This window comes from Tinamus guttatus, unplaced genomic scaffold (genome assembly GCF_059628265.1).
Source record: "Tinamus guttatus ecotype Peru unplaced genomic scaffold, ASM5962826v1 Tinamus_guttatus_pri_ptg000150l, whole genome shotgun sequence".
In the NCBI taxonomy this organism is placed as follows: Eukaryota; Metazoa; Chordata; class Aves; order Tinamiformes; family Tinamidae; genus Tinamus; species Tinamus guttatus.
Window position 1 is genome coordinate 11,665,609 of NW_028288684.1, and position 288,358 is coordinate 11,953,966.

General features: G+C 38.3%; 1 protein-coding gene and 1 long non-coding RNA gene across 2 annotated transcripts; one reads left to right on the forward strand and one right to left on the reverse strand.

Annotated features, from left to right (window-relative positions):
- The first annotated feature begins 26,685 nt into the window (after positions 1 to 26,685).
- GUCY1A2 (guanylate cyclase 1 soluble subunit alpha 2) lies at positions 26,686 to 166,726 on the forward strand. The gene is made up of 8 exons (XM_088522336.1): positions 26,686 to 26,937; positions 36,712 to 36,773; positions 42,252 to 42,373; positions 53,730 to 54,448; positions 104,636 to 105,121; positions 119,771 to 119,914; positions 153,023 to 153,177; positions 165,537 to 166,726. The coding sequence occupies exons 1-8, from the start codon at positions 26,686 to 26,688 to the stop codon at positions 165,742 to 165,744; spliced, it is 2,148 nt and encodes a 715-aa protein (XP_088378462.1). The 3' UTR covers positions 165,745 to 166,726.
- On the reverse strand, positions 139,774 to 230,994 carry LOC148595149 (uncharacterized). Its single transcript, XR_015913237.1, has 3 exons — positions 230,808 to 230,994; positions 230,330 to 230,403; positions 139,774 to 139,791 (listed from the first exon to the last, which is right to left on the reverse strand). It is a non-coding gene; the product is annotated as an uncharacterized LOC148595149 (long non-coding RNA).
- Between the last annotated feature and the right edge of the window lie 57,364 nt (positions 230,995 to 288,358).

The following is a 288,358-nucleotide window of genomic DNA, read 5'->3' on the forward strand; positions in this document are numbered from 1 at the left end:
AGTACTGTGAATGAACAGAATTTTGCCCATGGTTATTTTATTTTGTGTTTGAAATGTTTTCTTTGATGTTTTGTTAGTTATTTGTTCGAGAGAGAGGCCTCCACTCAAGGGATGAAAATAGAAAGACACATGAATGAACAAACAGTGGCCAATGGCATGTAGAGCTCATGCATTTATTCATTAAAGTATAATGACCACTGTGCACTCCAGCATGTCTCATAAACACCTTTGGATAGACCAGCAGAGGCAGATCAAAGGCTGATCTATTCTGTTGTGTGCTTTATGCTTAAAAAAGCTGGAGTTGTATAATTTCATTACGTAATACAATAGAGCTATGAAGTTAAGGATATTCAACCACATTTTAGGAAAAAATGAAACGGAAATAATGGAGACCACATTCTAAACCACAGGAAATAAATGCAGAAGGTTTCAGTTGTGGATGATCTTTTCTTTTCTCGTAATGACCTATCTCATAGTAAGATAGGTATAACAGGAAGATTTTTATTTCGAGTGTCAACAAGCATTTGATATTTTTTCTTGCACTTGTAATTCTATGAAAAATATTTTTTTATATAGGCAGCAATTTCAATGGGAACTGGCTTTCTGTTTTTCTTTTTAAAAACTCTTTTCTAGAGCTTTCTAGCTATATTTATATCTCTGGCTTAGCTAAGGTCTTCTCAATGAAAATCTAAAAAAGTCTATACTGAATGAATTAGATGCTGTAACGTGCACCAACACTCTGATTTGCCCTGAGGCTGGCTTTGATATAAAATGTAGGTGACTTTGGGTGGGTCTGTTGTACATGGAATAATTTACAAGGATTTGACTGCCCAAATTAAGAAATCATTTTATTTCAAACACTGAAAATCCTGTATAAGAAAAATTTCTGATTATTTCCATCATGATTAATTGAAGCACATCACTAATACATATGTATTGTACTCCTCTTTGAAAACAAACAAAAATTGGATTTTCTCAAATATTTCCTTTACCTCTGCAGAAGTACAACTGGACATTTAATGACCTGCAGAACACAACTCCTGATGGGAAAAAGGTTATTGACACCCAAAATCCAGGAGAATTGCTTCTAACACAATTGCTTCCAGATTTTGTTCTGTATGTCTTGTAATGCTAGAATATAGGTCTCACCACCTATTGGCTGTGTGACTGTTAATTTCCTAAGGCACACAGAGGTAGAGTTAAATAAATGTCAAACTGATTCCAAATAAAGATATATTTGTCTTTAGCATTGTTTTTCTTCCTCCAAAATGAAACCATATAGTGAAACACTCTTTTTTAACACCAAAGTCATTACTTTGTTTATCCTTTGTCATGCGGAAAAGAAATTCTTAAACCTCTTTCTACTGAAAGCCAAGAGGGAATATAAGCCTCACGGGATGCATTACATTTAGTGTCACATTACTGAGACCACCTGGACCTTTCATCTGACAATTTTGCTAACAAGTCTATATTCTAATTACATTGTATCTTTATATCCTGTCATGTATATGAATAACAAATTGCTGTAGCATACTTTAAAAAACTTATCAGTGTATGTCCTTTTCATGCTAAATTCAAAAAAAATAGGTTCTTGAAAAAAAATTTGCATTTTGTATCCATTAGTCACTATTCACTATTCTCTTCTTGTTGTGCCATGCAGAGCACACAGCTGACATCACCGAACTTACATGGTCAATCACACAGCCCCAAAATCTATTAGTACACATCATAGATGATCTGCTGGCTAAAAATGACTCAGAAATAATGGATTATATGGATTGCTTTGTAAAATTGCTAACTGAGATAAGCACCAGGTTCATTAGGAACACTTACTTGTTGGTGATGAAAAATCCACTGAGGATTTTGCACTTTAAAAATCATTGTCACTGTCCTGGGAAAGCTGCTGCATTTGGGTCATAGCAGACTCAACCCAGGTTCATCTTAGTTTTTCCGCTTTTGATTAGACTGTGGCTGTTTTGCTCCTTTCATTTGCCCTGTCTAGAACAGGCTCTTTGCCTCTTCTCTTTCCTTGAGAACCTGCAGCCCAGCAGCGTCAGACCACTTGTGCTGAAGCTTTCCCTTCAGATTGCTGGAAGTTTAAATACATTTTTTTCCAAGACATTTCACCACAAACAGTCTGGACTTACAGTTTTCCCTCTAGGGACACAGAGTAAAAGCAAGCTATCATCAGGCTTTGTAAAATTTTCAGGTAACAACCCTGCTTTTAACATAGAGTAGTACAGATCTAGACAAAGCTATAAAACACCTGTACACAATTCAGTGCCTCATTTCCCTCCTCATTTGCGAGTCCTCTGAGGAATACAGCACACTCTGCACATGTCTTCTCCTTCAAGTTGCAGACATTTATCTTCTGAAGCTAATTTTCTCCCTCCTTAGCTGTTTCCACAGTGAAAATGGTCTAATTTCTGCAAAAAACTATCCCTCTGCTCTTCTCCTGGGTTCAAGCTTCCTTGATGTCTTAAAATCCCTCTAGGTTACAATGTGATTCTCTCAATTTGCTTCATCAATCTGTTACCACAACGTTTGGTTGGTTAGTGACTAGTCCACCCTGAAAAAAAACCTTTTACCCTGAGTTGTAACCTTATTTGACTGAAGAGGTATCCTTAAATGAGTAGCACCAAAGTTTCCTGGTCCTCTTATGCTGTTCCCAGCCAGGAGCATCATTTCCCCTGCCACATCCTGGCCTTTGCTCTGTACAAAATCAATGTTCAGCAGAGAGGAAAACCAGGCATCCACGCTAGGACACATGCAAACCCCACCACCAAAAATAATAATAAAAAAGAAAAGCAGAATGTTCAGGTCCACATGTCCATCCTCTGCTCAGACAGGTACAGGGCACTTTGTCGGAGATTTTCCTTGAGCAGGGTTTCTGTCACTAGCTAGGAATAGTCGTACTTCCCCTACACATCCATGCACTTCCATGTGCTTTCCTTTATGCATTGGGGCATATTTGCCCACTGGAACCTGCCTCCCTCCAGATTACCTGTCCTCAGCCCCGCTGTTTGGGTTAATGCACTCCCCACGGTGCTGCCATGGGGCCTCACAGAGAACAGGCTGCATCAAGGCAACAGGCTGCTGCCTTGCTCCAGAGTAAAATGTTAGGATATCAGAAGATTCTTTGATTGCAATAACTTTTTATTTCACTGTTGTCCTTATTCAGCTCCTCAGATAACTTATATCTGGTCCTGTGAGGCTGGATAAGATACACTGGGTGAGTTTTAAACTTGGTCCTGCTGAGGAAGAGTGGCAGCTTTCACTTTTCAGACTCTGGGACAGCTTTCAGTGAAGATATTGAGAATATGGCTTTTGATTTTCTGGAATCTACCTTCACCCCTGTTTTAGCAGACTCACGTCCCGGCTGTGTCTGATGTAATATTATTTTTTCTTCTTTTATAAAGGGCCAGCTGCTCTCACAGCAGCACAACCACCACTATGCAAGGGGAAGGATTTGGAAAAACGTCACCCTTGTAACTTCCCACTGGCAAAGTTGATCACTAAAGGCTGTGTTTGGTACACGCCAGAGTTAGTTTTTTATGAAGGCAGCACTTCTCCCTCAAATCCCTGAGGGAATGCCAGGCTCTTTTACTAAACAGACATACTTCTCTCAGGCTTCAGCTTCAAACTTGAGCAAGCTGCCAAACAAATAGATGAATAAACATATGGAAAAGTAAGCAGCATAGGAAGGGCTGATATTCCTCAGCAATCTTAGCTTTTTCATAGCTCGCAGATTTCCCTGTCTTTTTCCCAAACAGACTGCCAAAACTATTTCAAGCTAGACACCCTAGTAACCTTTGATATTCCCTTCAGATTTCTCCTTGTCATGGAGAATCCAAAAGCAGCACTCTCAAAGAAATCAGAACCCTTATTTTCTGCAAATGCTCACTTTTTGATCTTCTCCATGGGAATAGGGTATAAATGCAAGTCTCTATCCCAGATATAGCACAGAACAGCTATTGTGACCAGATAGAAAAACCTAATTTTATGTACCACTTTATTTCTATATCTACAAGTTTATAAATCCCCTTTTGTTAGTAGCTGCACAACATAAGATTTGAATAGAAAGAAAATGGACTATGTCTTGTTCTCCTTGTCAGGTTTAACTGCTGATAAAATGTGAGACGGATCACAGGTCTCAAAGTAAAAAATGAACAGGAGACTTGAATTTCCTTGGATATCTGCCAGCAGATATCAGCTGAAGAATTTTTGACAACTCACTGGTATAAACATCTTCCTTCTTGTAGAAAGTACCTTGATAATACCGATAACCACAGAGTGGCCAGAACCTTAGCAATACAAGTCTTCTGAAATATGGTCTCTTGTGCAGCATTGAACTTCAAATGCTGTGTGGAAGCATTGGCTCGTAGTGCCACCTACAGAATCACCACTTCCACTTTATAATAACTTGAGAGCACAATATGTGGTTTTCCTCTGTTGCCTTTCTCTTGTAGGTCCTGTTACTTAAAATTCTCCAGAATTTTTGAAACAAAAGCTCTCTAAGTGTTAAGTTTACAAGGATTTTCAAGAGAGGGTGGACCTAGGTATTTTTATGCATCTTCCTTGAATTTAGGCTGTGATGATGATATTCTCACCCTGGGAAGCAGAATAAAAATGAACACAAATTGCAGCCAGAAGGCAGCATGACCTAGGACATCAATAAAAAGATAATCATTAAGCATGGCGTGTGGAAACTAAATCACAGAGGAAAACATATATAACTTTGTAAACCTAAAATATGGAGGAACTCCTTCAATTTCAAGACAATCTCCTACTAATTTCATAATTATATGGTACTATTTTACAAGTGTGGAACTGAAAGATTTCAAAAATCACCTTCTAAGAATGAGTATTATTTTTATCAGTCACTGTACAGGTATGCCTAAAGAGATGATATGCACATGCCAAGCTCTGAAAAATGGTAAGCTCTGTTTTAGCTCTATCTGCCTTTGATTTTCTCAATGCACATCTAATTCTGGACTTAGTCCTTTTCTTGTGTTGGAGAAATCTTTCTGTTCTGTTGCAAGGACACTTCCCAAAGAATAATTCCAAAGCAGTGAGAAAACAACTGTGAAATTGTATCATAAAAATGAGAGTTCCTGTTCCAGTGAGTGTTGGAACTGGAGAACATTTCAAAGTGATCATGGAATCTCTAGCAGGTGAATTAATCATTGCATGAGTTCTTCCCCCCTAGAGAGTAGTACTTGAGTGGGAATTTATTTAAAACAGGCAGAACAGAAGATATTATCAGTCTGACTGTCATTCTGTTCAATTTAGGAAATCTTGCTAGTCCCTAAGGAAAGGAAAAAAAGAGTTCCTTGAGTCATGCTGTGCTGGAAAGTGGTTGTATATTCAAATTACTAGGAACAAGTGTTGTACTGGGTAGATAGCAGGGAAAAGTAAGAGCTCCCTTAATTAGCATCCCCCTTCATGGAGTAGGTATTGGTACAAGCTAGGCTGAGCAATTCTGAAGTAGGAAGAGAAGTGCAAAGTCAGAGCTGTGAGAAATAACTCTATCACACCTTCTGTGATTAGCTACAATCTACATATCTACTGGATTACCAATTTTTGCACCTTTTATGTATGACTTTTGAAATTAAAAAGACCGAGATCAGTTTTTCTGGGCTGACTGACTCAATTTAATATATGAAGTATTATAAAATCAGAACACAGAAGAAAAGACTGACTTTAAATACCATTTTATTGCTATAAATTGGAGTGAGGTGTATATCTCTTCCCATGTTTGGCCTTTAGTTTCTGATGTCCTTTTAAATTTATGATGAGGTGCTGAGCTGAAATGATAAATAGAACATAGACACAGGGAAATGGAAATATTCCTTGTCAGTTTGCATAATATAAGCAGACAGACAGTCAGGATAATGATGCCAGGCTTTAAAATACTTTCTGATGCTTCTCCTATCACTTTGCTTTTTTACAAGTTCCTTTCTGAAATACTGACCCGCCAGGAGATATTTGTAATGCACTTATGTCTCTTGTTGTTGAAGGAGGGATTTGGCTGCCTGGTAGTAAGGTCTGTTGGATTTGCTTTTGACCCAACATGGAAACATGCTTTTTGATCTGTCCCTGGAGACAGTGTTACCATTCTTTTATTCTGGCTTTCTTAAGAGAACTGAAAAAAAAATAAAATAAAGAAGCATTTTAATATTAAAAGGATTTTATAGAATACTTAAAGAGTCTTGGTTTGGTTCTGGTTGGAAATGTGGCACAATCTTGTGGGTAATGTCACTCAAATACTTCAGATGTTTAAAACCAGCTAGTATCCTTGTTCTAACCTAAAAGCAGTAGCGTACACTCCAGGGAAAAGAAAGGACAGATAGTTTTTTTGTACTTTGAGTATAACTGAGCACCATAGGAATCTAGCGTCACCTAGGCAAGCCTCTCTGGCCTCCAGGCGCCAAACCAGTAAGGACATCAGTATCCCAAAGGTCCTATATCACTTCTGCAAGCCTCGCGTGGATGTCTTGGATATCCTGAAACATTACACAGTAGATGTCTGTGTTTATGCCTTTATTTCATTGGTATAAGAAGAGCCCAGAGCGAATGGGTAGAAACAGCCATGTTTAGTAAGTACAGTCTTTCATGTGTTTGCCCTTGATTTCTGTGGGAGTCCAAACACTCAGAGTTTATTTCTCTTTTTCATTTGACTTCCTAAAGGACAGAATCTTTTCTCCTGGCTATCCCTGACTAGACCTAGTAGGATCTGTGGTCTTGATAACAAAATGCAAATGGTTACTGTCATTGAGCTGTGATCTCTCATATAAAGTATGCCAAGGGGGAGATAAACATAGTGCTGGGTTGCAGACAGCCTGTAGAGTGGAGGAGCCTGTCAGGGTGATGTGGAAATGTACATGGGAGAGCTGGAGTGGAAGGCCAAGTTCATTCTTGTCAAAAAGTGGTAGAAATTCCTGAAGGAAGTTGCCTTTTGGACCTTGAGTGACTCAACCTAAGTGTCTTAAGCCTGAAGGATGGCAATAGTGCCAGCATAGGTACAGGCATAGACATAATCTAGAAGTTTCTTAATTTGCTTTCCTTAAAAGGCTCAACCTTTTTTCAGACCATGTCTATGAACATCAGCAGGATTGCATCCTATACAACATTAAACAATAGAGAACGTTTCTTTTTTTGCATCAAGGAAATGTTTTCATTGATGCAATTTTTTTTTCTGCACAGATTTCTTACGCCCACTACAGGACATGGAAGGGACCTACCTGGAGGGTTTCCAGTCCACCTTTCCACCTTGCAGAAGACAACAGACTGTGTAAGCTCAAATGAGGAAATTAGCCTATCCGAGTGAATGTCCATCTCTCTATAGGAAAGCACTAGAGCATAACTGGATCAATGGACCAACACCTTAGAGCATAAAAGTAAGGATGGTTTTATAGTAGTCGGGTCGTTAACATAGAGAGGAGGAATCTTGACTTTTTTTTTTTTTCCCCCCCAAAGCCTGTTTGTTTACCCACTAATTGGGTAAATGCATAATAATGTAATATAAAGTAAAAACTCCCTGGTATAAAGATCAGCACTCGCATCCCTCCTCTCCTAGGTCAATTCCCATGAAACTATGGACGCATGGATGTTATAAATGAAATTAAAACATAAGTCTTGTAAGACGAATTGCCCTGATATGACAAGGAATGATGATGGCTTAGACTGAGAAATCCTGGGCTAAAGTCTCCTTTCTGTCCAAGCCAGAACACGGTTTTGGTGAAGGTCTTCCACATCCCGAGTGTGCAATTTAAGCGTCAGAACTGGGATGAATTTTTCTCATCTGTCCTGGTAAACTGCTGCGATTTGTGTTAGTGCATAACTATTTATGAGGTGAGAGAACAAACCAGAATATCCATCTTTTTAAACCTTATGGACAGTGAACTCAATCTGGGGGAAAAGGAATATTTTATGTTCAGTCTTACTCCAGGTTCCAAGGAAATTATCTCTATTTGTGGCTAGACATCCAACAGTATCTTTCTTCAGAAAGCTGCTTTTCAGAGCAGCTATTTCTCACAGTTCACGAAGGAGCTGATCCGATACCAACCTTAAGCAAAAAAGATGGTTGATTATACAGAATTCATATAATTATAAATTCCCATGTATTTTGGATTCTAAAGGTTCTGAAATGTGAGGATTTTTGTGAAAGAAAAATAATTGCTGAAAGAACTTTCATTTTTTGAGCCAAAATTAAAATTGTATTAACCCTTAACTAATGCACAGTTACTTACACAGTCCTTACAACTTGAAGTGTTTCATCTCAAAAATGTCATTTCCAAAATGGTTATTATTTCCAAAGTATTTTCCTTCTTCTGGGGCATAAATGAGCATGCAGAGGGAGGAAAATTTGAAGACAATTATTTTTCTCAAATGTTTGGGTAAATATACTACTTATAGCTGATATTGAAATATTATGACCAGGGATGCCAAATTACACTTAAAATGACATGACTTGTAACTAGCAGTAAACAGGTTCCTCTTACTTGCCTTCAGTTTTTCTTTTGTGAGCTTCTTTATAAAGAACTTGTCTTTGCTGGGACAGAGTGGACCAAAGACACATCAGATCCCATAAGAGCAGCCCCAGCACTTACGCTAATGGAGAGCTTTCATTATCTATCTCTCTCAAAATACTGCGGTGGCAAGCACTGGGGAAATGACTATTAATCTTCCATCAGCAGCAGCAGCAGCAGCAGCAGCAGCAGCAACAAAATTCTTTCTCTTTTTCCCTCGTGCCTTTAACCATAAGAGGTCAAGAACACCATTGTGAAAACTTCACCTAAAAAAAAGTGCTCTGTATTTTATGCATTTTCTTGTCTGGTCATTGGTCTGAGGGAGAGGCCTACACTTTGGGAATACACTAGTGGCAGTCTTGCCTGTGTGCAAGGTGTACTTATCATAAGTAACCAATAGAACAATTTATATGCAGACATCATAAATCACCTTTTACAATATTTTACTTGTCAAAATGTGGTTAATTAGGTTTGAGTACTTTTCTTTGTGAGTGGTTTAAATACATAGGAACAAGATTTAAATAATTATAGCTCTATCAGAATATTTTGAACAAAGATCTATCAAGTATAAAGTTGACTTTTCAATGTCTCATTTAGCATATTGCAAAGAAGTAAAATAAAGATATTTAAATATTTTGAACTGGAGGCTTAGAATTAAAAAGAGAGACCCAGAGTTCTGATTACTAATTAAAATCACATTTAGCACCAATAAAACATGTAGGGTTGTAAGAAAGTTTGACAAGCCTACAGAGCTTAGTACAATTTCACGCTATAATTATATTGGTATTTTTATATTATTATAATTATTATCTTGCCAATACTCATTAAAAAACCCTGCTGAATCCTCTGAAGTTGATAGTGGTTGTATATGCATGTCTATGTGTGTAGAAAAATGCGAGGTGTTGTAAAAATATTGAATCAGATTCTGATGACAGATATTCCCAGAGCCTGCAACCACTTAACCTTAGCTACTGCAACATGAATTTCACCTTGGGTTTGTGAGTAATTCAATAGAGGTCAATTTGTGAAGAACCTTACTGAAGTCATGCACAGTTACTTACCCTTCAGCTTGTAGGTTTTCCACTGAAGTCATCCTCTTAAAGCAGGTGAATGAATTACTGGTGGCAAGCCCGCAGCCTGACATGGATATTCAATGCGGTAGTACTGTAAAGGCACCGACCTTACAGCCCCCAGCCCAGTGGCTGGTAGCAGCGTGTCTCCTGGGGGATTCTTCCTTGTTGCTTTTGGCCATGGGGAATGAACAAATTAAAATGAGGCTGACAGAGCCAAGTGTGATATTGGTCATAGTTCCTCGTTTGCAGAACAGATGCAACCACACAAGTAAAGCTTGCGGACTGCTAAAGCAGTCTGTCTCACTGATTCCTATAGAAGATTTTCAAGGTTACAGTGATGTGGCTGAGTGAGAACTGGGTCCAATGTACTATATTCAATAATCTCCATCATTCTTATTATTGTTGATTTTTGTCAGTACAGAAATATTTATTTAACTAAAGGGAACAAAACTGATTCTGAGGCAAGGTATATTATCATTTTTCAGAATGAACAGTAATTCTTATTTCTTCTGGATTTTCCTAGGAAGGCCATATTTCTATTCACATTTGGAGTGCAGTCTTGAAGCTCTCATTGAGAAGATCCTCATGCCTTTAGAAAGATGCAATGGCATGGATTAGTGATGAAGAACACTATCTCTTTATCTGAATTAGCTGGATAGAACAGATCAATTGTCTGAACTGAAGTTAAAGGCTAACTGGAGTCTGGAGATTAATTTGTAAATGGACTTCATGTTTTATTTTCAGTTCTAAATGCAAATAAATGTAGATCAATCAAGAGGGAAAGCAGAGGCTTGAGTAAGACAGCTCTTTATGATATTATAATATTAATATTATGCTTTCAGAATAATTCTCCCAGAGGATGTATTCAGTCCTAGTGGGATTTACTTGCAGAATCTGGGGAGATGTAGAGATTCTCACTTCTTCATGCATACAGTGCAATGCCACATTTTCCTCGAAAAATAGATCGATAAAAAATGCTGTTGTTAACAACACACAAAGTTCAGACAAGTTTCAGAGGCAAAATCCTAACTTAAGACTTTTTCTTCCTCAGTGCTCAAAAGAAAGATTTGATTGCCATGGTCTATTTCACAAAGTTCAAGATATCTGAATAGCTTTTTGTTCTAAATGCATTTGATATGAACTACTGGCTGTGTGCTACTAAGATTTACTTAGAAGAGAAGGACAGTACCTAGATCATTTCTGCTCACTTATTCATCTCTTTCAGACCCTGCTCAGCACAGGCATGCTTGAGGCATTGTCTTTTGGAAGTCTGAAAAAGTTCTCTTTGACAAAGCAATGTGCTGGGAAACAGCATTCCTGGTTCTCTTGTACTAACCAGCAAATCAGGGCGTAGAGTCATTTTACAGTCATATGTGGTTAGTAGAGAACTCCACTTGGAAATGCACAGGATCTGCTGCTTCTCCTCAGGCACAGATTTCATGAGTCCTCCTGAACAACCAGTCTGTCTGTATGGGCAAGTAGCTTCTGTTCTGCCACTGCTGTGGTCCCTGCTCCTTTTGCTCCTTTCTCCAAACACCTCCTGCCCCAGGACTTGCTTTACAAAGTGGCATTGTGGCATTAGCTGAAGTACAGTTTCCTCACTGGTGACAGAGTTCATGTCAGCCACAGTCCCATAGTGCTGTTGGGTGGTTCTCCAGTAGAGAAGCATAGCCACGATGCTGCAGGCAGATTTGCTGATATGTCAGGTCATAAACATGATCAACAGCAATTTTTAGGGCACTTACACCCAAAGACCAGTGAAAACACCATTCTGGAGACAATTCCATGGCTATAGATTCCAGAAAATAGAGTAGACCGAGAAGAGAATATTGGAGCTAAAATGCCCTGTTCCATGCTGGCTCTCACAAAAGAGAGAAGAATATGGGTAGAGGAGTGAGAGCAGGGTTTTAGTGCCTGGTTGCAGAGATGATCTGAGGTGGGACTGCACAAGAGGAAACAAATGAGCAGCTGAAAGGGAAATCATCCTGGAGAAACCATTCCGCTCGTTTTTGCATCTGGAACAAGAATTTCCCCACCACAGAGCAAAACCCGAACAAATACTTGCTGAAGAGCTCCTTGTGCTGCGGTGTCTGGGGTGACTGACCCTGGCTTGCAGCACTGTGATGACTACATACTGCGTAGCCCTGATTTATTCTGATACTCTCTCAAATACCATCTGAAATGCTTAGAGCAAGCCAGGGAATTGGTCGAGCTTACCTCGTGGTTTTTGACACTTGATTGTATGTACCACATGGAGTACAGCTCAGCTTTCATCTAGCCTATTCTTTCTCAAAAGCATGAAATCAGCTTAATGCTTTGTTCTGAGCTCCAGGATGATCATGTTTTTGATATTAATCTCTCTTGATATTAATACATTTGTCCTTATGAGCATAGTTTGCTGATTACTGGTGATTTTTGCTTGGCGTATTTTAAATAATTTTGTGACAGAAAACAGATACAAGTGAAAGTTGCTTTGCTGAAAGCAGCCAAGCACAAAGGAGAAAAAAAAATGGCATCTCTTCCCAGTTGCAGAGTTTCATTATGATTCATTGTGCAGCTTCTGGACTCCCAGCTCTGCGATGTTTTTTTAAACTGCTGCAAGCAAAAGCCAGATCAATCTGTTTTAGGTGTTTATTTCATTGTTGGTATTCTGTACTCTGTCAGTTGCAAGGGCAGGGCAGATGTACTGAGGAGAGACAGAGGATGGCAATTTGTGGTGTGCCAGATGAGGGTGTGTGATTCAGTCTCAATAGTGAGTGAAATTAGCAACTAGGAAGGCTATCACAAAACAAAATATCAACATTTTTCATGTGATTAATTGCATTTTCCAGATATCTGACAGCCAAAAATATCCATGATCTTGACATCTTTTGCATTTGGAGTGTTTCTCTGTCCAGGCGAAACTGTCCAAGGTGCTGTTTTCACCTGAGCATTTCTTGGAGACCAATACATGTCACTTGCTTGACTGAGGCATGGGTGAAAGCTCAGCAGGATTTTGGCACATTATGGCTCCTGATTATATGCATTCTCCAGGAAACCTCATCTTTCTAGGGCACATTAAATGTCTCCCTTTTTGTTACAGGAATTTATGAAAGTTGAAACACCTACAAACTTTGGTGGAGTAGATTTTAATTCTACTGCATAAAACTCACTCTGTCTTCCTTCTAGTGAAAATATAATGGGCTTGATTTGCTCTTCCCACTGGTTTTGTATAAGAGTAAACTCAAAGTTACAGAGAGATTTACCCCCAGTTAATACTAGTGCAAATGTGAGCAGACTATGACCAATGGGTTGCACACGATGGGTTGCTAGCACCTAAATCTCGCAAAAGAGACATTTGCTCTTTGCTCTGCCTGTGTTAAAGGTGTCTGCTCACTGACAGGGACACGTTCTCTTGCTCTTCTTGCTCTTCAGCACCTAAGACTGCATCAATACTGACTGGTTTGCCCCAAGATCTCAGTTCAGAAGCTCTCCAGGCTAGTAATACGACAGGAACATCTCCCATGCTTCCCACTTTCAGGGAAACAGGTCTTGCATATATTTAGCATATATCCAGCATAATCATGCATATAGCTAGGGTTTGCATCAAGTAGGAAATTATTTCAGACCTATTAATCCAGATACTGTGTCAATTGCGAGACTGTCTATGAAGTCACTTCCTCTGTTTGTTCCTTGGGTGGGATTATGACAATTATAATTTATTAATTTTATTTTACTTAGCCTGTATTACTCACAGCTTCATCTGAAGCTCTGAGTTTGATCTTGGAGCCTTAGAAGGAAAGACATATATATATATGTAGAATACGTATTTGTGCTAATTCTCTTTTCATAAACAGTTCAAAATCACAGATTTTTAACATAATTTATTACTAGATTATGCAAGGAGGAAAGAAAAAACTGTGGTTCCTGCTTTTCTGTTGCTCTTCTGTAATATTGTAGAATCATTCCCCTGTTCAGCTGGATGCTCACAACACCTCTACAGTGAGATTCTTTTTACATAGTTATCTCTGGTGTTATTTTGTCTTCACCTGGCTCAGTATCTGTTTACATAGATGGACTCTGACCCACAAGACCATTCAAACCAATACGAATTTTCACTCTGGCTGAACTTTTGATTAAGCTTATTTTTGAAGTAGTCAAATACTTCTTAGTAACAACTTTAGGGCAGAAGATACTTTGTGCCACATGCTTATGTAATTCAAAGTACAGTGGTACTTTATGCCTTGACTGGGAATCTGGCCTATCACAGCCACAGAAATAGCAACAGTTACACTAAAAGCAAACTACAGAAAAATAAAATCTACACTCCCATTTCAATCTGAAGCTCAGTTGAAATAAAAATGTTACTACATGTCAATAATTATGTTTTTAATTTCTGATTCCTTCATACCTGCAGTTTGTCAAAGCAAGACACTTCCTACCTGCTAAGGAATAGCACTTGTATTTTGAGGGGATTCTTACTTTCTTCTACTCCTTGTCCTTGCCACCCATCTCCATTTATTTAATTTTACAGAATTTGTCAAGCACCCAGATAGTTCTATAGTTGAATTTTGTCCTGTTGCTCACAAATCCTGCAGTCTCCTGTCTGTACGTATTCTCTCACTTCCACTGATCCGAAGGCTATTGCAGAATCAAGACTTGCTTCCTTAAGTGTTTCCTTTTTTGTTGTTTTCTGAGGCTCCAGGAGAGTTTCTTCATGTGAGGAGGAAGGCAGGAAGGTTCATAGAAGCAGAGGACAAGCTCTGCTTCTGGCGCTTAGCTATGCTGAAGAAAGAGAAAGTAACATTTTTTCCCCCTTTCTTTGCGTGCTGCTGCTTTGCTTGTAACCTTATCTGCTTACTGGAGCTTTGTATTATTATTGGGATAAAAGTGGAAATGACTCTTTCCTAAACTCGGGGAAAACCTAGCAAAGAGTAGCTTTGCTCTAAGGCAGAGGAGAGAGAGAAGGAGAAGAAGGAAAGGATGGAGATCGAGAACAGCCAGCCTCCAGGAGAAGACACAGGGCCTGAGGATATCCTGGAGTGATGTGGCGGTCCCCAGCAAACTGCCCTGCAGTGGGAGTCTGGCTGAGTGCAACTCCAGGTGATCACCATCTTCTTCCCATCTGCCCGGGGCTGCTCTGAGGAAGCAGCAGGAACTGGCTGTGGTAGTTCTAGAATGCCTGAGATCTCATCTCCACAGGGAGAAACGTGCATGGTTTCCTTTCAAAGTGCACAAAACCAGCGGAACTGAACAGAAAAGCATCTCCCCGTAACTGGCTGTGACACTCTGCCCTTTCCAAAACAAGCAGCTGAACCTAAGGCTGCTAGGGCTGAATGTTAATGAAGCAGAAGATGAGAATTTTGCTCCAAACAGAGATGCTGAGTCCCACTAGTTATTATCTAATGACAATACTGTCTCAAATCAGTTACTGATCTCCTTGAAACAATGGGCACTGTCACTGGTATCAAGTAGTAATGTCTGCACTTTTTTTTTTCCCTCAACATTTATTAGAATTCAGATATAGCAAGGCTGTTGCTGTTTGAACATCTGGCAGTTCAGAAAGCATAAATGTAATGCAGAGCAGAAGCATTCCAGTGGTCTTCCTTTCTGTATCGATCGCTGCATTCTGGTCAAAAACAAATGCCTACTAATGGTCTGAATATATATATTTTTAATTGGCATTCTACCCAAATGCAATTGCTTTCACTTACATAGCAATTTCAAATATGACTGTGCCCCAAAACTTATCCCCTCTTGAAATGGACCACAATAATTCTCTGTTTACACTGCATATATTAAACTCAGGACAGGTGAAATATGGAGGCTTGGGTAGGTATATTTACACTGATCTACAATGTCTTTATGGCATTATTCTTGTTTTTCAGATTTTCTACTTTAGATCTGACTGGAATAAATATAACTTTGTATTATCTAAGAAACGCTCTTAATGCAAACATATTGGACAGAGAGGACCAAAATCCATGAGCTGAAATAAGAATCCACAGCAGAGTCCTCTTTGTCCCCATGAGGGACTTGTATAAAGATGCTTGGGTAGATCATCTCATCTAATTACAGCTATCTATGGTGCAAGCATTCAGAATGGAACGAGTCACCCTAGGTTCCTTTTCTAGTCAATTCAGAGAAATAGGTATTTTCAAGAAGTGAATCACTTGACCTATTTGTAACCATCTATTTTAGGATGAAACGAATTCCCCCCTCCAAGGTTCCTATTTCAGTGCATTGACTGTAAAGAACATGGAAGACACTGGCTGAAAGGTAAATGTCTACACATATTGCAGGTTTTTACTTTCGGCCAAATGAAGACTGGATGTTTATGTATTATTATTACTTATTTTTGACTCTGATTATTGACTTATGGTAGCTATTTGAGAAGTGTGCCCACACCAAGCACTATTCTGTTTCTCTCTGTGCACCTCTGCCTTCTCTATCTTTGCTTGTCTATCTTTCACTTGTCTTTCTATGTCTTTTACTCTTCTACATAGCAATTTCTAATCCTTTCTTATTCTATTTTCTGAAATTATTGTCAATTAAATAATTAATGCAGATACTTAAAATATTATTAGGACTTTGAATGTAACATACAGTAGAATTATTGGGAATTCATAACTCTTGAAAATGCCCTGTTGGTTAAGTCTCAAGGTTATCTTCACAACTAGGAGATAGAAAAGTTCAATGTAAAATAGAAGCTTAAATTGTTCAGAAACTAGTCCTGTACATCACATTAAATATGCTACATTCAGACAAATTAATTCAAGGGAACAACCTTTTTGACATCTTTACTTGATGTCAATGTCAACATTCTGAAATGCAGAACATCACATTTTACTTCTGCTTTTTCATAATTGCTGTAGTTGAGTATGCTTGTTCATTTCCCTCTGCTGATCAGCCTGCTGAGGTGACATTTGGGCCTCACCAAAACCTAGGGGAGATTTCCATTGACTTTAGGACTAGATATAATATGCTGTTGGCTTAGATGGGCCATATTCTTTTAAACTCTACTTGCCTTGAGCTCTCCATTTCCTTCTCATGTGTGCTCTAAACAACAGAGGACAGAGGACATGGCAGATGGAAGAGGGCTCAGTGGGAATCTTTCTCAAAAGATCACCAGAATATCTTTTTTTTTTTTCTTATATCTGTTTACATGAGATTCTTGAAAAGCTTTCATTGCTGCACATTTCAAATCTCTTTGGCAGGTGATGTCAGAAGAAGGAATCTCCTTTTCTGTGGAGATGAGCAATGCTGTCAGTACAGGATCTTGTAGAAACATGGAAGGTCTCAGACTGAAGGACAGATGTTCTGGGGGGTATACCCAGATGTACCCTGAGGGAATATCAGTTGTAGGCAGGAAAATGGGCATGGCCAAGGTGGGGAGGACTCAGGATAGCCAAGGTGGGAGCCCCAGGAAATTGTGAACAATCTTGTCTCTCCCACCTGGAATTGGGTCCAACCCATACCTAAAGTCCAGGACTGTGACCCTGAGTGCATGATTTTTCTCTCTGTAAGAGTGGGCTCTCCTCACCAGCTCAATTCCCTTTTCTGGGATTATGTGTGAATAATGCCTAGGCTTTCACTTCCTCTTTGCCAGGAGTAGCCTGTTGCTTTTCTATTGTCATCCAGCTCATGCAAAACCTCAATAGGTTTCCTCAGCATTAAGATATTCATCACTTCAACCGTTGCCTTCATGTTAATGGTTCCACAGTTCTCAGTATAACCTGATCTTATTTGTTAATCATTCTCTTCTTACTCAGAGGAAAAAGCACTCATACCTCACAAAAATCCCTTCTCTAAAACGTCCTCTCTTAGGCCAAATTTCATTTTTAAGACAAAGAAAATTAAAGAAGACTGCAAGACTTACAAAGTTGATAGAAGTTCACTGTGACCCAGGTCTTTCCCGAATTAGCTAGTAAAAATACATTTTATGCTGTCACATTTCTTGATGTGGAATTATATTCAGTTTCTGCTCTTAGTTCAGTTGCTTATAGGACACAGAGAAAGTTTTGTTTGAGGTGATTTCTCACTTTTTTATGAGATCAGAATCTAGTATCTTCCAATAAAATTCAAAGAAGAGATAAAAAGGCACTCAAGATTGGCTAATTTTAATTGACAGAGCTTTCTTCTTTGATAAGTACCATATCTATATTTAAATCCTTCATGTATTGACTTTTCATTTGTCCCTTGTAACATCAAGTCTATCTTTGTGTCTGTCTCTAATAAAGGCATTACTTTTCTATTCTACAAAGGTTGAAACTTTACTCAATACAGAGATCCTTCACAAGACCTTTCACACTACTTAAAAAGCAATTACTCTTTAAGTTCTGCACTTCCCTGATATGTCGAAAGCATTTAGCTTGTGATGAAACTACTTTGCTCCATAAAAGTAGATGTTCTTGCCTTACTAGTAGCAGAATAAAAAGGATTTTGCTTCAGTTTTATAAGCCAGTATACTTACATGGGTCTGCTTGAATCAATGTATTATTGTTTTTGATATTAAATGAGCTGCATGTTGAATTTGTTTGATAAGCAATAGAGGGAAGCAGAGCAGAACAGGAAAGGACAGGAAAGAAGGAAACTGTCGCAGAAGAGAAAAATGAACCAGATTTGAAAGATTTAAGAATTGCTGGCTTTGTGGTTCTACGTAGGGTAATAGAGAGAGCACAGGCAGGTCACTGTACTTCCACTTCCTTGGAAAGCTGTTTAGATATAACGTTTGAACTTGTATTAGTTTTAGAACAAAAAATTTCTTGACTTTCAAACAAATGGCAGATATCAGTGTTTCTTATTCGTGTTGTCATACTTTGCCTAATCTGATTTCACATCTTTCACTTTCAGATTGAAATCCTGTCCACTTTAAGCCACTCAAATGGATTTGGGTTAAGCCAAAACTAATTCCTGCTCTATGTGGAACTACATAGCTTAACACTACAATGCCATGAATGTTTTCCTTCTCTTCTGGGAAGACTGCTTACAGGGGATTCAAGGGGCTTTCTAACTATCACGATGCACTACAAGTCAGGTGTTTTTCAAAATCTAAGGAAGTGTTCACCATTCAGATAGCATGGAAGTTTTCAATGGTACCCTGGTTCCATCTCTTGCTTTGTTACTTCCATCCAACCAATAGAGAATTTTTAACATTTTTGATAGCTTGTTCATGTTGAGCCATTTTAAAGGGCAAACCATCATCACTAGATGGAAAATATGGAACTATATAAGACTAAACACATACAAGGAATGAAAATGATGGGTCAGGATCAGGGGGATGGCCAACAAGGCAGGATGAAGAGGAAGATGAGGCATGGTTTAGTTGGCATGGTGATAATGGGTTTACGGTTGGACTCAATGATCTTAAAGGTCTTTTCCAACCTTAATGATTCTATGATTTTATGTGAACAATTTATTGTCTTTGAGATGATACATCAGGCACACAGTTCATGACAGCAACAGGACATAATATTTAACAGGCACTTTGCATTGTGCACATACTAGCACTAGAAATAGTTCAACCATATTACCATCTTCACTTTGTTTGTAATCAAATTTTCATTTTTTTACAGAGATAACTTTTTTCTTCTGTTTAGCTGCAGATGAATCTTTTTTATTAAGACGAATTATGTGAAAAAGTGAATTTACAGAAAAGTTTATCAGTTGCCATCCTGCACTGCAGTGCTCACTCGCTTTGCTAATCAGCACTTGAGTGTAAGACCAGGGCCACCACACTGAAAATTTAGATCTACTTTGAATTTTTAATTCCATAAATAGCGTTTAGCTATGAGTTTAATTGCAAAATGTTAAATATAATTGTCTAGAGACTCAATTCTATTGTTTCATGCTCTTAACTATATTTTGCTTTAAAAATGATCTGCTCATCTGCTTTATTAATCTAAAGAGACTAGTTTTTAAAAAGCATTATACCTTTAGCACTAAATGCTGTTGGCAGCTAGATTTTAGGTCTGTATAGCTACTAGCAGTTAAATTCCTATTATAGCAGTGAGTCCCTTGCCTGTGGGCTTTTTTCTTACAAAAGATTTCATGACTGACTCATGCTGGGTGTGATTCTGAGAAGTTCTGGGGACCTCCTACAAGGTACTGAGCATCTCAGCCAATATAAGTAGGGAAGGAAATGGCTTGGTATCTACTGGATTGTGCCATAGTTCTTTTAAATCCACTATAAAATCTCAGTTTTTTAAAAAGTTTATTCACATCACAGACATTTGCTTTGTAATTGCTTGTAAATCGCCTTGAGAAGTTTGGAATGAAACATGATAGGAAACCGTAATATCGATGTTGTGGCAAACATATGCAGCCCTCCTAGATGTGTGATTCCTTCACAGTAACCTACTTTGTCAGACCTTTTTGCATAAGATGTGTTGACATGAAACAGGACTTGAGAATCAAGTAGGAGTTTTGCAAGGGATTGTATTTTTTACCTGTATTTTCTACTTTTTATATTTCTCCACTCCTTTTCCCTGAAAAAACATTTTGGACAAGGTTTTACACAAATTTTAAAGATGATATTTTATATATGTTTCCAGCTGTGTTAGCATTAGCAGATGTATTTATTTAAGCATTTTCAGTGTGCAGCTTTTCCATTAGCATTCATGCCACTCTCTGCATTGAAATATCCCTCAGGGAAATGATGATCTGTTTTGCAAAGAACAAGAAATCTTGGAATATTAAATTGAGGTATCCTGATTATAAGTAACATCAACAGGAGTGACAGTGCTGAGTAGCACAAGTGCTCATATTTGAAAGTTACATTCCTTTAAAAAAGCAAAATGATAGAAGCTAAATGGTAGGACAAGCATTTACCCTGGTATTCAACTGTAGCCTTGTTCTAAAGAATGGAGTGAAAGTGAGGAGAGGCAGAAGAGCAAGCACTAAAGACCTGCAGGAGACACAAACAGAAAAGCAGATGCTTGACTGGTGCTAAAAGTAAAGTCGACATGTTTTACAGCTATTGTAAAAAAATCTCAAGAATATTCTTTTCACAAAAGTAATTCTTTTAACAACAATTTCTTTTTATATTCTTTTCACAAAAGTAGCCATGACATCAGCAGGTGAGGTAGTTGAACAGCTGGAGAGGTTCTTGAACTCTTCTAAGTGCTTAAAACCTCTCTCTCTCTCTTTTTTTTTCTTCCTTGTAATATAAAATGATAAGCAGAGGCAGATTAAGCTGATTTGTCCAGGCGTTCAGCAAAAAGATCTGAGACTGATTTCCACCAGCATTTTAAACACCCGTGTACATTTAGAAACTTGCTTTCATAACAGGATCACTTGCTATCTAGATTTTATGAACATGCATTTTATTCTACTCATCAATATCTTTCATTTTGCCAAATGTTGGCTAACTGTATTCAGTGAAAATCATCATGTACTTAACATTCCTATTCCACTGCCTACATCACGTAGGCAAGCTCAGGAAGTGTGGGATAGATGAGCAGGCAGAGAAGTGGTTTGAGAACTAGCTGGATGGCAATGGCAGGGCTCAGGGCTGTGATCGGGGCTGCACAGAGTCTGGTGGGAGGATGGTAGCTTGCAGTCTCCCCCAGGAGTTAATACTGTCTCCAGTCTTGCCAAATTTTTATTCATCAATGACCTTGATGAATGGACAGAGCGCATCCTCAGCCAGTTTGCTGGTGATGCAAAGGGCTCCTGCCATTCAGTGGAACCTCATGGAGTTCAAAAATGGCAAGTGTAGGGTCTTACACCTGGGGAGGAATAACCCAGTATATCCCCCCAGTACAGGCTGGGGATTGCTCTGCTAGAAAGCAGCTCTGTGGAGAAGGATCCAAGAATCCCGGTGAACAAAAACATGACTATGAGCCAGCAATGTGCCTTGACGGTGATGTGCCAGTGGTATCCTGGGTTGCATTAGGAAGAGTGTTGCCAGCAGATTTAGGGAAGTGGTGATCCTCCCTGCTCTAATCATCCCTAGCAAGGCCCCTGGAGCGGCCACTGGAGTGCTGTGTCCACGCTTGGGCTCCCAGTACAAGAGAGATATGGAGCTACTGGAGCAAGTCCAGCGAAGGGCTACTAATAAGAAGAAAGGACTGCAGCTTCTCTCATATGAGGAAAGGCTGATAGAGCTGGGGGTGCAAGGGGAATCTTAACAGTGTGTATAAGTATCTGTAGCAATGGTGTCAACAAGTTGGAGCAACACTCTTCTCAGTGGTGCTCAGAGACAGCAGAAGAGGCAATGGGCACAAACTAAAACACAGGAAGTTCCATCTGAATATGAGGAAACGCTTCTTTAATGGGAGGGTGATTGACCTCAGTTGGTTGCCCAGAGGGGCAACCTGCATTGTGGTCATCAATGCTGACTTCCTTCAGGTGATGAGGCAGTCCAAGCAGCCATTTCAGAAAGTACAGGGATCTTGACTTAATTCAGCTGTTGCTTAGGATACAAGAAGCTTTGAAATCCTTGCTGTCTTGAGTTCTTGCATGCACAAATAGTGAAGGGAGACTGCTACAGAAGTCTAGAAAAATGTCCATGGAACTCCTGTTATGATCCAGATGTTGCTTGAAAGCAAAGTGACTTAATTTCTTATGTAGATATAATTATATTTTCTTTGAATTAGTCTGCTTATTTACTATGATATTCCTAAAAAAAAAAAAAAAAAAAAGAACTGCCTGCAGTTGTAGCAGGCTTATCTGGGATAAACGGGTTTACAAGAGCCACACACAATGGCTTCTGTAGAGAGCTGCTGTGGCTTGTCTCAGCTGCAGAGTGCTGGGGCGAGATGGCTCTAGATCATGCATTTCTGAGTAGTTGATAAGGTTCTTCTGGTTTTGATGTTTAAGTAAATTCTGATGGGGTTTATAGGAAACTCTGACACAGAAGTCACTGGGCTTCTGTTGCCTGTTGTCCTCAGGATAAAATGTTTGGGACACAGCTTTGTCGAATACAGTAAGTCTAGCTCTGTAAATCAAATGGAAATAAGAGGTCTTAAGTGCTTTGTTTTTCCTTTTACATTTTATGATTTATTAACTCTGAATGTCTAGTTAGCTGTGTGTTCTTTCTAGACAATTTGTTGAAGCTGTATACCATTAGAAGTTCTTCCTGAGATTTGTAATCTCAGATTAGACCTATTATCTGAGTCGAAGAACTATTATTTGGGCCCCTTGATTTATTTTTACTCTTCCACCAATTTTTATAAAAGAGAGGTCATATTTATCTCCTTTAACCCAAGTATCTGTTTTCATTCCTTCTTTGGCAAGCTGGTACAGTGAAATCCCTGAAATACTGAGTGGATTTAGTGCCAGACAACCCTATTTCAAGCCAATTGATTATGCATAACATTGCCTTGAAGTTAAATTAGACCTGATTTTGCTGTTGATTGTCAGATGAATGATATCAGATGCCTGTGCTTTGCTTTTTCATTCATGAAAAGAATAAAACCCATTTTCGAAATGTGTGCTGAGGACTATGTATTAAAGATATTATATGAATACTAAGATCTAGATTTTACTGCCTTCGTTAAGATGTAATATCTCATCCCACATGCAAAATTCATTGACTACATGTTCAGTGATACACCATGCAACTTGATGGTTTCTGACATGCCAAATTACTTGGATCATCAACTTTGGCCAATCTGAACCCACTATTTCTTGTGCCTAAACTTCATTTCTGAGAGGCTGAAAAATAGAATTGATCTGTTCTCCAAACTGATCATAACTCAACAGATCATTGACGACAAATGGCAGGGAGCCCTCAGCCATCCTCTGCGGCAATACTCCATATGGAAGTCATTGGATAAAGAACAGAAAGGTTTGGCAGAATGTGAAAAAAGAATAAATTTGCTACACATCAGTCATTTTGCCTGACTGCAATAAAGTAATCATAATAGAATGTTGTCACAGGATAATGGTCTCCTGCTGCTTTGGAAATGCTTTGAAAAACAGATGTTTACTTTCTCAGTGGGAGACATTGATCCCAGGACAACAATGTTTCCTATTAAAGGAAAATTAAGTACCTGTATGTTCAGTATTTTTATTGTATTATAAAAGGATGATTATAAACAGTAATATATTGGAGCATATGATATAAAATGAAATAATGTGATACATAATATTAAATGGGATTAATTGAAAGTTTCTTCCTACAGCTCTGTGACTAATAATTTCTTAGCAAATGAAGATAAAACAATGAAATTCACCATGATGAAGTTGTTTTTGTTATTTTAATTGTCCAAGGCTTTGTGAACTGCAGAATTTTATTTGTGAATAAAAATAACAGCAACAAATCTCTGGTATGGGATGTATGATGAAAATGTTTAGTTAATAACAAATAAATGATAAGCATGAATAAATAATGATAAAGTAGCATGTTACAATTAATGGATATTAAAGACCATATATTTTATGTCAGATCTGAATTCGACATTGTGAGTTTTGTATAATAGAGGGAAAAATATGAAAAAGAAAAAAGATTTGTGCATTTCAAAATAGTTTTTCTTGGAAGTTATGTAGTAGAGGTTGTAAAAGCAATTAAAATACTTGTATTTTTCTTTAAATTGTCTGTAGCGCATGGGACACATAAATTGCCTGATGTTGTAGTATCAGAGAAAAGTTTCATAGTCAGTATTCTGGTGAACCTAGTATGTTTTATCTGACGTTTTGCCATTTCAGCAGTGTGCCAGCTGCAAGTTTAGGCTGACAAAACAGCTATCACAGAAGAACATTTGTTCTCCATGTGCTGTAACTGTCTTTGTCTATGTGCTGTCAAAGGCATTTGACCATCAGATGCAGCATCCCTCTGTGGTATTTAGCTTTTGCCAAGGTAGCACCTGGGTTCACAGAAATCAAATGAAATTTAACCAGACTTAGTGGCTTCACCTGACTGACCTGTGGGACCTGTGCCATCTTGGGTCCTTTGTTGTCCATGTCTAGCTCACGACATCTTGTGATGGTGTTTGGTACCCCTCCAGTGTGTGCCTCTCTCCAATTCTGTGTATTTTGTGATTCTAAATTCTAAATAGAACTGCCATAGATCGATTATTGACATCTTTCTGACTGGAAGAAGGAGGTATTCCATGAATTAAAGGCCATATCTGAGCAGAATAGCCAGGGGAAATTCAGTCTAGGTCAGTGTTCTCTACTTCAGCTGGAACAGAAGGTCCAAAGACCTAATTTCATTTTTTTACTCTAAATGATGAACTTCAGTTCTAGATAGTCAAGAAAAATGTTTTACATTCTTTAAATGATTTGGATTGGTACATAAGTGGGTTCAGGTATAGCATTCTGACATCAAGAAAAGTCCCTGAAGCAAAGCATATCCCTTACCATTTCAGGATCAACCCATTACAGAAATTAAAGGAATAAGCCTATGAAGGGCATGAAGAAAAGCATTTTTAATGTTGCAAGCGGAACTCAGAATGCTGCCAAATGTTAACAATAGGTTGTATAGGGATGTGGTGCCAAGTGGAAGTTATCCACCCAGGGAATGTCAGAGTTTTGTCTTCTCAAAAGCCTTTTTCCTCAGTGGCAAATAAAATGCAATATTCCCACAAACAAGTGTCTTACCTTACCCTTAAATGCAATTACCTTGCATTTAAAACACTGCACACGGAACAAGGCGACACTTGGATATTTTAGTAGTTTAGTCAATCTATAAATATGTACTTGCATTTTCAAAGCTAAACCATGTGGCTCTTACCCAGTTGTAACTTGCACTGCATCAACAACTCAACCCATGGAAGTTTGCTTTACTTGGGTCTGCACCATATGGTCTATAAGCTAAATGGAAAGCCAAGCCCGGGAAAGAAGTTGACATCTTAGCAGAGCATATCCTGCCTAGGGATAGTGTCTGGCAGCAAAGTATGGATATTTTCCAGCCCTCTTAAAAATGCCAGTTCCTAAATTCTTGAATGCCTATTCTGAGGGGAGGCAGGAGCTTCTAGGTCTTAAAGGGTCTGTTAGAATGAGGACGTCTATAGACGGATGAAGGAAAAGGCAGAATATCTGTCATCTCTGTGTATTTTGATACCATGAATACCTACTGTTATTCACTGGAGAAATGCAAAGTGGACAAGGGTCTGGAGGTTCATGAGTGCTGTGGTGCTGAATTCACTTCCAGATCTGTCACCTCTGACTCGTGTCCTCAGGCAGCTGAGGGAGTCACCCGGTACTCGCAGCCGCACTCCAGAGCCCTTTGGTGCCAGAGAAATCCCCTATCTCCCTTCAGGCCTCACTTGGACACTCGGCAGGATGAGGATGTGAAATGAACATCAAAATATGAGTGAAGAAAGAGCAAACAGTTTTAAAATCATTGCCTTTTAAAGTAATGTTTGTTTAATTCATGGCAAGATAATGATGGGCTCTCTTCCTGGGTGCTGGGACGAGCCGAGGACCATGGCTCCTCAGGGTCTTTCTGCCAGAGGCACCGACATGGTTATCGCTATTGCTGTGAAATGCTGAAGTTGCCTCGATCCGCTGGCGCAGGCAGTGACGGCAGCTGCAGAGACACCTTTCTCTGATTGCAAGGGTTGATCTTGGATCCCATATCCAAGCTCCTCTGCTTTGCTTCCCCTTTCCCTTTCTTTTACCTTCTATTGGACTGTTGGCTTTTTTCCCTTTCAGCTTATTCCTCTTTTCCCACTTGCCCCTTTTCCCCCCACCCCTTAGCCGCGGGATCGGCTCCGGCTCCCGCTCGCCTCTCGGCGGCGGCTCCCTGCGCAACGCGGGGCCCGCGCGGTGGGGCGGGCCGGGCCGGGCCGGGCCGGCGGCGCGGAGCTGTCCAGCACCGGCGGCGGGAGCGAAGGGGAGGCCCGTGGCCAGCGGCGGCCCCGCGGGTCCTCCCGTCCCCCGCGCCCCAGCGCAGCCCCGCGGAGCGGCCGCGCGGAGGAGGGGCCGGCGGCACGTGACGGCGCGGGGGGCGGGAGGCGGCCGGGGCAGGAGCTGCCGCCGCCGCTGCCTTAAAGGCTCCGGGCGCGGCAGAGCCGCCTCGCTCCGCGCTCCCGGCGCTGCGCGGACACCGCGCGGCCTCCCCCCGGCTGCGGGGCCATGCGCGGCGGCAGCAGCAGCCCCCGGCGCGTCCCGCTGCGCGCCGCGCTCCGCTGAGGAGCCGCCGCCGCGGCACCATGTCCCGCCGCAAAATCTCCTCGGAGTCCTTCAGCTCGCTCGGCTCCGACTGCCTCGAGACGAGCCCCGAGGAGGAGGGCGAGTGTCCCCTGTCCCGCCTCTGCTGGAACGGCAGCCGCAGCCCGCCGGGCCCTGCCGAGCCGCCGCCGGGCGCCGCCGCCGCCAGCGCCGCGCCGCGCCGCGCTCCGCGCCGCCGCCGCGTCAACCTGGACTCGCTGGGCGAGAGCATCCGCCGCCTCACGGCCCCCGCGGTGAGTGGGAGCCGCCGCGGGGCGAGCGCGGTGGCCGCGGGCGCGGCGCTCCCCGGCTCGCGCCGGTCCCCGAGGAGCGACACGCGCGGGAGGCGGCGCGCGGGCGTCCGGGCGCGTCCCCCCGCCGCCAGCAGCTCCTGCCCGTTCCGCTCCGTGCGGTTTGGTTTTGTCTGGTTTCTTTGCTTTTGCTTTTTCCCCTCGCTGAACGAGGTAAAAGTTCTGACTTGCTGCTCGGCACTACCCGAGCAACAGATTTCACCGCTCGCCAGGGATGCGCCGGCGCCAGCTTTTCCCGCAGCGCCCTTTGGGATCCCGCCTGCCCGAGCAGCTGCCCCGCAGCGCCCGAGCAGGGTGGTGTTTTGGGGTGAAGTGTTTGGCTTTCTCCCCTCCTGCCCGTACCGCGCCGGGTGCCCACGCTCTGCTCCGCTGGGAGTTGCAGCTATAGGCGAGCGCTTGGCTGAGCTCTACAGAGACACCTCGCACGCTACGGCACCAAACATTGCAACAAGTAGTAGGTTAACCTACATTGTACACCTGTATCGGCTAAATACTGTGACGTTAGAGCATCTTCTTACATTTTCCAATTCACTTTTGGAAATTACTGATGGGTCTAACAACGCTCTGCCCTTGTCTTCAAATTTTTTCATGTCGCCTGTTGAACTGGCAACATGGTAGCAGACAAGCTGTGTAAGGGAGAAGTTTGTAACACATTGCATTGCTAATAGGTGGCCAGTTTCAAGATTTCACTTTCCCATTGATTCTCCCCCCCCCCATCTTTCCACTGGGAGTCTGATCCTGTAATGCTGAAATTAATAGGCTGTCTCAAGCGATCTGCCTTGCTTTAGTATCAAAAAAAAGAAAAAAAGATTTGGCAATTTAATTTGGTAATAATGGAGCAGTATAATTAGAGCATGTGTTACCCAAAATATTTGAAGTATGCTGAAGCAGCTCAGTGCAGTATTTTTAGATAACCTTAGGATTTGTGTTGTCGCAGCTTGAACTGTTACCTCCTGCAGTGAGAGGCTATAAAGATAACCTCAGTTTTGCAACTTAGATAAATTGCTGAATTTGTTTGAAAAATAAGCATGTTCTTTGAATTCGAGGCTAGGAAAAACTCTAATAGATCTTATAGCCCTCTTTCTTTTCTGCTGTCAGAGAAATTTCATTCAAGAGCTCAAAAATTTCATCCAGCCTGGTTTTGATGTCCCAAATGAAAATACACATTAACTTCCTTGCGAGATAGTTACAGAAACCCTTATTGCCAAAAAAATGCTGTATTATTTTATGTGAGTGATACATAGGACATGGTGTGTATAGCCCCAAATTTACCTTTTTATTTTGGCATAGTAACTAGTGTTTCGCTCTCATCTTACACACTGTGGCATAAGTTAAAGTGACTCAACTAAAGTCAGAAAAGTCATGCCGGCACAATGTGGGGTAAGAGAAGAATCAGAGCAGTTTAAAATTTTTCTCTGTAATAGAGAAATCACTCCTTGGATGCACTGTTAGTCTAGCACAATTTTTCTTACCAGAAGTCTTTTCTGTGATGCTGAGTAAATGCCTTCTTGCAACAAGTCAAGCTACCATATGTCTAGCGCTCTGAATCTGATTATATTCTCACATCTGCTAACATAAATCAGGAAGAACTTCAATTAGAAGTTAAAAAATTACTTTGCCTATAAAATTAGTGTCAAACGAGTGTCATCCCCATTGTTCTGATAATTAAAAGGCAAGCCCGAAAGATGTATTTATGTATATTCTTTCTGAACAAAAAGCTTTAATAATTTCAATGTTACAAATATGTCTTTAGTCATAAGGGATTCAGTCAGTGTCTTCATGCAGAGAGATGGGTCTCTGCAAGTATATAAAAAGGGGTATATGAATGTATATGAGTACATATTATGTATATTGCCTGAAATGGCTTGGTATTTTCATTTCCAGCATTAATGCAGCAGCAATCTGTCCCCATCTCTGTGCTGAACACTTGAAAACTTGAAGGATTCTGGTTTCTGGTGTTTCTGCTTAGTCCTAGTTTTGTGCTTTCCTGTAGAGACGGCTGGGATTGAGATCGCAAGTAAAAATTCTCTGTGAGTTTCCACTGAAGAAAATAAAACCTGTGTGCATATTTAATACTGCCCTGGCATGCAGGGACATGTCTGGGTGACATTTCTGTCCACAACAGAGGCCCCGGGGGGGCAGATGTGGGGGGCCAGAACAGAGCCCGAGAGAGGGGCACAAAGCAGCCGAGTGAGGTGGGGCTGTCAGGGGGCAAATACCCCACAGGGCATTTGGGTACTTGGTGTTTGGGCTATGTAAGCAGGCTAGGACCTACGAAGAGTGGTAGGGCAGAAGAATGGATGCAGTATAACCACCTGTTCAATGTAGTCATTAACATGAACAAAAGTCCACGTAATAGTCAACAGAGAGGTAGATTCAGTGGAGTAGAAAGCAGTGATTAAGGATCTGAGGTGTTTTATGGGGAAAAATATACTGCTGAGGAGTCACTGGATTTTGTATACTTGTAATTTTAGGTTGAAACTTAGCTGAGTGTGACTGTGCACAAATACTACTTTCTGACGAACCTTGGGGAAACATTAAAAAGCAAACCCTTGTAGGCTGCAGGGTTTAACCCAGTCCCTTCCACCTCTTCCCTGAGAATGGCTTCTAGGACTTTCCAGCGCGCATGATTTTCTCTCTTTTATCTTAAACATATGTTCAGAAATTTTCCTGCAATGGGCTCACTGGGCGGTGTAGGGGCCCGATTCCTGGTCAGCACGGGGCTACCTCACCGGCTGTGGTTTCACAAAGGCTTCCTGGCATGTCTGGGTAGCTGAGGGACTGGACCCACCACCTGACATTTGCTTATCCCAGACTCTCTCTTGTGAACAGACAGGAATGGGGGGAGGATAGGGCTCCCTCCCGCCAAAACAGCGGTGTATTTTGAAGAAAAGTCTACACTAGCCAGGAAAATAAGCAAAGCTCCCTACATACCTGCACTTGGGCATTGCTTGCTTCCAGTCCATCGTCTCAGGGGATCTTCCCTAACATTGCGCCTCACTTGCCAACCCCCATGCGGCTCTGTCCACTCTGCCAGGAATTACATCCCCAAGAGTTGTGGTCCTGACTGGGCGAATGCATCCCTTCTGTCCTCCTCCATCTCTACACCCATCAAAAGGGCTTTGGTTATGAGGTCTAACAGGGATATTTGGAGGCAGATCCAACTGCGTTTAAAACTCTCAGTGTGCTGTGTTCAAGTTGTCCGGTCAAAGGGCAAAATGCCATGAACCTAGTACATACATTAATTTATGTCCTAGATGTTAAGAAATCAACTACAACAGTTATATGTTTATCACAAGCAAATGTAAGGATATATTTTTCTTCTGGCTTTACTATTAAGCTCCATTTAAAAAAATCATCCTTTACGCTCTCAGTGACATAAACTATGATTAATTATATGCAACATCAATTTTTCTGCCTTTGAGGGCTCCGCTAGATGGGAATGGCATCCTGGCACCAATGAGCATGGGCTTAATATTTAGCAACCCTCATTTATTATCTTACTGTATTCTAGTTCCTTGCAGCAATTTTCACATTTGCTCCAGTTCTTTCTTGTCTTCAGTCCAATACCAGACTGAAAATAGAATAAAAATCAGAAGACAAAATACTGTCACTGATCTGAAAAGTAAAATACTCTGCTCTTGTCTGTGGGGCATGGACTGCCCTAAAGGGGTTGGTGAGTAACTGGGAGAGGAGACTGCATACCCAGCATTCCCCTAAGCGTTATACTGATCTTTCTGGAAGTACAGCATGACACAGCACTAAACTGGCTTACATTTCTGTTTGGTTTTGTTTTTCTGAATGGCCTGTGTAACATATCGCTTGACCTATAGGCATTATTAAATGAGAATCCTTTCTGATAAACTTTTGTCCATTTAGAATTATTCTTTGTACCTTTTAAAGGCCCAGTTAAAGACACATTAAATTAAGAAGTCTTTTTTTTTTTTTTAAATAAATATTTAAGTCAGAAAGCAACTACTGGCTGCTATCAAATAGTTTGAATTGCAGAATTGTCTTTTTGAACACAACCTCTACTGGCAGAGGGAGAAAAGAGAACCTAAAGACTGTCTTTTAAATTAGTGTGCAGGCTATTGCACAGAATTGTGGAAATGTCAAATTGCTTAATTGTAAGTGGAATCTCCAGTAAGCAGAGGTATAGTTTTGGCAGAGAAATTGTAATTATAGCAGCCCAGACTGAGCCTAGCTCCATCATAAACCCCTAGCAGTTACTCTTAAGGAACAGCTACTCTTGTCAGTAGTTGCTGCCATTATCAGGAAAGGTAACATTGATGTAAGGCTTTGAAATATTTTACATGAGTATTCTGAGCTTCTAAGAGTCACATTAATCCATTAGTGTGTCTAAGCTCTATTGTAAGAATAACTTCTGCCCAATTTTCTGAATGAAGTGGGATAATATTAAATGATGTGGGTATCAACAGTGTGACTGGCACATTCACTGAACAGCTTGGGCTGAATAAGCTTAATATTAGGAACATCCTTCTTAGGAAAGAGGGTGTGAAAGAAAAAAAGCATAAAAATGGTGAAGGAGGGCAAGTCCCAGGAAGGAACACCCCAGTTAGAACTGGTAACTTCTAGTTTCAACAGGCTAATGGGATTAATTTTCTAAAACATCAGACTTCTGTCCAGTATCATTCAACTATATATGAGGCCCCACTGCCAGCCTGTAGCCGGTTATTTAGCTATTTCCTAGACTGAAACACAGCTGTAATTCCTTAAACAGGAACATTCTGGAAAATTTTGTTAGGCTGAGAATCACAATGTGTTTTGCCTATTTGTCATGTGTGGTAGTTTAACTTGTGCAAGGGAACTTCAGCCTCAGCAAACAAAATATAAACAACTTGGTTTAGCTGCACCCGAGGGACCAAGGCATTGCATTGACCTTGATGAAATTTTATTTAGGGTGAGCTTGAATATTTCACATCTAGTGTTTAGGCCAGTTATCATAATAGTTACCGCATGCTGCAAATGAAAGAGAAGTGTCCTTCAGGCATTCACTGCGGGCTATAAAGTACTGTACCTTGGAAATTTACACTAAGCCTAATTATTTTCTTAATATTTTTGTGCTATCAGAATGAAATCTTGGCTCTTCTTTCTGGGGAAAAAAAGATGTCTCCAAACACATTCATACATTCCAGATATCTGTTGTCAGAAACCAGAGGCCACATCCCCTTTTTTGAGGATTTCTGTCCACACTCAGATTGCGACTGTGGGCTGCCAAGCCACAGTGCAGCAGCACTGCTCTTCACCCTGCAAGATCCATCTGAATTGCTCTGCGCCTTTTGTTTCTCCCCTTGGTCAAATTGTTTAGCTGCAAGTAATAGCGAAGTAGTAAAGTGGAAGGGAATGTGGCCATGGGTGTGCATTCCTGAAGAGCAGGGTACGTGGCTCAGGCTATACTGAGGACACTGGGTGCGCTCTATCCCAGAAGAAGACTTTCCATGAGAAGGTCTGACGTGAAGTCTTTCCTTTCCCACTTGTCTCCTACAGACAATTTGGTGTAGAAGATGTGAGTTACATTAAAAGATGAACAGGTAACAATAATATAGGTAATCTATCATGCTTTCACTTTGGAAAGTATTTCTGCAGCACAGAATAGATTTTCTATACATTTTACATATGGCTGAAATTCAAGGATGCACAAAGAGATCCCAGTATATTTTTAATAGTTGTTATTCTGTGGGTTTTATTCTTTGCTGTCAAGACATTAGACTGGATGATCTAATAGGCAATTTCCATCTGTAATGTCTGTGATTCTTCTAGCTGAAAGGCAGTTGGGGGATGCATGAATTATAATTTCTAATTATTACTTAGTTCTGTTTTATTTCTTCAGAATGTTTGTATTGTGATTGCCATGGAGTAGTATAGGATAAACTTCTTAGTCTTAATGTTATTTATTAAATTAAGGTATTTTCTTTTATGTGCACAAGTATTTCCCAGAGAAGAACAGTGTGTATGAACTGACGGGCAGAATTGTCTCAAATTTATACTCATTCCAGTCTGGATCATCACATGATATTGTAAGGCCACCACACTTGGCCTCTGTCCATCAGTCTTCCTGCTCTAGATCCCTCCTAGACTTCCATCCCAGGGGTTCTCTATCTTCCATCTTGGTACCAAACCTAGTGCTAGATCTTCAAGCAGTTGGTATTTTTATCTAAAACCAAAACTTCTGGAATCAAGAAGTTGGTCTTCAATAAGAAAAATACATTTCTTATCTTGTAGGGGCATAGGGGAAAAAGAGTGCACCCTAAATTTAGAAAATATTTCTCTGATTTTATTATTAAAAAAACTAACCAAGCCATGATGTTTTGCATTTTTCAAATGGCTGCTTACACTGGGGCTTTGCTTCTCCACTTCTGACTTCCCTCTCTGCCCTTTTATCCCATTCTTCAGCTTTTGAGAAGGTGTCAGGAAGGGATTCCTCCTCTACAGGCATCTAGGGACCTGCTAGGGACAATTCCTCCTTTACACATCCTCAGAAAATTACCAGGTGCTAAATGATCCTTCCAGTCTTTCTCCAGTTCTGTTTCTCTCTAGTCTCAGCAACTGCAAAATGCTTATCTCCAAACTCCTAGGCAATATGGATATATTTTTGTCTTTAACTGGAGCCTTGATTCTTTGTTTACTGCCACTTTAACATCAATATTAGTTAGTGATTCAATGCCACGAATTTGAAACATGTAAAACTTTCAGTACTGAGGTGCTAATTTGGGTGAGGTCTCTGGTAGTTTCTCTCCATTATGCAGAACTATGATTCCTCTAGGAAGAACTTGGCAGCTCCCCAGGGCATAAAAACATGGAGGAACCCCATAACCTGACTGACTTGCTTGAAAAAAGTAGTTCTGATAGAAGCAAAGTGGTTTCAAGCTGAGCCTATTTTGCTCTTCAGTGCTTCAACTTTTATGTTTAAAATGTTAAGCGCTCAAGTTCTTAGGAGTACGACGACTGAAGAGCTTCAGGGGCTCAGCTAGGAGCCACTTAACTTTTTACTAGGAAAAATCCTTGAATCTCTGTTAGAATTAAGGAGAACCTGTCTGCGTACCTGGGTGCTCTCCCTGCTCAGACCTCCTGGCTCCATGTAGTTTCTTCTCCAGTACTAGCCTGTTATCACAAGATGTCAAAGGGATGGGGTCCAGGATATGCAACTGTACTTATGCAAACTTGAATTAAATAAATAGGGCCAAAAAATAGGGCAACTGTGTACTTGCATGGAATAGGTGTCCATTGTGGTGCAGGAGATGCATAGGCTGTGTCTCACCTGTCCTGAGCAGTGCTCCTTGGAGAGCTGATGCGCATCATGCTACCGGGAGAAGGTTTATCTATTCTGTCTCCATCAAGTCTTGCTGTTGGATGCAGAGGAGAAACGGAAATATTTTCCTACCTGCTTTTTCTATGGTTAGTAGAGGAAGAAGTGGTACATGGAGCTGCCCATGTAGGCAGCTGGAGTCATGTATCTCCTCTCGCTTTTGTTTAGTCATAGCAATATGGCCCATAATTAGAAAATTACATCTATATTAAAGTCGCATTCATCAGTAATGAAATAGAGCAAACTGAGGAGGCGAGCACAGTGGCTTTTTAACCATGCACAACGACGTGCCATAATCATTCATGTCAGAAATGAAGAAAGACTTTGACTCTTCAGGTCAGTTTTCATATTAACTATGAGTGTGTTACACAACATACTGTTTATGAGCAGTGTTTAGATCATACATCATATTTTTGTCTAGGATTGATCAGGAAATGCCAGTAAGCAGGGATATGGGTTCATAGGATTGGTTACAGTTGTCTGGCAGTAGCTGGGCAGACAGGTTAGCTTGCAGAAGAAATAGTTATTGTTTGGACAATTCTTGCTTCAGTGCTTCTCAAGTGAGATGTGTTGATGAAAATTGTTCAGTCTTTGGACATTACAGATATGGTCATCTCTTGGGGTACTGAAAAGGGATTTTCCCCGGGTAGAGGAGTGTAACATCTGTGTATTGGGTATGAGAAGGGCAAGGACAAGTGATGGGGGATCACTCAAAGCGTCACTCAGCTGCAAAACTTCCCTAGAAGAGGAAATGCTGCATTCCCTCCTCTTTGCCAGTGGTACTGAGTGTTCCTGCCTTCCATGAGCTTGCTGTAAAAGCACTTCATGGGAACCAGAAGGGAGATTTAATATAACAATCAAAACTTGCTCCCATTTCCACATCACGTCAGAGGGACGTACTGGTGGAGTACTTGTGCCCTGTGCAGTGAAGTGCAGGGAAGCATACCTTGGAGATGGGAGATGGCAGCTTTCTGGACCTCTTAAGGCCATTTCTGCTTCATCTGTTTGCTATAGTGGGAAAATGTATCTTTTCTATATGGCAAAATTGTTTTTTGTGCCTGTTGAGCACAGGAAAGCTTCCAGGTCTCTGTGAGAATGTGCCAATTTTGTGGCCCATCCAACTATAAGGAGTTAAACACTTGCTGTACCACTGAGAAGAGGATGGTTCTTTCATGTGTGATAGTTTCATTTATATGGTGCTTCCACTGCAGTTTGGAAGAGAGCCTTCTATAGAGTTTTAATGTAGGAAACTTAGCTCCTGCAGAGAAGACAAGTAATTACCTGGTACAGAATTAAGTTAAAAAAATCTCTTTCAAGGTCTACATCTATTCTGAGCTCGCTTTTGAAAGGGCATGATTTCTACATGTTTGAGTTCAGAAGGGCCACATTCCTATACTTTGCAATTAAAAAGTATTTATAATTGTACAAATATAGGCTGATATATGTTATATGTTTTTTATATGTTTTTTTTATATGTTATGTTATATGTTTTTTATATACATATATGTTATATGTTATATAACAACCTGATATAGGTTGTTATATTCTTTTTAATTTCCACTGTTGTCAAAGCAAACACATGGACAAGAGAAGGAGAAAGGGCAGCTTTTGAACGGCTGAGTCTGTGCTCAGCAGAATTTGAAATTTTGAAAACTGATGGTGGTTTAGAGTAAAATACCTCAATTCAGGGCACATTTTAACTATTACTTCCAAAATAGATTTGTTTTTCAAAGAATAAGGACATACCAAGTATCTGTAAAATCTGAGCTGCTGAGTTTGATTAAAAACATTGATCAAACTCTTTAATCCAGAAGGAAGTCTTATAAACCCACATTGGATACCTTTGCTTGACCACTGGCACAAAATGGACAGGTCAAAAACTTCAGATGTGGTACAAGCCACTCATTTGGAAGAACGAAAAGTTGTCATACTACCTTAGGAAATTCTGTAGAGAATGGCGTGGATTTCATACTTGCTTGACTCACCCAAAGATCTCTCAAGAGTTAATTTCAAGTTTTTTCTTGAGAGTAATCTTAATTAATAATTTTAAAAAGAAAAAAGGGATCTTTTTTAAGTGAAATATGATATTTTTGATAGGCGCTAATTCTGTGCAAGCTCACAGTGAAGTGTTCCTTTGTTTGGCACAATTGTGTGTGTTGTTATCTTATAGGCAGTATTAATTGTTGTATTATGTAATTCATTTCTATTTAAATTATTATTAAGTAGAATATAAGGCCATAATATTTGATATCCATTACTCTTATGGCACCTGGCAGATAGAAGATGAAGAGGAATAAAACTGGGAAAAAAACAATGTGTTATAATATATGTTAGTTAAACTATATCATGCTACTCTAATTTTATGATTCTTGTTTATTATTCTTCCGTAGCCTCAGACCATTCGACAGACTCTTCAAAGGACATTGCAGTATTTTGAGCATCAAGTTATTGGGTAAGTGTTAATGCAAGGGCAGGGAAAGATGCATGGAAACTTTTGCGTCTATGCTAAGTCACTGACAAGCTTTTTAATTTTTCTCACAGATTCTTAGAATTGCCCGGGAGTAACCACATACCATATCATATATATTACTCATAAACTACTCTGCAATCCTGCTTCCGTGCAATTCCCTTAGAGGAGGAGTTCTCCATTAACTATGAAATTTCCTATGCAAAAAGAACAGGGAATCTATAAAAGTACTAAATCTGTCCAAATTTGCTTTTCATTGAGCCAACTGAGAAGGCTGTACGAATTATTTACATATTGCTTCTGCTTCTGTCTCAGCTTAGTCAGGGCTACAGTGTTAAAAAACAAACTCAACTCAACACACTGTTACACAATGCAACACAATGCAATACAAAACACAACCCAAAATAAATGGTAGCTCCTGGGCTGAGATGCGGTGACCTGAGGTGAGATTTTCAAAATCTTGCACTAGCACTTATTAAATACCTGCACTGTTACATATTTGCAAGCTTTTGCTGAACCAGGACTGCAAGCTGCTTGCTGACAGTTGGTTGAGAAAATTAATATATGACTGAAGAGTAAACAGAAAGTAATATTATTATGAAAATCTAAGGTGTTTTCCCACTGATTAAAATAATCTCATCAGCCATTTCCTTACCTGCACAAGTATTTTATTGTCACAGATAACTTATTATTCCTAACAGTCAGAGTCCAATGGCTGTATGTCTATAGCCATTAAGCTCCTCTGCCATATGGCAAATGAAGAATACTGTCCTCTTCTGAATCTAATTGCAGAGATGTAACAGTAATTTTTTTCAAGCTGCATTAAGGCTCTTTGTAGAATTTATGGCATAGTTTTGGAGCTCGGTGCACTGAAGGGAATTATCCCTGTCTGTTTTCCAATGTTTGGTTAAAATTCAAATGGAGCTTGAGCTTGGTAGGTGACATTTCTAGTGATAGCACGTCTGGCTGGCACCTGAGGGAGCCATTCGTTGCAGGTAGTTATGATATCCACTGTGGAACAAGCAGGGGGAGAAGCCTGCTGGTGAAGTATTTTTTTCAGTTACTGGAAAAAAATTAATTGCTTTAAGTATCCTGTTAGGAGGTTTCAGTGGATGAGACACAGCACTCTGGGAAATGTATGTGTGCAATAGCAATGCAGCTTTTAATTTATGGCCACGTGGCGCTTAGATTTGCTTATGTGAGTAGAGAAAGTTTAAAAATAAGACACTGCAAAAATCTGTGATCACTGTGACTTACAATACACTTTGCTTTAATTTTTTTGAATGTCACGATGAGTTTGTTAAAGTCATTTCTCTGCCTGTATTTGCCCTGTCCCATGGTTGTTTACCAATGGGATGCACTTAGCATTTGGAAATATAGCTCAATCCAGATGGGAGTTGGCCCCTGTGCTACTTCGCTTGCTTCTGGCATGTTGTGGTTCAGCAGGAATGAGTCTAGTCTCCCCCAGACACTTTTGCTACCCGAGTGCTCAAGGCTCTTCTAGCTCCACTGTGTCCTGTGGATCACACGCTGCTCCTGAGCCTGTAGCCTGCACTCTGTTAAGGGCCTGTCTTGTTTCCATGCTGGTGCTGTGCTGTACTAGTAGGTTAACCAGAGCAAGGAGCATCCTCGGGCGCTGAGGCCTGACTGCCGGAGCAGCTGCCAGAGCGGCTCCGGCTCGGGCGAGCTCATGCTCTGCCAAATGATTTGCACCTCTGGCCTGGGGCAGCGCAGGCCACGGGTTGTTCCCATGCCTGGTGCACAGTCTGTGCATTCCCTCCAAGTGTCTTTCAGGAGCCTGTACATAACTAACAGTGAAGCTCAGCACCAGAGAGGACCTCTTCGTGTGCTAGGGTGTATACAGCCCCAGAGCCTGCACTGATTTCAGTGCACGGCAATGCCCTGTGCTGATAAGGACAACCTGGATAAGGTTGTGAGCAGAAGCAAGATATCCGTTCTCTCTGACCTGGGGCTTGCAGCAGCCATGCTAGGCAGTGGCCTGCGTACGGTGAAGGTGGTGAAAACTTTGGCTTCTCAGGAATGACTTGTGTGTTGGGAGGGAGCCCAGCCTCCATGGGCAGGAAAAGCTCAGCCTTGCTGAATCAAGCTCTTCTGTCCCCTTTGCCTGAGGGTGCTTCAGCCTGCCCCTCTGAGGTTTCCTTCACCATCCTCCGTAACCCAGGCTTGGAGCGCTGAGTACCGGTGTCTGAGCACCTGCTCACGAATGGCCTGGGATCAGGCTGGCACCTACAGGTCCTAAAGCTCCCTAGCAAGTTTCACTGAGATTCAAGAATCTCAGAATGGTTGAAGCTGGAAAGGACCACCAGGGATCATCCAGCCTGATCCCCCTGCTCAATCAGGGTCACCCAGAGCTTGCTGCCCAGGACTGTATCCAACTGGCTTTTGAATGTCTCCAAGGATGGAGACTCCACAAGCTTTCCGCACAAACAAGTTTGACTGGGTTAAGCAATGAGGGTCCTCCTTCCTCTTGACTGATTCAAGAGCCGCCTCCTCCGCCGTCCCCTGCTGGGACTCCTTTTCTGGCACTTCCTCTAGAGCTTATTTTGGGAGTGAGGGGTGGTTCTTTCCTTGCCCCTTCATGACAGACCCGAGAGACAGCCTCCAGAGATGTAGGAATCATGGAATGCAAATGTAAATGTCTAACAGAAACACCCAGTGAAATAGGAAATAGAATTTGATTTTCCTGGGGTAAATGTTTAGGAACAAATATTTAAACGTGATTCACGAGAAAGAAAAAGAGCGTGTATTTGTATAGGACACAGGCAATAAAGAAGCATTTAAACTGCATTTTTCTTTAGAGACCAGGATGGAGATTCCCAAGCTGTGAAGAGTTCTATTTTTTTCCCCCAGGATGATGAAAAATGCAGAAATTTGAAAGCATGACTTTGATCTGTCTCCAGATCCTATTATACCACCAGGAAGATAGGGAAGGGGTACTTAGGTGTGTTAGAAATATCCTTTGCAGGACAATGCTAGAGATGTATCTACAACTCGTAATGATAGTTTGGATGCATTGCATTTCCTTTGAAAAGTCTCTGTCTGGGAGAGGGTTACCTACCCCGGTCTCTCCAGAGCTGCTGCCTGGGTGCTTTGGCAGATTACCCACAGTCTTGATTTGAGAGTTGACCTGCAGATATGGTTGTAGTCTCATGATTTTCTACATTGTCAGGCTATGATGTTTAGGCCTAACAGTACTGTTTTTGTGGAAGAGGAAGAAACACAGTTGGATAGGCATTTTTCAATATTGTTTGCCTTCCTTTTAGGCTCTTGGCAGTTTAGTTTCAAATCCCTCCCATGCACAACCTCTGCAAGACGTTTTCCTCCCTCCCTTGTAGCTCATGTGTCCCCCTGGGGGCTCTGTTGATTCTGGGAGAAAACTCAAAATTCTTTCCAGAAGAGGTGCATTTGGACTTGTGGTTAGATAGATGCCAGGAAGATGACAGAGAAAGTCTGTAGGATGTACTCCTGGATTTTTAAAAAGCACAGGGAAGGAAGAGTGTAAGAAAAAATTGCTCTTGTCCACTGAGACATTAGTGCAAGGCATGTCTGTGAGAACAGTGGTGGCAACCTGGCACGGTGGGCTGCAAGGCCCACGGCACAGCTGGGCAGCAGTCCTTGTGTAGGTCTCTGACATGGGATCATGAGGGGTGCCTGGAGAAGGGGCCTTGCTGGCATGCTGAAAATGCTTGTGCAAAATTTATCACAGCTAGAAATACTTTGCACCTTCATCTGTGCATCTGCCAAGTCTGGAGTCTTCCTAAAGCTATGAACGTGCTGGTGCCTAAGGGAAGCCATCATGACTGACAAAACAGAACAGCATAAATCGTCTCCATGGGACCAGGTGAACATAAGGAGCAGTTCAACAGAAACACTACAACTCTCTGAGTGTGGCAGGGAGAAGTCTGAAAAAGAGAAGACTAACATGCACCATGGATAGAAATGTTTCTGTCTGCCTGTGAGGGACATCTTGGCTCATGTTTCCCTTCCCTTCCTATCTTTCTCCAGATTTGACCCAAGACACTTTACTACCCTTTACTACCAAGAACAGCGTTTTTTTTTTTTTTTTTTTTTTTTTTTTTGGCTAAGACTAGCCCAGGCTTCTTGATATATTTTACTCTATATACAAGACCGTTCTCACTTGTTGACAGACTAATTTGAAGGGCTCTGTCTCCTTGCAGCTTTGAATCCTTTCTGGTAGGTTTCAGTGGGTGCTGGCAGACAAAGTCAGTGGAATTTTGCAAGCACTAACCAGGTGACCAGTTTAACCCTTCAGTCCTCATAAGCACCTGCTTTGGTTTAATTTTTTAAAAACAAAGTTTAAGTTTCTATTCTGATTCTGTTGAATTAAGGAAAAACAGTCCAGCAAAACCGATTGAAATAGAATAATTTATATGGCAGGAGCTTTCTTGTTGGTCTGAGCACAGCCCTGTATCTTTTATCAGTGGCAGTATTCTTTCTAATTTCTCTGTAACGGGCTATAAAACAAACTTTCTCCTTGATAGCACATTGAGTGTTATTGACAACCTTTTCTTTGCTGAGATGTTTTCAGAAGGTAATCCACAGAGAAAACTAGACTTTTATACATACAGTGCTAATTTAATGTAACACAGCTATATCAGGAAGATTTATTCTTTCTATTAGAGACTAACCATTGCCTCATAAACATCTTGCTTTGAATTTAATGTACAATATAGACAATACCCCAATGGGGATGACGTATAAAACAGATACGTCTGATACCAAGCACTTCCGTAAGATATTTTTTATGTCTTTAATCTCATTACAGAGAATACTCCAGATACCAGTATGATACTCCAGATACCCTGGCTACTAATGAGATGTTATCAATGTGTGTTTATGCATGAAGGGAAGGAAGGTGATGAAGGAGAGGAGAGAAGATGAGGGTGGCTAAGGGCTTATTCTGCTTTGCTAAATAGACTGTCTGATATGAATACGAACAGGATCAAGGCAGTTGAAATTTGAACTTGCTTTCAAAATTAATCATCAGTTAAATTTTTTGACTTAGCTACTACATACAAAATTCTAAAGGTCAGATAAGAAGAGACTTCAGAACCTGTCTTGTCTTTGACCCAAACCAAATCTACATCCCTAAGAAAGAGCCAATGAAGACAAACAGAAACACAGGAGGTTCTATCTCAACATAAGCAAAAGCTATAAGGGTAATAGAGCACTGGAACAGGTTGTCCAGAGAGGTTGTGGAGCCTCCATCCTTGGAGATATTTAAAAGACAGCTGGACATGATCCTGTGTCATGTGCACTAGGTGACGCTACTTGAGCAAGGAGGTTGGACTAGATGATCCTTAGAGGCACCTTCCAACCTCGATCATTCTGTGATTGTGTGATCAGTAACTGCTATTTCTGAAAGACACTTTTCTAACTTGCATTTATATAAGGAGATATTTTCTTCCTTTTTGTCTATAGTTACAGGGATGCAGAAAAGAACTTTCACAATATATCAAACAGATGCTCCTACACAGACTGCTCTGGCAATGAAGAAACAGAAGATGTCTCAGGAATTCTCCAGTGTACAGCTAATGTACTTGGTATGTATATTTTTGAGGGAACTTTTTTTCTGTAGCCAAAAGGAGGGTTTGCTGTGCATCTTATCAACAATGAAATTTTTGTTCCAACCAAGGAAACTTATAGGCAACAGTGTGCTGGTATTGCATCTGTCTTTTCATTACATAATATGCTCATTTGAAACAACCCAGACTGTTTTTTCAGTGAGGGTGTATTGTACTATATGCAGTTTTGTGTCAGTGAAACAAAATTTCAGTCATTGAATCCAAATGTATTTGTGGTTATGCAGGCTTTAGTCTTGAAATTATCTCAGACCATTGGCCTGGTGAATACAGGGCCCAGATGAACATGAGACATGAAACACTTTGGAACCTTCTACTCATGTTGAAGCATATTTGCTTCAGTGAACTTCTAGAAATGTTATATTTCAAGATGACATTATCCATTACTGAAGTTCTGCAGTCTTAGATCACGCTAACGGTTCCCAAGAAACTCCTGGAAATTACCTAGGGAATCAAGTCTTCCTGTGATATGAACACCTGCTCTGGTTTTTCATGAGGAGCCATCTGTTCTGTGCAGAGAGCTGAACTGAGATATGAAAGTGCCAGTGTTTGAAAGCAGAGCTAATGAAAAAAGTACTTCTACTTTAAATTTTTGGTGTCGGAATTAGATAGCTGGTCATTTGTCTCATTCATATGATTTATCCAGCTTTCTGTCTTTCCTGAGCTGTTGGTAAGTTTTACTGCTTTTCAGTCTGACTTGTGCTGCTGATTCAAGCCATCATGAAATGAAGAAAAAAAAAAAAGGTGAAAAACCTGCTACTGAAAACTCAATTTTCAGCTGGGGCTGGCTTAACCATTTCACCTCTGTGAAACAAAGCATTTTTTTTTAGCATGAACTTTACAGATTGAACTTTAACAACCTAGGCAACTACCTACATTTTTTTGCAAGGTATTTTTAAAGAGGAAAAGCTATTACTACTGCTACTAAAGAAAATTATTTCAAAGGACTAATTACAGACTTAAGTGTGATAGTCATTTGTGGTGTAGCAGAATTGAGTTATATAGCTCTCCTTCCAGGGATGTATTGGTTGACAATAACTTTTTAATTAAGTGCTTAGACATTAAGTAGCCTCATATATTAATTGCCTGCAGTTATGCCATCTGATAGCAAGAACCAATGTGGCCATGTTACTGGCTGATAATGAATTTGAGTGTTCTGTGTGTCTGGGCTCAGTCTTGAGGTCAAGCTGATGAGCTGCACAGCAGAGGAGTTGCCCTGTCTGTGTGGCCACTGCTGCCAAGTATCAGCAGCAAAACAGTGTCATTTGCCATCCAAGAGTGCCAACAGAGTCACTGCACCCGTACAGGCTGCCTAGGGTGTAAAACAGCTGATGCTAAGCACAGCAAAGAGGGTCTGAGAGACTTTTAACGACTCCTGGAATTCATGGGAAGAGATGGGACTTGTCACCTTGCATGTTTGGCTCGGTGAGAGAATTTAAATTCTTTGTCCCTTATATGGAACAGGAATATAAAAGTAAGAATACTCAAATCAGCTTCCTCATTTTAATTGCTGGCTTCTGTCACAACAGGTAAATAATTAATGGAGTCTGCCTAATTAATTTTCACATGTACAATTATTTTTCTGCTTGAATAAAGATTAGAAAGAAAATCTCTTATGTGAGAAGGAAGTAATCACTGGGGCACATACCTAGAGCACTGGTCATTGCTTAGACAGAAGACAAAAATGAAATCAACTGTGATGGCAGTTAGAAAAACTATTGAACCAAATCCTGCTCTCGATTTGATTATATGGGTGGTAAAGAGGATTTGGTACCTAGGATTCTGTGAGTTCTGGAGTCCAAGAGTCGGGCCTTTTCCTGATAGGGGCCAATGTTTATCCTTGCTCTTTGTGTGGTCCGCAAACAGCCACTTCTGCTCTGCCCCTTCTGACCTTAGCCAGAGGTCTAGCTTTTAAGTCCACCTGTAAACCTGGAAGGAAATGTTTTCTTAAAGGTGCCTGAAAACAACCTCCTGCTCTCTTTGCTTTAGATAATGCTGACATGGTTCACCTCTCCTGACCCAGTAAATGCCTCTAAAATTGTCACTTGGCATTCCTTAATCATCAAAAGACACAAATGCTGAGGTCAGTAGTAAGCCTGGAAGACTGAACAGATGCTCTGCCCTGTGGTCCTGGTGCTTACACTGCTCACAACATGGTACAAATGCAACTGGATGTGTGTATGTATATGGTATGAGTCCTGGAATGTGCCTCCTGTCAAGTTATCCCCAGAAGTGTGTGCAGGGAAGGGGCCTGATGCTCCTCCTCTCTTCGCTGAGATCTCCTGCTACAGCCCTAGGCATCACTAGAGCTCTTCCTGCTTTCACTCACCGTAATTAAGGGAGACACGCTCACCACACACAAACATTCTACACTGTTTGATATCAGATCAATGACAAAACTTCCCTTGCAATTTCTGTGGCTGGAATATTTAATTTTGTATCCTTTCCAAAATAGTTCAAGCAGCTTTATGACAGATTCTGTTTTGTTTGGTTCATACAGGCATACTTTTTACAATGCCCTTCATATCATCCAAAAGAAAAACAAGTGACAGAATGTTGAAAGCTGAACAGAAAGAGAAAGAAATGTTGTCCTTTAAGGAAGCTGTTAGAAAGTCCCTAGATTGAAATAAAGTATTTCAAAGAATAGATGTAGATGTGTTTTACTCTCTTGTCCCAAATACTTTACTTGCCCCAAATATGTTTTCAATGGGCTAGTGAGACTGTGTTCAGAGAAGCTTTGTATTGTTAAAACAATCTTCTTGTTAAAAAAAAAAATGTATGATGAAACATACTGTATAGATGAATACTGCTTTTCTTTATAAGTGACTAGAGTTATACTGAGATGTGTTAAAGAGAAAGATTGTATCTGAGGAGATTTCTTATTTGACCTTGGACATGTTTTTATTCTCCCTGCACCTCAATTTCCCATCTGTATATATATATATATTATATATATATAATATATATATATATATATTTGTCCTTTAAAGCATACATCGATGCTGGCTGTTTAGATTTTAACCTTCTCAAGGCAAGGTGTCTTCTGTACTATTTGCTTGTACATCAGCACTTTGAGCAATGAAGGCCAGATCTTGTTTTGGCTAACTTTTGTCCGCTTTAATAAAAATGACTTTAGTTGAAGTAAGATTAGGATGTGTATTTTACTTTATTCCAGTTAGCTGCAGTAAGTCAGAGACCTTAGCGACCTTTAATGTAGTTGCAAGTTTAACCTTCAGTGATAAGAAAATTAGGATGATTTTTTTTTACAATTAGACTGAAATTCATACCATAGGAAATATATTTTGGGATATAAAGACTTCTTGATCTGTCTTCTGCCTATATCTTGGGCAGTTATTGCCCATTATGTAATTCTGATATGTTACATGATGTTTCTCACATCCTGAATACACAAAATGCATAGAAAGATGTAGAACCTTCACCTCTCCATATAATGTTGGAAAACACTGCATGCAACTAGTATAGTCTTTGGAAGCGTGCAGCTCTTCACTCTTAATTCACTCCTGTGCAATAAAGAAAGGGAGCTTCATGAACAAATACCTGTTTTCCTTTAAATGCCACCAGGATGTCCTTTGGAGCCTCTTTGCACTTCGTCAGATAGAGGGAACTATGTCATAACTTTTAACAGTAAAATGAAAAGTAACCTAAATTCATAAATACATATTTTTTTAAAAAATCCATCTTCTTTGCAAAATCCATCTTCTCAAATCCATCTTCTTTGCAAAACTTGCAAAGCAGATATAGAGATTTATACCCAGTCTTTAGTGGCATGGAAGAAACAATATATTTGTATATTGGACTACACTATGTAATTTGTATGTTCTGCAGCACTGTGCTTTATGTACTACCTAAATAACAGCAGCAAGACCTAAGGCACACAGCCTGAATTACAAATACATTTATATCAGTTGTTTCAACAAGGAGGTCCTGCAGAAGTAACTGCTTATATCTGCATTTCCATTATTTAAGATACAGAAAAAGTGTTTCCAATTTATTCCTTTTTTTTTAATTAAATAAGTTAATTTGTGCAACACAGTTCTTTTGTACCTGTTACAGAAATTTGGTTCTTAAAATCTTATTTTAAATACTCAGTATACATCAATAGTTGCTAAATCAACTCCACCTGTAGAGGTCTACATGTATTGCATGTATTGTGAATGTATTGCAAATAATTTTTCCTGTTAGATGTTCTTAGCTTACAGACCATCTATCGTATGACTAAGGGAGACTGGGCCCCTTTAGCCTAGAGAAGATTGAGAGGGGATTGATCAACATGTTCAAGTACCTGAGGGGTGAATGTAAGGAGGATGGGGCCAAACTCTTCTCAGTGGTGGCCAGTGACAGGGTCATGGGTACAAGTTGAAACACAGGAAGTTCCATCTCCATGTGAGGAAGAACTTCTTGACTGTGGGGGTGACAGAGCCCTGGAACAGGCTGCCCAGAGAGGTTGTGGAGTCTCCTTGTCTGGAGATCTTCCAAACCCACCTGGATGCCACCCTGTGCCCCGTGCTCTAGGTGTCCCTGCTGGACTAGAGGGGTTGGAATAGATGATCCTTAGTCAATCTTAACCATTCTGTGATTGTGTCGTAAGTCTTGTCTTGATTTTGCTTCTGGAAATGATGCTGGAACAGCTCTTATTCAGGAGAGAGATTAGGCCAGGTGATAAAACTCGAAAATAAGGTCAAGTATCTGGCACACTGACTGCTCAACAGGTGTCTGAAACTGTAAGTGTGTATGTAGTTAAGGTATAGAAGTTCATACCACATTCTTCTTTTTCCAAGCTAGGAATAGTCAGGGATAGTCTTTAGGATGCAACTAATTTAGGATACAAATCTTGATTTAAAGTTAGTTTATAACTGGCACAGAAGGAAATGTTACATGGTGCAAAGGACTGATGATACTAATGGATTTGATTAATATTGCAACTTCCGTCAGTGGATTTCCAAACTATACACACAGGACTCCTCTTTTTAGCAGATGTTATGCAGTACTGGCAGTATAAAAACAAAACACACAAAAATCACATATTTTCTGTGACTTCAAGACAAATGCATCTAAATTAGAGAAGAACCAATGGCATTGGGTTTCCTACTCTTCTAAAACCAGAATTGCTTATTATTAGAAAGCAGATAAACTCCCAGTGGATAATGAACACTTTAAAGTTATGATATACACTGACATCTTGTTAAAAGTCTATTTATAAAGTAGAAGACATTTTAGGGATGATTCATTCCCTATATGTAGGTGTTTGACATCTTTTTAGGTACTGTGGGGTATGATGTGTGGCCTCAATCAATGCTTAAAAAAAAGCCCAGGTCTTCCATAAATCTCATATCCTGCCACATGTAACTGTGGGCTAGACCTTTGACAGATGTCCTGGAAGCCTTATGATGTCTCGAGTAACATTGGATTTCTATATTTAAACAAATTGAGCCCTCTCTCTATATAAGGAATTATGAGAGAGGATTTTGCATTTTTAGGAAGTATTTTTAGGTTTAATTATATTTTGATCCTTTTCTAAAACAGAAGAAATTATTTTCCCTATGTGGATTTAACACCATTTGTTTATTTTAATACAAAAGCAAAATTTAAAACTCTGTTCATGCCGCTGATTGCTCTCTAGACTTAATACAAAACAAACTGAAACTGCCTTATTTTTAGGAAATATCAACCTACTGATTGCTATTTTTGTTTAATAAACCCTGTGCAAATCTAAGCAGTGAGATTTCCAAGATGTGAAGGGGGCACAATATGATCATAGTCTTGTTTCTGACAGCTCAGAGCCTGCAGAACTGGCTGTTACTGAAAGCGCTGTGTGTTTGGGGGTGGAAAAGAACATTGCTTATTCTTAATAGCTCAGCTGAGCTGGGTCAGTAATTTGGGACAGAATCTCTTATATGTATCTGAGCACAGGCAAACTCACTAAGCAGTGGTAGTTACAGCAATACTTTTAAGAGTCATTTGGCAGAGAACCTCACTTGAAAAAGGAAAAATGTCTCATTAAAAATTGGACAAAAGTACTATAGGTTAACAACTGCGAGGAATACTTTTATAACAGTAATTCTCTTTTCATTTTATGAAAACGTAAAAGATAGGCAAGTCTTATATGGTGCTGTAAAGTAAATAAATTACACAGTTGGTCAAAGCTATATCTGAAGAAATAAAATGATGTTATTTTGTATATATACAACCACTACAAATAATAAAAATGTTATCTGTGTTCCTTCCAAGACTGATATAAATTCCTTATGATAATCAAGTAAGATCAAAGTCCTGTACATGGTAATTAGACACTTGCACTAGGATCACTGACAGGCCAAATGATCTATCTTCCGCACCCCTCTGTACACATCAAAGCCTTTTTATTGAGGGGATGAATATTGGTTTCCCTGCCACCTTAAGATTATGCTTTGGAATCCTAAACTGCTATGTGAGTTTCTATCCAAAGGACTATTTGAAAGATCTTGCACATGCTAAAAAAATACCTAGACCAAATAAATTTAAGAGTGATCTTCTATAAATGAAGGTGGAAAATTCTATCTATATTCACATCATGAGTGATGGACTTGCATGTTGAATTCTCCCATCCTGCTAGTATGTAACATTTATAGATTCTTAATGGGAATCCTAGATAAGATGGGTATGTGTATGTCAAAGGAATGAGATGCTGGCCACCCTGTGACCATGTTCTTGATGATTAACTTTAAGGAATAATTGGATGGCTTGTAACTACTTCTGTGTGCTTTGCAAGCAAATGGATTGCTTTGACATTTTGATCACATCATTCATCTTTTTTTTTTTTTCTGAAGAGCCTATGATTTGTGATTTCTTTAATAGGAGCAGGTTCCTAAGTAATTTCTCCACAGAGTTATGTACTAATTACTTCAAAATTCAGCATTGGTTCGACTTCTGTGGCATGCTAAGAATTTACAAAAATTGCCAAAAATAAATGATGAGGGACCTTTTACTAGCATTTTTTTTTAATGAAATGAAGTCATTTATTTATGTTCCAGTTCAATGAAATACTTAATTTGAGCCTATGCTAAAAGGCTTTGCTAATTTTGGATCTGTATACACGTGTATACACATATATCTAAATATCTTTGACATACATTTTCAAAGGATAAAAATAGATCTTATGTAGTACTTTTGTCATAAATCCCCAAGTGCCTTATAGTTGAGGCCTGTAGCATTATCTTCATTCTACAGTTACTTTGCCTCTTAATTTCCTTCTTAAAAAGTGCATGTTTAGTATTTCTTCAGTACAGACTGGAATTAAAATGGCATTGTAAGGAGAAGGAATGGAAAGAAACTACAAAGTAGAGAAATTTGTAAGGGTTCAGTAGTCTTTGTATTGGAAGGGCTCATGCATGCATGTAGATCTCACCTGTGGACTACTGAATGAAAAGGTTTGATCAGAGTGCAATGGTGATCCAAAGAGAGTATAAAAATACTAGTGTTCCAGGAAAGTATAAGAAATCATTCTGAAGAATACCTTCCATTTCAATAAATAGAAAATAGACTCTCATCTTGAATGCCATCTTCAGTTTGAATCACTGCCCTTCAAATCTAAAATGAAAACAAAATGAAGATGCACAGAAAGAATTAAAGGTAGGAAGAGCTGGAAAAGATCAGACTGTTTATGTAGATTTATAATCTGACAGTTACGAAGAAGATCATTTTGGAGATTTTGATCTTTCTCAAAATGAAAAAAAAACATCACGGGAAATACTGAATATACTTGAATTGGAAATTTCAATTTTAAAGATCATAGTGAACCTGTGGAGTTTTGGGGGATTTTTTTTAACTTTAGGATTTTTATAAGTAATAAAAACATCTTCTGACCTAGCAGTTCTCTCCAATATGCCAAGCATTTATTGTAGTGGTTAGAAGAAGCTTCCCTAAAAACATTTTATTTTCATGACTTTCTATCAGCTTTTGCAGTTCTTCTATAGCATCTGGTACCAGTCACTGATGAGACAAGATTTCTGAGCAGCTGAATAGCAATCTGATTCATTGTGGCAATTTCAATGATGATGATGATGGTCATTTTCATTTTCTGTTGAAAGCTAAACATTTCCAGTAAGCGGGGGGAAACTTCACAGTAGATATTCAAAAGACTGGGATCATTTATATGGTAGTAAAAGAAAGGGTTACGATGAATGTTGTGTAACATAATGTTTTATAGAGAACAAATGTGTGCTTCTATTCGTTATTTATTTTAAAATAAGGGGCAGGATTTAGTCTGTGAAAATTGAGATTAAGCATTTTGTACAACTTCACTATATGACAGAAACCAATAACTTTGCAGAACTACAGAAAGAGCTAGTTTGTATTTGTTTGTATTATAGGAATTTAAACAGTATTGATATTAAGTAATCATGTTCCAAGGCAAAAATTGATCTCTGTTTAGTGAGGTTTAAGAAAGCTTCTCCCACAAGTAGATTACACTTAGTTGTTTTAGAGGTTTGTCTGACTTTATTTAATTTTCTCAGTATCTCATAATGCCTATTGTTCTAGAGAAAAGACAAACTAGCAGTTTGGCTTACCGTGGACATATCTATTTTTGTAATAGAGCTAACCTAATTTTCTGCTGGCACTGTGTGTAGCTCAGTTTAGGCCTAAAATGTTTTTTAAAAAAACAGCAGCACATCCTAGAACCAAGTCATTGACCTGAACTTCGTAGTATAATTCATGTTGCTTGGAGTTGGTGTGTTGCATTCAGGTTTTACAGCCATTCATCTAGGACAGAAAACAAAGTCAAGCAGAAGCAACAAAACTTTAGGCCAAGTACTAAAATACATCTTCCTGTAGTGATAATGAGGCAGCACTTCCTATGTGGCTGTGACGTACGTGGGATCGGTGTGATTAGTTCCTATTGTGATTTTTTCCTCTACCCTATTTTGAATCAGTGATGCCAGTGCAATTATTTGTTTTATTGTAGTCTCATAATACAGTATAAAGAAAGCACCACCTAGGCTATCATTCTGGGCCATTTTGTAGGATGTTTCATGATTCAGCATCAGTATTTGATGATTTTCACGAATATCCTTTTCCTGTACTTTCGAGACTTCTGTAATCTTAGTGCCTTGGATGCCCCTGATGCAGTTAGGTGACTGTTCACATCTACATGCTTGCTTCTTCTAAAGCTCTTCACAGTTCATTCTAACCAACAATGTCCGCATGTATGTATGCACGTATACATGTATATAAGAATATGATAATTTCTTAATCCTTGCTATGAAAATTTAATTATAGCAATATTATCGGTGTGGGTTAGAATTTAATTCTTTTCAGGTTGTAATGAGTGTTTTGGTGGAAGATGTTACAATACTATCTTATGCAGACATAGTGGTGTTGGATCTGGCCCCAGCTCACTGTCCTCTGAGCCAGGAGATTAGGGGGCACTCTGCACCAAAGGTACTTTTGTTTGGCTCAGACACAGATCTGACCATCTGTGCTCATAAAAGATCTTGGGAATACTTTTTTAATAATAGGGCTGCTAACCTAATTTAGTGACCAGATTTCATTATGAAAAATACCATTCTGAAGGACTTAGTGATTGCCCTTCTTTTTCTTAGAAAGTATTCTTTGTCATACTTCCCTGCTTATATACGCATTTTTATGAATTTTAAACTGCTCTAAATCATATCCATGGCCCAAACAAGACTATCTGTGTATATAGTTTGTAATGCTGTAGAACACTTTGCAAATACTGATCATTATAATTATGTCAGTGTGCATAGGTATTTTAGACACTGCGTTGAGATGATCAAAGGCTGTTGTCTGTAACAACAAATGGATGATTTCTTCTGTTCTTCATTTTTCCTCTGGGCATAAAAGTCACTAATTGCGTTGTTCTTCTACATTTATCAGCCTGCAAGCAATGTAAACAAACAAGGAGTAGTTCAGTGATCCATGGGGATTTTATCAGGGTTATGAGATATGCTGAATACATATTATATTAAAGGCCATGTTGTGCCCTTAGGAAATAAATTACTTTCCTGCATTCCTGTTGGAATATTGAAGATCAATTGAAGGTATTTGCCTGGTTCCACTTATATATTTAATACATTCAATACACCGGAGGAAACTATGTTGTTAATTCCCCTATCAGATTGCTTTGTAAACTCTTGCTGGATCAGGATACAGCTAATGTATTTTTTTCTCTTTTATCATAGCTTAGAACAACACAAACATATCTGATAAGCTTGGTGAACTGCTATTTGATATAGTGCTTTTATGTAGATGAGATTAACATAACATTTTCATGCTAAAATAAGACAGAGGAAAATGATTAATAACCCTCTTAAAATTATTTTTTCAAGTTATCTTTAAAGGGATAAATAGCAAATGAGTGAGCAGTTAGGTATTCATTTATATCCAGGGGAGTTGTGCTAGATGATCCCTAAAGGTCCCTTCCAACCTCAACCATTCTGTGTGTGAATTCCATCATTGATACTTCTTCTACCCCTGTGCAATACCAGCTTTATCACGCCTGTAAATCAAAACTCTTTGAATTTCTGTGATAGATACTTGAAGTGACGTTGTGTAGCAGCAAAGAACTGTACCAGCTACTAGCAGTTTAGGTAGCTCTAAGGGACAGGGATTTTTTTAGAGATAGAGGAACCTAGAAGTTTAAAAGAGAAAGGCTTTGCGCTCTCTTGCAGGCAAGAAGAAAGGCGTAGCTCCCACTACCTGTAATGAAAAAAGTATTTGTCTGAAGAACATAAAAAGAAAAAAGGAAAAGCAGCTGCTAGTGCATAATCTGACTGGAGTGTTTCAGACTGCTTAACTTTCAGCTCCACTGAAAGTTATTTTCCATGCTGGTAAGAACTGGCTTCCTTGCAGAGGCAGTGAACAGAAAGCCTGTAAAAGGAGAACCACAAAGTTTCTCATCTGTGACTAGGTCAAAACTGGCAGCAGTGCATCCTTGGCAGGGATGCTCACACAGTGGAGTGTGTGTGATATGCAAAGCTAGGGAAATTATAATGTGTTCTGGCTTCCAGCACGGAAAAGGAGGCAGACAAGTGTAAGCCTCACAAACAGTTGCCTGGGACAGGAAAGTGAAAGCAGGAGGAAATAAAGTGGGAAGCAAAAAAGAATGAAGCAGTGTGGCTATGCCCAACTACCAGAGAAAACAGAGGTGCCGCAGGTAAGTATTTGATGGAAAAGTAGAACAGAGGAGAAGCCACTCTCATGTGACTTGGAAAAATAGCAGGCAAAAGAAAATAGCAAGGGAAAATGCTACACACTAATAATACTGTGTTGTTGATATCAGTATCTCTTTGTACCACAGGTTTAAAGTTTGAGGAAATGCAAGAAAAGTTTGGGGAAGAATTCTTCAATATCTGCTTTGATGAGAATGAGAGAGTTCTTCGAGCTGTAGGTGGGACCCTCCAAGACTTCTTCAATGGCTTTGATGCTTTACTGGAGCACATTAGAACTTCATTTGGAAGACAGGCCACCCTAGAATCCCCTTCTTTCCTATGCAAAGAGCTCCCTGAAGGCAACCTCATGCTTCATTACTTTCACCCACATCATATTGTGGGATTTGCAATGATGGGAATGATAAAGGCGGCAGCAAAGAAAATTTACCGGTTGGAAGTGGAAGTAGAGCAGATCACTAGTGATAAACTGTGCTCAGAGGGGACAAACCCAGGTAACTGCAGCTGTCTGACTTTCCTTATCAAGGAACATGAAAATGCAAATATCACAAAAACACTTCCACCAGGAACATCCCAGTCTCCCTTGGACCTGAGGATTAGCATCAGCACCTTCTGCAGAGCTTTCCCCTTCCACCTGATGTTTGATCCAAACATGTTGATTCTGCAGCTTGGAGAAGGTCTTCGGAAGCAGCTCAGATGTGATACTCATAAAACACTGAAATTCCAGGACTGCTTTGACATAGTTTCTCCTAAGATCAGCGCCACGTTTGAACGAGTCCTCATGAGATTATCTACTCCCTTTGTGATTCGGACCAAACTTGAGGATTCTGGCTCTGAGAATAAAGATAAGGTAAGAGCATTAATTTGGAATGGTGTGTGTGTGTATGCCGGTGTGGGAGAGGTTTGCTTGTTTGGAAAGAGACTCAAGTCCTGTGTGTTCTAGAAATCTCACTTATACCTTCCAAACCTAGGATAAGTGGTATTCCTCCCAGGCAAGTAAATATTTTCCTAGATTATTTATAAGCTTCATGTGTGATGTACAGACATTGCCATTCTGAAAAATTCTATACTGCAGAATTCTGTGATACTATTTAAATCAAAGGGTGGAGAATTTTACAAAATGCTTATATTTAATCCTGAATTTCGCCTCAGCTATATTGGGGTAACAATAATAGTTATTAAACCATTTACTGGGAAGTAACTTTGGATGGAGTTTGTCTTGTTACATACCCTTAAATTATGGTAGATTTTTGGTATTAAGTGGGATCCTAGCTTTTTTCACTGAAATACTTCGTGCTTACATTGAAAGCCTGTGCTTGGGTACCTTGGAAATAATGTTGCCCTATATAAAGGAATTATTGATTTTCAGGTTTTTAAGAGTTTCCTAAGAGTGTCATGATTTAGGTGGTCTGGAAATGGATTGTGAAACTCCACCTCAATTTTCCTACCTATGCTGGGCCACAGTTTCAGAAAGACTCCCATGGTAGCTGCATACTGGGTTCTTTAGAAATATTTCCAGTTCCTCTTTGGCCCTGTTTTCTGGCACTGATAAAAATGTTTCTGCTTCATTTTCCCCTGGAAACAACATGTTCCCCCAAGAGATGCAAACTAGTGCCTCTCATTTTGTATTAATGGATGTAATTCAGCCTATTTAAAGGGAGTTTATTTTACAGATTCTGTCCTCGAACTCACCCTATCCTATAATTATGAAGAAGAAATGTGGATATGTTGTGGGAAAAGTTCAGAGTTGTTGGATCTGAGCTACTCTTAACCACAATCCTGTCTGCTTTTAGAGGAGGCTTATGATGTCCTTCTACCCTTGGGCGCTGCCAGTCTCTCTAGGAGTCCTGTTCTGCTGTAGAACAGAGTCCCAGCCCTTAGAGAGCTTTTAGCCCTTTACAAATGAGCAGTAAAGCACCCTGAAGAGTGAGAATGAGTTTTCGAGGGGCTTTTTTTGACTCACAGTTTTCCTAATTGCAAGGAAAAAAAAAAAAAAAAAGATTAGCCAGTCTCTTACTCTGTTACGTGGCCAGGTCTGGACACTTGTGGCTTGTTGGAGAGGTGGCAGGGAGTGAAGTTTGCTGTTTGCTAGAAGCAGGTTTTAGCAGGTGGTTGGAAAACCGCTGAGTTTTCAGAAGCCTGTTCTGTACCATCAAGCTGTTCTGCCTTGAGCATCTCCTTGCATTACTGTGGCTTTTGTACCTTGTCTTTTGACCAGGTGGGTAATGAACCAAGTCAGCGATGGGCCTATCAGTGACTCCAGGTAGGGAATGTTCTGGGTCTTAGTGTTATGTGTAAAGTCAGCCCTTGTATAGAAAGCATCAACACTAACAGTGAAATAGCAATTTGGATACTCTTCAGAAGCAACTAAAGGGGAGCAGCAGTAAAGGAAATCCTCTATCTGTTGGCAATTAGAAGACAAATTGTGTCTGGAGCAGAAAGGTGTTAATGAAATAAAAGAGGATATTGGGGAGTTGCAGGAAATGCAGGGTAAACACTATGCTGCAGGCACTGGCATTAATTTGAGAATGTCAGATTGTCTTTAAAAGTGTTTCCTCCTGAATCACTCATGTTATGAATACTTTCCAAAAGTTTATTTCTGTGAGTAGCTAGAAGTTTACACAAAGCTTAGTGTGTGGTGCATTTTACTGCTTCTCCTCTTTATTTGCAAAAATAAAGGTTGCACACATTCAGACAGGTCACAGTTATCTTGCTTTCCTAGACTGCTAGAGGAGGAACTTTGCAATACTCTCTCTCATGCTCAAGTTCTTGATTTTCTCCTGGATATACAAAATGGACCGAGCTTTGGGAGCTTCATGCTCTGTTATTTTCCCAAAGCTTTAAGCACTCATGGAGCATTTTGAAATGCTTTTGAATTTTCCAACTTTTGTTCGAAAATTGAGTACTGGATGGGTAGATAGCTACTTCCTGTTTTAATTCGTTTAGTGTATTTCTCTGTTTTGAAATACTGAACTTCTCTTCAGTTAATACTGTATTCCACTGACAACTGTGTATTTCTGAGTATTTGCTAGAAAATTCTGAATTGGCAACAATCTCAATCCTTTTAATATTTGGTTATTTTAAGTGGCAATTGAAGGGAGACATCCCAGACAAGTCTGCCACAGATTTTAAGCTGCTCAAATCTATTAGTGTTTCCTCAAGAGTAAAAAGAAAAGAAAAAATTTTAAAACATTTGATGAACCGAGGACCTTTCAGAGTCTCTTCAAAGCACTTTTATCTTCATGTCAATGCATGAGATATTTTTAGGCTTGCAGTGGGTAAGACGGAATAACAAAACAGTTTTCTTTTAGTTAGTCCTGACACCAGCTCTGTGTTCAGATGAAAGCAAGGCACAAATTGCGATCTTTTCTTAACTCAGCACCCCTGAAGACAAACGAAAAAGAAAAAAAGAAAACCTGTTCTGAGATTCAGGGTATTGGCACTTGTCCCACTTCTGCAAAGGCTCATTTAGGTGCTTTGGTTTACTGGGGGCTGAATCACTGAAGTAAATGACCTGGCTTTATAACCTATCGTAAGTTTCTGAGGTAAGGCATAGGAGGGCTTACACCTTTGCGGAAGCAAAGCCTAAATTAGGCATCACAACAAAGAAAGCAGCAAGAAGGGAGGCTTGGGCTGAGCCTGATTTCTAAAGGGTTTTGCGTTGTGGATGACTAACTCAAGTTACAAAAGAGACAACGAAGTAAAGCTTTCAAATCTAGTAAGGTTTCAATGGAGTGAAGACTCCTCTGTCTCTTTGAAGAATTTAGCATTTAGTCCATATTAACTCATTTTAATGACTTAAATGATTTGTATAAAAATACAATTGTATAATGATTTGTACATTTTTTTTTTTTTGATTTCGGACTAATCAATACGGTTGTCTTTGCTCTGTGTTAGAAGTTCATTCTGGAGAAAAAGAAAACTTCTCACAGTGTGTAAAATTTTCTGCTATCACAATGCATAGAGCGAACTGCAGAATTATGCATGAGAGCGAGGTTCAGGCACTCAGGGTATTTGAATAGCTGTAGCTTTTCACTTGCATAGATAAAATGTTCCAAATGGCAGTGACGGGGAGGAAGCTTCCTAAAGCATCCAGCAGCAGTATTTATTTCCCTTTCCACAACAAATGTAGCATTTGCTGACTACATGCTACATTCAAAGAATGTGTTTTTTTTTTCTTTTTTTGCTGTAGTAAATTTACTAATATTTGATTTCATCTTTCACTTTAATATTATGATTTCAGATTTTTTTTTTAACATTAGGCCCAAAACTGTGCTGCCGGCTTCACAGAGAAATAAAAATGCATCATTTTCTCAGCAAGCTTTGGTTAATTTTATGTGTCACCAGCTGTTCTTTGGAGCTCTGAACATTTAGGAGCCCTTGTTGTTCTAGGCACTAAATGCATAAAAAAGAAAAACTTCCACTCTGAATGGTGTGGCCTTGGTTTCATCCCCATTTTCAACACCAATCACAGTCCTGGGCCATAAATCAAATGTTTTGATGTTTGCTTGACTGAGTTTTGAATCTCCATTGTAGAGTGGACACATTTAAAGGAACATGTGGCCAGTGCAGGCTTTGGTTCTGCAAAAAGGTAGGAAGTTGTTTAAAGTTGTTAGGTCAGCAATCTCCCTGAATTTATTCAAAGCCGTTTGCAATTAAACAGTGTTGTTAAGAATATAGAGAAATAGAACCAAACATCTAACAGGGTGTAATGATTTGCTAGATCTTTTCTTACCTCAAATTTTCCAGCCTTTCTTCCCTCCTTCCATCCTGCCTCTTTGATTGATCAAATTATCTACACTTAAGCACTGATCTTTTTTCTTGTTCTTATTCTGCACATTCAGGATTTTCTCTATGAACAATTATGATTGATCAGATTTGCCAGTATGTGCACAACTCTTTAGATGTATGGAAGCTAAATGTGATCTGAGTTTCCAGTTTTCTCATATAGTAAATTCCTATTGCTGCCTGTTGTTTATATTAGCATGCTACCTAAATACTGAAAGAAGTAGTAGGGTCCTGTTTTTCTACTTCTTGTATGAGCATTTTGCTATTTTTCAGGTTTCTAATTTTTATTCAGTCATTTTGAGTGTTTAATGGGAGAGCCTCACTTGCATTAAATCATGTTTGCCAAATTACTGGCATTGTGCCTAAATAACAAAGTCTCAAATATGGCTTCTTTATCTGTCTAAGCAATCTCAGTCTACACCTCTCTCTCTGAGAGCCAAACATTTATTTCAGCTATGTGGGATAGATTGTTTAGAGTGGTTATGACTTCATACAGAATCACACAACGGCTGAGGTTAGAAGGGACCTCTGGAGATCATCTAGTCCAAGCCTTCTGCTCAAGTGGGATCACCTAGGGCACATTGCCCAGGATTGTGTCCAGGTGGCTTCTGAGGCTTTCCAAGGATCAAGATATTAACATATGACTGATAACATTGTACTCCACAAGAATTCGTGCAAATCGATGAAATTACATAGGGACTAGGATCTTTTTTAAGCTGAGAAAGGCTGGATCTAAGTTTACCTGCTGGTGTGTCTCATCCCTTTGGAAACCATGTTAACTTGGATATTGTTACATGTTACTTGGATACTGTTACAGATGTTTCAGTTTTGAGCTTTATTTAGACTTGTGTGGTATCAACAGTTTCCCTTCTCATACAAATTTCTGCAGAACTTCCATTAGCTTCATGTAAAGGTGATTCCTCATTTTTCTAGTCACCTTTGTTGAATTGCATCAGCCTTTGCTGTGCCTCTTCATATATGCTGCTCATTTTCACCATGGCTATTCCTTTATCATGTTGTCTCAGTGATGTTGCCTTTCCCAAACAGCCTGATAACCTCCTCACCCTAAGGGTGAGACCATGTGAAGATCTTTCTCCGTAGGTTGTACGTGTAGCCTAACAGGTGAGCTGCCCTTCTGTGATTTAACTTGATCACGGCTGGAAACTCCTGGATAGGTACCTCCTGAGTACCAGTCTAGCTACCTGGATAGGAACCCAATCATTCTCTGAGTTTATAAATGGAAGAGACCATCTGTGATATGACAGAAATAGTTGCCTCCTTGACAACATGGTGAGAACAATGGAGTTGCTTCAATTTTGGGGTTTATGGACTAACTCTCCTGTTTTCCTTTCTGGCATTCCTATGGCTCGCACACCAATCTGTGGCATTGGTGCCAGGTAGACCAAGAGCGGGGACAGAGCTGCTCTTGCTGACATCCAGCCAGTCTCAGGGTCCTCAACCCAGACCGAGTCCTCTCTGTGGCAGGACAGTCAGAGGATGAATCCTTGAATTGACAGGACAAGCCCTCTCAGTCCTGGTTTTGTGGGTACCTTTCTGAAACTATGACTTAGCCCGCTTGCTGAAAAGAATGCCGAAGTAGGCATTTCTGCTTAGATTAAAAAAAAAAAAAAGTTGAAATAAATCATGAAAGAAATAATTTGGTTCCCTGCCAGATACTGTGCAGCTGTGTTTTCCATATACCCCCTGCTCTATCTCAAGGTAACAGCAGTTTTCCACCTGTGAAGTTAGCCAGTTTTTATAAGGACAGTCTGTTAGGCTGCATATACCTTAATTCAGAGGACCTGTATGAGAACAAAGCTGGCATCTAAAACTGCATTACTAAAAGTGGCCAAAAGTGTTCTGCTGGAATGTTTTCTCTTTGCAAATGCCATTTTACTAAATAAAGCTTCTCCAGGATTTCAACAAAATACTGTCCTAAGAAATAATTGGGTTTTATTGTGTTAAAATGTTTAGTTTGAATATTTTTAGGATGTTTAGAATGTTCTAATATTATTAGTTATATAATAGATTTTATTAGAAAGGGGCGTTATATTATAAATTACAATACAAGTGCATTTGAAAACTGAATGTATGCAATAGTGTTTGACAAAACCAGCCCTTCAGAAAACTTTATATGACAAGAAGTTCCAAATAGCACATACAGAATAGTGTTCTGATTGTCACAAAACACCAACTCTGAAATGAGAAAACTTCCAGCAAAAGAGAAATGTCAGCATTTTATAGCTACTGATTGCACAGACTATCTGAGCCAGCTCCTCAGCTGCTGACAATGGGGAGGTGAGAGTTTGCAGTAAATAGAACTGGACTGTACCAGCATGAATGGGTCCTAGTGTACTGAATTTAAACAAATACATAAATAAATTTAAATAAAACAGTCCAGAACCAAGATTATTTTAGCCATGATTACAGGAAAAAGTCAATAAATTTAAGTTTCTAAGGTATACAAATAGACATGTAGTGAACAGCCAGATTTTTAAAAGTGCTGAGTAATAAACTGTGATTCATTTTAAGATGTAGACTGATTGTTTGGAGGTCAGTGGGAATTTTCCCACCCCATCAATTTCCATTGTTCTCTTTAACTACAGATTTATTTGTCTAGTCCTTTTTCATAGTCCTAGGTAGTACTATCCCTTGGTCAGATATTCTAGCCCTCAGCAAGACTTGCTATGTATGGCCAAATATAAATTCCCTCCAACTCAGCATGTCAAGTCCTGCAGTGACTGATGGACATGGTAGTGCTTAATAAAAGAGCATGGGGAAAAGGATAATCCTGATTTTTTTTTTTTTTAAATTCAAGGATGAGAGCCATCCTCTTGAGGTGCCATCCAGAGAGTGATGCTTGATAGCCATTGAAGGACCAGTCCTTTGTAATTTTGTCTAGTTCTCCTTTTTGGAACCAGAGAAAGTTTTAACTTTCAGCTTCCTGTGGCATCCTGTGGCAAAGTGTTGCTCAGTTCACTGTAGACTCGATGAAGATAAAACCTGTCTGATGTGTGGCACTGGGTACTTGCAGCCAGCACAGGAACGGAGGGAAGCCTGAGAGCTGCTCATTGATTGCTTAACCTGTGACACTTTCCCGTTGTGCTTGTTGACCATTGAAAAATATCCTTATAAAAAAAAATTACTTCTTTGAATCCAGGAAACACATTGTCCCTTCTTTTATATGAAGTGTCTCTCCTTATCTGCTGCTTGTTTATTTTCTGGATCAACTAAAGGAAATGAACAGTCCTGAGATTGGCAGAGTAATTTAAAGTCTTCCACACACTCTTGAAGTGTTTTGCCTTTATGTTGTAACTGCCTTTTCCTGCTTTCCTAATAAAATTCAAATGAAGTGACCTGAAAGTCATCCTAGCATGAGGGACATCTGTCACTTACGTTCTGGAAATGTTAATTCTTCCTAGAACTGATTTATTCACACTCAAGTCTTTGCTTTTGTAGACTCCTAGAACTCTCAGTATCAAATTTTCCCCTCTCTTTTTGATAATGCTAATATCCTTCTAGTTTGCTTGTCAAAATGTGTTTGGGCATGGATGGTTTTCAGGATGAATTGGATTGGCTTCCTTGACAGCTACTACAAACTGTGATGGGATATGAGAAACAACACGACAAGACTTTCTTATCTCACTAATGGCCATGCTTCAGAGAACTTTAATAATGCTGTGAAAGTGGCCCAGAATTTCTAATATATCTTATCTACAGCAGGCCAATGAAAATGTCATTTAAAAAAAGTTTTTGGTGATAGAACTGAAAAAAAAGGTAACAAGCTAAAGATAAAATACTCTCTTCCCCATTCAGTTATCTGAAAACTGAAGAGGCTGTTTGGGATTTATTTTGTTGGGTTGGCTATTGATCCAATTTGACTCCATGGTGACCTGTCCTCTCTTATTAGTATTATATTTTTGTGATAAGGAAGCTATTTCCACTTATAAATGTTCATCTTTTTATAATTGATAGAAGGTTTTTGAAAGGGTTCGTAAATTCCATTCCATTGTTACCGAAATAAACAAACAAAAAGTCATTAACTGGTTACGTTACAAAATGAGAATACGCAAGTGCTATATGGATTTTCAGGACTGTTTTTTTATACCTCTCTCTTCCATTATGACTAAATTTAATTCCTGGTTATTCAGAGCACATTCTTATTCCCTTCCTCTTTTTTCTTATGTGAGTTTGTGAGCGACTGCTGCTTATGCGTCACAGACCTCTATCTGAATAGGTGTCATGTCAAAAAGAACAATTTTCTCTGGACGTTCTGAGTTAAAGAACTAAGGTTCAGTTACCGCCTCCCATGCTTTGTCCTGCCCTGGCACTTGCAGCTGGGGTCCGGGTGCATAGCCAAGCTGAGGCGTTTATATGTCTCCTGGAAAAGCCTGAAGTGGCCTAAGGAGATTGGGAAAAGCTGCAGAGCGGCCCTGTGGAGAGCACAAGCTCCCACACTCTCCTGGCTTTACTCCTGCAGTGGTCCTGCCTGGCTCAGGAGCCCAGGGAGCGGAAAAAGTGGCTTTGTCCATTTTCCTTCCACTTTTATTTTTCCTTGAAACTTCAATTAAAAGTATGAGATACCCTTCCTATTTGGGCTGGAGTGTAGCTTGGTAAACTGCTAGTTTTGGACCTGGCTTGGGTCCTCCAATCTTAGCTTGTCATACCTATTCTTACGAGTTATAACATAGTTGTCAGCATAAATTCACTCTGAAGTGCATTAATTTCCTTGTGCTTACTCTGCATGCATCTCATTGATGCATGCTTTAGCATGCTTTATTTCCATGGAGGCAAAGGTCTAAAGTACTGCACTGAAAACGGGAACTTTGCTCGTTCATTGCTGGGCCAGGGACTTAGGCAGAAAAGAGAGCTGTCTGCACTTTACGTGTGATTTGTACCTTTCCTTGATTCGTTTTACATTCTGGGCATGAAGCCAAATCAGGCATTGTAAATTTTGAAGTGATAAGCTCTGAGATTGAAAGGAACATTACCATGACATAATACCTAGCTTGTTTTGTGTGCTGTCTCATTATGAATAATTAGTTGTGGTATAAAAGAGCAAGATAATAGCATTTTTTTCAAGTCAAGACTCAATAAACTGACTTGCAAAATCCAGGTGCTGATCCCTAGCACTTAAGATCTGTGTTCTTTTTATCTTTGAGCACCAATAGATGCCTTATGGAAGCACAGTAGGAGAGAACTGGGATGTAAGTTTGACTGGGTCACATTGTCCTGTGTTTTAGTATTATCAAGTAGTGTGATACTTGCTCTGTTCTTTCCTCCTGAGTCATCCAAGAGTCATTGACCAACATGTTATTGACCATATTGATAACAGCAGATCACCTATTGCCAGACAAGCTATCCATGCCAGCAGTCCCAATCAGCATTTTAGCACACCCGTGTGTTAAGGAGACACAAATGCTTGCTCGGGAATGAGGACCCTTTGTGATGCTGTTAAGGGTCCGATCATCATTGTCACATCTGCAATAAGTGGCAGGTTGGGCAATATAACCAAAACCTTCTGCTTGTGCTAAAAAGTCACAAGGAAAAAGAAGACAGAGCTGTGTAACATGCTGTCTTTAGAATTCCCTCAATTTTTTATACTTTGTCTCAACTTCCTTCCCTTCTCTCTTCCTTCCTCTTCTCCTTCCTTCCTTCCTTCCTTCCTTCCTCCTTCCTTCCTTCCTTCCTTCTTCCTTCCTTCCTTCCTTCCTTCCTTCCTTCCTTCCTTCCTTCCTTCCCTTCCCTTCCTTCCCTTCTTCCTTCCTTCCTTCCTTCCTTCCTTCCTTCCTATCTTCCTTCCTTCCTTCCTTCCTTCCTTCCTTCCTCCTTCCTTTCCTTCCTTCCTTCCTCCTCCCCTCCCTCCCTCCTCTCCCTCCCTTCCTCCCCTCCCTTCCTCCCTTCCTCCTTTGTCTTCAGATAGAATTATCTGTGATATATTTTAACAAAAGTGTAACCAAAGATTGTTTCAGTATCATTTCCCTTAAAGAAATTATTCACTCCACTCATAAAAATAAGTATTTGATTTTATTTATTTCTGTCACTAAACTTTGGATTTTATAATTGATGATAAATGCATCTGAAAAGAAAATTAAATCTCCATTTCCAAATATCCCATAAAGGCATTTAGGCTACTCCTGACACATTATTTTCTTCCTAAATTGATTGCAAACTGAATAAACTTGTTCTTCTTTGCAGATTATATGCAACTAATAAGCAGTTGGTTCTTTGATGTCTTGAAAGGAGGTAAACAGTTTAAAATTTAATCTTAGATAAACAAACTAAATATTATGTTGAATACTTCGACCAATACATGTTTTCTCTTACTGTGATATTTATGTATTTTGTGTCTCTTGTTAGGCTGATATGTTCCTTTTAAGAGCTGGAATTTGAGCTGCTTGTTTGCACTGGATAGCAACTTTCTCTGTGCTATTTCACACCCGACTGTGGGACTGCTAGCAGAGCAAGGTCCGTGCAGGTCTATGAGGAATATGTGCCTGTTTTATTTCAACTTTTGCTTTGGAGTCCTTTCTGCCTTACCTATAGGTCTGGAATCATTGTGTGCAAAACAGACTCTGCTGAATATATATTTTGGTCTGCATATAAAAAGTCCATAGGGTTTTAACTAGTAATTCCTATGTCATTCCCACAGCTTTTTTATATGAATATTACAATGGCTTTAGTGGATTGCTGTTATGACTGGAGTTGGTCTAGAGACCAGACATGCTATCTCCATGTCCCAGCACCTGAGTCTAGAATTTCAAACACTGAATTGATAGCTTTTAAAATGCCTGTTTTTATGAAAATTTATGTCTAGTGGATCCTCCTTAACACAGAGCAGAAAATGTTTTCTAAGTGTTTAAAAAGACTGCATATATAACTTAGTGTTCCTGAAAATTTATGAAATTAGTTCCTCAATTTAGTCTTCGTTGTGTTTGTGAGAAAACAAAGAATAACCCTTCAAATTTATTTCTTAAGAGGTCAAAGATACTCAAATTGAGATAACTTAGGAGGCCTTCAGTTAGGCCTGTTGAAAGGCCAATGAGTCAGCCACAAAATAAAACCAAGATAGCTTTGTGGCTTGAAGAAGAACATAAAGGCTGGGCATATTAACCTCTTCTGCCTGATGTGTGTTATGGGTAGGCTCCCCTGCAAGCACCTCAGGACATTCTGCTGTTTTAATTTTGCTTGAGAAGACAGATAATGCCTTAACATAGAGACATGAGGTACACATTAGGGGATTCAGATCAGGATTTTCTGAATATCCTCTAGGTCAATTTTGGCCAAAGATCCACGCCACTTAGCATCATCTTTTTAATCCTTGCTTTTGTAAAGCCTGCTGGATGATTTCAGTCATCAAGTGACATTTCCTTATCTTCCTTTTTGTTTGTTTTTGCTTGGAGGGATGATATGAAAACCAATCTTATAGAGTGATTTCTGATATTAGTGTAAAACTTTTGTGAGGAATTCCCAGTGGATTCTGAATTATTTAAATTTTAAATGTTTTATTTAAGTATAAAACATGCTGCCTGTTTTTTGTTTGTTTATTTGTTTTGTTCATTTTTTTTCCCCAAAAATCTCAATGTTTTCTGCTCTGTTACCTCAAAGGCACTCAAGAGAGTCAATGTTTGAATGGATTAACAGAGCCTGGGGACAGTTCTCAGCTGTGCTTGCTGTGATTTTGAGTCCTTTGCAGTGCTGACTCTTGGATGATTCCCCAGTGAAAGTATTTCTGCCTCCACTGACATTGCACCTGACAAATGGCAGGCAAAAGAAATGAAGAGATCCCCTATTCCCAGAGTTCTGTTATGCCAATAAAAAGAGGACTACCAAGAAAAGAACAGAAGATGCTATGTTTATTTCAGCTCCTCTGAAAACTCAAGGGGAAAAATACCAGAGCTTGGCAAATATTAAAGCAGATACTTCATACTGAAAGAACTCTGATTGTTCAACTTCATAGGATTGCATTTAGATTTTCATTTTTAAGAGAAAAACACACTATAAAAATACTGACTAGGGCCGTGATGTGAATACTATGAAGACAGACAGTGCTGTTTAATTTTGCACATATCATTAAAATGTATCATTAAAAGGGCAGCAAATATTCTCACTCATCTCAATGGACTGTTTCCTCTTTGCTCATAAGGGCTTCAAACCCAGTTATTGGATAATTTCTGTTCTGTTTCTTGAATGTTGAATTTCTGGCATTTGTTCCTGGGAATATGGGGATAAAATAGCTGAGAACACTTTCTCTCAGCCAAAAATGCAGAAACATCTGAGAGGTTTCCTAGCTATGTTGAGCAGCATGAGAGGGTCCTGAAGTGCTTTCTGAGCCATTTTGGGTGATGGGGAACTCCACAGAGAGTTCTGGGAACATGGGAATAATACTGACAAATCCACAAACAGTGCTTAAAAATAACTGACTGACTTTGCTCTGAATCCGTTTTTTCCCATGGTGTCATATAATCATATATGGGCTCACTGAATGTGACAAGCACACCAGGTTATCATAGCAGTCCAGCAGGACTTGCAGAGCCACCCTAGCTGCCCTCCACTTTATACTATCCAGAAATTCTGCATCTTTTAGTAGGATATGCTGTGAAACACCTATAACAACAAAAAAGAATTAATTTGATCAGTATTAGTCAAATGAGGTTTGCATGAGAGTGCAAAAGAAGTGACAAGAGCCAGTGGTTAGGATATCCCATCCGGACCCCTCACTGATAACGTAAGTCAAGTTACAATGCTGATGTAAGGACACCATGCTGATCTTGCTGGACCAAAATCTGATGCCTTTTTTCAGGATAAAGAAATTCTTACTTCTTGATTAATTTCACCTGTTTTTGCCAGCATAGCCTCAACAGGATTACTTGGGCAGAAAGGTATTCACTGTGAATGCAGCTATCTAAACCGTAAGTGACTTACTGTGTTAAGGGTGTTACCACTGACTTCAGCAGATCTGTCAAAAAGTAAGGTAGCAGTCAAGATGGGAAACAACAGTGCAATTGCTCCCTTTAATGTAATCAGGTTTGTTACCAGGCATCAGCACTCAGTAGCATCTCGTTCTTTGACTCATCTCATTTATTTTGAGTAGGGAGAGCAAAATATAGTCTTTAATTTGACATTAAGTTGCAGAAAATAAATGCAGTGACTACACCTACAAATGTACTGAGCTTGGAGTCCTTTAGGTGACAGAAGCTGTCCATATGTTCAGAAAATTAGACATTTATTTCTAAACAGAAGTCTTTAACTTTTTCAAGACTGCAGTAATTTTTAGTTGAAAAGAGAGGCTATCATAAATAATTTTCTTTAATTTTTTTTCTTTTAAAAAATAACTTACAATTGCACAGAGCGACTTAGAATATCATATAAGTTTTATCTCTTTTTTTGTGTGTTAATAGATAAATTAAATTATTGTTGATATTACATCAATATAGATCTCATTTTGCAAAATCATTTTGAAGTCCTTGTTCACCTTCAACAAAATACAGGATATTACCCCACAGTCTTTCAAGGGAAGCAGCCCTTGAGTGAGGACTTGGATCATGAAATGACAACACCTTGCAAAAAAGCCCTATTGACTCTGCTTTTCTGTGATAAAAGTGTCTCCTACAGAATAATCCATGATCAAGGCTCTTGCTCTTAGTCTTTGCTTGAACAAGATGCCATACAGGACATGATGGGAGAAAGTTTGAAGGCTGCGTGTTCCTGTGTTTTGAACTCTGCATTGTTGGGACTACATGTGAATGTAATAGAAAAAACAGATAATCCCTCTGTGGAGTATTTTGCTGAAAAGTGTGGATAAACTTGACCTTTAAATTGGTGAGGCTTGCCCAGCTCTGAATGAGGAGCCAAGGCGCTGCTGTACGTAGGACAGGATGCCTGAATTTGGCTGAGCTGTGGTGCAGCTTCCTTGGTCTGCTGGGCAGGCCATGCAGTGTCAACAGTAAAGCAAACTCCAGTGGTCCCTGGGACAGGAAAAGTTATCCAGAATTCTCCCAGAGTATGATCTGGTGGTGAGGAGTTAGACATCTCACAAGTTCTGTTGCATCCTAATTACTGTGGGGATGTTGTAGACTTGAATGAGCTCTTGTTTCCCAGGAGTGAATGAGGCCATTCGGTTTTGGAGGGTGGAAGAGTTAAACTGCGTGAGGCCAGGCCATGCCTTGCCCTTTACCTTCAGGCCTGGGAACAGTCCTGAGCATCTACACTTGATTATAGACTTGAGAGCGCAGGAGTTGCTGCGCTGAAACAGAAGACAGTTACCTGGGAAGATTGTGATCTTCAGCTGACTTTCTGCAGATGCAAAAGGCACCTGCAGGCAGGGATGTCTCTTCCACATGTCCCCTTGCAGACACACTTCACTGTGCCCCTGCCCACTGGGGACAACTGATACAGTGATCACTCTCTGTCCTAGACATCATTATTATTATTATTATTTTTTGGATATGCTGGCAGACTGTCAATTAATGTTTTTGCAGCTTTTCGCATTCTAATCCTTGTGTCTTCTTTCGGACCCATTACCTGACTACTCTTCTCCATTACTAAAATCAGCCGTGTAACACTATAAATTCATTTGTGGCATTTTTCAGGATTTGATCACTTAGACAATCTGTGTGCTGGAAACACTACGTGAAATAATTTTTGCCGTTTGAAATTGTATTCTGAAGGGCAGATCCTTAAAGTGCCTGCATGTGGACAAAATGTTACCAGTCTTCCAAATGATCTCCTCTGCTTATCTTTGTTTTTTACCTTTATTATTTATACTTAATCATTATCCAAAAGATGCTATAGATTGCCCTTATATGTAGATATTTAGGGTGACAGAGTCTCTGAATCACTCTGTTTTAACCAGAGAGGTAGTACACAGGGGAAAATATAACAAATACTAAAAGATCATGGCTGAGCATAGAAACATATTTTTTTTAAGTTCATTTGCTATGATTTAGTATATAACATAGCCATTTATGATTCAGTTGCAGCACATAACAACCTACTCTATTACTCAATCATCTTGTTTTAATAAATGTCATTGTCCTGACTTTCCTAACATAGTCCATAGAATTCTTTGGTAATAGGAACCCCCAGGACTGATGCTAGAGATGCCCTGTGCCCTGCTTGTGCTTACCTCTATACTAAGACATAGGTACTCTGGGTATGTAGTTTAATGCCTTCAATGTCATAAATAGCTAAGTGCCAGATTAGAGACAGTCTTATGCTTCCTTCTGTTAGTTGCTTTCTATATTGTATCATAGAGCAAACGTTAGTGGCTGCTGTTCAGACAGAGTGGGGAAAGCAGAAGGATTACACATGGAGGAAGAATAGATTCCATTTTCTAAGAACCAGAAATCTTACCAATGTTTTAGGGTATCTGCATGTGCTTCTGAACTGCTGCTGCTGAAGTGAAAATCCTACAATGCTATTGTTATCATCAGTATTTGTTAATTTCTTATTGATTTAAAAATCAGTAGTGAGCGTTTGATTCCTGTATAGATGAAAAAGCATGAGGATTAGTTATTTGAGGAGAAGTTCTGTCTGAAACATGAAAATCTGCCTTGGGACTTTGAAAGTTAATGGAACTTCCCTTGAATATATCTTCAGTTCTTCTGCATTTCTGTTTGTCTGTAGTAAAACAGCGAAAGGGTGCCTGCTACTTCTGTTTGAGTCAGAGAAAATAAACTGAAATAAGGCATTTTGATGAGCAGTACTGGTGTCCTGCAACAGATTGGAAAGGTCTTCCAGTAAACCTGTGATGCCTTTAGCAAAACTAAGATTGAGAAATGAGCGTAATTTGCAGGTTAGTGCCCTTTGAGAAAATGTATCAGTAAGGGGTATTTGTTGATCCACTACAGCAGATCCATGAGAAGAACCTGAAAAGTAGCTCAGTACTTGTTCACTAAAATGATCTGGATTTAAAATAACCTCTCCCAGAGGAGTGGGAGGGTGGCGGATGGGGAGGGGAAAAGGTTGTTTTAAACTAGGATCAGAAACAGCCTGAAAAGTTTATCTGAGTGTCCTAGTTACTGGGACCCATTTACTTCGAATATACTGTTTTTATAGACATATTTTCTACAACAGTGGGATTTGGATAGATTTAAAAGCCTACAGGAAACAGAGGAGTGGGTATATAGGACATATATAACAAACACAAGCAGGGGCTGAGATATCCTGACAGAATCTTGCATTTGCACAGGAGCTTAACTAATACCGATCTTCCCAAGTAGGGAAGTCCTGTCTTCACTAAATTCAGTAGGATTTGAGCAAATGATTTTAAAGGAAACATGATTTTAACTAACGTAATCAGTAAGACGATATCAGAAACACTGTATTCCTTCCATTGAATTCCTGTTGGAAGGACAGGGGTACTGTACTGCATTATTCAGAAAATTCAGAAAATCTGTTTTTTCAGATTTTCAGATTCAGAAAATTTGATTTTCTGTTATCTTTCATTTGGTTTCAGAGATAAAGAACAGTTATCTGGCAGTCTTGCTTACCTGTTTTGCATGGGAATCTGAAAATAAGAAGTGAAGAAATATGTCCTCTTATTTACAGAATGTAGTGCTGTTGATCTTCCAGCAGCATGCATAATTGTAAGAGCCCCAGCTTGCTTGATTTTCTTTTTTATTTCTTATTGGAGGGTTTGTGTTTTCTATTTTAAAGACCTCTGAAAAGGAAGTAGGAACACATGAATAAAGTCAAACAATACACATTTTGATTATACCACTGTGGTTATTTGGGAATTCAGAATTTTCTTACTTGTCCCTTTTTATATTTGTGATAAACACTTTCATTAACCATGTTAATAATATACTATTTTAAAATGATCCCTTCATTGGTCTAAAATGTGGCATATGATAATTTTTGCTTTTAGAAAAGCATTATTTTTGTAAACATTACTTAAACTATACTCCTTAGTTAATCACAATGTATGTACATCCGAACACTGGGCAACTTCTGGAGATATCCTGGTAAAATATATGCAAATGTTATACTGGACTGTAAGACTTTATAAAAATTATTTACATATGTTTAGACATGAACTATCTCTGATAAGTTAAAATAAACAGAGATTTTAGGAGTTCACATTGAAAGAATGTGTACTATAACTATATCTGGTTAGGCATTTGCAAAATTTTACTTTAGAAGTGTTTGCCTGTCATTGTTAAATAAAACAATGTTCCTTTGAGACGATCTGGCTAAGTAAAATCTTATATGCTTCCTATATATACATATGTACTTCTTATATTTGTAAAGTCCAAAAAGACATTGAGATGCACTGTACTGAAAGTATTGTTTAAATTAATGAGGATACTATCTCCCAGTAGTTCAGGTTTTTGTTTAGAGCACTAGGTCTTGGAAGAAATATCTTGAAGTCTAGAAATGGGCTTTAAGCTTTGTCATTATCTGGCAAGTAGGACTGATTTGTTTTGATATTATTGTCTATCAATTTCTCTGATTCTTTCAGGAAGTAGTTTTAATTAGAGATTTACAATATTTTCTTATCTGTTATTTTTGAAATTGTAAGTCTCTTGAATCATTTTGTGTAGAATTTTCTTGCGTTTGAAATCATGATAGAGTTATTTGTAAATCAGTAAAAAGCTGTATCTATTAGACACTGCGGTGAGTAGACTGCAGTTATTCTAACTCTGTTTTCTAAACCAAACCCTGATTTAAACATATTATACATATCTTTTGAGAAATGAATGATATGTATCTTTGGAAATGATGCCATGTTCTGAGCAAGGACTGGTGAGAGAAGAGTTTTGGCCACTTTGCATGTGGAGCTCAGCATCCAGGCTGCTCTGCGAGATCCTTGTTCACCAAGGTACCAGGTATGATGAGTTGTTGAGCTTCAGGCTGCCTGGCTACAAGCCAGTGGCTGCTGGTACACCAGATATCAGAAGCTGAGGCTTTTGCATGGGGAATGCTTTTCTTGTCACTTCCTTTTATACATGTTACAGGCCTGCCCCAGATTGCTTAATTGTGCCACATTTTAAAAGATTTCACTGACTCTTTAAGTAAAAACTCAGTGGCACTGCAAGTAGGAAGCGGGAAAAAAAAAAGAAGAGAAATTAGTTGTAAAAGGTAAAGTTTTCCTCTTGATGACTGGAGTAAAGTTATAACATTTGACACTTTATGCTTGTGCAGTTATGATGTGACTGTCAAAGTATTATTTGTTTATTAATAGACTTTTTCACAGTAAAGATAAGCTACAGTAATAATATATTGCCAGAGCTTTAGTAAATTGATGTGTTTGGCTATTTCAGAAGTCCAATAAGAACAAAATGTTTTCTTTGTTCTGGTATGAAATTGTTGGCTAAACACAAGAACACGTGATAGCCCATGCTATGTGTTGACATCAGGCCAAGCCAGCAGTCCTGATATGATTTTAACAGTCCAAACCATTTATAGTTTGTTCTCAGATATGCTCAGCAAAGACCTTGAACTGAATCCATATCCACTGGGACAATAGTAAGTCTCCCAAAGTAAAAAAAAAAAAAAAAAAAAAAAGGAAAAAAAGTGATGAATAGCTAAGAAAATATTAACATATCAAACTCAAGGAGGTTTATATTCAAAAAAATCAAAATTCAAATATTTAATTAAAAAAAGAGTAGGATAGCACCAGAACTAGGAAGCCCAAGCGTGAAGCAATACTATTTAGAGAAATACTTCACTCCGTCAGACACAGACATGGTGGTGGCCGAACACATTCTGAGTGCTAAGTGCAGCAGTGGCTCTTCAGAATCATTCTTTAGAAGTGAATATGTTGAAAAAAAATAATAGAAAAATAGAAAAATAAAGATATAATAGAAAAATGAAGAAGAACATCTAAAATTATATCTGATGTTTTTGAAATTCAAAGCAGCCTCAGTCTGCATTTTGCATAGGCAGCTTTGCCTGCAAGGGCAGGTCTTCAAAACCAGGCATGGCTTCTGAAGTCAGGATCACGGCAGCAGTGCCCTGCTGTCTCCTTGCACTACTGCTGGTGTGCGACAGGCAGCTGAATACGTGGCACGGCAGACACAGTGCACATCCTTTCTGGTCCCTTTTCACAATTGAGTTCCCAGTCTCCTGCCTAGATCTACCCAGTCTTGAGTTACCATTTGCGGAAACTAAAGCTATTATCTTAATCCATGCTTAGCTCCTCTAGATCTTGCAAATGTCTCATTATATCGCAGACTTTGGGAGGGGATGAGGAATGTGAAGAAACAGGAAGGACTATTTCCTTACTAAAGTAGCTCCTCTCTCCATTTGCAATGAAGCTGCAGGGGTAGGGGCTAATTCCAGCTCTTTGGGAAGGGAGCTCAGATAGGCAGCTCATGCTCAGGTGGGTGCTTAGAAGTATGTTGAGTTGTATAGACACAAAGACAAATTCTGCTTATAGCAATTACTGTAGTTAAGGTCTGAAAAAAAATGGACCTGAAGCCTTTCCTTTAAATCTTTGTTCAAGTTGAATTGTGTTAGTGAAATATAGAATAATTTGTGAATGATGGTTAACTGAGTGGAGTATGATCCATTTCAGCAGAGGAGTATGTGAACCTTGGCATAAAATTGTGACCTTAATATTTGACAGAGGTAGAAAAAAGTAGTGTGGGCTTAATATTATTATTGTTTGAAGCAGAACTGCTCCTTTTTTTTGTGCTCTGTGTTTATATAGCACTATGAGGTCCCGATCATGTTCTACAGAGGTGAGTGAAATCCCTCTCATTGGCAATACCCGTGGGACTACTCTGCTGAAGGCAGCCAAACTACTCTGGTTTCATTTTACCACACCTTCAGCTGTCTTTGAAATCTGCTTCAAAAGAGTGTTTTTCACTATCCTTTTAACTTGGCAACAGTTGAAAAAACAGCTTGTTTTTTATGATCATGCCTTTGAATTTTTTGAGTATTACCTTGTTCTTAATCATCTCAATGAAAGTAGTAGATGTTTTGCCTGTATCCTTTCCAGCAGGTAAAATACTCAGCCTACTTTCCATGAAAATGTTTATTATTTAAATTGCATTTAATGCTTTAAAAAGGTCACTCTATTTCCCTTCTTAAGGGGAGAAACCAATTTAAAAACTTGGAACTAATCACAGTTTCCTTTCAAACCTGGAGTTTTGGTTTAGACTCTCTCTGAAGCAAGTTAGAGACTGATGAGACACATTACAGACATTAGCTTCTTTTCAGATTAACTCTGTCTAGTAAAATAAGCATGAATACCATTTGTACTTAATAAAGCAGTAATTTGGAAAAAGTAAATTACTTGCTCACAGCTATATGAGGTGAGTAAGTAACACATCTAAAAGATAATAGCACTATATTCAGTTCATTTCCTTATCCTCCTAGTTATATTCAACTCTTTTCGTACTTTTATGTAGTCTTTCTATTACATCAATCTGTAATTTAATTTCTCCAGTGTTCTAGATGTCTCACTTTTCCATTTGATCCTATATAATGATCCTTTCTGTTTCTTAGTACTTTTGAGTTTGCTAAAATCTATTTTTCATTTTGTGTTGACTCTTTTTCATTATAATCTCAGTAGCAGTGCACATTTTAGGATCGTAATGGATCTAATTTCCTGTGATTGCACACAACTTGTTTGTAAAATGCTATTTCAAATCCATTAGTTTTTATTTTGTTACTAGTTCTCTTATTTGCAAGACTTTCCCAATACTTCAGTAGACAGGTGTTCGGAGAGTTTCTCTAATTTCCATCTAAATGTATTAGCTTGTGTGTATTTTTTGTGGGGCAGAGAGCGTTGAAGCTACAGCTGTTCCTCAGTAATGTAAATCCTGATGGTTGGGACGCTCTCATGAGATACAAAATCAGAGTGGCCATGCCCTAAGCAAAGGAAGATTTCATTAGTATAAAATACTGTCAGATGAGAAAGGAGACCTGTGGGAATGTTTATATCTCTCCCTCTCCCCCTCTGCCCCTCTTTCTCTTCTCTGTTTAATTGTATCTTAGTTATACTGTTTTATATCACAACTCGTTAGGCTTATGGAAAGTAAAAAGTTGTGAGGTGATACATTGAAAGCTGAAGTTCACTCTATGACTTTGCTCTCCTAGATGTGTTCGTTTAACTGTGTGATTGATTACCTTGTTTCTTTGGCTGCTAGCATGGCTTTTAAAGCTATATTCTGGGGCTTTTTTTTGTTAATAGAAATGAGCCTTAAAACCAGAAAACCTCAGAACCAAAGAGATTTGATTTGGTCTACTGTATGTGCACTAAAAATCAAGGTCAGATTTATAATGTAATTATCTCCAAAATGAAAGATTTAGAATAGACCCATTTCAGAAGCAAATAATAATGGAAATTAATTTTTGTGAATAAAAGTAACTCCCTAATTTCAATCTAAAGTACAAATTTCTGATTGTATATTAATTTTATACTGGAATGACTCTGCTTATTTCAGAATAATTACTCTGGTTTGTATAAAATGTACATAATAATAAGCTCAAGCCTTTAATATAGGTCATACTGCTGTGTTAGAAAATATCGCTGGCTGAAACTCACATAACTTTTGTTTTGATGTTTCCAAGGGAACACAGCTTGCTTCCCACTGCCAGTTGGTTTCACCATGTGTGGAAGAGGTATTTTCTTCTTGTTGTGTACTCCTCTGTATCACTTTAAAATTTCCTTTTACAATGACTGCATATTTCCCTCAGCATCCGCAGTGCCTTGGTGTTGAGTTGAACCATGCTTTCATTCTAATCTTGATTCACTGGTGTATTGGGCACCATGCAGACTCAGATGTCTTCCGGTTCTAGTACACGGTAGCTGATTTGACATTTTGGGATTTTATTACTGTTCTTTTTTTCTCACTGAATGCTTCCATCACACAGGCTTTTTGAGTCTACATCCTTCCGCAAAATGCTTCCTATGGTGACACTGAGGAATATCTTTCTGTGCGCCCTCTTTCTGATCTATACTGCTTTTATAACTCTAAAAACAAACTTTTTGGTCTATAGCTTATACCTCAGCACAGTTTTAGTGCATTTTTACCTGTAAAGGCTCTTAATTATGTAGCAGTATGTATGCATTTTCAATTCTTGTTCATTTTCTGTTACTCTGTCCATATTTTCTCACCTCCATAGAATTTACTTTGGTAACTATTCTTTGCCTGAAATGCCTGACACTGTTAATGCAGATGGTTACCCTCCAGAAGGTAGACATACCCTTGACTTTTAAAGTGTTTTCAAGAGTTTGCTACTGTTTGAGTAAATGCTATGTGTTTGTGAGTGTTGTATTCACAGGTCATCATCTCTACATGACTAGAAAGGTGCAAGAACAAACTAGATGGTATCATGAAATGGTTTCATGAACAAGTTCCCAAAAGGCAGCCAAATGATTTGCAGTGCATGTGCTTTGCCAACCTGGCAGTTCACTTGTATATTATTATTCTTTTGGGAAGCGTAAAGTAATTTAGAAAACTTCTAGTGAGAATGCTACCATATAATCATTACAAGGAAAAGTATGTACTGTGGTGTAGAGGCACATCAGCTTTCTTACTTTTTGTGCTTGTTGAGACTCTCAGCACGGCATAATCCCGAAAAGCAGGTGAATTACACAAAAGAAAGTCTTTAAAGCAATGTGTAGATTATGCCTTGTGGAAATCACCAATTAAATTATTATGTAGCTGACAGTACAGGTTTTGGATGAGGTATGTGCTTCTGGAGTTATAGTGGATTTAATAAAACAGTTGGAAAAGGTGACTTTCTCTCTAGCTATATAAGTGTTATTGTTATTTTTTCTGCTATTTATTTTAGGCTCTGGTTTGGGAGTAATAATAATAGCATGTTCCCTATCTCAAACACAGGCAAATTCTCCTTCAAGATAGTTTTATTGACAAAATTCTCAAACACCATAATCTGGTGTTTTCAGTAGGTTCTTTGCTGTACATAGTTGATGAACCTAACTCCCTTGAAAACAGGAGTCAAAGGTTTAAATGAATATGGGTCCTTACGGTGTTTTTGGAAATGTTCTTAGCAATTATTCACTTTTGATTTTACACTGCTAATAAGTCTCTTGCATATTTTTGCCTAGAGAAGGTTTTTGAGAAATGACTGCAGTCTGGAATATTTGTATCTGTGATGAGATAGAAATGTGAAAGCCAGAGCACTGCCTGCTTAACTGCAAAATCTATAAATAATGTCTGCATGTTGTAAGAACAGCAGCTTGCTGCTACCTACCCAAGATAACTGTTGTCCCTAAACTAATTAGAGGTATGGCTAAAAATATCTTGTTGCAAGAATCTTACCTATTGTCCTCTTAAGTACCCAAGGAAATTGCTTTGGCAAAGATTTCCAGCGGGGCAGTAGCTACTGTGAGAAACTGCATATATCCCACGCTGAAATCAATCATGATGTTCTTTGTGCCTGGGAGACATTTGGACATACAGAAGAATGGGTTTAAGATACAGCTGAGATAGAGACTAAAGTGTGAAGAATGAATTAAAGTTACTCTAGGATCCAGGCCAACTGGTTTCATGGGTCTGCATCTGTGTTAAGTGCTCCATAAGTGTATCTTCCTCTGTTGGGCCTGCTCCACTGCTACAGATCTCATTTAGTAGGCCCAGGGACCTGGGAGGCCACAGGCCAAACACTGCTAGAAGAGAAACAAAGCAGAAAAATGTTGAATACATCAGCCTTTCCTTTACTGTTGGTTTGCTCTTTTTGCTGCCTTCCACTAACTTTCTCCTCCACAACCCTGTTGATTCTCAGTTGTCTTCTCCCTCCTTGTGTGCAGTGTGTTCTGTCATCTGAGTCTGTCTCTTCAGTACATTTGTCCATCCACTTTCAGTTTTTCTCTGCATTTTCACATGTTAAAGCCTCCTTCTCCACTATGACTCTATCTGTTCCCTGGACTACAAACAGTCTCCTGGTTGAGATCCCTATTTCAAGTCTTTGCCACCAAATTCTTTAAGAGCTGGATAGCCGCCTTCTTTTTTTTCCCTCTCACCCTTGCTTCAGATACAGCTTGGAAAGAGATATTTTATCTTCTCTGCATCCCAATAAAACACATTTTGTTTCTATTTTGCCTCTGTTAAGACGGGAGGATAGGGATGTCACAGGGTAATGAGCCTCCCTGTGCTCAGTTCATGTGTTTGCACCCAGCAATGCCTCTAGTATCCTGGAAATTGCAGGAAAATCTCTCTTTAGCCCTGGTCTACAAACACATACACAGGATGAAATCTGTGAAACACACACCTGCTGAAATCTGCTACCAGCTGTTCAATCAACACATTTTTAAAGGGTGCCTGCATTTGTTAATTTGGATGAGTTGACAGAGAGTGGCAGAAGCACATGACAGATATAGTCGCTAAATTTCAAATTCATGCTCTTAAGCACAAAAGTATTAGAAATCTAACTAAGTTTTTTTTTTTTTTTTCTTTCTACTTTACTGAGATTGAGTTGGTTTCTTGTTGGAGACTTTTTTTTGTAGGGTTACTGTTTTGAAATAGCTGCAAACCACTTCGGTAGAAATTCTCTGAAACCATGCAAGCCTGAGGGAGACACTGGAAATTGAAAATTTCAGCCTGAATGATTCAAATATGACAAAGTTATGAGCAGTAGAAAATGGGATCTGTTAATGGGAAATGTTTGTCACCTTTAGTACTAAAAGAAGTTTGTAATATTGCTTATGATGCAAACAGAACATCTTATAGACACAGTGTTTTTTAACTTTCTCAGGACGTACATAAAAAGGATAATACGGTTGAAATGCTTAAATAATAATGGTTCATGACAGTGAGCCAATAGTTCTTTGCAGTTGTTTTTAGCAGATATAACTGATAAAGGAGACTATGACCAATGCTATCTCACAAATTACATTTATGAGAAAAACACTTTCCCTATGGTACAGGGACACAGAATATTATATATTGATAGCTCAATTATATTTTAACATTTATGCTTAAAATTCCTCCCTTAGAAAATAAAACAAAAGCAAATCCACCAGCAAACATACATATGCATGTATGTGCAGTATCTTGTACTGGAATGTCCTGGTTCTCCAAAGATATTCAGTGAGTTTCATTCCTGAGCAGGTGATGGTGTTGTTGGTGCTTCTGGCCTTGGCTTGAAATGCCTGCCTGGGCTGGGAAAGAAGCCTCAGAAGGTGATACTAATAAGAAAAGAAGGCAAAAGGGCTCCTTCAGGCTAAAGGTGCTGAATGCCATTCTATTGTGTTCCCCCTGTGGCATTATTTTTTCTAGGAAAAAACAAGAGCTAGCTAGAGGCTGTAGATCCGTTGTCTAATCCTGAGTAATATGATGTGATGCCTAGTGTGAGGTGGAAGGCATGTTCTCTGTAAATTACATACCCACCATGAAAGTGCCTGCAGGTGTGAAGTCTAGATTCCTGATGGCCCTTTCCAATCTGAGATTTCTATGATTCTTCCCCTCCCAATGTAGATAATGCCTAAATTGACATTTTCTCAGATACCTGAACATGTCTGAGTGATTGGAACATTCCCAGCAAGCATTACCAAACCCTTGTGTTTTCCTTTTGCATTACTCCTTTTTCAGGGCAATAGACAAATTCTGAAGAAGACCAGAGCTGTGAACTTCTAAATCATCGACTGCGCCATGTAAATAGTCAGTTTTATTCAGGATCTTGTCTCTCTAAGGCCAACAGCACGTAATGGGAGACAGCTGCAAGGTGGAATGCAGATGTATTTTGTTGGGGGATTTTTTCATATCTACTAAGTAGTACTGTGTACATTTATTTTTTGTGGGTTAACTTTGGATGCTTTCATTATCCATATAAAGGACTAAAGGTTTTCTAAATCTTTCCAAATTCTTAGCCTGGATGATTCTGTATGGTAGTTGGAGAGATTTATCTTTTATTTTTTTTAACAATCTACAAACAAAACAAACAAACAATCCCTCTTCTGATTTTAATTTTCTGTGTTCCTGAATTGAATTTTGCCTTTCTCCTTTGTGAAAGAAGAACATAAAACTTACAAGCTCAATACCATTAAAGTCTGTGTTACAGATCCCCTCCAGCTTTTCTGGCTGCTTCCATTATAGCAGTCTGTGTGTGTCTCTAGTTAACTAAGTTTTTACTATTTCAATTTCATTGTGGGCTTTTTGGATTTGTTAAGATCATTATTGAAAAATCAAATGCAATTCCTTTAAATACCTTAAGAACTTCAAAAAAACCCAATAATTTTCCACTATTTTCCTTAGCTTACTTCCAAACTATGACAAAATACTATATATTGGTTACAATTCCATATTGTCTTCCTATAAAAAACTTAGCCTAGCACATTCTGAGTGCTGTAAATGCCCTCTCCTTTTCTAGAGTGTTCCCTGCAAATGGATTCTGGTCTATTTTGGAAAAGCTGTCCTATTTATTCTCTATTATGCTTCTCAAGGTATAGAATGGTTCTATTTTAATCACTACATGAATGAACAGGCCTAGGACTGAGAAAAGACTTCACTCACAACTTATATGGTCAAATACAAACCTTTTTTATCTGGCTGAGCTGCTAACAAAAGAGAGAAAAAAGGAGGAATGTGTCTTTGAACTCAGCTGAAAGTTAGTGTCTTATGAGCTTTCAGCCCCCCTGTCTGAGGACCTTCCCAGCCTACTGGCCATTGCTCTTTAATCATCTATTTTTTCCAGTATCTCCTATTCTGACTTTTTTTCTCAGACTGTGGCCCTGTGACCCTGAGCTTCTTAACACCTTTTGCGTGAAGAAAACAGTTAAAAAGAAATTGTTTCACTGCCCTGTCATGGCCTTACTTCCCTGAGTGGAGAGGTTTGTATGTTTTAAACTGCTTGATGGTGTGGTAGCCCTGTGGACACATAGTTCCTTTCACAAATAGGATGAGGAAGCCCACCCGTGTGGTAGGGGCAGCTGCCCACCGTCAGGTGTGGGCAGAGCTGGTGACGGGTGCGAGGGTGGTGAGAGCCCTTATCACATCTGACCTCACCAGCCTCCCATGGGGCTGCAGCAGGTGGAACTGAGGTGCAGCATGTGTTCAAAAACCTAACAATTGCTTTAAAAATGACACTTCATAAATTTACCAAAGTGAATTATATGATGTGATTGTCTCCAGCAGCAGGGAGCTGGGCAAAATTAAGTGGCAGATCCTTAATGACCTGTGAAGTAAATGACCGTTGGGGAATGTGAAGTGCACACAAAATGCCGGGAGCATTTTATATCCACTCTGCTTTAGTGAAATGCACAGTGAATATTAGGCTGTCTGGTTTTAGGTCTGAGTCTTCCTAGCCATGAAAAAGGACATATGAAACTTATGATAAATTATAACTTCTGTTCTGTAAATCAAATGTTAAAACGTAGCTAGGTCACTAAATAAATCTGTATAGGATCTTCAAAAAAAAAAAAAAAGGAAAGGAAAAAAAAAAGCAGTCTGCCATGTTTCAACCTAATGGCTTGTCAAAGGGCTGAAATATTAAATCCCAAATACCACAGTTTTATAATGAACTTCGTTATAGCTCAGGAGTTCAACAGCTTTAAGGACTTTAAGGAGATAATACCAAGTATGTTAGTTACAGCCATAGAAAGTGGTGAAAGAAACTGGCACTTGAAGGTAACAACCAAAATCTAAATGCTGTATGTTATACAACATCATCTTCAGACACTGCTAAGTTAAGAGCAAAGACCAGAACTGGTATTTAAGTGTGACTTGCACCCCTTTATGGTTAGGATATTTATGAGACCTGTAGTCTATGTTATAAAACAATTAGAAATCAATGATAATGGAAATAGATTATTTGCTGAAGCAGCTATGAATTTGTTATTGATAAACAGTGATTGCTAATGACAACTGCCAACATGATTATGTGGCAAACAGAAATGATGCAGGGCCTGATTCTTCACTGCTGTAGATTATTCATGATCATTTATACCTGTATAAAGTGACAATAAACATCAGTAGTGTGTTATTGCATTTGTTTAGCGTTTGAATAATAAGATTTCTCAACTCTAGGCAGTGAAGAATTAGGGTTATCAAAATTTCAAAGCTGATTTCCAAGTCCAGCTTTAGGTACATCTGCTATCAGGCTGGCATAAATTTAAGCTGGTTGAATTCAGGAGCCCAAACTTGAATGGCAGACAGGGCATGTCAGACAGACTACTGTGCATGAAATTAGCATCTAGGATTATTCATTAGTAAATTTATTCTCAGTTTCATTTCCCTTAACTAAGTTAAAATTTGCAGAGACTTCACAGAATAAACTATATAAACTATAAAATAAGTGCTAGATTCTATGAGTCTCATCTCCAACTTTTTCTTTTTTCTTTTTTTCCTTTTTTTTTTTTTCCTGGTTGTGAAATGAAGAAATCCTTGGTGCTACTTAGTGGTAAAGGAAGGCTTTATTATGATCTTTTAAAAATTCTGGACCTTTAAAATGTGTTTCCTGAAAGCAGAATACCTATTCATTCATTTCATTTGACTATTCCTCGGTTTTGTTTTTAAGCAAAGTACTGCTACCCATCAGAATGCCAGTGAGACATAAGCTCATTCTCAAGGCTTGGAACATGCTTAAAAGATTCTTTGCATATGGATGAATTTTCATAAATTTACTAAAACTCAAAGATTTTGACCACTGATAAATCTAGCTATTCTTCATAGACATATTAGGCATAGAAAGAAGGTGTATTGACTCATTCATCAACTGGACAGGCCAAAATATGTTTAAAATCTTTCCTACAAAGAAGATAGTATAAGCGACTAGTCAATCTTTATTATTAATGACAGAATCTAGTAGTATACCATGTGTGGAAAGCATCAGCCTGGCATGTTTCATTTTCTGTAAGTTAGACACTTGTTCGTGGCATACTTCACTTCTGTAGAAAACCAAGTAGCGGTCACATTTAAAAAATATATTTTTGCAATAATACCATTACAAGATCATCTAGGCTTGATGGGTGTAGTAGAGGTCATAATGAATCTTTATTGTTTTCTGTAGGGATATCAGATATCTTTCAGAGGAGATAAACTGAAATACATTTGTTAAATGTAGCATAAAAACACTCTTTCCAAAGATTTTTATTTTTCTTTTGTAGCAGCACAGTTTGATGAATTGTCCTAATTAGCTCTGAAGAAATTTGTATGAAAATTAGGTGAGGCTTACAAAGAAAAAATAGTGGCGTGCTCCAGACTCACTATAGGTTGATTTATATGAGGAATTAGTTTCTCTATCAGTTGGGAACAGGCATCATTTATTTATTTGTTTTTATTTATTTCACACCCAAGATCATGGCAGCTGACTTACTAGTGAGATTGGAAAGAGTATCCATCATTGCCAAAATGGCCTGCTGACCCAAGGTTTCTTTCCACTATGCTGTTCCTCTTGTGATTGTGATATGTTTCTTCTGCTGTACATTCAAAAGAGAGCAAAAAAAAATGTACAAAAAGCCTGCTCCCCTGCATCCTAAAGGGTCCAAACATAGAAATTTGGCGTCTTCACAAAGAGGGAAATAGCAAAGTAGGGGGTTGCTGAAGGGAACTACAACTCCAGGCTAAATCTGAAAAGGGAAACAGGTACCAAAACATCTAATTCCTAGATGATATATCCTTCCCTACCCTCAAGACGATGACAAAGATGTGAAAGAGGCTCCTCTGGTCTTCATATGAGGTCTTTAGAAATAACAGGCCTTAGAGCAGAATTCAGAATGAGGAGTTCATGGCAAGGCTGTGTAGTGACAGAACATACAAGCTACAAGGGCATGTTTGGAAATGCCTTTTTGGGATCTAGAGCCTCTGTGTCTATTCTTCAGGCAAGTGTATTAACTGGAAGGGAACTACGTTGGAAGCAGGGAGTTGCTGCTTTTGGGGATTCTACTATATCTTATACAAGATGTTGACCACCGAGTGTTGCAGCTGATACAGCTCTGGACATTGTAGGCAGGCACCTATGGTGGGTTTAGGTGCAGCAGGGATGCGCATTGAGCTTGTCTTCTTCTGACCACTGTGTCTGGCATTTTAGACCATGGGTAAGGACATGTGCCTGAAGGTCCTGTTTTAGGTGTCTAAATGCTGTAGCTGGCTCTTGGCTCACTCTGGCTGATAAAGAATAATAATTTAAGAGTCACAGAGATTGTAATTTTGAATAGATCACTTCTAAGACTACTCATTGTAGACTGTAGAAGGGAAACAGAAAAAAGCAGCTTCTCAGTTCATTCTGTGAATCAGTAACAACAAAACAACTAAGGGATGTTATAATAAAATCAGTATGTCCCTTTAATACAGTTCCCTTTATGCAGTCTGTGCTATAAACGGCAGGGTAGCAAACGACATTCTCAGTGTTGTCATGCGTTTTAACTCCCTAATTTGGCTATTCAATTTGAATTAGAAATCCAACAGTGTCTGGATTTTTAGACCCTTTCACTAACAGAATAGATGGCTTCAGCATTGTCCTAGAAGAAAAAGAATTGCTACAGGCTGTGCTAAATTAACTCCATTTCTTTAATTTAAGGGGTACACACTTACTGCTGTATGCAAACTAGTATGAAATTGGACATGGTTGGCTAACAGTAATGATGTCATTTCTCATTTTGCGTTATTATGTCTGCTAAATACAGATTTACCTTGAGAGTTCAGTCAAGAGGAAGAATGTTGGCAGTATTAACATCTGATGAAAAGTACATTTATTCTTTTAGCAGTTACACTTCTTCACTAGTTGTTTTTTTGAAGAGACTTAGTTTAGAGGGAAGAAAATTAACAATTCCTTTTCTTTGGCTGCAGAGATTATATTTTATAATTCTCCTTTGAACATGTATAATCTTTTAATAGCTGTTTTTCCCAGACAACGTGACAATAATTGCTGGCTTAAAAAAGAGCAGTTTGATCAAGTTTGAGTGCTGGTTTGATCCTATTTCCATTGAAGTCAGAGAGATTTCTGTAATAAGAACAGGCTCCATGATTGTTTCTTTTCTTCTGCCAAATCCTCTTTCACTCATCCAAAACAGAAGAATTCTGCTTGCAATGACAGTCCTGTAAATCTGGTGTAACTGCATTCACTTAATGAGCTTATATTTGTATAGACCTGTGTAAGTGGACGAATATATGCTAGCTGGACTGTTTCTTGTTAGTAGGGCAATGTACTATGTAATTGGTTTTATCAACAAGACTTATGCAATATTCAATTCCATTTTTTACTGTATGTATAGGATCAGATGAAACATAACAGGTTTTTTGATGGAAAAGAAGGCTACATTATCCTGGAAAAAAATACATGTTTTTCTTTATCTGAGGCCTTTCATCCTTTATCTTGAAATAAAATAAAATAAAAGATAGAAATATAATGCTCCATGGCACATTTTCTAATGCTTGTCTGTCATAAGTATTGCAGCTTGTCAGAAGTGCAATTGTTTGAAAGTTTGGATCTTAAAAGAAGCAACACACACAAGATGCTATCTGTTATTTATAGCACCCACGAGGTGCTATAGATAGAAGATCCAGAAACACATAGTCTGAATCTTAGACAACTTGCAGTTAACAAAGGTGAATAAGAAGATGATAATGGATCAAAAAAAGATAAATTATGTTGAAATTCACATTCTCATCATTTTACTCAGGATGAGATTTTAGTATGAAAAAGATATATTGAAATAACAAATATCTTCTGTAATGATAAGAAAACAAGAAAGTCTTTCCTATATAGATGGATAACCTTAGAATAAAACACTGGAAAGAGATGGTATATTGTTCAATTTAGCTATGATAATCTGGGAGCTCTCAGGCTTGCAGAGACGAGAAATTACTTAAAGAAGATTTTTCATATGATCCTTGATATACATATTTTTGCTGCAACTTCTCGAAACAAGAAGAGGTTGTGTTTTGATTTCTGGAAGATATTTAAAAATAAAAAGGGAGAGAGATAATTTGATTTTGATAACGTAGAATAAGCAAAATAGCTAAAGGTGAAGCTGCATTGTCTGCTTGTTTTTTTCTACACAATTTGGCTATTACTCTATACTTTGTAGTTTAACTTTGTATTTCACCTGTGTACATATGGTTTACAAGGGTTCATGAAGCATAAATAAAACATATATGGCATGTTTTATGTTATTTATGAAGTAAAAGCCATTACCCGTTGTTATTTCAATATTGGAACACTTGCAGGAAACTTAGGTTATTCATATTTACTAAAAGAATACAAAATTTAATTCTCATTGAGCCTACCGTTTCAAACCACCTTGGTTCTCATTAGGGTTCTGATAATCTAATGCTGGCTTCATTACCATCTAAAATTATTGCAATCTGCTGCCTTTTGTTTTGATTCAAAGTCCATAATTGTGCCACATGATGTCAGTAATTACCGAGGCTGCTCTAGCACGATACACGAAGATACAGCAAGAAAAGATGATCAAGCCAAGTTTAGATTTGTTGTGTGGTCATACATGTGCGTCAGAAACTGCATTTTAATAGTATGCCTGTTTACACATGATACTGCGTAGGTTCCAGAAAAGGAAGAACTATGCTGGAAAAATAAGAAAACAAATTAAATATAGTTTTGGGTCATGCAGAACTGAAAGGAATGGACTCCTAGACACATGAAGATGAAGCTTTCATTGTATTTAATCCTTTTTCACTCCATTTTCTCTTAAAGATTGTATAAGCTTTTACCTGTATAGACTTCCCTCCTCTTCTGTCAAAAACAGGAAAACAAAACAAACACTCCTATTTGCTGGAAATGGATAAATGTTGCTAACTCCAAAGTATATTTCATTTTATATAACTTAAAACACATATAAAAGATAGTTCCTGCTTCTTAAATAGTAATCCATTTTGTCTTCTCTTTATAAATGGTTAAGGCAATCTAGCCCAGGAGAAAAGATTAATTTCATTTCTACTTTTTGTTTTCAGATTCCTTCTTATGAACATTTTATTTTTTAAATGAGATTCTGTGAAGAATGCAAATGGGAAATACATCCAGAATAAATTACTGCATTACATCACAATGATGTGATCTGTTGTTTTAAAAAATAGAGCTTTGAGGCATCTGAATCCTCCAGCAGGATATAACATTGTGGGTAATGATATGTCTCCACTGTTTTTTTAAGGTTAGAAAAGTAGTGGGTATGGGAAACTATATATACAGGTGTGTTGTTGAGTGCTGAACATGGAAGTAGCTGAAAGGCCCTAATTTCCATACATAAATTTTTAATTCTCTTAACACATTTCAGTTGGTACACAGAAACAACTGCTTTAAAGAATTTGGATAGTTTTCTTATTTGAGATTTTCTTTTTCGAATTCTAGTACTGATGACCATCTTTCTTTTAGAATATATTCTCTTTGAGGCGGATAAGGTTTTTTACAGAGTAAATAAAAACAGTATCTCCATCTAGAAAAGCAATATATCTTGTGCTTTTTTCTAAACAACATTAATGAATGAATCAGAATCTGTTCTGGACTTGGAAGGAGAAAGAAGTAAGAGAATCCTGTAAAATGTCAGAATCATGAAATACTTCTTTTTTTTTTTTTTTTTTTTTTTTTTTACTTTTAGGACATTTAAAATTAAGTCTGCTTAAGGAAAATCAAACCGAAGCTTGGCAAAGAAATAGTACTTTGGCTCTTGTGTGAAGGAAGCAAAACCTTCATGTTTAATGGTAGTTAATAAAATTAACACATGGAAATAGCTATAGGTCAAATGCTGCTGTTCATCTGGAATAAGGTGAATTACTTCAGTGGATGTTATTTTAGATGTGTCCTACTGAAGATGAGAACATGAATCACAGGCTCACAGAATCAGAGAATGCTTAAGTTTGGAAGGGACCTCTAGAGATCATCTAGTCCAACCCGCTGCTCCAGCAGGGACACCTAGAGCACGTGGCACAGGGTGGCATCCAGGTGGGTTTTGAAGATCTCCAGAGAAAGAGACTCCACAACCTCTTTGGTCAGCCTGTTCCAGGGCTCTGTCATCCTCACAGTCAAGAAGTTCTTCCTCATATGGAGGTGGAACTTCCTGTGTTTTAATTTATAGCCATTCCCCCTTATCCTGTCACTGGTCACCACTGAGAAGAATTTGGCCCCATTCCCTACATTCTCCCCTCAGGTACTTGCACATATTAATCAGATCTCCTCTCAGTCTGCTCTTCTGCAGGCTAAACAGGCCCAGCTCGCTTAGTCTTTCCTCATACGATAGATGCTCCAGTCCCTTAACCATCGTTGTTGCTCTACACTGGACCCTCTCTAGAAGCTCCATGTTCCTCTTGTACTGGGGAGCCCAGTGACTTGTTCTGAAATAAGAAGGCAGATTTAAGAAGAAAATCAGAGTTTAGCAAGAAGAAGAAAAACAGAGTAAAAAAAAAACACACTTAAATCTCAGAGATTAATAGGATGTAATCCTAGTTTATTTACTCTCTTTAGTCCTAGGAAGTGCTGTAGATGTTGTGAATGAGAGGAAATAATTAAGGCAGGGCATATAAAGAGTATTGAAAATTGCCTTTCTAGATTAAAAATGATTTTTCCAGGTGATACACAGAATAGTTGTTGATGATTCTCATTACAGTGTGAGAGAACATATTTGCAAATTGGTCTTGGATCACATGGAGAATACCAGAAACCAAAGAAACTAGTATGGATTCTCTGAAGATATTAGGAAACCCTTAAATGCTATGGGTCAGTGAAAGTGCTTTACTCCCACTGTTAAACAGTACCAACAACAGCACACCCATTGCAGAGTTGAAGCTGCTCTCTTGTAGTCTTTTCTTTTTACCAGTGAGGAGCTAATTCACTAAATCCTGTAGCTTGCTCCTCATGGCCATTCACTGGTTAGAATCTCACCATGACCACCAAGGCTACAGAAGCAATATGCTCAAGCTGAAGCTGTATACTCTGCCTGGTCACATTACTCCTCCAGGTTATGCCAAGAGTGATTTTTGCTTCTACAGAACTCTTCCATGAGCAGACCATGCATCCTAGCTGGAGAGTGCAGGTCAATGACAGATAGAGCATGTGAGAGTAAATAAACTATAGACTAATCTAATACAGGAAATTTAGTACTGTAATTGTACTGTTAGCACAGTGCCAACACAAAAGTATTTTATCAATCTATTTTTAAAAGAATAATTGCGTCAAAAGGTTAATGTATAAATAAGCACAGGAAAATCATTACCTGCATGTTAAAAATTTAGGCTGGCTTGTCAGAAAATGTGTAAAGCTACTGCAGCTTCCTGGAATTGCCTTTTAAATGAGAATAAGAGCACAGCAACATCAGCATGAGGAAGCATGACATATGAGGTTTGTTGCTCTTGTTAAGGAAAATTTTAATTGGATATTACCTGTGTAGGTGTACATACTCTCCATAAGGATGGAGAGGAAAAGAAGAAAATGACCTGTGCGTATTATATGTCTGAATCAATTTTTGTTAGCATCATCTCAGTTAGGCTTACTAAAGAATAGCCAGTGGAAAGGTATGTCCAGAGTTCATCTGGAATTAATTTGTAAGTCTGTTATACTGCATAAAAAAGGAGAGATTTCCGTGTTTGTTGATCTAAATATCACAAAGCAAGACTTACTTAAAATACTTACAACCCAAACCCCATATCAATCAGATAACATTGATATATCTAAGCAACATTTTATTAACCTGAATTTAGCAAGAGATATGCTTTTATGTAGTAAAACATTTCCACTTTTTTTTTTTTTTAACTTTATCTGTTGAAGAGGAACTTGTTTCTGTTAATTATAGCTGGGTATGGTGCCCTGTATGGTGAGTATTCCATATAGATGATGTGATCTTTTAAAACATTTTTGAATGGTGCAAAATTATCAAAAATTCAAATTCATTAACTATAGAGAATTCTGTCATTTCATAAATTTCTTCTGTTTCAAAAATTAAAATCAAAATATTGGTATTTCAAAATTTTGAGAACAACATTTCAAAATGTAATATTTTCAGTAAGATTGAAGGTGTTTATTTAATTAAGGATGAAGTCCTTTATCACTTCACTTATACTAATGAAGGAAGAGCTTTGAATCTCTGAGTCTGGTGGATATATTTTTGCCTTATCTTTTGATTTAATTAATGAATACGCACGAAATGTATATATATCTTTTTCATTGAACCATCATTTACTGACATAAAAAGTAAACTGCCGGGAATTTTTTGATGAACTGCTACTACTATTTGTTGTACATATTAAGAATATATCTGTCAGTCTTATCTCAAGGAGAAACTATGTTTGAGGGTGACTGAAGAGCTTAATAAAGTCAGTATCGTTGGAACTGTGTAATCATGATAGCTTTGATTCTGAAACTATAACCAAATATGGAAAAAGTGAAGTCTAAAATATATTTTTCAGAAATGTTGCCAAATTTCAATTCTCACTACAGAAGAATTCACTTGCAGATTGCTATAATAACCAAGCTAAATGTAAGGGTTATTTTTGGTAGATTTAGTCCACTACAGACTAAAACACTGGGAATGATCCTGCATCTATAGAATTTATCATTTCATATGCAAAATGGTTTTATTACAATATTTCATATTTTAACTCGTGTAACAAAACTATCCTGAAATAACAGGTTAAATGTTTAGCAGTGTGAGTCAGCTATGTTGTTTTCATTGCTATGTCTGCGAAGTCAAGACATTTTACTGACTTGAGTGATTTACACACATGATATCAGATTCAACTGACCTCCGAAGAATCTAGCTTTGTGATGATCTGCAGATAGCAATGTGGCTCTGGAAATCTGGAAGATGACCTGTGTGAAAATTTCACAGAATAAGCTTGGGCTGATTTATTGTCTTTCTGCCAACTTAATTGTTAGCTGTGCTAGTATTCAGATGCTGTGAATTTTTGAAATGTTGTATTTGTGTAGGATTGTTAATATTCAAGTTTAATGTTATTTCTTAGCACAGGCAAGAACTTGAAGTTTAGTTCTCACTTTACTGAAGGCGATAGTTTAGCCATTTATTTCAATAGACTAAAATTTTTACCCTGGGTACCTGAATACAATTGTAGTACCTTGGTAATTTGTGGTCATTTAGCATACTTTGGTTGTGCTAATGTGTCTGAAATATAATGGTGTTTCAGATTGTCAAGGGGCCTTCAGCCAAAAGCAGAAAGAAGAGAAAAAAGAGAGTTAATTCTTCCATCTTTTCACAGTTCACTAATGCATCAAAATGAGTTTTGGTAAACAATGCCTCATTTTCCTGCCTGTTGGGCAAAAGGTGTTATTTCCTTTCACAAACATGTGTGGGAAGAAATTGGGGAAAATGGCTAGTTATACTGCTTAGCTGTGAGTGACAAACCACAAATGTTATCGGAGTCATTTACAACAAACTATTTCTCTTTATTATAATAAAATGACAGAAAGTATACTAGTAGTATGTATTGGTAGATAATACCTAGAATCTTCTGCTTCCTTCAATAAAAGTTGGAGTATCTTGATTATTTGAGAAAGCAGGGATTTTCCTTTCTTTACAACCCTATGTCCCAAAGTGTGCAGTTGTGAGTAACAGTCTCCTCATTAACTTTGTCAGAATCTAAATTAGGCCTTCTCACTGTTACTGTTCAGGAGCATCCCTCCAGATTTTTTTTCCATGGAAAATCTCCCCAGAGAATCATGCATTTTTAAAGCATCTGTAAAGCTTTTTAAACAAGAGATGTAAATCCTCAAATTCTTGTCCTGTGAGAATATTTGTGGTTTAACACAGAGAGAGTTGCTGGTCTGCTTTTGCATGTGACTTGCTCTTATCTGAAGCAGGATAATCATTTTCTGTCACTTCTTTGTGAATGCAAGCTATCTAATTTAAAAGATACATTAATACACTAATAGTTTCTCTTTTTGAATAAATCAGCTGATCTGTGAATAATCCCATTAATTTAAATCAAAAGAAAATGTTGCAGTGTGATTAAGAATAGCAAAATTTTACCTTCCCTTGTTTTTCAGCAATTATCCTTCTGATGAAATACCATGCAGAAATAGATTATTTGAGAGAATTAGTTTATATATACTTATTTTGACTCTATAGATAAATCATATGATCCTGCACACGAGAACTTGAAGTCATACATTCTGTATTCCCAGTGCATCAATCCCAGTGCTATTTTGAGGGTTATATTTTTATTTATTATCATCATAACCTTGATAATATGATAACATTTTACAGTCTCTAAAATCTGTATGTTTTCTTAATAGTTTTGTAAAGATCCTGATATTTAGTGCTTCCTTATGCTGCTTTTTTCTTTGACTTGAAATTACGTTAAGCAGCACATTAATTAAAATAAAGCCCTTTGAAGGTTATCATATCTAGCTAATTATTGCAAGTTATCTTTGAAAAATAAAAAAAAAATCACAATTGCTTGTGTTTGTATTAGTTTGAATACCATAGAACATAAATGAACAACTCAAGGAACAAAGGATAGAATAAACATTTGTCATAGACCTCCCTGGCTAATCCTTCCTATGTAACTGTTGGCAACCTTTGCAGATGAAGCACCCACCATCTATCTTTGCTGTGTAAATAACGATGTGGTGGGAGCCAGCCCCTCTGCGCCAGGGCACTGCAGTCATCAGTGAGGAGGGAAGTGCTTTTGACTTTTTGAAGGGAACAGAAACACAAAAGCTGAAATTTTGAAAGCCGTCTACATCCCATTCTTTAAAATTGGCTTTTGAAGGCAGGATTTTAGGCTTAATGGCTTTAACACACAAAGAAACATAGGAATTACAATGCTGCAGATTGGGGTGCTCATTAAGTACTCTGCCCTTTAGGGACTTCATACCTGCAAATTAGCTGCAGACCAACATTTCCTTAAATTGGATGAAGTTGGTGCTGACAGTCCACATGTGTACAAACAGCTCTGCATTACCTTTGCTTGGTCTTTCAGTCTGCCAGATGAAAGCCAACCCTAATCCAAAAGCCACGTAGCTGTGCTAATGTCATGCTGTGCTTGAGCAAATATTTTCTGCTTCTCAGCAGGACTCTTAGCTGAGGCAGAGCGCTGCGGGCAGGGCTGTGGCCGCTGGGGCTGTGCCTGTCAGTCTGGAGCAAGAACCGAGCGGTTTTGCAAACCTTGCCTGAGCTGTTTGAGGATAAAAATCTGCAAATTGAGTTGGAAACTTCATAAGGCAGCTTTCTAGACTGACCACTTCTGCTCTTATTTTTTTCTGAGGCAACTAAGCCTCTCATTTGCATCCATGCTCATGCTTGCCTTGGCTTCTTAATTGCAGCTTGCATTAACTGTTCTCTTCAATTTGGACTAGAATAATCAATGCAACCAAAACTGTGTCTTAGTTTTAAAACACTACCTTTCACCTAATTCATTTATTCTCCTTTGCTAAAATTTGAAGAAAAAAAAAATGTATCGAACAAAACTGGAAACTAAGAAAATATTTTAACACATATGGAAATGTGAATATTCATTACATCCTATTTCAGACTCTGTGAATATTCTATTAATAGCAATATTGAAGGGATTATAATGCTTTTGTTTGCTTTTCGTTTTTGGATAGGTTGTAAAATAAATGCACTGCGGTAGTCATTCAAAATGACAGCTTCAGCCTAAGACTGTTGACACAGCCAATGCATTCTTCCCAAATAATGAACTTTAACATAACCTGTAGGAGATGCATAAAGATCTATTTTACTGTTTGAATACTATAATGAATAGGAAGTAGTGGATAAGAGGCCTATTAATGCTGCAATGTATCATATTGAACATACTGAGAGGAATTCACTCTTTGTAAGCAAAATACAAAAAGTTAATTTTAAAAGCATGATGCAGTTGTCATTAAAAACAGCTGGGTATATTTACAATGGCTTCACTGAGAGGTGGAATAGCTCTCTAATTATATCTAACTTGGAAATGATTGGTCTGGGAAAAACAGAAATTTCTTGTCCTGGCTTTCTGAAAATGTACACTGCATCAAGAGATTGGGATTGATGAATCTCTGTATCAGTTTCTAATGATAGAATCCTTTATCAGAGCTGCAAAAATGCTTGATATATGGTGCAATAAAAAGAAAAACAAAGTAAAAATACCAACTGAGAACTCTACATTTAATCAGTTTGCTTTGTGTGGTGTTGGCAGGAATTTGGAACTGATGTATATACTTAAAATGAAATAGAACAGGAAAGAAGTTGGTGCATGTAAGTTCTAAAGGATAATAACGGCTGCAAGCCAGTTAGTGCAAAGGCAAAAAAGATCTTTTAATCACAGGAATTTTAAGATACCTAGGTTAGTGATGAAATGTCATATCTCCTAATGGATGCTATATATATCTCTTCTGCACAGATCAAAGGGGAGAGCTGCTCTTCTGCTCATTGCCTGCTGTTCTCATGCATAAACGTATATTCTCAGTTAACTGCTTCACTGCATTTTGTTTAAAGAAAAAAATCCACCAAGAAACAAACTTACCTGGGTCTGGGAAACAAAATATTTAGAGAGTGTTATTGCAGAGTAATGAAGAATACTATCTGCTAGCAGTTCGGGTTAGACAGTTTGCGTTCAAACAAGATTTTGCTAGGTGCTGAATACTAATAGTGGAAGGATTAGATGTTGAATTTATTTGTGCACCTGCACAAATATTGTAGTGAAAACTGCAGGAACTAATCCAAAGGGTATCCAAACTGTGGAGGATGGGAGCCCTTCCACTGGCTTCAGAGTTAGTTGGTGCATTCTTCCAAAATCCTGCTGGGTTAACTTTAATAGAAACCAGTAAAAAACTCTGTCTTTAACAAACTAACAACTAAGAGATGTCAATTCAGAAACTCTTTACAAGAATGAGGTAGTTAGAGCTTTGATCACATGAACATATGTAGTTCTTTTCTTTAATCAGATAGTGATCTTTCATAAAGATTCCAAGACAGAAGTTGAAAGGTTTTTGATATTGGATTTGCACAATGTAAACAAAAGATAAAAAGAGGAGGATTTTTTTTTTTTTAATTAACAGTGATGTCCTATTTTGGAAAGACAATCTTAAATTATTCTCATTAATTTATGTTAGACATTTATCATAACAGAAGTTTCTCTGCAGATACCTTCACCTCTGTAAAATGTGATCTGGCGGAATGTGCTGAACATCACCTTGCTCTAGGTGCTGGCCATTGCACCGTTTTGTAAGACGAGGAAGAGAATAGTATTTCTGTGAGAGAGAGACAAGTTTTTAAGGAAGCAGTTGAGCAGACAAAGGTACTTAATAATAGTACATTATCTTCTATTCAGAAGTGGAATTTTCTGCTTGTAATTTAGCATGTTCAGAGCGGTCTGTGTGAAATGCCAACATGGTGAGGACGTGCCTGGGTACCAGTAAAGGCAGTGGCAGCCACAGGAGTGCTCATCTTTAGGTGTGTTGAGTTTATCTCCACATCACCCAGCTGGTGGACGGGTTCTGGGGACTGTCCCTTATCATCAGACCCTCTGATCTGCTTTTCAGGCAGGAGCTGTGGGCTCTTCTTATTCTCTGCAGAAGTCCAAAGTGAAACTACAATTTCATTTATTCTCAGATTCTTTCACTCTCCCCCTTTCCTTGACCCAAATAAAAATACATAAACTGTTGCACATAAGAGAATGACTATTATAAATGATAGATAATGCATACATTTCTGTAAACGTCCTTAAAATACAGGCAAACACACAGAAAGACAAGAAAGGAGTCATGTTAGGGAACTTATCTACTAATTTGGAGTAATTATTCCTGGTGACTTAATGGTAGCAATCTTGATTTTTCCCTGCGTGAAGATGGCAAACTGAATGAGTATTTGTGTCATCCTCTTCTTCTGTGCCTTATCAGGCTAATGGAGATTAGCTGGAACTGAAGCAGCAACTTTTCAGAAAGCTTTAATGACTTTTTCAAATGTTTCAGTTTTGTTTTCTCATTATCCATTTTTTTTTATGAAAGAAAATGCAGATGAATTGTCTATTTCCTTTTCCCAGAAAGGACTTAAGGCAACAAGTGCTGTTTTACATAAGTTGATTGGAACTTTAGTGTAATTCTTTTCCATTTGTCTTGTACAAACACAGAGAGAATGCTAAATATGAGAAGTTTCCCTAATAACTTGATTGATTTGGCTGTATTATAATCAAACTGTGGCAAGGTTGGGAGTACGAAAGAGAGCATTTTTCTGTTTTGAAATGCAAAATTAATAAAAATGTGTTGGCTGAAAATCTTCTTTTTGGAACATGTTTATTACTATCCCAGTTTTCACAGTTCCTGTGAAGAACCAGGGCTTCTGATTATCAGGATTTTTTAAAAGGTTTCTGGCTGACTCAGAGTTAAATGAAAAAAGTCTGTGAAATATCCCTTAAACTGGAATCTTCCTTGAATCTACAGCTGCTCGGAGCAGTTAATCTTCTTCTCCATTTTAGACTTTATGTCAAGAATGTAAATCCCACCGAGAAGCTCCATGGTCTTCTAAAATCCTTAATTTTAGGAGCAAAAATCATACAGTTTCTAATATCTCAATCCATGAGAAATGCTGGACACTTCAATTTGATTCCAAAAAAGCCAATCTAATAAGAACATCTGAGAGAAAGATTTTTTGGGCTAAACAAATGGACTTTTCCCACAGAATTATTTTCTATGCTTCATTCCTGACTAGTAGAAACAGAGATTTTTTTTCCCTGATATTGTAAATTTGTAATGATTCTATGTTGCTGGAATACATTAGATAACTCTATGCCTCATAAAATATCCAGGCTTTTTATGAAAGGCTTTTTTATGCATGCATAAAAATCTGAAAATCTAACATCCTAGTAATGTGACACATATTAATAGTTTTAATAGAGTCAATAGATTTTCAAGGGAAAGGAAAAACATCTGGTTTAGAAACAAAAAAAAATTTCTGGGTCCTTGTCAGGGTGCCCTGGGCTGGGCTGAGATGGGGGTGTGGATGGGAATGAGGGTGGGGATAGGAATGAGGGTGAGCATGGGGATGGGTGAGGACAGGCAGACCTGGGAGCTGCTCATGGGGCCCAGACAGATCATTTTTATGTATATGAAGATATTTATTAAAAAAAAAAGTCTAATATAAACATGCTACCTTACAAGACATCTTGAATTGATCTGGGAAACGTTGGTGATTTTTTTCCTCCTGTTGTTTTGCTGTCTGTCATCTTCTGCACCATGCAGCCTGGCCGCACCTCTCACCCCTTGAAGAGTCAGTGCAGAGACCAGACTGGCTCAGGCACACAGAGGGTTGAATTATGGTTCTTTGCTACTGTGTGAAGGGAGAGGTTTCTCTTGAAGGAATTATTTTTTGCATGATTTTTATGCCTCAGGGCTAGATTTATCTTGGACTCAACGAAAGCACCAATCTGGAGTAACACCACCTAAAAACTCATTTCTATCTCTTGAAGCAAGAAAAGAGAAACTGTAAATTTTCATGAGCCCTTTGAGAGGTAGTAGTGCACTTTTTTCATCATCTAGCTGGTTTTACAGACTGATATGCAAGGGACGGAGACATCTTTTCCTTCTTCCTCCTTTCATACCTACCTGCAGAGGATGTGTTTTCCTCTGCCTTGCACACTTGCCTGTGTTTCATGTGGACTGGATTACACCCAACCCCGATATCTTGGCTTTTAATCCATCACACTATTATTGTTTTGATACCAAGATACTGCTTTTGAGCTTCCAGTTTAAAATTGAGCTATTGTAATGGTTCTCTAATCCCACCAATGGTTGGGATTTCCTGCAGGTTTGCCCCCTTCAGCATACCTGCTGCACTGGATGTTCCTGGAGTATCTGTGACATACAGAAAATGTTAAATTTGCTCTCTGTGTTTGGAGGCTGTTGCATATTATGTAACACCCCAGGGATTTCTATAAATAACCAGAAATTTGCAACAGTCACTTTGCTGCTATGTGGAATAATGGCTTTTGACAATGCATCGAGCCGGAAATCCCAGTTTGTAAGCAAATGCTAAGCATTCTACTTCCACAAGAACCTGAACAACTCCCAAGTCATGCTGAGCAAACTCTGCCTAGTTTGTTCATTATACTCTCTCTGATTAAATAGTGGCTTTTTTCGCTTCCATGAAGAAAATATATGTTTCTCTTTGTTCTTTTTTTTTCAACAAAAGATAGGTGTAATGGAAGCTGGTGCTGTTTTTATTATTCTTATACTGAATTTAGGTGTTTTGATGTCTAATTGACAGATATTAGATGGTAAATCAGGGCTTCATTTGTATCTGTTTTTTTCTTATTCCCATGAATTGTTCTTCATAGTTAGTTCTGCTGGCTCTGTCTTCTAGTTTATTCCAAGCTACAAGCAGAACTTTAGTATCAGAAAGGTTGTGGTGGATGTTTCTAGCTGTCTGTTTAAGTTCAGAATCATATTCCGGCTGTGTTAGTGGTCAACCAACCTCAGAGCTGAATTAACTTAGGGACATAAGAAGCTTTTGTTCAAATAATTGCATTGAATTTGGGAGTGTCTAAAATAGAAGTCCAGTAGTGGATTTACGCTTATATTTTGCTCGATGCATTTATGTAATGGCCTATAGGTATATTTAAATACTCAAAAATATCCGTACTACTGTGAAGCAGATTTATATTGATAGGGAAGAGGATTCCTCTGACCATTGTAGTCAATTATATCTGAACCTCATATTCCCTTTATCAGTGGAGAAAATTATCTATTTCTAGGATGTGGTACCACCCTGAGGTAGATATGTCAGGGACACCATATGAATTTTGTGCTAGAAGTGTCTGTTTCTCTTCGTGCATAGTTAGTTGTAGCCTTCTAATTAGTTGCAGGTTGAGTGAAGTAAGAGGGACTCTACACTGTCCATGTTATTGCACTACTTTATTTATCCTGGAACTATTTAAGTTAGATAGTTTTGGTATGAAGACAAAATGATACCCTTCTACCTCTCTCCTCCGCATCACCATATAGATCTCTATTAAGTCACCTCATTCATCCTTCTGCTTCCCAGCAATAACCATAAACCTTGGCAGATTCTTGTTTAACCTGCACTCACCTGTAATAATGGAGAAATGAGGTCCTAACCAATCAATCTGTTTGTTTTCACTGTTTCTATCATTAGAAAGGAGTATACCAATGAAGCTCTTTTTATTTTCCAGTTTCAGCCTTTTACTTCTTGTCCTAGATGTGTAGAATGGTTTCTCTTCTTTGCATCAGCTCTGCTTGCAGTGTCATAACATCCTGAGTCTTCTCTTCTTTGGAGTGATGTCCAATTGTTTCAATTCGGCAGGAATAGATCAGACCTTTCATCACTTCCACTTCTCTTCACCAGATTCTCCCTCATTGATCTACTTGTTTCTTTATCTGTTATGCTAAACATGAATTCATGCATCTGGGGCATGAACACTGGTGGTCAGAGCAGAAGGATTGCTTCCTGTGGTTTGCAACCCATAGTCTTGTTTACATACCATCATATAATGTTTGTTTTTTAAAGGATAGCATTCTTTGTTCACTTAGATTTATGTATTCTACTCTGTAACCTCAGGGTCATCCTCTGAGGAACTGCTAGTCACCCTGTATTTGTGCGTTTGAATACTCCTGTCTAAGTGTACTTAATTTTGGCTAATTTCATTCTACTTTCAGCCTATTTCTCCAAATAGTCAAGTGATTTTTAAATTCTAGTGTCTTCCATCATACTTGTAGCCCTCCCTTTAGATGTGTCACTTAGAAACATAGCAATCAGGACCATAACATCTCTTCTTCAAGTAATCAGTTACATTGTCCAGTGCTTTAAGCTCCTAATTGCCTAAATACTTTGGAATATCTTGCTGTAAATGGCCCCAAGATACTGCCATGTATCACACAGGACACTTATAGAAGTGCATCCAGATGTTTTAAATTACAGGCCACAACTGACTCATGTTTCGAAAAGTCATCCTGCATTCCCAATCACAGGATGCAGTGCTTCTTTCTGTTTTCTGAACTGCTACTACTTTTTTGTTTCTTCAAATGTGTGATAGTGCCCAGATTGATTTTTCATAGGTCAATTTTCCTCAACCACCACTTAGTCCTCTCATTAATAAGAGACCCTTAAAAAAAAAAAAGCTCCATTTAAGTTATTTCACTCTATGACATCAAGCACATGTGTCATTGCTCACTGTGGCCTACTTCACTCCCAGTAGAAATAAAAAAGAAAGGTTCCAATCACAAAACAATAGGGTTTATAGAGTGGTCAAAGTCAAAGTGGAAGCTTGACTGTTTGTAAGGAGATAGCAGAGGATGCAGAATACACAAGCCTGGCCTAATGGCATAGAAAATTTATTTTTAAAAATCTCAAATCTTTCTTAAAAATACAATCTCTTCTTCCCATTAGTATTTCCCAGAAGATGCATATACCTTCACTCAGTCAGTATTTCAAAATGTCTGCTTTTGTTAAAAAAAGTATTGTCTTCAGTTAGTGCAGCACATGGTGCTTTTCCTTGAAGACTAGGCAGTGGAGGTGACACTTGATTCATAAGCTTTTGATCTACACGTGATCCTAGGATGGCATGAATCCAGGGCATGGTGAGCCTGGAGAACGTGAACCTGATGAGGTAGCAGCGCAGTAGAGTGCTCTCTCATGCTCTAAAAGAGCAGCTTTAGAGTCTGTCAGTAGTTCCTGGGTAGGTCTTTGGGGAGAGATACTGAAAGAGCCCTTAAGAGTCAGAGTGTCTTCTGTTTGCTCCCCATTCTTTGCAGAGGGCCTGCAGCGAAAGTAAAACTCAGTGATAGGCTTTTTATTTTTCTTCCTGGAGTTACTTAGGGTGTGCCACCATTTCACAGAAACATAATCCCATAAACATTAACATGTAATTGCTCATTTCAAAATGTTCTCTGTTCTCTATTGGGTTGATCAGGAGGCTGTCCTCTGAAAACAGTAGAATTATTCTCATTTTATTGTGAGGGAAGTTAATTAAACAGACAGGAAAGCAATGAAATAGATCAGTAATGAAATACAACTGATGATAAAGATGTTTCAATCTTCCCCTGCTTATACATATAAAAAAAAGATAGATGATGTAGTCCTGGCTGCCTGTAGGCTCACAGTCTGGGTAAAAAGCAGACTAGCTCTGGGGAACTGCACAGAAGTGAGCCATGCTATGGGAAACTTCACAAAAATCTCATGTCCCATTTCATTCAGCTACACTTCAAGGTACAGAAAAGGATCTAAGAAGCAAAAAGGTCCAAAGGAAAGAGCTGCGTCCTGGTTACATTTCAGAACCCTCTGGAACAGGTTCGGATCATATCAGAAACTCTATAGTCAAGAGATTGGGAAACTAGGTGGGCCTTGGGAGATCAGTTTGCACATATGTAGAATGGATCATTGCTAATGATTTCTTTGGAAGAAAAGGACTTTGCAAAGAGTGGGGAAAGTGATGCAGTACTTAGTTTTTTACAAGGGACGATTACTTCTCCCCAGCTGCTTTATATCTACTGTCCAGTTTCCGAATTTGGCTGCATGAAGAGATTGCCAGCCCAGCTTCCAAAACCCTCAGTCATCAAGGAAGAGCAGATCATCAGAACCACTAACATAATACGAAAAAAAGTTAGGAAATACCAACAACTTCTGTAAAGCAACTGATTAAAATATCCAGATGATAGAGTGAAAGCTGCACTGAAATTTTGACACCTTTAAAATTTGAGTAGTTATGAAGGAAGAACATCTTAGCAAAAATTCCTAAGCATGTTCAACACGATGAAAATGTGCTGAAGCCTTGGTGAAGCAAGGGCTCAGTTCACTTGGACAGAAGAGCAGGTTATTATTAGTTAAGCATTTTACAGGATCACCTGTGACTTGTATTGCTTCTCACATGTAAATCGCAAAGTATGTTGCAGCATTATTATTCCCACTGTGTTGAAAGGCCAAATAAGCATCCACAGCTGATAATTTGCCTGGGGTTACCCAGAAGTGGAGCATAGGCCTCCAAAGTGCTTTTTGGGCATGTTATTCACTAGACCAGACAGGGATCACATCAAAGAACTTAAAGTTTTATTTGATAAAAGGGAAACAGAAGCACAGAGAGGTGTATTAATTTTCTCCTAGTCTCATGGCAGGTTAATAGGAGAGACACAGGTCCTGGCTAAGTGCCTTGACTTGCTGGTAAGAAGCTCCCCCTGAGCCAAGCTGGCTTAGCCAAGGTCCAAGGTCCTCTTTCCTCTCAAAGTGATGCTTTATTTTCACCTGGAGATGAAAAAGTGAAGTGGTGATGTGAAATGCATTTGTTTTTACATCAGTGATGTCTTAGTCACAGTAGTCTTCAAATGGGGAAAAAAAAAACAGGAATTTTGAAATGCCATGTTGTATAGCTCACATTTGCAATTCCATGTATGCCCTTTGAAAGGATGAGGATACATGCATAAGAAAAGTGTCTATTTATTTTCATACATTTTAAAAAGAAGTAGCTTTGGAGCATTTGTTTTCCCAGCCCATTCAACCTTCTTGCAGAAATAGCTCTTCCAAAATGAGCCTTGGGAAGCAAAGCCATAGAAATGTAAACATTGAAGGCTGCGTAGGAATTAGAATTAAGAAAATGACAATTTTAAATGCTGAAGATGTTTAATTTGCTGAGTTCTGTGGCTCACGTCAGAAGTAGCATTTGTAGAGTTGCCAGCTGGGCAGGGAATGTTCTGGTGGAGGTAGAGGGGCCTGGGGACAGGATAGGCTCAAACCTCGCAGTTAGGCTGGGGTCTGCAACGCTAGCCTGCTACCCAATGTAATAAATCCCTAGCAGAAACAGGGGCTTCACAACACCTACCCAAAGCAAGGAAAGCACCATGTTAACTTGACAGAAGATATCAGGACCTTGAGTGCTTCTGTCACATCATTTTTTGAAATCACCACTGGATTCTCTGCTTGAGATTTTTCTATATTGCTTTGGGGCAGATTGTGGATGGGAATAAAATTAAATGACACAGTAACTCATTTGAGAGTGAGGGAATGCCCGCCTGATGAAAGAAAGGGTGACTGGAGGAGATCACTTTGTTTCAGAGGATTGCATGTAATAGCAAAATGTAAAATTCAGACATTATGGTGCCTAACAAGTATGGGATCTTGGATGCACAGTTTGTGTGTTGTTTTGCATTGTGTCTGTTTTGACTATGAGCTCCTTTGGATAAGAAGTGCAGTATTTTAGATCACCTAGCATAATATCACCCTGGGCTCTGTGCACTCCTTGTATGAAAACATTAGTTGTGATTATCTGCTACTGCAGAGGTTATGGTAGGCTATATTTACAGAATGGTACAATTTACCCAGTTTATTTATCCTATTATTTTCTGCTTAAGAAAATATGCATGCTCATGTTAGGGTTTTTTTTTTTTTGGTTTTGTTTTTATTTTTTTAACAAAACAACAACAACAACAAAAATGTATTCAAACAAAAGTTGGCCCATTATTTCTTTACTTTAATATACAGTTACTTGTATGACTCACAAGTAAGTTAATGAAAATCAGAGGGTAGCCCCAAACCACAAATGCATAATTACAGTTGGATTTCAACGCCCATTTCAGTCTGGTAGCTTTGGGGGGGTGGATTTGTGCAAGAGATAACAAGCCAGGATCTCATTCTCACTAGCATTGGGACATCAAGACATTTGACAGTGAAATCTGAGCTGGGAACGAAGATGAAGATATTTTAAGGGTTCTGTAAAACATTGTGAACAACCATATGACCATTTTTAATATTCCTTTCCTATCGTTTCTTCTTCAATTCTACAAAGAAAAATCATGGGAATCAATATCAGCAAGTAATCCATAGACTCTAGCAGATAATGCACTCCTTCAATTAGGCTAGATGTGCGAGAAGACAAATAGCAGAGCTGATGTATTTTTCTGTGTTCTTCATTATCTTATGGAGTTCTTTCTTGTGTCTTTTCTTCTTTTGATTCTGCTGTAACATAAGCACCCATTGCTTAATAGCTATTTCATTGAAAAAAAAAAAAAAACAAAAGACGCAGCACAGTTTTACTAATCTGTTTTGAGCTATTCGTTGTCACCTCCATTTGTTTTCTTTTTTTAATAATTGATATTTTATTAACAGAGAAGGAGCTACTTCTTTGGAATTTGCTTTTCAAGCCAGGCACATTCCAGGAGCAAAATTTAGAAACACTGCTTTCCCCCATTCTGAGAAATACGTGTTATTGTGGTTTTGTTATTTAATTGGACTGAAAGGAATGAAACATCTGATTTGAGGGTATTATGGCATCAGGAAAAGACTGTGTGAGTCTCATTGTTTGAACAGGCCGTGGTTGACCTTCATCGTTAAGCTGAACAAAGCTGCAGAAGGCAGTAGCAGTGCACTGAACTGAGAGTACGATGGTGACTCCTCTATATTTGCGTGGTTTTTGCTTTTCTAAACTCTATTTTTATTTCGCAGGTGATGGAAGTTAAAGGACAAATGATTCATGTGCCCGAGTCAAATTCAATTTTGTTTCTGGGTTCCCCCTGTGTGGACAAGCTGGACGAACTGATGGGCCGAGGCCTTCACCTTTCAGATATCCCTATCCATGATGCTACCCGTGATGTAATATTGGTTGGGGAGCAAGCGAAGGCGCAAGACGGCTTGAAAAAACGCATGGATAAGCTGAAGGCCACACTAGAATGCACGCACCAAGCCCTGGAAGAGGAGAAGAAGAAGACGGTTGATCTTCTGATCTCCATTTTCCCCGAGGAAGTGGCCCAGCAGCTATGGCAGGGGCAGCAAGTTCAAGCGAGGAAGTTTGATGATGTCACGATGCTCTTCTCGGACATCGTGGGCTTCACTGCCATCTGCGCACAGTGCACCCCCATGCAGGTCATCAGCATGCTCAACGAGCTCTACACGCGCTTCGACCATCAGTGTGGCTTCCTGGACATCTACAAGGTAATGGCTCAATTGCCGAGTTACTTAAAAAAAAAAAAAAGGAAAAAAAAACCCTTCCCAGAGAATTCTTCTAAATTATAGATGTTCCCAATAAAAGTGGGAAAGGCAATTATTTGTTCATTTGGAAAAATCTGAGTTCGGGGTAAAAGAAACTAATTCTGAAATATTTCCATTGAAAATCAAATATTTCATTGTTTAACTGTCATCATGGTTTACATGAGAATATATGTCCTATAATTCCACTTTCGTGAAAGGACATACACCTCCTATGTTATAGTGTAGTTTACTTTCAGCTGACACACCGGGCACAATGATGAAGTCCACAGTGACAATCCTAGTTCAAGTTGCAGCTTCTGAAAGGTACTCAAATACTTTCTGTTTCAGCTGTAACCTGAATGTTTTGGAGCTCAGGCATTTGTTTTTCCTTGAAAAAAAAAAAGCATTCCATGGAGAACAGGGCATTCAGTAAGAAAATTGTAATTAAAAATCTAGCTTTTCACTGAAAAATAGGAAGAGAAGAACAGTTGTCCACTAACAGTAAATGTAATGAGTATGGCACAACCATCCTGCAGCTGCTCTGCAGGAAAGGAGATGCTGCATATGTTGAGCTTCTTTTAGAATCTATCACCGTCTCTTCAGAGGGGAAATATACTATGTATCTGAGAAGAAAAAAGAGGGGAGGTAGAATTTAGCAAATGCTTCTGTGCTCTCTTTCTGTGAAATTTACAAACAAAGTATTGTATATAGAAGATATTTTAATTTTATAATAGGTAAGGCAGAACAAATTTCTTAAAAAAAGAGGAAAATAATTGATGTCAACACCGCACCCATGAAAAAAAACCCAGATGTAATTATAAAATTATATGTTGAAATTGTTTTACATCTGAAATCAGCAGTTTTCATATAGCTCCAGTACTTATTGTAGGCTACAGAGAAGTTTTCACAGGCACACTATCCCTTTAATTTTTAGCCTTTAATGCACTTTAAAAGGCACCTAATAATACTCATTATCTAAGTAATAATGACTGTTGTTGCAAAATTATACTAGATGCTGCAGGTAGAAGTGTACATAGTATAGGAGAAGATTGGTAAGACCACTTACTGGCACAAAAGATCATGTTGTGAGCAAGCTTTGTGCTGTTCGACTAGAGCTTGTTGTTTCTACTCAAAAGCCAAACAACATGTTGGGAGAGGGTGATGATGAGAGGCACGAGTCCTCATTTGAAAATTGCCATGCTGACACAGGCAGAAAAGGCTGGAAGTCTGAGCTGAGTTTGTGTCTACTGCCTGCTCTGGAGCTAGACTCAGCTCTGAGCGGGAGAAGTTCTGACCCTTGGTCAAGAGCGGGATCTAGTGACCTTGTTTCACAGGCTGGATCTGGTACACGGGTGTATTTAATATTTTCCCAGATGATTAATTTTAGTTAACTGGTTTGAGGCATTCGAGCCATTATTTTGTCAAAAGCTGCAGCTGTTGCATGGGAATAGGAAATGTGATATCTCAAACTCCCTGACTTGTTTGGAAGGAAAGTTGGTTGAGCCATGTGAGAATGTTAAAAAGGAATATTTATCCATAAATCATGAATATTATGTCATTTAGACCATGGCTATTGCCTTTCAGCCAGCTCTGTTTTGCTGCATAGCAGTATTGCCCTGACTGGTGAAATCAGGTAATCGCTGCCGAGATAGGCAAGGTAAGATTTATACATCCAGAATAGAAAAAAGTTCTCCAGAAAATTACACCAAACTAGGGAGCCAGGAGTCTGAGAAATGTTACTATGGAGCTAAGTGAAAAAAAATGAGTTGGGCATTACAGAAGAAAAAACTCAGGCATGAAAGTTTCCTTCCCTTTAAGAACTAGGCTTAAAATAAAGTGACAATTGTTTGGGAAAAAAAAAAAGCATTTGCATTTTAAAATAAAAATAGCTTTTGTGTTTATAACTCTAATTTGTTTCAGATGAGATTGTGGAAGCTAAATTTATTGATAGAAATGTTCACCACCACCACCATAGCTATTATTCTAGAAATTATTGTCAAACAATGAATTTTAGATCTGTAATCACCAGTATTTGTACCCACAGTTAAATTCCTGTAACTAGGTGACAGAAATTTGTCATATGACCTATATATAAATCTAAACAGACCAATTTTCAAATTTGTTTGTGTTTAAGCAACACGGCAAGAATAATTTGCAAAGGTTATTTGCAGAGTACTTCTGCATAATAAATTCATCTTTTTGTAAACAGAAAATGAAGCAAAATTCATTAAATAATTTCCATGCTATGAATTATTCATCCAGCTTTACCTTATAGCATTTTGATTCACAACCTTGGTGCTTGTAATCTAGGACTCAGACAATGAATGCAATGAAAATAATAATTTTCAGTTGTTTCATCCTATTCATTCAGGGATGTTTATAGGGAAGTATTGCATAGAAAGATGCATAAGGATGCTCACATTTAACAAGTAGGAAATGGATGGCAAACATAATGAGCTATTGGATACAGAATAAGAAATGTTTGGAGAAGGGCTGAAATGAAAGACATAGAAATGTCTTAGAAATGAAAGTAAGCAGCTATAATTGGCTAAATAAGGAAAGAGTATCCAGTGGAGGGATACACACATACGTATGACATAGTCAAATGTTGGCCTCAAGAAAATGAACAAACAAAAACAAACAAACAAAACTTTACAGGAGTATTTTGAATAGCTGCCAGAGGTAACAGATTACATTTGCCCAGGCTGAGGAAGAACATAGTGGTGATTGAGAATCATGGATATGACAGCCTGGGGGAAAGCGCAAGCATAATGTAAGAGTCTGCGTTTTATATATGCTTATATGTATGTGTTTTTTAAAGAGAGAAATTTTAAAAAGAATCTGCTTGCATACAGCTTGCACAAAAGGCAAGAGGAGCCCTCAGGGGACAGGATGAGGAAAGTCTGAGTATGTACCTAGCAAGACCCTGCTTTTGGAAGCTGGTCCTGCCTGATATTTGAGCTAATCATATTTGTCTTGGAATGGGGGAATGAGAGCAAAAAGATGCTCTTCAGCAGAGTTTGCAAATCTGCCTTGCAAGAAAGGTAGATGCAGCTCTAAAGATTGGAGACTCTAGGTAAGGTTTTGTCTGTGAGCATGGAAATAGAAATGTGGACTCCAGGAGCAAATATATTAGGGAAGATTTCAGTAAACTGAGAAAACAGCTGCTTTGGGTAAAACATATACTGGTGCTGTTTTGTTTGGTTTGTTTCAAACTGTTTTACTCTGTATCTGAACTCCTGCTGTTTATGAGCTGAGTACCAGAAAAGGATTGTACAGTTAAATCATCTCTTTATTAAATATGCTATTTAGATATGTTGCAGACACAGCACGCATTGAAGACTCACCTCTGCAGAGGAGAATCTTCTGCTGTCAAGCTTCTTGCAGCCTCTGTTCCTCTCTCCTAGCAGTATATCTTTGTCCTGGTTCTCAGCTCATTTCCTTTCTGAAACAACCCCAGTTCCCCCCTCATCCTTCAGCTGCAGCATGGGGAGAAGCAGCATGTGGTGGGGCTGGTTTTCCGGGCTGGTGCCTGTTTGCTGGCTGCATAATGCCAAGCCAAGCAGATCCGCCCCTGTGCGCATTATTTTGTTAGTCCTTTCCCTGGACAGTGCAGCCTGCATCCTTGAGGCATTTCTTTAGGGTAGATTTTCACCAAGCAGTCTCCCCTGAAATGCTATAAAGTCTATATTATTCCACAGATAAGTTTACAGCTGGAATTCTCAGCTTTGTTATGTTAACTTCTGTTTTCTCTTTGACTTTATTATTTGGCTAAAGTGATGCCCTCTCTCCAAGTAGTGCCACACTATGCCTCAGAGTCCTTTACTTTTTTTTTTTTTTTTTTTGTTTAGTTTTCTGGCTATTTATCCTGGCAACATTATCATCTCACCTTCTTATTGTATATACCTGCCTCTGCCTACAGCCTTAATTTTTACTCCTGCCAAAGACCTCAGACTAAGAAGGGATGGGAGGTCCAAACTATCCTATAGCTGATACCAGGTCAAAAAATTGTGGCTTATACTGAGTTTGTATTATAATGATTTTAGAAGCCAATTTTAAATTTGTGTTTTCTAAGGTTATCGCCTTAACATTTATATGTTCACATTATGTTAGAGAAATCAGTGTTTGGAAAGTTGAAAATACCAATACTTTCTCAGTGCTGTCACTACCCCCTTCCTTGAAAACTGATACTTGTACATATACATATATATATGTATTTATGTATATATATTTACTGCCTGGTGCTGTAATGACTGTATACTGTAAGAATACTGTAATAGGAGGGAGTCATGAGATTCAGACTATTCTGAGGTCTTCCAGGCTTTATATTCCATAAATTAAGAACTGTAATTTACACATTTTCCAATAAAATCTATGGCCACTATTTTTACTCCTTCCGTTACTTCCTCAGTTTTAACCTTGGAGTTTCTGTGACTGCCTGACCATTTCTGTGAAGCATTAAAATCGCTTTAATTTCAGTCTAGCCATCTGAAAAAGGAAGATTATTATTAAACTTAATTAAAATATGTAACCTATATTGATAGTCCTGTAACGCATGTATAAGCAATATTATATATGTAAAATATGTCTCTTTTTTTAAGATGAATAGGTCAAGGTTTGGGGATTACCAGTGTAATACATGTTATTTCTTGTTGATTTTGAATGGATAATAGAAGGAAGTCTCCCTTGGAAAGAACCTACCTCTGCATGGGCCTACCCTGCCTGGCAGAGCTGCCCTTTTAGTGAGCTGTTCTGCTGAGCTCCAACCCCAGAGACCTCCTGAACATTGACATTTTCCTTGGCCTGTGTAGGCTTTAGCCTTGACTTTCTTCTTGAACCCTTTGTGTATTTACTTGCTGCCCCATGACTGTGTCTTACTCCAACATGAAATGTGGACCAAACTGGGGAACCTACATCTTCTTTGGAACTCAGAAGTGTTTTTAGGTTGAGTAAAAAAACAAACAAACAAACAAAAGAAAAAACCCAAAAAACAAAAAAGATTAGTTTCTGTCTGGAATCAGCTTGTAGATCTGGTGTATTGCCATTGAGGATCTCCAGCTTGTTTCAAAATTTCCCATTAGTTTAAGCATGCATTTTTCTCTAGTTCTAAGGAAGATTTACATCATTACTTTTAAGGGAGAAGTGCAAATGAAGCAAAAGGACATGCAGGCTCTGGAAAGTCACTCTTTATAAACATGCAGATCTGCACAGAACACTAAAATGTCCATGTACATTACCCTGTTCTAGGTAATTTGTCACACAAGAACCCTCTGAAGGGCCCAGGCCCTCTGCTCCTGTGCATCATTTCTTCTCCAGGAATACTCTCTTTGCATTCCGTTCTCTCTCTCTCTTGTCTTTTTCCTCTTAGGCTTCTCCTACCTGAACAGGACACTTCTGTTTATAAGCATTGTCCTCCTTTTCTCTCAAGCTACTTTCAAGCTTTAAAGCCTATCTGTAAATTACAATTCCTAGGAATGCTTCTGAAGGCCCGAGTTTGTGTGTGAATCCTCGTCACGTTCTGACTTTTTCTCTGGACAGCATTTAGATGATCATACTCTTTTGAGGCTTCTCGTTCCATGTCAGTGAGCAAGCTTGGACGTAGTGGCTGGTGAAGAAAGAGCATGCCTTGTCACAGCATGCAAATCACCCAAGGCTTTGGTTTTCAAAATTATTCTTTAATACCTCAGTCCTTTGAGTACTTTGTTTTCTTGCTTCAAGTTTTTTCTACCTTTTATCTATACCCCTCTGAAGGATTGGAGAAAATTTATTTCACTTTCCATCAACCTAAATAGTCCAATATTTTCTCAGATTTGGAAGATTACGTGGCAAAACCTGGGCAAGCTGGTCCTTCATTTCCTAAAGCCCGTTCTGATGCAGCATTTCCATACATTTAAATGTAATTCATAATTTGGACCTTAACTTCTTAAATTATTATGGAAGATACTCAGGAACATTAGAAGAAACTAGTTGGTATGTGAATTTAAATGCAGATAAATGAAAACTTGTGCAACCTTGATGAAGAGGCTGCTTTTCAGAAATAGTTTTAGTGCCAGGGTTAGTTACAGCAAACTAAGGCCACCACCCTGACTTTGGAGAAGAGCAGTCACAACAGACTGAAATGTGCATCCTCTGTTATGTATTATCATCTTAATATTTGCTTATCTTGTTAAGCAGTTCTTTACAGTGCAACTGCCTGATGTAAGGACATTTTCTATTCATCATTTATATCTGGTATGATTTTTGAAATTTCATACATTTTTACAAAAAACAATAAATCATGTAAGTACTGTGACACATGTGTTCCATGATGTTTACATGCAAACTTGATGTTGATATAATGAAAACTGTAGGTCTTACTGTGTGTGTCTCCTTTTAACTAGAGAAAAAAAGAAACTTTTTAAAACTAGTCTACACAGTAGGTACCAGTTGTTTATCTCCTCTCCTAAGGAAAACAGCACTCTGTGGATTACTGTGTAGATGAAAGAATTCTTCCTTATATTGGATACTGAAAGATTTATAGTTAAGATTACTAAGTAGGTGTTACTGAAGGAAGTTTGAATAAAAGTCTTCCTGCAAAATGCTCCTGAACTTGGCATCATGCAGCATCATTAAACCTGCTAAAAATAAAATGCCCTCAGGCCTAGTAAGAGCAATTGCTTCATAATTAGGCTCTCGGGAAAGGAGCTGGGATTTGTAGTAAGACATTTCTTTTAAAAATTAGCCCTACCAGATGAACAGATTTCTGAGTTTCAGTAGACAGAGACTTAGAATCCATTCCTACTTACATGGGAGCGGTTTTCATAGACTGACTGCCTCTGAGCTGTATTCAAAAGCATTGCAGAGAGACCTTGAAACTTAAGTGCAAGATATGATTGCTTAGGAGGCAATTTTGAAAAGCGGAGAGGCAGAGTTGAAAGACCCAAACACTAAGATAGAAACTGAAGAAGATACTTGAATCCATTTAATCTTATGCTCCAATTCTACTATGAAAATTTACAGGAAGTTTTTTATAGTATCCTAAGGACTTTTGGGACTTATAAATAATACAATGTCCAACATCTAGATTTCATTTTTCCCCAGAAACACAGCCCATATGTATTTTAATCTGACAGATGTTTCCTAGCTTCACAGTGTTGCACAATTCAACTGCATTTCAAAGCTTTTCTGCCAAATCTGTGTAGTAGAAAAGCATATGCAATACATCAAACTGCAAATAAATCTAAGCTTTAACTGCTGTTTATATACTATGAAAAATAAGCTAGTTTTGGTTATTTTGAGAAAGATCAATATTTTACCTTTGTTATATAGGCATATAGAAATGTAGGTCTAGAAGATCTTTCAAGATTAAGTACACATAGACCATAGTCAAAGGAGTCTTTTTTTACGTACTGCACTGCACTAAAAATGTTCTCAGCCCAAGAGAGCCCACATCATGTCTCAGTGAAATGACCTATCCAGTTTCTTTCCAGGATGTCACTTAGACATTTTTAACTTGGCATTTCTATTTCAAATTAATTGATCTGTTCCTATCTTCACCACAGCCTGCCCAAAATACTTCACCTCTGCCCCCATTTATGATTCATAAAACTTCTGGCCTGTGTGCCCAAATGGGCATGCCAAAATGCAGGATTTTGTGGACTAAACAGGTTCTTGTTGCTATTGCTGACAAACAAATATGCTGGCAGCAACAGTCAATACACCCATGCAATCTCTGTCCTGTGCCAGGGTGCTCTCTGGGAGCAGGGACGTGCACTCTGGAGTGTGCCTTCCAAGATGCAGCACGAGTGGTGAATAAGCAAATGATACCTCATCCGGAGTCTTGAAAAAACAGACTAAGCCTTCCCAGTCTTTGGCTGTTATGGGTGAGATAAACCAGGTCCTTGACCCTTTCTCAGAAAAGCCTGTGGATGACAACTTGAGAAGGGGTCTTGCATATCAAGCAATAGTTTGGGCGTGGAAGCAGTCAATTAAGTGAAGTCAATTAAATTACCAAATTTTACTAATCTATGGCAGGACATCTGGCTGGTGTGAAACCTGAGTCACAGAATGGTGGAATGTCATCCTGAATGACAGAATTGTAAGGTAATTACTGAGATAGATATAAAAAATGGCTTTATGAGAAGAATTTGTGTAGAAAGGAGTATGGAATATGTCAATGACATCTTGAGATAGAATATTAAGTGAAATAATTTGCTTCTTCTGGTGACTGCCAAGATTGCTGATCTCTAGAAACTAAAAGTATAAACCTAGAAAGAAGACAGTCCCCCCTTTTTGTCAGTCTTTGTCCTATACCAGATGAAAATGTTTCATGTTTGCTACTGATTTAGAAATCGTGAACAGCAGTAATGAAGCCCCAAATGATAACCCTGAAGAACCACTTTATCATATATCAGATCCTTTTCATGATTTTCCTATTCTACAACCCCGGGTAGGGAACAGATGAAAGTGAAGCCCATTGGGAGATACTAATGACTTCAAAGGTTCCTTACAGAGAGATGAACTTGCAAAAATTTTGTCTTAAGGCTAAATTTGGCTGCATTTCTTTAGAAAGAAGACATTTCAACATTCTTAAACAATATAGTTTTCTCGAGATAAAAATATATGTGTCTTGTACTCTGGTTTTGCAGATTGAATGAGTGTGGATAAACAGGATAATGACAACTTTGGGAAACAGATCTGGAATCTAGTACTTGAGAACTCTTCCCACCATCCAGTTTCATGTGTATGTCCATCTTGAATCCCGGCTTCAGGCTGGAATGAGACTAGCCTAATTAGATGAGACTAACCATCTAATTCCCACGGAAATGCAATATAGATGTGTAGGAAGCTAAAATGTGCTCCAGTAACACACTAAGATATAGCAAGGGACATATCTTGTTCTTAGATTTTGTTCATCAAAGAACTATTTCCAGATCTTCAAAGCAAAATTAATAGGCTAAAGGTAATTGATTTTGTTGTTAGTGTAGCTATATGATTTTTTTAAACTTCACATTCTCCAATAAACATTGTTCTGAGTCTAGATTTAAGTCTAAGAGTGGAAGGGAACTTGCCAGATGGAGCGTAGGAAGGTTTTCCATTGGTTTATTTATCTGTCTAGAAATCAGCCTTCCTGATCCAGCAAAGCGATATGATGATCTCTGTGCAAAGAGATTGCTCACTCCCATTGAACCATCAACAACCATCTTCCAGAGCAACCAAATGAAACATTTAAAGTATATTCCAGAATTTCTTCCTTTATGTTTTTATTTATATAATTATGGAGACAGGTAGATACAAGTGTCTACAGACACTTAGCTATCTTTGGCATATGCTAGGATATAGAGACAGGAAAATCAGAGCACTGCTCACCAGGACCCCCAGGCCTTTTCCCCAGAGCTGCTCTCCAGACAGTTGGACCCCATGTTTTTGCAGGGTTCTTGCATCCTAGGTGCAGGAGGTTGTGTTTGTCCTTGTTGTTTTTCATGAGGTTCCTGTTGGGCCATTTCTGCAGCATGTGCATCTGGATCGCAATCCTGTCCTTGAGCATATTGACTGCCTCCCCCAATGTGCCATCACCTGCAAACTTCACAAGAGAGCTAATAATATTAGGGAAAGAAGCAGAGATTTTGACAGAATAGGCAGATAAATTTGCTCTGTAAAATTATACAGGATTACTGTAAAATCGCTCAGAGAGTATGTGTTCTCACACACTGTATTTTGCAAAGATTAGCTAATCAGCACTCACTGCACACACCTGGAAGAGTATGTCTGTGTTTGACGAGAGGAGGGGACCATGCATAAACAACAGGTGAAAGAAAGAGCGAGGATTTTAAGATGCAGAATAACACTCTTACGGCAAACAGACAAACGAGCAAGAAAACCAGAATAGTTACATTTCTCAGTGAGAAAACTTGGGGAAGAGCATTCAGCTGTGGTTAGCTAAGCCATTACCCCATCTCCTGCTCCTTATTTCTGTATATTGTCTCTCAAGCTCTTTAAGAAGAAATTGCTATCATTGCAACTGCTGTTTGTTGTTATTTCAATATTATAAAATGAAACTTTATAGAATATCTCCCAGCAGTTGGAGAGATGTTTCAAGTTATTGGCAGGTTGCTCTAAGTGATAAGAAACAGTTTAGTAATAAGCTTCCCTTCAGCTAAATATAGTATATACATTTTATATTCTGTGGCTGTAAACTGGATGTGGAGTGTAGAAAAAAGTTTAATATTCCATGTTTTCTGCCAACTTAAAATTGTAAAGACTATGAACACATACTTACTTAAGCAGAAATAAATATTTCTGGTGATTAAAATAACAGAAACATATCATACCATGAGTAGGATTTGATGCATTTAGAAATGTAAATGAATTTAAAATAAGTATCCTTTGCTGAACTGACCCAGGGTCGAAGATCAGGGAAGATCATAGAGTTCCTAGAGGAACTCTTACATTGGTGTTTTTTCTCTTATTTCCACTAGTAGAGTAGGAGAAAGTACACTGAAGAAAACGGGCATGCCCTTGTGCCAGTCTCAGGTGCAAATCCTTGGTGGCCATTCTTTGTGAGTTAGAGAGGAATTTTGATTACAGTAGTTTCACTTGAGCAGATTGGTCCAGTTTAGAGCAGTGCAAGGAGTGCATGCTTGTACAGATAAAACCTACATCACCTTTTCACCCCATCTGATGAGGTATAGATTGTGTAGTATACCAAAACTAAATAATGTGGTGTTGAGTTTAAACTCTATAGGTGTGATATGACTATGTTGATATGTTTTTTTCAGTATCTGATGAGAAAAAAAATTCATGGATAATTACATCAGAATGATGCTGAAAGAGGAATGCCATTTCAAGTTGACTTGAGAAGGACTCTGTTAGCAGTTAATTTTATCTTAGCAAGACAGGCAACTCAGGCTAAAAGCAATGTGCAACCTGCATTAAGGGCTTTTATCTATGGATGACACTGAGTTAGAGAAAATAGTCTGTTTCTATGTCTATAATGAAAGCAAGCCAACCTCTTTTTATTTCCAAGTTATGTATCTGTTTTGCATAGCAGAGCTTAGCAATCCATACAAATATTGGCATTTTAGGTTTAGTTGGTACAATCTAAATCGTAGCCCTTGGGAGTGAGATCAATACCCACACAGTCTTCTGAGGATTTAGAAGTGAAAAAGAGTACATAAGTACTCTTCAGAGGAAGGTAAAGGATCTACAAGGGGCAAGCTGTTAAAGGCAGATTTCCTTACTGAAAGAAGACAGTGTTTTTTAAATTTTAAGACTTATTTTATATACCTAGTTGCTTTTAATATTAAGCAAAGAAGCCTTCTTATGGGCATTACCTATCCCATTAAAAAAAGCAAACACATAGGCGTGTATGCTCACTTGCAGGTACACACACACTTATTTAGTGCTCTTAAAGACAGTGACACATACTCAACTGTAAGAATTTTAGTCCAAATGATCTATTAAGCTTTTATAGGAATCCTTCTGAGAGAGGCAAGACTACAGTTACAGCCATTTCTCCCTCCAGCTGCTTCTTTCAGTGGATTTATTTTTTTTGTGATTGCAGTAGGAATTTCACAATAGACATGTCACAAGAGTGACCCCTGTGATTACAATTTTTGGTGTTTATTTTCAAGTGGTGCTTTGAAAGAGGTGCTGGTAAAGTGCCTCAGAGTATCGCAGTTCCTGAGTGTTAGATGAAAATCTGCAAACTTGCCACTGCAAGATTTTTCCCCTGCGTAAGGAAGCCTGTGAAATAAAGTGTGACACTTCATTATCTCCAGAAGTTCAAATACATAATGCCTGGTGCCATTCATTCATTCATAAGGAAGAGGACAGAAGCAGAGGTATTACTGTAGTACACCACACTTTCTTTTCTGGAAGGTCACTGAATCAACACCCCAACTTTATAGCACCTAGGACATCATTCCAATGGAACTTTCAATTTTAGAGGTAGGCAGGATAATGCCAGCTTAGCCAGTGGAAGTTAGGAGACCTCTTGGAGCTGACAAGTGACAGATAATTTATCTCTTGCACACTCACTTACTTGAATACTTATTAAGTTGCTCTGCAGTATGAACAGTGATATCAGGATCTATCTAACAGGAAGTTCGGACTGAGCCATGAACAGAGCTTTGTTTTCCTGGTCCCAGTGTCAGCTCATCAGCTGAGAGGAGAGAAATCCCCTTCTTTATTAACAACCTCTGGCTCACTGACAGTTGATCCTGAAATTCTGAATTACATAATATATTCCAAATATATATATATATAATGATTTTTTATTTATATATGTTATATTATACTACATAATTCTGTCATTATAGCTTCTCTTTTACTGCCTTCATATGAGAGGAACAAACAAAGGGATCATGAAAAATCTGAATCAGGGCATATTAAGAAGCTCTGGGACTTCCTAAAAAATAGGGTTGAAGGGGAGAAAAAAACATACACAGAAATTTGGAAATGTTGCCAAATTTTATTTTGAAGGAAAAGTGAATCAAGATAAAGTTTGATGGGAACACATAGCACGGAATTTCAAATTAAATAGTAAGTTTGAGAGGACTTTAGTAGTGGCTGAAACAGGGTCAGAGAATGCAAAGTATTAGAGAAACTTACCCAGCTTCAACTACCAGGTTAGTCTGAAGAGTCCTGATCATTCACATGGTTCATCATACTCCAGTATTACTGTCAGAAGAACTTGATGGTGACATGCACTTTAAAGGATGTCCTACAGTGCTATTATTGTCATATTTATTTTAAGAATAAGATGATCATGAGGCAGCTTAAGTCTAATTTTTCTGGTACTACACAGACTTGCACAGTGAAACTGATGATGCTACTCTATTCAGTAAGTGCAGTTTAGCCTTTAAATTCATTTATGCAGCTACGGAAATTTCCAAAGAGGAAGATGTTACCAGTATAAATAGGTTTGTCTGAACATTACAAGAATGTGTGATCACAAATCTGTATCAGTTGAGTAATGTCACTAACTTCAATGGAAAAGTCTTTTTGAATTTAACTCGTGCAACAAGGAACAGAATTTGTTTCTCATTTTTGTTTTTGATTGCATAGCCTCAGCAATTCTTATAGTAATCCTTTCATATCTATTCAAATTGGCTATGTTCACTCATAGTTTTAAGGAGGAGAATGTCCAGATGTTAGGCTTTCCCCCTGTTCTCACTGATGTGAGGCTTTTGACCATCTGCTTCTTCTCCATCCAGAATGTCCCTTTTAACATCTGCTACCTTTTATCTTCGTGGTCATGCTTTTCTTCCCCAGTTCCTATGCTTTCACCCTTTTCTTGCCCATATGTTTGTGTTTGGAAAGAAGCCCTAAACTCCAGGGAGCTGGCAGCCTCTCTGCTTCCCACTGACAAAGATCCTGAGACGGCATGAAATAGTTAGATGGCTGAACTGATTGGTCTTGCTTGGCTTGTCTGTATGCAAGCACCAGTAGGTGTTTCCAGATGTGAAGAGGGAGCACTGGTAGCTGTCTCTGCTTGTCCTGTTCTCTTCTTCATGTCATCCTGATCTTCCTGAGAAGCTCCAGGTCAACTAATCTTAGCAGAATCCCTGTAGAGAGAAGAATCAGCCTTTTTGTTTACCTGGATAATACCTTGTTCAGTGCACATTTTCTCATCATACCAACTAATCCTTGCCTTTTCTTCCATTCCTGTAGTGTTATGGACTGAGTGAAAGCCAGATTACTTACGTAGCCAAAACAAACTAATGCTTGAGAGTTGAGGCATTTGTTGAGGGATTATGTGCGGAGATTGTTGCAGATGTGTGGGTAGGCAGACTGCAAAGCATAACACTGTCAATGAAGCTGCAGAACTCTTGGCTTTCAGTGGTTCTCAGGCTGCCTTTATCCAGAGCCAGAGGGCTTCTGTAATTTCTTTTCCTCCCACTCCCTCCTGAGGGATAGCTTTCCTGAAAGAAAATGAAGGATAAGAGAGGTAACGCCTGTCAGAAGAGACCAGAGGGAACAGTCTGCTGAACTTGATGCTTAAAGATAGAGAATTCACACTCATTCAGCCTTCACGGTAGACAGCATTTCCTTTTTGAAAACAGCAGAGGGATGCAGTCAGAAGTCCATAGCAGTAATACCTATTTTTAAATTCTCTCCATCCCAGGAAAAGCCATCTCCCAGTGAGAAGTCATGGACTCTTCACTATTTTTATTGCGAGGTTTTGCCTCTTGTAATCTTCTTCCTAATGTGTTTTTCTAGTTGGACAAATAATAATTGTGAATTATAAACAGGTAGCACATTTCTTACCCAAGAGCAAGATGCTCAACCAGGATAGAATCAACTATAGCTGCAAGCAACTTCTTATTTAGGTAAATAGAATTTTCTATATTATTTCAATGGGAAAATATTGTCATGTCTCAGCTGATGGCTTCTATTGTACTAGATGTAATGATCTTCTTTGGTTATAATGGTGATGAACCACTATGCAATCACATGTCAGGTTTTGACAGCACCTGTTTGCAAACTTAGCTAATTGTGCTCCATTGTCTAATTGCTTACTTTATGAACATTTTGCTCACATGTTTTTAAGCAATGCTATTTGATTGCAGATAACTAATGATAGCAATCTCTGCTCATTATCTTACTGTAACATTTTTCTGATTGCTGCAGGTGGAAACAATAGGTGATGCGTACTGCGTGGCAGCAGGGCTGCACAAGAAAAGCCTTAGTCATGCTAAAGCCATTGCCCTGATGGCACTGAAGATGATGGAGCTTTCAGAAGAGGTTCTCACGCCAGATGGGAGCCCTATTAAGGTAACCTCTTTGATCTTTATTCTCTGCTGGTCAGCGCTACAACTGGCCTGATTAATTCCACTATTTTCTGTTGGTAGTAATCTGCTTTGTGTTAGGAGAATTTGGAATTCTATCAAGATGTCACAGGCTGTTTTATGGATATATATATTCAACAATCAGTTAAACTATGCTCACTTTAGCAAATAGAGCAGATCAATACAAGCAGATCTGCAGACCAAAAGAACTGATAGCTAGGGACCTGACACCCACACGATACATATTTCAGAACTTTTTTGAGTTCCTATTTGTGGCAGGAATATATTAGATATGCTCCTCAAGCCCTTCTTCCAGTTCAGTTTAGTCTAAAAAGAAGACTGTTCACATGCTCAGTACTGTTGCAAGCTACAAGATGAAGTGCATTACATGAGGGGAGTGGAGAAACTTACTTCAAAAGTAGGCCTCTGATATGAACTGAAACACAAAAGTACATCCACTCAGGGCTCTGTTGGTCTAAGGGGCCACATTTCAATTTTCTAAATAGTTGCTGACCTGAGTACAAAAAGAGTGTGTGAACTTCCTGCTCTTTTTTGATCATCATCTGTTTCTCACCCACTCAAGGTCCAGTTCTCTCCCCTAGCCTAGTACCAAAGAATCACAGGAGGTAGAAGAACACTTTCTGTGCCATTTTAAAATTCCACTCTGATGTTGTGCTTCTTTAGATGTAATAGTGACGTTATGGCTGTTAGTATTTGGAATAGGTTCCAAAGCCACATAGATAAAAATATGACTTTCTTTTTAAGGGGTCGGGGGGGTTATGTATGTTTACTCCACTGTATATCCAATTAAATTGTTCTTCCCATAAGACAGATTTTTGTTTTCAAAGAAAATGAGGAAATTATGTAGAATAGTATTCAACACTGTCGAAAGCACATAACAAAAGCCATATGTAGCTGGATGAGAAGGCCAGACAGAGTTCCCATGGGATGCTTTCATCATGGTTGAATTGCACTTTGTGTATTATAATTCTCGTCTGTTAGAAAACGAGGATTCTGTCCGTGGAAACTCTTCTTTGGTAAAAAATCAAGGACCAGTTTTGACAATTTCAAACATAATATAAAAGGCCTAATATTTTGAAAAATTTAAGTTCATAGATGCTGCTGCGATGCTTCTTGAGAAATGAAATAATATTCCTCTGAGTTTTCACTCTTCTATATCTTATTAGTCAGATCATAACTCTCTGATCCAATCTTTCTCTACCCAGGGAAAGTCTTCCTCTATCCAGGCACCTTCTCTGGTTTCTAGGGTCTGGGATTCCAGAGGGTGCCCTTGGTAAACACTGAAGTGAAGAAGGCATTCAGTAGCTCTGCTTTTTCAGTGTCTTTAATAACCAGGGTACCCAATGCTGTTCATCAGTGGACCCACATTTTGCCTAATCTTCCTTTTACCATTGATATATTTGAAAAGGCTCTTCATATTATTTTTCACATCTCTTGCCAGATTTAATTCCAATTGTGTCTTGGCTTTCCTCATCACATCCCTGAATTCCCTGACAACATTCGTATACTCCTCCCAAGCAGCCTGTCCTTTTTTCCACTTTCCGTACAATGCCTTTTTCTGTTTCAGTTTTGCCAGCAGCTCCTTGCTCATCCATGCAGGCCTCCTGCCCCCACTGCCTGACTTCTCGCTCATGGAGGAAGTGCTACTTGAATACTGACCAGCTCTCTTGGGCCTCCCTTCCTTCTAGAGCTCTAGCCCATGGGATTCTTCCAAGGAGATCTCTGAAGTCCATGGTTGCAAGGCTACTTACAGCCCTGCTTCCTCGTCTTTGGATCCTAAACTCAACCAGCTCATGGTCACTGCAGCCAAGGCTACCCCCCACCTTCACATCTCCAACAAGTCCCTCTCTATTTGTTAGTATGGGGTCCAGTAGCCACCTCTCCTCATTGGCTCCTCCACAATCCATGTTAAAAAGTTATCACCAATGCTCTGCAGAAACCTATAGGACTGTTTGTGCCTGGCTGTGTTGTTTTTGTCATGGTGCTTGAAGTCTGCTATGAGAACCAGGGCCTGAGACCATGAGGTTACTCCCAGGTGTCTGTAGAAGGCCTCACTAACTTCCTCATCTGGTCAGGTGGCCTGTAGCAAACCCTTACCACATTGTCTCCCCCATTAGCCTGCCCTTTAACCCTTACCCACAAGCTCTCAACTTGCTCATCATCCACCCCCAAGTTGAGCTCCTGCATTGCAGTTGCTCTCTCACATGAAGAGCAACTCCACCCCCTCGCCTTCCCAGCCTGTCCTTCCTAAAGAGCACATAGCCTTCCATGGCAGCACTCCAGTCATGTGAGCTGTCCCATCATGTCTCTGTAATTCCAATGAGATCATGATTCCGGGGCCGCACACAGATCTCCAGTTCCTCCTGTTTATTACCCATGCTATGTGCATTGGTGTACAGGCATTTAAGGGAAATAATTGAGCCTGCAGGTTTCCGGGAGGAGTGAAAGAGGACCCTCTATAATCATGTCCTATACTCGCTTCCCCACTACCATACTCCTGGTGGATGCCTTCTGTCTTTGGCTGCATGCCATTGATTGCCCTGTCCACGTTACATTCCCTGTCCCCCTTCATGCTTAGTTTAAAGCCCTCCTAACGTGGCTAGCCAACTTTTTGGCAAAGACACGCATGCCCCTCTTGCGAAGGTGGTTCTCATTGTTCTCCACTAGCTGATGATCTTCAGAGTTGCGTGGTCATAGGAACCAAAACCCTATCGACAAGACCAGCGGTGCAGCCAGTTGTTAACCTGTAATATGAGCCTTTCCTCCTCATATCCATTCCCCACATTGGCAGGAAAGAGGAGAACACAACCTGGGCACTCAGACCTTTGATTGCCATCCCTAGGGCTCTGAAATGTCGCTTGATGTTACTCACTTTCTCCATGGCATCGTTAGCACCCACATGAAACACTAACAGGGGATAATAGTCAGATGCTTGGACAAGCTTTGGCAGTCTCTCTGCAACATCCCTTATCTGAGCACCTGGCAGGCAAGAGACCTCTCTGGATGACGGGTCAGGTCTACAGATCGGTGTCTCCATGCCCTGCAGCAGGGAGTCACCCACGACAATCCATGAGTTTTGATGAAAACTTTTGGTGCAAAACCAAAACATTTATATCATCACTGAAAAAAATCTACATATTCAAAAATGTGACTTTCTGAAAAAAATCTGGATTATCCATTTTGAGGAAAAATTTTGAAAAGTTTCAGGAACTCAGGTGCACAGGTCATAATCTCTTCCATTCTTCCCAGTGCTGGCAGCAATACAGAAAGAAATAGGAGGATATAGTCCATCAACAAATGGCTCCTTGGCTGGTGTCATTGCCACAACTTTCATTTCTTCAGCAATAGGAAGCCTTACATGGCAGCAGGCATGATGGCATCTAATGGGATCCATCTTTCTCAAAGGACATTGGAAAACCTGCCTTCTGAATCATCTTCATCCTTTGTCTTTCTTTTTTTGCCAAAAGCCATTTATATAGGACATTACACCACAGATATTTATATTTTAATTTTTATTCATAGGCAAACAATTACAGTACACCTATTCTGTTTTAATAGTGTCTTCTAATAACAAGGAGATGTGTTAGTCTCCTTGGTATTTGCTGGGAATTTCTTTTCTAGAGACACATTTCCAAGAAATGGAAATGAAATGCTGACCTCTCTGAGATCAGCACTGGAAACTGAGAATTCGATGTTACTCCTCAAATTTGTGTAGTGTGACTGATCTCATATACTTTTAAGATGGCTAATTACTTACTTAAGAAGGTGTTTTTTCCTTTAGATGGCTTCAGATTATGAATCTGCTTGGATTGTCCTGTTTGCAGAGATTTCTCTGCTAGGGAATAAGGGGAACAGAGACAGTATGAAAAACCTAGCTGCAATTAGGGAATGTAGTGCCTGAGATGCAACTCTTATTTCATGATTACTCAATTAGATATGTCTGGCTGTATGATTATGGCTGTGGAATATGCTTATTTTCTAAATTGCTTTGATAGATATATTTTGTTGTCATCTCAGGATTGAATTCGCCAGAAGGCAAATGTTTACTTTCTGTGTTGCTTGAAAAGATCATCCCTGTGATAACAATGGACATCTCATTAAATGATGCTCATGGAGTCTACGAAACAGACTCAGGAAGTGGCGGAAAATAAATAAATGAATGAATGAAAAATAAATTAAAAAAAAAAAAGTATTATCTCAGTGGAAGTTGGGATAAGATTTTCACATAAAAAGTGCATTGACAGAACCAGACAAAGCTTGTCATTTGAGTGCACAATTAGCACTGAAATGCATTGGGTTGTATTTTCCGCATTGGGAAATTCACAGAATCACGCACAGAATGACAGAATGCTAGAGGTTGGAAGGGACCTCTAGAGATTGTTCAGTCCAACGCCCCTGCTCAAGCAGGGACACCTAGAGCACAGGGTGGCATCCAGGTGGCTTTAGAAGCTCTCCAGAGAAGGAGACTCCTAACCTCTCTGGCAGCCTGTTCCAGGGCTCTGTCACCCTCACTGGAAAGAAGTTCCTCCTCACATGGGGATGGAACTTCCTGTGTTTAAATTTATACCCATTACTCTTTGTCCTGTCACTGGTCACCATCGACAAGAGTTTGGCCCCATCTTCTTTACATTCTTCCCTGAGGTGTCTGTATATATTGATCAGATCTCCTATTAATCTTCTCCAGGCTAAGCAGGCCTAGCTCACTTAGTCTTTCCTCATACATGATAGTTCTTCTGTGGTTGATGGAAAAGACTTAAGGTCCCTGCATGATTTTTTTACTCTGTGCTATCTGAGGCACAATCTGTTTACTTCAAAGTGAGCTAAGGCCTTAGTGCCAAAGAAGGACCTTTGGCTCAGATGCTATGTGTAAAATTGGATATGCATTTATATCCTTTCAGCAAAAACTTTTTGGTCCAGAAGCATTCAGCTCATTCAGGTTGTGTGCCACTAATTATACATAATGCTCTCTGAATGTAGTTTGAAATATGGATATAAAATTACCTCATACCTTTAAGTGAACATTACTTGAATTTAAGATATACTGTGTATCTTACTGTTTTTCTTTAGATACAGTGGAAGTGTATTAATTTTAATAGCTAATGGTAATGCTGTAACAATTCTCTAGAGCACTGACCTTCAGAGTTAAAGGTCATCATACATATCTCATTTATGTGTTAAACCTATAAGATATCATTAGTGGCATCACTTTTTATCATGCCTCAAATCACATGTAATTATTCAATATGCAGTGTATATCCAAATGAAACAGAAATGTGTCCTTTCTAGCTTATTGGATAATGCGTATTGGTAAAGAGATGGTCTGGTGGAATGTACATAGTTTTGACTAAATTGATTTCCTTACCTTATTATCTGCTTATCTTTTCAGTGTGCAAAAGTGGTATTAATAGAGTTGTGAAGAGATACAGAATTGAAAACACACAGAGAAAAAGTGAATGGTTTACATGAAACTGCTAAAATTAACTGCACTTATGTGTTGTGTTCGGGTTTTCCTATTTAAAACATAAAGATTGGGTCCCTATCAAATTAATTCAAAATATGTTATAAAATATGTTCCTCTAAAGCACAAAATAAAAATAATTTTCAAGTTATTGTGTTACAAAACTACGAGAATAGGCCTGTAAGTGCTTTATAAATTGAAGCAAGCACATACTCACACCTTTCTGTTTGTTTCCCTACTAATGGCTAGGGTATTAAATAAACTAAACAAAATAGCACAGATCTTTTTCTAGCTGATCTTGTTTTAAATCAGGTGATCTTATTCTCAGGTGAAGTAGACTGAACCTTCTGTTCATTTGGACTGAAGGCACATTGCCTGGTCCCTTGTTTTCTGTTGTTTCCTTTTTATTAGGACAGTTTCTAACTTTGGGATGTGCGTTTCCAAACCCGCTTTGTTATTGTATTTATGTAGTCTAATATTAGCAGTATCAACACAAGTTGATTCAATCCAAAGCCTGTCTTCATGGATTATCTTAAGAAACAGATTCAAAATGGTAGAGGGACCATTTCATAATCTATGGTGGCATCTAATTGCAGACACTGACACTGTAGACAACTACATCCGAACTATTTACCATAGCTACCTTTTCAATGGAGCAGGATGGAAGGATGGCTGATCCTACTGCCGGGGCCTGAACTGAAACACACGTTCAAATCTTCATTCAGTCACAGCCTTTCCATTTGAATTTTAGATCTGTTATCCAGAGTTTCTATACCACAACTTCCCATATTTACATTCCCATATTTAAAACTATTTTTTTGTAGCATGTCTAAACCGTGTGACTTTACAGCTGCATTAGTTTTGATGTGTGTTGGCTATTTAATAGCTATGGTCGTGATGAATAGAACAACGAAATAATTTTAATATGAATAGCATCTTCTGCCCATTCAGCTAAGCTTTCCCTTCTGCACTGTGGTGATATGGCAATTGGGCCTGGACCACAAGTAGAGTGAAAGTGTCAACATCAGCTCAAATAAAATGCTTTTTTATTAGTTTCTCTTGAAGCAGTCATGCTCAACATACAATATAGGAGTGTCAGGAAAGGCATAATTTAACAAGTGTTATCTGCATAACTATCTTCACTGCCTTGTTTAAATTCAGATTGCGATGCACCTACCTACACCTACCTAGTGTTAGGTTTAGTGGTCCATATCAACTGTATTTTATGTAAGTGGGGAAATGTTGTGTATTTAAATTGTGAAATGCTGATGCAGATGTTCTCATCAGTGGTATGTAAGGAGCTGCTACGTTGCTGCAATGCTCCTTGCTCCATCTGCGGTATCCTAGCAACTTCTCTTCTTACCTAATGTCTAAATCAGTATCTGAAAGGTATATAATATCCTATTTCAGGTTAGATAAATACAAATCAAAAATTTCTGCATGCTAAAAAAAAAAAAAAAAAAAAAAAAACCAGAATCTATTCCACGGAAAAAACACTTGCATAAAGAGGCATTTTAATGAAAAACTGACCAACATGCTGACAAGGGTGCTTAAGTTTTATGAACTTACAAACGTCGGAGTAGCACGAGTGCTTTGGTGAGCGTTCAGAACCGCACATCTCAGGAGAAGCTGGGCACATTGCGGGAAAACATGCACTGGAGATGATGAGGCAGTTCCAGCCCTGCAGACAGTTCCCTGGGCTTGAGGAGGTTTTTTGGTCCCTAATATTATACCTCAGTTCATCCAGGTGCCTTTTGAAATGCAAACTGAGAAAAGGTGATCTGTATCATAGCATGTTTCCCCAGGTATATGAGAAAGTGCAGGTTTTGCTAGTGAACCTTGAGGGAAAACTCAGACCTTCTTCAGCACTCCAAGCCTTTTCACTCAAGTACTTCCTTCTGCCTGATTTTAATGATAGTCTTTATTAATTGCTTTAAAAAACAAGAACTACGCTGATTATTTGCAAATTCTGTTCTTTATAAGGGGCTTCATCATATCCATCTATATAGCACTTTAACTCTGTGACAGTGTTACTGCCTGTGTGTGAAAGAAGAGCAAGGAGCAAAAGTGTGAATTTCACTGAAAAGCAGATTTATCTCTTCTCTCTCTGCCATGCTTTATCTGACATTATTCTCCCGAGAGTAAGAGGCACAAGGCACTTGAGATGTCCTCCTGTTTATATTTGTCTCCTTGGTAAGACTAAAGCATGCCTGTAGGAATTGGGGTATGCAGCCAGAGCATCTTGTGGACCTCTCTATCCTTCGGTAGTCTGCAATGACCACTGCACATCCATAGCTCTTGTAACTCTCAGCATTTGAATTTAACTAAATATAGAAATACCTTTGGAATTCAATCATATCTCCTGTTTTCAAAGGCAGACACAACTTTACAGTAACAGCTGTACCTAGTGTGAAACTTTGTCCAAGTGCCTCTCAAACAGAAGATACTTGCATTCCTGTATCATCTTCTTCAGGTGCTATAAATCCATGCACAAGGAAGATCAGAGTGTTTTACAGGACAGCAATACCTTCAAGATTCAGATTCCTTCCTGGGATTTGTGCCCACAGGATGTGAAGCTGTATTACAGGGTTAGGTTTAAGGTCATTGTGGGACATCTCTCACTGGTCTGATTCTCACGGTTCTTCAGTCACTGTAGCCACAAACGCCTCCAAGTAAAACTCCAGATGTCTGGCTAATAGCAGAGCTGGTTGGGAATTTTCCATGGAAAACACTTTTTGGCTGAAAATGCAGAATTATCAAAACCAAAAGCTTCCATAGAAATGTCCAGTCATCTTTTCATCATGCAAATTTACCAAACTGGTGAATTTCTGAATAGAGAAAAACTGGCTCCAGAGTAATAAATGCATTAATGACTAGTACAATCACTTGGTGTACTTGGAGGAAAAATACAAAAAATGAAAAACGTTTTATACAGAATAAAGCCTTGAACTCTCTCCCTCATGAGCAAACCAGTGCACTCCCGATTATTGTAGGATGGAAGATCTACTGTGAGAAACGGTTTTGCTTTTGGGCTGGGGTTGGGGCACTTTACCCAACTGCCAAAACTGCAAATTCTGATTTTTTGACTTGCCATAGTTCTCTATTCATTATTGTCCATGTTGAAGTTGATTTTTTTTACTGTTATAACTGCCTTTCATATTTGAGTCATACAAAAACAGCATTAACAAGCAGAATTTCCCCGGTGAACAAATACTCAAATTTGTGGCATGCATAGGAATATCAGGAGGTTGACATTGTAACAGCTTTACAAAGAAAGAATAATAGACAAAAATTCTTAGAAAGTGAAAATTTGCATAAAGAAGACACACTATTTAAAATTATTCATGAATATTTAAAAATTGGTCAAGGGACCACCAGACAGGTGAGTGCTGTTCTATTTTTATTTCTCTGTAAGTCAGGAATCCACATTCTTAAATACCTGTCCCCTTCTTCCCTCAGTATGTCTTCCTATCATAAAAGAATTAAAGCCATAAAAGAATTATCAGCTACAAGACTGTTATATCCTGAAATGGAGAAGAGATGAAAAACACTTAATAAAAACTAAATGTAAGTACTGATAGGAGATAATACACAAACCTATTAGGACTCACAAAAGATAAGCAGTAATACACTTAGAAGCAAGCACAGGTTTGCATAGAAATAATGCTTTATGGGCTTTTAATGCAATTCAACCACAACATATGAACAACAAATAATATTAGACTTAAATTACTATGATGCTGAGTTAATAGGCAGAGGTGTTCCCAAGGATGCTTCTCACTGGGAAATAGAAGGGAAAATGTGCTGCCCTTTGCAGCTGTAGAGGTGCCTGTAGCCTGAGCATTTGTATTTCCAGCTGTTGTATCCAGCTGCTCCCTGTGCTCCCTTGCTGCAGCATCAGTCTCTCCTTGTGCTTCTTTCAGTGCCTGAGCTTTTGATATAGCTGTTTTAATGAAGGAAGCCTCTCACAGGCAGTGCTAGTGACAAGCAGAAGGAGGAACGTCCCTTAGTGTCCCTGGGGTTATGCACATTGGCTTTTCTAGACTGGGCGCTATTTTTATGTCAGAACCACCACTTTCTCACCAACGTCTGTTCATTTTCTGACTCTCTTCCGAGAGTCTAAAAGGTGAAGTTGCCTGCTCCAAACATTTTACTGTATCTGGAGACATCCTGTGCCATTAAATTGCAGTTTTGAGCAGAGAACAAGGCAGATCTGCCATCTCCTTTGATCTGACCCTCCCCTAGAAGCAAGGGATGGTGTGATGACCCCAACAAGTCAGAGTAACTCCTGGATAACCCAGTTTGTTGCATTCACATGCTAGGTGGCAGGGCAAGCATGGTTTTGTCTTCTTTCACCTGATGTAGGCTAGATGAAAAGACACAAGAAAAGGCTTCTTTACATCTTCTTACTTCTCCACCACTTGCTCATGTATACTAAGTTAGCTGCAAGCTGGCTTGTGTATGTTGCTTGGCTGTGTTTTTGTGCCGGATACAAGCACCGCCTTTGTGCAAACATTTCCCTTGTGTTACTGGGAGAGAGAAAGAACTTAATAATGCAGCATGAGAATAGAGTATTGCATTTAGAAATTAACATGAAAGAAGGTCCAGATGGGACAGTCTTTCATGTTTCTTAAGACCAAACTTGGTTATGTCCTCTGGCAGTGGAAAGGAATTCTCGTTTTGGTTGCAGGGCTAGGACTCCTATAGCACAGCTTCCATTCTCTCTTAGGTAATGAATAGTCTTGGATGATGTGCGCTGGAAACATGAAGATAATTAAGTGAAGGAGAGCTGTATCACTGTTTTATATTACACATGTTGCACATTTAAAAGGCACAGCTCTGCTCCCCTCACCCCTTTTTCAGGTTCCTTTCTCTGCTAATATAGCTTTGCTTGCTTCAGGAAAGACCCTTGCAGACACACAGCTTTTTCATCCACCAGCGAAGAGCACCTCAGTATCCCCTGCCTTTACTGACTCTGGATTGCAAGAGCCTTCCTTGGAGTTCCAGAATAGCTGCCCATGAGTCAGGCCTTTCTCAGCCCCACTGGAAAGTCTTACAGACACGATAACCTTTCTGCAGAGCTGGCTGCATATTCTGACAATTCCGGTTAAGGGATTTTTAGAGGCAGCTGCCTGCATCCCCTCTGCAAGACAAAGAAGAACTTGTACTTGTTAATGAAAATTTTCTGCTTTTTACTTCCCCCATTGCCTCCAACACACACCCTTATGGGAGGAACAGTCAAAGTCTGCTGCTTTAAGCACCAAATAAAACCTCTCACATAACTGTTATCATTATCCTGTGCTATACAGTGAGTCATAACACCAGGCTATATTTGAGTGAACACTTCAGCTGGGGGTGGATGTTGGAGGATAATTCTTGCCATGCTGTTTGAAGCTGACACGTTCAAAAACATTGTTCAACTGTTTCAGAATAGTTCAGTTCCCTAAGGAAGAATGTATTTCCTGTCATAAATAAATCCATAAACTAAATGCTTAATGGCATTTCTGCTTCCTTTCATATGAGACATTGGAGTATTTTGGAAAAACTCCCAATACTTCAGAGACAGCTTCTACTCAAATATCTTCCTTAAATTTAAACTAGGATCTAAGTAATTCAGTGTTCATAATCAGCTTTCAAGACTTCATACTGAATAGCCAGAAGTTTTGCTTTTCTCTTTTAATCAAAGGATCTCCATATTTTGGTGTATATCATCCTTAGGTTATGTTAGGTTAGGTTTTTGCTTTGACATTTAAAAAGGAGGGCAGGGGAAGGCAGGACGGGGGAGGACAGGAAAGGCAAGGCGAGGTAAGGCAAAGGCATTACTTTTGAATGCAAAACGAGATGAAATAAGGTATAATAATGTAAGAGTGCTCAGTTAATAAAAAGGCTATTTGTCTCCTCCTTTGCATGTGACCTCTTTGATTAGGGCAATAAAAAGGAAAGGAAAAGTGCTATAAACAAAAGTGAGTTATAATGTACTGGGATATCTCCCAGCTGGCAGAACTTGGAAGGGCCCAAGTGGTTATTATTTGGAGTCTGAAGATTTGTTACAGGAAATACATTCAGCCCTGAGGAAGAAGATGGGAAATTTTATCTTTCAGACATCCTGTTTTACCTTCCTAGAAAGAAAATGAAATCTCCACACCAGCAAAACTGAGGCCCTAAGATGATCTCCTTCCTTTTCTTATTGGAATACGGTTTTCCTAGACTTAGTAAGACAATTCTTGTCGTTTAGCCAAATATTATAATTGTGATTAATAGTATTAGCCATAACACCATTATCTTAAACAGATAAGAACTAATTAAAAAAAAGCTTACCTATCACGATTGTATATTTATATTCTTAAAAGATTATATTCATCTGAAAGACATAATGTATTCTTCATAAAACAGTAAATATTCTGTAGTCTGTGGAAGTAGCCACATCTCTCATAATAATTTTAATGGAAAATTAGTAATAACATTTTTAACATGGCACATAGGGATTTATTTTCACTATCATCTTTCTGTAATATACCTGTGACAGTTTACTTGATAGTAGGTCCATTGATGGTATATTTAGAAAATGTAGGAAAACAGATAATAATTAGATTTTCCATTACAAAAATGGAAGGATTCTTATCTACCATTCATTTTCTAAATTTCTTTGTGGGAGGAAGTAATTACTGTTGTTACTGCTTTACTATACTCTTATTTCTATAGGCTGGTCCTTTTGAATTTGCACTATCGCCACAAACATGTCTACAGAATTAGCAAGTTATCATTCCTGTTGTGAATGTCAGTCTGTTTTACTTAAAAGAAGCAGACTATTACTGAACCTTACCTTCAGGACAATCTTTTCTGATTTTTGACTGTTCTATTACAGTGACAATGAGAAATATGGAATACTGAATCACACAATATTTTCTACTTTTCCAATACATGTTTGTGTCTTTCTGAAAAAAAAAATGCCATGATCTGAAGATGGCCTGATTGTCACAGAATTATTGGGTTTTGTTGTCTGAAAAAGTCCCTGCAGAGCATCTTAAGTAGGACAATTAAAATCACTACTCTCTGATATTTAGAGTAGAAAGTCTATTCAGAAAGGTGTTTGTGGTCTCTAATTATGGGAGTTTTATATTTTTGATATTAGTGAGTTTTGTTTGCATCTTTTGATTGTCCTTTTTCAGTCTTTTAGGGTTTTCAAAGCTTTCTGTCATATAGGGCATCTTCAGTAATTGCTTATGTGACTTGCATTCCAGTATTAAAACTTTGTCATGCCACAACACATTGATTGCTTAAATTTAGAATAGCATCATTAACCAGAATCCTTTTTGACCAAAACTTCTATTCATTTAATCAAAAATAGACTGGCACTTAGAGAAAATGGACATATTTCAAAACTGGTTAGGTAACTATAATTTGTGTACCTAAGTGATTTGGGAGCTGAGCTGAAGTCTTTTGACTTGAGTAGAAAATCATTTGTATTTGCCTGCCTTTATTTGAGCTTTGATTTTCTGAAATGAAATTGCCTTTTCTGACTATCAAATTATGGAGATTGGAATAGATATATATGAAATTTGTTCTCTATATAACAAGTATGTATGTCTTATTTGCTCAAAGTAGTAGAACCTTACAATGTTATAAAGCCAAAATAATGTGGAATGTCCCTGAGGTATTAAAGTCAACATAATCCATTTTTCAGTAGTTCTGGGGTTTTATGTTTAAATGGTTATAGTTCCTTCTAAAGGGAAGCAGAGATCAGTAACACTAGCATCTAATAGGGGAAATGTGTTTCAGTGACCCATTCAAACTAATGAATTGACAAGGAGTATTTGGAAGAATGCAGTTGTTGTAAATCAAAGTTTTCTGGATGAGGCTTGCTTCAAGATACTTAGCATATAAAATTTTATCCTTAACATTTCATGCTGAGAAATCTGTCAGAGTAACTTTAGGACTTAGGCAGATATGTGTAAGATAATTATACAGAAAATGTTAAGTTCAAAATATGTTAGTGGTGTTGTTACTTTTTTACAAGAAGAAACAATAACATTAATGTTCAAGTAAATGGGAATTCAGGTATTGCTCTTCTTTTTAACCTAAGTTTTGGATAATTATCTTTTCAAATTTACAGCCGTTAAACTCATAAAGTGGTAGATATTTTCAAAGAATGTCACTTTATTTTCTGAGTTTCTGTGCTCAAGGCAACATGAAAGTCCATCTCAAATTAATGATTGAGTGTTTTCTATTTCCTATATATACTTTTGAAGAGTAATTAATTTCAATACATGCTAATTTTAGCAATGTATCCTAAGCCCTGGAATTTTGTTGTGTGATGAAGCCAGTCCCATTATTTTTACCTCCAAAACGCCAGTCTACATTTCATTTGGGCTATTTGTGAATAAGAATTTTCTTACTTAAAAGTGAAAGATAAATGAAGATGATGTGGAATTCCAATTAAATTCCATTTTACCTTTATAGGTGTTTACCATAAAACCTCACATCTTTTAGGTTGCAATATGATATTCAGCCGTATGGTCTTCCCTTCCTAAACCTTTAGTGAAATAAAGCTTGACTGCATTGTGTTTAGCACTGTGTGAAACTTTGTCTCTACAGAAATTAAAAGAAAGTTTGGGTGGACTTCAATTCATTTAGCCACACTTATCTCCCCAGTACCATCCCTTGCGTACTGGACTCTTTCTTTAAGCATTATATCTGCTTTCAGAATCCCAGAATTCGGCTACATGGATTTATTGTCAGTATAGTACTGTTTGTTAGTACAGATGTTTTCATATTCTTATCTAATTTATTGTCTGTTCCTAGTTACAGACCTCGGCAGCTACATGTCAACTTCTTTTCTGAAGGAATAGCAAATTTTATAGCTAGGATCAGTTCATATAACAAAAACAACAAAAGAAACTGCAAAAATTCTGACAGCTATGACTAAGGTCGTGGTATCTATTTCAGCCTGGTTACCCTACAAAATTTTATGGTTCCTTGTGCACTGCCATTTCCTCCCCAAGGAGTTAGTGGAAAGCTTTTGAAATTGCTAAGTATAAACATATTTCAGGGACTATAACATCTTTCTGTTCTCATAGCTTTCATTATTTCTGAATATTTGCCAGTCAATTTATAGCATTTTTGGTTTTTTTGGGAGCTCTTCCTTTTTGCCTTTTTTTACTTTGTGTGAATGTTGTGGGTATTGGAAACCTAAGTTATGTGACATCCTTGCTCTCTAGAGAGATGAAAAACATCTAGGGCATGAGAATAAATGAAAAATTTCTAAATAATAAAGACTGCTTCTATTTACACATACACACAGTTGTTTTCAAGAGATTAAGTTAATTTTTCAAAGATCCGTTCCACAGTAAACTCGGTATTTTGTTGTTGTTGTTATTGTTGTTCCATGAGTTTACAGTCTGGCTTTCAGTGAGGCCAACCAGGGCATCCGGCCTGGCAGAAGTACAAAGCACAGCATGTCAAACTTACCTGGGCTTAGAAGTATGATGTCCAAGCCTTTTTCTGTTATTTCTGGTTTTGACTCTTCTGTAAGTACAGTTAGCTAAGATTATTTTTTCTTTCTTTTGGCATAAAAGATCTAGTGCATTGGAAAACATAGATTGCCCTAAACCAAAACTTCTCATGGATGTATTGGTTTTAATAATATTTTAATAGAAAAAAAAAAGTTTTAGGGTTTATGATGGCATTACTGGAAAGATAAAAGTGCATTTAATCCCACCCTGGCCATTCAAGCATGGCAGAAGGTTAGTCAGTGTGTAGAAAACTAGGTTCACATGCATGGTTTAAGTTAGGCAATAACCCATATTCTGGGTGACTGAGTGTTGCTAATGCCAATACAGTATATAGGCTGTTTTTGAGGCTTTGATTTTTTTCTAATCTTGCATTTTGAAGGACTTCAGTTTTGTTTCACTGAAAAGAATTAGAAAAGATTAGTAAAAAAAAAAAAGAAAGGCAATTTATACAAAGCCAAATGGTTTTCTTCTAGCAACAAGCTGCATCATGATACAACCCACACAATGCTAATATTAAGACGAAATCTTCGCTCTAAGCAATGTTTTGCAAAAAGAATCAAAAGTTTTTTTTTTAAACAATGTATAAAGTGAGAAATAAAATGCATGTTTCAGAACTCTTACCATATTATCCGAATCAGAAAAATCAGTTCTATAAATGGCACTGCTGGAACTATGACTAAAGTTACAACACATAGCTACTTTTAATTTGGTCCTTTGAAGACCAGAAAGCGATATGGAATCCTGACAATTTCCTAAAAATTCTTCTCGGCGTCCCCCTGTCCCAACTCCTCTCCCAAAAAAGGAAAAAAAGATAAAAAAGACAGGGAAAACTTGATGCAGGTGATTCTGCAGCTCTGGATGGCAAACTCATGTGTATTAGAATAAAACAGGAGGTGACAGACTGTGGAAAGCACTGAAATTAGTAGGAATTTATGTAAGGAAGGTCTGCGCTACCAATTTTGCTGCTGCTTTCTTTCCAGGAACTTGTATTTTTCTTTCCCAAGAGGGTAGCAATTGTACAGATGAGAATATAGTTTATTTTGCCATCCAGGTAAGTGATTGATTTTAATATAATTTGTCTGCAGACGTTTGTAAATCCATCTTATGATGTCTTGCATGGTATTGACAATATTGTGAGCAACACACTCATACCTTGATACAAATTCTTCATTAACTTATTACCAACTTACTGTGACAAGGTTCCAAAATGAGGAAGAGACTAATGTGCTTTCTCATTACTTTGGACTAGCAGAAGTTGATATTATTGTAGCTCAATGCCAATGTCATTAGAGTGTTCCCATGTCTGCTGTGACACATCTGGAGCTCTCCTCATTTGCTCATGAAAAACAGTTATCCATCTTGGTCAGATGCTGTGTCACATGTGTTTGGCTTCTTAAAATTTAACTCACACCCTTTACCCCTCACTGGATTCTTTGTATTCCTTCTCTCCTATGCCTCTGCTTTGTCTTGCATTAGCATTTACTTTTGAGCTATTTTATGTAAACAAAATTCTTTTTTACTCTACGTGGTTATGCACAAGTATATAAATCCCTTCCATACTTCACAATGGCAGGGAAGAAGCAGCCATGCAGAGTAGTGGAGGTTGTCCCTTGCTGCCTCCACTCTCCCAGGTGTGTGCTCAGATGTCTTCTGGCAAGAGCAGCCAAGTTAGGAAATAATTAAAGTACATATAAATACCTTGGTACCATAGTTACCATATGAAATCTTGGATTTCATTTGTGCTGGATATCCTTGCTATATGTGGAGACAGGGTACAAAGCCCTTAAAATGGGCACAGAGCTCATTTTGACTGCTGAAAACCCCTCCTGCCTTCCCCAGAGCATCAGCGCAGGGAAAACAAGATTGAAATGGAATCATTTGTGCTCTAACGGAAGCCAGATCCCGCAATTTGGTGGTACCAGCTGTTTTATGGACTGCACAGAGGTGGTGTCAGAAGTACCACTCATGACCTCCACAGAAATGGCGTGTTAACAAAACTGTATTTTTTAGAAATCATTTTCAGGCAAGGTTTTGAAATGTCTCCACACAAAACAGAACTGGTTCAGTTCCTATTAAGAAGTATTTAAAATCCATTGTATGGCAATTTTCCAGTAGATTAATTTGTTTAAATAGAGTCAAAGATGCGCAGAGAGGGGGAAGACATTTGCTGTAGTGTCAGAAATTTTAAAGATAAGTTTGTCTTTGTAAGTTGTCCTTGCAACTGGGCTGGTAGGCTAACGAAAAAGGAGCTAAAAGCATGGAAAGAGTCATTAATTAGTGCTTGAGAAGAGCAAAAGCCTCTCTACTAATTAATGTTTGGAGAACACTGCACATCTTTGAAACAAAGAGCAAAGACAGAAGATCTAAGGTATGTTAGAAATCAATGGAGAGACAGCCATTAAAATTACCTGTGTTATTTTTATAATGGTTAGCTCAAACATTCAAAACACTCTAGCGAGGGCATCCCAGAGTGTGGGCCTCAACAGCAGGCAACTTGTCTTTCACCTCAGAAGAGTCCACCTTCACAAACAGGTGGAGAGGAACGCTGGAAAGGCATCATTGTGCTTGTCCTCTACTAGTATTTTCTTAAGTGCCCCCGACCAGTGCAGTTTGAGGCAGGAGGCTGAACCGCAGGGCTTTTGGGGCTGCAGTTGAAGCCCCATGTGTAGTTATATTGAACCAGAGCTGAACAAGCACTTCTTAAGGCAGTTTGCAGCCTCTGCACCTCACTAAAGCTTGCAGTACAGATACAGATTTAAAGATATTCCAGATAGGGAAATAGCCTTTGTTTGGACAAAAATAGGGTACAAAGATCCAGTGTTTACCTGAAAACCTTTCTCATAATTAATAACAAAGTGTATTCTCTCATTAGCAAGTTTTTCACATCCAGGTATAGGGTTTTTTTGCTTTTTTATTTTCAAATCTGCTTGCCTTTTGAGGTATGCTGTCCTCTAATGTAAGCAAACTTCATTAAATACACCCTTTAAAGGAGAGCATTTACTTCCCTTCACTAAAATTTTCATATTGAGTTTGGCCCATGAGGTTGTATAGTTGCTCTGGTGTGAAGAAAGCCCCTGCTTATTACTATAAAAGTAATTAATTGGCTTTAAAGGAAAGAATAGGAATTTTCATTTCTCTCCCCACATTTCTGCAATAGGGAATGGTGTCTGTCGAACATGCATTCTGAACATTATTCATCTTTCCTGTGGAGGTTACTAGAAGTGTATGAGGATCTCTGAATTTGCTTACAAAGTGAGATCGATTCCTAAGTTAGTCTAAATGAAGAAAAATTGTGGTGAGCTGTCACGCACAGTCTGCTCTGGTAGCTGCTGTAAATGGGCTTTGAGACACATCATAATACAGTCTATTGCAAGTATCTTTTGTACACACAATACCTACCTTTCATAATGTAATTTGAATTTAACATGCCACAGCTTTGAAATGTACAAAGCCAAATCTTTAATGTGCAGAAGCTTCTGGGATTGCATGATTTGGCAATGAGAAATCTTAAAATTGTTTTGACTAATTTCATTCAAAGTTCATCTGCAGCATTTCTATATAAGTGAATCTTTTAATTTTATGGGCTTTACCACTCTAATTAAAAATGTCATTGTTTCCATTTTACATTTCAGTCCTGAAGGTTTATAATTCAGCTGTAACGTTTGTACTTAGTAATGAATTTATTGTCATAAAATGTCAGTCACTGAGTTTTAGAAAGAACATTTTTAAATGCGTGATCACAGGTTTGTCTGGCTAATATTGGGAAATTAATTTGGGTCTCTTACCCCTATCAGCAGTGAACACAATCCAGCAGCCCAGCACAGCGGGAGAGGGTGAGTGGAACGAAGGAGCTTGCGCTGCAGCCCTTCCATCTACTCTCAGTGCATTCTAGGCTTTTCACATGGGACTCATTTCGACCTTTGCTCGCTCACCACATAGTGTGATCTGAAAGACTGAAATAGACCCTGAAATCCCCAGAAGAGACTGGCTCACTTTTGGTATATGTGTAGAGCAGTGCTACGCTCTTAGTTTCTCCTAAAAGAGATCTAGTTCACACAAACCAAAATCACTTCGCGAAGTGAACAACAGAATAAAGTGGGGGCAATCAGGGTACCTGCTTCAAAACTTCTCTGTTTCTTGGAACCAAAACTGCTGTAGATCTTGCCCAGTTTCATCATAGAGGTTGCTATCCTTTAGTGAGGTGATATTTCGTCTCCTGGAGGTTGATGTACAATTCCCACAGGATTTCATATAAAAGAGTTTGTTTTGGTGCTTATCCCCATGAAGCAGAATATTAACAATCAACTTACTGCTTGACTCTATGGAGAAGAGCAGACCAAGGATGAGATAACATCGCTAATGCAATGTAAGTTTGCAGTGAGTTAGCAGAACTGACTGCCACAGTCAACGTTCTTTGCCATCTTCCTGAAAGGCGACTGTCAAAAAAATTACATTAATTCTTCACCTTAGCAAGATTACGCTCACTTGCTATACCTAGTGTACTCATTACTGAAAAGTATGTCATTAGATATAGAGCATCATGTTATTATTAGAAATATGCTAAAAATCTCAAGTTTATTTTATAAATATAAAATTTAGCATAGTTACAGCACTCTCCTTTTTTATCTGTAGTCGTTAGAAAAAAATACCTAGCCTAATCTGATCAGAAATTTTCTGCCAAGGTAGATTTTTGATTCATTGGTCCCAAAGATATTTTTCAGAAAATCATGTTTCCAGAAAAAATACTGTGAGCTTGCTTTATGACCAGTGAAGACCACATGACTTCCAGCATTTCACACCCTTCTTGTCATCTTCATTTCAGCTGCCAGAGATGGAGCCTAAAATTCCTATTTTTTTTTTTTTTACTTTTAACTGTTGCTCATACTAGAAGTACTAAGTTTGTTTTACCTAGATTTGTTCAGAGATAAAGCAATTCTCCAAGCTCTTTTGGACATCTTTCTAAAATGTTACATCCCGGTTCTAGTTTCTTTTTTCAACTTCTAGAATAAGTGTAAGTGAAAAATAGGCTTAATTTCAAACTAAAATTAAAAATTATGTTTCTTTAAGTGGTTCCAGTGTTAAAAAAAAAAAATTCTGCTAACCCATCTGTGACAGGCAGACAAACTTTTTGGCAGTTGTCCATAACTCTCAAATGCATCACCACTTTCTAATTAGTTGTCCTTTAGAACAGAATGATGCTAGAATTAGAATGTACATTTATTGAGGCATGCTGTCCACCTTCCCCTCAGTGTGATTACTTTCAAGTGTTTTAGGAGTGCCTTAAAGCAAACCCCTATATTGTGTAATTGCCTCAGGAGTCTATTGTTGACATTGTGTCTAGCTTTGGAGAAGTTTCTCTGGATAATCCTCTATTTCTTCGTTTATTTATTATTTCTAACTATGTCCCCATCTGCCTGACTCCTGTTTGTCATTAACACCTTGTAGATATTTGTAGATTGTTAACGTTTCCCTACTGAGTAATGCTTAGACAAGCTGTGAATATTTAACGTAGCTTAGTCTTCCCTCTTAAGCAAATCCTGTCAAGGAGCTGAACAGATTACTGATCTTTTCAGAAACCACTCCTGTTGACAGTACCTATGTATTAACATAACGTTCTTGGTGTGATTGAACTAAAACTTGATTGTAAGGCTAGAAAAGAATGTGATGTGATATTTATAGCCCAAAGTCATTCTTTCTTATGATGAGACCACGTGTTAACTCAAATTCGTTTTGATCTTCACCCAGTAGACCTTATACAAAATATCGTAGTTTTCTTCCTTGAACTGTGTATTTTTAATTTAGATTGTGTTTCTAGATGCATTCAAATTGTGTGATTAGTTAACTTAAAATGTAGCAGATCATTAACAAACACTAAATAAAATTCAGCATAACTCATTTTTATTTACTAGGCATAAGTACAAGATAGATAAGGTTCAGCCATACTTCATGTACTATGTTTCATTTATCCATTTAATTTCAGCTCAAGTTAAATACAAATAAAAATGATTAAGCTGGCATGATTTAATCTTCATAAAACCACAGCCACAGTCCCTGGAATGCCTAATGATTTCTTTCTCTCAAACAGTTTCCCCTTAATTTATTAATGCTAAAAGATAGAGTTTGAAGTAATAATATTAAGAATCATTTTCCTTTTCTTTTCCATATACACAATCATAGCTATATTTAGCTTTCCAGTGTCATTTCTTCTGTCTAAGAAGAAATCTTAAAAGAACTATTATTGCATTAGTGAGATCAGTTGCAAATAGCTAATTCGTTTACCAGTCTAGGCCGCACATCCTATTCAGATGACCTATTAAATGATTATTATAAAAGGTCTATATTAGTTTCAGAAATTTCCTATCATTTTAACAAATCCACAATGAAAGATCACTTTCTACTCATCCTTTTTTATTTTATTTAGTTTCTAACATACTATTGTGAGGAAAACACTTTATTTCAGGTGATAATATGATTACTGGTTCTTTCTGTATCTATTTCCTGCTTTTATTATTTCATATTACATTATTTTTATTTTCCAAAGGCAGATATGTTTTATCTTTAGATTAGCGAGACAGGTTATAAAGTAGATTTCTCTTTGTTTTTGTAGAAGAATATGTATATTTTATTCCTATTTTTCAGTTACAGCAGTTACATGTATAAGGAGGATCCAGGGTTTGAAAAGACAGACCACAGGAGAATAAAGGGATTCTCTCTAGGAAAGAAATCTTAAAATGTGTAGAATAAAAGACTAAAGAATTCTCAGCTATAAAGGTTGAACCAAGCTTTGAGGGGAAAAGTTCACGTGAAAACTTCCAAATAAATCAAAATCAGAAAACAGTAGAAAAGAAGCAAGTAATGATAATACTGATAAAGCTGGGCTTTACTGGGATAATACTGGTGGCTGGGCTTCTGTGTCCTTCAGCAGCCAAATTTACCCAATTAGTAGCATTAAAGGTTGGCTGGGCAGCAGTTACAAACAATGAAGTTCTGGATATGCCATACTATCATCTGCTAACATGTCAAAAAAACAAGTCAGTGTTTAGTTTGTCTTCTGATTTTCAAAATAACATGCAAGGATAATTAAAGGTTAATTTTCATATTTTCAAAATGTTTACTATATGAAAGTAAAAAGGAATTTGTATTATATCTGTGTATTCCTATAGAATGCACATGCTAAACACAGATGTATATGTTCCGGGTCCACCTCACAGTGGTGACAGACAGAGATCATTGGACAAAAGGAAGAGAAGTGTTAAAACTGAACATTGAAGTCTTGATTTTCCACAGGAGATTCATCTTTAATGGACTGTGGACTGCCTGGATGGCAGAGCCCAGAGGGTGGTGATAAATGGGGCCGAGTCTGGTTGGAGGCCTGTGGCTAGTGGTGTCCCACAAGGGTCAGTCCTTGGTCCCAATGCTGTTCAACTTGTTCATCAATGACTTGGACGAGGGCACAGAGTGCACCCTCAGCAAGTTTGCAGATGACACCAAACTGGGAGGAGTGGCCGACACTCCTGAGGGCTGTGCTGCCATTCAGAGGGACCAGACAGGATGGAGAGTTGGGCAGAGAGGAACCTCATGATGTTCAACAAGGACAAGTGCAGGGTCCTGCACCTGGGGAGGAATAACCTCGGATACCAGATTAGGGGTTGACCTGCTGGAATGCAGCTCTGTGGAGAGGGTTCTGGGAGTCCTGGTTGACAAGTTAATCATGGGTCAGCAATGTGTTTGCGTAGCCAAGGCAGCCAACAGGATCCTGGCTGCATCAGAAGGAGCATTGCCAGCAGGTTGAGGGAGAAGGTCCTCCTCCTCTACTCGGCTCTGGTGAGACCACACCTGGAGTATTGTGTACAGTTCTGGGCTCCCCAGGACAAGAGAAATGTGGAGCTTCTAGAGAGGGTCTAGCAAAGAGTGACGACGATGATTAAGAGACTGGAGCATCTATCCTATGAGGAAAGACTAAGTGAGCTGGGCCCGTTTAGTCTGGAGAAAAGAAGGCTGAGAGGAGATTTGATCAACATGTTCAAGTACCTGAAGGGTGAATATAGGGAGGATGGGGCCAGGCTCTTCTCTGTGGTGGCCGGTGACAGGACGAGGGGTAACGGGTGTAATTTGAAACACAGGAAGTTCCACCTCCATATGAGGAAGAACTTATTTCCTGTGAGGGTGACGGAGCCCTGGAACAGGCTGCCCAGAGAGGTTGTGGAGTCTCCATCTCTGGAGATCTTCCAAACCCACCTGGATGCCACCCTGTGCCCTGTACTCTAGGTGTCCCTGTTTGAGCAGGGGGCTTGGACTAGATGATCTCTAGAGGTCCCTTCCAACCTTAAGCATTCTGTGATTCTGTGATCTGAGAACAGTTCGTCTCCAGCTGTTTGGATTTTGGACATATTCTTTATATCATCAGGTCTTCATTTACTGAGTGCTTTGGAAGTAATGAAGATAATAATGTTGAAGATTTTTAGTCATGGAAGCAATTAAATGTGATCAAATTCATACTAAAGTTTCCTCCTAAAGTTGTAGTGTGGTTAATATTTTATCTGAAGTAGTTGAAACAGACAGTAAACAGTAGTTCATTTCCAACTATGACACATTTGATATATAATAACCATCAGACATTACTTACAGATTTGCATCTTCAATTTAGAAAATGTTACAGAGAGAATTGTAAATTTTACCACAAATCATTATTGTCATCTAGCTCTTAGGCTGTCTTGCATTAGCACTATAGGTATTGCAGTTATTAAAAATGAATGGTGGAGGGCAGCCTCATTTTTCTTATTTTACAGATGTATAAGGTGTATAAGGATGTTCTACCATTGGGACGTACACGATCTAGAGTCTCTGTAGGTCACACCTGTCTCATGGAAACTTTTTGTACTGTTATAAGCTAATTTATCCTCTTGTTAAGCATAGGAAAGAAATTGTGGTCAAGCTGTACATTTATTGTTAAAAGCTACGACTAAAACAGCTTCCATTATAAGCAAGCAAGCAAACAAGCAATTTTTTGGACATTTGAGGCAACATTAAGCATTTTTTATGCACAGCTTGGAATGTCTTTACCTTTTTATCTTTCTGCCCAGTTTTTCTCTGACTTTCAGAGATACTGTAATACTACCCAATTGTTTTCACATTTAATAGGTGTTGTACAAAACGGGGCATATGCTGGCTTTTTTCCTGTACTTGTCCGTATTTGATAAGGTAAAATACTTGCTAGATTGAGAGCTGATGGAAGGACTAGTCTCTTCACTTCCCATAGTTTATGAACAGGCATATTTGTGCCTTTCAGACTGAGTGGGATTACTGGCTTGGGGTTATGGACACATTGTGGGATGCAAGGGAAGAATATTTCAGGATTGTCAAGGACTTCTTATGGGTTCTACAGAGGGGACACCAGAGGCAGAGAAAGAGAGAGCCAGCAGTGATGTCTGTGTGTGTTTCTAGAGGTGCAGCACCTAGGAAGAACAAGGGTCCGGTGACTAGATGAGACTGCACGTCTAAGCCCAGTTACTGGAAGGATCCACAGTATGTGCATGTGTTTATGTGTCTTACATGATAGATTCTGTATTAGCAGCTGGAATGCAGCTGCTGACTCATGTCCATGTGCCAATAACTGGAGAAACTGGGGGTCCAGGGATCAGCGACTGCTGGAGGGATGCAGACTGTACATGTGAATATATATGCTACACAGCATCTTCTCCTAATCAGCCCAAGAGGGGACCAGGATGAGGCTGTTGGTGTTTTTTGTATTTGTGTGAATATTATGTACACTTTCTCTGTGTTGATCTACATGGCCAACCATGTGTATTTGTATGTATATGTTGTACCTGTGAGCTTGTATGCCTGCTGGAAATACATCCTCACTTTTGGTACTGGCTGGGCCTGGCTGCATGGAGCTGCAGAAGGCTTGTCTCTGTTGGGGTACCACATTTGGCCACCCTCCTAAAAATGCCCACCTTTTTAACATAAAGTCTTTTTGTTCCCTTCAGTGTTTTGAACATGTGTCATTTATCCTTGCTGAAATACCATCCAGTCTGTTCAGTGTATGTCATATGTATAACGGCATTGTGAGACGAAGATGTCCTCCTACACTAAAGATCAAACAACTTTATTACGATTTTTATATTTTTGGGGTGTTAGTTGAGAGGAGGCTGGAAAGAATCTTCCACTGCTCTGTGGGCTTGCTTGAATGAATAGCTATTTTTTAAGTGCCTGAACACACGGATTCACATAATAATTAAGTTCCTGCTGTGAAAATTACAATTCAAAGAAAACAATAAGAATTATTTTTGATTAAATACTATATCAGCAATGCAATGCAATGTCTTAATGGTGAAGGAGAAGCAGCTTATGAAGAAGCATATTGCCATTGATATCTTTTCTTTCAAATCTTAGGAAAAAGAATTTATTCTTCTGTTTATCAACCCTAGAAATTCTCATTAATGTGAATAAGGTGATTGTTTTCCCCTGTAGCGTGAGAACAGTCAAACACTTCAAGTGGAATGTCTTTTTATAGGTGACCCACATCCTCTTTTAACCTAGAGCTTGAGCAAAACCTTACTGAACTTAGAGAGTGTGTCCTGAAAGAATTTGGCTTAAAAAAGGTTGCTCCAATATCTTTTCATTTGTTGCCACAACTAATGACCCCTAAAATTGGTCTGAATCTTTGTAGTGAGTTTAATAACTTGTTTTTTACTTCATCTAGCTATGGTCTCTCTATATTGATGAAGACTTACAGTGGCATGATTTTTTCATCACAGGGCATGAAATATAGAATCACAAAATAAAGTAGATTATAAGGAGTCTCTGGAGGTCATCTGATGCAACCACCACTCAAAGCAGGGCTAACTTAGATCATAGCTGAAGAACATAATGGAAAGAGATAAACAAGTTAACTCTATCTGTCAGCTGAATAATTATTTTACCTTATTCACCTTTCATATATGGTGCTTCTTTATATAGAAATGATTCTCGGCTCTTTGGACCACATTCAGTAGAGATGACTGTGAAATAGTTACTTCAGAACCATAGCTCAGGGATATGCAAGTGCAATGTGCTGGTGTACAACATACTGATTGTAATAATTGTATGGGTTTTACACAAATCACATTGCCTTACCCAGTAACTTACTATTGAAAATATATTTATTGATTCCAAGGAATTAAATCTATTTTACTTTATTACTGTGTGGTTTTTTTTATATAATTCTCCTTGTATAAGTTTATTCAAGTTGATTGAATAATGCTAAATCTACAGATAAGAAACCTAGGAAAATTTCAGCAGAAAAAAATCCAAGTGTTCATTTTTCCAAATGCTATTCAAATATGAGGAAAATATACTCTGTAGTTTAGTTCCATAAAACACCTTGTGAAATTCAAAATTATATATTTTTTTTCTCTGAGTAGGTCTGTTTCTTGGCAACAATTTTGTAGTGAGCTGTGCTGTCATATGTCCCTTTCCAGAAAGACACTGTGATATTTATAAATCCATCTAAGAACACAGATAACCCCCACACAAAAGCATATGTCAGGGTACAACTGTCAGTCCTGTCAACCTGCCGTTCTTCGAAGGAGCAGAAAGACACATTTGACTCACCGGTATTTGGCCTTGATTTTTAGATGTCTGAGCCTGGTAGAGCCTGTTTTGTGCTAATATGTTGTACAAATAAATGTTCCTCTGTCAAAAAGCAGTTTGTTGTGGTGAGAGATAGTACCACTCTAGTAGCTGCTACAAATATTAGGGAATGTAAAGTCTTGCAGAATTTGGTACCTTTTGTTTGAAAGGACCTGATAGTGCATTGGGGCTAATACATGATGATTTTGTCCTTTCTGAATGGGACTGCTCCAAGCCTGAAAGGGAGATGGCCCTTACAGAGACACAGATTGTCAGTAAGTAAGAACAGCAAATAGAGTGTCCTTATTCCTCTAAGAAATGGTAGCCTGCAATTATGCAGATAAAATGATCTAAGCCAATGTCCAAAGTCCTGGTCCAGCAGAACACTTATTTAAATGCTTTGCTGTCTTAGGACCTCCGTGTGTCTGGAAATACTTCCACACAGGGACTGCCTCAGATCAGCCACAAGTTCTGCTACAAGCTCAGCACGAAGTCAGGAGCAGCTGCCAGTTAGTCACACTATCCAAGCCCGAAATCCTCCAGGCGGGCGGGCTGGCTGCCTGATGGATTACTTCTGCTTGCCGTTGCTTCGAAAACTGTGTCACCTACTTCTTAGTCTACCCTGGCCTCTTCAGTTCAGGTTCCATGTAAAGCAAGCAGTTTTGTGATATTGAATTTTGAGTCCTCTGAATAGCTAATGTGTGAGTCAATCTGAGATTGTTTTTTTTCTATTATGAGAATATGCTTTTCAGAGAGTGTGAGAACTGTTTATTAAGGTCCGTTTCTCTCTGTGTGTAGTGGGAAGAATGTGTACATGTAGCCAACTGTAGCCACTTCCACTCCTGTAAAATATTATTGTAGCCTATATTTGATAAGGAACTGTAAACTTTTCACAGAATCACAGAATGGTCGAGGTTGGGAGGGACCTCTAGAGATCATCCAGTCCAGGCCCCTTCTCCTTTCTTTACAAAAAGGATTTCATTCAGTTCAGGGAATTCCTGAACTAAAAATTACTGGTTGCTGAGAGAGAATTCTGGAAATGATCATGGCAAAAGCCTTGTGCTTATCAGAAGACACACTACATCTACCTTTGATTTGAACTGGAAAGGCTGTTTGTATGGTACAGGGTGTTACTCTTTACTGGCAGAAAGAAAGAAATACTCACAGACTTTTATTTTTCCTATCCTGCATTTAAATGCAGTCGCCAATGAGCCTTTTCTTTTCACCTGAGAATTTCTTCTGCAGTTTCACCTCCTCATGCAGTTCTTCGTGGCTTACCCTGTCATGAAAGATATCCAGTTTTCCCTGAAGTTTCCTTTCTCTTCTGAATTACGTGCAGGTGTATTATTTTTGAAATATATTTTTTTGACCTTGTAGCAGAGATCTGCAAATACTTTTGTACAGCACCATGCACTTAAGGAGCTTGAAGAATAATTTTAAAATAATTAGCTTTCTTTTTAGCAGTCATAGTTTAAGTCCTAATAGTAGATATGAGTTGGGCAAAAAAAGAAAGAAATTTTTTGTCTTATAATATAATTTCTCAGATTGACTAAAAGATAATAGGGACCTTAATGTGTTCTTTTGGTTTTCAGTATACCAAGAGTATTGGTGAACATGATTTGGTTAAAATTTTAGATTTGAGGAGTTTTTGTATAATGTTTTCAATGTTTCTTGGATTGTAGAGCAGGATTGGCAAAGTTTCTGTACAAAACAGGTTAAAAAATTAGCATTTTTACAAGTAAAAAAAAAGTCATACGTTGGCAATGAGGAGATGTAGGAGGTGACTCTTCTAACATTCAGTACTTAGGAATAAAAATATTAGCAGACATTTCCATTCACTTAATTCAAAAAAAACAAAACATTTTGATGTTGATCATTCTAGTTCCTGTTTGTTTTTAACTCTTCTCTCTGGGTCCAGTCTTGTCTATCAGTTCTTGTTAACTACACTTATGACCTATTTCCTTGTTAAATTATGTCAGAGAATGACTATAGCTTCCTTAAGATGCCCTTCAGATCTTTTTTTTTGTCATTATTGACCCAGCCACTAGCTTTATGGTCACTCTGGTATAAGGTAGTCCCCTCTACCTTACCCTTTCCTTTACCGTGGCCAGATCCAAGTAATGCTACTCTTCCTGCAATATTTTTGGAAGCTTTCTTATCCACATACCAAGAGTTTTATTCTCTTTTCTTCTTCATCATAGCAGGCTTATTTTCTTTTATCACACTGACACCCACATCAACTTTTCTCCTCCTCACTTTTACCACAGCTGCAAAGATCAAATGAATCTTCTCCATGGTAAATTGTTCAATTGCAGCTAGTTCAATCTTCTCCTCTTTATCTAAAAGCTCTTTTAGAGGTCTCTTGCTCCTTTTTACACCTGGTCATGTTTCTTTTCCCATTGTCCCCTCAAATTTTCTGCCCTAGAAATGTCTCCTGCCTTTGTCCATCCCTTCACTGTTCCTTAACTATGGCAGTCTGCTATTTTTTAACTTTTCACAGCTGTCTTCTCTGTGATAGTTTCCAAAGAGCTGTCTTTCCAGATATATGCACAGTGCCTCTAAAATATCTAGTTGTTTGGATTCATTTATATGCTCTCCTTTTATCATTAGCCAAATAGTTAAGAGCAGATAAAGGAACAGTCAGCACAAAGGAAGAGTATGCATTTTATTAAAATGCTTATTTTAAGTATAAACATATAATAAAGTTATGATCTCAAGTATATATGTATGACATATATAAGGCACATAAATGTATAAATATAACTATGACAATAATGCATCCTTGTTTTGCAGCCTTATCTTCCTTTCACATGTTATTAATCATCTTAAATGGTTACAGTTTTGGGAAAGCATCTCTAAGGACCGTGCATACTATAATGCTTGGGAACTATGACTATATGTATAAAACTATGGCTATTATTCTAAGATAAGTTCTCTGGCAGATGTTCTTTTGCTTCAAATTTTTAACAGGAAAGGGTGATATCTCCAAGGAAATCTATTATTATTACCCAAGTAAATGTAATAATTTGATCACAAATTTTCTTTCAAAAGATCTTTTTTCTTCCTTCTACAAAAAAAAATCCCTTAAATTATTACACAGCACTTTTCAACTCAGTGAGGGGAAACCCAGAATAATCTTTTGTAGATGAAATAAAAACCTGAAAACACTTTGTTATGAAAAACATAGTTCACTAAAAAGTAAAATATGACCAATATAATGCTTGTTCTTGATATGAGAAGACACACTCAGGAACACTTTGTGGAAATAGCATCAAGGATACAGCTTTTGGTTGTAGAGAACAAAATAATGAGGCAGGAGAACAATCTTTTAGAACAGTTTGGTATATTTTGTACTTGTATCAGGCATTTATCCATATGGTTTAATAGCAACGCTTACAGTAACTTTCATGATTTCTTAAATCTCAGCACCTAACAGTGGCTTCAGTTTCTTAATGCTCTCATTAGTAGCTCTGTGTAGGTTTGCCTGTGTTTGTCAAAATAATCTACCTTCTTATAGCAGGATCCTGGCTTATAAGGAAATTAAATGTACTACAAATGTAGCATAAATGTAGTACAAATATACTTTCAAATGTACTACATTGAGGCTAATTACTAGCATGGAGTCTTGGTAATTGGCTGTGCTGTCGTTGGAGGGTACTGTTGATCTAAGTTATCTAATGCCTGATGACCAAAATCATTTTAAATTGGCACCAGAAGTTAGGTGGACAAGCCTCTATACAGGCTCTAAAATGGTAAAACACTAAATGCTACATACTCAGCCAAATCAAGTACTTTTCTCTCTATATCTCTTTGGGTACATTGATACTGTGATAAATAGGAAAGCCCCCTTCTTTCTGTAGAAATTTATTTTTGGTCCCCACTTCAGTATTTTCATGGAAGTTCGCAAGGCTTTAAATTCAATTAACTGGCAAAGGAAAATATTTGATATCAAGAGCTATGTATCTTCTTTTATTTTTTCAGCACATCTGTCTTTTTGACATTGTATGGTCTGTGGCTGGTTCCCTTGACATGTACAGAAAACCCATAACCACAAAGGGCATTTCTCCAGTTTCTTGTTCAGTGAAACAACCATGAAAAAAATCTTGAAAGCACTTTCTGCGTGAATTGGATCTGAAAACTTGAAAATATTGAAAAAAAAAAGCCAAAAGAAAAAAAAAAAAAAAAAAAAAAAAAAAAAAAAAAAAAAGCTCTGTGGACATGTACAAGGAAGCACTTTAGGAGAAAGAAAAAAAAGAGTTTTCATTGAATGTATTCCAAAACAATAGAAGGTCTTCTACTATGAGTATACAATCTAATGTATACTCATGTCACCTTTTCAAAAGTAAAACAAAGCCGGTGTTTTTTCTTATGGTTTCAGTCTGGCTTTTACACATGACTGAATCTAACCTAGAGAAGGTTGCAGTAAATGGCTTTTTTGTGATCCTTTAATACTTATTAGTATTATACTTTACTTAGTAAAGGCAGGACAGCAGTGCAACAGTAAGTGGCAAGTTAGTTCTTAAATTTGCATACAAAATAAGTAATCCATCTCTCATAAAATAAGTAATCCATCTCTCATAAGAACAAAACATTGTAAAAAAATGCTTTTTTACTTACTAAAAGCTGACAGCATCCTGTTGTACGAACAATACTAACTCTGCTCTTCATCATGTGCTGAGGGCAGGTATTGACATGAGTAATCATTACCTCACTAACACAGAAAGCACTGCTACTGCAGGAGCACTTTGATTTGGAAATGAACAACAGAATTTAAACATATGTTGTGACAAAAGCAGCAAATCTACTTCTCCCCAAATATCACCAAATTACTGTAGAGATGATGGATTTGAACAGATGTTCTGCAGCCAGATAAGTTTCTGAACCCTTCATGGCCCAGTAGCGTAGACTGTATGAAGGATTTCTGTAGATGTCTTCCAAATAGTACTAAAGTTTGATAGGAAGTCAAGTGATAGCACTATTTGTCCACAGATTTATTTATTTATTTATTTTTTAATCCAATGATGAATAGCCCCGAAGCTTTTGTGATGCTTGTGGAAATGATTTAAGTAGTATCCCCACTGAATGGGGATATCCATTATATCCATTGTCTGTGATGTGTTAAAGAAAGAGCAAAAAAATAAAAGAGGTGCTTAGGTGCATGTTAAAAATCTTAGATGCGTGGGAAGAACTACAGTTAGTGAAATAATGTAGGACTTCACATGTTCTTACAAATTCATGACTACCAAGACATGCTGGAATTTGCCTTACCATAAAAAAAAGCTATCAATTAATTGCCAATGGTGTATTCTGGCCTGCCAGCTAATAAGCCATTTATGTGTTTGAGCAAGTATTTATTGTGTTCTTAAAAATATAGAGATTGACAGACAAAAACATAGTGGGATAATAACTGTGAACTGCATGAGAAAAAGGACTTGGTGAAGTATGGAGTTTTATTAGTAGCTCACTGATTAAATCCCCATTAGATCCTTTGCTATGTCTGTTTTAGTAGCGGCTATTTATCTTGCACAAAATATCTCTTGTTTTGCAGCAGTCTAGTTGCTATGAGTAAGAAAATCCTACCAAGATATAACTATCTGCTTTTGATTTTTTTAATGTTAACGAGCAAAAGAGATTTCCCTATTTGCAAAACTGATTTTCTTGGCAAACACAATTGGTTGTTAAAATATGTGCAGAATAATTCTTCTCTTTGTGATTATTCACCCTGAAAGAAACTTGGATTGCGACTCTGTGTTTTCCAGACCAGTGTAATCTCCATATCTTAGGCAGTTACAGCAGAATTGTTGCTAGAATAGACATGGCATTTCTGTTTGCTGAGGATTTGTTCCAGCTTCTCTTCTCTTCTCTTCTCTTCTCTTCTCTTCTCTTCTCTTCTCTTCTCTTCTCTTCTCTTCTCTTCTCTTCTCTTCTCTTCTCTTCTCTTCTCTTCTCTTCTCTTCTCTTCTCTTCTCTTCTCCTCTCCTCTCCTCTCCTCTCCTCTCCTCTCCTCTCCTCTCCTCTCCTCTCCTCTCCTCTCCTCTCCTCTCCTCCTCCTCTCCTTCTCTTCTTTTTCTTTTGATTAATAAAATGGTTTTAAAAGCCCTTATGTCTTTATCTTCAGCATCTGTACCATTGCAATATCTCTGCGTCTGACAAAGTAGCCTGAAAAAAATAGCCTTGGACCTTGAGGAATTTGGAAGAAAAATGCAAATACAAAACAGATAAAATTACCATATTTGTTCCTTCCATTTTCTTTTCATCAGTTTGAGAAAGTGTGTATCTTATTTTAAAGACTGTGTTAAAACTAATTTCAAAGTATTCCCCTGTAATGTATCTATCTGTGCAGTAAAATGACTAACATTGCAATAATTCTTGATCATCCCAAGGTATAAATATAAAGTTTTTACTTAAAGTGTTAAAGTATAAATAACTATTTACATTGGATTGGGCAACAGAAGAGGCACTGATTGACATGCATCTCGTGATTTTTCAGATGAGGATAGGCATTCACTCAGGATCAGTTCTGGCTGGTGTTGTTGGTGTAAGAATGCCACGTTATTGTCTCTTTGGAAACAACGTCACTCTTGCAAGCAAGTTCGAGTCAGGAAGTCACCCACGTCGCATCAACGTCAGTCCAACCACATACCAGTAAGTTCTGTCAGCCTTTACGTTCTGTTTTTATTGCAGCATGTTTAAAGTAACATGCTCTGTCCTTCGCCTGTGAACATCAGCAGAAGGATACCAGGGCATCAGGACAACTGGGAAGAACTACTGCCTAGGTCTCATAGTTCTGCATCAAAGAGTACAAAGAAGTCAGTGAAGATAAGGAATTACTACCACAGAGCCAATTTTTCCTGCCTAAGATTGCACATAACAGAAATGGGAAATGCCCACCATACCCATCATTTCATGCACTATTGCAGATTTAGGGTGAGGATTCTGCTTCCATCCACTAGATAAAACTGGTGAAGGAAGTACGTTTCCGTTGGCTCTGGATAAAGTCGTTAACTTTCACAGTGAAGCCAAGTTTTCAAAGAGTATTCTTGGGGGCAAAATTACTTGTTTAGCTCTGTCTTCGTATAAACTTCATCCAAATATTTACTTAAGAAAAAGATTGAAAAGACAAAGTATTATCAGCAGTTCTTATTATGCAAATGGAGAGTAGGCTTGATTAAATAATGTTAGGAGTAACAGCTCTTAAAAAAGAAAAGTATTTCTTACTGTTCAAGTTTGAGAGCTTGATTATAAGGATCTCTGTTGCTTGGATTAGTATAGATATAATCACTTTTCTGTCAGGAGATGTATATATTACTCTTTTTCCTACATTATGTTTATGAAATCATTTTCTGACGCATAGTTTTGTTCAAGTTTGAGGACTGCTTGAGTGGGGTTGCATGAGCAGGGTATTGGATGATCTCCTACTTCAGCTATTCTGCAATTCTGCGACTGTTTACTGCAGTAAATATATAAACCATTGCTTCAACAGTACTGCTTTTCTTTCTTTTTTTCCTTATATAGACCAGTGAATTTCCATATTTATTTTTTCATGTATCTATCTATGTAAATGAAAGTTTTAAATGGAATTTCTTCATCCAAGACTTGAAGCTTCTGATATGCTACAATATAAAGCAGTCAGAAATGGAAGTTAAAAAAGTAATTAAAGATAAAATGACGTTCATATCAAGACCCTATTCACTCCAGATGAGATTTACAGAATGGAACAAGTGTAGTTACTCGAACAAAAGACAGAAAAACAGAACAGACTTTTGATCATAAAGTGAGCAGAATCAAGTTCATATTGTTGTGTCATAACAAGCAAGAGACATACAGACCCACACTATTCTCAGGTATAGAAAATCTGCTCGATTAAATGAAAGTAATATAAAAATATATAGGAAATTGCTACTTGGAAATTGATGTCACTTAAAAAGAAAATGTCTTCCACTGCAGGCTATGAGAACTGCTTTAAAACAATGTTTCAAAAGGGTGCACAAAGTCTTATATCCCAGTGTTGAAGACTTAAGTGGTAGCAGTACCTTAACTTTAAATATTATACAAGTGGAGGAGAGGGATTCTGACAAAAAGAGACCAAGGTCCTGTAACAGGGACCTGAACATTTCTGACACAAGAATGTTTCAGAGATGTTCTCCAGTCTGAGAAGGTCTTTGAGATGTTCTGGAAGTTTGGTCCATATTTTTTATGGAGAGATATTGGTGCTTCACAAATCTGTTTCCAGGGTATAATTCCATTCAAGGCAATGCTGATGCTCAAGTTTGTTACACTGACAGCAGAAGTTGGACAGCTGGACACTTTCACACTATTTTAAGAAATGTACAGCTGGATATACAGTATTTGTGCAAGCAGTGCTGTACAAGTCTACTTATTTAGACTGTTCTTGGAATGATTATGTCACTGTCAATTTTATGTTGCCCGTGATGGTTTTGCTTTTTTTGATTACAACAATGCTACAGTACACTTACTGTGAGACAACTGACCCATGGTTATTGTATGTCATCTTCATTTTGCATTGCTGGGGAGAAAGTCTGTTCTGAAAGTCAATTGAGCACTAGCATATGGAGTTGGTAAGCAATATATGCTCTTATGTTGTCCTTTATCCCTCTGCAAGTAGGTTTGTTTCTACTTCCTTTAATCCCATACATTCAAGCATTTGTGTCCAAAGTATTTGCCTGATTCTCTGTTCATTTAACATATTGACTTCAGCGGGAATAGGACTGTTTTTTATCTTCACAAAATAAAGTCTTATCAATCAGCCTCGGCTGTGGGGATCTTCTGAGACAAAATTGCTCTTTTTTTTTTTTTTTTTTTTGATAAAGAGAGAGCAGTGGATGTCACAGAATCACTGAGTGGTTGAAGTTTGAAGGGACCTGTAGAAATCATCTAGTCCTACTCCCCTGATCAAGCATCTACCATGTCATCTACCTCGACTTAACAAGTCTTTTGACATCTCCCATGGCATCCTTGTATGCAAGTTGGGAAGTTACAATATAGATGGGTGAACTACTAGGTGGAAGAAAAACTATCTGGATGTCTGGTCTTTTGTCAAGTAGTTAAAATACATTGTACTCTGCCTGAAGACCTGTAACAAGGGACTACCACAGGAGTCTTGGGATCTGTCCTGTTTCATCAGTGACCTGGGAGAGAACCCTCTCCTTGAGTTTGCAGATGACATCAGACTGGGAGGAAGCAGGTAGTATGTTTAAGGCCTAGACAAGCTGGAGGAAGGAGTTGACAAGCATCTTTTGAAACTCAACAAAAACAAGCGTAAAATGCTGCACATCATAGAGCAAATGAACTCGTTACAATAGGAGTTCTTACTACAGGCTGGGGACTGGCTGCCTGGGGAGCAGCTCTTTGGAAAAGTCTTGAGGATCCCAGTGGGCAGTGAGCTGAACACAGGCGAGCAGCATGTCCTGGCAGCAAGGAAGGCCAACAGCATCCTTAGAGGTATGCAAGGCCCACCTGGATAAAGCAGTGTTGATCTCTTTTTGTGCAGACCTTTGGATTACAGATCTCCTGAGATGCCTTTCATACTAAATTATTCTATGCATGTATGATTGGTCCATTTATGTATTCACCCTGAGTGCTAGTTGATTAGAATTCTGGATCTTAACGAAGTAAGTATTTTCTGGCAGATTTTGTAACCTATTTTACATAAAACAAAACACTTCCTTGCAGTTTAATGCCACAGCACTAACCTGTGAACTTAAAATAATTTCATATACGGGGGATAAGTTTTACAGCTTTTGAAGCTGAGGGAACAATAATGATTTTTGGTGAACAGAACATTTTTGGTTTGTTTGTTTTGTAATAGCCATGGTAACAAAAATTAAAAGGTGGAAGACAAGACTGTCCTCTAATTCTAAACATACAAATCCCTTTGTTATGCTAGCTTTTGGATAGTCTTGGATGTTGATTTCCTGCTGTATCCTAGGAAATTACTGATTCATTTACTTTCGTTACTTGACGTGGGACTCTTTCAGTCCATCAAAAGCACAGTCTTTTTTGGAAGGGGAGTGTGAAGGCTCTCATGGCTCCTTCTAAGCAGTAAACAGTTGATAAAGCCAGTGGAGAGGAGTAGTGCATCAGGTAATGTTTTGATATACATAGGAATAAATCTTAATTCCACTAGTTTCATTGGTAAAACTTCTACTCGTTTTAGTACTGTCTGACTTTCCCCCTATGGGATCATCATGTCTGGTCTTATCTTCCAATTGTGAAAGTTATGAATTTGTTTGAAAAAGGAGAAAATGATAGAAAAATAACTGTTGGTTTAATAACATTACTATATAACAGAACAAAACAAACCACAACAAAACAGTAAATTATTAACATTTGTTACCTGCACCTAGGTACTACCTGGAAATCTGATGTGATATGCTAAAAGGATTCAGAACAATGAATTCAGTGCTCCCTTTAGAGAACTTCAAGTCTAAGGATAAGTACCAGGCTAAACACATATATACAGGTAAAGAAAGTAGAAACAATATAGTGGTCATTCAAGATGAATGGCAAAAAGTAGTGAGAAAAAGGATGGGAACTAGTTCCTTCTACATATGTCAGAAATCATTTGATATATAAAATGAAGGTGCATGGGGCCACTTAGCCTGTTCAAAACCCTACCTTCAGATATGGTTGAAAGCATGAGAACAGGTAGAGGAGAAGACAAGAAATGTGATGATGCTGACACAGTGGTTGAGAGGGATTGCTATTAAAAAATACACTATAGGGCAGGAATATTCAGAGCCCCTGAAGGTGATCTGGGAGGTCTGAACCATAATGTAGTAATTCTATCAAAATAAACAAGTAATAATCTGATGCAGCTGTATATAATGTTTCTTAAATAGAATCTGTATCAAAATAGACTTTTCTTAAATAGAATTTGCTTCAGTTTATATACTAATACAAATGTCTTCATACTAGTAAATGTCTTTATAACTGACCTTATATTACATCAGATGCCTCTACCTTGTCCTGCTATGCTGCTATGTAGCCAGTTAATATTTTTATTATCTAAGAAGCAATGTTTTACAAAGCAGGTAATTCTGCAGTCGGTGTGAAAATAACAGAATGCCAGTTTATTAAAACTATTGGCATTTATCATCATATATTTGCACCTACCTTTCCCCATTCTGAACTTTCTGGCATATGCCTTGTGCTTACAAAGCATGCAGATACAGAAAATGAGTCTAATACTTACCATCTTTCATTATATAGTACAAGATCATACATTATAAAGAGTCCTCATTAAGTTATCATCATACTTCAGAATACCTGTTACTGAGTTCAAATGTTTCCTCTTCAGTCTGTAATCTGCCTGTGTAGGAATCAGAAATTAAAAATATAAATATAACGTGCTGTTGCCTAGCAGCTATGGTGAACCCTGGGCAGTCTTGTACCAGATACACCTGCCTGGAAATAGCTCTGAAATGTAGAGACAAGTTCTTACAAAGGTGGCCTCTGAATCTTTTGGATATAAAACCTCACTTGTGTTCAAAATATCTCGTTCTATTGCTTTTGTCTTTTGAACCAAACAGATCTTTTGTCTGCAGGATCCCCTCTCAACCTCTAAGTATTGTAAGATTGTATTGTAAGATTGAAAGCACTGGAACAGTGCTGGTAAAACTTCCAGTAAGAGAGGTAGAAAGTGGAGAGCGAATAGGGGATCTCAGACTGGTCTATGTTAAACATGTGGCCAGGAAGGAACAGAAGAATAACATTTCCTGTTTCTTTAGAAAAATGGCAATATGGCCATCGGTTAAATCCATCTCCATTATTCTGAATTCAACAAAATTATCCTATTTCCCATACTCAGGAAGCAAAAACAATCTGAATTAGGAGTCTCTTCTTCAGCACAGAAGAAAGATGAAATACTTTTTAATTATTTGTTTCAGCCATGAATTATGATGTTTATCTGATATTAATATATACCTACATTCATCCTGTTTCCCTAATAGTATTACAACATAATGCCCTGGGATCTCCAGGCAGTTATCAAAAACAGGCAAATGTAATTGTTGCTATTTATCAAATAACTTTATTTAAAAGTGAACTCTCCTTTGCCTCTGCCTTTCACCTCTGGCCTTTCTCCGTATATATATCCCTTAAGGAGGAGGTGCTTCTGACATTGGGTATTGGCTCCAGATGTTTCCCACTGTCACATACAGGGCATTACATCCAGCACCTGAACTCAAAGATGAACAGTCTGGATATGTCCCACGGCTGTATCTGATGAGGAGAGAGAGCAATCAGAGGTGCTTTGCAGACATGGAGGCAGGTGAGATTACCTCGTATTCCTCTGCCTGAAGTTAGCATTTAGAATTGACTAATATCCTCAGCATTTGAATAGGCTTTTAACATTGAATGCTATATGGAAGAAGCTCTCTTTTTACATCATTATGAAGTATATACATGACTTTTTAATATGGCTTTTAAATTAAAGCTCTGTGCATTTCTACGAATGCCGTATAACTTTTTTTGCTATTATTTTTGACAAATTCTATTTAATACAGGCAATTATATCATAGAGAAACAAATGGTGTTGTCCTCCAAGACCAATTAACCTTTCAGGTTAGTTTAAATTTTATTTCTGATCATCCTGAAAAACTGTTTATTGCTATATTGATCAATTCACCATATGTGCTGTCCTGAGACATAGTGTAGCACACACAACTTAGTTATATGCAAAAGGGAATACACCTTATACATGGACACAAAATAATATTGCCACTGTACTTAATGTATCGACAGTAAAATAAAAGTAGATAGTAAAATTACAACAGTTATTGCTATTAGCTTGTTGTAATGATACTAACTCTCATGGTCTAAATTAATCCAATTAGTAAAGAAAAGCCACATTTATGATACAGTTAAAAATGTTGCACACAGCACCTAGAACTCTTTTTTTCTGACATTATGCACACTCTTCCTCTGTCCCTCTTGCTCCTAAGAATGATGATTCCAGTCTTCCTTAAGAAGAATAGCAAGATGAGGAGGTATATATTGAGTTGTCAGAAAACAAATTTCTTCACTTGGAGGAGATTGCTTGGAGTGGGGTATTCTTCTTGGTCCCGGGTTCCCTCTGGATAGTTTTTATATGTTTTTTAATAGTCTGCTTGCATGCTCTTTCTTCACTAGTTTTTATTTGTTTTTCTGTTATTTTTAATAGCTGCTTGATATTTTTGATATTTTGCTTCATCTGCCCCCATGAGGTTGCGTTCACTTGGTGACCAGTCACAGTCAAGCGTTACTTGCAGTTAGAGTCTTGAGGCCTCTGCTGTCAGCCTGTGCCCACCCTCTTCTACACTCCTCTAGGATCATAGGTAGTTCACTCTAACTTGTTTTAGATGCCTAGCTATGAATTAACAATAGGTAGAGTAGCACACAGTTCTGCATAGCTAAACTAAAGCTGAAACATTTTGCCAGACACTAGACAGCTACTATCACAGTCGCTAAAATATGCTACATACAAGATAAATCCAGGCAAATCCTGGGACCGACATGGCTTGATCAATACAAAGCTTGTGGCCTTTTACTAATGGTGACAAAACCCTATTCACTGAGCCTAATTTTATAATGTCCAAAACAGAAAGCAGGCCAAGTAACTACTCAAGTGCTTTATTATAAAACTGCCAGAATTATTTTACTTAAGTGGATAAGAAATTAAGGTATTCAAGGTCAGTGGTAGGCATTCACCATCTGAATTGCATACTATGATATACAGTGTATTGCATTAGAAAAACGGTCCTGGTCTTGTCATAACCTTAGTGCAAATGAGTTCTGAGAAGGAAAAACACCAATATATGAATTTCTATAATTTCAAAAATAATGTAAAATGTAAAATTAAGTAGAACCAGATATTTAGTTTTTCATCTTTTCATTCTCCTGGTTTTTCTGTCGTATTTAGAAACTGTAGAAGAAAACCAAAGCTATTAAAATTTGGGACTAGGCAGACTGATTTTTGGCTTTACAACAGAAAAGTCATGTCCTTATGCATTGTGTTTCATCAACTGTATTCCTTGTAAATAATAAAATAATTTGTCCCCCGAATTCACATGAAAACAAATGTATTTTATCAAATCACATACCCAAATAGCTGTGACCAAGAATTTTTGCCCAAGAAGAAGGGGTAAACCATCCTGCAGTAAAGTCATTTGGGAAGCCATTAATTAACTGTTTGTAGTTATACCAAATGGTAGGTAGATATGATGCAATGTAACTACAGTTTAATACATTTCCCTACACAAATCTCCCATCTTTGAGATTTATAACAGAAAGAATATTTGCTTCTGTTTGTATCTATCCTTGTGAAAGAGAATATTTATGGGAGATTGACTTGGGTCCTTTGCTTTCCTTGGAGTATACTATATTTAGCAAAGCAGTGCAAATTCTTCTTAGTGTATTCTATTTCTTTGCAAAATACTGCTAATTTTTGGTCCATACAAAATCATTTCCCTAAAAGAAGTTTACATTGATGTTCAGTTCTGAGTGGGAGTGCTTTTTAACTCTGATTAAACAAACTGCCAAATCCTATAATATCATGACTTTTTTAGGGTGCATGGAGATTCTTACACTGAGGTAAAATGTGTATATACATTAATGTATTACCTGACTATAACATTCCTGCTAGATAGTTTGTTGAAGCATAAGATGCTATAATTAGTATAATTAGGGTGCTAGGCTCTTGTACTGGAGCAGAGTACCCGACTGCAACCAGATGGTGCTTGATTTGCTGGGAAGTGGCAAGCGGTGCTGGCTGGAAGCAGCATTCCTGGGACACGGAGGTAGGGAAGAGGTTTGGGGGATTCCTAGGTACTGCATGGACAGTGTGGGATCTGAATCCTTCATGGTTGTGCTCAAAGGGTTGGAACATGCTGAAACCTGGAGAGTTACATCCTCATCGCTGCTGTTTCTCAAAGCAGCTAGAATTAAATTAATGCATGTGGCAATCTGTTACACTTTTTGCTGTGGAAGCACATGTCTAGGGGCAGTTCATCTTTTATATTTCCACAGGAGTTGCTCCTTCCTAATTCCAAAAGAGTTGGTACTCTGACTGCAATCTAAGCTGCAGTCTAAGGGTATAACTCTCTTCTTCCCTTTGTGCAGATCTATCAGCTTTTGAACATATGATGTTCAGGAGGGAATGAAGCACCTTAGCATGCTTTCCATAGAGAAATTGTGAAATATTTGCAAGGAGGTTTCCTTGAAGCCATCCTTCCTGCGGAGCCTGAAGGCAAGCAGAAATACCTTTTTTGTGTGTGCCTGTTAATTGATCTTTGCAGGATCCAGTGATAAGAACAAAGGTCTGACATCTCTGACACACAGAGAGATGAGGTGAAATTGCTTCTCGATGGGAACAGAGAAAGAGCAAAATGTGAAGGAAAGCATACACTCAGCATCTAAGACCTTGCAAGAAATAATTTCAGAGTAAGAAACATTTGTTAGTTAATTTTCAGGATATAGGAAGTCAATGATGAGGATGTGACTCTTTCTTGACAAAATAGTTTGAAATACAGTAAAATCTATTTCACTGCTTTCACTGATGCTAAAAACCAAGAATTACAAGATTTTAAAATTTCAGGACCCGCTATATATCAAGCCAGCTTTCCTTGATACAGACACCAACTGATTTTCAAATGCTTCTTGTTTCCAAAAGAAAATAAACATTCTGTTTCCATACTGACATGACATTTTTTAATGAAGGGAATAAAAATGAAAAAATAAAAGGGGTAATTCTCAAAAAATGGTTTCTTTTTTCTTTTCTTTCTTTTTTTTTTTAAAAAAAAGATTAAGAATTTAAACAATTTTCAGATTAAGAGCAGAATCTGTCAAGGTTAATCAACTACAAATCAGTGTATAAGGAATTATTTCTCCCCTAAAACATGAATAAAGAAGACAAGCTGAGGGCAGACCAGGTTTGAGGCAATTTATAGGGGTGCTTGAGCACCCTGAACTTTACAAAGTAAGCACTGGATAGTAAACTGTGTATCAAACTATTGAGTAGCACCCAGAATTTTCACCCTGCGAATATCCTAACATAAGAAATGTCCTTTGCACACTGCTGATTGATTGAGGGAAATGAACAGAAATAATTTAGGAGAGACAACTGAGATGAATGCATTGGTATACTTTCTGAGTAATTTTTATATGCATGTTCCTGAATTGCTCAGCTTGTGTGTCATCATCTCAAACTCTAAGATTATGGAACACTGGGGGTTTAGAAATGCTTTATGTAGAATTTAGGCTACTGTATAATATCCCGAAGGTGCAAGAATGGACTCTGCTATCAGACTTTCAGGACAGGCAGTCTGACTTGGTCACAACAAAATACTCTGGGAATATCAGTGATGCCAAAGATGACTGGTGACAACCAGTTAGTCCTTGTACAATGTCTGGTAATTTTTCCACTACTGTGACTTGTGATAACCCCCACATCTCTTAATTAGGTGTGGTATTTGAATTAGCCTCTCACTCTCAGAAATTGTTTTCTTGGGCTGGGAATGAGATCATGTTTCAGAAATTGCCTCTGGTATCTAATAACTTTGTGTAGACATTAAAGAAGGAGCTATCTGATTACCCTCAGTACTTAGCAGTTAAGAAATCTCTCTGCAGGAATCTTCCCTTCTATATTTAGGCCATTCATGATTTCAGAAAGAAGGCAGCAGATGCTGGTGATGCCCCTGCAGCCTTTGCTAAGTTTTCTGCCTTTCTCTTCAATGGTACAGAGAGGCTTAAAATATAATTCTGTCAAGCAGGTGCACAGCTAAAATAGATCCTCAGGGAAGGCAAGGTCAAGTCACATGAGCCAATTTTCCCATTTCTCTGGCTCAAGGGAAGACCCAACTCCAGAACGCACAGTTCTGGAGACTTTCGTAGGTGGCTGTGTCCAGTTCCAAATGTTTTATCTTGTTTCATGAACCAGTACAATTCCTCTTGTCTTTATATCCAATAAAGCAGGGCAGAGCTGATTTATACCCAGATGTTCCATTGGTCTGTTCACATCTCAGGACATTCAAGAAAAATAATACCAAAGGCACGAGATTTCATACAAATGTGGTCACTCGATTGCATATACTGTGGCCTGAGGCTAGAGCCTCTTTGACCTAGTAATTCACAAAATAGGTGAAAAATAATATCTTGCCTTTTATCCTATGAAGTAAATAGGTATAAAGTGATAGTATCAACTAAACTTAGTACCAGCCCTGAACTGAGTTAGGTGCATGTATATGTATATATATATATATATTTAGGTTTAGGTTTCAGACTTGAGTAACTGTCAGTACCGTGAGATAATGTTGGGTTCTGAGAAAGAAACCACTGATTTCTACTAAGGTTAAGGACTCTGCAGTGAATAGTCAGCACCTGGGGAAGAATGACTGCAGAGAAAACTTGCAGATTTGCTCAAAATGTTGTAGGAGTCCAAGTGTTGCTTGCAGAAATCTAGGTTAGGAAGCAGAGAAGAGTTACTTATGTGTATGAAACCTTTAAAACACAGCATACTTACTGCCAGCACCACAAAGATGAAAGGAGAGAAGCTTCTCTGCAGAGGTCTCTGTAAACTTTCATGTGATTTAAAGAATATTACAGTATTTTGATCATAAAATTGATAACCTGGAAAATAGATCATGACACTCAAACCACAGGCCAAACAAAGACTACTACAGAAGTTAAAAGGCAAAAGCGTCTTTGGATTTATAACTGACTGATTATTTAAAAGCTGGGAAGAAAATGCTTTCACATTTCAATGAAGTTTTGGGAGCCCACATTGGCTGCCTCAGCCAAAACCCAGGAAAAAATTGCATTAAAGGAAATGCTATTACATGTGCTGGGCAACCTGAAAAAATCACCTGGGAAATGAGATTAATTAACTCATTTATTTACTTACCAAAAATTGGATTTAGAGACATTAAGTAAACAACCTATTACAAAACCCACTGAGAAGTTAACAAGGTTCTTCCATTGATGTTTCTGAGCTTCCAATAAGATTGAGAGAATTAATAAATATCTTGGGAGGGGAGAAGCTGCATACTACTTTCTTATATCCAACCGTGCTCAGCATTTACCATGACTTCAAAACAGTTCCTTTCAACTGTTCAAGGGACTGAACATGCCTGGCTTAATTAACTGGAAACAAAAGGAAATGTGTAGTTATTTTCTTTGTTTTACAACTCTAACTTGTTCCAGGGAATGTAATAGGGGAAGAGGCCTTGAACTATCAGACACAGACAGACAGACACTTCTCTGCTATGGATGGCACGAAGCAGTCAGTGACATAGGTCTGTGACCTCATGTCACTTATTTGGGCCAGACTGGAGGAAAGAGGGTATGGCTGCATGGCCTCTCTGATCCTGCTTCTCTTTTGGACCCCAGCTGCCTCAAGGTTAAACTCATAGGTACTTTTGGTGGAGAGCTCCAGGTTTGATTCTGTTTCTTGCTGAAGCTGGATTTTCTTTGGGCAACCTCATTATAATTAATTGACCTATTTTATGAAATGTGATGTACTACATATGACAAGCGGGCAAACTGACCACCCTTCTACATGTGAGAGCTTCCCAAACCTTGTCACCATTGTTATTGCTTTTCAGCAGAAGATTGGGAGATAGCCTTCAATTTGAAATGGTCACTTCTGCACAACTGGCAGGAGTGCAGAGTTTTAAATGAGCCAAATGATACATTATGGATAACAATCATTATGATTTTGATTCCTTTTCTGACTACATTACTTCCTAAAACCTGGCAGTAGTTTTCAGTGAAATATTTATTTGGGCCAGCTCCTCAGCTGATCTCAGTCAACAGAGCTCCTGGAAGAAAATGATGCCAAGATGATTTGTATCAGCTGGGGAAGGCTGGTTTAAGAAATTTTAAGTGTTACATACTTGTAACTTGTTTCCCTTGGGGGCTTCATAGGACTACTCTCTTCCAAGTATGTCTGGGCTGTACTTTACAATCTTTCATATCCATTTTCTTTCTTTCTTTTTTTTTTTCCCTAGGCTCTTGAAAAAGGAAGAAAACTTTATTTTTATCCCTCGTTCCCGTGAAGAGCTTCCAGAAAACTTTCCAAAGGAAATTCCTGGGATCTGTTACTTCCTTGAGGTCAGAAGTGGTCAGAAGCAGCCAAAACCCTCCATCACATCGTCCAGAGTGAGAAAGGTTTCTTACAACATTGGCACCATGTTCCTCCGGGAGACTAGCCTATGAGGCCTGCTGCAGATCAAAGACTCATCAAAAAAGCACAAGCCCAGACCTGGGTCATGACAGGGGAGCTGAAGGTCCTTTCTATTTCACTGCCCTGTTCTGAGCAAGCAGTAAGAGTTCCATGTAATGTCAGGCAATAATCACTTTATAGGGTGGGTGACTGCTGCCAATAAGCAAAGTGGAGAGAGGGAAAAAATGTAACTATACAAAGTACTTCCACTTTCAGAGGAATTTTGCTCATAAATTTCAGTCTGACCCCTTTATAACAACAACAACAACAACAAAAAAAGCAACCCTCGACATCGAGGTTGGTTTTGTTTTGTTCAGAAATGGTGATCGTTCTCTGTAGATTTGCACCAGCTAAGCAGAATTGAGAGTCAGTTCTGATTATGCATTCCTACATTTAATGTGTTCTTCAGTAACTTAATGATGTTTTTTAACTTTATGAACAAACATTTCATACATATACTGTAGAGTTGCTGTAACCTGCCTGGCAGGAGGAATTATAATTCAGTACAAATATTGTAGGGATTTTACCTATTTTTATACATATTTCACTTTCTGGATAATTACATTCCACATACTGTAAGCTGAGTAAGCTTAGATAGCTTTTCAGAAAGCTCCTGTATATTTCATATATTCTACCTATCAAAGCTTATTGTTATACAAGTGGAAAGAAGTCATTTTTCTGACTTTTTTTGGCACCAACAATATCAATATTTTACAGAAGAAAACATTTTGCTTAATCTCTTTAGCTGATGTTTGTGCTAAAGCTTTAGGTGAGCATTATCTTGCTTATATAAAGTAATGTTCAGTATTCGTCCTCCAGTGTTTCCAGTCTTTCCAGGACAATGAAAACAAAGGATAAAGGATCAATGTATTGACAGGAGAGAGGAAGAAAAATCATTTCCATTGGGACTTGCCTCACACCAAATTGCCAGCCAATTTGATTTTTGGTAGAAGTCCTGTACCTGGACTTTTATGGGGGAGAGATTAAAAAAAAGAAAAAACATGATGCGAAGAGTTCGTCAGAGAGAGTCTGAAGCTGATATTGGAAACTCTCTGGATACTGCTTTTCCCCAGTTTTTAATGGAACTTATGCTCTTACATCACTTAGAATGTTTTTGAAAATCCTGTCTGTTACTGATGATGCTCATCTGGAAGTTTCCTCTGTTGCTGGACTGGCTGAAAGGCCCTCTGTGTTATCAGATGTAGACCAGAAACTTCTGAAAAGAGGGGAGCAGAGAAAAGGGATTTAATGAAAATGACAATTCAAGTTTTAGATGAGCCCATGTCCATAAAAATAAAAGGCTAATTCTTTGCTGGTTGAAATTCATATAATTTTCTTGTCCTCGGTTCCCATTGAAACAAGGTCTGGATCTAGATTTGCCTGCTGATCCTCCATGAGGCACATTTTTAGGCAGTGTTTATGTCTTGGGTTTTTCTTTTAAAAAATAATGCTGGTCAATTTTCCCCTGGGAGTCCTATTTCAGCAAGCCAGTATTGTTCTGCTCTTGCATTAAGTGGCTTATTAGTTAAAATTCAGAAGCAGCATGGTTTTTAAATGGGCCTGATCAAAGTTCACTGAAATCAAAGATCTCAACAGCACTAGGAGGCATGAGAAGTCCAGTATTGTTATAATCCACATTAGAGGTGAGAAAACAGAGGTCTCCTTATGGATTTAGTAGTCATAACTTGAGGCACCTTTTAAAGCTAAGTAAATAATATTCACCATGTGTTCAAATTATCCATTGCATCTTTTGTGGAGGAAAAGACAGTGTTGTAGTTCTTCCTTCTGACAGTATTCCATGTGGGAATGAGCAAGCACAGCACTCCTGAGAGGGTTTCAGGCTTCCTTTCCATGAAGCTTGACTGTATGTGAGAGGACCACCTTGAATCCACAGACTTAAGAGTGTAGAGTAAGTTATGCAGCTTTTCTTGTTTAAAAAGAGTAGCTGTGTAGGACTTAGCCCAGAATATTACTTAAATGGGATCTTCTTTGCCTTCTAGAGGAAAACTAATCCTAAAGATTCTTCTCATGGATATCAGAGCATCCTGAAGACTGGAAGATTTCACCTTCTGTCCTCTTTGATAAAGGCTTTTACAGCTCTATTGTCCAGCAGAAAAAAAGACTTGGTGAAGACTCTGAGCCTGAGGTAGCAGAATTTCCATCCAAATGACAGATCTGAGATTTTTTCTGCACAGCAGGACAAGTTTTAGCCATTAGTTCGCAGATGCACAGGATGTAGTATGCGTGTTTTTTTTTCCTAGGGAACACTAGTGACATATGCAAGAATCATAAATGGAGCAAAGCCAAATTTCCTGGAGAACAACTTATTCTAAAAGGCATTAATATTTTGAGATTTCCTTTGATCTTCACTGGCAATATCCTTATTGTGCAATAGGTGTTGGTGTCAGATTACTGATCTCTCTGGCCAAACCCTATTTTACCTCACACCACCCCTAGTCCTCCCTTAAGAGAACATGAAGGTTCAGACCAAAGCTTGTAGCTCAATATCCTGTCTCTCACAGTTGCCAAAAACAAAACATCTAGCTTAATTCTCTGACTGATCCTGGTAGATCCAGGGAAACATTTTTACGAGAAATGAAGGAACAGTCAATCTAATTCCTACTAGCAAATGCCATCCAGAAATTAGGAGAAGCACTTCCTCTTGCCTGCTCTCAAGTGGCTAATTTATGCAGTGAATTATAATCACAGAGATCAATACAAAAACTAAAAATTGGTGTTAGCATCACCATGGAGACAATGACAGTGTTTGCAAATAAATCAGCTAGCTCCCTGAATTAGACTGGATTAACTGTATAAGAATACACAGGCTTTGCTTTTTTTAAGCTTCTGTAAAGGTAACATGCCCAAAACTTCAGCACTGATGCTAAGTATTGTGTTATTTGCTTCTGTGTTGTGACAAGTGAAGTTAATAAAAAGCTATGTGTTCTCTAGGGATGTTTTTTTCTAGTTCAGCATGAGAGAAAGTGTGAAACAAATTCTCAGTCCTATTTACCTTCATAGCTGTGTCTGCTGTCTATAATATTAGGTTACAAATATATTTTGTTGGAAACCTTTATGAAGTGAAATGAAATTTATTAGCAAGATTGATGCTGTGAAGTCAGTTAGATGCTAGTCAGACAACCTTTCTCCGATAATGCTTCCTTGTGGGGAAAGAGGAAACTTTCACATTTCTCTGGCATTGTTTTCATAAATAAAAAAAGTATCTCCCAGTTCTCAAACCTTTTTTTTTTTTTTCTCCTTGAGAAGGAAAGGAAAGTAAGAAAGTGGTGCTGAAACGAGTGCAGAAAGTTTGTAGTGTACTTCTGATTGATCCATAAAGGCAGTAGCCTGTTCCTGTGATTTAAAACCTACACACCTGTTTATTTCCTTAGCTGTAAGCAGCAACATCTCCTTGCTTGAGGTTCTATGAGGGCCAAATTCACCCTCTGTAAAGGTGCAGAGTGACCATATCATCTGTACAGGATGAGGAGAAGAGGATGCAAGGAACCCAGCTAGGGTTCATCACTTCTTTTGCCACAGACTTGTCCTCTGTGGCCACTCTCTACCCAAGGTCAAAGGGGCTGGAAACCATGGAATTACCACCCAGCAGGCAACTTCTCCTGCAAATGTCTTGAAGCGTAAGTAGCCAAAGACAACAGCAGAGCAGAGAGCTCCCTAGAGCAGTTCTTAAGGATTTGTGTAAGATTTCTCCTTCTGCTTGAAGCTTCCTGTCACACAGGCTCTTCTGTAACACAGTGCAGAGAGATCAGACACTCAAAAGAAAATGGTGATGGAAGTGATAGAGAGATGGAGTAAATTATATTCTTGCATCACTGTGGTAATCACTGTGTCATGCAAAGACAGATTGCATGGGAGAGTTGCTGCTGAGACAGGATCTGAAAGCTTGGTTGTCTTTGCAGAGTCCCACAGGATTTTGCTTTTGTTTAATTCTAGAGAACCATTAACTGTGGTTGTGGTTTTGGCTTCACTGTTCATTCCCACATCCAGTTTCAGATCTGAGTTTGTCCGAAGAGGCATTTTGGAGCCTCCAAACTTGCTTCTTCAAACAGAAAGCCAAAGCTTTTAAAACACAGGAAATTTTGTATGGGAATTGCCTTTTCTGAGGAAGAGATCCTTTTAGTTGATTTGTTAGCAAGTCATATGCTGCGTGCATGTGCTGTTTCACAGTGCAGTCTCTCCCTATGCTCTTGATGTTACCTACTAGGTCCGGTAGTTATCTGAAGTATAACCTTTTCTGTGTTTTCCATTAACATACTTTTTTTTTTCTCCTGTATAAAGCAAACAGTACAGTGTTGTTGTGGTATGTTGCATACCTTTATCATGGCACTGCACTTAGTCTGCTAACCATTTTGAAATTATATGTTTGTTGTTCTGAACAGATCCTTTTCCCAGCATATTTTAAAAATGAAATGGAAAAACTATATGTGTTGAATTACAAATGAGTATGAAATCTGTATCAGTTGTTGGGGCAAGTATAATTTCTGGACTGTTTTCAGATTCTTCATCTTCCACAAGCTGTCATGCTTGCTTACTTAATGCAACACATCCTGCCAGCAACAGAATGGCAAATTCTTGCATTTTCTGGGTTCTTTCCTCTTCCAGTCCCAGGACTGCACCTCTGCTGAGCTCTCAGAGCTCACTGAGGAGAACTAATTCCTTGTCTTAATGCAATCTCAGAGCTTCTGGTTTTGTTTTTGTGTTCCGTTGGCCTTTTGCAAAATTATATATTTGTAGTATATGTATAAATTTTGGAAATAGAAATTGCTCAAACTAGCAGCAAAAGCATAAGAAAGCTTGCCAAACTTAGAAGTGGCTCCCTTCAGACAAGGGAATACATTATTCTCAGCACTTTAGTGAGGTCGAGGACATCAGTGATGATGGAGCCTGTGGATGAGTTAGAGATGCTGACTGTGCAGGAGACTTAACAGGCAGGTTCTGATCTGCCTCTCAGGTCTCTGCGCTTGCTACTGTTTGTACTTCCATCACCCTGCATACTATTTCCTGCTCTAGGTCCTGTTTCTGCTGCTCAAAAGACTTCACTTCCCTTGCTCTTGCAGCCTGTATGTGACATGCATAATGAGGAATTCCAATTATTGCTCTAATTAGCATCTTTTGTTAATGCAGCTGCTTATATCTAAAACATAGATGAGTTTAAAGGTCTGATTTTATTCTTTGCAGTAAAGACAGTGCTGCTACGGTAACATGGCAGGCACTCACATCTTCAGAGGGAGGACTGCAGTGCAAGTTCTTGTTGGCAGATTTGGGTTGAGAAGCCAGTGGACTCTGTCTAATTTTAACGTCCATAAGCACTAAATTTAGCCACGTAGCTAAAAGATTCTCCTTAAGTATTTTATTAATTGTGATGCATGAGCAGCTTTACAGTAACAATCTGTAAACCATTTAACCTCGTGTATATAACTGATCTTTTGTGGTTTGGCTATCATGCAAGAAAGCAGCAGAGAAATCAGCAGTTCAGTCACAGACAACAAACCATTCACCTCTTCAGAGTTGACTTGCTTAGAAGCTACTTCTAAACCTGCAGTTTAGAGAGATTAACCTCTAGTTAAATGTGGTCCAGGTAGTATCACTGTGTCACTAGAGCAATAAAACGCCATCTGAAGAAATAGCATGAGGGGTCTCAGTCAGCTTCCCTGGAGCATGGGTAAAGTTACAGACGACAATGCGGTGAGTGATGCAAAGTGGCAACTCTGTTGGAAGCCTGGGCAGAGACATTGGAGGAGGCAGGTGTTAAACTAGCCATGTACTCTAGGGATTTCAGTTTCCAAAGATGGAGTAAGGCCATCTGGATGGAGTGTCTGTTGCTTCTGTGCCCATGGCTGGCATGGAGGGAGCTGATGGGAGGCTTCTGCTGCCAGTGTTCATTCCTGCCTCCAGCTCTGACTCTCTTCTGCTCCAGAAGCTCTTGTCCATGTAACAGAGGCAGCTACTGCATGTCATGATATCCATGAGTCATCCACTCACAGCCACTGTCTGGCACCCTAACTTAGACAGCTAGTAAATTGTTTTAGCTGCAATCCATCCTTTGCAGAGTTAAGAGCATGAAGTGAGGCAGCTAAAGTGCAGATATACCCCACTCTGCTGCTCCTGCTGTACCTGTATGTCTGTGACCTGCAGCAGATGGTGTAAGCAGGGTGACTAAGCCTTCAGTTGACTTTATTTGAGTCCATGGGAAAAAAAAAAAAAAAAAAAAGCTGTTTAAGGATAGGTTCACACAATCCACTCCCACGTTTCCTACATAGTTTCTAAATGTCTAGAGTTTCTAACTATAAATGTCACTTATGCCACCAAGCTCTAGTGTTCCAAAAGTCAGTTTTCCTCTAAAAAGTATTTCCAGGTGCTTGTCAGTTCTGTTCAAGACGCAACATAAGAATATCTAAATCCCTGATAGTTAGGTTTCTCAGTGACCGCAGACAGCTAACTTAGACTAGACATGTATTTTTTTAAATGTCATAGGCAAGATCAGTCCTACCAAACTGAACCCTTTCCAGTCCAAATGCTATGTCTGAAACATTATAGTATGGACTGCTTTTCAGATTTTTGCATTGCCTGGAATAGATTGAATCAAACTAAGTGACAGGTGGATACATAAACATACCCCAGGGTAAATAAAAATTTACTTTGGTAGTCACAGTGACTGAGAAGAGCAGGAGCTGCTACAGTCCTGGAAATCTCTTCCTTTTGATGTCTGGACTCTGTAGTATGGTATCAGCGCTGCTCATGACAGCTTCTGAACATCTTTAGGACTGTGATTTAGCAAAGCTTTGAGCTCCTAACCCAATTAAGCAAAACTTTTATGCTACCTTCACCTGAGCTATCTGCCAGAACACCTAAATAAAACCTTGTTAGTTATCCTGTAGTCATGATGGTATAAAACTATAGATTCTAAAGGGCAGAGAGATAGTCACCAAGTTATTGTTAATATAATTTTTGATTTCGTAGGCTCAGGGTTAACTTTCCAACAGCAGAAGGTCTTGCATTCAACTACCTGTTCTCTAGAGAAGCATTTCCTAGCAATACTGCTTAATGACTACTCCTGAAGCAATAAGCTAAGCCAGGCTATTGTGTTATGTGTAGCTGCCTGTACAACACCTCTCACCTTGTCTGAGCAGATTCTACCAGAATGTTAAATGACACAATAATACTCTGTCATGTACTGTTTGCCCTGTCATCTTCTTCCCCAGGGGAGAAGAGCATGTGGTAGAATCGTTTGATATTGCAAGGTGCTGTCTGTTAGCTTGTAAAAATATGTATTGTCACTTATTTTAAGTAGGGGAAGGCAAAATCAGAACTATGGAATAGGATTAGAAAAGACTCTTGTAAATAGAGTGTTTAAGACACTCTCTGAACACTGAATAGGACTTTTCTGCTGTGCTAGAAACTTGTAAAGTATAGGAAAATAGGAATGATACATATCATCAGTAAGCCATGTATATGTAATGGATCACTTCTCCTTTATAAAAAACAATAAATTGATGTTAAGATTGATTAATATCCAGAGATTAGGAGAGCTAATTAATCTGTTTTAGCATTGTTTATTATAAGCACTGCTTGAGAGACCAGGTCATAGAATCATAGAATCACAGAATGCTTAAGGTTGGAAGGCATCTCTAGAGATCATCTAGCCCAATCCACCTGCACATGCAGGATCACCTAGAGCACGTGGCACAGGGTGGCATCCAGGCGGGTTTGGAAGATCTCCAGAGAAGGAGACTCCACAACCTCTCTGGGCAGCCTGTTCCAGGGCTCTGTCACCCTCACTGTTAAAAAAAAAAAAAAAAAAAAATCCTTAAGTTCATGTGGAACTTTTGGTGCTTCAGTTTGTGGCCATTACCTCTAGTTCTGTCAGTGGCCACCACGGAGAAAAGCCTGGCCCCATCCTCCTCACTCTCTCCCTTGAGTTATTTATATACACTGATCATGGAAAAGAGAAAAGAAGTAAGGACATGTATATTTATTTTTAAAGTTTATGTGCCATTTCTGATTGAAGTCATTCTGGAACTGTACACTTAAAGGATGTTGACCTAATGCAGGTTATTTGCATTTGTTTAGATGAAGGAAGTTAAATTTCCAAAGTTACATAAGTGGCACACTCCACAATTTCTTGTGTTTAAACACAGCCTCTTTCTGGAGGTTAAGCTGGTTTGCTAAAGAATCCTGAGGTTCTGAGTGCCCAAATAAGTTTTGGAAATGTGGATTATAAATTTACGTTAGTTTTATTCCTTTGAAGTATTGTTTTAATGATATATGAAAACAAATGCTAAATCTCTGACCAGCAGCAAAGGTGAATTTTCCTAGTGCCCATGCTGGAGAATGGAATGTGGAGCTGTTTATAATCTATGCAGTTTTTTGCGGTCATGCTCCCAGGTGTGCTGGGATGTGCCACCTTTATAATGTTCGGGGGGCTCCTAATGGGGAAAGTGCTGCTCAGCCAGATCCATCCTGTTAGGCTCGTCTGCAGAAGGTGTGTTTGGGGTAAGCAGGTTCTGAAACATACTAGTGATTTCATCTCACACTCTGGGGCCAACTGGTTCTTCCCAGCATTTAAGAGTGCCAGCATTTTCTTCTGAAAACTTTTCACAGGTCCGACAGTGTATGGGTAAGAAAAGGAGAAAGCATCTAAAGAAAGTGAGGAGAGTATGTGTGTATGAGAGAGAGCTGCTGTGAGTAGACGTGCTGCTGATCCTCAGTTTTATTTCAAACCTTGATGACCCAGAAAATACACTGGGTGTGATGCAGAGTGAAAGAAAGTGCTGTACATAATGCCCTGAATGCTCATGGCATCATAATGAGTTTGAGTCCTTATCCTTAGAGTTTTAGTGGAACTGCAGGAGAAGTGCGCTATTTTAGGAGGAGAGAAAGTTGTTTTGTATTCTAAATAAAGAGTTCATTCTCTAGCTGCACAGAAAAGTTGTAAGGAAAAAGGGAAGTTTAATATTCTAAAGAAAGAAGCAAAGGAAGAATGCCCATTTTTTCTACTATTTGACTTTTCTAGAGTCTGTAGAGTTTGTAGTGTTTGTTTGTAGAATTTGTAGTCTCTAGAGTTTGTAGTGAATACAAAATCTTTTTTGTTGGTAGGAGACTTTACAGATGAGGTGCTTTGGCAGCTTGTAGAAATTTGTAGGCTATGGTAAGAATACCTTTTAAAAGTGTGTAGAGATATGGTACTTTAACTTTAGCACTTAACAAAGAGTAAAGCTTTTCTTCTTTGTAAGCAAATATAGCCTAGGAAGAGTTTGGAAAGTAAGAACGTGTTTGGAAGAGTGTTATATCATAACAAAAAGAAACCTAGTCTGCAATATAATCTAGTGTTCTTGCCATTTCTTCAAGAAACAGTCCTGTTCTCCAAAGAACTTGTAGCCAGCAGGCATTTATATTTCCTTTTGAAGATAGCAGTATTTCCCCAAGCACTTTTTGCAAAAATGCCAATCAGATCATATTGGTTAAGACCTAGATTTAACTCCATTGGTCTAAAGCGTGCTAGTGATATGCTGCATCTCAATGTCAGGCCTTAAAATGCAGTTCCTCACATGTGATAGTGCTGTGCCTTTTGCTGAAGTCTAAATAGAGCCCAGTCTAAAGGAGTTGCCACCCCAGGGATTTAAGGATCTTGGCCTGGCTCTGATCCTCAAGCGAACAGGCTTTGGTTGCTGCGCTGCTCTACGAATCACATACTTCTCCGTTCTGTTTGCTGTTGTCTTTCTGGCCCTTAAGCATCTGTGGAGATTTCCGCTGCAGTCCTGGGTAAGGAGGCCGTGGGAAAATGCGTCTTGTGAAGAAGCGATAGCCTGCAGTCCTCCACGCTGCAAACTGTCCTTCTCTCCAGGGAAATGGAAATACAAATAGTATTGTCCCAAAGAGCTGAGAAAACTTGCAGATTTTCCATGTACAATAAACAGTTTGTGTAATTGTCAGGAAAGCAAAGCAAAGAGGCAGAGCTGTGCAGGAGGGGCAGCCCTCTCACACACACGGCTGTGGTAATGAAATCCAAGCCCTGCGGAAATGCGGGCCCGTGAGTCCCACTCGCTGTAAAGGTCAGCCAGTTTCTCAGATGGGCTCGTAGCTCCAAGACAACGCAATGCTAGTCATTTCTTCCAACAAATTGCAGTTGTCAGAGGAACTGGATTAGTAGCTCATGGAGCTAAAAATAGACACTCTACAGGCTTGGCAGAAAAGCCTGGATTCAGTAACAGTGATGAAGGTAAATCAAAATGTCATAACATCTGGGGAAAAAGCAATAAAAAAAGCTCAACACAAAACAAACTACTTCTGAAATTGCACTAAAAATAACCTGAATATCAACTGAGGGGCACTGTTTATTACTGATTATGTTTTATTCACCTAACAGATCCCGTTTGCAGTTGCTGCTTTATCAGCTGAAACAATTTAGCCACAAACATCTCAAAATGGTTTACCTCAAGTGAGGCAGGGAAAGACATTATGTTAAAACCAGTTAAAACCTGAAAAGAAAAGCAGCTGTTTGGCTTAACAATCTGGAGTTCCATCTTTCAAAAAGAGGCTTAATTTATGGTCAAACTTATTAAACTGAAAATAAAAACTCCCAAAGCTGAGCTGTAATAAGACAATTATGATGGAAACAACTTTTCAAACTTCAGCATACCTTTACTAAAGAATAGATAAATATTTTTGATTACATCATCTGTTTACGTTTTAAATATCTCTTTTATGCCAGAATTATTTCTTCTTTTTCTTTTTCTTCTTCCGTTATGTATTCTCTGTAGCAGAGCAGTTCCCCTGTACTGTGCATGATCCTGAAGATGTAGCAGTCGACTGCAGGTAGGGAACCTCGGTGAAGCTCAAGGTAACTGTTTTGCAAAGTGCAGGTGCAGCACCTCTCAAGTGAAGACAGGGCTGGCAGTATCTCCATGCCATTTGTACTATGGCTTAGGGCTTTTTTCTCCTACATTCAGAAGCAAAAGGTCTGCATGGTTCAGGAATAATCTTCACGACTCTCTTTAAAAATTCTTTCTGTTGTGCATGTCGTTTTTTTGCTCACCGCACCTTTTATAATATCTCTACATTTCAAATCTGAAGCACTGAAAACTGTAGGGTATAAATAATAACTTAAATCAGTTAAATAAAAATGTTTGTCAAGTATTAATGCTGAGTGTCTTTTAGATATCTTATAAATTACAATCCTTTGTGCAAGTTCTGTTCTGGCAGAAGCCTTCGGTCATCATTCACTTTAAAGGATTCTGAGAGGCTAGGAATCATCTTAAATTTGGGATTTTTTTAGCATTAATGCCTTTTGTCTGGCATTCAGCAGTGTGCCAGCATTACCCCAGCATTAAGGTTTGTTTGTGAAACAGAAATGACAGGACAAGTAGGACCTTACTTTGGTTGGATGTGTGATCATCATCAGCCCGATAGCTGAGACGACTCTTCTATGGAGTGTATTAATCGCCACCGAGTTAGGGCCCAGAGATCAGTAACACAGCTAGGAGTTTTTCAGAGGAGCACTGTGAGAGAGATGATGCTGTTTTTACTGAATGCAGTGGGCTCCACTGCTAAGACTGACCTTATGTCCTGTTTTGAGTTGATTTTAACCTCTCTCAGCTTGCTAAAATTCAGCAGTTACTCTTTTCAGTGTTTCACCTTGTGTTGAGGAGACTGTGTGTAGTGTGATTGTTCAGTGTGCTGGTGCGTCACACACATGTCAGACCAGTGTCTTGGAGTGGAGAGGCCAGGAAGTGCTTCCCAACCACAAATAATCTTCTGTTCACTTTGCCAATTTGCTCAGCCTCTCCATCCACCTTCAAAGAAGGAACTGAATGCTACTAAATTTCTCTTTGTGGTTTGTGTTTTGTTCAGTGGGGTAACCCTGTGACTATGAGAGACTTTGCAGAACAAGCCACTGTTATTGGCAAGAACTTCACAGCCTGAGCCCATTAAGTCATAGTTCAGTCTCTTCCCAAAACCTTTGAGAATTAATTGTACTTTGCATGCAATAGCTCATCAAGAAAAACTGATAATAATTTGCTAGCTGTCTGCAATTATGATCCTGGCTCTCCCATCTAATGGAAAAATCATGAAGGTCAAGCTTGAGCTTTGGCTGGAGCGATCTCATTCTTCCGCTCCCTTCCAGGAGTCTGAAGCAAGGCTGAACTTGGTGATTTAATTGGTGATTTGTTCAGATTGATCTTAATTTCCCCTGCAGGTAAATCTAGAGGGTGATTAATCTTTCATGCCTTAGTTGCATCTTTCAGGTTTTCCCTTTGATTAAAGTGTTGCCCAAGTAAAACCTGAGGAGTAGTCTCTGTCTCATGTGCTTGCAAACAGCTCCAGTAAAAAGGACAAATATATGCAGAGCTAAATTGTAGATATGAAAATTTCAGAATATTGAAGGAAGAGGGCTATTTGCCTGGCTCTGCGTTCTTACATATGGATGGCCTGTGTGTTGCTCAGAGCAGAACTGTTCCGTGCAGCACAATTTTACTCAGCTTTCTGAACCTTGGAAACTGCTGCTTGTCTGATTTTCAACTTCTCTGTTTTGCAAGTTGGATAAAAATATTTTAATATGAAGATAGTCCCCCCACTTCTATCAGCTCAAGGTCTCCACACCCCTGTGGGAATAGGCCAAGCTCTCCTGAGTGTAAGCACATTTTGTGCACTTCTGTATTGTTATGTTAGTGTCCTGAAAGGTTTTGAAAAGACTCAGACTGGAACTGCCCAACATTCTGCATTAGGTAACAAGATAAAAACGTTGCACTATTAACAGAGGACACGTAGCATTAAAGCAGTTTTGGATGACATTAAGTAATTCTGAAGCTCCATGAGAATTTAGAGCACTGTGATGTTTATGGCTGAAGCAGTTTGTTTACAATTTCTTACACAGATGAGGATAACCTAATTAATGACAGTTAATTGTTTCCTTTTCAGTAATAAGCATCGAATAAGGTAGTGTCTCTAGGCATTTCTGTCAACTTAATGGCCAGGAGATTAATTTTAGTACCATGTGAATCAGGATATTATTTTAAAACAGGAGGCTTCATCCTACTGGGAAGGGATGTGGCAGTATAGACTGAGCTTGCATTTGGACAGAAAAGCTCAGTAGTTCATTTAAACGAAGATCTTCACACAACAAAACCAACAGAGTGCTAGCAAGATCAAGTCTGGGTACTTTTCCAGCTATTTGGCAAAATACTATTTGCCACGAGAGACAGGGTTGATAGAAATTCTCTCTCTCATGCTGCTTTTCAGTTTCTTTATTGAATTTTATTTGGCAGTCTTAGTTGTCTGAAAGTTACAGTAGGTATCTCTTGTTGTAAACTACTATTTCAGTTCTGATAGCTTCCCCAGACCGATGGAATTTATCACTAACCAAAGACTTATGTACTTGAAAACAAAACAGTGAAGTTTGGTTCTGTCATTTATGCCTTTGGCTGAGAGCAGTTGAAGTGCATAACAAATGTATGAAACAAACCTGTGTTGTGTCACTGAGCAAGGATGATCCGAGGCCGCAGCATCAGTACAACATAGCATAATTCAGTATTAATCCCTCTACGGGACATGAGTCTATGTAATAAATTGATGTGCCATGTGTGTAGGCCATGAGAAAATTGTGTGTGCAGTGAACTACATATGGTCTTAAAAGCTTTAACATTTGTACTGCTCTTCCTATACTAGAATGTATATCTTGATAGCTGTGACCTGATGAGCTTCTGACAAAATGTGCTTGAAAGTTTATTCTTCTTGTTTTACAACTGCCATTTGTGAGTTACTGTTTACACAGGCCTCCATGCAGCATGGGGTCTTTCTACATGTGTCCCAGGGAAAGGCAAAAGCAGATGCTGTCTGTGAATCTTGCAGACTGCAGAGATCAGGGAATGTCTATCCTGAATCACTTCCTGACAAGCTGATTTTCTCAAGCAAATGCAAGTAGTGCCAATAACCTGGGCCTTCTTTAGAAAAAATGTAATATTTGTTCAAGCCCTTCTCTTCAGTTCCACTTATATTTCTTAATTTTCCCTTTCCACCTCATTTCAAGCCAGCTTTGGTGATATGATTCTTGCAGAGTGAGGACAAGCAGTTTGCCTTTTATACTGTTCCTTTTTCCAAAGCCTTATTTGTTTGAGTAAGGCCTCAAACAAGAAGAACAAACTTTACAAACTCCTGCAGGTATGTTGTTAATAGAGAATATAAGGATGAAGCTGTCTAAGAACACCCCAAATGATCTTTTAATAACGTGCCTGCACTTCCTTGTGGCTTCCCATCTTGCTGTCATAGTGTGACCTGCTATAATGTAGTTTGTTATAAAGACGTCCTTTCAGTTTGTCCTAAAAAATTTACTTGTTTGTTGCCATATTAGAAACATAAGGTACACTCTATAAGGAAAGCAATATACAATATACTATACATCTATTTCAATGCCTCTAGTTTTAGGCTAGTACTCATATAAATGTTTATAAATGAAATACAGATTTTATTGTTCTTCACAGGACCAAGCAAATAAGTTCTGCCTTGTCTAAATACTAGCATTTCAATAGCATTTCAATTAACAAATACTCCTTTCTCATGCTTCTAGTTACCTTGTGGTGGGGCCATCCTAATATGATTCGCCATAAACGTATTTGAAATGGAAAAGTGATGAGCTGCTTTACTGCATGACCTTTACACAGTACCTGATTCATAAAGATAAATAAATCCAAAATCTCATTTATGGTTTATTAGTGAACAATAAAATAACAAAAGAAAATCCCCAAAGTTCATTTGGGTAATCATTGAATATCTTATATTTCTTATTCAGTCTCTCAAAGTTTCTTGAGAGAAACTCAACAGATCAACTATCTTTCTAACAGATTTTCTCTATGAAGCCTTTGCCATGGACACTGGCACCAGCCTTCATCAAAAAATGTTCTCATTTCTGCTTCCCATTTCATTTGGAAATGCAATGGACAAATTATCTGGATATAAAAGTAAATAAATCATAAGGGTTTCATTCAAGGTAGTCAACTCTCACTCTGTTTAACCTATTCCATTTGTACATAGTTCACATTAATTACTTTTTATGATATTAGTAAATGAATAGCCAGAAAAAATATCTTGCTGAGTAAACTACTGAAGAACTTTTTATTCCTGGCTGCAGCTGGGATACCTCTGTTATACATTTCAAAGGTAAGTCATTTAAAAGGTAATCAGATAAGACAGAATATTAAGACAAATAAGAAATGTGCATACTCATAAACAATACGGCAGGAAAATTACTTTTTTTTAAAAAAAATTGTTGATAACATAACAGCTGCTCATGAAATGTTTATTTCTTCCTTCACATACTCTCACTTGAAGCTAATAGAAGAATAGCAAAAAAAAAAAAAAAAAAAAAGGCTCACATACTCTCACCTGAAGCTAACGGAAGAATAGCAAAAAAAAGTATTTGGATACTTTTCCCAAAATGATTAGTGCATGCAATCCAGCAGCCAATGCCATCCACACTGTTTAACTTTCATTGTCATAGATACAACTTATACAATGGAAGTCACAAACAGAGCCTTTTTTTTTTTAAGAATTGCAATGATCTGATAGGAAAAGTATGAGTTCAATTACACTGCCAAGTGCTCAAGATACTACCCAAGCTGTATTTGCTATTATTCTCTCATCATTTAAAAAGGCACAAAGTTTGTCTAATTTTCTTTCTATTATTCTCTTTCACATGTGGAGACAGCTTTCACCCATTACCTTCCCTTTTATACCATATGAGAAAACTGCTACTTTACTGCTTCTGAGGTACCATTTTCCTCTGTATTTTGGCATCTCTTGGTCCAACCAGATCAATAGCCCTGACTGGCTTGCCGGATATTTGGAAATCCTGGATAAAAGGCCACACTATAGATCCAGAAGTTTTGTTTGGATCTGTTGGATTTACTGCTAGGGGCAAACCAAATGTGCAAGAACACTGGGCTCACCCCATGTTCTCAGTACAACACTTGTTGATACACTGCTCAGCAAGTGCAGACACATAGTCATGAATTTCAGTCTGGCAAATTCATTTGGAATTTGAAAAGTTAGCAGAATAACATAATTTTCACCACTCACTGTCTGTTATTTCATGAAAAAATATACTGAAAAATAATCAAAAAAAGGGGGAGGGAATGGTGAGGCCCAGCTCATTTATCAAACTATATTTTCTTAAACTCTCTTTTTTTTTTGCCATTGCCATGGGTGGAACCCACACCATTCAAATGCAATTGTCAACACTGATCATCTGTTCCATGTGAGCTCTGTCTGAGTTTCTGCAGGTAAATTTTATTCTGAATAGCTCTGACCCTAGGGAACGGTCAGGGAATGGTTGTCACTTTTAATAACCCTTGTTTAAAGGTTCATTGCTGAAAGGGTCAATATTCAAATACTATGCTAAAATTTCACAAGTAAGGTTCACTTTCCAGTGGTCCTTTGTGATAGGAATTTTGGATATTGCTGTGAATTGGACTGATTTGTGCTATTTCTGAATCTGTACTAATGAAGTAGATTATTACAGTGCACTGAAAACCTTGGTTAATACTGCTATGTGAGAAAACTAGTGTTCCAAACAACTGCAGACTTCCTACCTCCAGATAATCCTTGCAAAGCCATGTGGTTTTGTATGGCTTCTGTTACAGCTAATAGGAGTCTTTGGGCTAAAAGTCTGCAAAAGCTTTGAAACCATCCCACACTCACTGCTATACAAAACATCAGCAAGCAGTGTGTTTGCTGCATAATGGGCAGTCTGTAAACAGAATCATAATCTGGCTCGTAATTGTGTAAAACATCTCTTGTTGGAAGAAGAAAGTGCTTTCCCCAGCCTGCGTTCAGGCTTCAGGCTTCGCCACACAGGCCATTTCGGCTGCAGTCCTGCGTGTGCTCAAGGGAACAGGCAGCATAAGGGTGCTGGGGGCTTGACCAAAGCCCCCAAAGAGACCTGCACGTATGCAGTGAGCTGTGGCCAGGCCTTCTGCAAACTTCTCTGCAAGGATGGCAGGACTGCAGCTATACCTCATTGGGTGGCCCTAGACAGGATTCACACACCTAGTATCTAATGCAGCATTTCAGATATACAGGGACTTGTTTTCACATACATTCTACATACATTCCTGTGTATTTTATGAATCAGGTCTGTGATTAATGTTTTGACCCCTGTGTTTGCTGCAGTTTCATGGGGGTACTATCTCTTTGGTTTGCAATGTAAATAACACTGTATATCTGCTATTTTATGACACAAATGCCATGTGAATTGTTTATTTTTAAAAAGTTTTGCTCTGTTATGGTTTATTTACAATGCCATATTACAGTATTGGTTTAGTATATGATGTATCTGTATGGCATGAATTAAACTGATTATATTTTACAATGTCAAATGTTTTATTTTTATTTTCTAAAATAACTACATTTCATCCTATGCAGTTTCATAGTTGTTTCCTAAGCAGCTCATTATGTCTGGAAATATTGCTTCCTTCCCAGTAATGAAAGCATAAAATCCAGTATTCCTGATCAAAGTAATCGAATATATCATCTAGGAATTTCAGATTAGAAATATATGTACAAATATGTAAGCATTTATAATTAATCAAATCATCTATCTTCCTTGCTTTTCATGTAGGGATATATTTTAATCATTTTGTATACCTTTTATTTGTAATTACTTGTGAGTCATCTGCAGTGTAAATAACATGTTTCATTATGCAAGATTTCTAGGTATTCGAGATTACAAAACAAGGTGAATTTGTATATGAAAAGAATTTGACAGTACATTGACATGACATACAGTGGTAATGACTGTGTTCTATTTATACTGTTCATTTCCAAACTGTCTGTTAAAGAAAAAAAAAAACATTTTATTTGCCCTTTAATGTCCAACCATTTACTTACACAACATTTACATCAATAAATCATGCAAAAACCTATTAAAAGTCATGTTGCGTCGTTGAAATTTTTGCTTTGTCTGTTCGCACCTTATTCATGAAGAGCCAACTAAAATACAGTGAAATTGTATGCAATGACAACATTTCCAAAAGTCAATAAAGATTTACACAGAAAACTCCTTTCACCCCTTGCTCTCAAAACTCACCCCAGACCACAAAACCAAGTGCAACATTAAACAAAAAGCTAATAAAATAACAAAACAATAGATTAAAACACATGCAATGATTTGTGCTATACCAAGGGTATAAAATAGGCACATGGAAGTCTACTTTTTGGTTTATCCCCATGTGTTTCTTTCCAGCATCAGAAATAGAGGGTATTTAATGAAGTTACAGGCAGCAGATGAAAAGCAAGTAATGGAAGAATAAATATTTTTTTTCATAGAGTGTGTAATTAAATTGTGCCAACAGAACATTTCAGCGACTAAAATAGAAGCAATTAGAAAAGTTCATGGAGGATAGATTCATCAGCCCATTTTAAACATGATGAAATGGCTGCTATTATAAGCCCAGGAAGCCACTAATCCTCTGATGCAAGAGCCTGGGAGCAGGTACTCATAAAAGATCTTGTAATACTCTATTATGCTCTGTCTGCTGTAGCATTTACTCCTGGAGGTTGTGGCAGACGGGTTATTGGGTAGCTGGACCTTTGGTACAGTCTGGAATGTATATATATGTATGCATATATATATATATATGTTTTTATATTCTAGGATGGGAGACAGTGGGGAAAGAGAGAACAAGAATGGAAGAGATCTTGAAATCCATACCAGCACCAGGAAATAGTAGTATATTATACTGGAAACTTACTCTTAAAGAGAATACACAGGCAGAACATCAGAATAGGTCTGGAGAACAGACAGGTAGACTAACTTCTGGGAGCAAGCATGCAGGAAAGGACATTGGATGAAGCAGGAAGAGCATCTGGTCACCATTCTTCACATTCTATGAAAGTGTAGAGTTCTGAAGCTTCTCAGTGCAAACAAATTGCGTGTGAGCTTCTACAAACACATGCAGATGGATACACCAAGGATGCAAATACCCCAAAAGGGTCAAAATTGGCATTACAAGAAAAGCTGGTGAATGTTTTATTATCTTCATAAGGAAAATCCTCCTTGGTTTGTTGACTCCACCTGCCTGCCAGGAGCATACAACTCGTATTAACTCTGAAACGTCATTAACAATATCTTTGAGCAAAAATGAAATACTTGGATAATGTGGATACTCTTATATGGAATATCCTTCTCTAATTTCAGTATAGAGGTAGAGAAAAAATAGATAGCATTAGTGGATAAAGCATATCTTCCTGCAGGCCTACACAGACAAATCCTTTCCCCACTCCCGCCACTCAATATATAACAATGTGTCATATAATTATGTTTTGCTAGCTTCTAAAAGGTAACTATGTGCAAGATACACAGGCTAAATGTAAGAGAAAATAAAGTTGAAAAAAAAAATTATTCAATATTTTGTTAAAGAACCTTAGTACAGATGAGGAGTAATAATGTTTGTTGGTGGCATAGAATCAAGAGTTATCAACACAGAGAGATCCAAATAAAATGAGAGAAGAACTGAGCAGCCTTCAGTCCACGTAAAATAACAGTAGAATGAAAGGATAAGTAATGTGTGCCAGGATTAATTGCAGGTATTCCTATAAAAGCTGGAAGCTCATAATTTAGAAATGACAAAAGAAAAAAAAAATAGAAGGGTACTGACTGATCAGTGTATGATTATTGCCACTGATGTCATATGAGAAAATCAAATGCAATCACAAGAGACATGTTTCTGATAGATGTAGGGATATATCAATGTCATTATATAAAGTACTCGTGGGACAGTATCTTGAGTACTGTTTATAATTCTGTTTGTTTATTCATATTCAGAAAAGCAATATATTCCTGTGACTGGCAGCAGGTAAAGTCTAAATGAAATGCAAATGTTTCTTCAAGTACCTGGAAATAGACATAACATTATAAAATTTACATTTTTCCACTCTTTTTTTCCTACTAACAGTAACTCCCTATTGTGCTTGCTCTGACTATTATTACTTGTATGACATGCCTTATTAAAATTGCTCTTAGAAAATAAATATAATCCTATAGCATACAAATTCAAACAGATTGCCCCTCTATAGCAAGAGCAGAAGAACAAGTACTGCTTTTATTTCAGTTGTTTGCCTGGAGCCGGTGGGGTTTATTATGCTACACATGAAAACGAAGGTGTTCAGAATTCCTTGCAGCAGTGTGGAGAGCCAAGTGAAAAGTTCTTCAGCCAAAAAGACTAGTTGGTTTATTCTTTTGATTATGTTATTGAAAATTTCCTGCTGCTGAGTCCTGCGGTGGCAGCCTGTGCTTGGTCATCGCTGAGTTTCGCATGCCGTAGATGGTCCCTTTGGTTCATAGCTGCCTGCCTGCATGCTGCCAGTTGAGAAGTAGCCTCATTGTTACACACCAGAGTCGTCATAGGACTGATCATATGGATTGCTACTGATATTACTCCCTGTCACAATGCAACTGTAAACACTTTTTCTTAGTTTTAGGATAGTATCTTACATACTTCTTCCATTTTTGACTTTTTCTCCCCTTCTATACTTTTGCCTTGGGACATACTAAACTTGATAATGAGTTCTGACAACATGCTTAGTGTCAAGAAAGGAAGGAAGGAAGGAAGGAAGGAAGGAAGGAAGGAAGGAAGGAAGGAAGGAAGGAAGGAAGGAAGGAAGGAAGGAAGGAAGGAAGGAAGGAAGGAAGGAAGGAAGACAAAGAAAGAAAATTAAAAGCTCTGTATGTATGCTGTTTATTTATTATATTATATTATATTATATTACATAAGTAAATTTTTGCTGGTGATTTCTCTGAAATAGGAGCATTAGAAAGAAAGAAAGAAAGAAAGAAAGAAAGAAAGAAAGAAAGAAAGAAAGAAAGAAAGAAAGAAAGAAAGAAAGAAAGAAAGAAAGAGAAATCCCAGAAAAGAACAAGATGGAGTGTATTTCATGTAGAAAAGTATTCATAAGTTTTATCATCAGGAGATGCTGACTCTCTCTTTCAATCAGAAAAAAACAACATTGCTGCCTATTATATAAACCTTCTGGTGAAAAATCATCAATAGCAGTAGCAGTAATCTTGAATTCCAAGATAAGAAGAGGATTTTAAAATTAGCTTGAGGACTGGAGAAAAGCTTGAGAGGAAAAAAGAATTATCTCTTGATGTCTGTGCTGCCATTCAAGGGAGGAAAACATTTTTTCCTCCAGTAAGAGAAGGCTACTGGTAGAAAAAAGGTGAATTATTCTTGGCATTCTATTTTCCTTCCAAGCTCACATTTATTTTATAAGCTAAATAATGTCGGCTTGGTCGGCACAATAGAATGCCAAGAATTTCTCAGACACTCTGGAATATTAAAGTGGACATCATCAATTTTGATTGTATATAGCAGATCCCTACTTCCAGGAAGCTTGTTATAGATTAGGTGAGAAACTTGACTAAGTGTTTTTGCATGCTCAGGGTCAAAAGAAATCTGCATAAACCTAAGTGACATAACAGACTGTGACTCTGAAAGTTGGTCATAAATTAATGGTTAGTGGTGTTAATTATGGTTTCTTGAGGCAAAGATATAGCAGACAGAAAAGCATAGCATATTTGGTTTTGGTACGATTTATAAAGGATTATCTTTATTGCTGATGAGTGTATTATCTGAAAATCACTGGAAAAAAATAACTCTTAAGCTTTACCCAAAGTTTTGGGGAGAGCATTCCTGATGGATACAGCCTGGATAGAGTTTGGTTGGATGGCTGTAGTTACCGCTTTGGTGTGTTCTCCTTGCAAACCTGTGAGAGAGGACTTAGTGTTGGACTTGACCATGCTCCAGCAGTCCAGCCATCCAGCTGAGCAGAGGTGCTGCTGAGAGAATGTGCAGCTGGTTTGCTAATGGGCTGCCTCTCCTTGGCCATTGCATTATGTCTTTGTAGCAACTACTGGTCATGTTGAATGGATATTGTTGCATAACATGATTTGCCAGATGAAGAAAACAACTCTTTTTGTGGCACCTTAAGTGATTGGTTGACCTCTGCTAAAGCATAGGTTATAGAGTGGGTTGCTCTAGGGACTGTTCTACTGCTGTTAGTTGGCTGGTTGGGCAATGACATCGCAGAAAGGATGAATGAGCTCACAAGTCTCCTAGCTATGTTCTCAAAATAAGAGCAGCTGAAGAAATGCAACAGATGCAGGATGATCACATAAACATTTCAGCATTAACATTTATGCCAAGGGTTAATGTGAGGGCAAGAAAGGCCTGTAGAGCAGATAGTTACAAAAATGATCTGTTCTGTTAAGCCAAGTCTATGGAGTATTAGCAACATGTACTGTGTCACGTTGCCTTTTCTAAAACAGGTGCTAAATCACTTCTGGTTTTGTTGCACTTAGCAACATTGTTTGATCAATATCCCTGTCCCTAAGGACATAATAATTTCCTTGCAGAACAAGAACTGTGAGAGAAAATGCTTGATGAATCTTAAAAATGACCAGCTAATTCAGATAGGAGTCTTTATTAGTGGCCATACACAGACTTCACATGTTCATGGGTGGACTAATGACATATGGTCAGATAGTCGTGGGGCAACGGTTAGCCTAGTCTATAAGGCACGAGGAGCTGGGGGAATTGTTATATGTTGGAAATCATTGAAAGAAGTTGCTGAGGCTGTCAACAACATGAAAAGGTGAACAAGTGAACAAAGCCAAGAAAGACAATTCCCTTGAAGATTATTAAATCCCGAAGTGTCAATATAAGAAAGTCTAAGAAAGCAACAGCTATCTGGGTGCTTGGGAAGGTGTGTTATGGGAATGTCTGCTCATGCTCTCTCCTGTAGTGATACAATGGCTGCTGGTATTACTGGTACAATCCTTGGAGGTGTGAAGCAGAGCCAAAAGAAAAGAGGACTTATGTTGCTTAAACCAGGAGGTTAGTAATGGCTAATTCATGGTCCCTATATTTTAAATGCTCCATGAAGTGTTCTAAGATTAGTTAGTACTTTGTCTTGCCTTTCCATAGAGATCTTGTACTCAATTGTGATTCCTCTTCCTTGGCCTTACAGGGGAGATTATGTAACCATGTCATGAAAATGATTCTTTTTTTTCTCTTTCACATCCTCTTCTCCTGCTCAGCCTGAGCAGTGTTTCTCCAGATCAATCTAAGCATCAGTGTAAGCAAACCTTCAGTCTCACCAAGTCAGGATGCTCTTACATGTGTGACCAGAGACACCAGCACTGGCACTTGAGATCTCTTTTAGAAGGACCTCAAAGATTTTTTGATACATATCACCAGGAAACCCTCCTGGATACAAAAGCATCCAATTAAAATGAACACTGAGCTAAAGCCAAACCTTACTTCTGAAAGGCACTTCTGCCTCCTGTATCCCTCCTGTCTGATAAATGGTTAATGCTGCAGCTGTTGTTAGTTTTTGCTTAATTAAAGTGGAGTCAAGAAGGAGCTCATGTTCAGAAATCACTGCAAATATAACAGTGGATTTTACTGCTATTTGCCCACGGTTATTTGTCAGACAACCTTCATAACCTTTCTTCTTAATGAGATGCAGGCAAAATGAATTCATGGCTAGTCTCATTGTCCATTGAGAACTTCTCTGCCTTGATCATAATGGGAATTTCTCTCAATTTCTTCCCTTAGGTAAATAACTAATGTCATGAAAATGCATTCCTCCTTTAAGCTGTGTGCCTCAGTTTTCAATGTCATTGCATACAGTTAGGGTCTTCCTTAATTAGGATCCTACATACTCAGTTTACAAAAGTGTGGGATCTTGCTCAGAAATGAATAAACAAGTGAAATGACTCATTGACCTCACTCTAGGAATATTTCTGAATTCCTCTTCTCTTTCCATAGAGTTTAGTTGAAGGCATGGTGTAAATGGAGAAATGTACCTAAAAGGAAATGGTCTTCAAGGGAAAACATAGTGGAAAAAAATCTGATAAGAAGTAAATATTGATGTTAAGTACAGGAATACAAAATGGCATTGAAAAATAGGAGAGAAGGGCCCAGTCTCTAGATTATTCTAAAGTCATGTTAGAATGAAGAGAGATGGCAGGAAGGATGACTTAATGAGAGGTAAGGCTGCCATCAGCTTTCAGTTTTCCTGGGAAAATGAAACTAATACTTTTGTCTCTTGTGCAGATGCATCATTTTCTAAAGCAGCTTAATCTATAAGTTCCTATATGTTGTTTATAATTTTTTAAAAAAGCATAAAATGCTATTCATAATTTAAGCTGCTCTGGGGATGTGCATGGTCCTGACCAGGCTGAACTGACATGTGCAGTAAAATTAGTATTTTTCCCACTTTCTGGCTCAGGATTTGCAGGACTTTCAGTAATTTCCTTGTAACAGCTTCCACTGCAGCCATACATTTTTGTTGTTTTTGTTATTGTTAATATCATTGTTATTATTGAAATGGGGACTTCCTGATTAACCACAAAACAATCAGGTTCAGCTGATCCTTGATTTATTTAAATGATTCATGACCACACTGAATATTTTATTTGATAGCGCAGGAATTTGGTGCATTCTGTGACCATTTCTGCTACAAACCAAGTTTATCATAGACAATTCATTTTCACTGTGGTAAAAATGAGATTTATCCCTTGACATACACAAAGGCTGAAATAAGGGGATGTAGGAAAAGTACTTTGATGATTTTTTTTAAAAAAAAAGAAGAAAAAAAGGGGTAAAAAAAAAAAAAGAAATGGAGAGTGAGACCCAATCAATGCTGTGACTTCAGTCAATGAGAAATAAAGAGAAATATATTACAAGCCCCAAAGGCTAGTAGAGCAGTGAGGAGCAGACCACATCGGTTTGTAGCCAGAAACAACAGTGACAGTATTCCTATCACAAGTGACTCCTTTCTAAATGATATTGCAAACTGGAAGACAAAAAAGCAATTGGTTGAAATGATCTGGAGGCAATTCTGGAGAGTTTGGTGGAGCATTTCACAAAATCTTGTCTAAACATATGACTTGTATAAAGACAAAATATCTTAAGTAGTTTAAGGTCCAACATATGAATTCACTTTCTAAAGTATAGGAAGAAGTGGCAGAAGTCATGGTCCTTTGAATAGACTCATTTAACCCTCTGGCTTTGCCAGTAGACCCTCAGGGAGTAATCTGCTGAGGAAACTGTATTAGGTCCTTTGCAATTCCTTATGCTAATTGTTTGCTGCCTGCTGGTTGCCAAAAGGCAGAGAAGCAGCCCTGAGTGAGGATAGCAGGAGCTGGTTTGAACATAGCCCAGAAACATCTCACTCAACATCCTCATTGATTTTTGCACCTTGAGAAAGTACTGTTATGGTCTAGTCTAACATACATTACCCTGGACAAAAATCATTTCTTTTTCCAATAATTTTGGCAGCAAGATCATATTTCTCTTCTGAGGGGAAAATGCTTTTACAGAATTAAATTTAGGCTTTCTCTAAAGCCAGGGAGGTTCAATTGTTTTTACCCAGAAAGCAACCCCATGAATGTGACAATCCAAAACCTAGGAATCTCATAGATGTCCGGCAGGATACTTTCTGCAGTCTCTTAACTTCAACGTGGCACTGGTTCTCTGAAAAAAAAAAATGCAGCCAATCTGTGGTCTCAGTATGGGCAACAACACTCAAATCTGTTAGATGTTAAATTGGGATGTTTAATCATCCCTACCCACAGGACTGGAATAAACCCAGCCACAACCTTAGAGTGGGAACAAAATGTCAAGCTTTTTTTATTGTAATAACCTAAATAATAAATAATAGAATATTAATATCATGCACCATACACTGTTATATTATTAGGTTTAATAACTTTTCTTAGATATTACTTTGTTGTAATTTGTAAAATGACCAAGCCTACATCAGTGATGTAGTGGATGACTACTTTGCTGGGGAGATACAGCTGCTTCAGCTCACATTTCCTTTCACCATGCACTCACAGATAATGAACATAATTACCTACACAGCACCAGGAGGTACTGGTAAATTATTTCTCAGTTGTGTGGTACATTGTGACTCTGTTGCATGTTGTGATTCAGTTCCAAAACAGTATTAGTTGTGCTGTATTGGTGGCATGGATTTTTTGAATGCATCCCCTGGAAAATTTCCACCATTTATTGAATTTCAGAAAAGAAAGATTCAAGATCCTCAGGGTTTTGCCTTGGTAATACTGTGCATTTTTTCGCCATATCTTGCATTACATAGGCATGCTAATAGAAGCTGGCTTACACTTGTCTGATTTACATTTCCACTCTCTTCCACTGTGGCAGTCTAGACAACCATAAATGGCAGAATATCTCAATGGCTGCATTTCTCTCTCCAGAGCTTCCAGTAACAGCCCTGAATCCGGCTTCCGTTTGGGGGAGTAAACTTATTTCTTTAAGATGCTGCAAGTCCTTTGAGAATTACCACAACATCAGATAAGCTTAACTGGAAATTGAAGGGGATAGTCTTGTGCAGACTGCCTAATATCACCAAACTGTTAGATAAACATCAAGTAAGGTGATCTTGGGGAGCACAGCTGCTTTTAAGAGTGTTAAAACTCCTTCCTTGCTTCCCAATATTTCTTTCCCACTTTAGATGCCTCCTCTCTTACTAATACAAAGATGCCATTTCCTGGAGCATAGGAGGATGAACCCTACTTTCAATCTGGTGCTAAGCAGCTGCTTGAAATTCAGTCCTCATTTAAGCTGAGGTGTCACACAGATAAACTGTTAATTTGCTTCCTGCAATGCTGGTGCTATGAGGAGGATCAGACAGGCAGAGCGGTGGGACCAGGGCCGTGCACCAGGGTAGAAAGCCCTTTGATGCTGCCATGTATGTGTTGGCGCTCAGCACTGTGACAAGTCTTGGGCTTCCTGGAACAGAACTGCCAGCAAAGACTTTGCTGATATTGTAGGAACTATTGTCTTAACCACGGGGAGCTTTGCTCACCTAGTGCCCTCTCTGAAAATACAGTCCAGGTTGTGTTCGTAACACTCTGCACCCAAGTCCAAATGGCTAGTACCAGCTGCTGTGAGCCACTCTGTTCCCTCTTTTCCTTTCAATTTTCATCCTGACTCCTATCTGTTTCCTATCTCCATCACACGGTGTGTAGGAAACCTTGCATGACAGTAATATGAAGCAGTGGGAAAACCCATCTTCCACTTTTGGCTGACGACTGCTTTCCCAAAGTCTTGCTAGTGCTGCAGTCCTACCTGACCAGCAGGATAAGGTGGATGAAGGTTTGCATGTAAGCACTGGAAAGCATCACTAGTTTTTATACAATATACAGATTTAACTGGAGGAAAAAGATGTCCTACTTACCCCGAAGGACTTCTAAGAAGAGCCCTTTGTTTAAAGCTGCCTGGTTCTCATCCCAGGATATGCGCTCTGTTTGTGCTTCCCTAATGCATTAAATCCTTTGTACTTTACTCTTATCTCTTGTGGGGTTTTATACAGTTGTTTTTTTGCTTTGTGAGTCTTTTAACATTATTATTAAGAGTACAACACCTCTCAGCAGGCTGCAAAAGAGAAATTTCTGCTGGCATAAAGAGACCAGATCCATTCAGTTTAGCTTGTGTATTGCCGGTGTGTGTGTTTCTTTGAATGGTGTCTTTATTATTTAAATTGATAAAGAAAATCGTAGTTCTTCAGAAACTATGCAGGTGTGAAATTATGCATGAGTTATAGAACAAGAGGAACAAAGCAAATAAAAGCAGAGCAAGAAATAGTGGTTTACCATGCAGGGAAATAAAAGTGATTTTAAATTGTCATGAAAGCTGTTAGATTTTAGACTTTCCTTAGCAGCAGAATAAGCAAACACATGTTGTCTTCAGATATGTCCATTACCAATGGGCTCAGGATGTGGTTGGTGTCTTTCTGCATTTCATAATGACAGGAAAATTAAAAAACAAACCTGCAGAGAGTCCTATAAATCATAAATCATATAATCATGCAGGGAACTGAAGACTGTGGTGCTCAGATGTGAAATTTCTTCTATAAGTGTACAACAGTTGAGTAGATTTGTCTGAGTAAAGTCTCGCATATTTATCTGATTCCTTCCTCTGAAATCCTCGTTGCCATATATGTCTGTGCCAAGAGCTTCCAAATTTAACTTTTAACAGTGATATAAGGATGAAAGTTAAGTTTGTCTGTTTTTCTCTACCACTCCATATACAAGGCTAGTAGTTTTTATTGTCTTCATGAGTAAGGATATTCTACAGTTTGAGTTCTGCACCATTAACCTCCCATCTGAATATAAAAGTCTAACAACTGCATTGTTGCCTTCCACTGCTGCCACTGTAAAAGCTCTTATCCCTTGTGAGACACAGCTGCATATTTAACTTACTTTTCCTCAACTTATCTTCAAGTTGCGCTTCTATTATTAAACCCCTCACTCCATCAGTTACATTTAATTCCAGTTTTTAGCAATGAGGGAATTAGCTCTGTATCATGAAAGTTGCTTAAAATTGTTTTGCTCTGGCAAAGGGGACCCACTTATCCACTGAAAGACAGTGCTATTGCTGTAGGCATTGCAGCATGACAAATTAATTTAAGTTACCTTAGTGGAACACTGCATTAACAAAAAGCTCTTCAAAGGAGGGATGGTTTCTTATTACATCTTACACAGCAGAATGAAACCCTTAACATAGCTGTGCCTGTAGATCCACAGTAATACAAGAAATGACAAATTCCCAATTATAAGAGATTTAGTTTTTCTCTTGCTATTAAAAAATGAATAGGCAAAGGTTATGGTTTACTTGAGCTAAAATCCTCTTTCTCTTCACACAGCCTTTACATGTCTACCACAACAGGTAGGCTTGGATAATTGGAAGATACACAGGAAAAGAATATTTCAGTGAATTTGAATTCTTAGAAATACTGTATGTTATTAAGTTTCACTCATTTTATAAAGTTCATGAAAAGCACTTGTTTTCCAAAAACATGGTTATGCCATTGAAAAACTTTCTTGTTTAAGCTGCCATAAAATGCAGAAGAATTTATTGATTGGGTTCATTCAGTTTGCTCATTTGGCTGAAGCTATGCTTTCTTTGTCTTTTTGTTTGTTTGTTTTGTTTGTTTGTTTTCTTTTTAACCAGAATGTTGAGATGTTAACTCTCTAAAATGTAATAGCCTAAAGAGCTTCACAGAAAACCTATTTCCCAGCTGCAGGTAAATACCTGACTGGAATAGAATGAAAGAAGAGCAACTTCCAGAGAGATTGGGGTGACTGTAGCTGTTTGATAAGAAGCTTCCTAGAAAACGGTTCCTGAAAGCTTCTAATGAAGGGGGTGAATGACCATGAGACACGCAGTAGTGGTGGAGTTGGGGTGGAGGTGGCTAGAGAAGTTACTTGGTGCATAAGGGCATCCCATAGCCAAATTTCTCTGTCCGTAAAACTATTATCTACTCAGAGAGAGGGAAAACAACTTGATCAGATCCAGTGTGCATATTACCAAACTGGAGCATTTAGTTTGGTTTGGAAGTCCAGAAGAAGGGATTTTAAAGGTTGTTAGTGTAATAAATGCCTGTTTCTGAGCTGATAGTCCAAGATGCTTACATGTTGGTTCATTCTCTGGTTTGACCATGAATTAAACCAACTGAATTTCCAAGTGAGGAAGCTCAGGGAAGACAGATAGTTAGCCTGAGTTTAGGCCAAGGTTGCCTGTAGTACTGCAGACAATGTACAGGCGATACAGCATTACTAAAATATGATCAGCACCCAGCATGCTCAATCTTTCTTGCCCTCAGTTTTCCATAAGGTATTCCATAAGATCTCAAGGCTGCTCATACCCTACTCTCACATCACACTAACCCATTTAAACAGTCTCTGATGACATATTTAGGAATCTAGGTTATGTGCGCAAAAGTCCTTCCATAAGGATATATTTGGACATCATCAGTAAGGAGTTTGGCAGAGCCTCTTTTCTACAAAGGCTTTCAGGTGATTCTCACCATAGAGGACATATTAAACCTTTGGAGGGTTGTGACTCCCTGGTAAAGGGACAGCTCTGGTCAGTAGGATCAGATAATCAACCTAGAATCAACTTTTTAAAGCCAAGGTTAACTTGATCAGTGCAGTCAGATGAGAATGCTGCCAGTATTCCCCCCAGCATCCAGCCTGATATTCTCTCCACTACCCTGGAAGAAACCTCATTCTGGAACCAGCTCTGAAATCACAGAGTAATCACAGAAATGGTGAATATATTTCTCTGCTTAGCACCTCTGAGAGGAAACATGCATACAGGGGAAGATATTTGCAAACTGGGCAGCCTTAGAATTACAACCAAAGTGAAGAATACATCAGGTGCAAAAGCTTTTGAGCAGATTGGAGGCACAGGTTTTTCTCAGTACATTGGAATCCAGCCTTTCATTTAGGCTTTCCTTCCCCAGAGCCCCCTTCCTTTTCCACGCTCTGCAGGAGCCCTGATATTTGGTCAAACTACCAAGTCCCCAGAGCATAATAGATTTGGGATGGAACCCTGAGATCCATGAGCACTAATGACAGTAGCAAGGGATCATCCCCCAACAACATCTCTAATATACTGTATAGATTATAGATATACAGAACCTCTTCTTCTTCTGTGTTATCCTCTCCCCTTCTTTCCAGATACTATTTCCAGAAGGCCCTCAGAGGCTCATCACCCTTTTAGCCCAAGAAAGGGTCCATTCATTGTTCTGACCATGAAATTGCTTCCAACTGTTCATTCCTGCAGCAGAATCTGGGATGGTGATTATATGGGAAAAAGTTGCATTTTTTTTTTAATCTGTATGACCTGGGACAATTCAATAAGACAGAACATTAGGATGAGAGGTTTAACCGGACAAGAGGGTACTGAAAAAAAAGGGTAAGCCTAGTGCAGCATGCTGTATTCAAACTATGGACAAAGACCTCCATCACAGCTCCCAAAAGCTAGAACCAGTTTTTGTTGCATTGTAGGATAGCCAGAGACCGAAACTGCAAGTGGAAAAAATTGGTGACAGCTATGGGCCAACTAAAGTCATCATTATAAATGGTACTGACTTGAGTAAGTTATCTCTGTGAATCCAAACACTAACCTGTGCGTGGCTTGCACAGATAGGATAGGTATAACAAAAAAAAAAAAATGAGGATGCTTGATACTCCTTCTCAGATGCCTTCTCTGAATCTGTTGATTCAGTCTGGTTATATATGCCCGAGAAAACCAGAAGTGCAGACAAAGCCCTGGCTGAGCACTTGGGAGAGCTCTGAGAATTTATATAATCTTGTGCCTAGGATTTCTACTGATGAAATGTATTTTTCAGTCTAGAAATAAAGCAAATTCCTTCAAAAAAGACTGTGTTCTTTTTGAAAGAACACTAGTGACGTAAAGCCTGTGAAAATCCTTCCCAGTACAGAGACAGCTCTTAGAAATCTATTTTATTGTTATTCTCAGTTGTCAATTCTTAGATTATTTCTCTAGTGATGACTAACAGTAGTCACAGAGCTGTTTTTTGAGAAGGAAAAATTGGCAGTTGCAGTGTTCATCCATAATGGATAAAATGAGTTTGTGTGAAAATACTGCAGCAGATATTAGCAGTTGTGCTGCAAATATCAATTGTTTTAGATTATTTATGTGTTCGTAGAAATAAATGTTGGCATATTGCACTAATGTTTTTGAACACCACCAGGTGAAAAAGGCTAAAAGAAGAGGTATATTGATTTTTAAAATACCACAAAAATATATATTTTAATTTAGAAACAGAAGAAAAAAAGAAAATAAGGATTCCATAACATGGAATCAACAGTGACAAATTCCCTGAATAATAGATTTCCACAGTTTTAGTGTATAGGCAGTTCTAATAATTGTGAAGAAACTTTACAGACTTTTCAGGTGAAATACTTCCCTTAGAAAAGCCCATACAGGTGTGATTCCACATCCTTTCCTGAGGAGCAGAACTGGAGGCACATCTCTGTTAGTCCATGGTATACACAATTTTTGTGGAGGCTCTGGGGAATTTTAATGTAGTTTTTTGTCATCTTCTGGAAGGAGTACATAGAAACACTCAAAGTCCCTTTACGTTTTTCTCTTAAGTTATTAAAGTGTTATCAGCTTACTTTTCGCTTGTCTCACAGCTTCTGGTGTCTCAGTAAGAAATAAAGAGCCAGTTGCCAACTCATCCTTTTATGTATCAGGTCACTACTGCTTTTCAGCTGTCAGAGGCCTTCCTCCAGAGGATGGATCCAGGCTCTTCACAGCTGTGTGGAGCAGGATGATGAGAAAACAACAGGCACAAATTGAACAAAGAGCAATTCAAAGCATATGTACATCAGGAGAAACTTTTCCCTTGCAGCCCCAGTGACTTCTCAGGCAGTGGTTAGGGATGTCCAGGGAGATTTTGCAGTCTTCGTTCTGGGAGTTTCTCAAGAACTGACTGGATGAAGCTTTGAGCATCCGTGTCAGACCTGAGAGGTGACCTTGCCATGACCTGAGACCTCTTGCAAGCCAACCTAAACCTCCCACCTGAGTTACCTTGTGATCCTATGACTCTTTGAGGTTGCTGTCTATCCCCAAGGAACTGTTGCTTTACTTCTTTACTTATCAATCTTTTCTCCTCATATCCCCTTAACTGTAGCTGAGTCCTGCACCTTCATTCTGGATTTGGCACTTGGGTACTCAGCACTTGCAAATTTTGTGCCCTTTTTTTTTTTTCTGAGAGGATACACAGAAGTTTGTAGAGCTTGATGTTCATACAAACACTTTTACCTGTGGGAGGAGAATGACTCATCTCTGAATTTTGAAAATGGAAATGATGACTGGGTTGTTTTTTGGAGACAGGCTTTTAAACCATCTGCTGTGCTGTCATGTTACTGTGAACAGCTCCAAAATGCAGTCAGAACAGCACTGTAAAATAGAGCTAAGTGAGAAATTCTATTGGCGATGCTGTGGGAATCTTACCAATAGCCGTAAGAAGCACCGTTTATGTGGAGAATAAAAAAGCCTTGTGTGCAGAGAATTCTGACTGTTTCTGATAGTTAGAGACTGGATTTAGCCTCAGAAGTTGACACCTGGCCTTCTCGCTGACATTCTAGCTGGCATCAATTTATGTGTCCAAGCTTTATCCAGCCTTGCAGAAAGCTTGACCTTGGTTTCTGCTCTAGCAATGTATTTGCTCCACAGTCTAATCACCGACTTTAGCAAGTTGTATCAGTTTTCATTTTGCCAGCTTTCACTTTTGTTTGCACAGCCGCTTGTTCTTGTATTGCAGGAGAGAGAAAACAGAAGTTCCCCATCCACCTTTTCTATCGCATTCCTTTATTTGGCACATTTGGTATCCTTTTTTTTGCCTTCTCACCTCCTCTTGTTAATCTCCTTTCTAAAAGAACCAGTTCCACGTTTTTCAATCTGCCTTCTCATGTTTGTTTGTGTCGGCCTTCCCTCGAGCCCTCTATTATTCTGTGCAGTCTTTTTTTTTTTTTCTTTTCAAAAAGGGATGGCTTGTATTGTAGAAATAGTTACATAATAGCATTATATTGCTCTATATTCCCCCAGCTCATTTTATACAGTCATGCAGTTCACTTGCTTTTTTTCATCACTGTGATGCATTAAGTAGAGGTGCCAGAGATCTATCTTTAAAGAATATGTCACTCCTTTTCCTTAAGTGATAAATCTGACAGGTTTCTAATTCAGCTATTGACAATGCTTTTCACCCATCCATACTGTGTCAGTTCTCCAGTTTAAATTTCTTTTAAAGTTCTTTTACCTATTTTCATGTTCTGAATAACCTAAATAACTTTAACAGTAGGATTTTCTGGTCTGATTCTGTATATAGAATTCTGCTAGTTCATTTGTATCATTCTTGTTCCATGGTAATGCCTTTCTCCTCTCCATATCGAGATTTTAATTTGGTTTTCTTGAGCTGGGAATCTTATATCTCTCCTAGACCAAAGAGACCTGGCAATTTCCACCCCAGTTCCACCCCACAACTTCATTCACAAGAAATATAACCCTTAGGTGGAGAAGAGGATAAAGGAAAGGGGCCATATGGATTTCCAACCCCTTACCCTGTATTTTCAGATTCCCATGTTGTAGACATAATTCAAAAACTGTCTATTAAGACCTCTGTTCTGCATCCCTTCTTGCTCTCCATCATACAGAAGATCAGTAAAGGCAACAATATGTTTATAAAGTTTTGTCAACTCCAGAATTTTACATGTAGTGCAAGTAAAAGTTCTCCAAACTACAGCGCACTTTAGATACAGAGAAGCCTAGCATAAAGGCATTGCCAGCACATTGAAACATTTATAATTTCAAAGTATAGCTTAGAAAGCATGAAAAACTTATTTTGTTTTTATTCATAGCTATAGTTGTTCACTAAAAAGGGAAAGAAGAACTCATCTGCTAGTTGTGAGACGTTCCTGCTCCATACACCTGGTAAGAAGGAAGATGATTCACTAAGCAATTTCCTTTTCTTTTTTCTCCCAAATTAATGTATCAAAATATGCATCAGAGAAGAAATATACAGCCACATGACAAAACGAAATGTGTTTGAGGGACAGTAGAACTCTCTCAGCTGCTGGAAGCAGGACAGTAGCATTAATGCAGCAGTGTTTATTAGCAAAATAAGGTGAGGCGCCAGCTACTCTTTCTGATACCTACTCTGCTTGTACAGAGATACCTCCTAAAAGATATTATGTGGCATTATGCAGGCATACCTTCAAAGCAAGCTGTGTGTAAATGATGGGTCACATGACTGCACAACTTGAATTCAAAAACTCTAGTCTTTATTTACAAGTCAGTATCCTCATTGTGAAGACTAATTAAAATGCATTTTTAAAAATAATGGAGTGCATTCCTGAAAAAGAAAGTGTTCAACGTGCTTGTCTTACATTGTTGTGTCCTTAGGCTTATTTAATTAATGAAGTACTCCTTTTCTAACTATTCTGACCAGCTGAACTCATCAGTTTCACCCCCTTAACTGCTGTTTCTTGCAGCCCCTTCTTCAAGAGGTCTTGCTTGTACCTGTTATGATGACAATGATTAGTCTGATTCTGGAATCTAAGGAGACTTTGCCAGTGCAAGGCTGCCTGGCAGCATCCCACTTGAGATTCTCAGAACACTGGTTCAATAGTGCAAAACAAGTCCAGTTTATAATTGAAGTAAAAGGTTCACACAGGTACCTTAAGAGGTTTTGATTTCAGAGTGTCTGTTTCAATTGTGTCCTGGCAAACTCTTATAAGGGTGCCACTTATGAGCTACTCTCATGAGAACCTGGAGTATGGACCACCAGCATGCTATTGATCTTCATTGCCTTTTCACAATTTCCCTTATTTGTCCATAATAAGTAAAGGTGTTATAACAGAATTTATTGGGAAAAAGTATGCACAGTTGTTCAAGATACTCTTTCTCCAAGAAATATGAAAAATTCCTCATGAAATCTCAGGGGTCCTCTTGGGCAAAGACAGTGGTAATAGTATGCTAATTCTGAAGTAATACAGGACATGGATTCATTTTGGTGAAAAAAAAAATAACAAATCAGCCAGAAATCACTATCCTAACAATCTGGCAACATTCCTAGTTCACCAAACCTGTCTGTCATTTCTTGGAATGAACTGATGCTAGATGTGTCTGGTGAGCCCTTGTCATCCACATATACTTTTTCATAACTTCTTTAGGAACTCCTCTGTAACCTCAACAAACTTAGCATTGAAGTTTGCTAAGTATAGCATCTAAGTATATACTTGTCAATAAGGGAATATTTTTCACCATATACATACTCCCCAGGTCACTAAGTAGAATGATTATATTCCAGTGCAAAATCATCTTGCATAGCCAATTCTGCAAAGAAAGACATAATCCTCTATATTGTACCCTGCATCTGAGTACTCAATGCCTGGTGTTACTTATCACCGCCCTTTGTATAGAGTCATTATAAGAAAGCTGAAATATGGATAAATTGCAGAAGGTAAGAGGACTTTATCCTATGATGTTACTGATGTTATGTGCAGTTGCTCTGCCATTTCCATTTCAAGTTGTATTTGACCTGCAGCAGAAAACCTGGAATGGTTTTCTACTAAGCAGGGGGACTGAATGGCTCTGATGACCTAATTATCACCCTGTGAAAGCAACTTAAATTCCAAGGCTCCTGGATGTGACTCTCATAATGTAGAGATGATGTAGAAACTTTTCAATAGTTGTTCAGGCAGATGAATTCCTGTTGAAATGGCAGCTGCCGGACGAACCTTTTAATACTCCGTTTATGTTTTCTAATATTTAACATCCCCCTTTTTATCATGGACAGAGTGTTTAGAAGCTGTTGATGTTGAACATGTTGAGGAGCTAGGAATGCTAATGAAAGAAGATGGGAAAATATCTGTGCTTTGCCTTCTATATTGAAAGCATATTTCAATAACGGGTGCTAAAATCTGAGCATAAAGGGATAAACTTTACTCATTTGTAAGGAGCAAGATCTCTCTCTTGTCTTCTTCAGGATAGTATGAACCAGTAATTTGGGATCCAAAAATTTGAGTGTCCTGACTTCCTCCATTGCCCTTTTTAGCTCATACTCATTTGTTCAAAGCCGTTTGAAAGATATGAAGCAGCCTGGGAGAATCAATTTTCCTCTACAAGAATCTGACATCAGATTAGACTAGCTGCAAAGAGGAGTGGAAAAGCAGAGGAAATCAAATCACAAAGATCTGTATGAGAAAAAAAGCCAATGTGTGGTGTAAAGCTAGCAGAACAAAAAGGGCATTCAGAGTGAAACAAAAGCTGCAAGGCATGTAAAACCTGTGATTGCTGCTGAAGTATCTATGTTATACTGGTACTGAATTAAGGAGATAAAAAAGCAATAAAGCAGCCAAGGCTGATGGCAGTAAGCAGCGAAAAGGAAAATCACTTTCTGTGCTACAACTACTTGAGAAAAACTGAATGCAAGGACAGGGAGAGATGGAAGAGTTTGGATATTTATTTACTTAGAAAAGATTGCTTTCTAAGTGAAATCTTAACTGTGGAGAAAGCATATTGAAGTGCCTTGCCATGAATGTCCATATTGAAAAAAATGGTCTGTAGGTTTTTTTGGGTTGTTCCTGGAAAATAATATATTTTTTTTCTTTTTAAGACTTTGCATAAATTAGATTTTGCAAGCCATTGAAAGCAAAAACCTGCCAAATGTCATATATATTTCCACGTGTCAGTGAATTCACCTCTCTTTCCACACTATGTATCCTTATCCTCTGGAGGAACTGTAAAACCATGGAAAGGTTCAATTATTTTTTGCTTAACACCATATCTTCTACAGAGATGCATTTTGTTGCGTACAGGCACCACTCATCATCTGGTTTATCACCCTTGAGAATAATTATTCCATATATACTAGAGTCCCTAAATCATTCTGACTGTGCTAGATTGTGTCTGGGGATATTTAAAGTAAAGATGAGTTTTGTTAACTAGGAAAGTAGAAGCCCTACACATTGTTTTTCCAATTTGGAGGAGAAATCTGGCTTTAGATCTGTACTTACTAGGTTTCCAGTGTGTCTACACTTATGACCATCTGTTGGGTGGTATTGTGCCCGTTCCCAAACACATAATACAAGTTTTAAAGAGAAGTAGGCACCAGGCAAGCTAGAGCTGACAAGGATAGCCTTCGCTCCAGAACTTAGTCTCACAACAAACTGTGTCAGTTAAAATTACACACCCCTCTGCAAGATAGTTCTTTTGGGATCAAGTCTCTCTCATAAAAGATTATTTTCTATGCATCACATGTAGAAGTTGGCAGAAGATAGTGGGGCACAATTGGTCACCTCCCTCCAATTCACAATTGTGACTGAACTGGTTCCTCTCTGGTGCTCCACCATTTGTACTATTCCTTTGATACTTTGTAAGAAATAGGAAGGTGATGAAAGCCTATTTTGCTGGAAGTAAAAAAAGTTGCAGCTCCCTTTGATGTAACTCTATGCTCCTATGCTACTTCTGAGCTGTTCCTAAGACTCTCAGTCAAAAAAGCAACCTATGGAGGCGTTCGAACTGTTGATAAGAAGATACTGACTGCTTCCTACATATGGAAAGGTAATCTGATTCTCTAAGACTTGGAAATGAATCATGCTTTAGGAATCTTTTGAGCTGGCTATCAGCAACAGAGCTACCTGCTACAGATCTCTCACAGGAGACAGGACTTCCAGGCTTGGTAGGCTGCCAGTCTGAGAGATGGCTGATGGAGACATGCCAGCTGACCAGACGCAGAGGTTACTCCAGATTAACATATGTGGACCATTTTGAGAGCAGTAAACTCCATGTTGCGGAAACAATATTGTAAGACAGAAGTCCACCTGATGTAAATCAAAGAAGTTAGACAAGTTCTGCTAGCTGAGAAGTTGGTTCTTCTAAAATAATTAAGAATCTTGTAAACTTTGAGGCACTTTCTATTAAAATTAGACTTTGATATCACTTATCCTCTTATTTAAAAAATAAAATAAATCACTTGATGCTTCACTCCAGTGTTGCTGCAAGGCTAAGTTTATACTGCTTTGAAATTTAAGGTATTATTGGTGTTGTTGGTAAAATCTTCCTTCCCATAAAAGTAGCCATCTCACCATTCCGACTCAAAAAAAAAAAAAGGAAAAAAAAAAAAAAAAAGCCAGAAACAATATTCTGAAATTTCTTAAACTACTTACAGTATTCTGTGTAGAGAAATTGACCAGCAGGTCCTTTCATTCATTTAACAATTCTTCTTTTAGTATTTAATTTAATATAGTTGTTGCTATTTCACAGCTGTGATGCATAGATCTGACCTTCAGTTAAATACTTAGTGGCAAAGGTCTGATGACAGAAATGCCTTTGATAAAGCTGACCCTGACTCAGCACCCAGCTTTAGATGCGTCAGGGGAAAGACTAACACTTAAATGAGATCAGAGCCAAGTGCTTTTACAATTGTCATAAATGCTATGAGCCCACCATGCTCATATACTCCCCTTTTGTGAGAAATGATTACTCTTGATTGCTCACCACTGATTATCATGCAGTGCCTACTGGCTTCGGGGAGCAGTCACTCTTTTAGGGAGAAAAGAGGAAAAAAAATAATCATGAGCTGCCAGAACTAACAATGCATTTCTGAATTTATAATTGCAATGATTGAAAGGATTTTTCAATTATTTACTGTTTCAGACAGAAAAATAATTATAGCAATTTAATGGAGGTAATAGTACATCACATTGCTTTAAAAGAAGTTTTCCAGTTGACTCAGAGCAACTTGAAAGAAATTAACAGCAGTCTTTGCATTGCAATTAAGGAAGGAAACATTCTAAAGTGTGGTGAAACTGGAGTGTTTTATGCCACTTTAATAGATTTTTCTAAAAAGTGGCCTGCAGCTGGACTGGCACTGTGTATTTCCTCTGTTAAAGTTGCATAGATGTTTTGGTTCACCACTGATCAAACTGTGCTCTCAGTAAAACCTATGCCTGAAGAGCAGTATTCTGTCAGTTATTCACTGTCCATGGTATTAACACTTTCATATCAGGTCAGGCCAGGAGTCACATGCAAAAAAAAACATAAGAAAGGAGAATATGAAAATAAAATAAATGTAGAAAAAATGTTTTTGCCTTAATAAGTCTCCTAATAGCCTTATTTTAATCTTGCATCTAAAAATACATTTCTTTTAGCTAATTTCAGTTAATTTCTTCTTTTCCCTTCACATTTCACAACAAGTATTTACCTTTAGTGATGGCTTTAATTGATAAGAAGTGCATTTTTTTTTTTTTGAATTGAAGATGAATTTTTGGATCATTGACATTCACTGTTTTATTAGGAACTGAGCAAGATTCTCATCATGGCCACCTCAGAATATGAAGGTAGAATTCATATGGAGACTTGGATATCTAAATTTATGTGACACAATGCCAGTCCAGTTGCAGGCCATTAAAAAAAAAATCTCTTAGAGCAAACCAGAACATTCAAGTTCTGCCATGCGCTAGGGCTGCTTTTTCTTTAACTGCAATGGAAATACCACTATTAACACCCGTTATCTGTGAGCCAGGAATCTACACTCCCATTATAAACAAGAAAGATGTAATGAACTCAAGCAATAGAGTCTATAAAGATATTTAACTAAGCAAATGTAGGTGTTTGCTTTAAGAAGAGAGAAATAGTTCATGACTATACCAGCCAGATCTACAGTGGCTGCCATTGACACTTACATTATCGGTTCACATGCAGATAACTATATTTAGGTGTATAAATCTTTGAATTTTGTAACCAGCAACATGTCCAAAATTGCTTTATGCAAAAGACATATTAACATGCTGACATGCTGACTATAAAAAATATTTTTCCCTGCAGTGTACATAGTATATAGAGAATTTTTTATTTTATTTTATTTTTTTTTGAATAGCATTAGAGAGTCCCAGACAGATTTTAGAAACTGTTGTACTGAGTGGGCTTCATAGTTATTACAAAATTGTGCCAGTTCCAGACAGTGACCACCTAAATAAAGCAGCAGTGTAAACGAATCTATACAAAATTTAAGAATCAACAAAAAAAAAAAAAAGGGGAGGGGGGAACAAATTTTGAATATTTCATTTTTGGTTTCCCAAATTTATAGATTCTTAGCACTTGCAATTATTTGAACAGCTCGAAAGGTCCCGTTTTGCCTCTGTACTCCCCTGCAGAGCTCTCCATCCAGATGTGGACAAACTGTGCCCTTACTTTCCCATTTCTTATTTACATTTATCTTGCCTTGTCCAATTGCAGAGCCTTTTGCCTTCAGTTCCTTCTTTTTCCAGTTTTCTTTTTTAACCTGATTCCTCCTGGTCTATCTCTTCACCTTCCCCCCGCCCCCCATCTACCCATATTGCTACCCACAGGCTCACCTCCCAGAAAAGGAAGCTTAACAATTTCAGCACCAGCAACTATTTCCTCAAGTCAATTTTGTTTTCAGATTTGAGATCCCTCTCCAGATTTGTGATGTTCTTTCCAGAGATAGTTCACTAATGTTTTCTCAACTTTTCTTTTGAAAACTAGAAATTTCAATAGTCTTTTTAAAAACAAAGTATATACTATCTGTAGAAAAGCATTTTTTTTTCTAGGCTGTCATCTTGTGTTTTCAATTCAATGTTGTTGCAAGTTCTTTTTTACTAGATTACAGTGTAATTGCCTTCACTAGTACAGTGAGACCTGAAAGTATAATCATCCTGCTGACATTTCTTTTTTATCTGTTTATTAAACAATAATATAAAATGCTGGTAATATGATGCAACATGTCTACTACAGTTAAGGACAGTTAAATATATGACAACAAAAAGAAAGAGAATAAGTGTAACCTTGTGAAAATCTTAAGAACACTGCAATGTATATTATTGCTTAAATACCTGGAAAAGGACATTTGCATTACACAGCAGTATAAAGAATGCTGTCAAATATACTATCAGAGTTATTCTGATGCCTGAAACTCTGAAACGCTTTGCTAGATATTTTATAAATACATGACCGGGCTGCCAAGCCCCCTGGAAAATATGATTCTCTGAGTCCACAATTTTGTTTAGTTGCATATAAGTGCTGGGCAGAATACCAGCAGCACTGCATCTTTCTCTAGTAGGAGGAATAGATAGATTCTATTCACTGCTGCCCGGTGAGAGGGCAAGGGGCAATGGGCACAAACTGAAATGTAGGAAATTACATTTAAACATAGTAAAACATCTTTTCACTGTTTTACTGGAAGAGGCTACTGGAAAACCTGACTGGCAACTTGCTGGTTTTCTGGGAAACCTGCTCTAACTAAAGCTACTTGAACAGGGGTTCTGAACTAGATGATCTCCAAGAGTCATTTCCAATCTCAGCCCTTCTGAGTGAATGCAGGTTGGTTTATGTGTTCCTTACTGGATGTTTTCCCACTTTATGGTGGGAAAGATTCTTAGGTCAGGGAAATATATAAACCTTTTCTATTTTGTCTAACGAAAGGCAAAGACCTTATTCCAGAGTTCCATGTACCACCATCATTCATATTAGAGTCTGAAAGGATTATTATCCAAAGTCAGATTGCTTTACTTCCTTAAGTCTGTTCATGTAAAGACGTTTGGAACCCTGCATTGGTTCTTTAGAAAACCATTTCATTTAAGAAAGTGATCAGCTGTGGATTTCAGAAGCTAAATGTATTCACTCATCTTTTGTAAGTCTTAGGACTTCTACTTACGCTTAGTTCTCTTTTGTCTTATAGTGTTTTGAAACATGTGGCTAAAGTTATTCTATATCTTGTTAAATATGTCATCCAAGCAACTCTAACACTTAAAATGTTAATCAGATGGTAGTTTTCTATTTGACAAGCAGGAAAATGACATTGTGAAACTCTTAGTTTCTTAAATACTGCTAAGTATATGCAAAGTATTGTGACTTGGTGGGAATTTCAATTTGTGATAACCATGCATTGCATGGAAAAATGTAAACAGATGGGTTAACCTTGTGATAAATGAAATAACAAATGAAGGAGCTATGCTACTTTGGTAGCATTATAATTGAGAACAGAAACTGATTCTTAAGGTGTTTGCTCTCAGGCTGAAGCCTGCCCCACTGCATTTCAGTTTCTGATTATATGAGGTTCTGCGTGGGACAGCAAGTTACTCTGTAAGCAGTGGAGGTAAGGAGAGTCACTTCACAGCTTGTGCTTTATGTCTATCACCCCATGCTCCCTCTACAGTTCCTGTAGGTCCTCTGTATATTCCCTAAATCCCCAAGATATGGTGTGGTTTCTCATACGTCAAGAATTTCTCTTGTCACTATATCGTTCTAGCACATCTGTGTTCCCTGTTTTGTATTTCCACAACAAGAAACAACTATTCCCTGTAACCAGCTTGGAATTATGAGTGTGCTCACTGGCCATCTGGTTCTTATGGTAGACTGGTCATTTGTCTGTTATCTCTCAGAAAGGATAAACACTGAATTCTGCTCTTCTTTCCATCGTCATCACTCATCTGTTGATTTTTTTTTTAATTGTTGGTTGTCATCTGATGCCTCCCCCAATTTAATTTTCGTTGAAATTAGCCAGCAGGTTTAAAGGTCACAGGTGGACTGGGGATTCAGTGGGACACTGTCCATAGTACTAAGGGTCCTATAAGGATAGTTTTCATGCTAAGGATAGTTTTCAGGCTAAACAAAGAAAATAAAAATGAAAGAGCTGTGTATTTTGAACACTAGCTATCTGAAATTATGCTTTTAAGAAAGAAAGCTGGAGGATTTTTTTTCAAGTCTGCCTTCTTTTTCATTTTTTCACTTTATTGAGTGTTATGGAAGGAGAATAACTATTGGTGGGATTCATATAATCTGATTTAGATATTTAAATTCATCTTTCTACACCTTAGTTGTTCTCTTTATAATCAGTAGAAGAAGACTAGTAGAAGAAGAAGAAAAAGACTAATTAAAAGAAAGCAACGCATCTCAAACCATGCTAGGTCAAATGAATCACATTTATATGTTGATATTTAACTCCCATAGACTTAAAATTAACTGATAAGAAACCCATCTAATAAGACTAAAGATATTTCAACTCAAGTTTTTCATTTGAACCTAAAAAGCTTTTTTACTCTAAAGGTGATCAAACATTGGAACAGGTTGCCCAGAGAGGTGGTTGAGTCTTCATCCTGGAGATATTTTAAAACCTACCGGATAAGGTCTTGGGCAACTCTGTTTTAGCTGACTTAGAGCAGGGGGCAGACTGGACTAGATGAACTACAGACATCCCTCAACCTCAACCATGCTGTGATTCTTTGATTCACATTTAGCTTGAAAATACATTGCTTAAGAAAAGGTGTGATACTGACTGCTGTACCAGTACCTTGTATTTATTTCAAACTCATTGCTCAAGTTATTGTTCAGACTGAAAAAAAAAGCTATATAAAATTTCTTGTATAATCTAAGATCATACAGAGTTGATTATCTTGAAAAGATGGGGTTTACTAACAGAATTGTCTATTAGGACATGCAAAAGCCTTACAATGAACTTTTAAAGAACCTTTAAAGCCAGGGTACTCAAAGCTTTTTTTGTCTCAGTGTTCTCCCTGCTCTCTCTGTTTAGTGATGGGGCTCAAGAAGGAGGAGAATGACAGGCAGCGAAAGTGGAGAGAGACAGACATTGTTTGCAAGAACTTGACCCATAAAGCATCACTGGACCCAATGGGCAGCATCCAAAGGTGCTGAGAGAGGTTGTCCAAGCCCTTGTAAGGTTGTTCTCTGTCTCTGAAAGGTCATGAAGTTGGGAGGAGGTCCCTGATGACCTGAAAGACGAAAAAGTTGTACTCATATTCAGAGAAGCCCAACAGGCCAATGCTGGGAGCTACAGGCTGATCAGGCTCACTTCAGTCTCCTGGAAAATCATAGAGCAAGTCTTCTTCAAGCACATTTCTGGGCACATGGAGTAGGAGAGAGTGTCTGGGAAGGGTAAGCAAGGAGTCACTAAGAAAAGAAAATGTGCCTGACAAACCTGGTTGTCTTCTATAATAAAATTATACTGTGATTAGTAAATTGTTATGAATTTTTAAGGCCACATCCTACGCTGCCATTGATTAAAAAAAAAATCAAAGCCTTAATGATTTATTTGGACAAATGGCAACTCAGATAAGGATGATGATGATGAACAACTTGATGTCTATTAGAAGACAAAATCATCTGCTTAATTTGTTGGAGCAAATCTATATTTCATTATGGAATCTATGTCTTCATGTAGCTATTACCTGAGACTGTCTGCTAAAGACATGTGTTACTTTTTTTTTTTTTTCTGTAGGATAAGAACTAAACATGCTGGTAGAGGCTGAATATTAACATTTTTCTTACAGATTATAGAAAGCATTGAAATCCGAGATGAATATCAGGCAGAGCTAGCAGCAACAGATGAGTAGCAAATTACTGTAATCTAAACCAAGCAGATCTACTTTCTTGCTGTTGACCCTTGCACATTCACAGTGAGTGGGGTCTTATCCCTTCAAATCAAATGCTTGGGACCAAGGACAAAAGAATTTCCTCTATTTCTTCTCTATGCTTTTCATCTTCATGTAAATGAGCACAGCTATCCTTTAAAACCTAGAAAAAATTACTTGTCCACATTTTATATTCTCTGCTGAAGTCTTTTGACTGAGATGGATATATTCACCAAACATTTCCAAGATTCTTTCCTTCAGGGGAACAGACAGAAATTAATGTGGAAAGTGATTGGCATAACATTTTTTTTTCATAAGCAGATTGGATTGACTCGCATGTAATGCAACTTGAAGGCTTTCTCAAGTTCTAAATGAGAGCACTGAATTAAGCCTCCGATCTTTGCTCATAGTATTAAGTTCATGTGTTCATCAAAACTGGACTCACTAATTTGTCCTTAATTTAATTTTATTTTCCCCCTAGATCTTCTAAAAGATCCATTATTCTGTTTTTATTTTAATATTACTTCTAGTGAAACTTAACAGGAAAAAATAGTTCTTCTGAAATAAGAAACTCTGAAGCAAAATTATTCCCTGGTGTTACTCTTGTTGGTAATGGATCAGTATGTTTTAAAAACTCAGGTAACTCTCAAGTATTCACTTTATATTTACACTTATGCATATCTATTAAAATATGCAATTAGATTAATTGAAAAAATATTTGATGCATTATATGCTCAAGCAGAGAAATTAGTAGTACAATTCTACTCAAGTAGAATTAGTAGTACAATTATCTGAAATGATAAAAAAGTAAATGATCAAAAGAAGTCAAAGTAAGGTTACCATCTCACCTATACCCCTGTGGCTTAGTAACACAACCCTGCCATTGCTAGTAACTGGTGACAGGCTCTCTGTTGAGTCTGCAAGGCCTCGGGACTGAGGGTTGTCAGTCTTGTTGTGTTTGAACACTTTTGGCCTGCCTGAAGCTTTGCTTTCATTTGATATAACAGAAATTCTCCCAATGATCAGGTGGCTATGTCTATCTCATTTTACTTCTGCTTTTCTTTGTATGGCGCAATTATAATTTTTATATAGATAGCAGCAATAAAAATACAGTCATTCTGTGTAGAACTAAATATGTATGACTGTCACTTTAAAAAGATCATGTGGAAAAATTCACGTCTGTAAGAGAACAAAGATATTGAAAAGAGGAGGTGCAGGAGCATGAGATGGTAAGAGATGAAGCGTAGGCTGTGCCTTGAAGCCCCTACGGTTATAAACAATTCACCAAGGGTTAGCTAAAGAAATGCATTTTTGGAGCTGGCCAAACTTGGTTTCAGGGAAAATAGAGAGCAAGTAAGTAACATATGTAAAAAGCAACATGTATATTTGCATGTAGTGTGGAGTTGCAGACCAATGAAGAAAGAACAAAGTGCATAAATAGGCTCACAATTTTATAAAAACTACCTCACATGGATCCTAAAGGAATAAAGGAGAAACCATCAACAACATATTCCTTCTGGTTAAGAAGTCCAGATGCTGACAACTCACTATATTCCTCCAAACTGAAGCTATCAACATTCAATGTTGAGTGACAGTGACCGCAGCTCCATGAAAAGGGGTGTTATATGCACACTAGGAATTATGTGTATGACAATTTAAATTGTATTATTATTATTATTATTACTGTATTTTTTCTTATATAGTAATGCTAATTTCATTTTCTTTCTCTTTGTTTTTCTATAATAATTAGATCTGGAATAATAATGATTCTTCAACTTGACTATTTTGATTTAAGCTATTCTAATAATAGCTATTGATTTTACACAAACATGTGAAATGATTTTCCCATAACTAGATTTGGAGCATAACACAACAGAAATACTTATAGCAGAACCTTAAGCAGATCTAACTTAGGAGCATCCTGGATTCAGCATTTTGCAACAGAAGTTTGCATTAATTTCCAAATGAAAAGCAAATAGTGCATGCCTCCCTACTGAAAGACAAGGAAGCCAAACTTTAAGGAAGCTGAGAGGGAAAAGCAAGAATTTCTCCAAATCATTTTTTTCCAAGTTGCTAAGCAATCATTTCACTAGTTTATATCATGACAGAACAGTTCATCTAAACTCTCGTCTGCAAAAACAGGAAACCAGAATCAGTAGTCTCCAAACTCTAAACCAGCTCTCCTGGTTTACTGTTATCTCTGAAAGAAATTTCTAGGTGATGATGATTCATACCATTCCAAGTGTTTTTCATGCAAGGTGAGCTTTGTCCAAAATCAGTTGACAAAATCTCTGTACTGTCATGTCATAGGATCTAAGTCAAGTTGCAGAAATCAGAATAGGAGGCCTTTCACAGCCTTTCTCAGTTTTATTTGCAATTCTCAATACTTGGAACACTATTACTTAGAACAAAATTAGTGGGAATCAGGCTAAGCATACGGGTTGCAAATGCTTAATTATTGCTTTAATGATCTTAAGCATTTCAACCCCAGGACAAGCACAGGTATAAATAAACCAGAAATGAACTTGAGTCAGAAATGAACTTCAGTGGGAACATGGTCCAAACAGAACCTAGTCCAAAGCTTAGCAGAGTCCCAAACACAATCCCATGAATCCATCGTGGTGCCTCCAGGATACAACCACAGTATGCAAAGGCATCAAACCCCCAGCTATCTACAATGCAGGTACCCCAGTGGCATGCAGCTTTAGGGCCATGCAAAGAAATCTTCGAATTACCTTGTTTTCCTGACAGCCGTGTGATAATGAAGGTAGGTGAGATATCTGGTAGCTGGACTGAGCACAGCTGCCACGTACAAGTCATATTCCAGTGAAGTGATTGCTTGTCCCCTCATTAATGGACAGACTCAAGTTTTCTCAGAGGTCATCTAAATGCCTGAAGCTGTTTTATTCACAGTGCAGCTACACAGTTATACTGGATCTGAGTGTATGCTTGGGTTTGACAGCCTATTTGTACCTGAGTAAATTTTTGTGTACCTGGAGACTAACTTTTCAAGCTGTGATATCTGCTGTTGGTTCATGGGAAGAACTTTCTCTTTCAGTTAAGCTTCTTTGCTTTGATTTTTTTTTTTTTTTGAGGAAAGAAGATCAGAACCTTGGGGGACACTTACACATACACTTTCTCATTTAAGTTTCTTCGTTGCTTATGTCACTTTTGCAGTAATCAAGACCCTTGGGAAAAGATTTCTCCTTTGCTTGGATGGAGTCAGCTTTGTACTGTTTGCATAAATTAGGATCATTATGTGTGTTTGAGTAGGAGAAGAAATGAATGCCGGCATGTTTCTAATGAATGAAGATGGATAATTGACAGAACTTTACTGTTAATGCAGAAGTTGCATCTACCATTTCCTTAAGTCTGCAGACAAAAATTGTATCTCTGAAACATGGGACTCAACATTTTGAAGCAGCACAGTTTCCTCAAGGGAATAAATTACTGTGGAACATGGCACCTGTATGAATCTGATTTATGCTAATGTACCCACTCCCTTTGCTACATCTTCCCACCTTCTATCCAACATTTATCTACTTATTCATCTGTCTGGCATTATAATCTGCCAAGTAGTGTTTAAATTCTAGGTGTCAGGACTATCAGAGTTGTTTTTGTTTTTGTTTTTGTTTTTTCCTCTTGGTGTCTAGTGCAGTAGGTCTGCAGTCTCTTTTTAGCATTCTTGGCTTCTACTAAATATAGAAATAGTTGTATATTATTTATAATGGCTCTTAGGAATAATGAATAGAATTTAATTTTGGCCAGCCACTGGAAAAAAAGATCACTTTATGCCCTGACAAGTTACAGTGCGTAGTATGGAGATTCAAGTTGGAAAAACAAAGGCACAGAAGCCATGATCTGGTAGACAACCAGGCAAACAAGAAAAGCACAGGCTGGGTTGTTTCTTTTTTGTTTGTTTGCTTGTTTCCCTGATGTAGAACACTGGCGGATAGATATGTGTTTTTGTGGGAAAAATTCACCACATTAGTCATGCTTCTCTCATGGATTGCACTGCAATGCCTGTGCCAGGCAGGATTGTTATAAAAAAGTGATGATTTTTCCACCCTGGTCAGCATGACCAGGCTGAGGAGTCAGTGTGTGATATCTAGGAAATGGTATCTAGGAAATATATATTTCAGGACCTATGTTTCTACAAAGGTGTAACCCTTAGAGGTCTACTCAAGGCAAGCATGTTGTTACTATCTGTCTCATTCCAGATGAAATTTCCTCCTACCATTTGTGAATCATAGCATTACTCTACACATTCATTGTTAACAGGACAAGTTTTCAGAACAAGTTTCTTTTCAATAGAAAGTTGTCAAGCTCTTGGCTTTGTGTGTCTGCTTGTCCCATCTGAAAACACATCTGGCTTTCTCAGTCCTCAGCTTTTCTGGTGAATATCTAAAAGCCAGGCTTCTTCTATACTATATATGTGCTTTAAATGCTGATTATTAAAATAAATTAAGACAACACTTAAAATTTATTTTGCTTCTTCCCTACACTTCCTCTTCCCTTAAAGAGTAATTAAGATTCTGGAAGCTGTCCTGTGCTGCACCACCTCTTGATGCCATTAGGAAAAGGTGGAGAATAAATATCTCACACAGGTATCTCCCGGAGTCAAAATTCAGGCAGAAGTCTCAGGAGGTGGAAACCCAAACAGATAAACATGGATAAACACTGTATTTTGAAATAGAAATATGTTTTACCAATCAGGAGAAAAACAGATAATTATTTTGTGGTGAGCTGGAGTTAAAATCCTGGGTCAAATGGTAGGTCTCTAATCTCAGGGTAGAGTTCTGTGATTTACAGAACCAATTAGACTTTGAACTCACCCAGAAACAATTAAAATTTATATGGTAGCAATAAGTAAGCCTTTTCTTCTTTCTCCTCCATTCTCCCCTTGACACGGAAAGTCTCACATATATTTATATATGTAGCAATTAAAGCTAAATTATAAAGCTACTGAACCTATATGATATGAAGCAGACGGTTTCCTTAGCAACTCAGAAGCAAATTTTAGAGCAATTTCTCCCCACCCTGGTTCATTTCAGTATAACATTCAGCACCTAATGGTAAGAAAGCTCAATATTGGTGACCATTTGAATTGATGGGGCATGATCATCAGAAAACACAAAAGTGTCTCAAAATGACTGCTTTAGGCAGTGAGCTCATGCATGAAGCTCCCCAGAAGTAATCCCCAAGATTCCCTAATCTCTTGGTTGGGATGGGTAGCACTTTGGGGAATCATTTCTCCAATGGTTCTTATGAGGTGTCTCCAGCATTATCCTTCTCCAGAAACGTAGCTGAAAGAGACGGGCCTGAGGGACTTCTGATGAAACAGCTCCCAGATTGAGTGCCTGCTGAACCTCTCCGTCATCTTCTGAGTCATGTCTGCAGCGGTGTAAATTCAGACCCAAATCCCACAGATTTGCTCACTGACTTACTAACAGTCAGCAGGAATTTAAAGACAGCATTAAGTTTATCAATTTCTATCCAGATATTGTGGTTAAAATGATAAAGTGAGCCTATCGGAAAAGGTGTTAAGCCAAATGAGAGAACTCAAGCTTTATCTGGAACCTGTATAAGTCAGTGCAGAAATTCACTCGTACTGCAAGGAGTTTTTAATGAAGACTGAGATTCCAAAATTGCCTATACTGCCTGGACGGAAAATGTGCTGTGCTTTTTCTTGTTCAGAAGAAAGGTTTAGAAGTATAGCCACTATATGAGTTTTATTTTAATGTGTTTGCAGGCGTGTTATCAAGCCCATCTTCTCAGACGTGAATTTTCATAATAACAGAAAATGATGCTTGTCATGAGGCTTGATAAGGTCAGAGAACAGTAAAATATAAACGCGGTATACATAAAAGGAATAAGATATGCTCATGCTTGCCAGTATAAAAGAGGTCAGCAAAGAAACCCTCCTATTGAAATTCTCTGCACAATGACGCATTTTTTATTGCTAAAATGATTTCAGAAACCAGCAAATCGTTAGGAAGGACACTTGTAAAGCATTAGCATCTTTCTGTCTTGGAGTGTACAACTATACATGATCATTGATTTCAGTTAAAAAAAATTAATTAACAATATTTAGGTATATATAATATAATTTGTGTAACAAATATAATAATATTCCAACCAGATTTATGCCTCCCATTTGTACTTGATTAAAACTTACAAACCTGTGCAGTATCAAGCTCTCCTGTTTACTTTCAAGACAGAAACAAAGTCCATAAAATTAACCTTAGGAAATGGAGCCCACAGACAAAGCTCTGACCTGTGGATACAGTAAACTCACAATCAATCACCTCACTTTTCTGAAAGACATTTATAACTTTTGTGAAATATCCATTCAGGTTTGTTGGTGCTTTTGCTAAGGGTTTCACTGTGTCAGCTAATCAGAAATTGATAGAAGTGCATTGGAGAAGAAAAAACAAATATCCTATGTTGACAGAGCTAGGCTACTCATTTAATTTAAAAAGTGTTGTGAGGTTCTAGAGATGGGATTTTTTTACCTTTCAAAACACAAACAAATGTTCCTGAAAACTCTGGTTGCCTTCTGCTAACACCAAGGCAATTAACTGACATAGTCAAACATATGTACACACACGTGTCTCAGAAATTTTAATTAACGTGCTCCAGAGAACAGTCTCTTGGTTGCAAGATCTGAAGAATAAAAGGCAAATATAAGACACAGGTTTGGGACCAGCTATTCATTCTAGGGAGACATTCAGAACTTCTACTTTTCCTATGTGTACATCTTGTTTTATCTACATGGTGAGAAATACATGGTAAAAACAATTGTCATAGTCTTGATTAGCTTGATGCTAGTGGGATGGAAAATTCTCTCTAATATAAACTCTTCAGAACAAACCTGCCTATACTTTTTACTCCTGATTGGGTATGGTTTGGAGGAAACTTAATCCGATTATTCTCTTTTGTGTGTGAAAACACCATATCAGATATGCAGATTTGAACTGGTATGACAGATCACAGAAAATATTATTCTGAAGAATATTATAAAGTTACTAGTGAATACAGAGAGGTCAGCAGTGGAGGTATAGAAGGAAATTATTAATAAGGGGTTTTGTAGATAGTGAAAAATTTGTCTTTGAATAATAATAATAATAATAATAATAATAATAATAATAATAATAATAATAATAATAAAAAGCTTAGCTGGGAAAAGACACAACTTGGTTAGGACCACCTGCTTTTTTAATACTCATATGATTGTACAAGGAGACATCTGATCTTCTGTCAATATATCTGAATCTTTATTCAAGATAACAGTCCCCTTCTTTAAGTCCCCTTACTTTAATTGGCTGTTTTTCTTTTCTTAGCCCTGTCTTTTTGCTTATCTAACACACAATTTCTATCAATACACATCTTCTGTCACTTACTTGCACTGATTTACAATGGCAAATTTATGCCACGTCTGAGTGTTGACCTTACAGTTGACAGTATAACAACCATTATTTTTGTTCCCATCGAAGACTGAAACAGGAATCTCCAGAGAAAAGAGCATGAGCATCTGCAGAGGAAAGAACTTGCAGTTCTGGGTCTGCAGCCAGTTGATACCATCTGTGCAAGAGTCACACATCCCGTAGTGGGGTTTAGATTAGAGTGGGCCTTCACAGTATGGAAAAAAAAGACCACTTGGAGTCTTTTATCCACGAGGGAGTTCCCAGTTCTCACTGAGCAGCACCAGTAAAACTAGTGGTATTTGGCTCACTTCAGTAGACTGACTTGGAGCTGGTGCTGGCATTTAACAGCATGCCTATGTGTGAAACATGGTTAATCGGCAGTGACAGTACCTTCACACTTGGGTACTCCATCGAGTTATCAGTGGTGAAATGTTAATAGGTAGTGTCAGTGGGAAATGCATACGTGCCATCAAGGGCTATGTCTAAACTGCATATGTCCTGAAGTATTGGCTCCCCCAGACATGCAACCTGGGTGACATGTATGAGTGCACCATCGGTACCCTGCTGCCTCTTAGGGCATATCTCAGTCTCACTGTGACATGAACTCAGGATGTTATCAAAGCACACAGTCACACCTGATCAATCCTCCAGGCCCCAAAGACTAAATACAACTATTGTAGACATACCTCAAGGTGTCTTATATGCAAACTCACCAAAATCTTCAGGAGCAAGCTTTTCCCCCTGCTTAAAATCTTTTCTTACTTTTCGCACTAAAAAGAGTGCTCCTTCAAGTTTTTAAATACTCTTGAAGATTCTAGCAGTTGTCAAAAGCTAAATCAAGTGTAGGAAGTAGTGTGGCATAATGGGAGAATTGTGGAGAAGGAAACAAATCAGAGGACCAAAAGTCAGTCCTATACATGTTTCCAAGGGAGATTACTTTGAATTACCCCTGGTCTGGTCCTGTGAACCCAGAACCTGTTATTGGCTGGAGCACAGAGGTGTTCATGGTCCTCTGCTGGTTTAACTTCAGCTGGAAGACCCGCTTTGCATCCTGTGAGACCAGTCCATGGTGCAAAACAAAACTGGGTAAGTGGCAGCAATTGAGAGTTTGCTTACAGAGCATGGTGCCCATCCAAAATATAGTGATCGTGCAACACACCTAGAGGTGGCTAATGATTCAGAGCACCTCTGTTTCTTGAAGAAACAGACTTTTCTTTCTATTTGGGGTAACCTAAAGGACACTCGTTTTCAGCAGGTGAATTAAGGAACATCCTGGGATGATGGGATAGATCTTTAAGCTATCTCTTTAAAGAATGTCTAGTGAGGCAGTTAATGTGGATTTTATCCAAAATGATCGGTCACTCAGAGCAGCCTGACTGAAGTTACGGCCAATGTCAATAGTCTTTTTTTTCCCCCAAGTAACACTTGTCATCAGCAATAATCTGTACAGCTCTAGATAGAGCAAATTCTTTAGGAACACTGAAATGCGTTTTCAATTTTATAAGCCAACACAAACGTAAGACAGAAAAGAGTCTTGAGAATAAACTCAGAGGCTATAATGGCAGATACAAGAAAGCTGAATGTTAATAAACATTCATAACGTAACTTAGCATAAAGTAAACACCAGAAAAAAACTGCAACAAAGTGATGTGAAGAAGAATGAAGAAAATGCTCAGTCCCTGTGGAGAAGTATTTTCCCAGGCAAATGAAAATATTGTGCTTTGGAATTGTTTGGTAGGCCTGCCCCTGATGCAGAGCTGTCAGAAGTTCTTAAGAGAAATGTACCTTATATTTTTATGTTTGTAAGTGTGCCCATAGCTACTGCCACTACTGGTGATATATCTGTTACGCTTCTGAAAGTTTGAGTTAGGAGAGGTCATTGTTTATTGATTAAGAAAAGTGGAACCCAGGGACAGTCAGAGGAAACATAGGAAGAACTTCCTTTTTTGTGCTCTTTTTTATCTTTTGCTGTACATATTGATGCATATTATCATCTAGATTGATCAGTGTCCGACTTTTTTGAGATTAGTGACTACGATATGCTTTGCTTTTGCTTTCCAGACCTTTCACCCAAACTGGGATTTCTCCTAGTGTTCATGTAAATTGCCAGGATGAACTCACAAGTACTGAGGGAGCTGGATAATGCCATTGCAAGGCTATTCCATTATCTTTGAAAGGCCACATTGATCAGGAGATATTTCTGAAGATTGGAAAAGATTAAATGCCACTCCCACCTTCAAGAAGGGCAAGAAGAAGGATCCTGGAAATTAATGGTGGTTAGTATTAAATTGATGACAATAGTGTGATAGAGCAACTGATTCTAGATGCTATTTTCAAACATATAGAAGACAAAAAGGTGATAGGGTGTAATCAGCATGGACTTATTAAGGGGTAGCCGTGCCTGATCAATTTGCCAGTATTTTATAACAAAGTGACATGCTCAGTGGATGAGAGAAGATATTGTATATCAAAGGAAAACAGTGGATGTTGTATATCTTGACTCTAGTAAGGATTTCAGCAGTAGTTCCCTTAATATCCTCATAGACAAGCAGATGAAGTAGACGCTAGACGCTAAATAAGCAGACTGTAAAGTTGCATGAAAATTGGCTGAACTGCTGGGCTCAGATGGTCGTGATGAGTGTCATAAAGTCCAGCTGGAGGTCAGTCCCTTGCAGTGTCTCCCCAGGGTTCAAAATTGGTGTCAGAACTCTTTAATATCTTCATTAGTAGTCTTGATAACAGGACTGAATGCACCCTCACCAAGACCGCAGATGACCCAACATGGGGAGAAGTGGTTGATGATAATGTTGCCATTCAGATGGACCTTGACAGGCGGGAGAAATGGGCAGAGAGGAACTTCATGAAATTCAGTGAATAAATCCGTGCACCAGGACAGGCTAGAGGCTGACCATTTGAATGGCAGCTTTACAGAGAGGGGCTTGGGCGCCCTGGAGCACTAGAAGTTGTCTATGAGCCATCAATGCGCCTTTGTAGCAAAGAAGGCAAAAGATATCGTGGGCTGCATCAGAAAAGCCTTGCAAGCAGGATGAGGGAAGTGAATTCCCCTTTACTCAGCCTTGGTGAGGGCACACTCAGAGTGTTCAGTGCTGCTCTAGAGAGAGTTGGGACTATTCACCCTGGAGAAGAGGTGGCTCAGGCTGAATTCTGTCATTGTGAGAACATGACCTTGAGGTTTTCCTTTCAAACTCAACTATTCAGTGACCCTATGATTCTGTATGTCATTGTACATAATTACGTCTGCATATAGCATTGGTTGAACATATGTATATGTTTATATATGGCACTGGTTATATACTGCTATATCTGCAGACTATATATAGCTATATATATCATGATATACTCAGGAATGGGAATATTGTGTCCATTTCTGGCATTAATTAATGATGTTATAGAAACTTTCCCAAAATAGGTGTGAGCAGAAAGATGGACATGTTTCTCATAATTTCTCTTTAACAAACTATATGTCATCCTATGACTTCATTATTCTATATCCCATCAAGGGAAGCTAGATATAGGGGATATCCCAGATGTCTTCAAAATAAGAGTGGTATGTGGACATTAGTCATACACAGATTTGCAACAGACAGGTAGCTTCAGCTCTGGATGTCCTAGTGCTTGTCTGGCAAGCTGTCAGTTGAAGGGAGCCCAGACAAATTCTGTCATCCCTCCTCCTTCTACTTACTAACCTAAAGAGACATTTCACCTTCAGCAACAGGCTGAGAGACCACATGCCCTGGTCTTGCCTGCAGATGTAGTTTTTGCAGAGATATGCTGTAGAGATGTTCCATAGTCCTGAGCATGTTAGGCCAGAGTATTGCTTAGAGGTCAAATCTGACCAGTTTATTTTACCAGAGCAGCAAATGGTGTTTGCATGCAACAGTATTTCACTTAGCCTAAGCCTTATCTCAGGCAACACAAGTGCTTTCCTTTGAAGAACCAACCTGCTCTCATGAGAGTTGTAACAGACTCACATTCTTTTTGGGTTAGACTCAGGACACAGAAATACTCCATTCCCAGTGGGCTATAGCTCTTTCTTTTGACGGATGGGCTGGAAGGCCACTCGGATGAAGCCTATCCACTAGTTTCTATTTTATCTTTAAAAACAAAGATTAAAAGTAGTTAACGACTTTTTTTTTCACTTGGCGTTTTAAGCTGAATGGATACCTGGATGCTGAGAAAGCCTAAATGCAGGTTGAAGAACTTCAGTGACAAATAATAATGTGTCAGATGATAAAGAGACACAGTAATTCCTGGCTATTCCATTTTTTCCTGGCATGACTCCTATTCTGAGGATAAGGTCAAGCAGGGTAAGAACTGTTCTATCGGTTCTGCTGTGCCCTAGGGTATGGCAGCAAAAGGGCAATTATTTGTTTTTTGCTTTTCTTTTCTTTTTTGAATTACACTGAAGTCTGTGGTAGATATGCTTTGATACTTCCAGGAAGTCTCGTATACCTACATCAATATTCCTAAACACAGTAGACAATATTTACACTTTCATGTTGTCTATGCAATTTTGATTCAATATGAATTCAAATGTGTAAGAGACTGTTATGGCTTGTGTTTGTCTTTACATCCTTGACACACCATTTACCTGGACAATGCCCTGGCATCTTATCTCTGGGAAAATCTCTCACCATTTGCACCTTGTAACCCCACCATCTTATCTCTGGGAAGAATGTAATAGCAGCTATCTACTTGCCGTGGGAAGATCAACTGTAGACCTGAACAATGACATCCTTAGCAGTGCCCACCAAAGCAGTATGCATGTGAATCGGGGGTGAAGAGGAATACAAAAGCACACAGCACATACACGAACAACAGGTACCAGAAAACTTCGAGAAAATGGGAGGACTCTTTGAGAAGCGGGACATAAAAGGAGCACATATTCCCCTCCCTGAGGGGTGTGGAACGTCACCTGCACCAGCGTGCACGGCCTTCTGTCGAGGAACATCACCTGCGACGAGACGCCTGTACCTGCACTGAAGCGGAGCCAGCGACGCTTAGTCGGACTGGTGATGGTGGTAACTATAATCTTGTTGCATGTCTCCCGCTCGCTTGCTTATCTTTCTTTCCTTTTCTCTTCTTCTTCTCTCTGTCCTATTTGTGCTTATGAGAATAAAGCTAACAAGGTTGTACGGCCGTTGACCCCGTTCGTGGCTTAGTCTCGCTCTTGGGATCGTATTGAAACCTCCCTTGACACTGGATAGGGACAAAATGAAACAATACCAACTTCTTAATAATAAGCAACAGTTTAAACCACAATTAAATCTATAAATTCGTGGATGCATTCTGTCTGAATATTGCAACCGTCTATCCTAACTTAATGTGTTTTGCAAGACTGGTGTGATCTCACCAAGGAGGTACTGCTGTGTCACTGAGAAATGAATTCAAGTCCTTGTGATTAACAGAAAACAGTTCTACTCAGTGATTGGAGACAGATCTCCAAGTTGGCAGTCATAAAAGAGCATACCAAGCTGGCAGAGCATGGTAATGTAGGAGTATGCTAAGTTAAGTAGGTCTGCTAGATCTGCATGGGATATTTGTGATCAGTATGTTACTAACACGGAAACTCTTCTTCCTACTCATACAGAACACACCTGTAGATTTCAGCTTTTGCATTAATCTTTGCAGTTGTTCCTTATCAAATGAACTTTATCACTGTCCAGTTCCTGATACCCAAGCTTAGAGACTGGTCTCTCTCCTATTAGATAGCATTCATACAGGGTTAGGCTAGTACTGGTTGCTCAAAGGTTTTTTTTTTTTTTTTTTAGGAAATATTCTTTTAAAACTAGTAACTTAAATTTTACCTTCACGTCATTTTGCTGCTTGATGAAACTTTTACAACCTGTCCACAAGAATAAGGATATTCATACAAACAGCATCTTCTGTCCAAGGAACTGAAAGACCACAAACATACTTGCAGCTCTGCAGGGAAGTAACCAAAAAGATCTGAAGATATGGCTGAATTGTGAGTCTGTTAAGAATTATTTCTAAATGTTCTTAGGTAACTTTCCTCATATTAAGAATCCATTTGAAAGTTCTCAAATAACTTTTCAGTGATAAAGTCAGCTCCAGTCATGACGCACTGTGCTTGTTAGTTCTTGCAAGCCACTTTTAAATTTTGCTGCAAAGTAGCATAATTTGGTGCACACTGCTTCAGAGACTTACACTAGCTCACCAAATATTTCACAGTAGAGATTTGCGGTGTTAAAAAAAAAGGTATCTTTGTTTGACGTATGACTGACTTCTTGCTGGTTTATGTATCTGTCACACTTTGGAAAATAATTTCTTCACTGATAAAATGTAATCAAACACAGAAAAGCTCCTGCACCTGGGATCACAATTTTCCTGTTGAACATAGGAGCTCATCCTTGGCAATCTAAGAGTTGCTTAAAGAAAGGAGGTGTCATTACATTTTTATGAAGAGCACATGGCTTTCTATGAGATGTATTTTTCTTCTTGTCACTGGGCACTAACAAAAGGGAATATTTTTTTAGAAACCCAGCTGTTGACCATGTCACTAAAGGGAAAGAAGAACAATTGAAGCATAAAAGTGAATCACAAGCATGAGGATTTTTAAGGAATAAAAAGATCCATTGGACTACTAAGACCTGCTGGGATTATTCTGCTAGAATTGCTGGATAGACCATCAAAACTTGTTGAGGCTCATATTTTATTTGAAGACAAAAATAGAAAGATCAAATCCCTAGAAAAAGACTGTTTAAGTAATTAAATATTCATGGAATAGAAGCTTGCATCACAGATCAAAATCTGTCCAAGGAGACAGATCAATAGAAATAGGTAGCTAGTTGCTGAAACTGGTAACTCTCAGCATGATGTCAGATAACATTTAGCCTTTGCAGAGAACACATGCACGAGGGCTTTTTGGAGTACTTAAGAACTCATTATGTAAGGACTTTTAAAATTAATTCTTAGCATTTTTACAATGCAGCCAAGTCTTCAGATCTTTTTGTTCATGTCCCTCAAGAGCTGCAAATAGATTTGTGGTCTCCTACTTTCTTGGACAGACCACAGAAAGGACAATTGATTAGTAGTAGTTACTACTATACTAGGTATACTAGTAGTTACTACGTATACTAGGTATATATTCATATATATATGTATGCCTATACACCTACTTCCATATTTTATCTTCCAACCTATCACAGTACTGTGTGGTTTCCGTGATGCTGTTGCCCCATCCAGTGACCAGAATGTCAATAATTCTTAAAAATGCATACAAATACTCATAAATATAACAAAAGGTATAACCAGTTTCCAGTTGTATTCACAAATGTAGAAACTACCAGTTTGTCCTGTGCAGAGAAAACTGCAAACAACTTGTCAGATATTTAAAATTGCATCACATCAAGATATTGAAGGAATCTTTTTCTCTGGCCAAAATAACTGGCTTAGGAACAGTAGTGTTAGCTGAATGTTGTAAAGCAAGTACTGCAGAATTGTCTCTTGGAAGACAGGTGCTGTAGGCTTAATTTTGAGGTAATTCTTGTAATTTTTTCACCTTTCTTTGCTTGTTTGCTGAGGCCACTCTCCATCTGCTTGAATTACCTAGTTGCGTGGCTTTACCAGCTGGATTGTTTCTCAGTTCAGGAGAAAAAAAAGAATTCTTTAAAGTTACCAGAGCAACCAGCTCTGAATTGCAGAAAATTGTCTAGGCAAAACAGACAGCCTTTATTTATATTACTTCTATTTTTATAAAACAATGTATCTTCTAAAATGTGGAGGTATTTTTTCTCGTTAATTATGTGTAATTTTACATTTATTTTAAATAGCATAAAAAGAGAAGATGAATGAGACTGTGGGCACAAACAAAGGCAGGGGCCAGACTATCTAAACCTACTTTCTGCGGTTTACATTAGCAGTAGATAAATATCCAAGGCTGCCTCACTAGCCAGCCCGATCCCTGCCTCTCCTGGCTCACTCCATCTGCAGGATGTACTTTTTCAGTGCCTTTTTCCAGATTGCCACTTTTGATTCATTGCTCCTTAGTCAATGCAGCTCTGCTCTTTTCCTGATGTGCCAAATGTTTCCGAGGTCTCAGGGTTCTTATTCAAGTTGTAGCTTCTTGTCCCTTCCCCCTTGCCCATACAACTCCATGTGCATCCTCTCTTATTAAATCTTCCTCCCACTTTGTTTTCTTCCCTTCTTCTCACAGGCAAACATCTCCATTTTTACTAGTTTCTATATGAAAATCACTCTTTTCCCTCCTAGTAGCCCAGCTTTATTTTCTCTGTAGTCTTGTAACCCAAGAGAGTACATTTGCCCCTTGGTTTTACCTTACTCAGAGAGAAAGGAAACCCAAAAAATATGTGTAGTCCATTAAAATCTAGTGGAGAGAAGAAGAGATAAAAGAAATACAAAAGACAAGCTGGAAAGATGTTCAGTTTGCATTTTTTTAAATCAGTCTTGAAGCATACTCCCTTTGAAAAGGAAAATGCATCATAAAGTGAAGCAAAGTTCATATCTTAAGGAGATATAAATATCTGTCATTGATTAACTGTGCATAAGTCTGTCTAGAGTGAATGGCCATCTTCACCTAAGAATAGTTTGCAGTCTTGTGGTATAGAGGTCACAGGTGGTAAGTGGCAGAGGAAGAAGCTTGTTTAATGATTTTTTGTCTTTTCTTAAATATGTATGAAATTTTATTTTTGTCTTCCCATTGCATTTCTTTTCCTTTCAGAGCAGAATTCTGTGAAGAACAGAATAATATTGGTGATGTTTGACTGGAACAGCAAGGAGAGATGGTGTGATGACAACAGCAGGAAGTTCAAAGAGCCAGTGGTTCTTGAATGGAGCAGAAGTAGAGGACAGAACAAGCAAGTGCACCAAAGTCTCCTGAGTGCTTTAAGGAAGCTGCCTTTCCCTTAAAAAACTCATCTCTCCGCCTATTTTCAGATGCCAAATGTGGGTGCCTCACCGTTTCAGGTCACACGTCAGCCAAGTCCTGCACAGCGGTGTCTCTTCACAGCACTGAAGCACTGTCAGCACTGAAACCTGTCTGCTTAGACTTTTTTCAGTACAAGGAACAAAAAGAAACCTTTTAACTTTTTCACTGACTTCAGTAGGTTTTGAACCTGTCCTGATAGGAAGCCTGTGCTAGCATTGTGATGAAGTGATAAACTGAAAAGGTGGGGAACAGTCAGTGTTTCACTATCACTTAGTACTCACGCATACCACAGAGTCACATACCACAGAGTCAAGGACACAGAATATGTTTCTTTAGCTCACAAAATCTCCACTATCAGAGCAAAAGAGACTTTTCTGAAAAGTAAGGGCCAGATTTCGAAAGTAGAAGCAGGTATGACTGCGCAGAGATGGCATTACCAAATTAGGGGACTGAGGATTGCAGGATAATTCAGGCTGGAAGAGACCTCAAGAGATTTCTGCTGCAGTTTTCTTCTCAGAGCAGGGTTAGCTCTGAAATCAAGCCACATTTTTTAGGGCTTTATCAGCAGGGTCTTGAAAACCTCCAGAGATGGAGACTGTACAAGCCCTTTGTGAGACTGATCCACTGCTTGACTAATAGTGCTCTTTTCTGGACCACTTTGAAAACAAACCTTTTCTTATATGTACAATTGGGAAATCAGCCTTCCAGCAGTGCTATTCCTATACAAAAGCATGTAAAACTAGAATGATGACTCTTAGTTTGGATGTGAGCAATATTTTTGCAATCTGGCACCAAGCTGCAGCACCAGCATTTCTCATGCATCTAAATATTTCGCCACTCCAGAAAACAAGCATACATTATCATCTCTAACTAAACTGAAGCAGAATACCATTAAATATTATGAAGTGTAAACTTTAATATAAAACATTCTCAGTTTCAGTCCTTTCCACATTCTTCTGCTGTGTCTCTGAGTTTGAATTTTTAAACAGTAGCTGATTTCTGAACTTTGTCCTTCCAACACATCCAGACACAATAAAATGTAATTAAGGTCAATATGTTGTAAAAGTAAGGAAAAGGCATGGAGGAAAAAAGAGAGACCATGATTATAAAGGAATAACATAAAACTTTTATTGAAGGCTGTTAGGAAAATTATTTTTAACTGGAAAAACTATCATCCTGTCAGTTCCCTTGTCAGAACAGAACTGTCTTCAAAGTTAGACCATTTTTTTTTCAGGGAAAATTTATAAGAGTTTTGAAATCCTTTGAGCTCTCAGTGGGTGCTCAGCAAAGGCAATATCTGTCCAGTACTTCAAATATAGAAGGACCACTGTTAGCACCATTGATTTCAGTGCTGCTGTGTAGCAAAAAAAGAACATCCTTGTATAATTAAGGAATTGAATTGAATGATGAAGCCCCAGTGCATGCACATTTGGAGAGAAGGGTAGAGTCAAAGGACAGCTGTTGTGTACCTGAGGGCATGGACAGACATAGAGTTAGGACAGGTTGTAAGAGTTGCTGTTCCAGAAAGCTCTCTGACTTCACAAGGTAACCAAAAGAAGTTATTGACAGAGTGTGAGTCATCTAAATATCCAAATTACTGGCCAGAGAAAATTCAGATTCATTATTTAAGGAGCAGGAACGATTGCTGTGTCTGTGCTGTTTTCACATGTGAAACACAGTAAATAAGAACTAAATTCTTTCATCAGAAATTTGGCTACATGAAAATGGCACAGTTTGGTTGTACAAAGCAGCTAACAGAAGAGCCCTAGGTATCAGACTTCTCAGATGGAGAAAATTTGCCTTCTGTCCTTACCCAAAATGCATCCCTCACTCTAGAAGGCAGGGCAGAGCATCCCATGGATTCACCATGAAGATGAGCAGATGAAGTGAATGTGACTACTGAGTAGCCTTCATAGGGAGAGCTAGAGTAGGTGCTATGGTGAATAAATAGCCTAGTGCACAAAACATAGGGGGACCTGTGTGAGATCAAAAAGGTGTTTGTGCAACATTACAAAAGAGAGCTCTTCTTGGTATATCTTCATGTATCAGATCTGTGTTAGCCATCACTTGATGCAGTATGGCTATCGTGTGGCATGACATGGGGAAACCTGAGTGTAGGGAAATTCCTAAATTAGTCAGCCAAGATCGCCAACCAAAGCCCACTAGCTTGACATGCTGCCAGAATCAGCTCAGATATCCCAAAGATAGTGCAAGACTCCCTGATGTGGGCTGACGCACGTGTGGGCTCCAGTCCAAGTCAGATCTGCTTGTAAAACTCAGGATTGCACCACAGTGCATTCTGCACTGGAACCTGATTTGAATCCCCTTTTCTCTGAGGAAGGATCACATTGTTCTCGTGCATTCAAGTTGCTTATTCACATACCTGTTTCCTGATTTTTCTCTTCTCTAGTTCTTCTTTGTAGACAATTTAACTCTTATTTAACTCCCTTTTGCTTCTTGTAAAAGGGTTATTTCAAGCTGGTTGTTTTTGGTTCCACTTCAGATTTTTCATTCACTTGCTCATTTGCCATTAGACAAAGGCATCATGCTTTCAAACAAATTAGGTTAGTTCAAACAAATAGCAAATCCTATAAAAAAATCAAATTCCATTAATTAAAATACACCAGTTAAAATATTATCTTTTTCAGACACTTGCTATACCATATTTGATTATTTACCCTATTGACATTTCATCAGATCTAAACAGACGGAGCGTCCCCATTAGGAGATGAGAAGTGACTGGACTTCACAGGATATCTAAGGAGCCACATAAAATCATCTTGACTCCAGGGTAGGAAGATACTGAAAAAAAAAAAGGCCAGGATGCAAGCATGTGTATTTGGAAATTAATTTATTTCATGAAAATCTCTCTAAATGGGTGAAAAGCAAAACTGAATTTTGTACAGGTAGTTTTAATTCCCATGTCAAATGGTGTAAAATATACTCAATATAATCTGTTTAGACAGAGAAATTGCCAAGGGAATTACCAAGACCAATTAAAAAAGGGAATTAGGATATTTGCTAGACCCATTTGTTGTTCTGTGGTAGTTTTTGATAGGGAGGATAAGAAACTGAAATTGGTAGCAGTTGCAGAACTAACTGCACTAAACAATGTAATTGAATGATATTATATTGAATAAAGGCTGATGGCTGCATGAGCTGTTAGCACAGGAGATGAGCAGGTAATAACTCTGTGTCTTGATAGGATGGGTAGACTTGTTCTTTTAGTTTGATAAAGTGAAGTCATAACCAGCTGGTGTTACATCAGAGAACATGTAATCTCTGCACAAAGAATTTAAGAAGCCTAGAAATAGATTTAACAAAAAAAAGTATTATGTAACTGCTACTGAATAACCAAAATGTTAACAATTTTCTGCCATTTCCTGTAAGGATTTACTATTTTTCTTCACAGATTTTTTTTTAATCAAGGAATAGAACACACATACACACATATGAAAATGTATATGTGCATTTATACCTATATCTATATTTACATGTGCACATATAACGTTAGGATGTTATACGTCAACATCAGCTGAAATATAACTTCACTTACGAAATCTGAGCCATAGCATTTAGGTACATTTCACTTGCCAGGATCACCATAATCCTTACATTTAAGTGCTGCATGTGGAATAAATCACCACAAAATAAAACTCAGTTTTGTTTTATTTTTGGTGTGCTGTATTATTCACAAAGTTCAGCCTATGGAAGGCTTTCTTTCCTCTTTTTTTTTTTAATGTCTCATTGTCAGTATCTGTTATCTGCTAATTGCACAGAATTTCTCAGAATTTCTGTTCATGCTTGGTGACTGTCATGCTTTAAAGAAGAAGCATTGGAAAATAGTGAATGACTTCCAGTCCTTCCTCAGAATAAATAATTGTCCACACTAAGCTTCCTGAAATGTTTATTACTCATGTAAGAATTTATGAGTGAGTCTGTGGTCATCTGACCACTTGGGAAATTAACGATTACCAAGTCATAAAAAACAAGGCAGGGATCTGAGGACATTCAATAAGAAAATATTAAAAGAATAATGTTTGTATTGTCTGATCAGGCCCAAAACTAGAAAATGGAAATCCACATTTCCAAATGTGTGTATTCTGTCATCTTTCTTTCATGAGTGGACAAAGAGTGAGTGCTCTCTAAAATTCAAAGTCTTATTTTGCCAAAAAATTGGAAGGAAGGCATACTTGCAAATTTTTTTTTTCCCCCACAGGGAAATGGTTCAAAACAGTGATCTGTAGATTTGCCCAGTGTTACAAATACATATTAAAATCCTGCTTCAGGCAAACACAAGGTTTTATTTTAAGGGAACACTGAAATATTTAAAAAAATAAGCAGGCTGCTGTTCTAAAAAATGCAATTTTTGGTTTAGTGAGCTGTGCAACAGAAGGAGCATTACTCATTATCCCTGGTTTATTCATTCATTTAGTTATCAACCAGCTCTATTGAATTTCCTAGCAGGATATCATTCTATTTTAAAAGTATATGTGTGTTATAACAACCCTCAATTTATTAATCTTTTGCAATATAACAGCCTTGTTTATGATTAACATTGTTACAATCAGGCTAAACTGTCATTTATCGCCTTTCTTTGAATGGCATCTTCAACGTAATGTTATCATTAGCCTTACTAATGTATCGGACCAACTTGTAGCTTGCAGTAGTGCTCTTGATACTTAGGATATTTCTTTATAATTTCACTATAACTATAGCACCTCTCCTTTTTTAGTTTTATGTTCAAAACTGTTCTGCTGAATGTTCGGTGAATAGCTGGGTATTCAAAGATTTAACTATTTTTTGGTATTCTGAGGAAACACAGCTCTATCTGAGTTTTATAAAGTTTTATAGACTTCCTATTGAGTTTCTTTAATAAAGTAAAGCTAAAAACAACTGGCAGTGAATAACTTAAGAACATATGGTTCTCACTTAATCCCATTTAAAATATCCCTGGGATTTCCATGGGATAAAAGAACAAATTAAAAATTCTTTTACAGTTCATATGAGATATTGCTTATTGAAGCACAGATTAATTATTTCTCTGTTGATAAATTACTTCTGACACATTTAATTAAAGCAGAAGATTCAATCATTAACTTCAATCAATGTAAAAGTACACTTTAAAAGAGCAAACTGTAATGCACAAAGGGTAATAGACTAACGGTGCATTGCATTTTTATATTCTAAAATATCTTTTACCTGGAAAGTAGTTTATAAAAAAAAACTCACTGTGTATATCTGATTTTTCACACTTCTAATTCCATAAATTACTAAAGCAACATGCAAGGAAAAAATGTTTCTCATATGTAAAAAAAAAAAGCTTTTGAAGGGCAGCTATTTGATATACCATGGTATAATACGTAAGTATCATACACACTGTATTGTGATATCTCACAGAGCCGAACAGACTGGTATCTGATTTTGCTAGCTTTAGTAGAAACATGAAGAAAATGGCATTCTCTGTCTCAAAAAACTTTTTGACATTAATAACTGCATCTCTGGATGACTGCATTACATTACAGACAGAGAAATGTACACTTATCTCAGAGAAAAGGCCAGTGTCACTTAGCCTGGTTAAATGACTGACATGCAAAAAGGTTATAATTTTCAGTGAATTTCAAGTATCTGTCTAACTCACTGAAAAATCCTGGTGAAGACAAAGCACAGAGGCTTTTATTTCAAAGTGCCTGGTAGAAGGAACCCTGTAATCCCTCTAACCTAGATTTCTGTTGTGTCACCATATTGAATAAAAAAAAAGGTAATGCTTCATCTCCACCAAGGCTTGACTTCCAGTCTGTATGGATGCATGGGGTTACTCTGCCCCATGTGGAGTAGGCAGAGTACAAAACTTGGCACTTCATGTGTTCAATTTCCTGATTTTCTGCTGGACCAGTTACTAAGTTTATTAAATCCTAGAGAACTGAAGTTCCGCTTTTTGACATATCAAAGATCACCCAGTATTATCTACATATTCGTTGGTTGTGTTTTACTGGCCAGCCTCTTGACGATGGCTTGAAACACTACTGGTTGCAGTATCAGTCTTTGGGGTACTCTGCTTTTTCCTGATTACATTTGGACAACAACTGTTGAGTACTACTAAGGCTGATACTGTTAAGTATGGTAGTCCAGCTAATCTTCAACTCATCCAACAGTTTGTTTGTCCGGCCCACACTTTTTCAGCTTCTACAGTACTGCCAATGTATTTTACATCCACCAACCTCCTTATCCACATAGCCAGCCTTTTTACCGCACACGGTAATGAGGTTAGTCAAACACGATTTTCCCTTAATAAATTTGTGTTGACTAGAAATGGAGACCGAGAGAATATATTCACAGGAACCAAGGAGAGACTGAATGACCTACAGAATTCTAAATATGATTTATTGTATTTCATAAAGCTTGGTATAGCATTAGTTTTTTTCTAGTCATCAGGAACATTTTCTGTTTTATGTGATATTTTGGGGTGTGGTAGCGTGTTCTTCCAATCACATCATTCAGAAGTTCTGGCATGTAAAGGTAGATCCCCTCAGGACTTATGGCTGTACATGTTTAATTTCTCAAATAGTACCAGAACACAGACTCACAGAATAATTTGTTTTGAAGGGATATCTATAGGTAGTCCACATTTCCATTAAAAGAAGGGTGTACTTCTGGGTAATAACAAGTCAGGGTCATGTCCACTCACGTTCTGAATATCTCCAACCCCAAAGACTCCATAGCCTCCAAGATAAACCTGTCATTGTATTGACTGTCCTTGTCATTTTTTTTTTCCTTATACCTTACTGGAATTTCCCTTGTTGCAACATATGTTTGTTTTCTGTAAAGTTATCACTCTGAGAAGCCATCGCTGTATTCTCCCATCAGGTAGATGAAGATAACAGCAATGTTTATTTTGAGCCTTCTCTTAAGGCTGAAATCCCCCTCTTTCTGCCTTTCCCCATAAGCCATGTTCTCTAGTACCCTGATCATCGTAGTAGCCTCTGCTGGACTTGCTCCACTATGTCTCTTTGTTGCTCTGGAGAGCACAAAACTGATCACTACAGATTATTCTAAGTGTGTTCTCATAGGTGCCAAACTTAGATGAATTAGGGGAACCCTAATAACCCTCACCTGTTTTTCCCCTGTTTTTGGCTGTCCCTGTCCTCAAAATGTGATGATACACAGAGTAGTCCTGGAGGACTTGCTACTTCCCAAGATTTAACAATCACGGTGGGTAAGTGTGTTATTGCAGGAGAGAAAAGCAGTTCGTTGGGTTATAGACTCCATTGTCTTTATAATGAGAGCAGTCAAGAATAGGTAGTTAGCTTTTAAATAGAGAAATTTGGGTGAAAATAATGCTACCTATATAGGTGAAGTACTTGCTGAAGACCATAGAGAAAACAAAAGGCAGCCCCTTAATCTAGCACAGCCCATAATATAGAAGGGATAGAAGGCTAAGTACTGTCTGGCTTGATTTATGGAAACTAAGTTGCATCCATTTACCTTAAAACTGATTAAAGTTCCTACTGTCTAAATTAAACACTTCACATCTCATATACCTAATCTATCCAAAGTTCAGATTCACTCTGCCTCTCCTGACATCTAAAATAGCAATTTGAGGTTTCAATTCTTTATGTCTTTCTCCATTCACAATTGCTAAACTCTAGTTTAATTTCCTTATTCAAGCAGCAAGTCAATAACACTGTTAAGGTTGAAAGGTTTTTCTTTTTCTTTTTTTTTTTTTTTTCCAGAAGGGAGCAAAGAGGTTACAATAAAGGTTAAAACTTACGAAGAAAGATATCAGAAGAAAAAGAGTATGTTATTTAAGTGTCTGAGTCAGTTACCAGTACCATAATCTCCAGCTTTTATTTATTTATTTTTATTCAGCTTTTATTTAATTATTTTCTGGCAAGCCATTTCTATATTCCTGTTTGCTATTAAAAGAGTTTGGAATAGATACATATTTTGCTTGGGAGCACTGAAGAATTATTATTCTTATTAATAAGCACTCTTCAGAAGGTAAGTAGTAAGCATCTCACAAGATTTTAAAGCAAACCACATCATGAGAATTCAATTTATTTTTACTGAGAATTCCTAGTGATTAATCTGATATTTTCATTATAACTTTCTGTGTTTTTGGAGTGGATCTAATAAAATGCTGGCAAACAAAATATGGAAGACCTACTAAGAGAAGCAATTGCTTTCACAAAGATGTTCTTCATCAGTGAGAATGGTGCTGAGTGAGGAGGATAATCCCACCTGCTCATACTGCCCAGGGTGCAGTCGGCCTTTGCTGGCAGGGCACAATGCTGACTCACATCCAGCTTTCTGCCCACCTGGATACCCCACAACTTTTCACCAGAGCCACTCCCTAGGCAGTCAGACCCTTGGTGTGTTGGTGCAAGGGCTCTTCCCCCACAAGGACAGAAATCTGTGTTTCTCCTTTTGGAATTTCATGAGGTTTTTATTGGTTGTGATCCAGCCATGTCCCGCTTGATGCCCTGCCCCTGACTGTATCAGCAGATCTTCTCCCTGAATTGGTATCACCTGCAAGTATGATGAAAGTTCACTCGATCTCCTCCCTCAGGTCATTGATAAAGATATTAACCGGTGAGGTCTCAGGATAGACCCTTGCATTATTTTCCTTCCTATTGGTCTTCAGATGAGTACAACCTATTAACCATTGCCTTCTGAGCCTGAGCAGCCAGCCAATTTTTTTACTCATTTGATTGCCTAGTCATACCCTAAACTCCTACATGGATACTAGAATATTGTGGAAGACAGTATTTTAAAGTCAAATGAACGGCATCCACTAATCTTCTCTCATTCACAGATCCAGGTTTTTTATTGTAGAAGACAATCAGTTTGGTCAGGAATTATATATCCTTGCCAACTATTCCCAGTCACCTGTTTTGTGTGCTCAGAAGTGTGTTCCAAGGAAACAGGAGCTTTTCCCACTTCCAGGACACTTGAGATTAGAGACTTCCTGAATCCAAACTTAGATCTTTATATTTAATAAATGTTTAAATAAGTTTTCTCCCATTAATGTATCTAATCATTTTTTTCCAACTTAATTGAACAAATGGCATCTCCAACAACCATTAACAATGAGTGTCACAACTTAATTTTATGCTAATGTGAAGACGTAGGCGCCTCATCTTTGGGGCTGAGAGACTCCTCTTGATTATCAATCCTCTTTTAATATTCAGAGAGGGAGGCAACTTTGTATGAGGAATAAGCCTTTTTTTTTTTTTCCCAGCAGACTCTTTTATTTTAAGTTGCTTGCTCAGAACAAAAGTAAAATCATTTTGAGATGAAAAAGAAACAGGACAAAGGAAAGGAATAGAATGAAAAAGTAATTCCTTCCTTTGCTCACTGACCCTTGTCTTAATTCCTCATTTTAGAAGGCATAGTCTTTGTTAGTTCTATTATACTTAATTCACTTATACATTCAGTTTTCCCAGGTAGATATGGAAGGGTCAGAGCTGCCAATTTAGCAAAATAAATTTAACTAGTAAGCTGGTTGTATGAGAGCCCAAAATCGCACTATGTTAGAAATCGCTTTCTCTTTGTCCTAGGACGCCTGCCTTCCAAACACTTTCCAAATATCAAAGATAATTACAATCTACTCTTCTAAGTTCCTGCTGTTCAAATTGAGATCCATAATTCTGACTTTTAATGTGGAGTTTTTAGCATAATCTGGACTACAGCAAAATTTCACTTGAGACAATGGCAATTTTAGTCACATGCTTTTAAACTGTGCTTCAGAGAATTCAACATAGCCAATTTCAGTGCGTGCAAATTGTAATAACTACTTGAATAACCTCTAATTTATTCACATCTGTCAACTTCATTTTCTCACTGTAAGAAGGTGTGACATGCTGAAGACTGAGTCATTTTAATATCATAAAGGGCTGCTAAGTTCTTTAACATGATCATTTGTTTTATTTAGCTTTGGTTTCATCTAGACCTGATGTTATGAAATTCGCATGAGTTACCAATGTTAACATTTACTGCTGACCTTCTTCACTTCCATAAACTTTCCTGAGAATGGTCAAGCTCCTATAGCTGCTCAGTATTCAGGGCTGAGATGTTTTTGTGATTAAACATGCCCTCTTTCAAATTAGATTTAAAAAAGTCTGTCTCTGAAGGCAGGAGATATGTGACATATATTCTTCATGGAAAAGTATGAGTTAGTTATTGATATGAGAATAAAAATATTTATAGAAGTATCATAGATAGCAGGTACGTGTGTGTGTGTAATATGGCTGGATTTCATACATATAAACAGCTGGAGAGGCACTGCATGCATCTTTATACAGAAAAAAAATACTTGCACATGAATAGATATTTTAAAATACTCGAATAGAAAATATTCTAGAACTGTTTTAGTAACAATAATCCGCAGCTAAACTTGAAGCATTTCATGTGAAATATTTATACAGGGTGTACATGCGAATACAAGGTTTTCATTTCTAATTATAGAGTGCAGCCAGTAGTAACAGGATTTAGGAGAAATATTGTAGTTTAAATAGTTGTTATAGATGCATATTTAAGATAGGAACAATAAATTTCAATTACTGCGTAATATATAGAGTTGCTTTATATAATAATACAGGAAGACAATATAAAATGTACTTGAGAGGAACTGCATGAACCTAAACCAGCTATGTCTCTTTGAAGAAAAATATTTGAAATAATAGAAAGTTAAGGGACCTGGTAGTAGATGTAGCAGTAACATCTGAAAGGGATCACAGAACCACAAAACAGTTGAGTTTGGAGACCATCTTTTCCAACCTCCCTGCTGAAGCAAGGTCACCTAGAGGAGGTTGCCCAGGACATTGTGCAGTCTGGCTTTGATTATCTACAAGGAAGTAAACTCTATAATGTCTCTGGGTGACCTGTTCAACTATCCTCACAGTGAAAAGGTGTTTTCCCATATTGAAGTGTTATTTCCTGTGTTTCAATTGTGCCCATTGCCTCTTTTCCTTTCACTGGGCAACCCTAAGAAGAGTCACATGTCATCTTCTGTATACACTCCCATCAGATACACAGTGATGAGATCCCCCTGAGCCTTCTCTTTGCCAACCTAAATAACCCCATCTCTCAGCATCTCCTGATAGAAGAGATATTTCAATTCCTTATTCATCTTTGTGCCTTTTTGCTGGACATAGCCCAGTAAAACTGTGACTTTCTGTACAGAGGAGTACAGCACTGGACACCAGAACTTTGAAAAATTCCAATACCACAATTCCATTGGTGTAGAAACTCCAAACTGTTAACTGCAGAGTACTAGAAAAAGATTACATTATAATTCAGCTTGCATAATAAGTTGAATGAAGCATCTATGCTATCTTGAGTGAAGTTAATAACAACATTGCAGTTGATTTCCTTGGGGACAGAATTGGGCCCTTTTTCAAAGTGTTAAATTTATTTGACCCTAGGACTTCAAGGACAAAAAGGCCTACCAGATTTCTAGTCCCTTGCCTGAATCATGCAAACTGTATAACAAAAGCTTACTCTTGGAACAAGCTTTTGCACATGAACTCTGGATCTGAAATTAGTGTATTCAGTTTTCACACAACTGAAATACATGCTAGCCAAATTCAGTGCAAGAATGAGCTGTGCATTTCAAAAGAGGATAATAAAGTATCAGGACAACTCATGACCCACCATGGGGTGTGTTTTATTGCCGTTAGGCATGAAAGAAATATAGGACAGATTTCTTAAAGCAAAAATTAATTTTGCCAAAGACTCTCAGCTGAATTCAGGAGTTACTGGATAAAATTCTTAGTCAAATAAAAGATCCTGTCTTTCACTTCACTTCAGGTTTTTGATACACAGCAGCCATTGTTCTATGAATTTTGGACATCTTTTTTTCAGAACTACCCTTCCAGCTGAACTGTCTTATATATGAAATACTGAAAAAAAAAGTTTTAGAGAAAGCGGTGGTAGTAATGGTTTAGAGGATAAAGATGACACAGTTTCATGTCTTAGCTTAGTATCAGCCAGACTGCAGCAGGGATTGATTTGGGAATTTCTGTTCAAATAGATGATTGCAATGTCCTTTGTGAATATCAGGGTGAGAAGTGCTGTCTAATCACTAAGTATTATAAATAGTAATGGAGTAAGGACAGTTACCAGGGTATACGCAACATTCACAGAAATCTGACTTTACATTTATTCTGTGAACAGTAGAACAAGTCTGAGAGCAGACCACCTCTCTGACTAGTCTTGTTTGAAAATATTATGACCACTGAAATTTGTGTAGGATCTATACAGTAAAAAAAGATAACTCTTTTTCCTAAATAACATCATCCAGTGAAAGGTATGTGCAAGGAAAAGATAAATCGTGTGGATCATTTTCCACATGATGAGTTCAAGTAAGTAGAGTTTACATGGCTGCAGAGAAACTATGAGTTTAGGATAGACAGCATTCCAGGAAAGAAAACGCATTAAAAAACCAAGTGAGAGAAAATAAATTTTCTGCACCAAAGGCTCTCAGATTATATCTGATGTTGTGGTAATTCAAAGATTTTCTCTGAAACACAACATCAGCACCACTGCAGATATAATCTTCCTGCAGCATATAGGCAGACTGACATAATTTAAAAAGGCTATGCACTTTGGCTGAATAAGCAAAAGCTTAAACTCCGTCATCAGTGCTAGCCAGTCACAACATGAACATTTCAATGTTTACCGCTGCTCCTGTGGGAGTTGTTATGACTCCTGTGTTCCCTTGATAAATTCTGTACGCTGAGATGTTCCCAGGGCTTGTGTACATTCTGCTTGTAGCTTCACTGAAAGCAAAGTCACATTCCTCTGTTCTAAAAAACAAGAAATATATTCTGTTGATTCACAAGATTTGTCTGGTTTTGCACTAGAGAGCCAAGGAGGAGAACATGACATGGCCTTTAGCATGGAGCCTTCTGCTCATGAGAACATCTTTTCATTTGTATCTGCAAGAAATATATAACTCCTTTCAGGAAAATATACATATATATATATATATACATATATATACATATATACATATATATATATATATCCTTGCTTTGGCCACACATGGGAGAGTTAATTGAACAACATCTTACTTTAATCAGTGCTGCAGTATCTTAAAATAGTTTTTAGGTGCATAAAACTCAGTGAAACAGACACCTTATTCCAACAGAACAGTCCCTAGTCTATGTAAATTCTTAAGGCATCATTGTTACTTGTTTGCTGGAAAAATCATCTTTATCCAAAACAGTAAAATTTCTGGAATTTCATCCCTTTAGGCGCTTAAGCTGAAAAGATGATTTTCTCCCTAGCCTGTTTGTATTTCATAGACTAAGCAAACCTCACCTCTGTCTCTGAGGATCTTCTTCTTGTCTTAAATCATACCTAGGACACTAGAAAGTAGTGGATGTTGTTTATCTTGATTCTAGCAAGGCTTTCAACACTGGCTCCTTTAACAACCTCCTAACAAACAGATGAAGTGCAGACTAGATAAGCAAACTGTTAGGTGATGTGAAAAGTGGCTGAACTGTTGGGCTCAGATCCGTGACATGAAGTCCAGCTGGAGGCCAGTCACTAGCAGTGTCTCCTGGGGTTTGATATGGGTGTCAAAAGTGTCGAAACAACTTTATCAGTGACCTGAATGATGGGACTAAATGCAGTGCCAGCACATTTGTAGATGGCATGAAACTGGGAGGAGTGGCAATCAGATGATTGTGCAGTCTTTCAGAGGAACCTTGACAAGCTGGAGAAAGGGCCGACAGAAACTTCCAGAAGTTCAACAAAAGGAGACACTAACTCCTGGATCTGAGGACATGTACCAGAACAGGATAGGGGAACAACTGGCTGGAAAACAACTTTGAGGGAGTCCCAGAGGACACTTTGAATATGAGCCAGCAGTCTGTCCTTGCCATAAAGAAGGCCAACAGTGTGATGGGCTCCATTAGGCAAAGTGTTGCCAAGAGATCAAGGGAAATGATCCTTTCCCTCTACCCAGCTGTAGTGAGGTCATATCTGGAGTCCCACCCCAGTGCTGGGCTACCCAGTACAAGAAGGTTACAGTTTTACTGGACCGAGTAGCTCAGTAAAGAGGTACAAAGACAAATAAGGGATAGAAGTATCTCTCCTACAAGCTGAGTGCTGGGGTTGTTTATGCTGACAAAGAAATGGCTCAGGAGGATCTCACTGCTGTGCATAAACATCTGATGGGAGAGTGTGTAGAAAATGAAGTCAGGCTCTTCTTAGTGTTGCCAAGAGAAAGGACAAGAAGCAATGAGCCACTTGTACCTTTGGGATAAGTGTTTGCTTTTGAAATAAATGAATCAGTCGCTGCATTGCAATGACATTTTTATTCTTCTCCCCCCGCCCCAAAAAAAAAGGAAATTTTGATTCCACCACATCTTCATTCAACTCCGAGGATGATGACCTACTTTCAAAAGAAATAATATGTTGAATTTAAACTTGTTTGTTCTGTAGTCAGTGCTGGATTAGCACTTTTAAGCTTACACACACTGCCACCTCCAGATTTCTTTATTTTGGCCATACAATTAGGTGTTTGAATATCAAATACTTCAGTGAAATCTCCCATACTACTTCAGTGCTCATAGCCAATTGAAAAGGATGTTGGAATCATGAGGAAAAGATGCCATCTCTTATATGTTGCCTGTTGTGCTCAGGGAAATAAATTTTTGTATTTTCAGTGTTGGAAAACATTTGATTAGAAACTGTTGTGGTTTTTTGTTATTGTTGTTTGTTTGCTTAAAGAAATGCTTAAAAGCTCCATTTGCCTATACTCAAGAACCATTACACCACAAGTAAAGATGCACCAAGTATGGTGTTAGTAGATGTCAGGCTGAATTTCATCCTATTGTTAGGATCATAGTGGTAAATTAAACAGTACTAAGAAATATTCCTTGAAACAAAAATGAGATAGGTTATATTGTTAAACTGTTAGAACCATTTCTGTTGTGGTTTTGACCTATTTCCAGGCATGGTTCAAAAGAGTTAGCATGGAATAGGGATCATTCTCAGCTGCTAATTTGTATATGATTTTGGAGAAGAGAATTAAACAATATGAATGAAGGAGATTTTATATCAATTGGCCTGAGTTCCACGGAACAGCACATGTATTTTTAATTTACTAGCTGCCACTACATCTCATTTCATCCTGTCTCTTGGAGCTGACCTCAAGAGAGCTCATCATAAGCAGAAATGGCAGAAATTGGCCATTAGTTTCTGTATTGTCATTGAAAGCTTCAGATAAAAAGTGGTGCAACAGTACAAAACAATTCTACTATTATATTGCTCAAAGGAATATTTCCAATTTGAACATCAAGCAAAAAAAAACAAAAAAAGTCTATGGAAATCAAAGGCACCTGTAGTGTTATTCATCACCGTAGATAGGATGGCCTAAAAAAAAAACAAATTTCACATCAACATTCCTGATCATATCAACCCTCTAAACACATTTTCCTGATGGTTACTGTGCCACAGATAACAAAACGAGTCAAACGGTTGAACTCTGTCCAAAAATGGATGGGGAAGCAAAGAAGAGTGTCTAAATCAGAAATCAAGATAAGAGGCATTTTATCCCATGAGCTCGTTAAATAGGATCTTTAGCTGTGTTAGACAGCAACTTGACAACTGAGAGACAATTTCAGTATATTTATCCCTAGTATCATTCCATGGCTGTTAGATTCCCTAATAAAGTAAGATCATATCTTACATTTCTAGTGATTTTGATCCTCTAATTTCTTCTCTCTTAAAATATTTCCCATTTCTTTTTAGTGTTGCAATCTACGAACATTCATTTTTTACTGGTGATTTCAGAAAACAACGCTGAATTGTGTCACTGCTTCCTAGGGAACCTCATCCATGGCTTCTCTAAAGTTCAGTCTGCCAGCCTTATAACACAGGCTTTATTTAAATCTCGCCCTGCATGACAGTTGACACCAAACGACATTTACTTTCTAGTATCAAAGGCACACCTAGAATTTTGTAAAAGCGGTAGCTCTAAGAATTAGTCACAATCAATTCTAAATGTCCCACTGTATTTTTCTTATGAAAATTCTACCAGTCTAATGAGGACTTTGAAATAAATTTATTAAAAATTTACTCATATTGCAGGAAAGAAAAAGATAATTGCACGTATGGTTGAAAAACACTGTTGTTAGCTGATCAAAAATGACATCAGTTTTGGGTATCACGCTACTGGCTATAACTGTGCATTCAGGCTCTTATTTTCTCATTGCATCAATTAATTTTTAATTAATAGCCCTATATTTTCTTGGATTTCCTTGATTTTTACTTCTTGAAGATAGTGGTTACTATTTCTGGCCTTCTAAATCCTCTAGCATTTCAGTAGCTCTTGTCTTGTTCTCAGCCTACTGATCATCTCCAATTACAGCACTGATTGCAGTTTTTCAAAGGTCACAGTAAGAAATAGCTCTCAGGTGCAGCAGGACTGTCTGGCAACGTAGCAAATCAGCAATCATGCCATCTTTAACATATCTTACAAATGTCATGAGGTACCCCATTAAATTAGTTGTTGTTAAAATGCTGTTGTGCTCCCTTATATTTCAGTACAACCATGCCCAAAGTACATTAACTGACAGACAGCCTAGTCTGTGACACATTTTTTTCCTTTGTGTATGTGTAGTATCAAGTACAGTCTTTGATCCCATTTTAGGTTTGATCTGCCTGCCTCAGTAAAAGACTTGTATCTTTTATGAGAGTGATTTAATCTCAGAGCAATGATAAAAGAGAAAAATTCTTTCTCAAAGGTGTCTAAAGCTGGCCCATCTCTTCTACTTAGTTTATTTTATATTAATCAACTAATAATGTTATCACCTAATAATGCTAGGTAAGTGCTAGGTCTGCCTTTATCTTCTTCTTTTATTCTAGATATATACTTGATGAACTTCAAGACTGCCAGCAAATATATCTGTGAATCCATCTTCAGGAAAACAGTAACAATGAAGGAAGCCTATGAAGGAGAAAACTCTAAGCACATCATGGGTCTGGTATAGTTTGAAATTCTTTTTTGCAAAATGGCAGAGATGTGGCAGGCTGGGCACTTAACCACATAAGCAGTCAGTAAGCTAAGAGTGGCTTCTGATATTAAAAGAATATCAGAATACCTATTAAAAAACAAAAGATGAAAAATTTCAATTTTATTTTCAGATTGTCTTCCAAGGAGAAAATTCACACCTTCTCTTTGTACCTGAAGAAGTCCTACTTTCTTTCCCTTTTCACTGTATGAATTTCATCACTGTGCTAATGGCTAACTCATATATATCTCTTAACAAATAATTTTGAGTCAAAGCCATTGAAAATAGATTGCCTTGAAAAGATTGTATAGATCGTATTGACCTGGAAAAGCTATCAATAAATTTGCAAACTAATTCTTCAGACCATTCGATGTCAATAACCAAAGATACTGAGAGATAGGTTTCATTATCTCTTTTTTATTAATGTAATTGTTTTTTAATTTATTTTAGAAAAATGCTTGAGGCCTTTAAAGAAATAAAGTCTTTGCAGATATCTCCTTACACTTCTGATAAAATAACCCATTATGTCATTATCATATATTATGTTTTCTCTTCCTGTCCCCTTCCCTCATAATTGTTGGATGTACTAAACAAGCAGCCATTTGGGATTGTATAACAGAAAATTAATTGCAAATAGTCTTAAATCAGGGATCTAAAATGCAAAAAGAATTCTTGAAAGTAACTTTCTTGGAACTTCATTTTGCCCAGCTGTTCTTTCTGGACACATTGCAGCACATCACTTGCTTACAGTTAAGGCCAGTCCATATCACAGCTGGAGTTAGCACTCAGGACATTCTTTACTGGACATTGCCTTTTTCATGTCTGCAAGGTCTTTTGTACATGTGTTTTCCAGGCTAGCAGACATTGTGCTGAGCGCCAGCCTTCTCTCTGGAAAATATATGAATTCATATTATGTTAGAAACTTCTATGGGGCCTCTCTTGCACACACTGTTCCTGGCCAGTAATGAGGACAGACATTAAGATCAGGAAAGTCTCTCCACAGCCTAAACAATTTCACCTTCTAACTCAGATTCCAAGTCAAGACAAAATCAGTAAGAGCAACAGGCTGCAACAAATTTCCAAATAATGTTGTTAAGACTAACAATGATCAAATTCCTGAGTGAAGTCTCTCTCAATTTTTGAACTTCCATAGCTCTGGAAGAGGTTGGCATTTCCTGGCTTTTGCAGAATAGTTCAACCCTGAAATAATATATGCAAAATTTTAGATAAGTGTGGGGATGTCTCTCAACCTCACAAAAAAAAGCATACAAAGGGAAGCTGCTTATGGCCTGTGCCATCAGAGATGCTTATTAGCCAATAAACACATTGCAAATTATGCCAGCTAACAAAATAACAAGCAATATGCAGTTCAATAAAAGAATAGAGGGTATGGTGGGGATAGATTTACAATAATCTGAAAATGAGAAAAATCTGAGAATAAGTTCCACTTTTACCAATTACTGGACATTTATTTTCATTATGCAGAGAAATGTGACTTTCTGTACAAAACCTTCCATGTACAGTTCCTTGTATAGATAGATTCATCAACATTCATTTTATAAATTGGCTAATTATGATTAGGAGTGTTTGCTGACCCTATCAAAGCTACCCCATCCTCCAGCCTGCTTTTCATGCATGCAGTTCAAAGTGCAACAGGAGCAGTGTAGTTACAGATAATGGAAACAGACTGGAGTAACTAGGCAGAAGCATGGCTAAATAGTTTTTAAATAATGTTGAAAGAGTATGAGGGAGGACATGTGATAAAGGTCATCTCAGACAGAGTGCATAGCAGACTGGGGTGCAGCAGTGAACAGCTTTTGCAAGTTGAGATAAAGAAATTTTTCTTCATCACAGTGGATCTTAACTGTGAAAGTGCCAGTATTACTTTCAAAACACTGCCAGTGGTTTTGTTGTTGTTGTTGTTGCTTTTTTTTCTTTTCATAGAATCATAGAATTGCAAAGGTTGGAAGGGGCTTCTAGAGGTCATCTAGTCCAAACCCCCTGCACACGCAGGGTCACCTAGAGCACGTGGCACAGGACTGCATCCAAGCAGGTTTTGAAGATCTCCAGAGAAGGAGACTCCACAACCTCTCTGGGCAGCCTGTTCCAGTGCTCTGTCGCCCTCACTGTTAAAAAAATTTTCCTTAAGTTCCTGTGGAACTTTTGGTGTTTCAGTTTGTGGCCATTACCTCTAGTTCTGTTGGTGGCCACCATTGAAAAGAGGCCAGCACCATCCTCTCACTGCCTCCCTTGAGGTACTTATAGACACTGATCAGATCCCCTTTCAGTCTTCTCTTCTCCAGGCTGAACAGGCCCAGCTCCCTCAGCCTCTCCTCATAGGGCAGATGTTCCAGGCCCCTGATCATCCTTGTAGCCCTGCGCTGGACTCTCTCCAGTAGCTCCACATCACTTTTGTACTGTGAAGCCCAGAACTGGACAAAATACTCCAGATGAGGCCTCACCAGGGCTGAGCAGAGGGGCAGGATCACCTCCCTCGACCTGCTGGAGAGGCTCTTCTTAATGCACCGCAAGGTCCCACTGGCCTTCTTGGCCACGAGGGCACACTGCTGCCTCATGGTCAACTTGTCATCCACCATGACGCCCAGGTCCTCCTCTGCAGAGCTGCTCTCCAGAAGGTCAGTCCCCAGCCTGTACTGGTGTCTGGGGTTATTCCTGCCCAGGTGCAGGACCTTGCACTTGGCCTTGTTGAATTTCATGAGGTTTTTCACCGCCCAGTTGTCCAGTCTGTCCAGATCCCTTTGGGTGGCAGCGCAGACCTCTGGGGGTATCAGCTCCTCCTCCCAGTTTTGTATCATCAGCAAACTTGCTGAGGGAGCACTCTGTGCCTTCATCCAGGTCATTGATGAATAAATTGAACAAGACCGGACTAAGGACTGACCCCGGGGGAACACTACTAGCTACAAGCCTCCAGCTAGACTGTGCAGGCTGATCACCACCCTTTTCTTCTCTTTTCCCAGTCTTTCTACCCTATCTGATTCTATATTCTTTTCACCTTTAGAATTAAACAAAATTCATAATTCTTCAATAGCCTAATTCAAACTTCTCATGGGGACATAAGCCAACACTCTGTATCTATAAGGCAGAGAGTTTAGACCCTCTCACCAGCCAAGCAATAATTCAGTGCTTTCAAAGGCTCCAGAGTTTCACAGGATCACAGAATGATTGTGGTTAGAAGGGGCCTCTAGAGAGTTCACCTAGCAGGGTCACCTAGAGCTCATGCACAGGAACACGTCCAGGTGGGTTTTGAAGATCTACAGAGAAGGAGATACCAGAGGCTCCCTGGGCAATCTGTTCTGGTGCTCTGTCATCCTCACAGTCAGTGTTACGGAAACTTATGCTCACCAGCCACCATAAATAGGACTGATGCTACATTCCCACTGAGGCAGAAGTTTGAAGACAAATCAGGATGAAATAAATGTTAATGGCACATACAATAATTACAGCTCAAGATAGGTGCCTTCCAAAAGGGACCTTGAACAAAGAAATCCCTGGGAAATTATACCCTTCTAACCTGAATTCCCCTGTGGAGTGGCTTGGACCAATAGTTATATTTGTGTCTGGAGTCTTCTTGTTCTTCATTGGGTCCTGTCATGGTCTCTCAAGCTCTTGCTAAGGAGAAGACAGTCCATACCACAACAATTAACATTGTTCCTGGGTGAAACAATTAACATTGTTCCCAGGTCCTGATGGCGGCAAGGCTTATCTCAAAGTCTTGATATCCTCCGTTTTGGGGTGTGACTCACAGGAACGTAGACTGCTAATGTCTGATGTTAAGTGATTAACCTTGGGTAGGGAAGAAGGACTAGTAGAATGGCAGAAAGTAGTTATTTTCTTCTCAATATCCTCACTCTTTCTTTATTCCACTACCTTGAAGACTGCTGAAATGAAGGACGTGGGTATCACTGTCTATCTGAAGGGACAGCTGATCTGGCATGCATAACAATAAACACAAATGCCTGGACACATCAAATCTGAAGGGAGTGTTATAGGCAGCCACCATTAATGACACCAAGGCAATTAGGTGTCTTCCAAACATGTCGGAACTGTCTTTAAAGACAGGTAACAGAGCGCCTATCCCAGAAAGAAGGACAGGAAAATCCACCTTTACAAACATGAAATATACACTATTTCTATATGCATTTCTATATCTACAAATATTTAATGTTTTAAAATGGTAACTTTTGTGGTTCAAATAAGTTTTCCAGAGATTTAACAGTGGCAAAGTTCTGCGCTAAATATCTATGATAGCATTCATCAAAGTGTGAAGAACTGTAATTTCCACAGCACAGCATGGGTCTGCATTACAATGCCAAGAATGTATATGTCACTGGCAGACATGCCATGGCACAGGGTAGCTCCCATGGTAATCTCAAGAGCCAAGGGGCCCCACAGCCTTCTCACTGTTATGCAGTAGGCAGCACTCCCTACATCAAATGGTTTTAAACAGAATCCTAAAAGCTTTGAGGTCTCTGGGACTTCTTCCCTGGGAAACGCTGAACAGAAGTCAGTGGAGTAAGCCGCAAAACTCATTGTGGTCTCCTCAAGGAAAGAGACTGAAACTATAACTAGTTCTTACAAAGCAAGGAGTTGTAGGACGATGAAAACTGGAACAGGAAAGGGATTAGTTAATAAAAGAACTGGGGTAGTGATTGTTCATGAAGCAATGAGGGAACAGTACTGCTAAAGTTTGTGCTTGTCAACAGTGACACAATTTTGTGAGTCATTCATATGAGATCAAAGCAGCACAATACATTGTGAGTTGCTGTAGAAATTTCCACTGTTATCAAATTTCATGAGATTTTCAGCTGCACTTTTACTCAAAAGCAGAATCTTCCTAGTCTTTAGCTTCAGAGTGCAAACTGTCTTAACCTACTTTTTCACTCAAAATTAGAAGTCATTTGAATTTTGCATCAAAGCTTAGCTGCTTTTCTCATGCAGTGATAGGTGTATTCCTGTGTTTAAATGATCACCTTGAGTATTGATGTGCTTCTCAGTACTTTAAAATCTGCTATGGGAGCAAAGAAAAACTTATGTGGAACAAATTTTAGTTATTTAAGTAAGTTTTTTTTTTTTTTCTCCAGTAGTGGAAAAACAGTGAATGACTATTATGGAATGTGGCAGGGCATAAAATGTTGTATCAGAAAATCTAGCTTTGCACTTGTGGTAATAGATGATTGTAAATGCCAGAAGAAAAATGTCACTGTACTACTTTCAGGGTAATTGCTAAGGGGGAAGATGGATTTTCTTGAAATGTGGAGTTAAAGCTCTTCTGTGAAAGAATGGAAGAGTTCATCTTTATCTCCCGTATAAAAAAAGTTGGTTGTTCACTCTCCATGCATCATTTTTTTTTGAACAAGAGATATACTCTTCTGTCTGCAGAATTTTAAAGGATAAGAAGACTCTGGTATTTTAAATATTTCTGCATTTTCTCCTAGCATTAGTATCTGGGGGAAAACTAAATTATTTCCAGAAAAGTATTTTTTTCTGCTTTGTGTTTCAAAGCAGCAGTTCTATTAACAATTGGACAAGAACCTATACAAGGATGAAAGATTATCATAAATTTATTTTCAAAAGCTGTGTACACTGTGATACAGCAGTCACAGCACAGAGAAGTCAGCTTTCAGACTGAATATAAATCTTGTGGAAAAGCTGAGGCTCAGTAACACAAGCTTTAAGTTTGACAAAGCCATACAGTAAACAAACAAACTAGCAAGCCTGGATTCCATATACACTCTATTTCAGATTTTTCTTTGTTACTTTAAAGAACTGAGGCTTGTTTTGTAACAAGCCAAGAGAAGAGAACTCTGAAACTGCCCCAGAGCATAAGAAATCCAGCAGCTACTTCTTGAACAAAAACATAATCAGTCTTGAAACCAGAGTAAACCCAGAAGACTTTGGAGGTCTTTATAGCTGGTTCTTGGGTAAGAACTCAGGGCCAGGGGAGTTTTCTTGCTTTTCTGGACAGTATTTGTAAGGCCTAATGTAATCTTGTACTCAGGGAGTCCTGAGTGGATGGGCAAAAGTGTTAAAAATAAAAGAGGTAAACACATATAGAATAATATACATATAGATTTCATAAAACAGAAATATATTTAACTTATGCACAAAACATATAAAGTTGTATACATACACATATACAAAATTTACTGAGACCAGTCTGATGATTCTGGAGCTAACTGCCTCATAAGGCAGCTTTTCTCTTTATGTTGCAGAAAAAGACATAGCTTTAATTCCTTCCCATCAGCCTACAAAGCAGCAATGTTACAGAGTGATGACTGTGTGCCATGTTTTATAAAAAAGGATTAGCAAAGGACATGTTGCCCTCTTTCCCAGAGCATCGAGGAGGAAAACCTGCTTCCTGGAGCACTCCCTGGGGCATTGGTTATCCCAGTTCAAGAATTTGTTATGAAAATACCACTGAGATCTAAGGAAAAATTGTTTCACTCATTAGAAAAGAAAATGACGTCGCATTTCTCAACTGGCTTCAGATATGACAATGCTCAGCAACTGGATAAGAAATATATGAACTTCTGCTTCCATTTAGTTATGCCAGCACCTCTAAATGTCTAGAGTTCTCTTCACTTACCCTTATGGAGAAGAGCTAACATTTCAGTATGAGAATGAAGTTGTAGAAGTTACTTTATACTTATACTTCAGCTGCTGATTTAGGCAAATCAAATTTTTGATGAGGAGAAGTGTTCTCTAAATTCCTCATTAAAAGCTCAGAAAAGATTTTCCAATTATAACTTGAAAGACAGGTTTTTTTCCCTCCTCTCCTCTCCTCTCCTCTCCTCTCCTCTCCTCTCCTCTCCTCTCCTCTCCTCTCCTCTCCTCTCCTCTCCTCTCCTCTCCTCTCCTCTCCTCTCCTCTCCTCTCCTCTCCTCTCCTCTCCTCTCCTCTCTTCTCCTCTCCTCTCCTCTCCTCTCCTCTCCTCTCCTCTCCTCTCCTCTCCTCTCCTCTCCTCTCCTCTCCTCTCCTCTCCTCTCCTCTCCTCTCCTCTCGCTTCCCTAGGATACCTCTCTGAACCCCTTAAGAAGGAGCTCCATTGCTCTATAGAATTCACCAAATATTTACCGTGCCATTCCCAGTGGTATTCTTGAAATTTAGCACATCTTAAAGTCAGGTTGCGCAAAGGGTTGAGAACTCTCAACCCCTTGCTGCCCTTCAGTAAGAAGGAACTGTAATGAATGCCTATGTATAACTTGCAATGCTCTTTGGTTTTTGGGTTTTTTAAGTGCTATATTAACATGAAATAATAATACTGCTTCCCAACTCAACATAAAATGTCCACAAAAAGATAGGCATTCTAAAAATACCAAAACTCCACAATACTCACCTCTTCAGAGATCCATCATGTTAATTTAGAAATTCAGTAAGGAAATAAACAAGCCACCATAAACAGAGTTTATTTACAGAGCTCTATCATTACTCAGGGCCTGAGGTTTATCTCATCCCCTAAGGCCAGAAAAGGTCTGATCTATACTGTACATTTTGAACGACTATTTGTCAGATCTCATTCCAGTAACAGAGGTATTAGGACTAACATTTTCATGGTGGATTATTCCATGGTTTGACAGTTCTCCTCATCAATCATATTTTCCTGTTGTTCAGATTCACCTTTCTGCTGCTCACTTCTGCTGTTCTGCTGGCTCTCATTTGAGAAGTTTATCTTTAGTGCAACTCTTTCTCCTACAAAACTAACTAGAAAAGCACCTGGACGAACAGATTGGTTTCACTTTGTGCTTAAATACTAACAAGTTCAGGGTAGTGGATGTCACAGTTAAGACACTTCCACTGAGAAAGCCAGATGTTCAGAGCTCTGGGGAGAGCACTTCTGTGTGCATAGTAAGTATTTTGTGAATAAATTCAGGAGAGGTTACACCTTATGTAACTTGGATCTAGCCCATACGGAACCTTCCAGTGCCGGACTTATTTGAACACCAGTATAGCCAGTGATATGTTAAACGCTTTGTCATGCACAGCTCCCAAGGCAGCAAGGACTTCTCCTCTGCTGGTCACTAATGAAGCAAAATAGAATGACAGATAGCTTCGGGTGACTTCTCCAAGGATCTGAGCAACTGCATCTCCATTCAGGATTTTTGTGATAGGCTTCATGTGGAGGCTGAACTCTGACAACCCTCCTTGCAGAGAGATTAAACAGTGAGAAGCAAAGCTCTGCTGATGTACCAGCAGCAGATTTTTCACCCAGGCACCTGAAAATGTACTTTGGCCCAGTGCTATTAAGGAGATACTATCCATGATGGATAGACAGCAGAAGCAGTAACTAGTAACTGACCATCTTATTGATGATCTGCTCTTAATAGTCCCAATAGCATTATCCCTCAGCAACAAAGATGAGAGCCTATTCAAGGACAGACTCACGTGTTCCTACTCTGTATGTTCTTAAAACATACCAAGACACTGTTAGCATATGAAAATTTTGTAATCTGCTACATCAAACTGTTTACTCAAATTCTATAGGCTTCTGTGCAGTCTGAGACCAGGCTGAATATTGCTGAAAGCTGTAAGGAACCCCTCCCTGTCCTAGCTAAGGGCCTGGATTTTAAAATGTATGTTTAGGTTTTGGAAGAAGAATGAAAGTACTACCCTGCGACATTGTACTGCACACATAATGGGAATAAAATATATTAAAAAATATCTTTCAAAGAGTAGCCAAACAGACCCAGAATGTATTAGAATGGAAGAGGGAATTTAATTTAAAGTAAATGGCATTTGATAAATTGATTATAGAAAAATGAAATGACATGCCATGATGAAATGACAGCAATCATATTATAAGGAAAGAGGACATGCCAAATTGGATATGATATATACTGAGCTGAGTAGACTGCACTAAAACTGAGACGATGATGAGAATGATATCAGTTAAGGAAAAAGATGGAAAGGAAGCAAATAGACCATTATGGATATGAAGGCTGGATATACAAAGGCATGGATTTGTCAGAAAGCTTTATAGCTATAGGCCTATCTATGAAGTTACGACAGGTATGGAAAGTGGACATTCTATTGAAAAAAAACTGAACTAAATGCTCTGTATAGAGAATTTTGTCTTTAAATCTTTTCAGATGCAGAGTTTCAGTGAGTATATCCAAATGAAGTCCAAACATAATAAGTTGAGTCTATGATGTTTTTGCAGAAATGGAATCTATCCCTGTGCACTAAGGATCACTGAACGGTGTGGTGGCAAGTTATCTCTTTACCCAGTTAGTCTTCCTGGAAAGGCTTGTTGTAGATGTTTTCCTAACTTTGCAAAGCACTGTCTGAGAAGAAGAAACTACATTAACAATTGCCGAAACTGCAGAAGCAAAAAGAAAAAAAATCAGAACTTTCAATGACTATCTTAAGAAATGACAACCTTATAGTCAAGAAAACAATCTTTTTTTTTCTGTTTTCAAGAAAACAACATTTTTTCTCACAAAAATGAGATGAAGAAATCTTGACAGCTACTGCTAGTATGGCAGCAGTGTAGCCTATATCATTCTTTTATGCTTGCTATTGATGTTCACCAAAAGGGCATTTTCCTGTTCACAAAAATTTCACAGAAGTTCCCCTCCTCTGACATGCATTATGCCCTTTAGTGCACAGAGATGTTGGAATGGCCTTTGCATGCACACCTAGAGTTCCGTCTGCTGTGATCCAAAAAGGCCATCTCTGAACCAGATTTGCCTTGGCTATAGATAGGAAATTTCAAAATCTGTTGGGAATCTGTTTTGCTAAAGCTTTGAAGATTGCAATTTGGGAGCAAAAGAGATGTAGCACTGGAAGGTAAATGTTGTTAAAGCTGAATCTTGAGAAACAGGGTATTTTATTATGGAGACATAGGTGCTAGGACAATCAGTGGAGAGTTTGTCCTACTCTTTTTAAATATACAGGCTATTGTGTCCTGAATCCCCTACCTAGAAGTTTGTCAGGATTGTGATCTGAGATTTAATAAGCTTTATTTCTACTTAGACAGCAGTCTCCACAATGCCTGTCTCCTTTTTAAAACAGCTGTCGCTCCAGCTTTAGATAACAACAAAGATCAATCTGCAAATACAAAAAAAAAAAAAAGTTAAGCCAGGCTGCCTTCATTTGTGAAGCTGCAAAAGCAACAACAGAATGAGCACATTATAATGCATGAGACCAAATCAATCGGTATCGGATGAAAGTGGCATAATCAGTGTTACCTTCTCATTGTAAAGCTTAATAAAAATAGATAACAAAGCATATGGAGCACTGCTGTAGCAAAATACTAGTTGAAATGAACCTGATAATAAAAAGGCTCGGTTGGCTTTCTTGAATCAAGCCCCAGCCTGGAGCAATGAAGAAGAATTTCCCAAGAGCTTGCTTACTAAAGGAATGAAAAGGCACATTTTCCTCGCATGGCTCATTCACCCCAAACGTGGATATCTGTTGATAGCTGCTTTTGCATTTGGAGCACACAGGGATGCCTTTCCACCCTCCCTGGAACAATATCAGGCACTGCAACCTTCTCCCTGTCAGGGAATCTATTACCAGGGAGAATTGCTTCCCTGGACCAGAGGGACTGAGAGATAAAGGGGGAGAATTCCCCATGGTCGAAGCTACTAAAGGTGTGAGGGCAGGAGTAGAACCTCTTATCAAGTAACTTCTTGGATACTGAGGAGAAGCTTAAGAAAGCTTCTAAATAGAAATGAAGAGAGAGAGAGGTATTTCTCTTTTGGTTCTGAAGTAAGTATATAAATAAAAATATGGGGCCGTGTACAGCTAAGCACACATGCAGTGTGGGTGGTATGAATTTGAAGCACATATGGCCATGAGAGACCTAAGGCAATGGTAAACCCAGGTTGATGCTTTATCCCAGCTCCCTTTTCTATGCAGAACTTGCTAACTGCTTCTGGTCAGAGAGCACAGGGAAAAGGCTACCACAGGCAGGAAACAGTGTATTTGAGTAGGAATTGCAGTAAAACGACTAGAAAAATAGCTTGCTAACCTGAGAGAATGATAAGGGAATCTGGAAAATAAAGACATTGCCTATGCCCTTTCATATTAACTTCAGAGATAGGCAGACATGTTGGTTTCATCTCTTCCATTGTATCATCCTGTCTTCATCTTTTCTGTATTTTATGTGCGTGCATGAGTGTGTGTATTTCTTCACAATCATTTTGGATTTGCATTTGGTTATGAAAGAAAAATTGGGATAAAATCTCACAAAATAATAAAACTGTGCAATTGTGAAGGAAATTTTTAACTTAAGCTCTTTTAGGATTCAAGAAGCCAATGAGAGTACATTTAAGCATAGAACTAATGGCAAAGTGCACTAATTTCAACACCACTCCTTGAGAACATTTGAAGGCAAGAATATGTATTCTTCTAACTTTGAGTTATGACTCTAACTTTGAGCAATGGTAGTAAAATTATCTGCATCCAAGGAAGGGTGCATTCCAAATATGTATTTTCCAACCACAAAATCCCTATAAGTCAGACTACAAACACTTCTATTCCATAGAGGCTATTCACTATGCAGACCTAGTGCTGCTTAAAGGTTATTAACAGAACATTTAATGAAGAAAATCAAGCTAGTCACATTGTAAGAGAGCAGCTAAGTACTTTAATATCATTCTCCTTTATTAAAATCACAGTTTGTAATTCATGCTTTGAAAGGTCTGATGAAATGCAAATCGAGAACTCAGCATCAACAAAGTTCCGTAGAAAACAAATAATTCTACAGAATCAGGAGGAACCACTTGGGGGTTTAGGGGCAAATATTGCGCTTTGTCAGTCATTGAATCCCTGTCAGTAGGGAAAAATTCATGGTTTTACTTTTTTTTCTTTCCAAGAAATGAGAGAAATTTTTTTTTTGATTGAAAGAAAATGTAATCTACATTCCATTAAAGTAAAATGGAAATACTGCCCGTATTTTTAAAATGAAACATGGACTGGGCTTTTAATTCTCTCTCTCATGTCATATGTAAAATAGGTCTAGTAACTCTTCCTTCCAGCTGGAGTACCAAAATCTGCAGGAGGAGGCTATATACTGCAGGGAAGGATAGCACGGTGAAAAATGGCATGTTCAAAATCCCAAGATATGGGAAGAGGAGTACTTTCTTCATGAGACTTCAGAGAAACACCTGCAGATCCCCCAGATTATTACAGTCACAATGAACTCTCAATTTATACTAGTTTATTTTGATTTTCTTGTAATTCTGTATGCAATGTTTATACTCATAAAATCTCTTTCCTTAAAAAATCCTCTTCTCCCTTTCTTTAAAAAATCCTCTTCTCTCTTCTTCTTTACATCCATATCTGCTATTAATTCTCTGTCAATCATCAGCAATGAATTAATGGAATCCATCTACACTTTTCTTGAGAAAGATCAGGACATGTTTCGCAGAGGAGGAAGGAAGAAAGGAAGGTGCATCCGTTTATGCATTCTAGTGTCATGAAAAAGTAAATTATTTAGCAGTTCACTAATGAACATGGAAAACAGAACGTGTTCTGCAGAACAAAGCAATCCTTTGAGAATCTGTTTAATGAGATGAGGGTTTGCTGATGGCATGGTCTCTATTCCAAACTACCTGCAAGGGACAAAAGAAGCAAACATGTTCTCTCCTCTCCTCTCCTCTCCTCTCCTCTCCTCTCCTCTCCTCTCCTCTCCTCTCCTCTCCTCTCCTCTCCTCTCCTCTCCTCTCCTCTCCTGTTCTTTCTTTTTCTCATTCTTTATCTTGCTTTCTTTTTCTTTCTCTTTCCCTTTCCTTTTTTTCCTTTCCCTTTCCCTTTTTTTTTCTTTTCATTTTCTATTTCTATTTCTATTTCTATTTCTATTTCTATTTCTATTTCTATTTCTATTTCTATTTCTATTTCTATTTCTATTTCTATTTTTTTTATTATTTTTGGCAGAAAGATAAGCTTCACACTTTTAAGAATAATGGAACTTCGGCTGATCATGTTTAATATACTGTAAGAAATGTTATATGTTATTTATAATGGTGAGCTTCAAATGAGTTTGCTGTAGATGTTTAGTAATCTAACAAATTATCTGTAATAGTCTTACAGTATGAAATCATACAACCACAAATTGTCTAATATTTTTCAACTATATTAAATTTAAATAACAGATTTAAACAGAATCAACATTTTTGCCAATGGAATTAATTCAATAAATACAATAATGATAGATATTGATACTAACTCACTGCCCTAAATACCCTCTAGTTTGGATCAAAGGGAGAATCAGACTATCAATAGGTGCTCCTGGCTTGAATGTTTCTAACTCACGAGCACAGTTTAGAAAAATTAAATTTCCTTGGGTAAAGAGGGCCTACAGAGGCTTTGTAGACATATTCTATGGAATTAATATGTTTTAGGGAGTGATTGGATTTTGAAGCCAGAAAATAATCAAGTTTGAAAAGTTATTCAGTAAAAGCTTCTTTTTCTGTGTTGTTCATAAATGACAATCTTGTACATAATCCTTTCAAATTGCACCATTTTTATCAAGTTTCTTGCAGAAGAATTGTGACATCTAATTTTAGAGTTCATGGATGCCACAGATCAAGACAGATTTTCCACCTCAATCATACAATGTCTGTTTATCAAGGATCGCACAAAATGTCAGTATTTGGCTCATAATGGAGGATCATGAAAAGGCCCTTGAAAGTGGTGTGAAATTATCGTGCCACAGTGCATATAGAAAATATTTTCACAGTTAAACTCACTATACCTACAGCCTCATGGTTGAGAGATGGCAACTGGCCATTTCTGGATTTTCCTGTTATTTACCATGTTGTGCCCTTGGAATCCGAATGTAGCTAATGTTCCACTGTGTATCTGGCATTGAAAAACCCTATTACCTTTTCTATTAAATACTTTAATCATACAAAGTGAATGCTGATTTTCAGTGTGTAATGCAGTTTGTGATAAATAGATCACTGAATGTGTACTGCTATTGTATGGTCTCAGCTAATCTGTGTTTCCCACTGCCCTAGTTATCTTAAGTCCTTGGGATTTTAGAGTAGCTAATGCATTTGTTAAGAGGGAGCAGACATCTTAGTTTAATATGTTTAACACCTTTGGCAATAAGTTTGTCAAAAGGATGCAACACAATAAATAGTAAGTTCTATTTTAACGATCCCTTTTTTGTTTTTCAATATAATATTTTTGTTTATTAGAAACAATTCCTACGAGTTATCTACATTGAAAACCAGTCAGTGTTACTTAATTATCACATTTTCAGTGCTACAAGAAGAATGACTCAACGGAAAAGAGAATCCTTCATACAATTCATCAGTCGGGGTAACAGTCCCCAGTAATTAGAATCATAGACTGCCACACCATGCAGATGTTGCACTAAAGTTGGCCATCTAAAATTCACAGAAAGAATGTGGTTTTATCTTGGCAAGGTTGTTATTCAAGGCCATACAGAAAAGCCACCATGTTTCAGTTTCTTAATAACTTTTTCTTCTTTAAATGACTGTTAAGAGTTTTTGCTTTAACCTTGTCATTTATCTGGTACATAACATAAAAAGATGTTCAAGAAGATAGGTTCACATTCCATTATGTTATATGTCAAATGAATAGAGACAAAGAAGACAAAACACAGAATAGTAATTGATAGGATTCAAACTTCATATTGATTTTCACAGAATAAGAAGGCTAAGTTCATATGTAAAAAAAAAAAAAAAAAAGGAAAAGCAAAATTAAGCTTCCTATGGCAACCCTAACTTTGACTCTTTCCATGACTTAAAAGATGGTCTTTCATTCTTTTGCTCATACAGTTCTTGTCTGACATTTGATTTTTCCTCCCACTTTAGTGTACAGTTATAGTCCTCTACTTGTGTTTAGTCATTTTATTGAGTTAAATAAAGCTGGCTTTTGCCAATCAAATTGAAATAAAGGTCAACATTTTCACTTTCCACAGTGCAATAAAAGCAACCTTTTGAATATTTTTGAGTGAATGATTATTGTAATTATTATTATTATTAATCAAGTCTAGATTATTTCTTCTGTTCTGTAAAGAGGCTAAAATTTTGGCAGTTTGTTCTATAGACCTCAGCAACCAAGGTCAAATTCACTATTTCATCCAGATCTACATAAAGCCAGTCTCACATTTAGTCCTCTACTAACTTTCTGTGTGATGCTACTCCATATCAAGGAGGCTGTTAAAAGTAGTAATGGTCCTTAGCATCCTGCCTAGTTAAACTGAAGAGATTGGGGAGGTACCTCTGCAAGAATCTAGCTGTTTACACTGGAATAGCAAAGAAAAAAATATTTCTCTGAGAAGGGAAACGGACACTTGGTGATAGGAAGATATGAACACTTCTCTAGATCCCCCTGCAAAGCGTTGTACCTCTGCTCAGTGCTCAGAGTTATTTTGTCTCTTTCTATAGCAGCTCCTGCAGCTCTTCCCACTGAAATAATAAAATCCAAAGGGATAAGGATATCTGCCTGTAAAAGACAAGCTTAGCAAATTTGACTGCTCAATATAAAGGAAAAGGTATACTCCTGGTGGTTCAAAATCAGCCCTGTTGTAATTCAGCTGATTTTGGTCAAACTCCCTTCTGGCACTGCAGATGGATAAATTAGGCAAGAAAGATGGAAGGTAAAAAAAAAAAAAAAAAAAAAAAAAAAAAGAAGAAGAATTTTATTTTGTATCTTTTATTTTGACTTAAAAGAAAAATGTTCTGAGATTTATACAAGAGTTCTATTGCCTGTATGACACCCACAGCATTCTCTAACCCTGGTCTTCACTCTATTTTTCTTTCTTTCATTCTTCTTTAATAAAGAATTAGCTCAAACATGCATATATATTGGCATAATCTGGGGTTGCCATGGCAATGCTGCTATACTAGAAATAAATGCAGTGCGAAAGCATAGTGTAATTATAACAAGTACTGAGATTCAAGAGGAAATATTTTTGAGACTCTTAAAAATTAATACAAGTATCTTATTTGTATGCACTTGTGGACATCTTATTTTTGTAAGAAAGCCTTAATCAGAGAGGGCATCTCTGTGGACACCAGGAAGTCAGTCAAAATTTTATTATTGACTTCAGGTTTTTTTTTTTGACATAAACATTCTTTTTCTCTTGCGCCTGTGCCTGGAGAGAGCACACCAATCACAATTCTCCCAGCTAGCATCTGCAATTCCATTGCTTTCTTAGCTACATTGGCCCATGACCATCTGGGAGGAGGAAGTCCTCTCACAGTAAGTCTGTAGGTTGTCATCTTGCAAGCATTCCTCTTCACTTACAACATCATGCCTATGAAGGAAGAAGGAGGAGGGGAATGGTGATTAAATGACTTGAAAACTCTCCCATGCTATCTTTGAAAGAACAATAAGAACATCTGGATGCAGGTGTATGGAGAAGCAGATGTGGGTATCTTGGTGGATCGTGCACTATTAGGCAGGGACAGCATTTGAAATGCACCCAAGACAGGAGCTCTAAAATACAAAATAATTTCTTTTTGAACCATCTCATGATTTGGGAGGTGGGAGGAGTGCCTGAAGATGCTTGAAATTTTGAATGAATAGTAATATTTCTTCAAGACAGAGGGTTGTTTTTGTCATTATAATAAGGCAGCTTTTAGTATCTCTTTTTTGCTGAGAGGTCTGTGTGAACATCAGTTGTGTTTCAGAAATCAGAGTCTTCAATTTGACCTTTTCAAAGTTTTTAGGAAGGCCTTTTTCTCTTAAAAAAAGTCTTCCACTTGATAACTTTACCAAAGCTACGGAACAACTCCTCTTTGCTATCTATTTGAATTTTTATTTAAAATACTTTTTGCAGGAAATTGGATTGTATTTTCTATTTTTCTGCTTCTGTTAGTAAAAATTTAGTGTACTTGGCTACCTTGGTTGTATATTTTCTTCTGGGAATATATTTAAGTTTCATTTAAATGCTACCTTAACCCTTGATTTCATGATTTCATAATATCATTTTCCAGGACAGTTATACTATTCTAGTAGTGTTTTTTTTTTTTTTTTTTTTTTTTTATCCATGGGCTACTGTTCCTTCTAAAATAATATTTGATGCTCTTGGACTTCATTCTAATGCTTTAAACTCTATATACCCCTACATATATATATATGTATATTCTGTATATTCTGCCTTTCTCATTTCCAGTGAAAATGAGTCACTATAACCAGTAGATTCTTTACCTCCTGTGGCCATGAAAAGCATAGATGAACCTAAATAAGAAGCACTTTGAGAGGACAGAAATGAAAGAACATATTCTGTGAGTGCATTATCATTTACAAGTAATTCTAATACATCAGATAACAGAGTTCAATAGCAGATTAGTGTATCCAGAGCAATCCCAATAAGAGAGGTTTCCTGACAATAGGAGGTGGTTTTTTTTGTTTGTTTTTGTTTTTGTTTTTGTTTTGTTTTGTTTTTTGTTTCAGGAGTTGATTTTAGTGGATCTGATGTGACTGGATAGCATTTTGAAAATTGAAGGTAAGACATATAAATGGTGCACTTTGCAGATAGATGATTCTGACAAGCATGATACGTCTTGTTTTCAAGAAGCAAAAGAAGCTCCAAGTGGAGTGAAACATTAACTAACATATTGAGATAGAGCCTGTTACAGCAGTAGACTTTTGAGTAAAGAGCAAAAAAGGAGGAAATCAAAAAGCTTTCAGACACCATGCCAGGAAACTTAAGGAACTAAGATATAAAACTCTTTTCCTGTGCTGTATGTTGCTATTTAAGGCTGATTGACAAGACAGGAGGACTGGGGAGTCCCATGTCTCTGGAACTGCTGGAAGAGAAAAACAGACCTCTAGAAGAGAAATTGCATACACTTCCGCAGCACTTGGGGCAAGCAAACAAATTACTAGTAAGACTTTAGAATTTGACTCCTGAGACAGGGCAGCCAATCACTCTTCTATATAAATAACAATTAAAATATGACTGCATTATTTTCATAGATCAGTTCTGAACACAGGCAGCTACACAACTGCATATTTTATTCTCTTTATTTGAAAATGAAACTGTTAATCTACTACAAAAATTCTAACAAGGTACATTTAGTGTATCTCTAATATAAGATGCAATTAAAAAAAAATCAATTCACAAACAAACAAACAAACAAAAACTTACAAAATTGAGAGTATGCACCAGCAACCTCAGGCAGAAAAAAAGGCATCAAGAATGTGGTGATTTCCCTCAGACAATCATTTAAAATGAAAAGTTAAACAGATTGAAGTGTATATAATATACATTATATATATAATATATATATAATTCTCCATGTGTGTGTGTGTAGAAATAAATATAATCCATGTACATATATTTTTCCCAGAAGCCAAATTAGAGAGTTGTGTGTTCTTTTCAAGATAATTAATCCCGTTTTAAAGACTTTAGTGCAAAGGAAAATTTATCTCTTCACTGAAAATATATCTTCTCCAATAGAAAATGAACTTTACTGCTAGGAAAAGACATCTTATTTCAAGGTTGAATGTGTATGACTTCAGCTTTAAAAGACTGGATCTTGTTATTCCTTTGTGCTTAAGGGGAAAAAAGCAAAGTCCTAACAACGCCATTAGCTATCTTTTCCCCTATATAGATACTTCAGCATTGTGATAAAATTGTTTCTTACCCCTCTTGTCATTAACTGAAGCAGTATATAGAAAATTTAATACTCTAACTATAGTTTTAGAATCCTGAGAAATTTCTTGCTTTTTGAACTAGCACATCCTCTTTGAACCAGAGACTGAAGAATTAGGCAGAACTTTGCAGTAGTGATCTTCCTTATGTAATGAATAGGGCTGCATAGCTATAAGATAACACAGGATAGACCTGTTCCTTTCCAGATCTGATGGGAAAATGGCTCCTTTGAATTGAGTCATTTCTGCTATCTAGATGGTTGAATATTGAACTGCATTAGACAGAGCAACTGAGGAATTGCAGTTATCAAGCAGGGGTAGGAAACACTGGCGAAGTCCTGTCTCATAATACCTTAAGGGATATCTTAAAGGTACAAATGGCTATGGGATCTTTGGTCTAGTCCATATAATGATAATAAATTAAAAAACTTAGAGCCTATAAGTAAAGGCATTTAGACTGGAAAAAAGATGCACAGTTTTAACAGAGAAGATAATCAACCACTGGAATCATTATCAAGAGAGAGAGAGGATTTTCTATCCCTTGAAGTCATTAAAAAAACAAAAAGGAGAGACTCCTTTCTCAGGAATTACCCATAGAATACATGAATTAAGAGCTAAAATATTATGAGCTGTTTTATAGAAAGGCCCAACTACCCGCAAGGTAGTTCTGACCTTCAGATCCGCAAATATGGAGAAAAAGACAGCTGATAAAACCTACATACCAATCAGTATCAATTTACTGATGGGTTAGCAATTTAGGTGAGGTGGATTTTATCTACTGCTGAACTTGTGTGAAATCACAAAATGAAGATTAATTAACAATATACAGACAAAAAAATCCCACTGAAGTATCTTTACATTCAGCAAACCACTGCCTGTAGCAGCCACGTAGCCTGAAGTCAGATTTAAAAACTTGGTGTTGGAAAGATATGGAGTCGAGAGATTTCTATCTTTATTAAGGTATCACCATTTAACTGCTGCTTTTTGTTTGAGACACCAAATGAAAGCAGACTCCACAAATCAAGGCAGAAAGGTTTATGGAACCAAGGAGTAATATCAAGCAGCTTTATCAGTGTAACTTGCCACTAAATCCATTGCACGTCGTGACTGACAGCTTCAGAAGCAGGCAGGTACTGAAGCATGAAATTTTGGACAGCTTTTGGGCACAGAAAAGGCATTCGGCTGAACCATCTCGCTTAATGGCGCAGAGCAGCTTCCACAAGGACTCGAGTCGATTCCAAGCCTCTCTTTGGATGCACCTACCATTCTTAGTTCTGAATTTCGCTACAGCTTGGAGATCACAGAGCTGTATAACATCCTGTCTGGAAACCTGGAGCAATGAGTTAGAACAAAATGGTTCGCTTTCTGTACAGTTTATATTTCCCCCGCTACGTGAAGCACTATGTGTAAAACAGCTTCTGGAAGTTCACAGTGGCACTGTTAAGCAACCAAATAATAAAATGCACAACACAAAATAACATGAAAATTTGCTATAAAGATTGAGTACCAACCAACCTCTGCAGCTCTGACAGTGAAGGTTAGTGTATTTTTGAATTCCTACCTCACACTTCTTCCAGTTTTCCCTAGCCCAGAAAAGTATTAGAGAAGTCCTGCTTGCCCATGTATTAGGTACACAGTCCACTGTCTCCAGTGAGAAGGCCCCAATAATTTTCTGCTGCTCAATTTATTTTGTTATCTTCCAGCATTGGAGGCATTACTGCCACAAGTGAAATAAAGCACTTTATTTATAGCATGCCTGGGGAGGACGTCTATGCTCACCAGGCCAGGTTGCTGGTGGAGGATGCTCTCATTCCTCACGTGACACACAGGCATGGTGGAGCCCACCGAGGAGACACTGCTGGTGGGATATGTTTGATCTCCCGCATGAGAGGGAAGGTGGACAAGGGAATCCCCCGGGCCTCTTTTAGCCTTTATTTTTGTTTTTAGTTTGCAGAGTCTCTCTAGTATGCATTAATACCAGGCTAGAGTGCATGCAAATCACACATGCTTTATTACAGAGACAGCTTTCCTCCTAGTTCCTACCTTGGCAGCTATCAGGCTGAGTTGTTTTGGAGGGTACATAATGTAGAGTATCTTTTAAGCATTGGAGCTTGAATAGCTACGGAATTCCTTCTCCAGGCCTGAGAGGGATCACCATGGTGATTCAGGAGAGAAAATATTTATTTTGATTTTTTATTGTTTTGAGTAACAGACACTATGGGAATGAGTAAGTATTTTGCTCAGAATTTTAGAATACAAGAATCTGAAGTGAAACGCCTAATTCCTAATTTAGAACTAATGAGCATTTTCATCTCTTCTCACATTCAGGAGGGGTTCTTTGTAAACACCAGCAGAACTACCTCATCATCCTCCCCTAAGTCTCTCCTTAACATCTTCCTTTCCCTAATAACAGCAGGACACATGATAATGGTAAAACTACTGCAGCAAAGATTTTACTGCCACTTATGTGATTGATGCTGTGTCACTGATTCCTTGTACTATCCATCTTCCTCTTTCCATCTGTCTGTTGTCTAGGATTGTAAATTCTTTGGAAACATTCTTTGTATAATGCCCTGCATGTGCTACCACAGTGCGAGTCAATTATAATACCCATTCTTCTAGCAGGAAGAAGAAAAAGATGAAGAAAATGTAAAAGATTTAGGACATTTAAGTTGGGTCAAACTAAGGACCTATGTATGCAAGTCTTCTGTCTTAGCGGCAGCCATCAGGAGAAGCATAGAGCAGGGCTAGCACTGGCATCTGGATCTGAGCAGTCTGAAGCCTTGGGACTTCCTAAGCCTAAGGAAGTTCCTTAGGACTTCCTAAGTCCCATTTTTGTGTTTAATAACCCTAGACTATTATGTTTCCCTTGTAGGTTCATATAAAAGTTTTCTAAGCTCAGCTAAACTTTTGGTGTTCGCAATAACATGTTAGAATGAGTCTCACAGTTTAATTATGCCTCATGTGAAAAAGTACTTTTTTTGTCTTAAACTCCTTATCGACCAGTTTAATTCATTTTTCTGGTTTGAGAAACTGTGGTAACAGCAACAGCAAAAGTACTAACAACGTTGTATAAGTGAAGTGTTGCTTCTGCAGACCCATTCAGACACCTACATTAAGTAGAGGCCCACGAATCTTTGTTGAAACCTATGCAAGTACATGGCCCAATGAGACAAGCTGCAGACCAACAGACTTCATCTTCAGAAATGCTGAGAAACCATCTGTTTTCTTCAATTGATGTAGTGTTAATTAAAAAAAAAAGTTTCACTTTTGTTACAGAGAAACTTTAACCTAGTCTTTTCTACTAAGACAAAAACTTTTACACTAAAATGAAACTAAAAAGACAATTCACAAATTAAATATTTTTTGAGATAGCAAATGAAGCAGAACTGAAAATGTGCAAGACTAAAATTTACATAAAAGAAAAGCACTGTTGTGGTTGTGCATACTAAAATAGTACAGATTTTCAGAATGTTTTATGAAAATATCACTGAACAGTGTATTCAAGACTTAATTGTCTTGGAAGTTATTATGAACAGCAAAAGGTTATATTCACTAATGACTTTCACCAACCTGTAATTTTCACCAACCATAATCATCAACTAAGTGTCAAAGCTCCTTTGGAACTTGTTTTTGGTACAAGAGATGACATTTTCAACCCTGAGAAGTGGATCCCTTGAGCATCGCCTATTACTTATGATCATTAATGTCTATCGCAATGATAACAGGACCCAGCCTATTACTGTCAGAGTATTCCTGCATGCTATTATCTAAAAATGTGAAAAACCTACACAAAGATAAAAAAAATGCTTTTTGAGTTTCTTAAGTAATGGTCTGTGAGAGAATATCTCCAGCTTCAAATTTTAGCAGTTGAAGCTCATAAGCCTTGGAAGAGGAAAAGAGCAAGGTAGAGATGCTAATTCTCGTTCCTCAAGACTTAAATGGGTTGACTGAATGGCACAATCTTGGCAACAGGAAGAACACCCATAGAAATGACGACAGAGAAGAACTATTTGGAGTAAATAAATTGTGCTTCTCTAATCAAAATATCCGACAAATGTCTATTAGTTCACATTTTTACAATGGTTTAATACTTTTTCTTCCTATTGGGGAATGCATCTAGGAGACATTGTGTCTTCGTTATGATTCTGGCAACATTTATTTTTTAGGGAGGAAATATCCCACTTCTAGTGAATAACAAATTCTATTTTATTGCTTTGCATTCATATAGACCTTTATGGAAATTATTATAAACTGTATTAATGGTGACCAAACAGCATTCAGTATTTTCTGGTGACATTATTTCCCCAAACTGATCACTTCTTAATTGATAGTGCAGCAAAATTTTATTCCTTATTTAAATATAAAATAAAACTTCATTTCACTGTGATATAAAATACTGTGCACACGCCATTAAAAGAATCTTTCCTATAGAGATGAAGTAACATTTCTAATGAAAATAAATGAGTAATTAACAAAAATATCCAACAAGGAATCCTAAAAATGTCTGAGAAGAGGACTGGGGAAATATAAATAAGACTAAATCCAATGTAACATAATGAACCAGTGACTGGAAAGGTTTAATAGATGAATCACAGTTTTTCTAACAAATCTGCTACTGTCTGAATGCCCAAAATATTTGAAATTCTTCATAATAAACTCTATAATTTCATAAGAGAAGAATAAAAGATAGGTTTATCTCTATATTGATCATTAGACAAGTTGATAATTTTAGTTGAAGAGTTGCTTTCTTTTCTGATTGGTGAGGCTCTGAATGAAGATCTCAAGATCACTTTTACAGAAATGGCACATCGTTTGCTTCTCTGTGCTCAACTTACAGTAGCAGAGATGCGAGGTAGTGTTTGAGGAACAAAAAAAAAGTCTTCAATGATTTACTTTTTGGCAACAGACTAGTCAGGGACTGCTCCTGCCTCCTCAGCCACCTTGTTCTCATCACCATCATGCACACATGGATGGCACTGATCAGTCCTGCCTGGTGTGCCCAGGAATGAAGGGGAAGAGGTCAACAGAATCTTGGCCAACATCATTGCTTTCACAGCTTTTGGGGCTTTCAGAGCATTCTGGTTACTCCAGGTGCAGGGGAGGAGTTGAAGTTCAGGATAAAATATTTCTAGTTATTTAGGATTAAAAAACAAATCATTAGCCTACTTTTAGGAATACTAGAATGATTAGAGGTAGTGTCTTTGTTTAAATCTTCCTCAGCACAAATTTATAACTGTTTATTCCTCTGGTTTTATGCAACTCTTCTGCCCAGAAAAGTAGATATTCCAGATCAATCAACATTTTCAGTACCCCAAACCACAGCAATGCATTCTCGCTGGACCTGATGTTGAATAACAGTTGTTCTGCCTAAATGTAGATTTGACATAAGAGCTGTTTCGATAGTCAGTTTATCGCCCAATTAATTATTTAATCATTTATGCAGTGTGGAACAGCTCTAGCTTAAGTGCAAGCAAAAGAGCATAGCTGAGCTCTTTATATGCCCTTGGTAGACATATGTGAACGACTTCTGCCAAAGCTCTGAGACAGCCGGTTGTGAGAAAACTCTGATCTAAAAGTTTTCTCATCATCCTGTATTTTAGTATTTCAGGACCAATATTTAATTTGATATGGTGTCACAAGAGAAAGATAAGGGTAGTGTTCCCCATCATTTTGAGGATGTTTGCCTTTTTCCAACAGTTAAATTTAGATGGATTTCTAAATGAAATACAACTTGTTTGAAAATTGTCAAAAATAAAAATTTTAGCTTAAAAACTAAAATTTCGGGTGAAGTAACTGTAAAACATGCAGTAATTCTTTTGGCACATGCTAGTTGCATTTTGTATTTATATATTTTATTTATCCAATGGGAAAAGCAATTTCAGATCCTAGTTTCAGTCCAGATCTTTATATTTACTGCAAAATGGTAGAAAGCTAACAACCAGAGACAATCTTCAGAGACAGGAAGATTAATATCCTGCTCATAATGGTCCTTTCCTCTTGCCTTTGTAAGATAGCATGAGAATACTGTCTTTCTATCTATAGGTAGATTACAAAGAAAAGATTTTGACACTTGGGTTTACAGAACGGAGACGACCTGATGAGCATCCTTATCCACTGTTATACCCTTTCACTCGTGTTTGCAGTATAATCCTTCTCTAGAGCACTCTTAACACTTTGTTACCCTAATCTGTATCTAGAAATGTTGTGATGACTTCTGCCCCTGAAACAAGCATATTCCACTCCAACTGGACACCCTTTTTTATTACCTCTTTCCTCTGCCTCCTTCCAAAGAGATTTCATATTGCTTTTGCTTGTATTAATGATATTATGACTAAAGTGAAATCTGAATATCTTATTTTAGACACCTAACTCCACATCTTAGACAAGTGATCTTGATTTACATCTCACCTTCCTGAGGTGGCCACTCTACAAAATGAAGTTCTGCACCATCCAGTATCAGTGCTAATTAGGCAGGAAATAGTTTCCTGATGAAGGTAGGCCATGACAGTCGTTTCATCCTTTGGAGCACGTACCACTTGGTAACACTGCTTCTTTCAAAGGTCTTCATTTGTCATGATTACTGTGATATAAAGTGACTTTGTCTGGAAAATTTATTAGCAAGGTTTTGATTAAACATATACATCTTCAGAAGTTGATTAGCCATGTTAGCTACTGTGTTCAAATAGTTTTACGGAGAGATGAAACAGGCATTTTTTTTTTCAACAAAGGAAGAATAAAACCATGCATTTAAAAGCCCATACACAGTGCAAAAGCACATACAGTGTGGCCAGTGCCCAGGGCAGCCAGATCTGCTCTCAAGACTTTGACACCACTTTCTTGAAGATCTGAGAGAAAACATCTCAACTGCTAATCCTTCCTACCAGGAAGAGTTTGGGAAGTGAAGCTAGACTCTTGAAATTGGTCACATGAAGAAAAAGCTTTAAGGGGTTCTAAGAAAGGGCTTTAAGAAAAAGCAGTAAGAGAGAGAAAGGCAACAGATTTTTGTGGCATCCGCTAAATACAAGATGAGGGCTAAGGCTTGCATAGCACTTAACCACACAGCTTGGCTATTAATTCAGTCCCAGGTTCAGCTAACACTTCTCTCAGGACAAAGCCAGGATCCTTTGGGTGATTACTCCCCCGCAAGAATCTCATATAAGAACACCTGAGACCACGCTTTTGGCTGACACCTGAATTTGTAGTCACTGCCCAGGTTTATGCCATGCTTCAGGATTTAAAACTAAAAAAGCAACATTCTAGTAAGCTCTAACGTGCCCTTCAATTTACATCAGGCCCGTTGAACTGATACGGCTCACAAAGAACTGATGATATTTCAGGGCCTCTGTGGCCCTCGTGTGGACCTAAAAGAATGTGGATATAAGCAGTCTGGTCCAGAAAACACGAGCACTTAGCCTTGTGATCAGGAGCCAGGCTCTGGCATCAGGGACTTGACCTCTTCCACATAGTTATACTGGTGTAGCTCCTGTGAATTCATGAAAATATCATGTTCTCCTCCTTAGTGGGTTTGGGTAAGCTTGGTTATTTCTATAGATTTTAACTGGAAATCTATCTAGTAAACTAAACTGGGCCAGGACACAGACTCAGGTGCTGGTGTGTGATGATTCATGCAGAGTAGTTTCAGGATGCCCTTGGTCCGGGTGAGCTGGTGCCCTGGGACAGATGAGGGCAGCAGACAGGACTGCTCCTTATCAGAGTGCCAGTGAAGCTGCTTTATCCTGGGAGGAAATGTGAGTGAGGTAACTCCGCAGATGCAAGCCACGATGTGCTGAGAATGAGACTGGCCTTTTATATTTTTTAGTCTAAACACAGTCCCTGGATCCAGTACATATAAATAATCAAAAATATCTATTTTAGACAGATTTCCTCATATTAAATTTAAATGTGACCAGGTACATTAATTCCTTAAAGAATAACTAGCTTGGTGAAGATTATTTGTTATTTTGGTGGGATGGATTGTGAAGCCGAGCAGGGGGAACAGCATTATTTTCAGAGTCAAAAAAATAAGAAGGTTAATCTTCTGCTTAAAGGAACCTCTGGAAAACCTATAAAAATCTACATTCCAAGCAAAATCCTTCAGCAAAGTTCTGGGGTGCTTACACAAGCTCCCTGTATGTGTTCATGGACCTGTAGTTTTATAAGCAGTTATAAATTCACATAGTTTTCCTAACTACTGAGATTTTCCATTTGGGAATATGACTGAGATGCAAGATGTTCACAGACACAGATTGCTATTGTATATTCATAAGACGAAGCTCAGAGTAGTGACAGCATTTACATACAAAATTCTAAGATATCTGCATTTTCTGTAAGTATTGCTATAATTGATTGGATCTCTACGCTGCATTCAAAAATGGTTCAGTTTTGGCTAACCACTTCTTTCACAAATTATTAATTATTCAGTCCACCATTTCTGACCAGATTTTGAAAACAAAATTATCTGGCTTGTGCTGTGCATTAACAACAGATATAATGCAGTTTAGATGAAAGCAATATTTAAGACAATATAAAAAAATCTGACATTATCGAGATACTCTTTCACAAAAGTGAGATATATTCATTACCATGAAGAGTACAATGGGCTAGGAAGCCAGTGAATCAAATATATTGGTTGGCTCTTAAGGGTAGGAACTGCTTTCATGAATTGGTATTTTATGGTCCTTTATGATGGTGTTATTTCTTTTCACTATTAGCTAGGCAATGTACTAGTTTCCTAGATCAGACTTCTCGATGATAGCCATAGACCTGGCAAAAACTCCAAAATGCTCTGAAACCTAGAGGACTCCTGGCACTGTGAAAGAACACATAGGCAATGGCTCTTGCTACCTCCTGTGTCGAGGACGTTTTTGATCCCAGAGTCAGCACACGCCTGGACTGATGCCTTCCTTAATCCTAACCTTGAGGTATGAATTTATCATGAATACTGTGCTGCTGTTAAAAACCACAGACTGCCACGTGAATGCCATTTGCCTATAGGAGCCACCTCAACACTGTCCTCCTGAACTGTGAGATTTCTACTATAATCATATGTTGCAGTTTGAAAGTCGTGGTGGTGGGGGGAAGGAGATATCAAATATCGTGTTAGTTATACGTCCAACTCTGGCAGGATTGAATTCACAACAGTCTGTCGACCGTAGGTCTGACCGCCTTCCTAGGAGAGAATCGAGTTCCCAAGTAGTGAGATCAACTATAAGATCGACTCTAACAGTATTGGATTCACAAACAGTCTGTCAGCTGTAGGTCTGATCACCCCACAAACAAGTAGTCAAGTTCCTGAATAGTGTGATTTATTCAAATGCAACATTTACAAAGCAGGTTTTGGATATCAGTACAGGAAATTCTCTACTACAGCGTGGGGTTTTTAGCTAGCTCTGATGTACAAATGTGCAATCATCACTCACCCCAGAAGATGGGAGAGGGCTCTCAGTCTCGAGTCCCCTCAGGCAGCGACCCAACCCAAGGGGAGGAGAGGGGGATCAGCCCATCAACCGACCCAAGAGTTACAATAGTTTCTTCCCTCCCCTTGTCCTCCTCAGTTCAACTTTTATACTTTTCTTTACATTCAGGTGGAGCTTGAGTGACTATAGTCATACGTAATATTGTTATTGATTGGTGAAAAAGTTTCTTGCTTTCATTTAAAGGTACAGTCAACCGAAAATCTAGTGCGCGTGCATGGTGAGGGGTGGGCATACCTCGGAGGCAGGTAACTTTTGGAAGGGAGGTGTCGTTTTGACATTATAATGAGCTTATGAAGAGCAAAGTTCAAGAAAGTTCATCCAAAAGGAGTGATTTGCCACCCTTGCTGGCTCAGCACAGGACATGTTATCGTATATCTCCCATTAGACAGCCACTGTGCGGCTTATCAGCAGCCCAGCACAGGGAGTGCAACAGAGTTTGGCTGCGGTGCCTTCACCCCGCTCCATCCTCCGTTACTCCCCTTTGCAGCTGCGAGGAGGGCAGATTGTGCTGCCCAGGGAACCGTGGAGGAGCTGAGTCCGTGCGTACCAACCATCCTGGAAGTGGCGACTGTGCATCACCCCAAGCGAGCTCCTGTAATGCCAGAACTTCTGTTAGGCTCTAGTTAGTTTCCCCCTTTTCAGGCCATTCTTCCACACCATAGTGTTAGCCATAACCCACTGTGCCCTGAAACTTAAAGGGTCACATCCTATTGTAAAACGCGAAATAACACATTGGGAAAAAAGCCTCTTTCTCTCTGATGCGGTAATTAATGTACCACCAGCCATGCTGTTTGGGCTGCCATTCTTCACTCATAGTCCTCAGGCCCATGGAAGCTAGGTCAGAAGCTTGCCATGAAGATATTAGATGTCTCCTATACTAAAACAGAAATGAGTAATCAAGGCAACCAAATAACCAAACAAGGTCATTCAGATAAGATCATTGGAGAATTAAAAAAGAACATAAATGAAAGGACTGTTGTTCATTTTCTTGTTTTATTTATACCAAAGAATGAAATATATATATATATATAAAGCTGTTTTTAATGACCTGATCCAAACTTTCTGTGTCAACAGTATAAGCAGTTTATATTTTATTTCTTGTAGCCATAAAGCCTAACACTTCAGGCTACATTCTGAAGCTTGTTTGTGCTTGTATACATTTTGCTGATATGCAGTAAAATGCATTAATTTCTTACTCTGCAAATTTATCAAGGATGAGAATCATTCTGCAGTATCTAATATATACCCTGCTGGATAATCTCCTTGGTATTTGTTATCTCCTTATTAACATAGTAATTTATAGTAATATAGTAATTCATAGGGTTGTCCCATTTGTTTAAGTGAACAACAATATCTTTATGCAAGTCTGCCACTGAAACTGATGAAATAGTCTATTGGAATGAATGCAATTTTCTAAACATAAATGAAACTGAATTAGAGGCAATTACAATACAACCAGTCTCAATAGGCAATACATCTACACAACAAATTCAGAATTATTTGCTTGCCTTTGTAAATAACTTCTACTCAGTTTGTGACTTAAGGTTCATTTCCTATGCTATGACAAACTTTTGGAAAAACAATGTTACAACAGATTGCTTGTATAATCCAAATTCTTCCCGTAAAAATTCAAACTCAAGCTGACAGTGTCTCCATGTCTGTGGATGATGAGAAGGTTGTGACTGCACATGTCCCTGTCCATCCTGGCTCTAGAAGCAGCCATGCAGCAGTACCCCCAGGACGGGGTGGGAGCCATTCTGGGGCAAGATGCCAAGTTACAGGGCAGAACCACACTGAGGAGACACTAGCTCAAGTATGGAAGCAGAGAAGTTGCAAGGCTATATTGCTTCTGTGAATTTACTAAATTAGGTCTATGTTAATTTGTTGCTCTCCAATCCATACTCCATTTCACACCTGTAGACATACCCTAGATGCAGAAAGAGATAGAGCTTCTAAATCTATCCTCCATAATCCTCAAGAAAACTGTCTGTCCAGCAGTTTTACAGTAATCTTCGATAGGAAAATTGCTGTGATATGCATCCGTTTAAAATTATAAGCTTGTTACTTAGAGGTAGCTATTTTTAATAGACATTCTAGCTCCATTTATGCCTCAGTCCCAAACATGGGGAGTCAGTCAGCAGATAACCCAGTGACTGCAGTAGTGTATCATAGTAATGTTATTTCTTAGTTCCTCAATTTTCCCTAGTTCTTTTGTGGATGAAAATGTTTCCAAAGAAGCCCCTAAATATTTCTGGAAGTTTTTAACATCTTCTTTGACCACATTTTGCTTAATGTATAGTATACTGTGGTAAAGAGCACCTAAGTCCACCTTCTTGATTTTTGCCCACAAATAATCCTTTTTTTTTTTCCTTTATTTCCTTTGTTTGTTTCTCTTCTGAAATAAATATTGTTGTGAATTTCAAATGCTCTTGTCTGCCAGTGAGTCTGATGCACTGACAACCCTCCTGAAAATCTCATTCAAGTTCGGCACCTCATGCAATTTTAATGCATACCTCAACTTGATAAAACCTTTTCATAATGCTAGAAGCATGAATACCCCTAGTCAAGGTAAGGAAGGCAGCTTTTCTGAGTTCCTTTTAACTGTCCGCCTGAATCTAGGTAGTTGAAAAGAAAGTCTGCAAGAGTAACAACAAATTCTTGGAAAAACACAATATAATCATGGCTTCTTTGCAAACATAGAAGAAAAACAAGCTGACAGGAATTTGAATAGACACACATACATTCAGACAGGTGCACAGATGGATCAATCTGGCAGGCTCCTTACGCTTCTGAAGAGCCCTCTCATTAGGTATGTTAGCAATTACTTTATTTGTGCTATATCGCACCCAGGCCCTCCAGCCAGCACTTCAGTACCACTGTGTTCAACATACATAAGTTCATGGAAAGAGCATGCTGCTAGTCTCAAAACCTTTCCAGAGAAAGCAAAAGAAATGCAGCTCTTGCGTTGCGTGGAGGAGCAGTGGCACCTGAAGACAAAATAATTTGCCCTGTGGTTCAGCAGCAGTAGCTGTGGCAGAGCCAGGTTTGAGTAGATGCTTAGGAAGTGCTGAGCTACCAGTCTGTATTCTAGACAGTATTATGATACCAAAGCTTTAAATTTTTTTGAGTTCTTCGAGTTTTTCAACCTTCACTTTTCAGTCTTGGAACTGGGAAGTACTGGAAGGTACTGGAACAAGGACAAGTGCTGATAGCAGAATAAGATGATTCAAGGAAGAGTCACAGTAAGGTGACTTTATGGCATTTGGTATCCAAGCCAGATGGATATTTGTTCATAACTTTGCAGCTGTGCCTTGTAGACGGCTCTCCCATAAAAGACAGAACATGAGACTTAATTTAAACTCTGAACTGAGTATCAGAGGCATGTGCTATATGCAGCAACTGTGCCTGGAATAGATAACTTGAGGTTTTAGCTCATGGATAGACTTAATTGTCTTTCTGATTGGCATTCCAGTTATAATTGTCTCTCCTCTCACCCCATTGTGAGACTTCTGGAGAAAAGGGATGTTTCCCTAAGAAAGATGGAAGTAAATTACAGAATTAGTTCATTTCAGAAGCTTTTGTTCAAGTGACAGCTCAAAAGGACAGCAGGCTAAATGACTCAGAAGCGTGACATGAATTTGAGTGTGGTATATCATCCTGACACCTCTTACATAATCTTTGTTTTGTGCAGTACTTTAAAAATTGCATCAAGTAAGTTTCCAAATATTCCATTCTTTTCACTTAAATCTATATTTAAACACTTTCTTTTTAATTTGTGAAGATTCATTTTTGACAGACACCTGAGGACAATTCGCAGGACTTTTATACTCATTTTTGCCATCATATGCTGCGTACAGTAGAAGAACCAGGATCAGAATTGCTGTTTTAATACCTTTTGTCAACTTTGCCCCCTATCTTTTTGTAGATTCTAGCTATGCCAGCAGTTTTTTTTTATATTCTGGAGTCTCCTGTGTCTCTGTCTTTTGATTCATATTAGCCCAGGTTTGGTAACTGGCATAATTTTTAGTTTCCCTCTCTGTCTGTGTCAAGGTCAAATTCTGGGAGACAGGCTGGCAGAGAGCTGATAAGCGACTTGTGAACAGCTTCCCGGTGCCACCGTAGGCTGCAGGAGGTGCAGGCAGCCAGAGAGCAGCAGAAATGTCTAGAAATGACAGAGCCAGATCTGAGACTCCTTATTGCTTTTATTTGTGCAGTTTGAACTAAATCAGCCTGGGCATCAACTTTATCCACAATTAAACAAGAAGGTGAGCTGAAAACCTTGCCTAGCATGGCAAAAAAAAAAAAAAAAAAAAGGAAGAAGAAGAAGAAGAAAAAAAAAAGAAAAAAAAAGGAAAAAAAAGAAGTAGAACAAATCACCACAATTCTTGACAAAATCCACCAAAAAAACAATAGTCCTAATGGTCTGTATCTTAAACCAGATAAATGCCTACTTTGTGCTTCATGTCAATAGTGCTCATTTTCTTCATATAAATATGTGAAAATCATGAAACTACGGCTGTGCTTCTTAGGGGAAGGTTTTTTTTTTTTTCTTTCTGGGATTAGCGAGAAAAAAAAAATGTATTTTTTCTACCAATTCCTGCTGAGTTCAATGCACCTCTGTCTATCCTCCTAGTTTGGGAAAACAGACTCCCCAAGAATAGTTACATTTACGTAAACATTTTATTACTTGTATTAATGCTCAGACATGTTAAAATCAGCAAAGATCTATTATAGTAGTTTAATAACAAAGTTCATGCTCTGCAAGAAACATTATTTGTGGAGTTTCCTAGCAAAAAGGACTGTGAAAGCAGGTAAGGACAGAGAGTCCTTCTTGCTACTGCTACCTAGTCCATAGGTAGGTCCCTCAAACTCCTCCACAGCCTCCCCCACTGAAAGGCTCAGCCAGCTGAATCTCCAGGGCAAATAGTCCAATTATCCAGTCATCAGCACTGCTGGGACATCAACGGGAGATGGAAGCTTAGCATGGCCAAGGACTCAACTGAGATAGCGGGGCTGACCCTCCTCCTGGCTGACAGCAACAGCTGTGGACACCTTATAGGAATGGTGGGCATCATTAAGCATTAGCATTGAATCCCAGCTATCTTCTGCATTTTTTAGTCAACAAATAATCATTTTGTTCTTTTAGCTGTTCACATCCTTCTTTCTATGCACAACTAAAGATGCCCCAAAGTGAGGTAGTAATGCCTGTGATGTCAAATAGCATTCTTTCCAGAGTCTTCTTATTTTACCAAAGCTTGAGGCATATTTATCAGTTGGTAACTCAGAAATACTGAAAGACCACTGCAATCCAAGGCAATGAGAGTAGTCAAACACCAAGTTGGAAAGTGAGATAAAGATGTAGGTCAAACTGTTTTTATCCTTGACTGCCAATATTTTAGTACTTAGTCTATCCAAATTAACACTTCTCCTATTTTTCTCACAAAATACCTCCGATAGTCCAATCTAAGGTTTGTCATGAATAAACTGTGTTGCTTTGGTACTTATTTTTTTCTCCCATGAGAAAGATTTTTCACAGAACTAAGCTTCCTGTTTTGACTTTCAAAATCCACAAAGCAATCTCCAAGGCAGCTATTTTAGCTGCAGCTCAGAGAATCACCACAGCACGGTCAAGTAGACCTGTTCTCTATTAAAACTCTTCATTTTTAGTCTGGCTTAGTCTCAAGCATCAATCATAATGAATTCCTATGCTTATATTCTTCCGTGTGCATAATTCATTTTTTTTAAAAATGACAACCTAAAATAAAAAAGCTCTGTAATACTACTGCCTTAGATCAGTTTATAGAACTATGAATTCAGCCACAGGCTGATTGTGTTGTAGGGCAGCATCTTCTAGGTTACAGTGAGAATATACCAGGCTGAGGTTCAATAAGTGCAGACTGAAAAAGCTCCCTTTGTAGCATCCACATTGGGTATAAGATGGTGACTGTTGTTACAGCCAAGCAGAATAAAAGATTTAATGCTTAAACGGAGCTTTGCTGGAGAAAAGACAGAAGGTAAATGTCAAGTTCTGATATGATATTTATGTAAGGAAAATATAGCAGCAAATTTGGCTGCTACGACTCTGTTGACGACACCTTCACTCCTTATGTTAGAAACTTGTAAATATGTAGACACAAATTAAGAAGCCTTAGTCTCAAACTAATTTCTCCAAATATCTCCTTTAAAGTGCATCCATCCAATCTTTGAGTCCCTTATTTTTTATTAATTAATTTAAAATAATTAATCTGGCTTTAACAATCATGTCATTGCCCTACCATAAATAAGGCATTCATGAAAACTAATCATCAATCATACTTACTTATCGTGTTGGTATGAAACTGTTTTTTGTCTCTCTCTCTCTTTCTTTTTTTCTTTTTTTTTTTTCAAACTTCACATTTTATATTGCCAGGAGATGACTCGCAAGAATGAAAACCAGTCTGTAGGGTAATATAAGGAAATAATAAGGAATAAGAAAGTAATTCGGTATTTAATGTGCTACATCAGAGACTGAGAGCAAGCATATAGATCTTCTTGAAGATCCTTTCATTGGGAATTCATCAGTCCTGAAAATTTACATGATTTGCTATACATATTTGCAAGTAGCCAGATTTTTCTAGCGATTAAGAATAATATTAGTATTTTAACAATATATTGAACATGCTCATTCCTTATTGGCCACTATTAATGTGTTTTACTTTATTGCTGTAGTTAGTAACATACTTTCTTGAAAGAATCTTCAGAGATGGTGATTAAAGAGAGAGAAAGAAAAGTCAAAAGGCAAACTGTTTCTGCAGTGATTCAGTTTTGTCTCTAAATAGTGGTGGTGAGGAGGAAACACTTCTTAGTAAGTGAATCTCTGATCTTTCTGCACTGTATGGCGATTGAGGATAAATGCTGAGAACTTCAAGTGTGACTGGGCATTTCAGAGAGTCTATTTGCTTAAAAATTACTAGGATTTATACTCCTAGGAGAGATTCAAAGATCTCCCCGCAGAGCTTACTTTCCCAACTGTTTCTTAGATGGTTTGTAATCAGTAATGAATGGAAGCTATATAGAGCTGGTCCAACTGAGGCATTACTAATAATGTTTTGTGGAGATGTGAAAAAACAGGAATTGTAGTTTAGGCTACTGAACGGACAGATTGTTTAATGTGACACTACTTAGAGCAGAGACCTCTGAATTTGTTTCGGTGGCTCTGAAGTGTCCAGACAGAGCCTCTCATCTGTGATGGAGACTGCATGATATGCTTTAGTGAGCTGCTCCCAGGACTATCATCCTCTCTCTGGGGAACTGCACCTTATTTATAGCCTGAATTAATCTAATTTCAGTTTTCAGTCTCCAGATATTTTTATGCTCCATTTAATAGATTAAAGAGCTGTTGTTGCGGCCCAAGAGAAGATTGCAATGGTGACCCCCATGAAGCTTTCCAAAGCCTCTGCACAAATGCTCCCCATCAGCCCTGATCTCCTGGCTGCAGGATCCTGCAGTCCATCCCTCTGTCCTTGGACATTTGTAGTTCCTTCTATCCATTACCGAGACCACTGCAGCAGGTCTGAGGTACGGCTTGGTTCCTGCTCTCACTGTGTGACCATGCTGGTTACTGGGCTCACCACCAGCAGTAGGGTTTGACAGGAAATATTCTTCAGCCTATCCAAGTTAAGCAACAGAGACATGGGACTGTGGCTTCTCAAGATTTTTTTTTTCTGATTAGCTCTTTGAATTAATTATCTAATTATCTCTGTGTTGTTTTATTCCATGCAGGAAATTTCTTTAACTCCTCTACTGAGACAGGTTTCAAACCATCCACAGAGACACATGAACCCCACTATTAGGCATATATAACAGCTTCAGAGTTACATTTAATACTTATCTACTTGATAGTATGGAACTAATTATTCTCTGGGTTTGTACCATTTGGCATGCCCATTATCAGAGCTTTTATCCATGTATTTCAATTTCTGTTCTCTTTTGTCCTTCTCATTAGTATGCAATGAAACAAATTGGAAAACAATGTCTTCCAACTCAGAGAACAGGATTGCATGTAGCTCAACAGGACACTAAGGACTGGCAAAAGGAAGATATAGATGAAGCAAAACTTAAAGTGGGAGAAAACCAATAACTGGGCTGGACTCTAATGCAGAAATACAGAACAGGATGCACTGGGAAAACATCAGCTTCAGTATGTGAGAAAACATCAGATTTGTGCACCTCTGTACCTCTCTAGAAAAGTCCAGAGTCACAGTGATATAAAGGGATTAAAATATTCCCAGGCCTCAAAGTAGATCCTACTTTATAACACCAGTCTCTCACTGAACATGAGGAATTCCCTGATTTACCCTTGAGGCTTTGAAATTCATGCGTATGTCTGCTGAGAAGCACCCAGATTTTCAGTGATAACCAAATTATTGTATTTGGCTGTAGGTAGAAAGTTATAGAAATTCCACAGGATTCCCCAGGTAGGCCAAGGATCTTAAGACACACCAACTCCATTGCATTGCACTGAGTTGACCCAACTATATCATCATACTCCCTCCTTTTTTCATTATTACCTCATAGTTAATCCTGTTCTGGAGGACTATGTAGACACAGCTCTAAGATAGTTTAGCTCCATTCAGGAATAAGGAGTGAAATATTAAGGGCTGAGTCAATCCATTTATGAAAGCTTCATTATTACAGTTAAATATTGCTTGTTTTGTTGTCATTGGCTTTACTGGTCAAGAATTTCTGTGTGTTCACTTTTTTTTTTATCGCAATTAACATTCGTTCAGGAGAGTCTGCAGTTATGTTTGAGCACCGTACTGGACAGGTTTGAATACAAGGACAAAGCTGTGTCTTGTATTGGGGCCTTTATGGCATTAAGTTAATTTGCAAATCTATGCAGTGGAGTCCTAATTTTGATGGAAATTAGAAATGTATACTTTCCCTTTGTACTTTTCTTCTTCTTAATTAGTTAATCCTACAGTGATCTTGGCATTCATTTTTTTCTACAGTAATGATAAAACTTTTCTGTAAATGTTAATGTGCCAATGAACTTTGAATCTGTAGACACTGTGGTAGAACAGGGATGTGTTCTGTCAGAAAAAGCTCTGACTGAAGCATAAGGGTAGAGAATGAAATATTATGCATAATAACATTGTTCAAAAGCACTTAAAGGTCATATCTAAATTTTAAAAATCTTTCCCTTCTGAGTGGAAAACTGTTCCATCTTTAAAGTGTTATCAAATACTAGTTAGCCCTTTTTCTATGACCTAGCTTTTCCGTTTTATCTAATTATGGCGAATATCATTGGAGTCCTAAAATGAGTGTTCATTCTATGAGTCATGTTGCTTGAAAATTAATTAATTAATTAATTAATTAATACAAAGAAAACAACAAAATTAAAAACAAACAAAAATAAAACAACAAAAAACCTCTTCCTTTCCAGATCAGGTTTAATATAATCAGATGCTAACATGCTGACTGTGATCTACAGGGAGACGTTTGCATCTTTTATTCTTCAGGGCACACATAGTCTGGACCAGTACTGAGAGCTGAGTGGCAGCTAGTGCAGGTACCCAGCTGAGCCCTGCTTTGCTCTCACAAAACGTGTTTGTCAATGACTCCAGAAGGAGTTCAGTACCAACAGAGATGTGCCCATTACTGCATATTCACGCTTAGGAAGGAATTTAGTACATCTCCGAGGATGAAAAACGCCACCAGTTTCTACTAGCTTTTGTTTTCAAGAGGGGCAGACTCTCACCCCATACCAACACTGTCTTCTTGTAGGCAGAGGACAGCTGGACATGCTGACTAGAAGAAATAATAACACTGCAGCAAAAGACCTGGACATACCAAAGCACCCAACCAAAAATAAAACCAGTGCATATGTAAAACAATGACTCTTCCTCAAACAAGCAGAGTACCCTGGGAAAGAGGGACGTTGCTCAAGCTGAGCATAGTTGGGTCAAAGGCAGATAAAAATTAGTCACGTATACTTGCGAAAATAGAAGCGTGGCACTAAACATTCCTAATGATCTCACTCCTTTAAGGAGGAAATAAGTGAAAATTCCTAATGCATACTGAGGACTTCCATTCACCTGGGCCTGGGACTTTCCCAGCAGCAGTATATCTCCGCACCTGATTTCTCTTCCTGTATTATATGTCACCTGAGGCAATATCCTTCCCCTGTAGTAAGAACTTACTGGGCTCTCAGCTGAGACAGGCTATGAAACTAGTGATTTGACTTTGGTGTAAAGTAACTATTTGGTGGGTTGCTATTTTTACTCACCACAAATCTTTCACAATAAAGGAAAAAGTACAAAGAGGATAGCTGAGATCCTTTCAGTTTGTAACTCTTCGTGGAGAATTTTGTAGTGAGAACCCTATTCAAGGAATACTACCCAGAATTATTCCCTGGAAACCCCTGCCAGCAAGCTTTGTAAGATCCTGTAGCTCCCTGAAGGGTCCAGTTCTGGCTGAAAGACTCGATGTAAATATTCACCTTTTGTTCAACACACTTAATTATGAGTGCAATTGTTTACAATTTCATTCTAAGATTCCACTGGCCTTGTGCGGTTTTGAGATCACTAGCTTTAGTGAAGACATGAACAGGTGATAAGGTCAATCAGTCGATTATCTGTTTGGAGCTTTTAAGTGCCGCAGAGAGACAGTGGGACCAAGTTTATCTTTTCCATCCAGCATTGGGGCACCTGCTTTGGGTTCAGCACTGGCTCAGACAGACTTTTGCAATATTAAAAGATGATTTCCTGCTTCTGGAGCAATTCATGTTTAGCAAAAAAAAAAAAAAAAAGTGCAGGGGGAGGATTTGCTGTGGATTATGCTGTCCCATTGTGCTGTCTGTGGCATGGAAAGCGGCTGGAGTATACATGAGGGATGCTGCTGACTCTCACAATGGACCTAGGCTGTTCCAGAAACAACTCAGCCTCCAGCAGTCCCAGGAACAAGGAGAGACCATTTGTCTGATTAACGCCAATCTCAGCCCTGTTGCCAGGGCAAGTTAGATGCTCAGCTGACCATGGCACTATGGAAATTGTTGAGTGTTTTGCCATTGACTTCAATGGAAAGGAATAGACCTGTATTAAAAATACCTGATATGTGGTCTCAGTCACATAGGATGGCTATACTGTTTTCCCCAAAAAAAACACTTAGCAGCTCTCTGAGTCAGTCATTTAAGAGAGGAAAAAAATTACCTTCCCTGACATGGTTAAGATTAAGAAGCACTTCCATGTTATATGGGTACATTTCTTACCTGAGAAAAAATAATCTCCTTTTTTGCTGGCTTAACTTGCTGGAAAAAAAAAAAAAAAAAAAAAAAGAGAGCTTGCAATTAACAGGAACTTTTTCATAGCAAAAAATATCTTCTCTGAATGATCTTATTCAAATTCAGTTTTGGCAAATTCCTTGAGACAAGGAGAAAAAGCAGTTCATCTCACTCTTGAAGACAGATCACCAAACGAGTTAGACTTGAGAGCAGCGAAAATGCTGCGGGACTCTCCGTCTCAAAGCTCTGTGAATTATTTGTTGTGTTTTCTTTTGTTGAACTTAGCTGATTTTTTCTTTGCTGCATGGCTCTGAACAGATGGTGTCTTCAATTTTTTCAGGTTTGTTTATTTCCATTTATTCAATGGACGTACTGGATTTATGGGAATCTGTGAAGCACAGCTGCAAATTTGAAATATATGCCATATGATCAGTCATCAAGATCACATGATATAGTTATTGTTCCCTGTACAAGAGTAACTCAGGCTATGCAAAAATCATCTTATAGAAAAAGAAATCTTTATTCTTGGGATTTTTGTAGTATGCAATATGGTAGGTTATGCAACCCCTCCAAAAAACTGCTGATAGGCTGTGAGTCCTAGGAGATGTGTCATTCCACAGATGACCCTCTTTAGGGTCATTTTTCTTGTGTTCACTTCTTTGCCAGACAGACCTGAGGCAGAGCCTAGGTAAAGTCTATAGTTCAGGAGAAAAGTTATCAAGGCTCATGCAGCCCTTGGACTATTTTCCAATGCTGTTCCTCTGTGCAAGAACCACTGATACTGTCAGAGGAGACCTGGAATGTACCAAGTATGGCTACATGGCTCTAGAGACAAAGGGCAAGGGTGTTACAGACCAGGTTTTCTCCTCAGTCCTGCTGGTGAACAGGAAGGGCTTGGAGAGGTGACAGATCCTGAAAGTCAACATCTGGTTTCACAGCTTATGTCGTCAACAGGTTTTTAGCTTTTGCAACTAGAGGATCTTCTTTGAGAGCAGCAGACAAGTGGAGAGAGATAGGATCCTCCCCTCCACTAAAAATCTGTATAAAAGCATCTTTGCCAGTAGGCTGTCTGCCAAGGTGAGGAGAGCTTTAAAGCAAGAATGGCAAGAGAGGGAGATGATGACCCACAGTCAGATGAGGAAATGGTGGACTGGACAGGGTTCTCATGGGGGTAACTGATCTTCCTGAGTCCTTCAGTATCTGGGGACTGAAAAGAAAGATGGTGAACTGTCGTTTCCAAAATGTATTTGCTTTTGTTCTTGATGGCTAGAAGGAAGACCTATCTTCTCCTGAGACCAGCAGAACTGCATTTCCTAGAGTGATTCCTATACCGCCCTTGGACTCCCAAGGCACAGGCTCCAGACCTGTGCAAAGAAAGCTGCAGGGACAATCTGCAGATATCTAAAAGCAAAGACGGCTGCCTTCCTATCCAACAAGGGCCTCAGCCATTTCTAAGGAGAGGGGGAAGAGGAAGCCCCTTGTGTACTGCCAAGTAGAAAATACTCAGGCAGCCAGGGGAGAGCTTCAAACAGGCTTCAGAGGGCAGCTGCTGCGCAGCTGGTGGACTGCACTAACCACGGTATTAAATCATTGGGTGGCTCAAAGTCAGTAGAACTATGCAGTAATCATTGGAGGACTATGGCATTGTGCTAACTGAGGAGGAAAGACGGATGTCCAAAGCCTTCATGCTGATGCATAGAGGAATGTCTCATAGAGCAGAAGACAATGTCATGCTTGCTTCTTGCTTTAGAAATCAAGAACTATAGGAAGTTACTCTCAAATTTGCCCTAGTCATACCAAAACACTTACAATATTCAATACATGGTGGAGGGAATTTTCCTGTGTTTCAGTTTGGGGAAGGTTCTCTTTAATCTCATTATTTTCAGCCCCTGCCTTGCAGAATTACTCATGACTGTGTGGCTGTAAGAAGAAAAATGACAAGTGTCAAGCTATGAGTCCAAATGATGGCAGCTGTGATATGAACACAGTCTGGTTCTCCAGAGCCAGGCAGTGAGATAACCTCTGTTGTAGCCCTCTGCAGCCTCAGATTAAAAAAAAAAAAAAAAAAGCCTCAGTTAAAAAAAAAACTTAGTTACCCTCTTTATGGTGAGTATGAATCTTATCACCAGAAATGGGAAAAGTATGCATTCTCTTGTATTAAAAGGCAATGCATTTTAACACACTCAGGAGGTAATCAAACAGAAATAAAAGTTCAGCCAATTATCCAACAGAACTTCTGACATTACCCAGAGACTCACCTGATAGCATTGATTTTTTTCTCCCATCATTTGATTTTTTGTGAACATGGATTAGCTTCTTGGCATGTTCAGTCAGGGCAGCTGTAAGATCGTACAATGCTGTGTCATGTGCTACCATCAAGCTATTACAGCAGTGAGATGTTATTTTTAATAGAAAGAATATTTCTTGGTGTTACAACTCATTCACCAGCTCTCCCTGAAGCATGCTCTATAGGAAACTAACTTTTCTGAGCAAGAGAAAAATTATGTCAGCTTAGAAGGTTTTTTGTTCCCTGAAAGTAAACTTGCTTCTTCTTACTACAAAATTTATTCTTAGTACTTCTGATCATAGTTTTATTCTAAACAATTCATTATTCACTAAGTTGGAAATATCTGATCACATTTAATTTTAGTAGCTGAAAATCACCGATAGTTAAAACAATATCTTCTGTAGCCATACTCAGCCAATATGTTTTTTAATGATGAACAAACTCAAATGGCTGAATTAAGCAGATGTGTCTATTTATCCTTTTTGATCTTCAAATTGGTTCTCTTGCTATTTTCCAGTATAGTATGTAAGTATATTAGTGGGGTGCTTCATCTGTAAGTTAAAAGCATAATGATATCAAATGACTTGAAGCTGAAGTAAACAAAATTCAAACTGGAACACAATGAATGTTTTTAATAGTGAGCATAATATCTTTTGATCAAATGATCAATTATTAACTATATAAAATCCTGTAATTATCAAGAGAAAACTATGAAATCTGTTTTTTAAAGATGGAAAATTTCCTTCAAGTTTCTCAGTCAAGAATAGATCATTTTCCTGAAAATGTTTTAAATGTGTTAAATCGGTGGTCACACATGCACACAAATACTATTCTCATGGCAGGGAGATCAGATATACAATGCATGAATAATACATTTCATCTTTTTAAGACAGTAGATCTGTCACTGCTGGGGAGCAATGAGCTTGTTGTTGATGTACTACGCAGCACATTTGCAGATATGTCCTCATCCATCACTGAGTTGCCCTTAAAACAAAGCTGCCCTTGCCAGAAGAGTTCACACAATCTACCCTTTGCTGTCCTGGGTATCCCTTGGGAGCAGGCAGGCAGCAGAGCCAAGGGAAGTGCTGTGATGATGTGGAAATCTCGGGGAGCTGGGACAAGGATCACCCCCTGGGTTTCCGGGCTCTGTTAATAGGTCAGGCAGGATAATACTAATAACCAGATGGTACAAATGCAAATGGAAGATGAGAGGAAGCCAGCTGAAGTGTGTGAGCTTCAAAAAAGATTTGGCTATGAAAAGACTGGAAATGTTTATGAATAGGAAGTTGCTAATAGTGCATATACAATTAAGTATTGATCTCCTTTAAATCCATCTCAGGCAAAAGGCACTGTTGGGGCCAGACTCCTTTCAGTGGTGGCAGAAATAGGAGGATAGTCAACGGCCATAAACTGAATCACAGGAAGGTCCATCTGAACTTGAGGAAAAACTTACTGACTGTGAGGGTGACAGAGCCCTGGAACAGGCTGCCCAGAGAGGCTGTGTAGTCTCCTTCTCTGGAGATCTTCAAAACTCTCCTGGACACAATCCTGTGCAATGCACTCTAAGTGACCCTGCTTGAGTGGCAGGGGTGTGAACCAGATGATCTCCAGAGGTCCCTTCCAACCTCAACCATTCTATGATTCTGTGACTTAAAAGTAATGCACTGATGGTGGTCACACAGGTAACAGTGGCAAGAAATTCACTGACCATTGGCTACTTAAACACATTCTATGACTTCCTCAGAAATTTTGCAAGACTAAGGAATTACAGATAAAGAACTGCAAAATTCTGTCAATCTAGAAAGTCAACTGTGTAACAAACACATTCCCCTTGAATTAGCAGCAGCTTCCTATGTGCTAATTCATGCTGAGGAAATTCCATTAGTCCAGAAAGCAGCTCTCCTTTCTATCTTCTTATTTACACCTTTTTCTCAATCTCTGTGAGTTACAATGGCCACATCTGTGAAACACAGTTTGCCTGCTGATTGCAAACTGGACAGTTTTCAATCGGTTCAGTAGGACCTGCTGAAAAAACTTCAAAATCAATTGTAGGACTGGTGATGAAGGAATCTTCCTGTTCCTAACGAAGAACATCTTCCTCACCAGCTTGATTCTATGTTATTCTTGCTCATTAGAAGATATCATTTACTGCATATTTAACCGTTTATTTGGCATGCAAGAAAGAATTTAAAGTAGCGTACAGGTCAGAGGATACTCTGAGAGACTAAGGCATCTCTTGTCTCTCTTAATGAACATCTGTGAGGGAAGGGTAAGGGCTAATCAAAGTACAGCAGGATAATATGAATGGCAGTGCAGAGCCCACTAAGATGTTGCTGACTTGCCATTTTATAAAAATTATTTGTTGTTCATATTCAAAAATGGCAATAAGCAGCTCTGTAGCATTGACTTTGTAAAATCCAAAACCAAACATCTTAACCAAAACACCAATGAGAGAAATCAGGTCATTACTGCTGTCAAGTTGACATTTATAACTTTTCCTGAACAATGCAAGTAATAATCTGAATTTGTTTATAATTGCTCTCTCTGCATTGAAGCCAAACTGGATTAGTTGTCAAAACACTCTCTACCTCTGTTATATGTGTTGGAGGATGACTTGCTACAGTGTTAAAAGCCTACAGAGAATAGCGATATCAGAAAATAATTTGACTCATTGCACTGGTCCTATATGTCAGTGAAAACAGATCAGCAAAGACTTCTTTAAGTTTTGCAATCTTTGTTAATCCATGTTTTCAATTGGATTATCCAAGAATGACCAGAGGCAG

Bases quoted from the DNA above. Each gene is read 5' to 3' on its own strand.
- GUCY1A2 (XM_088522336.1), top strand. From the start codon at position 26,686: ATGTCCCGCCGCAAAATCTCCTCGGAGTCCTTCAGCTCGCTCGGCTCC. The intron at 36,774-42,251 runs GTAAGTGTTAAT...TTTTGTCTATAG, and splicing joins TTTGAGCATCAAGTTATTGG to TTACAGGGATGCAGAAAAGA. The intron at 42,374-53,729 runs GTATGTATATTT...TTTGTACCACAG, and splicing joins GTGTACAGCTAATGTACTTG to GTTTAAAGTTTGAGGAAATG.